Here is a 243,793-nt window from a genome sequence, read left to right as displayed (position 1 = left end):
CAACATATATTTCTTTAACTGACACTTAAGAATACATGAATATGACTAATAAACACTAACCAAACATGCAACGTTAACGCAAGACAAAACACTGAGGAGAACTAAGGGCTTAAATACACAAGCTGAGGTAAATGAGGTAACTAAATAGAAAAGGTGAACGTAACTAAAGGGAAACAAACTGGCACAAACTAGGGCTGAAACTAGACCTTTTGTCATGCCCAATATTCCAACCTGCAGATACCCACTTGGGAAACTAGATCAACTTACAATGATAGGGAACACAGGAAAATAGGAAAAACAGAACCAAAACACAATGAAACTAACAGATAAACACACGTTACATTATACTCCCCCGGGGCTTGTGGGAGCTCTGGAGGAGGATACAGAGCAAGCGAAGTGCAGGAAACCGAGGGAGATGACAGAGAGGGTGTGACCAGGGTGGATGACGGTGGGAGACATAGCGACGTCTGATCAAGGCGGAGCCGGAGGGACGAGGGGAACTCGGTGGAGCCGACAGGTCAGAAAATGAGTGCAGAGCTGAAGTGCAGAGTGATGTCATCAAAATCATTGATCCATATTGACGGAAGTGAGAGACTGTAAGATTTGAATGCTTATATCCCCTAAATGTGAATTTTATTATTGTTTTGGAGCAAACTACCTTATAGGTAACTGTAAGGCTAACATTTTCATACTAAAAGCCAAAAAACTTAAATTTTGATTTCATGGGGACTTTAATGGCCAATTAATAGCAGAAATAGTAAATTATTTTTTAAGTAGGCCTATATAATACACATCATTTTGATTCTTTATTATGTAGCCTACATAATGTGTATTTTTGTATTATTTTAAATTTGAAAGTAAAGTAAAATATGTTATATTATAATCTGCGCGAACCCGCCGTTGCCTTTCTTTGATGACGTTGCAGGGCATTTCAAATAAATGATTATTGTTAGCAAAGTCCACTTCAATGATATCCAATGCTCAGGGACCAGGGAGCAGTGAACACTGCATAGGGACCCCGTCAATCGGAACGCACCTTAGGTCATCTTACAATGACACGAAACACAGGCAAACAGGAACAGGAAAAACAGAACCAAGACACAATGAAACTAAACAGACATTGAAATACATGTTACATTGTCAGGGTAGCACTATGTTTCATTTTTGACCAGAATGAAAACAAGGCTGTGAGGGATATAAGTACAATCAATGGATTTTATGTTGTTTAAAAACATCCCAAAATGTCAAATGACAAAACATCTTCCCAAAACACTATCAACAGACAAACAATTATTTTGAGTTGTGAGTTACAGTTTAAGTTAGTAAAATTATTACGTTATTCATATACAATGCATGCCATTGTAGCCTAAAGACTGTAAGTCTATACCTCACAGCCTTATTTTCATCCGAGTAAAATTCAATATGGCATCCTGACTAATGTCTTTTTTTTATTAAGAAAACTGGTAGGCTAAGAGTTAAAAGGGACAGTCTGTGTAAAAACTCAACTCGCCCACTTGGATATGACCGTTTTTAGTCAAACCTAATTGAAATGAACTTGATACTTCCTTGTTTTAGTGATCCTATATTACCTGCGACATGTAGGCCTAAACCTTCACGCGCGCACGAAATTGTTACCAGTTGCTGCATTGGAGGTTTCACATGAATGATCTGTCAAATCGGTAATATACATAAAATATATAGGAAGGCTATTATTATTATTATTTTATTTTTTTTTATGCATTGAGGACAGTGAATAAATTTGGGCGGGAGGAGACTCCGTCGCTAAACAATCCCCGTCCCCGACCACATAACGTCAAGCGAGGAAAGGCAGCATTATTGATCCAAAAGAGTAGGTCAGGTGATTAATAATAAAAGTCGAACACTTGTTTAAAACGTGAGATTTCGGTATAACCAGGTTTTATATTATAGTACCTTAATCAAATTTTAGCTTGTTGTATAATTATAAAAGTCTTCAATCCAGAAACATCAAGCGGGTCTGGCTGGAAAAATTAAACTGGACAAAAACAGGGAAAGGGGAGTTCTGCCTCATTTCAAAAGACCACCACCACCACAGACCACTACTCTGTAGCTACAATATTGTGTGATAGTTTTTAAGAAAGAAGAGAAGTCTGGAAAGTTCCCCTGAAGAAGAGAGCTTTCACGCGCGCCGCCGTTAGTGTGAATGACACGCGCTTTCCTGGAGAGCCGTTGGTTTGTGACGCACGGGTGAGACGGTTGAGCTGCGCGAGCCGCGAGGTGCTCACTGTTCAGTGTCGGTTCTGCTCAGCTCGGGAACACCGGAGAGCGAGAAGTACGGTAGTAATGTTGGGCTTAGAGGACCACGGAGAGACTCGCAAACGCAACGGTACGGGTAAGCACCCCTTTCATTCATTCGCTATACTTTCATTATGCCTCTCAGTTTAGATTGAAACGGCAGGTGTGGGACCAAACCGAAAGGAGGATAAGTTTGGATGCGCAAGTGACATGCTGTCTGACGAACTCATCAATCTTATTTGTGTTATCAAATACAGACTGTGATGAACTTGTATCGCAAGAATGTAGAAACAATGTATAAAAAGTATAACTGCAGAGGGAATTATTTTGGGAATAAATCGATTTTTTTGTCGTTCCTTCGCCGAGCTTGTGATAAAGAATTGCCATGTTTACTCTGTCAGAACAGGCAATATTCCTCTGGCATCCTGCAAATGGATGAAACTTCGTGTGAATGCTCACACAATCTCATTGCTTCAGACAAGCAGTATTGCCCCTTCATGATGAATGTGCCTTGACATTTATCACATTTTTCAGTTCGTTGATTTTAGTAGCACATTAAGCCTTAAGGGGAAATAAGAGAAGGGGCTTGCTTTCTCCATGACAACTTATAATTTTAGAAAAATAAAACCTGTATTTTAATATATTTTTTCATACTGTAGTTTATCAAATTTGAACTCAATGAGTTGACTTTTGGCTTTTGTGTTTCTTATCTTAAAAATTACATCATATCGCATCTCATCAGGCAGAAAGCAAAGCTGGGCACTTCCAGTAAATGTGTTGAAAATAGGTGTTGCACAACTTGTCCTGGATGTGCTACGACCATAGTTGAGAGACGGGACTAACCCACAAGGCACAACCCAACCTCAAACCAGAACATGACAAGGATATGTATAGTGCGGGTTGGTCATTCAGCTGATGGAGTCTGACTCTCATTGCTTGCATGTTTTCTTTCTTTACTTGGGATGAATCGTCTAGGAGCAAAAACATTCAGTCGGAAGGATTTAAATGCGATCACCTTTTTCTTATTTGCTTATGTCCACTTTGGAATGTGTATTTTGGTGCGTGTGCTCTCTCTGTCTTCGCTTTTGATTGTATTTTGGTGAATTAGTTTGGATTAGAAATGTTAATTTCTATGGAGATGCCGATGTCTTCATGCATCCCCTTTCAAATCATTCATTCACTTATTATCTTTAATCATAATTTGAAATTGCTGAACATTTCACAGTGGGAGAGTGAAAGCATCGCATAGCATGTGTGCGGATCAGAGATGCTCATCTGTCTCTTGAGGCAACAAGAGAGATCATGATGCATAGAATCAGCCAGTTGAGTTTATTTGTCCACTCTGAAGGGTTAGACCATTTTAAAAGGTTTTCAATACCTTACTTATTTAACATTGCTATTTCACTCTTTAAGCATGAAACATGCGAAGGAGGATGCAGTGTCTGTCACGGACATATTGAACATAAAAAACTGTGTTACTTATCAGGAAGTAAAATGCTCACAATTTAAAGCAGTGCTTGGGCTTTTTCAAGCACAGACATTTTGAGGAACACAATAACTCTAAATAACATAATACACCTCTTCTCCTCGAGCTGCCTGACTCCAAGTGAATGCCACATTTTGATCTAAGAGAGAAAGTGCTTCATTCTGTAGGCTCAAGGCCTTTGCTTTAGGGTGAACACAAAGAAGATGATTTAAGGTTCTTTGCTCAGCATTAAAGGGGTCATGAACTGCATTGTTTTATAATGTTTCCTGTGGTGCATTTATAATGTTAGTATGATTTTTACATCAAAAATTGTCATGAACTAAAAATAAATTGCATTTTTATAGCCTGATTTTATCCTCTGATTTGAATGCTCTGTGAGACTTCAGTGTAAACGCCCACTGCTGTGATTGGCTGATAGCTTTGCATATGAAATAAGTATTACACGTGGAACCCTCTCGAAAACTTTAAGCACGCTTTTACTATTACAGCTCTCAAGGTTTACTAATTGAGTAGTGTTGATTTTATGTGATTTAAGTGTTGAAAGTGTTGAAGTGTTGATCTATGACATTAAATATCGTGGCATGAAAGGTTGCAGTGATGAGCATTGTAGCCGATCACAGACATGTCAACATGAATGCGATCTCGTCATTGCAACTCGATTTCTGCAGGCTAACGAATGCTTTCATCATTCAAAACTAAGAGTGCAAACACAATGTAAATAAGAGGTTTGTTGATTATTACGGGAGTTTTGACGCGAGTCCAGAACTCAGTCACTGATAAACACGCACTGTTTGATTGACAGCTCCAGCGATTGCAGAGGGAGTGTGCTTTGATCGCTTTCTATATTTCACGAGGGCTCGGAGTTCGGCCCGGACCCAGAGTACTCCCCCCGCATGTAAGTGTTTAGGGCTTGAAGCGTGGAGAAGGGGTGGTGGGGGGATGCTGCAAAACTGTCAATGGATTGAGGTGAGACTGCTGAATATATATATACCTCTTATCGTTGACTGCTGAGTGCTCTCCACTCGTGTTAATTATCTGAACGTGCTCCTCCCGAACTTTGTTAATAAAACATCATATAATTTAATCGCAGTTTAAATAACAGATTATTTTCATCTTACTAAGAGAAACAATATGAAGACCGTTCACATTAGACCATAAGTCACTCACTGGTTTGATTTACTGGCACATAGACAAAGATCATCTGACTGTACATGAATCATTACATATCAGAAATCACTGGTCACAGATCAGGCATTTGAATTAACAGTTGCTTATGGCATTACTGTCGATTCTATATCGTAAAAGTCTGTTTGCAAAGCCTGTGCCGAAATTGCGACTGTTTTACTAAAGAATCCACAGTTAAATGTACCGCATACAAATAAATAATGCTCAACTGAGACATTCACATTGTTGAAAATAAATAAAATAACCACATTCCTAGTATTCGGATCTTTTGGAAGTTAGTGTTATTTGTGGTCCATCCTGTATAGCTCTGTATATCATCTCAACACGCCAGTGGGCGGGGCCAAAGTTGCGATGATGAAGGCGTTGATTTTCTTCTGCAAAGGCGGTCTTTCACTACCTTATTACATCATAAAGAGGCACATTCCAGGACGGGGCAATCGCTGGGCTTGGTAACAATAAAAGTTGTTTTTGGACCAACAAGGAAGTTTTCAGTTCTGAAACTTAGCCTACAGGATATTCTTATAGTACAATTACCCCTTATATGTAAAAAAGCTTAAGGAAAATTAGATTTCTCAGTTCATGACCCCTTTAAATTGGAGCATATAAACTCAAATAATCTTTGTGCAGTTTACTCTTGAGGTTTCATTATATCGATTCTTTAAGTTTTATTTAACAAACCACTTTCCTACTCCAAGGCGAGCTATGTTTGTCTTGACGTTTACTGGATGTTGATAAACTTCTTGTTATCTGAACAGCCGCTGCGGCCGGCGGCGCAAACAAATAAATCACACCGGGAAGAAATGCGCTCAGCTGGGGCTAGATGATGTTTTTGCACTGCCCTTTCTGCAGCGATTGTGACTATGCACCTTGCTTTCTCCTTTTCTGTAGATTCAGTCCTGCAACTGGTCTCAGTTATAAAATTAGAACAGAACTGATTTATGAATACAAATATGATTTTTAATTTGTTGGCAAGGGGTTGTAAAAGTCCAGTTTCAAATAAGTATACAGACCACACAAGTGAGTATGCCAGCTATCAAGATATAGCGTGAAGAGGCAGCAGTTGATTCTGTTGGCAGGACAGGCTTGTGGAAAGGCTGGATTTTCTCACATTCTCCTCCAATCAGTGTATAACATTGGAGATCTGATAACAGTCTCCTATATTTTGGCAGTATATCAGTGATATGCTTAGTTATGTTTTGACATTCTGCCTGGGTCTCTTTTTAAAGGATTTAGATGCGGTAGATCGGTCTCATCTTTTTTCAAGTAAAACTGAAAGGTGCTGTGTATCGAGAAATATTACAGTCTGAACTGATCGTTCTCTTACTTGCCGGGACAGTAATTCACCACACATTTTCGTGGCTTCCACATCTACAACAGCTGTTTGGTTGATTGTTTAGAGAAAACATAAAACTTCTGCACATTTAATAGAAAAATGGAACCAGTGCAGGGTTTTTCCTGTCTGAAAATGAGGCGGAGGTGGTAAAATCGTAACACTAGAGGGGTTCGGGGGCATGCCCCCCCGGGAGAAAATTTTGTACATTTTAAAGATAAATTCCTTAATCTGGTGCACTTTGAGTCACTCGAATCTGTTGTTAAAAATAAATAATAATCCACCCGCCAACCACCCATATTCTTTGATTTAGATATCTGCATCTGATCATCACATTACAATTATTCAATTAAGCATGATAATATGGTAACATATCACACTGAAGTAGGCTGATTTAAAATTAACATTTATTTAAATTAAAAGTTCTTCTTTTGGCAAAATTACATTTCCTTTATAGCCTAAGCAGAGGCTTTACTCCCTTTAAACTTAAATTGTCAATGTTTCGTTTTTGAAAACACTCTTATCGGAATAATTTTTGTACCTTTATAAAGAGCATTTTCCCCTAATTTTATTTAATGTATGCTAAATTTCATTTCAAATTCTTACATTTTATCAATACATTCAATTAAAATAATAAGACACTAGGCTGTTACCAATCAAATTAAATAATTTACATTGAAAAATTATAACTGTATTAAATGATATTATGAGATTGTTTTAAATATTTTAAGGAATGTTGAAAAGAATGCTACTTTATTAAACTAAACAGCCAGTAGGAGGCGGCAGGCGGCCGTCTTAATGAGCGAGTCATTGAGTCATTCATTTAAACGATTCGTTCAAACGGCTGATTCATTCAGAATGAGGCGGTTTAATAATGGGTAATTGAATCTTTGACTCGAGTGATTAGTTCAAAACGCTGAATCATTCAGTAATGAATCATAGATGCGTGTTGCTGTGAGATGCGCGGTGGTTCTATTGTTTGGAACTATTTTCGCTGCTGAAACAGAACAAAAACAGTCAATGCGTCTAAAAATGTAAGTAACTTAATTTTAACTATTTGTTTATTGAACTGTTATGAAATCAATATCTCGGTTTCAATCGTGAATGATGGCATTCAGGAAAACAGCACTCTGGTCGTGTGTAGCCTATATAACGTTATTGTTTCTTATCTATAATTAATATGTTATAAATAACGGCGCGAACCTCAACAGCGCTGTTACCGTCCGTACATTAGGTAAGTTACCATAATGGGAGTTCCGTGTCTTTATTACACTCAACACATTATAATGATTTATCTGTCTTCCACCCTTGATTGAATGGAATGTTGTTATTACTTGGCCCGCTCGACCCGCGGATTATGATCCGTGCAGCACTATGGACACAAGCGGGAACGCAACAGAACCGTCACGGTGGGAAAAGTGTATATGAGCACGTGACTGTCTGTCCGAGTTTTGTCGAGAGGCGGAGGCGGCACGAAATTTGACGGAGGCGGCCTCCTCATAATTGTCTATGCAGGAAAAACCCTGCAGTGCCGTACAGTATAATGCTTTCCATTGTTTTATTTTAGGTATAATACAGAGAATTGCTTTAATGGTGCAGTAAGTGATTTCTGAGAAACACTGTTGATATTTGAAATCAACCCAAACAAACACACCTCTCCTTCATTTCTCCACCCCCCAAATGAACAGACATACGCAAGTGCGTGTCTTTTTATCGTAGCTGAAATGAAGCAAAATAATGCTGTCGAAAAATGTAATAACGAACAACAAAGAAGAGCAAGAAATGAACATACAGTACACAAGAGTAGCCTATATTCAAGCAAGAGTTCATTGTTAGTCACCAGCAGCACAGCAACTCCAGACAAACACTGAGTACGTTTACATGCACTTTCTTAACCCGATTATGCTTAATAAGCCAACAAAGCATGCACATGGTAAACGCATTAACCTTTTTTTACTTTATCGGAGTAAGGTCATTAGCGGCTTTATGCGTAAACCGATCGCCCCTTATGCCGATTTCACCTAGCATATAAATGCATCAACCTGCTTTCTCTTGGCTTATTAAAGTGCGCATGTGTGATATGTGTGACAGGAAAGCGTCCTTACTGTAAATTTAAGGGCATCCAGACAGAGCGAGTGTTTTGCAGTAAGGGTGGAGGAAATGTATTGCAAACTCACTTTTTCTTGACCCAAAAAATTATGAGTGCTCATCACGTGCAGCAGAAGAAGTGGTACAATCACAATGCTGCATCTGTAACTGCATGAGAGGATAATATATGAACCTTAAGTTTCCCGCTGACATGTTGCAATAGTCTTCTTCGGTTTTTAATGCTTTATTTAACATCACAATTGACATTACATAACTGATAATTTCAAAATACTGAGTCAGAGGCGCAGATTATTAAGCTTTGAAGTCACTACCGGGAAATAACCTGATTTATTAGTAGAGTCTTGTAAACGCATTTTACTTGCCTTGTTGGGTTATTGGTTTGGATGTAAACCCAAACAACAGGTTATTTCAATAAGCTGATTTTTGTGAGTTATCAGTGTACTGGTATGTATGGAAACATGCTCAATGACTTCCATACGGTCCTGGTACTATACAACAACAGCATATCGTGGTTCTGTGAAACAGCAAAATCTGTGTTTCTCACGTATGAAGCAGAAACAATGCAACCGTACGTATAACGTACAAGTACTATTTTTTTTACTATTTTTATTAGCCTTTTCTGATTGAGCGAAGACTAATAAACCGGTTTATTTGAGTCCAACATCTACTCTGGGAAAGTTGCCAGTATAACTGAATGCAGTATTTACCTTCTCAGTAGGTACAAAAATGGTGTGTTGAATGTGATTTCTATCAATGAACTGCTCTTTCTGAACCCATTCAACTTCTGATTACAGTGCAGTTCCTTTGTCAGGTGTTGTTTTCGGCAAATGTGGGAAAAACAGTGAGACCGAGTTTTGACGTGTAGCCTAAACAAACAAAAGGAGGGCTGTTTGTGTTTACATTTATCTTTCTATTTTTCCATATGTTAATAAGATAAATTAATAAACCGTCCAAAAGGCAAAAAAGCTTCAAGAGCTTAGTGTAATGATGTGGTTTGTTATAATATTTCACATTAAATTTATTTTTCATTAATCCAATAACATTCATGATTCTTCTGAAAAGGTAAATTTACAAACAGGACTCGTGTTGATCGAGAGTGAATGCAAATTTGCCAAGCTACATTATGATTGATCAATGAGTGAATAGTAAAATTTCCGGTATAGCATTAATTTCTGGTTGAATTAACATGCAAGCTTCCATTTCTACTTGCACGCATGAGAGACTGATAAGAACTTTAATTATAGACAGAAAGTAGTATGTGTATGTGTGTTTAGTTGTGTGGATCTGTTTCTAAGCTTTGAAGGGCATGAGGGTGATGACACCTGTCGGGTAATAGCTGCACTGGAATGTAAACTGTTGGGCTGAATGCTTTGCTCTCAAATATAGGATTTTCTCTCAGTGTCATTTCACTCTTCTCAGCTCATCACTCTCTCTTAATCATTCATGACCTCTTCAATCATTCTATTTTCATGGCAGTGAGGGCACTGGTGATGGAGAGAGATGAAAGGTGAGAAACAAAGAGAGAAAATTCATTATTTGCAATACAAATGTAGATTTAGAGTACACAGTAGCAACACATATATTACAGTTGTACATTTACTTGTATGTCTAGTCATTTAGCAGATGCAACCAACAAATTAAGAATAACACAACGATATTTGTAGTACACAATGCCAAGTTCTAAGTATGAGAGTAGTAGACAAGCTTGAGCAGAAGGGAAATGCAGAAAATAGAGAAAGGAGTTGTTTTTTTTTTGTTTTTTTTTTTTAAATGACTATGAGACTATGACTCTTTCAATATTGTTCTGTTGGTTTAACCATCGATCCACCTTGTGAAATATGGAAAACAAAATACTTTTGAACTTTTAGAGTTAGAGTTTCAGTGCACTATGCAGACATACTTTAACATATTAAACAATTGTATGTTCAATAGCCAGAATAGGCTATTTACAGTCATTCTAAAGGCCAGAAAGAGGGTTTAAAATGGTCTGGACAGTTTTTGGTGTTAGATGGATTTCTAGGAGGAAAGAATCGAACACTCCAGAAGTATAAAACATGGACCTTTTAAAAGGGTCAAACTTAGCGTATTTTTTTACTATCTCTGCTTTCCTACAACATTTCAAATAGCATCAATAAATCAACTCAGCTGTTACTCAGCTAAACTGAGAAATTTAAGGGGGAAGTTTATTGGACATTCCTTTTTTAAATGAGCTGACAGACATGCGACAATCAGACATGACATGATAAAACAAAAGCGTTGAAAGTTAACCCTCTTCCATGTACTTTGTTTTGTCCTAACCAGCCGCGACAAGCTGTTTTTTTTTTTTTTCTGTAGCTCTACCTACATGCTTTCACATCTCATTAAAAATCCCACTCCAGATAACTGAATATTAAATAGGTACTTGTGCCACGTCATACAGCATATTCTCTTTCAGTGCAGACAGTCAAATTGCTTGTCACTGGAACGTAGTTGTGTAGTATGTGCACACATGTTATATCTACACCCTACACAGTCCTGGTGGCTTTCATCACTTCAGCAGACAGAGCGGTCAAGTGGGACAACCCCTGTCAGCTCTCTTTCCCCTTTCCCTGTTGCCCCAGCTCTGTTCTTCTCACCCTCTGCTGCACTTTCCCCCTGTGTATAAGTGTGTGTCCTTGTACATGTGCTTCTGTACCGTGTATACTATGGTGTATGACAGCTGTCTGGGCCCCAAGGGCATACAACCTGCCCTTTTCTAAAGCGAGCCTCCAGCACCCCCTCATCATGCTGTCTGTGCTCCCCGCCGGTGAGTGTTCGACTCTAGGCTGCGGTCAGCGGGAACTGGCCTCTTCGCAGCAGGGGCGAGAGGTCTGGTGGGTTAATGTTACAGCACTGTGACCTCTCTCATTTCTCATCACCTGACAGCCGGTGGATACCGCTGCCTTTCTCTTTTCACTACTGTACAGGACATGCATACATATGGAGACACAAATCAAACAGCCTGTATATATTTAAGTGTTCGACGTCTGCACATACAGATTATAGATGAGTTTCAGGCACTGTTGGGATCCTACAAGGGGTCAAACAACTACACACACTCACAAATATACTGTGTGATTCTAGTTACTGCTCTTGTTTTTAGTGTTCTACTGGTTTAGGACAGTGATTCTGATTCTCAGTGGTTGGTTGTGACCCAAGAATGGGTTTGTTCTGGTAGGGAACTGGTGTCTGGGTACCAGGTGCTTAATTCCATGTGATTAAAAATTCTTTATTATTTCTTATTGTCCTGGTGTAAACATTAAACATCATTACTATAGTGTAGAAAAATGATCTGCTACTTGAGCTGCTGAAATGATTTGGATGGGTATATATATATATATATTTATTTATTTATTTATTTTTATTTTATTTTATTATTTTATATGTATTAAATATTCAATAAAATATTGAATATATATATATATATAATGTATAAATGTATAGAAATATATTATAAAATAAATGGTAACATTTTTGGAAGTGGGTGCCTCACAAGGGTTTCATGAAAAAGTTTGGGAAAGGATGCTTGGCATGAAAAAGTTTGAAAACCCCTAATATATACTGTATCATTGTATATAAGGCATAGTTATGATTTACACATGTAAATTACATTTCTACTGTTGTTTTTCATTTACAGAACTGTTAGTTTTCGTGTGTTGTGAATATGTTTTGTGAATTGTTGGGTCTTTGCTGATTATAGTAATTCTAATGTTCAATTTAGCTTTTTATTTATTTTACTTTACTGTGATAAACAGTTTTGGTACTATGCTATGTCACTACGGATGTTTAATGTCAAATCCAGGTCCTGCAATAAAACCATTTGAGAATCACTGGCCTGCTTTTTGCACTGGCTGACAGGGAGCCAACAAACAGAGATGGAGTGTGTATAGGAACAGGTTGGCATTTTTCTTCCCAGGCACCTTCAACCCTGTCTTAATGTAAATGAGGCCACTGTTTGCCTTTTAGCAAGCAGAGTGTTTTTATGAGTGTGTGTGTGTGTGTGTGTGTGTGTGTGTGTGTGTGTGTGTGTGTGTGTGTGTGTGTGTGTGTGTGTGTGTGTGTGTGTGTGTGTGTGTGTGTGTGTGTGAGTGAGAGTACCAGAAGCTTTTTTTTCCCCTCTCAGAATGAGTGGAGTGTTAAGTAGCCACTCCTTCTCATTAAAGTATTTCAAGGTGAGCTATGTGTGTGTGGGTCTGTAAATGCCAAGCAGCGTGGCGCAAGTAGATATCTGGAGAAAAGGGGTTCACCCTTGAAAGATTTCACATCTGAAGCTGAGTTAAATTTCAGAATGGAAAAAGACTCTTTTAACGATTCTCAAGCTGTAGACACTTCCCATTTACCCAAATTTTGTAGTTGACATATATTTAGTCGGAAATATTTCTTATTCTTTCTCACAATTTTTTTCTATTTAGAAAAAATTCTATTTGAACAGCTTAACATTAAACTTTGTTTTGAAGGTTTTTGCACGTCTGCTTTCTAATTTGGTCTTTGTAAACTTAATAGTTTACAGTTTTAATAGTTTTAAAGTCTCCTATTGACTTCCATTGTTAGTCTATTCACCTTCAGAAATGACATAATTGTAATATTTGCATACTGAGTTGCAATTGGTTTTCTTTCTTGAATTTACTTGTCTATTGAATTGGTATTGGTGTTTTATTCGTTTCATCTATTTTATCACCATAGTAGTGTTTAAGTGGTAGAGAAGCTGCGTTATGAATTGTTTTTCATGTGCCTCTGAAGTGGCATGACACATTTATTCGTCAGTTTAAATCAGTTTCAAAATCTCAAATGTGTTTGTGAATGCTTTTGATTTGGTATAACTTTATCCCAACTGCTGTGCAGAAGTAAGTGTAATCATTAGATGTTTAATGAGCTATATTGTTGTGTTGAAAAAGAAAGTGGAGCTGAAAGGCAAGCCTTCATTTGAACTGTATCAGTCTCTTAGTAGAATGAGGCTTAGAACAACAGCGAAAATGCTTGTGTGTGTGTGTGTGTGTGTGTGTGTGTGTGTGTGTGTGTGTGTGTGTGTGTGTGTGTGTGTGTGTGTGTGTGTGTGTGTGTGTGTGTGTGTGTGTGTGTGTGTGTGAAAGAGAGAGAGAGAGAGAGAGAGAGAGAGAGAGAGAGAGAGAGAGAGAGAGAGAGAGAGAGAGAGAGAGAAATAGACAAAGAGACTGCATCATGGTAAATGAAACTGGCATGAATACCCAGCATCCCTGTGTATTGAGAGAAATGATAGGTGTTAGTTAAGTGCATCAAGCTATAGGATCCAATAGGCTTCTGCAGTGGTAAAGAGGCTGTCAAATAAACTTCAGAATCAGCTGTATTAGCATGTTATAGCACTCTCTGATGGCATCAATACTCTTCTGATGTTTTGATGTGTGTGTGTGTGTGTGTGTGTGTGTGTGTGTGTGTGTGTGTGTGTGTGTGTGTGTGTGTGTGTGTGTGTGTGTGTGTGTGTGTGTGTGTGTGTGTGTGTGTGTTAGAGGGGGAGAGACAGACAGAAACTAGAGACTGATTGTAGTAGAGGGAGTTTAGCTGTGTCATGATCAAAGAGCTTCTTGAACCTTCCAATTTGCTGTAGTTTTGTTGCTTCCTTCCATCTTCAGGTCTTCCTGAACCTCCAGACTAACCTCTCTGCCTCTGTAATGGCTTATAGCGAGCGCTGCTCTGATTAAAGCTGAGATTATGGGAGTGATTGTTCTGCACTCACACTAATCCCTTCCCATGCTTTCTCTGAGTGTCACTCACGCATGTGTATTCACTCTTCACACATGCACTGTTTTCACCGTTTTGCAAATGGATTTTGTATGCATTTTTAGATATGTGACTAAAACATATCACCAAGGCTGCATTTATTTGATCAAAAATACAGTAAAAAGAATAATATTGTGAAATACTATTACAATTTAAAATATTTGTTTCTATTTGAATATATTTTAATATGTAATTTATTATTCCTGTGATGGCAAAGCTGAATTTTCAGCATCATTACTCCAGGCCTGTTACTTACTCCAGGTGATCCTTCAGAAATCATTCTATCTGATTTGATGCTCAAGAAACAATTCTGATCAATTTTGAAAACAGCTGTGCTGCTTAATATTTTTTGTATCATTATAAATGTCTGAACTGTAACTTTTGATCAGTGTAATGCATCTTTTAAAATAATTATTTGTTTAATTTCGTAAAAAATAATAATCTTACTGAAGACCCAATATATATATCCCAAGATATGCTTGGATTATTTGAATAAATTCTTTATATCTTTTTTTCCCTTCTTCTAAATACATTGGTGGTGCATCTTGATGTGATTTTTTTTGGTAACTGCTATTTAGCTTACTCTGTGTAAAGAAGGTAGCTGCTATTTAGCCTAAGAGTAAATAGCAGTAGATAGGCCTACTGTTTGCACCAAGAACTGCATTAATGCCAAGAAACAGCTTGTTGTTTAATAGTGTCAATGAGAATAGATACTATTCACACAGATAGTGTAAATAGAAGTGATATGCTATTTTTACTAAGGGCAAATTGTCTGAACAGTAGTGGGCGGAGTTATTAGTGAAAATAGCCTCTGCCAGCATGCTTGACTATGTGCCCTAGTGTCAATGGACACTGCCTATCTTTTTCTCATCATAAACAAACACGTATTATTATTTTAATTATTGGAATCTTGAAATGGATCTTGAAATAACTTTATTTCATCATGCCTTGTCTTTGTTATTGCTGACAAAATCAAAAGTCCTGCATCATTGGAAACAACAAAGAGGCAAAGATCACCTCAAGACCTTGATGTGTTTGCTGTTTATTTGTGGAGGTGCTGCAGTGGGGAACATTAATGAGGCTCTCAAGGACAAAACACACCCCTGCTCCTCCAGGTCTCCCCGTGTGACTCCCGGCCCACTCCCATCTCCACCTCAGGCGGCATGCTTGTGAAGCGGGCTCTGGAGGAGATGGTGACGTCTGGACCGGCTGACTCACACTGAGGAGGCAGACTCTTGACTTTATATCCCCTTATCTCTTATTTTCTCTTCCTCTATCCATCTATTTTTACTTTCCTCTGTGTCTCCATATCTCCTGATCTTTTTTCCTGATGACTTCCTAGCAGGAGAGCACGCAGAGCCGCGTATTTGGGTTTCATGAGAAGGTTTCTATCATTTTTGTATTTCTATTTTTTGCAGGGGTTTAGTGATGTTGGTACATAGCCATGAAGAATCCACAGTGGGTGATTAAAGATTGAGCTGCAACACTGAGTGATTCATACTCTGAGCAGGAGAGCCGCTTTGAATGTTCATATCAGCTCATGAGAGGAGTGGATGAATAGGTACTTGTGTGTGTGTATATGTTTCTGCTTTTGTGGGATGTTACTGGTGCTCTGTGTGTGTGTTTGGTCAGTGAGTGAACTTTCCTTTTACCTGATGATTAAATATTCCCTTTGCCATGTAGCACACACATAGAGCCAACACTTAGAACAAGACCACTCTGTGTGTGTGCTCCTGTATGTGTGTGTTTGTGTTTTAGATGGCGATCTGGGTTTGGTGCGGAGGAGGTATGGGTGCAGGGGATGAGAGGGTGGAATACAGTGGAGCTCTGTACCTACCCAAACACGCATGCAGTACACACACACACATACACACACACACACACACACACACACACACACACACACACACACACACACACACACACACACACACACACACACACACACACACAGTGCATATGCTAAATGAGGACTTACCATATAGATTTTTGTTGGTTTTGTAAAAAGCAAATTATAATAAATAGGGACAAAGTCAAAAACTTTGAGTTTAAAAGTAAAAAAAATAATTCATTAATAATAATACAAATATTTGTTTTTATTCTAAAATTATAAAACTTTTGTAATATTTTAATAAAAAAATATTATTAATGAATTATTTGTTTTACTTTTAAACTCAAAGTTTTTGACTTTGTCCCTATTTATTATAATTTGCTTATTACAAAACCAACAAAAATCTATATGGTAAGTCCTCACCATTCTCTCTGGATCATTGGATATTGTTGCGCCCATTAGATTAAAAAAGGTCAGAGAGAAAAGTAAAGCACCATGGTACAACAATACTACGCGTGTTCTAAAGAGAGAAACCCGTAATTTAGAGCGTAAATGGAAACAAACTAACTTAGAGGTCTTTAGAATCGCATGGAAAGACAGTATGTCACGTTATAAAAAGGCCCTAAAAGCGGCCAGGGCTGAGCATCTCCGCAAACTAATAGAAAACAACCATAACAATCCTAAGTTCTTATTTAACACCGTGGCGAGACTAACAAATAAACAGATGACTCCTGAACAAAATATTCCATTACAGTTTAGTAGTAATGATTTCATGAAGTTCTTCACTGAGAAAATAGAAAACATCAGAACCACAATTGTAAACGTTCAATCCTCAATCGCGCCTTATAATTCAGCCTGAATTATCACCCCGCAAGAACAATTACAGTGCTTTACAACTATAGAACAAAAAGAGTTAAATACTTCATCTAAAACAACAACATGTTTACTAGATCCTATACCAACTAAACTATTGAAAGAAGTGTTGCCTGTAGTGGAAGAGCCTCTCCTCAATATTATTAACTCGTCTTTATCTTTAGGTTATGTTCCAAAAACATTTAAACTGGCAGTTATAAAACCTCTCATTAAGAAACCACAATTAGATCCGAATAATCTAGTAAATTATAGACCCATTTCAAATCTACCTTTTATGTCTAAAATACTAGAAAAAGTTGTGTCCGCTCAACTGGGCTCTTTCTTACAAGAAAATGACGTCTATGAAAAGTTTCAGTCTGGGTTCAGGCCGCATCATAGCACTGAAACTGCGCTCGTTAAAATCACAAATGATTTACTTTTAGCTTCTGACCAAGGCTGTATCTCAATATTAGTTTTACTTGATCTTAGTGCTGCGTTCGATACTATAGATCATACAATACTCTTAGATCGATTACAAAATTATACTGGTGTTCAAGGACAAGCATTAAGCTGGTTTAGATCGTATTTATCTGACCGCTACCATTTTGTTTATTTAAATGGAGAAAAATCTATCATAACTCCAGTAAACTATGGAGTGTCGCAGGGATCTGTGTTAGGCCCTCTATTATTCTCAATATATATGCTGCCACTTGGAAATATTATAAGGAAACATGGAATTAGTTTCCATTGTTATGCTGATGACACTCAAATCTATATTTCATCACGGCCGGATGAAAACGCTAAATTATCCAAATTGACAGAGTGTGTTAAAGATATAAAAGATTGGATGACGCGTAATTTTCTTTTATTAAATCCAGACAAGACAGAGGTACTACTTATCGGTTCAAAAAAACACCCACAAAACCTCTCACAATACAACTTTAACATAGTAGGATGTCCTGTTACTTCATCCTCTACAGTAAAAGACCTGGGTGTTATATTAGACTGCAATCTGTCTTTTGAAAATCATATTTCATATGTAACAAGAACAGCCTTTTTCCACCTTAGAAACATTGCTAAGCTACGTAACATGCTATCAGTTTCTGATGCAGAAAAGTTAGTTCATGCATTCATGACTTCGAGACTAGATTACTGTAATGCTTTATTAGCTGGTTGTCCTGCATCCTCAATAAACAAGCTACAGTTAGTCCAAAATGCCGCCGCTAGAGTTCTAACTAGATCAAGAAAATATGATCATATAACACCGATTTTATCATCACTACATTGGTTACCTATAAAGTCCCGTATTAATTACAAGGTATTGCTACTGACTTATAAAGCCCTAAACGGCTTAGCTCCAGTCTATTTAACGGATCTTCTATCGCCCTATAATCCATCGCGCTCTTTAAGGTCACTAAATTCGAGGCTTTTGGTCATACCTAGGATATCCAGATCCACCAAAGGAGGGAGAGCATTTTCACATTTAGCACCAAAACTCTGGAATAGTCTTCCGGATACTGTTCGTTGCTCAGACTCGCTCTCCCAGTTTAAAACTAGATTAAAGACGCATCTCTTCAGCCAGGCATTCATATAATACTTTTAATCTTACAGTTAAATCCGACCTCTAGCATATAAACGCCTGAGGAGAACTGGCCCCCGACTGAGCCCGGGTTCTCCCAAGGTTTTTTTTTTTCTCCATTAGGTCACCTGATGGAGTTTTTCGGTTCCTTGCCACTGTTGCCTTTGGCTTGCTCAGTTGGGGATATTTAATTTAATTAATCAATCAACGATACTATTGATCAGCATTACCAAACGTAGACGTTCCACTAGAAACAAACATTGATGTATTGTTCTAATTTATTGCTGTGAAGCTGCTTTGATACAGCCTGTGTTGTGAAAAGCGCTATATAAATAAACTTGACTTGACTTGACTTGACTTTTTTCATGCTACATCAGTGGCAGTTGAATAGTATATAAAATAGTTTAAATAAACTAATAATACAATTTTAATTTATTTTCTGTGGGGATGTACGATGTTTTGATTATCTGCTGATTCTTTAAAAAAATATTTTTATTAGTATTTTGTGGATGTACATTGACCAATTTGGGATTTATTTTGTTCATGCTCTTTCTCTTTATTTTTGCATTTAGATTACTTTGCCATCATCAATATTTGTGCTCAGTTAGTTAAACACAATAATAATTGAATAACACTTGTAAATGTATTCTTTTATAAATCTCAAAATGAATAGGCCTATATATTTCTCCTACTGTACTTTATAATGTTGTGATGTGTATGTGATTGATTTAATTTGTGCACGTCACTTACATCATCATGGGCATCATTTGGCGAATGCTTTATTTTTTTTAAACCCTGGGATGTTTTATCAGATTTAGCTTACTTCGAGGAACAGCTCTTTCCTTAAAGATCTACGAAAACACACACATCTTATGTTTGTTAGTCTTTCTTAGTTGTATTCCTCTAGTGTTCCGGTGTCATACAAAATACACTGCTCGTGACACATTTTTATCTTTTCTACTTTCTCTCGCCATCCTTTTCTTTCTCACTCATTCTTTCCATCAGTGTATAAATAGCATCAGAATGGCCTATTAAATGCTCTTTTAATTATTCTTTCTGCCTGTCTTTGACCTTGGCACACATTATCTCCTTCAGTTAATTGTGACGTGTGATTCGCTCCAAACACAGCTGATGGAAAGATGGCACAAAGTCTCAGCTCTGGCCTCCATTATGTTGTAAACTGCGGATGACACAGCACACTACGGTGTTATAATCTGCACAAAGTGAAACAGCTATTGCCAGATTGCTACTTTTGTCAGTTTGACAGCGAGGATGGTGTAGAATAGCTGTAACCTCCAGAGACTCCTCCAGCCCTCCATCCTATGCTTTGACTGTCTTCCTGTGTGCTTGTCTCATTTGTCCTCTCTCTCTCTTTTTAAATGTTCTCTTTAACCTGGCCAAGTGAGACACTTTCGCTTTTTACCCCCCACCGATTTCCCTGAAGGGGAATATCTCACAGATGTGTGCATACACACACACACACACACACACACACACACACACACACACACACACACACACACACACACACACACACACACACACACACACACACACACACACACACACACACACACACACAGAGCTCCTGTACCATTTCTCATTACTGACATTGTTGCTGCAGGTTTAAAACCATGCCAGGCATAGCTGTGACCTGTACACACATACAAAGTGAAAGTACCTGCAAAGTGTCCTCTTGGGCAGGAGGAAGTGTGTGTGATTATAAGTGTTCATCGTGTTTGTATGGGTTTGCTTTCAACCATCACACATGCAGTCTGTCTATCTGTCTGACTGTCTGTCTGTCAGCCTGTCTGAAAATTTCAATCGGATGGCCTGTCTGAAAATCTGTCTATCCATCTGAGTGTCTGAAAATCTGTCTGTCTGTCTCTCCTAAAATCTATCTATCCCATCTGTTTTAAAATCTGTCTATCCATCCACCTGTCTGAAAATCTATCTATCTATCTATCTATCTATCTATCTATCTATCTATCTATCTATCTATCTATCTATCTATCTATCTATCTATCTATCTATCTATCTATCTATCTATCTATCTATCTATCTATCTATCTTGTCTGTCTGTCTGTCTGTCTGTCACAGTTTTTTTTTTATAAATCTGCATAATATACATGTCTCTCCTCACAGTTTTATCTGTAGTGCAATTTTGTTTCCTCTGCAGTACCACATTGCCAGCATCACCTCTCTCTGTGTAATGTATTTGTGTGTGTTTTGTGTCTGTGTAAATGGCACTGATGAATATCTAATGTGTGAAAGAGCATGTAAACACATGCTGAGAGGATGCCAGCATGTGAAACGGACAAACATTATTCAGGGTTATAAGGATTCACCCTCAGTGTGTGTGTGTGTGTGTGTGTGTGTGTGTGTGTGTGTGTGTGTGTGTGTGTGTGTGTGTGTGTGTGTGTGTGTGTGTTTTCAAGTGTGTCACAAATATAGGTTCATTAAAATATTTTGAGGTGCTCAGTGTTGCGGAAAATGCAAGCAGGTGGGCAGACGTGACAAGTATGTGTTGTTTTGTATGTGTGTCAGGGTGACTTGTGTCTCCTCATCGAGCACATGTCTCATCCTGACACCTGTTTGCTCCTAAACTGTTTTGGGTTGCCACGGCTCCTCTGGGGAGTCTGCTCGCTACCAAAGCGGTTAACCGCCACAGGAATGTGGAGAACCCTGTCCCTCTGCTCTCAGCAGACAATTATTTACCCCTTTTTTCCTCCTGTTTCCTCTAATTGATTTCGTTCACTTTTACCCTTTCTTGTAATGTGGAACGTGTACAACATAATGTGTGTGTGTGTGTATATTGGATGGTTAGAGAGTGTAATGGCAATTACTTTTGCCCTCTGTGTCCAATTAACACCCCATAGTTAGATAGATTGATAGATAGACGGATGGACTGATAGTTGATAGATACATGACTGGATGTATGTATGTATGTATGGATGGATAGATGGCTTGATGAAGCTGTACTGAAGTAAAGAGAGAGCTCCCCATATTCAGCCTGTCAGCTGGTGAGCTTAACACAGAACAAGCCAGGTTTATACCCTATAACCCCTTCAGAACCTTCTCACGCACACTTCAGTGGGTGTTTTTAGTGATGCATGTTTGCGCAAGTAATTTTTTCAGAATGAACTCCTGGTATACCGCTCACAATCACATATCTGTATTTGAGTGAGTTTTGAGTAAATGTATGCAGACTCACATAAGTGCTTAAATGGGTTTAAATGCATTCAGCTTTGTTTCTTGGTTTTGTTTGGATATTTATTTCTGCATTGTACAGGCTGTGGCTTATGTGACCCAACCCCCCGGAATAACAGTCACGTTCAAATCGACACCTTTAAATGTTTCTAAGCTGACATGAGAATTAATTCTGTGACACCTAATGTCATCTAAAGATCCGTATGTTGGCATGCAGTGTTTGTTTAATAGGTCTTAAATGTACATAAAATAAACAGGCTATTTACGAGATGACAGGGGTTCATGATGGGGTGCGATGATCAAATGGCACTGCGGTTAACCCATGCCTGGAAATGTGGTCGTCATTTCTGGAATGTGTGTTTGGTCACTGAGCTTTAAGCCACGCTGCATCCATAAAGGCTTTAAATAAAGTTTATTCGAAATATGCCATACAGGATTACTGCAAACAGGAAGATCAACAACCATGCCTTTATCGCTTCCTTTTATACATCCCAAGCCTACAGTGTATGTTTGTGTCATTTATGAAATAAAATGATATAGTCCAGCTTGATCTATTAAGTGCATGGCAGTATGCTTCTATCATTTGATCAGTCTGAGTGTGTGTGTCGTAACGTGGCAGGTGTATTTTCGTTGTGACTGACAGGGTAATCAGGATGGATTAGGGCTAAAGTGAGTACAAATGTGATGGAAAACGTTTTTAGTTACACACTAAGCCCTCTGTTGTTTAATCTAGCCCTCCTGCCCTACACGCACACAGATCTACAGATGGAAGGAGTGAGAGGGGTTATTCAAAAGGCCGGTTCAGTTTGCCCTTAGTGTTAGTGACATCGAATCAACTTACTTGTTTGCTTTGGAAGGGCTTTGCTGTGTTTGAATTTGTGTGTGTGTGTGAAGCTGCAAATAGCCCACCTCACTATCCAAGCAAAACACACAGTGCCAACATGTGGAAACCTTTTAAAAAAGCATTGCTTGAGCTCACGGATTCAACTGATGGTAAAAGTTTCAAACCATCTACTGAGAATGGTGCTGCTGAGTAGGTGTAGTACAGTGTTTGATGATTATATTACGAAACTAGTCTGCTTGTGCTGGAATGGAGGTGGCCTGCTACCAAATCCATTCAAATCCCTGCACTTAATGGAGATGGAGCATCATTTTCTCTCCCCCTCCCTCCCTCCCTCCCTCTTCCTCCTCCTCCTCAGTGTTTCTCCTTTTCTCTTTTACACATTCACACACACATTTCATTTTTAGTCATGGTGGGGATTTTCTGTTGTTTTTGTACTAAGCTAATGGTAATTTTATCCACCAACCCAAACCATGACACTTATAAATACTTTTATGCATTTTTACGTTTTCATTTAGACAGTATTTAGTCAGTTTATTAAGCTGTTTTCTGAATGGGTATAATTGAATGAAGTAATAATACTTGTAATAATACTGAATGAAGTAATAATACATATTGTTGACTTTGGTATTTTGACAAATTGGAACCTAAAGTGATACAGTAGTTCACCAAAAATGAAAATTCTGTCATCATTAACTCTGCTTCATGTTGTACCAAACCTGTATGGAACCTTTTTGAGTGAACTATTCCTTTAAGCGATCTTGAATTTGAGATTTTAAGGTCTGAAATCTCGGCAAAGAGATGCATGTGATATTATTGAGATCTTTTTCTGAGTAGAAAATTAAGGCAGGTCATATAGGACCAGATTTACTGAACAGGGCAAATTAGCGTGAGATCACAATTCCAAAAAAGCGCAAAAGGGAGTGGAAAGTGCTGCGCATGATCTACTGAAGACACGCTAATTAAAGAACACAGATGCAGCCAGATCATTTCCATAATGACCAACGCAATCTACCAAGAGTAGCGCAAATTAGCAGCTGTTGTTTGTTTTTTGTTTTTTTTTGGGCGATAAAAATACCAGTAAATTGACTAGCGCAAACCTTAGTAAATCCCTTTACATGATTAATTTAAATACTCTCCTCCAATAAATTTTGCATCTGAAAGTGAATCTCCTACAAATGCATATGAAATAAGATCAGCCGCAAAAATAACCATGCCTTTTCAGCACTAATTTTTCACTGCGTGTCTTTTGTAAATCCTGACAGTAGTTTTTAATGCCAAAAGAGTGCTGTTAGTAAATCTGGCCCTTAATGTCTTAGCTGCCAGAAAAAAAGTTCTGTCTAATCGGGGCCTTAGAGACACATTTGAGATAATGGAGAGATGTCATGTTTTGTTTTTGTTTTTTACCATCAAAATGGGTAATAGAAATAACAGGCCTCATTCATGAAACTTTCGTAAATATATGAGTAAGTTCTGAGTTATTTCCGCTTAAAATGGTCTCTCCTCCGGATTCACAAACACTTCTTAAACATCAGATTTGATAGTTAAATGTGTTTGTTAATGAATTCCAAACATTCGTAAATAGGACGCATGTGCACACTTATTCACAATTGGCATAATCACCGCCTATGAATTACAACTACTCAAATTACGTGTCCAGGAATGCTGTGGAATCTTCCGGACTCCCTTCTCAGGTTTGGCTCCATTATATTGCATAAATGCAAAAGAGACTAATAGGCCATATGCATAACAATAAATATTCGATTAATGTGTGTCCACCAAAGAGTTTTTAGACAGCTGCATGGTGCTTTTCTGAAAACGGCCAGCTGGTGCCGCAGCGTTTTTCCAGCTGAGAAACCAATGTGTTGCGTGTCTTATTTTGAAGAATATTACTGATTAAAAAAATACTGTAACCATATTAACTTTTCCACTGTTGTTCAGTCGTTGTACAAGGAGGATGGTTGGTCAGTGTATTCGTCCCGTAATTTTTTTTTTATTTTTTTTATTTACATCAGAGTGGCTTTGAACTATTTACTTAAAAAATCATTCTGCTCGTGTTTCATGAATGAGGCCCAGTGTCATAAGAGTAATCTCATAACCAGTAAAACTATTGATTTTATAAAACAAACTGTACTTTTGCCATAGTTCTCCAGACCAAAGATAATCCAATAGTCCCTTTTTGATCCTTCTCTAGATTCCTTTTCCTCTAGACTGTAATGCCAACTGGGATTTGAGCACCACCATCTTCGGAGAGGCAATGTTTTTAATGTAAATGTCATGTAATATTGAATGTGCGACTGCATCAGTCTTATTTCTGTGACCTTTGAAGCAACAGATTTTGATGGATTGAGATGCGTTTATCCAAAATGTGGCCACCCGTTACTTGAAGTCCAGCGCTTTTGAAAATACCTTTTCTTTGAAGTATATAGATGGCTTGATTCACTTAAACACTGTCAATAAAGCATGTTCCTGTCACAAGAGTTTATAAGGTTCCTGGCTTCGAGGATGTAGTTATATTCCAGTGTAAAAATGTGAGAATAAACAATAGCTGGGTTTCAGTCTCGTGATTTTGATGATGCGCGAAGGCGGGGCGATTTCAGATGGAGGGCAGGAAGTAAACATGGAGAATACGTCTATGGAGGAAACCGTTGTGGAGTGTCCGTATTGTACCCTTATCCGATTTTTTTGACCGTCCGTTTACACGTTCTTTCATCTCTTTTTTATTTTTTTTACACGTTTTTTTCTCAAACAAGTCGTTTATAAAAATATTGCAAAGAAAAATTTCAAGTCATTATCTTTTCTTGTATTAGGATAACTTGTATAAGTAATTGTGTGTGTGTGTGTGTGTGTACCTATATTTTGGTTACAAATTTGTACCCAGAAGGGACCAAAAAACTCCATTTAGGGATGTCCTCATTTGTAAAACTGGTAATTGTTTTTTTTTTTTTAAATGTAAAAATGCAGAAAGTTTTGTGTGATGGGTAGGTTTAGGAGTAGTGTTAGTGTACGGGGAGAGAATAAACAGTTTGTACACTATAAAAACCATTACGTCTATGGAATGTCGCCATTTAGATAGCTAAGTAAACGTGTGTGTGTGTTTAGCTCTGTATTCAATGTCCATCATGACTGCTGCTTGCTTGATGTTAGTCTTGTCAAAGTACCGGTACTTCGGTATCAAGTCGGTACTGAAAATATGACGATACCAGCATTTCTGTAGTACCGGGTATATTTGGTAGCCACTAATAGGCAGCGCGGGTCTCCAGACTAACTTTTTTACTTGGAGCACTGTCTGTATAGCCGATATATACCACGATATATATAGTGTCTGTGTATATTAAACTTCAAAAAGACTATTTAAATAATAACCCTGCATGTTCTGCTTGTCTCTGTGTGAATGAATGGCGCAGACGCGCGGTTTCATTTACCACACATACACACTGAAGCACGAGTGACTGCGCTGTTTTCAGTCTCTGCTGCCTCACAATATGATGACATGATGAAATTCATCTCCAGAGCCACTCTGAGATAGCCTGGTTAAAACCAGACCATTCTCAGTAGTAACTGAGTTATGGTCTGGCAAAGCTTCATTAATAACTCATTTCCAAAGGGGCGTCACCAACGGACGTCGCTCAAATGCCTCAGACCTAAAACCAATCAGAGCGATTGTCATCGTGTAAAGCCATATGCTGCGTCCCAATTCGCCAAAGTTACACTACGCCATAAAAGTATGTATTCTTTTTGTGAGAAAAAGGTATTTACTTTTGAATGTGTAGCAAAAAAGTAGGCAAGCTTTGGGACATACTACTTCGTCATATTTATCGGACGGATCTGTCGCGTGCATCCTGTCACGTAAACTGCCCTGTCAATCATCTTGTCACAGTTAAAATCCTCTATTAAATCTAATTTAATTTCCTACCGTCTCAGAGAGAAATGTAGTAGCACGTTCATCTGCCAGTGGGTCTTTCATGGAGACTGTCCTCATGTATTTGCAATTTGAATATAATAATGCATTTAAAAGTTGGTGCGCTTCACCAACGGACGTCACTTAAATGCCTCTGGGCGCAATTGGATAGACCTAAAACCAATCAGAGCGATCGTCATCGTGTAAAGCCCGCCTCAACGTTTCTGATTGGTGCCTCGATTTGGACGAATTAGAAATCGACTTGAATGGGCTCTTTGCCAGAATAGAGCATCACAGTCCCGCCCACAGCCCGAGAGAGCTTAGGTGCCGGAAGTAAATTTCCCATTAATTTCTCCCATTGACGTTTTGGAAAAATCCATATCTAAAGAGCTTTAGAGCATGTCTGAGGATAACCAGCTACGGCTGAACTCATAAGCATACAACATATCATTTCGAGTGAAAAAACTAAGAGAAAATCCCAAAAAAGTCAAAGGTACAAGACTGTGTACATATTTTCATTTCCGAGCGAAGGAACTACTCATCCCATAAACCACCGCGCCTCACTGAAGTCGACTGAAGCCACAACCGCGAAAGAGCCTTTTGAGCGACTTCCAAATCTGACGACGGCCACGCAAACTTTTTCCTCCAGTCAATTTTATATAGTGAATGTGCAGTTAATAGCAGTTCTTTCAGTAGTAATCGTGTAAATAATAGTGTTTTATATAGGTATTGTGTATTGAATTTTATATTTATCATTGCTCTTGGACCACAATCATATTCAGTTTATTAACTTGCCATGAATTATTACACAAATGTTCAGTAAATGCATAAAGAGGTATGCCTAGGCTAAATATTGTTTTGACAGTGGCATCATAAAATGCTTGATATGACTCATACCATATGAAGGCTACAGTAGCCTAGCTAAAGTGAACGATAATGCTAACTAACGTTACCAACCTCCCTGCAAAACTCACCACAACTTTGTAGGTCTTGTCCCTCATGCTGGCCCTTACAAAACCCACAAGCTGACCCTCGGACACGCTACACTCAACTACATGACCCGATTTGAAGTGGTTTTCACCCCTTTGAACACTTTTGTTTTCCTCCTTGAAAAAAGCCATCATGGCAGCCAAGGAGATCATGATTGCACTGATAAGTCTACCGTGCAAAAACGCAACACAGGTTTTTTTTTAGTTTTTGTTTTTTTATTAATGATCTTCAGTCTTCACGGACCTTCGCGGGGTTTAACCAGACAGTTCCACGAGTTCCACCAATCAGATGCATCACTGTGGGATTGTGGGATTGTTCAGGATTGTGGGTAATGAAGTACTTATCCAAGACATCGCGAATAAAAGGCATTTATCTCAAAACAAGGTTAGTGCCCCATGAACCTTTGCCGTTTATATGAGCATATACAATCGCTTAGTACAGCCGTAGCTGGTTCTAAGTCTACCATGTATGGTTACGTTTTTATGGCTTATACCCCAACTGTCAATGGAGAAATTGTATTGAATTCTTACTTCCGGCACCGGCTGTGGGCGGGACTGTGATGCTCTATACTTGCAGAGCAAATCTAAATTTGCCAGAAATTTGTCTGGGTTTTCCCAGGCTAACTCTGAGAGTCACTTCATGAGCATTTTACCGTTTAATTTTAGAAAAAAACTATTGTCATATCACACACACACAGAAACTCAAAGGTCTTCACGGCAACCCGTCAAAATAAAAGTTCGGTTTAACTTGAAGAAATTGACAGAAATAATTAGGCTACTGTACAGTAGATTTAGCTATGTCTCCATGGGATTTTATATACGTTTAAACATCATGTAGCCTTTAATGCTTATATGTATTATTTACTCATAATTACCATCATAAATAAAGTCATTGAATTGAATTTAATATTTTTTTCAAATAGTTAAATAAAATAGAAAAATTGTTCCAACAGATTTTGCTGTGCTACCGAAATTGGTACCGAGAACCATAAAATTTCAATGGTATCGGTACCGTCTACTGGAATTTTGGTATCGTGACATGACATCCCTACCTGACGTCATGCATCAGTTTCAAAACAACGCTGTTCTTTTTGCTCCTCACAGCTCAGAAAGCTAGAATAATTTGTTAATGGCTGTGTAATGATGGTTTTTATGTTTTTTTCTGTTAAAGGGGTCATATAATGGTACATGCACTTTTACAAGTTGATTGCACTGAAATGTCTGTTGGCAGTGCCTGTACACAACCATCCTATCATGATAAAAATCCATCCAGTGGTTTTGTTTTAATCTCCTTATATGTTTGACCATCTCTGAAATCAAGCCGTTCGATATTGTGACGTCATAAGATCGTACGCCCCTCCCGCTATTGTGATTGACAGCCGTGTTTCAACACAAGACCCGCCCTGAGCAAGCTGTGACAGCCGTCGTCATAGCAGTCCGCCATTGTTGATATGCTGGAGTAGAATGGCGTCTAAGCGATTGTGGTGTTCTGTTCTTAGATGTAATAAGGAACACAGCAGTCATTTGGATGTTCCTAAATCCGAGCCGTTGAAGAAGCAGTGGCTGAGTTTTGTTTTTGAAGCGATATGCCCAAAGGATTGACGCGGGGATTCCCTCACAGGGATTCCCCACGATCATCTGTGCTTTCATGTTTGCGCGAATCATTTCACACCAGACAGCTTCACAAACGAGAAAAAACGGATCGGTACCAACGTGTTCCTGCTGAACCTCCAGAAGATGTGAGTGTAATGTTTTATTAACCTTTATATTAGTATTTATATTAATCTTTGCGAAATTTGCAAACCTTGCTGCAGGCTTCACGATGAATGCGTCTAAGGTTTACACTCAGGGTACATTATGGCATGTTTTCTATGTACGACGTTCTCAATATAATTCATAATCCCACGTTTATAACGAATAACACGTGGTTATTGTGTTAGATACGGTCAGAGAATGTCTAATACGGTGTACCCACAGAACAGAGGGGCGGGGTGAGCAAAGCTCATTATCATTTAAAGACACATGCACTGAAACGGCGTGCTGAAAACAGAGCTGTTTTTGACCAGGTAAAATTAGTGTTTTCTTACAATACTAATGAGAATTTTTAATTAAAGTATATTACAAACTTTTAATTTAGACCCTAAAGAATCATATTAGCTTGTACAAAAATGGCATTATATGACCCCTTTAATGACCTGCTTTCAAAATGTCTGCAATGTACATGGTTGTGGGTGGGTGCACTGCATGAATAAGAGAATATTGTCATATCTCATTCTCCTCCTCCATCTGAATTTTCTTCATGCATTTGGTAAAACAGCCTGCTGAATGTGTGAGTGTTTGTTCCTCATATATTTTGACTGGAGCTAGTTTACACACATGCTCACACATTTATTTGATGATGCAGTACATCAACCTCAGGTGTCAGGGGGCTGATTGACCTGCTAAGTGTGTGTGTGTGTGTGTGTGTGTGTGTGTGTGTGTGTGTGTGTGTGTGTGTGTGTGTGTGTGTGTAGCATTAGGTGATTGTGTGTGGGTGTTTGAAAGAGTGCCAGAATCGCATAAAGCATTGTGCCTTTTAGCAACCTTTGTAACGAAAGAAACGTGCACTCGACTTGGTGACAGAAAATTCATTATAGCATAAAATATATCATAAAAACCAGTGAATATTGATGGTTTTACACTTAGTTAACGGAGCAAAGCAACTTAAGTGGTTATTCAAGAGAATCGATTCATGCCTGTCGTTTTTCTATTGTTATGGTTGAGTACGATAGACGATACCTAAAGACACCGTAACAGATTTCCACAGATACTCATATTCCTGCTTTGTAGGTTTTAAGATTACTTCAGAGTCATTATCAGTAAAAAGAGGCCTCATTGATACCAGTTCACTAGCATCGTGCCTTCCGCCGCATTCTCTTGAGATGAATAACCGTTTTTCTATCCTAGTTTATTTCTTGCAGGTTAATTGACCTCTCTACTGAGTTTTCTGCATCATTTTCCCCAGTGATCTGTTGTTCATAATGCTCAGCAGTCCCCAGACGTCCTCTCCCTGATCTCACGGACACTCACTTATCACCGAGACACATAAAGCACAGCCCAATCTCTTCCCCCACTGGAAAATATGGCACTGTCAGCGAGCAAAAGAGAGAGAGATAAGAGGCTGTGCAGGTTGATGTTGAGTTATGCTAATGCATACCATCAGCCGGCCGCCTCTTTCACTGTGAGTTTGCTATCCGCTATTATTTGACTTCACTTGCATAATTCTGAATTTATAATTATGTTCTGTAGTGTTGTACAGCTCAAAGACAGGAGACCTGGACAGATCGTGCTCTTCACGAACCTCCATAGTCTATACAGCATCTGTTAGCATAATCAGAACTGGCAGTGTCACTGGATCATGCCTGCTCTTTAAAATGTAATAACTGTTTATCAATACAAATTCAAATTGAATTAGTTACATTATCTGCTTACTAATGAAATACATTTTTAATAATTGCATATGTGCCAATTACAAGACACCAGTTTTGTATTCATGTAAAATATATCCAATACATGCGTACAGTGATGTACAGATCGTGATTATGTTTTTTCACTTTTTCAGTAGATTTTATGTTTTTGAAAGTTAAAAAGAACAGCATTTATTTGAAATCGAAATCTTTTGTAACATTATAAATGTCTTTAGTGTCCCTTTTGATCAATTTAATGCATCCTTGATAAAAAAAGAACTAAAAAGTTCTAAGAAAAATTAAACCTCTCTTGAAAATAGTTTTTTAAAGACTTTTCCTTTTCTTAAGCGTGGCCACTCTTATGTATTTGACCCTTATTTCAGTATGAGATGGGAAAAGCCCCCCTAATAAGGATAATTCAGAGGCTGTATACACAGCAATACACACACACCTCATATGATACAGAAAGTCATTTAACATGGATTAAATTGACGTTATGAAACAGACAGCAGATGTTACAAAGCTATGAAATTTCTTCTTGTCCCAACTGAGTTGAACACACACACATTACACGCGCACACATAGCATGGCCTGAACAAACACACCCAGCTCCACTGGTAATGCCAGCGGCCCTCAGCAAACTTATTAGGGAGAGAGCATGCAGTCAGCCGTTCACACAACTCATCGTGTTCCACAGGGCTGTGTCTCCAAACCAGACAGCATCACTTTAGAGGAAAAACAACAGAAGACTCATCACTCCAGCTCAGCCAGCCTATTACAGATTCATCTGAACATACAACGCCAGTGGCTAATAATGTTACGCACACAACTACCGTAGCTTCCATTTGCTAGATTGAGTTTAAAACTGTTGGCAGACGTTGTATTTTTACTGGCACATTTTTATTGTGTCTGATAGTAAATATTACTGTGGCATTCCAGAGCTGATTTTATCTTCACTTTCACCACTTATGACCACTTACCTTTGATTTGGCTGGAATGAAAGTGGTGTTTACTGCTGAAATCAGACAAACCTTTCAGAGTTTGGAGTGACAAGTGGAATCAGAATAGCAAATTCAAATTTGTGCACCCACATGTGGTGTGTGTATGTGTGTGTGTGTGTGTGTGTGTGTGTGTGTGTGTGTGTGTGTGTGTGTGTGTGTGTGTGTGTGTGTGTGTGTGTGTGTGTGTGTGTGTATGTATGTATGTATGTATGTATATATATGTATATGTGTGTATATATATATGTATATATATATATATATATACATTTAAACATTTTTGTCATATTTCTGGTCTATTATTTTCCATTTTTACTTTTATTTACTCACATATTACACAATTTACACACATTACACAATTTACACACATTAAAATAATATTTTTGTGGTGGTGCCTGTACAAATGAAATGTATTAATTGTATATTTAATCAAATCTATGTGATAATAATAATATATTATAATTATTTTAAAAAAATATTTAGTTTTACTCTGCCTATTTTTTTTACTCCATTTACTCTGATTGATCCGATCAGTAACTGAAGGACTGCTATATTTACTTGACCTGTGGAGGGCGCTCTATTCAGAAGTTGAGCATGTCATGTTGCAGTTGAGTATTTTTGGAGCTCTGAACAATCTGCCCTGCTCTTTGTGTATTTGTTTGTTTGCGTGTGTGAGCAAGAGTGACAGAAATACACATATGTCCCTATACGAGTGACTTTCAGCAGGATATCTGCGCACTGATTGATGTTGTCTCATGGGGAGACGTGGATAGAAGACATGAAACAAGACACCCGCAGGACAGCACAGAAGGTCGCTAACATCGCTAACAGCCCTGTCCTTGATCCACTGCCACTCCTTCAGCTGTGTGTCGAGACGACAGGGTGACCTCAGGGCTCTTTTCAGATGTTTAACTAAGACAAATAGGAGCTCAATGAATCTCAAATGTTCCATGATGTCAGCATGACCAACAGTGACAGGGCTCAACAATAATGATTTTGTCCTGTTGGTTTGGACGGGCCTGTATTTATTTATTTATTTTTACTATCCCTGCCAACATTTTAACTAAACCCCCACAAAAATTATACATTTGATTTTTAACCCTAAAAATAAACTCTCTCACACTGACCCCTGCCATCATTATTGTGGAGCTCTGGAGTAAAGAGATTAAAGGTACAATATGTAAGAATTTTGTATCAAAATATCCAAAAACCACTTGCACAGTGTTATATTTCTTTCAATTATGTACTTAAATTATCCTAAATGTTTCCAGGAATTTTGTGAATTCAGTCCCTTGTAATTTGTCGCCTGTCAATGACGTACAGTAATATCCGCATTATACCTTGTTTCCGCTGTTGTTGTTTGGTTCCAACATTATGGATCATGGCAAGCAGATTTTGGGACAAAAGACAAACGAGGATCAATATCGGCGTGCCGTTTTCGAGATGCTGAGAGCTTCGCGGCAAACTTCGTCTTGTCAGAGACGCCGCTCTTGCATGTACTTTATTAGACAGGTGAGCAAACGTACATGTTATATAGCTCAACATGATGAAATGTTAGAATATGATCAGTATGTTACTCTAATGTTGATCTAGCTTACTGCTAGTCTCATACAGCCAACAAACTAACACATAGAATAACATTATAACTTTTTATAATAACACACTCAAATGCAGTGTGATAGTGTAGACCAAGTGAAACACAAGCTCACAAGTTTAATTCGTCTAATAAACTGACCTGTGTGAGTAGTAATTCAGCACTTGCGGCTAGTTCGGTAGAATGAAATGTCCTCATTGCTTTATATCCGCGGGACTCGGATTAGCAATCGCACCCTGCTTCATACCACAGTCATTTAAAAAAACATGAATGTATTCACTCATCCATAAACATTATTAGATCCATCAGCATGACGGCAAGTTCCATGTATCTGCTTATCACTGCGTCATCAATCTACGCCTTTGTTATTGTAAAAGATTAGCGACCCCTGGCGGCGAAAAAAATTACATATTGTAGCTTTAAATGGCTGACAGTATCAATGGTACCGTCATTAATGGGACAGCAGTTTCTGAGGAATATCGTCATGAAACTGCCTGGTTACAGTTTATCACCCTGTTCTAAAAACAAAATCCTTGTAGAATCAATCTGAACCAGTATGTTGATTAAATAGTGTTTTGTTTGACTATTTAACTTATTTTTGCATTCTGTTTTGCTTGCCATGTTTGACCATTCATAGTTGGAGTGTTGTGAGTTGGGAGGGGTGGGTTTACAGTGTGTTTGGGCAGCAAAGACAGATGTGTGTTTGTGCTCTGTGGGCAGGGAGTGGTGTTTGGAGAAGGAGGCGCAGGATCAATGGGGCCTGTGTGTGTACGGTTCAGGTATACCCTACGTCATGGGAACAAAATGTCCCCACAAAGATGGCAATATCCGAAATCCTTGTCCTTGTTGGGACATTTTTGGTCCCCATCATGAGAAAAAAAGGTTATAAATCATACTAAGTGAAAATAGTGTCAAAAAGTGTGTTTGATAGACAAGTCCAGAGATGGAGTTTGCTATAGTAGGCTAGTAGTGCACTAAATGATATGCTCCATGTAAAGAAATGTTCTTTAATGAAGAAGCAAATAAAAATTGAGCATTGATGAAAGTTTCATATAAAATGTATGACTGTAACAAACATGCAGGATTCCCAAACTTTCTGAACATTGTTGATGAACATCTCCCCCTAGTGGAGGTCAGAAACACTGCTTTAATCCCCAGAGGTTGTCAATAATGTGAAAAGAATAGGTTGTAAATAATATGCATTATCATTCAAGAGTTTGGGGTCAATGGGTTTTTTTTGTTTTCTTGAGAGAAATGAATACTTTAATTCAGCAAGGAAGCATAAAACTGATCAAAATGGACAGTTAAGACATGTATAATGCTACAATAAATAAATAAATGCTGTTTTTTTACTTTCTATTCATCAAAGAATCCTGAAAAAATGTGCCATGGTTTACAAAAAAAATATTAAGCAGCACAAATTCTTTCACTATTTGTAATGTTTCATCACATCAGTTTATAATACTCCTTCGATGTAACAAAAAATTTGTTCAAAGTGCAAATTTTTCATGTTTTAATATTAATACACAATAGGAAAACTGTGATTTAAAATAGTTTCAGATGGAGCATTGCATGTCACACTGCAGAACACTCCTGCCACTGCTTGACTTGGCCATTCAGATGCCTAAAATATTTCAGATGAAAGAACTTTAAACTTTTATTCTCTCTTTAGGAATGAAGCGTCCATTTAGTCCTGTTGAAGACGGATCGAATAGACTGACTGAACAGACTGGGCATGAGGGTGTATCCTCTGACGGGGTGGAGTTTACCAGACAGGACTCCCCACCTATAAACCCTCGTCCGAAGCGGGAGCGCAAACACAGGTCGTACACGCTCTGTGAAGTGTGCAACATTCAGCTGAACTCCGCAGCACAAGCACAGATACACTACAATGGCAAAACACACCAGAAAAGACTCAAACACATAAACAACAGCAACACAGGTATGATATGTGTGTCTTTCTCTGGTGTTCCTGTCATAATCGGAGCTCAAAGACTGGAGCTTCTAACTTAACATTATCCTCCCAAATAGGGTATGTTCTTGGATCAACATCCTTTTATTAGTCCTTGAAATGCTTACTTTCAAACCAATCAGTGCCCTCTGATTTTGAGGATAGTACTGATTGGTTTTTCCGGAGCCAGCAGATGATGTTTATCTGGGAACATATCCTGCTGGGGTGAATCACGTTGTGTATGTTCTTGTGTATGATTTATTCAAGTAGGACAACATTGCTATCAACAATCAGATTTTAATGTGTTCATACTTGGCACTTTTGGTCCGATTAAAACTATCTCTGGGGTGATTGCACTGTTAGTGAGGTTCATTTGAATAAGTGTTAACGCTGCCATCCGAACCTTTTTCAGAGGGTCTTGGTCTGCTTTCAAATAAACTGTGGTGAGGTTTGACTGAAATATGAACGGAGATATTCCTGGTGCTGTTTTTAACTCTTTTCTCTTCATGAGTTCATGAGCTGGTAAAAATACCATCATATGTATTAGAGCTGCACGATCCTGGATAACCTGAGAATCACAATTGTGTTGTTTAGAATAGAGGACTCGCTCACGATTCTGTAGAGACAACTAAACAAAATAACATGTAAATGACTAAAGATTCTGACAAAATGTTAATTGCTGCAAATTAATATTTAATTAATTTGAATTATAAAAAAAAAAAATCTGACTCACTTATGAAGACTTCACTTTTTTATTAAGGGGAGACACCCCAGGTGAATAGGAAAAAATTTAACTAATAGATATCAGCATGAAACTTCCCCAGTTGATTACTGACATTAAGATAAATATCTTTTGTATTACAAGTTTTTAGAACATTTATGTTTAAATATGCAAATAAGGTATTATCTCATTAAATATGCACTAATTTGCATATATGAGACCCTGGTCAGATTCAAAATTCTTGTTTCATTTTGTTGACATATTAGAGTCTTTTACAAAAGGTTTTTACAGAGGGGATTTTGGATATCTCTTTTTATCACTCCCATTAATCAGTAAAAACTGTCAACAGCCATAAAAAATCCATTTTCGCCCTGTTTTTAGGTATAAAATGTTGCATAAATCAGAATCTGAATGATATATGAACAAACCCCTCTGTAAAAACCTTAAGAATATAAATAGGAATACAACTGGAAAGTTTGGTGTATGTAAGTGCTGCTGAAGTGGAGATTTCTGGCTCAGAGTATGAGAAAAAAAACATTTTGAGAAAACGGCCTTTAAAGATTTGTATTGTAAAAATTCATACTTTTTTAGTGGAAACAACTATTTACAGACACAATATCTTATCAAATCATTAGCAACAACAATACAAACCACCTAAAACACATCAAAACTTATAAAACACAGCATTTATGGCCTTCAACTGAACAGAACCCTAGTAAAAAACAGTAAAAACACACACACAAACGGTCCCATGTAATTGGAAATTGACATCAGCCAATGAGATTTCACTTTTAGAGTTAAATGCCCCATTGTACTTTCACCATTGGTTTCTGATAAAAAAAGAAATGTCCATATTTGGAGCCGACAACATTGTACAGGAGAGAGAGAGCTTTCCAACGGTTTATGTGATGACAGGGTGCAGACAGACAACTTTTGTTGAATTTAGGAGAAATCTACAGACGCAAATAGACAAAGTGTAGTAAAACAAAGACCTAAATGTGTATTTTGGACTTTTTTTTCACCACAAGTCTGAAAGAAGACATGTTATTGAATGTTATTTATCACAAAATTGACCAGTTAAAAACCCCCCGATGTTTTTGCCTGCCATGTCTCACCTTAATGGATGAATCAGCATTTTTGAACAAAACAAATGAATGATTTAATGACATACATTTTTTAACAGTCACTTGTTGCCACCTACTGGTGTAACGATGTAATTGATACAATCTTTATTTGAAGCGTCAAGTTACTTTCAAAAGCTGATTTGTTCTTTGTTGGTCGCTACCGTAGACATCAGTGTTTTTATTCGAACTATAAACTTTTATCCCAGTACTTTTTTGAATTACTGTTACAGAAATAATGATACTGTGGGGTTAAAACGACTGTGAAGCTGTTTCATACCCCTATATATGACAACTGCTCTCAACCAACCCAGATTTGAATGGTGAAGGTTTAATAGACTTAGCCGAATCGCTGTCTTATAGGGATAGGATTGTGTGGGTGGTTGAATCGAGATCGCGATCTTTTAACGATTAATCATGCAGCTCTAATATGTATGCACATACTGTTCAATGAGCTTGTTTAGACCAACACACAGCATTGTTTTGTATGTTTGCAAAATATACCATCATTTTTATTTTATTTTTAGGTTCAGTTTTAAAAATGACAGTGTAAATGCTAAGCAAACCAGTACTGAGTGTATCATTGTCTTTTTTGGTCTGGACCGAAATAACCAAGAGAACTAAACTATCAGCCAATCATTTCCCTCTGGAATTTCAAGGGTTGGTTTGAGCTGGGGATTCCAAACTTTTTGACTCCACAGTCTCCAAATGTGATAATGAACTAAAATATAAAAGGGATATGGGATATGATTAGGATAGCAATGTTGCTTCAGGTCAGGACCAACAAAATATGTTGATCCAGGAACATGTCCAACTTGGCTCAATCATGTAATGCTATTCATGTTTAAAAATTAACACACAATATTATATAAATGCTGTGTGTTGATTTTTTTTGGTAACCTAACATTTTTTCCTAATATTAGTAATACATGTGTAGAAATTCTTTGCCAGTGCTAAAAGACGCATCAAATTGGTGTCATTGACAAATTCATATATACATGACATGCAAATGGCTTTTAAAACATAATCAACAATCATCATGTTGTCAGCTGAGGTCTGACAGGCATCTCCATGTAATTCATATCCTTAGACCTCATTGTGTCCATCTGCAGTTAATATGTGATTTTGACTCTACTGGCTTTTATGTTTCCATGGTGATGCAGCTTTAAAGCCCAGCTGATAGGTCAGGAAGGAGCATTTCAAAGGTCCGTGAGATGCTGATTGTTGTAGTTACGGTGGTAAAGACGGGGCTGTACGTCTACATGTCGGCCTAGAGATAATTGCAGGAGAGAAAGCGAGGCAGCTGGTGGCAGCTTTGTGTCGTTCAGCCTTATTTCCACAGAAATGGGCGGAGTCGGACAGAATCTTATGATTAGAGGTGGAATTCGTCGATTTATTTGAACAACAGTGAAATAATCCACTAGCACAATTCGTTCGTCCTGGCACACAAAAACAGAGCTATGCACAATCGTGCGCAGATAGCAAGCACATGCAAATGCCACACTCCAAATCCAGGCCTACAAACACAATTTTCCTTCTCTTGTAATGCAAATGTGAAATTAAAGCTAACTTCCATGCTGTTGATTCTTACACATAAAAAGACACGTATGCATGGCCAATCATATGAGCAGCAGTCAGACCCACTTCAGGTGCAGGCTCTCATACAAATAGATCATAATTACATAGCAACCAAACATGTTCACCATGGAAATGCTCGACGTGGCGACGCCCCCTTCAGCAACGGGGTACAGGCACTTACAGTCTCGGAGCCAGCTAGATTTTATGCAGTGTGTGTGTGTGTCAGGGTTTTAGCATGATTCTAAATGGCATAGCTCTATGCCGATCCCATTTGTGCAAGGCGTTTATGGAGAACCTTTGAGATGCATGCATGCACACTGTGTGAGTGTGCGTGTTTGCATTCAAGCACAAAGATATAAAGGCTCATTGATTAGCCATTCTGCTAGTGTCCGACAGCATAATAGAAGTCAAATTAAACTGGACAACCTTTCCCATGAGCATACAACAATGCCTGAAGCCTAACCACACACACATACTGTATCACACATCTGCTTGCATACACATCCCCACATGCACAAAACAGTGACTGACTGATTCAGTACTGTATGTTTTTCATTTTAAGTGGAGAACACTGTACAGCGGGGTTCAGTAGCCAGTCACACAATATAGCAAGTTCAGCATTTAATTAAGCATTAGCTTACATTTTAGGCACAATATCGGCAATTACTTTGTCTATTTTTGTTCCGCCGATAAATAAATTTCCAAACGAAGGCAAAGCATCATAAGACGCTGCATGTCTCGGAGCAACACATAGTAGTAGTGTTTCATTCCTGAAAAAAATCTGTTTAAACTAATTATTTGATTGAATGATTGAATGATTAATTCATAAAGACAATCAATTGGGCTGCGGCCGAATATGCTTACTTCCCTACTATATAGTAGTCGAAAAACAGTACGTGAAAGTGCTGTATGTACGAATTCACAGTATTCATAAAACAGTAGGCTGACCTTCTACTTCCAAAGAGATTCTGAATTGTGCAATGGATGTGGGCATGGGAGAGTAGTTGTGAATTGCCGTGAAGCGACGCAGCTGACACTTGTAGTTCAAATGACAAAGCCAACATGGCGGATTAGGTATATCTGGGGTGCTTCTCAATTCTTATTTGGCATCTTCATTTCCTTTCCTCGCTTTCTCTCCTCGCGTCTCAGCTCCACCCCCTGTAGGATGAGAGGGAAGGCTGCAAGGAAAGAAAATGAGGACGGAGGAATCAAAGGAAAGCTTATTTATACATTGGAATACTTCACAATATTTAACAAAGTGTCACTTCACAGCGTTATCAGCAGCACTCAAAGGATCTGCCCTTATGTTGTATTAGTTTGGTTATTTAAGAAATTCATAATAAATAATAATAAGCAAGATACCCTGTTGAAATATGTGAGATGTGTGGTTTATAAAAACTGCAAAGGTAAAGTATAAATTAATATGATTGTGCCCGATGTGAAGGGGGAGGTGCGTCACATTTTATTCGATAAAGCTCTTCCGCAAAGGATACACCTGTTTATCCTCACTCATGACTCTTCATGAAGCCTCCTTACTCCTCGATCGTCACCTCCTCGCGGTGCAATTAGAGAATTGAGATGTCCTTCAAGATGGCTGAGCTCGATCGGTTTCCGGGTCATAGGAAGGGGGACGGAGGAGCGAGTAGACGAGGAGACGAGGAGGGTTCTTGAGAAGCACCCCTGGATTTTATTGGTCCTACACTCATGCATACTATATAGAATATACTTTTTTATCAGTCACAAAGTGCTTATTCAACAAGAAAAAAAATGTCTACCCAGTTTGCTCTTTTAGACACAGCCTTGTTTCGTTCCTGAATGAAACGGTGTGCTTGAATGAATCGTTTGAGTGAATTATTCAATGGTTCACTCAGAAAGACCTGCAGAAAGAGTCCGACTCAGAAGCTTGTCTGGGATGCCGCATGAGAACTGTTGTATAATATCAAAGACTATAGATATAGAAAGACGGTTTACTCCTATTATTTATAAATGGGAAAAACTGCAATGCGCAATATGGCAGGATACGTCCCTCCTAGGGGTGTAACAATATATCGTGTCACAATATATCGCAATACAAAAATGCAACAATATGTATTAAAATTAAAATTAAAATTACTGTACTACATTAAACTACTATAATGTTCAATATAATGTATACAAATGCAATGGGGGAATATTTGGGGGTCCAGAAAATGTTGATTATTATATAATGTTTTACTCATGAATAGGGCTGCTCGATTATGGAAAAAATCACAATTATTTTGGTCAGTATTGAAATCACGATTACGTAACACGATTATTTCACATGACTTTTGGAACGTGTTGCATTTAAGACACCTTTCAACAATTCTTAAAAAAATCGAAATTTAAACAATTGTGTTGTACTTTTGAACTATTAAAATAAATAATATAACAGATAAGTGAGTATTTTAATAATTCCCGCGGGTCTACCACTTATAATGCGGAAAATTCCCCCGCAAACATTGATTCACTTTAGCATGTAGATTGTCTGAGTAGCCTAAATTAATCCACACAGATTATAAAATCAAATCAATCATTTTAAAGGTCCCGTTCTTCGTGATCCCATGTTTCAAACTTTAGTTAGTGTGTAATGTTGTTGTTAGAGTATAAATAATATCTGTAAAATTATAAAGCTCAAAGTTCAATGCCAAGCGAAATATTTTATTTAACAGAAGTTGACTACATCGAACGGCCCGTTTGGACTACATCCCTCTACTTCCTTCTTTAATGACGTCACTAGAACAGTTTTTTGACTATCCTCTGCCCACAGGAATGCTCCCTCAACTCTACCGAAATTCGTTTATGTACTTGAGCACTTCTAATAACTTACTGTGTTTACTCAGCTCTTACGGTGATTTTCTGAAGTAAAACTGACGCTTCATCTTTTGTGTGATGTACAATAAACTTTATTAAACTCATCAGTATATGTTTGATCATCATTCAGACAGCAGACTTGTAGGCTATTAATAAATAATGGATACATACAAGCAGATGACAAATACGTTATAATAACCGTAATTAAACTACTAAACTATACCTGTTTCATCTCTATACAGCACTCTGACTCTGTAGGCATTATTGTCCGACTCGAAATGAACACCGTTACTGAGAGTTTCTGATATTATCATCATTCCGTGAGATGAGTCCTGAGAGACTGAGCGCGAGCTCATGAAGCTCCGCCCCCTGGGTCGCCCAGCAGCAGCTTATTTGCATTTAAAGGGCACACACTAAAACAGCGCGTTTTTCTGAGCCCCAAAAAATGACAATTTAAACATGCTGTAAAAAATGATCTGTTGGGTATTTTGAGCTGAAACTTCACATACACACTCTGGGGACATCAGAGACTTATTTTACATCTTGTGAAAAGGGGCATAATACGGGACCTTTAAAACTTTCTCCAAGACGCAATTTCACAAACTGCGTGAGTGTTCAGCGGCGCTGCGTCTTCTCTCTCTCTGTCTCTCAAAATGGGTTGGACAAGGCAAATGTCGAAACTACACTTTCGCGTTTAGGAATCGGGACATGACGGAATTGTCACTTGCACAATCTGGCCAGCATTGCATCGTAACTAAAGTTTATCATTTTCACTTCTTTTTAAGTCTTATCAGTTTAAACATTCAAGCTGAGAGAGTTTATGGCTTGGCTTAATCTAAACCATGTCTGTGAAACCGGGCCTATAACTGGTATGCGTTCTAGGATTGTAGCATTATAGAGTTCACTGTAGTGTACTTAAAACATTTTAGAAATCATTCCACTTGTCAGCGATTAAAACTGAATTCTAGATTGCCTATGGTAAGACTGGAAATCAATTTTAGAAGAATTAAAGGCATTTGTGTTGGTACATGTTTGTGTGTGTGTGTTTATTTCACTTTCATGTCAGTAGGGAAAGGCAAAAGCCTGGAAACTTGATTTACGGAGACACTCACACCCACACACACACACACACACACACACACACACACACACACACACACACACACACACACACACACACACACACAAACACACACACACACACACACACACAGTTACAGTCTTATCACTGCTCACCTTCTGTTGATTCCTCCAGGCCCCTGTACCGAAACCCACATAATCAGCATGACTGCACACACACACACACACACGCGCGCGATATGTGCATGCAGAGGGCATCATGTCTATTTTTTATTTTGTGCCAAAATTAGCTTAGCTTTTAATTTTTCATTTTTTTTTATGTTTGGATTGTATGCATATATAAACATTTGGTAATAAGACTGTACTGTTTAAATCCCTCAGAGCATCTGCTTTTGTCCACACTGTTAACGGTCCACTCTAGCTGACAGACCATTTTACCTCACCCCATCTATTTTAAAACATATTTCCCCTTCTACCCTTTTCTCTTTATTTTCCAACTCTTCTCTCTCATTCTTCATTTCACCTCATTCTTATCTGTCCTTCCCCTTATCTCAATACCCTCACCATCCTAATCCCCAGAAAGGTGCATCATGGGTATGTTAGGTAATATGACTGCTGAGATTAGCAGTCGTCTCTCAGGCTGCCCCTGGACACATGCACTATATAGTGGTACATAGTAGTTCTGCTGTGCATGTGTGAGTAAAGATCAGTCTGCAAACACGGCAATTTTAGCTTCGATCCCAACTAAGAGAAGCCTGGTTAAAACCAGACCATTCTCAGTAGTAACTGAGTTATGGTCTGGCAAAGCTTCTTTAATAACTCATTTCCAAAGGGGCGTCACCAACGGACGTCGCTCAAATGCCTCTGGGCGCAATTGGATAGACCTAAAACTCCTAAAACCAATCAGAGCGATCGTCATCGTGTAAAGCCATATGCTGCGTCCCAATTCGCCTAAGTTACACTACGCCATAAAAGTATGTATTCTTTTTGTGAAGAAAATGTATTTACTTTTGAATGTGTAGCAAAAAAGTAGGCAAGCTTTGGGACATACTACTTCGTCATCTTTATCGGACGGATCTGTCGCGTACATCCTGTCACGTAAACTGCCCTGTCAATCATCTTGTCACAGTTAAAATCCTCTATTAAATCTAATTTAATTTCGGAGAGAAATGTACCACGTTCATCTGCCAGTGGGTCTTTCATGGAGACTGTCCTCATGTGTTTGCAATTTGAATATAATAATGCATTTAAAAGTTGGTGCGCTTCACCAATGGAGTGGACGTCGCTCAAATGCCTCTGGGCGCAATTGGATAGGCTAGACCTAAAACCAATCAGAGCGATCATCATCGTGTAAAGCCCGCCTCAACGTTTCTGATTGGTGCCGCGATTTCGACGGCATGGAAATGGGCTTGAATGAGCTCTTTGCCAGACTACTTGCAGAGCAAATCTAAATAAGTTGTCTGGGTTTTCCCAGGCTAAACTAAGAGCTGAACATTTTTGAAATAAATGCTTTTCTCTAAAACACATTGACCACAATAATTTACACCCTTTTATTTAATACTTTCTGCAACCTCCTTTTGTCAAGATAACAGCTTTGAGTCTTCTCCTATAATGCCTGATGAGTTTGGAGAATAACTGACAAGAGATCAGAGACCATTCCTCTATACAGAATCTCTCCAGAACCTTCAGATTCCCAGCTCCATGTTGGTGCTTCTTCTCTTCAGTTGAGCCCACTCATTTATTATAGGTTCAGTTCAGGGGACTGGGATGGTCATGGCAAAAGCTTAATTTTGTACTCAGTGACACATTTTTTTTTGTTGATTTTGATGTTTGTTTTGGATTGTTGTCCTGATGGATGATCCAACCATGGCCCATTATAAGATTTCTAGCAGAGGCCGTCAGGTTTTGATTTTTTATCTGTTGGTATTTGATAGAATCCATGATACCATGTATCTGAATAAGATGTCCAGGACCTCCAGCAAAAAAAAAATAGGCCCACAACATTAAAAATCCAGCAGTGTATTTAAATGTGGGCATGGGGTACTTTTTTTTATCCCTGTTTGCACCAAACCCATCTGGTGGGTTTTCTGCCAAAAAACTATTTTTAAGTTTCATCTGACCATAAAATCCGGTCCCTTTTGAAGTTCCAGTCGTATCTGAGAACTGAATATGCTGGAGTTTATTTTTGGATGAGCGAGGAGGATTTTTCCACATGTTGTTTGGGAACCCTCCCAAACAACGTGTGGCGATGTAGGGGTTGTTTTAATTATTATTATTATTATTGACCCCAAGACTCAGCTAATCTCTGCAATTCGCCATCTGTGATCCTTTGAGAGTCTTTGGCCACTCAAACATTCTTCTTCGCTGTGCATTAAGACAATATAGACACACGTCCTCTTCCAGGCAGATTCGTAACATCTTTAGTTGATTTGAACTTTTTAATTATGACCGCCGCTAGCGTAGCTAGCGAAAGCGGTCATATAGGGATTGTCAAAGTTTTTTTTTTTTTTTTTTCGTCACCTACTGAATTTTTCGTCAACGATACCAGGGACACCGAAACACCGGGGAACATGAAATTTTGTGGGCATGTAGCCCCACTAGACTTTTACGGAAAAATTTTGTTTGGTCCCCGGGGGCCACTCCCCCCCCCCGAGCTGGGGCCCCCCAAACCCCAAAAATGCAGTTTTTCCTACATAACTACCTGAACCGTGGCACCGAGGATGACGAATTTTTTATGGTATGTTGGTCTTAAGGGTCCACATCAATCTAGCCCATAATCGATTGTCAAAGTTTTTTTTTTTTTTTTTTTTCGTCATCTACTGAATTTTCCGTCAACGATACCAGGGACACCGAAACACCGGGGAACATGAAATTTTGTGGGCATGTAGCCCCACTAGACTTTTACGGAAAAATTTCGTTTGGTCCCCGGGGGCCACTCCCCCCCCGAGCTGGGCCCCCCCCAAACCCCAAAAATGCAGTTTTTCCTACATAACTACCTGAACCGTGGCACCGAGGATGAAGAATTTTTTATGGTATGTTGGTCTTAAGGGCCCACATCAATCTAGCCCATAATCACTCATTTGTGATTTACGCCCCTCCCATAAAAAATGAAAATGCAATATTATTCTACTTTAATCGCCCCTATCTTCAGTGGAGATGTTCAGAACTGCACCATATTTCATGTGTATGATTAACTTGACATCCTCTGGGGGTATCCTCTGCTAAGTTTGGTAGAATTTCATCCATGGGGGGGTATAAAATAAATTCATTTATGTGCACATTTAGTGACTGTACACTCATCGGCCTGTAGATGGTGCTGTTGAGCGAAGGGTTGCTGGTTTAGGATGATACTGTCACACACACTGACATCCACACGCACAGACACACACCCATACACACACATACAAATCCACATGCACAGACACACACACACAAACACACACGCGCACACACATGTACGCACGCACACATACACGCACAGACACACACACAGACACACACATACACAAACACACACACAGACATGCACATACTACTACTTTTTTTAGGTATATACATAAACACGCAATACAGCCAAATTGCTCCACGTCATTTATTTTTGTGGAAAGCCAGTGCAGGCCTGAGCGGCGGTCATATTTTGTACCGCCCTGCGGTACATCTAGTTATTGCCCTGATTGTGGAAATGGGAATGTTCAATGCTTTAGCTATTTTCTAACAGCCACTTTCTATTTTGTGAAGCTCAACAACTGTATTCTGTTTTGCTCATTGTGATGAATGATTAAGGGAATTTGGCCTTTGTGTTTCCTCATATTTTTACTCCTGTGAAACAAGAAGTCATAGCCAGACAATTTCATGTTTCTAGTCACGCTGGTGTGCTAATAAATGTAAATATTAATGGAAATATACTTCAGAGATATTTTACTCAGAAGAAATTCTAGGTGTGCTAATAATTGTGGCCAACATGTTTTGAAGAAAAACATTTATTTCATAATGTGATTTTTTTCCCCACTTTCAATTATTTTACTTCAATGAAAGGTTAGATTTTTGCTAAAAACAATGCAGATTTATTTTTACAGCCATCTTTGATCATATTTACCAGGGGTGCCAATAATTCTGACCACAACTGTATGTATTGTAATATTAACTATATACAGTTTTATTAAATTACTACATTTGATCATTGAAAAATATTAAGCAATTTATTAATTGTTTATAAAATATTTACTTTAAATGTCATGGCCATATTGTCATCAGCCACCATGCTCTCTTGATATTGGTATTTGCATTGGTTGAAAAACTAAATTACTAATGGTGACCTTTAACAAGTACCCTTAACCTGAAGAATCTTCAAGGGTATAGAATTGTGTTGTATTGTGAAGATCTTTGAATGAAAGACGTCTGCTAAATAGCATATATACGCATGTGTGTGTGTGTGTGTGTGTGTGTGTGTGTGTGTGTGTGTGTGTGTGTGTGTGTGTGTGTGTGTGTGTATGTGTAATTTATACCAATGCTTTAGTGAACACTTGCTGGTATTTTTTGGTACAGTGCTTCATCTGTGTGTGTTGTTGATTTGTGTTTTGCATGTTTATGCTGGTCCTGCGTTTGTCTTTCTCTGTCTTTCATGATGTCCGTCTCTGGTCTCCTCTAATGCAGCATGAGGTATTGGATTATAGTGACTGTGTGTGTGTGATTTATTAAAGTCTGGAATTTTCTGCATGAGTGTGTCTGCACAGCTGCGTTTTTTTCTACCATTCCAAAGTACCTCTCTCTCTCTCTCTCTCTCTCTCTCTCTCTCTCTCTCTCTCTCTCTCTCTCTCTCTCTCTCTCTGTCTCTCTTTGTCTCTCTTTCTCCCTCTCTTCTTTTTCCGACTTTCCTCTTTTATCACCATTTTTTCGTTCGATTATTCACAGCTTCTCTCTTTCATCATTTCACCCTATTACTCTTCAATTAGTCTCTTGTCAGTTCTCTGAGAGCAAGATGGAAGAGTTTACTAGTCTGTTTTTCTCTGTCCAACAATTTTTTTCTTTAAAGATGATGTAATTTTTGTGCCACTATAATAATGCAACAAAAAATAATTATTTAATTTTGATGAAATGAGATAATAACAACTTATACTTTTTCTTATTCTAGAACGTTTGAATTGTTGGTAAAACTGCTGTGTGTGATTTCATTTTATTTATTTATTTACACCATCAAACAGAATTTCTACATTTATGACATTGTCAAGCATTCCTACTGCCCCCTATCTGCGATTGGTCTGTCAAACAGGTAGCTCCGCCCCAAACTCACACCATTGGTTGATCCAGTGCTGCTGGGTTGGGCCACTGCCAACAAACAGCAAAGCTTTTTACAGTCTTCAGGAATTCAACAATAGCTTACTGTGCACAAAAAGTACAGTATTTTAATGGCACAAAAATATCACACGTCTGCTTTAATGTAGTGTCCTGTACAATTGCGGATTATTAAGATGTAAAACTAGAGGTCGGACAAATGAAGCACAACGCACACACACAAAGTATATGGATTCAACCTTGGAGCACATTCAAGCATGAGGAGATTTTACAGCGTAACATTTTACCAAAGGAACGTCACATTCGGTTCAGAGAGAGGCACTGGGTCTTTCATTGTTATTCATGTATTAATTTATGCACCGGTAGTGAGCGAATAGGGCTGTAATATGCAGATGAGTTAGTGTTTCATGATGGAAATTTTCCGGTTGGCTGCTCCGGGTGGCTGCAGTTAATGATAAAGTATGGCAGAACGACAGGAACAGAGGGTGAAAGAGACAGAGAGAGGGGGAAGTAGTATTTATTACTAAAAAAATCACAGTGGCATTAACATCATCAACATCAACATCATGGCTGTTGTCCTCAGTCTCCTCATCACCGTCATCATCGTCATCTGTGTTTTAAATCACAAGGGCATAATGTGTCCTGTCAGCAACTCTGCCAATGATTCCCTAAACCGACAGTGAACAAATCACAAACACCTTTCTCACTCCACTCTATTACACGTTACCATTCATCAGTGTGTGTGTGCAGTGGAGTTTGTGTGCGAGTGTCTTTCTTGACATCGAATTATTTTCCCAATTATACATGGCTGTTCTCATGTTTTAGCTGCGCAACAACTCTTTTCATGCAGATGAAGAGGAAGGACAGAGAGCGGAATGTCGAGAAGCCTAAAGGTTCTGAGCGTGTGTTTTATTGGGCAGCGCTTGACTGAGCGAGACTTTGCTTGGGGTGATGTCTGTAGCGTGTAATTAGGATTTCATCATTTCTCTCATTCAGGCGAAAAATGGCACAATCTGAATTTACACTCACACACTATGAGAATAAACATTACAGTCTTGTGTACAGCACGGTTCTAGTCTTCCTTTCTGTTTCTGATGCCGTCTATCACGCACACTCAACTCACACTGTTATTCTCAGTGTGGTTAAACCCCATTGGCTGGTCAGGGGAATGGATGTCCTAATCCCTTTATCAGACCAAACAGATGCTGCCCCAGAACAAAGAGGGGTCCAGTGCGAGTGTGTGTGCTTGTGTGTGACATTGAGCGCAGGTCACTGGAGTGTATGTGTTTGACACAGGCTAATATGCTGCTGTGAAATATTCAGCTTTTACATTCTCAGCAAATCACTTCAGATTCATTGTGACACTCATATTATGGGGAGTTCATTTGAATGTTGGAGAAAGGATTTGAATTCCCATAGACACACAGTTCATCATGTTTTATTGTGTAACGTTATTTAAATAATTTTGTATCATTATAATTATTTTTATGTCTATTTAATTTGTTATATTATTTTTTATAATATTGTGTACATATTTTTACTGCATCATAAAAAATATGTATATTACAAAAATACTTTATATTTGATATATTTATTAAACATTTATTTTTTAATGTTTTTGAAAGACGTGTCAAGACATTTAGTTTTTAATGTTTGTGCTCACCAAGGCTACATTTATTCGGTCAAAAATACAGTAGTGTGAAATATTATATAATGTATAATTTTTATATATATATATATATATATATATATATATATATATATATATATATATATATATATTAATATATTTTAAAATGTAATTTTATTCCTATGATGTCAAAGCTGAATTTACAGCTTAATTACTCGTCTTCAGTGTCACATGATCCTTCAGAAATCATTATAATATGCTGATTTGCTGCTAAAAAAAACACATTTCTTATTATTTAAAAACATTTAAAAAAAAAATGTTTTAACAAGTTTTTTACATTTAAAAAATTGTTGTGCTACTTAATATTTTTGTGAAATACAGACATACATTATCTTCAGGACTCTGTGATGAATAGAAAGTTGAAAAGAACAGCATTAATTTGAAATAGAAATCTTCACATCTTTAAATTTCTAATATATATGTTTTATATTTATGTCATATATATGTAATGTTATTTCATTTTTTGAATATTTTTATTGACATCTCTACTCTAATCAAATTATTACCTTCTAGATGTTGTCATAATATCGTCATTTTGATTTTTCTCGACATGTTTGTGTATGCTGTTTGTGTTGGGTTTTGAATTTGTTGTTGTAGTGTGAGTTAGGGTCTGTGCTGTGTGTATGTGTGTGTTCAGTGTGTTGTTGTTTATGCGTGTGTTGGTGTCAGGGAGTGTTTGTGTTGTGTGTGTTTTTCCTCTGTCAGCTCTTGTCAGTGTAAGATCTCTTCAGTGCTCTGATGGGCAATGACAGGCCAGCACAGGAAATGATGTGCAGGAAGCAACCTCAAGCTCCATATGACACTATGTTGGCAGACAGCCTATCTGTGTGTGTGTGTGCTTCTGCGTGTTGGATATATCTCAGCATCTAATCAAAGTAGGGTAATGTTGCGCATGACTGTGATAAATCTCTCTCACTCACTCACACACACACACACACACACACACACACACACACACACACACACAAATAGTCTTTTTCAGAAGTTAAAGGAATAGTTCACTGAAAAATGAAAACGCCGTCATCATTTACTCACCTTCATGCCGTGCCAAACCTGTATGACCTTCTCTTTCTTTCTTAAACACAAGAGAAATTCTCAAAAACAAATGGCCTATAGCACGATTGCAAGAGTCATTCCTTTGCTCGACCTTTACTCTCATATTTTCCTCTGCTTTATGGACTTCTTTTTACTGGTTTTCCAGTCTCTCTTTCTCTCTCTCCTTCTCTTTCCCAGGTGCTTAAGACTCAAACTCCATTCTTTCCATTCTCTTTTCCATTCTCTCCTTAAATACACATATGTATTCGCTCTCTTTGTCCTCCCCCCAGCCCCTGTCATTATTCCATAGTGTCATGCAGCGGGAGCGCCAACAGTTGTGGGATGTTGTTTGCTTTAGGTTGTAAGGCTTTTTGTACTTCGATTTTCCAGGTTAAGTGTGTGAAAACTCTTTCTCTCACGGATATTCATGTTGCTAGTGGCATTAAATCTCTTAGTTTGTTTTGTTCAAAATGTACATTCACTTAATTACAGCAAATGTTTTGCATTCATTGGCAGCTAATTCAAATCCACACAAATCTCTTCATGTATGTTTCTTATAATAATAATAATAATAAAATCATGCAAATAATCTGCATAGAACTCTTTATATATTAAAGTCCCTCTGTGGTGAAAATCATATGTCTATGTGGTGTTTTTAATTTGCTAAAGGAAAACCATGTACAAATTCTTAAGTCAACACCATTACTGAGGATTTTCTCCTTAAAACTGCAGTGAACCAAATACTGTCTCAAAAACGCGGTTTGAAATCGCTGGTGTTTCTGACGTCACAAATTACCTTGTAACCAATCAGGTCAACGTGTGATCGTCAGCGAGTGGATCTCTGAGCTGGTGCGAGTGACTGGAGGCGGGGCTAATTTGCATATTCGTAAAACGGCGCATACTAAATGAGGCAAGGGTGTAGAGTTACATTCAAGCTATTTCAAGGCAAGAATGTTTTTTGAAGGAAATTTTTTTTAAATGTGTCATTTTGGTGATGAGTTTTTAGGGATAAAATTATTGACTACAGGGTAACTTTAAGATTTTTTATGTACTGCTCTAAATAGGCACTTGTTATAATGATAGTAAATTTGTCTCGTAATATAATTTATATAAAAAACAAAAATAGATCGATTCAACAAAAAAATCCATGCAAACAGATGCATTCATTTTCAGACTCTTCAATTTGAACTGGTGAACGGCAGTAAAAAAAAAAAACAGCGAGTCCGGCTTTATCATTCCCTAAGCAAAATGGGATCTTATCAACCTCGAAAATCTCAAGCTGCCAGTTTCTCTCTCTTGACTTAATCAGCAGTTTTTCTGTTTGACAGTCCGTGTTATCAGTCAGATTCGCTTGGACCTGTGCAAGTGTTGAGGAGGCAGATGGAGGAGGCTAGCATTACCAGGCAGTGAGACGCTACCATGTGCTCGTAGCAGCCATTTGGAATAAAGGTGCAAGAGGAAACAAGAAAACAAAGACTAGCTCACATCAGTAGGACCCTTTGAAAATAAATTCTCACAGTATTTTAGGTATTGGCAAAAGCGCATGTGTGGCATTTGTATGTTTTCCAATGGTTCTGAATGATGGGATTGATTGGCAGGCTGCTTCAGTTACATCAGCTATGTTTTCAGCTGAAAGGATTTTCACTGAGCGCTACGCTAAGGTCATGATACTGCTCTGAATGTCTGTCTGCAGCTGTAATAGACTCTTAACGCTACTGGAGGAGTAAATCACTTCCTCCTCCACCTGCCCATCACCTCTTGTAATACGCCCTACTGCACTCTGTAAAACTGAAGGCTTGAAGACTAATTGCTGAATTATTCAAATTATTCAGGAAGAGTTTTGACTTTTGAGAACTTTTGACAAGTACTCAATGTTCTCTACAATTTGCTCATGCAATTGTGTGGCTACAGGTCTTGAGACATGTTTTTTTAATGTGGTTTTAGTTTAAAGCCATAGTTTGGAATTATTTTCATTACCCTCATGTCGTTCCAAATCTGAATGCTTTCTTTTTTTTTTTCTGTGAAACACACAAAAAATATTTTTGTAGAATATTTCCATATTTCCAATGGAACTAAAAGAACACTATTAGAACACGATAAAAACCAGAGATTCTATATTCTGATTCTTCCGCTACAGCTCACAAATTATTTGTGTATATTCCATGGAAAAAAATAACTGTGCCTTTTTTAAACAACTCAAGGTTGAGTAAATAATGGCGAACTGTTATTTTATCTAAAATGAGAGATGAAAATGCTAATTTGATGCTCTTGATGCTCCAAATCATTTATTTGATTGTATTAAATTGTTCTCTTACTTGAGCACAACACACAGAACAACACTAATCTATGTGTGTGTGTGTGTGTGTGTGTGTGTGGATGGATGGATGGATGGATGGCGGAAGTATTTTGGCAGGAAGAGGGCACAGCTGTCTCTGCTGTCACCGCTAATGTCTCAGAGCTTCAGAGCTTCAGGCTGAGCAAAATGAAACACATACACATATGCACACAGAACCGACATACATCGGATCACTGTTTGTGCTATATCTACAATATTACGTAATATGTTGAGTCATGGTCACAGTACATACCTGGAAGCAAAGATGATGCAGGAACTTGGTCATTTCAGGGATTTAACTGTATGCTAAAGAAAAAGAAAGAATTGAATAAGCTGTACAGAGATGAAGAGCACCTCTTTTCTTTCTAGTCATTTGTCAAATACAGCCCAGTCCACTCTCCAGTACAGACACAAAGACCTCCAGGGGAAACTCTGGGAGAGGTGTTTATGGCACCAGTAGGGGGTCCAAAATGCCCCAGAGGACTGATGGAGATACCATGCTGTGATTCCATCAGATTTATTGAAAAAATGAAGCCATATTTTGTAATGTGAATATGGTCTAAAATATTTCCAGAAACATTTCCTGTTCGGTTTCTGTTCTCTCTCAATCATTCACAGACTACACTGGTTAATTTTTTTCTGATCAGGCAGGTGGTTGACGGTTCACGGTTTGTCTCAGTTCACTTGTTTGTCCTCACAACGTTCTATATCAAAGTATGTCGGTTGTGCAGAACAAGGAGTGAAATGTTCCTGAAAGATGAAGTATGTGTTTCAGGTTGTTCTGTGGAGAGTGGTTGATTTGAGATGGGAGAATGTCTAAATATGCTTATTTCCCTACTGTATAGTAGGTGAAAAGATGTGACATGAGTTGTATGTCCGAATTTGCAGTATTTATGAAACACAGGCGAAGGGTTTCTGTACAGTGCATTTTCAACGGAGCATCCCATGATCAGGGAGAGTTTTAAATGCTGGTGAAGCAATCTGACTGTCATTGTAGGTCACATGATAGCAGCAACATGTTGAATGTACTTTCTCCTGATTGTATTCATACTACACACATGCGTACTTAACCTATTTCTTAATGAGTGCAAAGTTATTAAATGTAGCCTATACCTGTACCTGTTTATTTATGACGTGATTGTGAATCTCTGCCGCTCCACTCACATATGCTATGCTGTTCCAGACTGGCTTGATCAGCTTGATACTTTGACTTCTTTTGGAACATTCTTTTCAGAGCGATTTTTTGAACATAGAAACATTGACAGCCAATCAGAATCCACCCAACTTTAAAGAGATGGTTAATTTAAAGGGTAACACTTTACAATAAGATTCTTTAGTTAACTACATTAGTTAACATGAACTTAGAATGTATACATCAACAGCATTTATTAGATAATATTAATTTCAACATGTACTAATACATTATTAAAATCAAAGTTTGTATTTGTTCAAATTAGTTAATGCATGGTGAACAAACAATGAACAGCTGGATTTTTATTAACTAACATTAACAAAGATTAATAAATACTGTAACAAATGTATTGCTCACTGTTAGTTCATGTTAGTTAAGACAAACTAATGTTAACTAATGAACCTTATTGGAAAGTGTTACCATTTAAAGCTATAGTGATCTTTACAGTTACCGTTCTTGGTGTGAACAGGCCTTAACCGTCCGGTTTTTGTCTGAAACAATTACATGATTGTTGTATAAATGCAGTATCCCACTTGATATGTAATACAAAACATACTTTTTTCTTCATAATTGGCTATGGTTTAGTTTTAATCCATGTAAATGTATCATTGAGACTGAGAGTAGGCTATCCTATGTCTGCTAAATTATCTAGAATCATTGTAGGTAGAAAAATACCACCCCCCTTCACAGACGCACACAGAATTATTTAGCCGAAATCAAGGACCATGAAAGGAGAAAATAGCACCAGCTAATTTTCCCATCTGTGCCGTTCGTTCAGGTTAAGCGGCAGGCAGCAAAAAGAGCGAGAGAGAGAAGGTGGTGGGGGTGTAGATGGGGGTAAAAGACTGTCGATCATACTCTCCCTCCTCCTCCTCCTCCTCCCCGTCGAGGGCGCGCAGATCAGCGGAGCACTGCGCGCGTGTGTAACGTTCCTTCTGACACATCAACTCTAGGACCAGAAACAAGAGTGAGACTCATCGAAGAGTGAGAAATCTGAGGGGAAAAGTCACATATCGAACTGTCGGAGAATATTTATTAACCCTTCTGATTTTCCTGCGCTGATTTTTTTGTCTTTTGGTTGGTTTCTTTTTGGAAACCAGGATATTTTTTTCCACAACATGCTTATCGGTAAGTCAGTTCCAATAGAGATATTATTGTATTTGTGTTCGTGGCATATTATGTATAATAAGTCTTTAAATGTGGTAATAGTGTCACGCTTGTTCTGCGTTGAAGATGCCTCTCGTGCCCAAAGTCCTTGCTTTAGTATGCGCACTGACCACCGGCACGCGCAACGCTTTTCAGTCGAGGTGTTGCTTAATCGATACGAAATTAGGCTGAAAACGAAAACTTCACAAGAAATATAAGGCAGACGATGTAGAATTTTCTAGAAGCCGAGAAGCTCCAGAAGTGAGTGTGTGAGATCTGTGATTGTGTGTGTGGCATATTTGGTTGCACGAGACGCTGGCAGATGCGCGTGCCACTGTCATACGCATGCCATCAAACGGCCTTCAGTGTGTCTGTTAGCCGCTTAACTAGAGTGACGTTTGGTCCAGTCAACACCTGTAAAAGCCTGGGATTTTAACAACTCACATATTTTTGGACCCGCAATCCCGGTTTAATTAGTAGCAGGTGCCATGGTCCTCAAAACACACGTTTCCCTTCACAGTTGACCTCTGTAGTGCGAGAGACCGATGCACTGAGACAAAAAATATATATGAGCGAACAAGGGATGATAAAGAGAATGCTGTGTAAGTTTTGTTCATCTCTCGTGACACGGCCGAGCGCATTGGAATGACATTAAAAAAAACTTTCGTGCTCTCTCTCTCTCTCTCACACACTCTCTCTCTCTCTCACTCACTGGTCCTGCAGCGAGGTAGCTACTACAGCAATGCAGAAATCATCTATTTTTTCTTCATTTATGCATCGTGAAAATATTTTATGAACAAACATGCGTTTAAAAAAAAACAACGACCTGATAAGATGTCATTTATTCGCCGCCACTGTTAAATTCTGTAGGCTACAATTCACAACTTATCTTATTTTAAGAAGGTTTTCTTTTGAATTCAAGCAACAACAAAAAATAGTTTTCTGCTAAAATAATTTATTCTTTAAAGTCCTCCTTTAAAGGGCATTTTGAATCTCAAAGCACCTGGTCTTCCTCACAAGAGCTCAAAGCAGCGGAGCGGAAAATTAAAAATGATAAAGGATTGATCCTGCACGAGCTGGAAATGCTTTATCAATAACGCAGCTCATTTAAGGAAATCGTTTGAGTTTTTTTTATTTTTCTTAGCTCATGAATTTCGTTGGGATCGAAGCCATTTGTTTATGCATTTCAACACGGTGCTTTTTCATTTCGGGGTTTTCCATTTCGTTGTTGTGATTTAATTGTTTTTAATAAACTGTGCTTTAGATGTATTTGTAATATAGATCGTTTATTTTTTATTGTCTTTTGTATATGTTTTTTTTTATTTGTGAAAAAAAACTGTTTTAATTCTATTGTATTTTTTTCCTACATTGAATGTCACTTACACAGAATTGCTGTGTCTTGACATTTTTGTTGTAATTGTAATTTTTAATTCTAGAATCCATCATTTAGATTTTTGTGAGCGAGGCTTTTGTAAATATAAATGAAAGGAAGCAGGAAAGATTTAAATGTCCTAGTTCTCACCTCCTTCCTCTCAATTGCTCTCATTATTAACTAGATACCACTGCCCTGTCCGCTTAGCAACACGGACAAAAAGACACACAGATGTTACACAGCTACACAAAGTTACACCGAAAACACAAAGCTGTTTAAATAAAGACGCTCAGATTAAATCCAAGGAAAATGGAGACAAAGAGAGGAGGGAAAAAGGAGAGAAAGCTGCAGCATGAAATGGCACCAGCTTTGACTCACAGTTAGTCTGAAATCAGCACTTATAGACGATCAGCATCAAGCGGATGTGTCTGTATGTAAATAACCCATCACCTACTCTCAGGCGTGAATTATCTGTGAATGTAGCTCAGGTTATGGGGACAAAGGTCATGCCCTTGACATTCTTTAACAGTCTGGAGCAACATTTTATTTAAATTACATGCTTTGTCTATACCTTGACCATCACTACTTAGTGTTAGCTAGGTCAGTATTTTATGTGCTTTTGGCATACGATTGTAAAAAAAAAAAAAAAAATGTACACGTCAGAATGCTTGGCATAAATCAGCTGCTAATTAAAATCTTATCTGTCTGTCTCTGTCTCGAACATTCTCCGCTGTAATTATGGAGGTGTACGAATGCAAGTGTGTGCTTCTCTCCGGGCCGAAGTCACACCGTGATCATTGGATTTTTTGGCTGTTTTCTCAACCCCCTCTCACTGTCATGGTTTCAGTTGTCGTGGCAGCGCCCCAGCCCGTGTGTTTGTAAGTGTGGGGAATGCGGTAATACCACCCTTTAAGCGAATGCTCTTTGCCAGCCGCATATTACTACACAGCACTCTATAGGAAGGCCCTACTGAAACACTGCAAACTCAATGTAAGATATTTTATTTACAAATATTGTTTTTATTTGAAAAATGTTTGCAGTGTGAAAATATAAAAAGAGTAATTTAATGTTCCTAAAGGTCTGGTTATGAGGAAAAATATGTTAAATAAACTGTCAAAATAATTTTTTAATAATTGCTGTGAAATTTTTCTGCCACAGTTTTTGATGGTAAGGTTGTTTACAGGGAAAATCTAACATCGAATGTGACGTCATGTCTTTATATAGTAATTTTTAGTGACTTTGAACGTGGCTCATAGAGTTTGAGTTCTGCAGTTTTTTGATAGAGATTTGATCCAGATTCTTGCACCATTCTTCAAAGACTTACTGCGTTTCTATAAATTTGCTGTTGCTTCCCTCATCAAAATCAGCACCTTGGAAATTCCGACAATGTCACCTTTTCGTTTTCTAGTCTTTTTACATTTTGGCTTTCAGCGTGGCCTCCAAATATTTACCACCCCGCAATTTATCAGTCGATGAACACACAATGTAGAGCTCTGATGCGTCATGTTAAACTGACATCCGGAGCAAACAGTCTAAAAGCCGCGTTCCTTTCTTGGGTTTTGTTTTTCGGCTCGCCTCTCCTTCGGTAATGGAGGTTATCTTCAACTCATCTATTTAGTGACGCAGTGACTGTGAGTGTGCGTCTGCTCCCTAGAACAGCGCATGAGTGACAGGGCAAGTCATTAAAATGAAATGACAGCATGGGCTTGATTGGCCTGTCAGTTCGTCTGAAGTGCTTGTGTGGAAGTGTGTGTGCGTGTCACAATGACAAGAGGGTATGGCATATGCTCTCAGCAGGGGTTACGAGACCAAAAATGACCGTCTATCAATGTATGTATGTGAATGTTTATCAAAACAGGCTGTGAGTGTGTATGTACAAACGATGCGCTGAATACGGACTCATATGGCACTTGACTTCGTGACCCGGAGAGAGAGACAGAGAGATGCAGGATGAAACAGGGATTTAACCCGAAATGGTAGAACTTACTCTCTCTCTCTCTCTCTCTCTGATTAGAGTGTGACAATCTTTGAAGCAGCTCAGTGCTGCGTCTCTCTCTCTCTCTCTCTCTCTCTCTCTCTCTCTCTCTCTCTCTCTCTCTCTCTCTGTCTGTCTCGCTGAGTAAATACCTTCTATTCCAGTTCCTTTATGAGGAAGCTGATGATAAGGAATGTCTTTCATCCACAGTAGATCGGCTTCTTCCATCCCAGCTTAAGAGAATGTGTGTGTGTGTGTGTGTGTGTGTGTGTGTGTGTGTGTACGCCCATGTGCGCACAGTGATTTTAGGATTAACTTTTTCCTAGCCCAACCACAACAATAGTGTCTGTTTGTGTAAGTTTGTGTGTGTTGTCTAGACTCTAGAGCTGCAGTAATGGGGTGGTTAGAGATTCAGCTTTTACTTGCTAGAATGACCATCACGTTTTAAGATGAAGTGGCTGAATTAAGTTAAACGTTGAATTAACCGTTTAAAACGGCATAAAATAGCATCTGCAATGCATTTTACTTCTGTAATGTGACGCATTTCCTAGTCCAACAAAATATATGGCGCAAAATAATGAAGGGAGGAACTAGTTTGTTTTTACGGATTGAATTTAATTGGATTGCTGTTGTATGGTAATGATGTTATTGGTTTATTGTTCCTGTGGTCTTGGCTAAATCAGCAGAAAGGAATAGCAGTTTTATAGCTCTTTTAGAATAATGTGATGAATCATGACATTTATTTATTTTTTACACTATTGTTGAAAAGTTTGGGGTTGATAATGTTTTTAAAAGAAGTCTCTTATGCTCAGCAAGGCTGCATTTATTTGATCAAAAATACAGTAATATTGTGAAATATTATAGCAATTTCAAATAGCTGCTTTTTTATTTTAATCTATTTTAAAATGAGATTATTTCTGTGATATCAAAGCTGAATTTTCAGCATCATTACGCCAGTCTTCAGTGTCACATGATCCTTTAGAAATCATGCTGCTTCAAGAAATATTTCTGATAATTATCAATGTTGATTGTGCTGCTTAAAATTTCTGTGTAAACTGTGATACATTTTTTTCAGGATTCTTTGATTAATAGAAAGTTAATAGAACAGCAAATATTTTAAAGATAATTTTTTGTAATATTATAAATGTCTTTACTGTCTCTTTTGATCAGTGTAATGCATAAACTGCATAGTTAATCTCTGACCACAAACTTTTGCAAATAATATTTTTTTTTAAATATTTAAATCAAATTGAATGTTGTTGTAAGATCTAAATTTAAAGTCAGCACGAAAGAGCATTTGCAATCTATTTTACTTCCAGAGTGCAATGTATTGAATTTACGCATGATACTGAATATTCAGTTTTTAAAAAATTTAGGATGAGATTGGAAGTTGGATCCGTCAGGAATTGATTGCACCCTGTAAAGTTGATGTTGCCCACCAGAATAAAAAAGACCTGAAACCTGAAAGCAAGTTTGCAGTCAATTGTGAAGAGGAAGAAATGTCCCTGGAATCATATTTATTTGAGCCTCGAGCTGCTGGGGCTCGAGATGGTGGATGGGACATGAAGGCCTAAGGTCAAGTTCTGCCTCGAGAGCATCTATAATTTGCTATTATTGCCGTAGCCTTTATTGCATTAATGTTAATCTAATAACCATTAAATTACTGTGTTAACTATTGGCAATATTTTATAAAGGCTGCATTTCCCATTACAGCAGCCTAAAAGAATGCTTATAGCTATTTTGCTATATTCGTTAACATTATTATCTTGATAATGTTTTCAGAAGTGAAAAAAATTTTGTCTTAACTTTATATATTTTGATGAAATGTAATGAAGAACATTTTGTCCCTTAAAAAAACAACAACAACAAAAACAACAAAAAAACATAAACTGTTAAATTAGGCCAAAAAAGGCTATTATAAAAATAAATAGGGCAATTGTATTTCACGCTGACTCTAAATGATATCAGCTGTTTCTTTAATAAAAGCAATCATATTATTTGTTGTAATGTCAGATTGTCAACACCGAGCTGTTTACATTGATATTGACAAATTAAAAGACGTTGCTGCCAGTAGTTCTTTGTCACCTTGTCAGTTCTTTCTCCCTCACACATGCACAAACACAAGTGAGCAAGTCCTCACCACAGCGCCAAATCATTTATCCTCTCGCATCGTCTCTGCAGTGGGAGCCATTTTGGTGCCACAGTTTCGTTGTAGTAACTGAGCCCAGAGGGGGCAACAGAGTTGCCGCAGGACCAATTCGAGCCAGCATAGCGAAAATAGTACCCTCCGTCCCCATCGTCTAGGCCAACTAGCCTTTTTGGTTCCTCCCATCGCTTGCGGGAAGGTGACTTTGACATCCGGCCACTGTTATCTATGCTTTGCCTTGACTCATAGTGATCATGGAGGTCATTAAGGGCAGCAAGAGGTCTAACTGCTCCCCTGCTGGAGAAGACAGTGGTGGCAGTGTTCTCTAAAGGCCCTTTACAGGGGTGTTGGGTCTGACGAGTTCTTCTTGAGTGCTAATAGCCCACGTATGCTCATTGCGCGCACACACATATGCGCACACAGAAGGATCAGAAAGTGGAAGGGCTGGGTTGATTGGGGGTAATTTGGGGATTTTGGAAGGGCAGCTATTTCGTCTACAAATGTCCCTGGAGAGAGAACGAGTGGAGGAGGGGGAGGGAACAACAGCGATAACATTCACACTCTGTCATGTGCACGCACACACACAGCATTGTTTTGTTGTGTTGGCCACATTGATACATTGGTGCACTGTGGGATGCTGGAGGTGTGTGCGGTGGCCTAGAAAAAGCATCACACCCGTGGCTCCGGACAGGAGGGAGAGGGGGGTCTGGAGAGGTAATTCTGTCTTTAGGCTCCTACAAAGAAGGTCAGTACTGCCCATGGGCCTCTCCTCTCCTCTCCTCTCCTCTCCTCTCCTCTCCTCTCCTCTCCTCTCCTCTCCTCTCCTCTCCTCTCCTCTCCTCTCCTCTCCTCTCCATCATTAGCTCAGCCTCATGTCGTTCTAAACCCATTTGGGTTTCTTTCTTCTGTGGAAAACAAAATGAGATGTTTTGAAGAATGTTCACGCTGCTCTTTTACCATATAATTCTATCACAACTGGGAAAAAATGAAATGAAACTTGAATACATTTTCATGATTCTAAAACTAAATTCAAATAAAATGGTTGACAATTTAATATTAGTTTTTGATACATTGTATATTATAAAACTTAAAATATGAAAATGCCACTAGATGGCAATTACACTAGATAGTGTAATTAAAATGAAATGGAAATGTGATTTCTGGTTGAACTAACCCTTAAAGGGTTAATTGGTTAGCCTTTCTTTACAAAGTCTGTGCTCTTTAGAAGCATGACTAAAGCTTTAAGACAGAAAAGTAATTAGCCAGCTAGTCACTTAGGATGTAGTCTAGTTTAATGTCTGGTTTAAGTCAGCTAAGCCCATAAGCCTCTTAGTCTGGAGATGGCTTGATTGGCTTAGTTCTGGATCTGATACAACTGCTAAAGATTGCCCGGTACTAGTTATGCAACCAAATATGATATTATCAGTGTTTGATGTGTTTAAATGCGTTTATATGAGAGAGAGAAAAAAGAATATGACCGCTTAGATCTGTCCGAGTCTCTGTTACAAGGAAGGTCATTTCACTTAACGTGGTGGGGAATATATTCCCTCTGAGATACAGCAAGGCTACAGAAGAATAGAGTGGGTGAAAAGGAAACTCTGATGTTGAGTGTGTGTGAGAAAGAGAGAGACAACATCTTCTATCACTAGTGAGCATTGTATTGGCTCTGATGCGCTCTGTCTGCCCAAATCTACTGCCTGAAGGTGAAGTCAATGCATCACCTTGACAGCGTGTGTGTGTGTGTGTGTGTGAATGTGCACACTTATGCATGTGTGTTTCTGTACATCTATGTACATGTTTAACCTTCATGTTCATGAGATTGACATTTGCTGATTTGATGTTCAAGGTCCCAGAGGTGATGTAGCCTACATACAAAAATGAAAACATTTCGAAATTGCCTTATTTTCAGATCTTCATATTCTTGTGCTGTATGTTCCTCTGACCTAATCAAAACTTATTAGGCATATTATTAACTCTTTCCCCGTCATTGACAAAATTTTCACTGTTATACTGTAGGGGGGCACTATTACACTTCTTCTGAAAGAGTACAGAAGCTCCAGATCAAAACACAGGCGGAGAAGAAGCAGAAACAAGCGATAAAAGCATTGCTTACGCACATGAAAGCTAACGCAATCGTCAAACATTAAACATCATATAAATCAAAACTGCCTAATGTTACTGAATGAAATGTCGAACCCATGAAGGGGTATAGGACGGTGCAAGCTTTAGGGGTGTTGATGGACGTGATCTACTCCATTTATGTTTTGATCATCGTTCTGAATTCGATCCCGACATAGTCTTTGACAAAAACTAGATTTTCTCAGCTTTTTGTTCAAAATATTTTGGTTTTTTTAATGAAACATCCACATTCAAGTGTTGATAAAAAAAGAATGCATGAAGCTAGAATGATTGTTTTTTTAAAGCTCTGTCGATTCTTTTTTATAAATTGTATGTTCAGATATTCATACAACAAAATGTTCAGGGGGCCACAACATTTTAGTGAAAATTATCAAAAATGGCTGGCAACCTTTTTTTTTTTTATGCTGGCGGGGAAAGAGTTAATTTCTAGACAGAGTTGACTAACTTTTTGTGTCTGATTAATTTGACCCCAAAATGTAGGTTAAACTCGAGTAACTGATGATCAGTCAGCACTATGATTAGCAAATTACCCAATTACAAATACAATAGATAGTGGCAGCTGTGTACGTGAGTGTGTAAGTGCGCATTTGCCTCTCTCTGTATTCCTTGTGTTGTCTAACACCACAGCACTGATAGGCCAGTCAGTGGATACATAAAGTGTGTGTGTGTATCATCATCTCTAGGCCCGGGTGATTAAGCAGATATTCACATTGATTTTGATGTTTGTGTGTATATAAGCATAATTTTAATGCACTTTAATGATTTTAAACAGGGAATTTGTTTTTAAACATTTCAGTGAATTTGTTCAAGTCGATCATCTGAGTAATTTGATTCATTTTGTTATCCCTCAAAAATTGCCTAAAAATCAAGTAAATGTTTTTTTTTGTAATAATGTAATGGAGTCCAAAGGTTCTGAGATCACATTGGAAATCTTAAAATTAAAAACATGTTTTATACTCTGATCATGCAAACTCCTTTGTACAAGAGGTTGGGTACTTGCTTCTGTTGAAGCACGGCCGTTTACTTAAATTGTTATGCAGATAAAATAATTTACAATGAATTGAATTGTATCAAAATGCTAAATAGATGCTTTTCCTCTATTGGTCTCGGCTTGCAAAAAAAAGTGGGGGAAAATGACCCTTTATGCCATTTTAGATGAAATGCGCATTGAGATATTTATTAAATGTCATCTAAAGACTGAAAAATATTGAAAAGCAATTTTTTATTATATCACCCAGCCCTAATCATACCACTGTAATTTTACTCATTTATGCTAAAAAGGCAATGGCTTTTTTAGCATTCAGTACGTTCCCCGTTTCAAAAGAGAGAGAGAGAGATCGGGACAGAGTAGAGAACAGAGGAGAAAGAACAGAGAGATGGACAGATTAGAGTGAAATGAATGTCAGAAGTGTTACGCTTTGTGCGGTTCTTCAGTTAAATCACCAAAAGGATGTTTAATAAGTCGACATGTCTTCAGTTAGCAGAGGGACCGCGGGGACCGTTTATAGCGGCGCGCGGTTGATGTCACGAGGGGGAGGACGGTAAATGAAGTCTCACAGATGTGCTTGTGTAGATTAATGTCTTCATTGAACTGCCATTATTTGGCATGACGCATGAGGCTTATTTAAAACAATTACAGACCACTGCTGCCAAATTCAGCTCCCAACTCATTAGCCAGGATCTCTGATAAAATGCGAAAGCAGACTAAAAAAAACACATTCACACGCCGGAAATAGGGCGAGTGGGAAGGGACATTTCAATGACATTACGTCCTTCAAGAGGTGCTGCATCTATTCAACCCATAAATAGATATGCAAAAAGATAAAAACTGAACACCTGCTTACTAAACCACAATGCTGTTCGAGAGATAGATGGTGAGCGCCAAAAAAGCGACGGGTACAGATACATAGTAATAACTATATGTTTAGCCCTCTGTCTCTGTGACGCATTTTCCACCATAATTGCCATACATTTGCATTTATGTTCACGCTCTTAGCAGGCACATCCTTAGCGAAGCGCTGAACAGGTTGAATAATAAGATTTTAAAAGCACTTTTCCTTATCACGCTGCTGCAGTCTCCCTCTGCATTAACATCAAGCACGTCTAATCTCTCTCGCTAAGTCTGGGGGTGGGTGTATACGTTGTGTTTTTCTTCAGTAAGGTATTTAATCATGTTATAAGTGATGTTTATTTTGAGGTCACAGCCCTTAAGTGGCTTCTGATACAGGAAATGACTTCATTTAAACAGGAAATGAACTCCACTAAGCTTCTGTCACTCCACATCACTATATAAGTGGCTCTGATTCAACACTCATTTTCTGTGTTGAGGTATCTGTGTGTTAAAAGAGAGAGACAGACAGAAAGAGAGAATGAAGGGGTGGAGGGAGTTTTTTTCCATGTAGCCTACAGTATGTATATGGAATTTTAAAATGGCACTTGGTTTGCTATTTTTTATTTAATGCAAGGAAGTTCATTTATTTTTATGTGTGTCTAAAGTGTCCAAGTGTGTCCAGATATATTGGGTTTCCTGGGTATAGTATATAATCTGTATATTTAAAGAAAAAAGAAGAAAAGAAAAGAATTCTGAAATGTACATTGAAATGTTACGAATATTATTTATGTATTCAAATCATAATTTAATTGTAAAATTGATAATAAAATTAATAATAAGACTAGGAATGCTTAATTTACAATTATATTATATTATTATCAAAACTATTTAAATTTGTGTATGTGTGTATATATACATACATAGAAACATATCTATGTGTGTGTGTGTGTATGTATGTATGTGTATATACATACATACATATATATATATATATATGCATACATACACAGTATTTGGACACTTTAGTCACACTTAATGTATGAAATTAAATAAAAAAATTAAAATAATAAGCTATTAATTTGAATGTAATTATTACATAATTAAAATTGTGAATTGAATTGTAATTAATAATAAAAAAAATAAGTAGAAAGAAGATTATTTTCCATAATCATTAGTGCTTATTGATAATAATTGTATATTTGCTGTAATAAATTACATGCCTGTTCTAATTTGATTCAGTTTTTATATATATTATTTTAATTTATTTAATAACTTTATTGTACAAAAAAAGAGCAAAAATCTTTTTAAAGAACTTTGTCTTATCAGTGTAACAACTGCACAGCCTTTGGCAAGATTTTGCTCTCGCAATCAGCCCCGCTCTCTCCCAGCACACACACACACACACACACACGGTGTGATTGAGATAAGAAAACAGCATGCGCTCTCCCTCTGCATATATTCACCCTGCAGTCATGACGCTCACAAATAAGAACACACTTCCTCGCTATTTCCCATCCATTTCCTTGTTTTTTTTTTGTCCTCATCTGCATGGCATTTTCCATTGTGCCGCTGTGGTTTACAGAAGTGTGACAGATACTTTAATTTTATATTTATGTCCTGCAATTCCTGCTCTTTATCAATTTGAAATTTGCAATCGTGTACCAAACCTCTCACCCTCCCTTCCTTCAGCCTGACTCTCTGGGGGAAAAAGAAAAAAGGAGTAATTTATCACTGTGCAGCCTCAGGGTGTTTAACACACACACACACACACACTAGTGCGCGTGCACACACACACACACACACACACACACACACACACACACACACACACAGAAGCCTTAGGCTTTATTGTTCCTTTGTGGCAGATGGGTTGCCCGCTTTGCACCATTGGTTTTGATGATGTTCTCCCTCTCAGTCACTCTCTCTGGAATGCACACGCTTACACACCTACTGAAGAGCCTTTATTTGACAGTATGGCACATACAATTTGTTTTTTGGGGCCATATGGTCTGCAGTTATTGAATGGACAATAAGTTAGGAAACTCCATATAAAGAGTTATTTCCTCTGACATAATGCTTTTTTTATGGGTTTTTTTTTTGTGAGTTATGGGTGTTTCAGGATGATTTTTATTTTAATGACAGTGCTAATCTTGTGTTGATTTTATTTTCAATTATAAATAGAATTTATGATGTTAATAATGATTCAAAGACATTGAATGTTATTTTGACACGCAGCGCTCCGCACTTGGGGCTCCTAGTCACGCTCAAGAGCTTTGGCTTCTGATCTTATCATTTAATCACGTCGTTTATTGTCTCCTTCGAGCTCGCTAACACTTTTTTTCTATTCTGATTCAGTAGCAGCCTGTATGGTTACATTAGCAGTACCTTCACACCGCAAGCAACACAAACAAATAATATCCACCTGCCTTGTTTAAATCACAAACAAACTCTCTCTGCAGAATTTTGACTGAACACAGCTGAAGAGAAAGCATAACATTATGCTATCCAACTCTGTATTAAAGTTTAAGTTTCAGTGGTGACAAAGCATTTTGACACTATATATATATATATATATATATATATATATATATATATATATATATATATATTTAAACCATGGTCTGGGTCAATACTCGATTCTGATTGGCTGCAGGGTGTCCGACAGTTCTAAATGATTGCGCTGGCTCAAACTCACTGATCAACTGCTGCGGTCGGGTCGCTGTGGCCACGTTGCTTGGCAACGCCTGTATACGGGAGATATTAAATAGTGCGCTCGACTTAATAAGTAAAAACCCTCACGATTTTTACTCTAAAACACATTAAAGTATTATTAATTGATTAAATATTTCTTTCTTTCGTAAGTAACCATGGTATAAGCGGGTTAATGCCCTTCGAGGTGTCCATTATCAGGTTTTAATGGACTTCGGCGGAGGCAACCGCCGTCGTCCATTAAAACCTGATAATGGACACCTCGTCGGGCATTAACCCTTACATATGTATATATATACAGGTCTTGACATTAACACCTGCCAACCCTCCAAATGCGGGTGTATTTCAGCAGTGGCGTGTAACACAGTAAGTCCTACTAGCCACTGTGGCGGGTTCAATTTTATATATAATATACATTTTTCAATTATAGTCTTTTAAAACTGCATCTGAAATAATAAACTAAGTGCAATGTAGTACTGTCAAAAACAGATTTTTTTATACATATTGAAATACATATATACATATTTTCTATACATATACTGAAACTGATATCTGAAACGCTTCCAATACAAATTTTTACTCTACCAATACTCTCTCATCTCTCTGACAGCGAGTTGACACACAAACTTGCCTCCCCTCACTCACTTGTTTAATTTGCTCCGGATGAATATTGTTGGTGTAACAGGGCTTGAATTTTGCCATGTGATTGCGCATAGTGCGCATAATTTTACAAAAAATGATGTCAAAATGCCTGTCTTGGCGAGTATTCACATAAATGCAGTCAGTTATGTTGAGAAAGTAAAATATCTAAATGCTGACTGGCTATAACTTTGGAAAACCACTTGCCACAGTGGCTGGTGGGCAGAAAAAGTTAATCTCAAGCCCTGTATGTATATATATATATATATATATATATATATATATATATATATATAAGAACTAAATATTACAGAACATGTGTTTGCTAAATGTACCTATAGGCACATCAGTTAATTCCAAGTATATCCAGTAAACTGTTTTTAATGTGGCTGAGGCTGAACGAACTCTGTGTCGGCCCCTTCTGGATCCAAGCAGAGAAGATAAGATTTTATTAAAAGAGGCTCTTATTTTGAATAGCATATAGTCCATCTTAATGAACAGGAAAGACGCTCATTCAACATTTTTTTTGTCATGCTTTGCACCTCTCTCTCCATTCATTTGGTAATTTATCAGCTAGATAGATAATATGGAACTGAAAGAATCTCGTGTGAATGTATTACATATGTAAATTTTCCAGAGAATACATTACAGATATTCTATTTTGATTTGAACATAAATGTAGATCAGTCAAGGTCAGGTCCAAAAGACCCTAAAGGGGGCTCATTTATAATGTTACAAAAGATTTCTTTTTCAAATAAATGCTGCTCTTCAAACGTTCATCAAAAAACCTGAAAAAAATAACGCCTCCATTTCCAACTAGTAATAATAAGAAAAAATGTTTCTTTAGCAACAAATCATCATATTAGAATGATTTTTAAAGGATCATGTGACACTGAAGACTGGAGTAATGATGCGGAAAATTCAGCTTTGACATCATAGCAACAGTTATTAACAGTTATTATTAATAAACAGTTATTATCAATTACAATGCTATTTCACAATATTACTGTTTTTATTGTATTTCTGATCAAATAAATTCAGCCTTGCTGAGCATACGAGATTTCTTTAAAAAATATAAAATGGTTGTGTACATGACCTGGCACAACACAAATGATTTGTAAGTGGCTATTTGGGGTGCACACATATTCAAACTATTATTTGGAGACTGGCACATTTGTTCGTTCACATACGCTCATAAACGCACTTCATTAAATTGAGATTTCTGGGTAGATTCAATTCCGCATGAGTAAACACATCATGATGTTTCATTATCCATTATTATTCACTCCCATGTGAATTTGGACACACACACACACACACACACACACACACACACACACACACACACACCAACACACGCACACTGCCAGAGACCCCTAATTACGCAAGTTGATTTCATGTAAGTTGGCTGGTGAACTGCAAAATGAACACACACACACACACACACACACACACACACACACACAAAAAACAACAAAGGAGGAGAAAGATGGGGACAGAATAGCAGTCTTTTCACTCTCTGATCCTTAATTGATAAAATCTTTTCAATTATTATGCTCATTATGCTCATCATGTTACGTTTGCATCATCAGCCAATCAGATCTCCTGGTTTTAAAGGTCTGTGTTGTGTGACCTCAGTGTTCTGGAAGGGTCTTTCTGCTGCAGCTATTTAATTTTGCTTGTTTCTGTCCGTCTGACACGTGGCTTCAGTGGAGCTTACAATCATTCCATCATTTCCTGTCTCATTATGTTCTTCATGCGCTGTTACATCTAATCAGAACTAGCATAGTCGTCCTTTACCATTGTTCTCTTGAAGGGAACAGAGAGAAGAAATGTTGTAGGGAAGGACAGAAAGAGAGACATGCAGGTCAGAGAGGGATGGAGAGAGAGAGAGAGAGGGAGAGTGAATTGAAGACATTTGGGAGTGAGTCCTGATTACTGTTTGTGAAGGGTTTTGACAGTCTGGTGCAGAGTGAGGATTTGATTGAAATGTGTTTTTTGTGCTGCCTTACAGAACGAGAGAGAGCACCTGACTGCAGATCATTTATTTATTTATTTATTTTGATTTCTTTCAAAGAAGGATACATTGGACAGGCCTGAAAAACGGAAAGGCGCAGACCGAGATGCTTTCTGTCTTGTAGCGTTAGGACTCTTGTTCTCTCACTGTATCTGAATGCAGCCAATAGTCAATCCCCTGATACCAGCAAATGAGATTTAGAACCGCTTACACATAATTAACAATTAAGCCCACTTTGTTTCTCTATTTGCATTTCCACAGCACAGTATAATCAACATCCATCCCTCTTTTATTCTATCTTACAGGTATATGCTTTAGTGGTCGACCAATATAGGTGTTTTAGGATGATGAATGGCTGATGTAATGCCGAAATATACAGTATATTAAGTTAACATTTATATTGCATATTTAGAAACAACAGAAGGGGACCTGAAGTACTGTTCAATATAAAAAGCCAGCAAAATATTAAGATGAAGAAATTAATATTAAATCCTATATAGCTGCTTGATGTTTTTGTGGAAACCATGATACTTTTTTTTCAGGATTTGTTGATGAATAGAAAGTTTAAAAGAACAGCATCTATTTAAAATAGAAATCTTTTGTGACATTATATACGTTTTTACTGTCACTTTTGATCAATTAAATTAATCCTTGCTTTATAAAAATATCAATTCCCACATTTTGAAATAAAACTATATTTATATGTCTAAATTAATAATAAGTCATATTATGCTTTTTTGATATGAGAATATGATATTTACTCAAAATGAATTCACAAAAAAAATCACAGAAAGATTATCACAGAAAGTCACAGAAAATCACAGAAAGATTTAGTATTTATCAGCAAATGCTGATAATCACTAAATGTTAATTTATTTGTTGGCTCATAATTATTTTAGCTGATATACATTGGTCTCCCTCTAATAAACTTTGTCATCATCAATTTATATATCCACCTAGTTGTTCTCCAAATGTGTGTGTGTGTGTGTGTTTTTAAACTGTCCTGTATCCATCTGATCAGTTCAAGCCAAACATCAGAAGATCTCTGGTCTGACCCCACACCGTCTGAGCTGGTTCTAGTGGACAGATCAGGCCTAAAATGAATTTATGTTTGCTTTTAAAAAGGGCTCCAGTGAGGTACGATGCGGACATTACAGCTAAACATTATGTACTCGTCCCAAGCAACACAGAATTTAGCTCTCTCTTTTTGTCACATTCTCTCGCATCACACACACATACAAATAGGCAAGCACAAATAAAACAAGATATACATGTGCATACACACAAACACACACGCACATGCCTGTCACCCTCCGTTTCGTCTCAAGATGGACTCAGGCAGGGTTTGCTGCTACAGGGTTTGTTTGTGAGTGTGTGTGTGTGTGTGTGACACTGAGCTTAGGTTGTGTGTGTGGTAGATGCTGTAGGCTTGTGCGTTATGTAAATGGGAAGTGGGATGTCGGCAATGCCTTTATCCAAACTCCGAGAACACGCACACTCATACACATTCACATGCAAATATAGTGAAAAACATGTTGCAGTGGGGTCAATTTTTTTTTAGGATTTTTCTATTTCTAATAAATGCTGTTCTTTTAAGCTGTCTATTCATCAAAGAATTCTGTCAAAAATGTATCATGGTTTCCACAAAAATATTAAGCAGCACAACTGTTTTCCAACATTGATAAATGATAACAATAAGAAATGTTTCTTGAGCAGAAAATCATCATATGTGACCCTGGACCACAAAACCAGTCACATGGGTCAATTTTTTGGAACTTGAGATTCATACATCATCTGAAAGCTGAATAAATACGCTTTACATTGATGTATGGTTTGTTATGATAGGGCAATATTTAGCTAATATACAACTATTTGAAAATCTTGAATCTGAGGGTGCAAAAAAATCGAAACATTGAGAAAATCGCCTTTGAAGTTTTCCATTTATGTTTGCAATTGTGCTGCATTCACTCACAAAATAACTGTTTTATTTACAGTAGTATATGTTTATGTTTACAAATATCTTCATGGAACATGATCTTTACTTAATATCCTAATGATTTTTGAAATAAAAGAAAAATCGATAATTTTGACCCATAAAATGTATTGTTGGCTATTGCCACAAATATACCCGTGCGACTTTTGACTGGTTTTGTGATCCAGGGACACATATTAGAATGATTTCTGAAGGATCACGTGACACTGAAGACCGGAGTAATGATGCTGAAAATTCAGCTTTGCCATACATTTTAAAATACATTACAAATTGAAAACAGTCAAATCAGTTCAGTCTTGGTGAGCAGGAGAGACAAAAACATTCAAAAACCTTACCGACCCCAAACCTTTGAACAGTACAAGCATAAGCCTTGCTCATATAGCTCTTTTAAAACATTTGGTTACACTCTATGTCAGATAATTATTTAATTGTTTATCAAATTATCAAAATTGCATGCATTTGATTTGCTTAAAGCAATTAAAAATACCCTGCTATTTGGCCAGTGGAAAAGATTGAGAATAACTATTCTCTGAAAACATTCCCTGAAATGTATTTTATACAATATTGATTTAAGTATTCTAAAACAAGGCAAAAATAGTGAATGATTTTTAGTGATGTAATGTGTCGGCACATAGTCTTTATCTCATATTTTCCTAATGTCTTGTGTTAAACATGGTAGCATGTGGATGGGAATTTGATATGCAGATGACGTTATGCATAGTAAAACGAGGTATTGTAAGCTCCATATATGGTTATATCGAGGAGGAGGCAGGGTGGAGATGCATGTACGCACAATCTTCGGCTGACTGGGTTTTATAAAGGGAATTCTGTGCAGGTTCTGGCAGAATCTAGCTTTTGTGCGTACGCACACTTTTAGGATGAAACCTACAAAAGGTTTTATACATGAGGTTCCAGGAACATAACGTTTTCAGCAGAGCGTCTATCGTTTTTTCTCTTCTGGCCCAGTCGGGCCGGTTCAGATTTTTACCTGCCCTGCTAAAATGCGCAAAAAAAAACTATTGTTTTCATTGTTTTTGACCCATGTAATATTGTAAACAGTGCATTAAGATTTTCAAGTTGGTCTAACAGGTAAATATACAGAACTTGAATAATCAAACACTGCACAGTCTTCACTGCATAAATTATAAATTGAATGTTGATTATTCCTTATTAAAGCTACAAAAGTTATTCAGTCAAGAGCAGTGAGTGATTTTCTCTGTCTTTTGATTAACATTAATCACAAACAGCAGGTTTATTAGGCTGCTGTCACTTTAAGACCTTTGACAGTTCTGGCACATCCTATTTTCTCACAACTCATCTAAGACTGTGACAAGGATACAAAATGGGAATTTTGCGTGATTTTGTAATTTTGTAAACTTTGAAAAAGAAGTGGCATTCTGTGCACACATTTTAGGGTTTTGTTCACAGAGAGCTCTGTTAATTTTGATATTGATATATATATATATATATATATATATATATATATATATATAGTCAGAGTCAGTTTTTCACGTTTTGTATTGCTTGATTTAGCTTTTCTGTTCTAGTATTTGCTGTTAGTTTGTTAATTGGTTCTGTTCTCCTCCGTTCCCTGCCTGTTTGTTTTCCTGGTTACTTAATGAGTGAGTATTCTTTTCAGGTGTGTCTAGTTAGTTACTGCCTTTGTTTGCTCCGTAAGCCCTCAGTTTCAGTTAGTTCCTTGTTCTGTATTGTTTACAACAAGTGTATGTGGTTGTGATTCCACCTACTTATTCTCCTGGTTATTGTGTTTATTCTTAGATTCAAGATCTGTTTGAGTATTTCCTTCGTTACACTCTCGGATAAAAGGTACAAAAGCTGTCACTGTGGCGGTACCTTTTCAAAAGGCACACTTTTGTACCTAAAGAGTGCATATTAGTCCCTCAAAGGTACATATTGGTACCAAAAGTGTACATATTAGTTGCAAAAGTGTACATATTAGGACCTAAATGGTACATTTTAGAACCTTTTTGAAGGGTACTTGTCCCAGTGACAGCTTTTGTAAAAAAAATTCTGAGAGTGTTGTGCGCTTCATTACCGCCACCAACCCGTGACACGTATATATTATACAGTACCAGTCAAAAGTTTGGAAACATTACTATTTTTAATGTTTATGAAAGAAGCATCTTATGCTCATCAAGCCTGCATTTAATTGATCAAAAATACAGAAAAAAACATTAATATAATGGAATATTACTACAATAAAAATAGAAAACCATTAAACCATACATTTTTATATTTCACAATGATGTTTTTTTGTTCTGTATTTTTGAGACTTCTTTCAAAAACATTAAAACTAGTAATGTGGTACTGTGTGTGTGTGTGTGTGTGTGTGTGTGTGTGTGTGTGTGTGTGTGTGTGTGTATATATATGTATATGTATATATATATATATATATATATATATATATATATATATATATATATATATATATATATATATATATATACACACTCACCTAAAGGATTATTAGGAACACCATAATACTGTGTTTGACCCCCTTTCGCCTTCAGAACTGCCTTAATTCTACGTGGCATTGATTCAACAAGGTGCTGAAAGCATTCTTTAGAAATGTTGGCCCATATTGATAGGATAGCATCTTGCAGTTGATGGAGATTTGTGGGATGCACATCCAGGGCACGAAGCTCGCGTTCCACCACATCCCAAAGATGCTCTATTGGGTTGAGATCTGGTGACTGTGGGGGCCATTTTAGGACAGTGAACTCAGTGTCATGTTCAAGAAACCAATTTGAAATAATTTGAGCTTTGTGACATGGTGCATTATCCTGCTGGAAGTAGCCATCAGAGGATGGGTACATGGTGGTCATAAAGGGATGGACATGGTCAGAAACAATGCTCAGGTAGGCCGTGGCATTTAAACGATGCCCAATTGGCACTAAGGGGCCGAAAGTGTGCCAAGAAAACATCCCCCACACCATTACACCACCACCACCAGCCTGCACAGTGGTAACAAGGCATGATGGATCCATGTTCTCATTCTGTTTACGCCAAATTCTGACTCTACCATCTGAATGTCTCAACAGAAATCGAGACTCATCAGACCAGGCAACATTTTTTTCAGTCTTCAACTGTCCAATTTTGGTGAGCTTGTGCAAATTGTAGCCTCTTTTTCCTATTTGTAGTGGAGATGAGTGGTACCCGGTGGGGTCTTCTGCTGTTGTAGCCCATCCGCCTCAAGGTTGTGCGTGTTGTGGCTTCACAAATGCTTTGCTGCATACCTCGGTTGTAACGAGTGGTTATTTCAGTCAAAGTTGCTCTTCTATCAGCTTGAATCAGTCGGCCCATTCTCCTCTGACCTCTAGCATCAACAAGGCATTTTCGCCCACAGGACTGCCGCATACTGGATGTTTTTCCCTTTTCACACCATTCTTTGTAAATCATAGAAATGGTTGTGTGTGAAAATCCCAGTAACTGAGCAGATTGTGAAATACTCAGACCGGCCCGTCTGGCACCAACAACCATGCTACGCTCCAAATTGCTTAAATCACCTTTCTTTCCCATTCTGACCTTCAGTTTGGAGTTCAGGAGATTGTCTTGACCAGGACCATACCCCTAAATGCATTGAAGCAACTGCCATGTGATTGGTTGATTAGATAATTGCATTAATGAGAAATTGAACAGGTGTTCCTAATAATCCTTTAGGTGAGTGTATATATATATATATATATATATATATATATATATATATATATATATATATATATATATATATATATATATACATACTGATCAGGCATAACGTTATGATAATGTGAGGATTTGAGTCAAGGGCCAAATTGTGATGGCTAGACGACTGGGTCAGAGCATCTCCAAAACTGTGGGGTGTTCCCGGTCTGCAGTGGTCAGTTTCTATCAAAAGTGGTCCAAGGAAGGTACAGTGGTGAACCAGCAACAGGGTCATGGGCGGCCAAGGCTCATTGATGCACGTGGGGAGCGAATGGCCCGTGTGGTCCGATCCAACAGATGAGCTACTGTAGCTCAAACTGCTCAAGAAGTTAATGCTGGTTCTGATAGAAAGGGGGTGCATAGCAAATATATATATATATATATATATATATATATATATATATATATATATATATGTGTGTGTGTGTGTGTGTGTGTGTGTGTGTATATATATGTGTGTAAATATGTGATGTGACAGATACACAGCATGAGATGCCAGCTGGACTCTGCATTGATTTTGTGGCTATGTTTGAGAGGAAGAGAGGGAGGGAGATAGACAGAGAGGCAAGAGAAGCAGATCTGCTAATTACAGCTCTTTGTGAATCATAATTATGCCTTTCAAATGTTGTCAGGAAAGAGAGAGAGGGGAAAAAATCTCGTCTTTCTGTGTGTTTTGTGGTCCACTACATTCATACACCAGCATACACTATGTGGCACCATCTGAATTCAAAGCTTTATCTGTTTGAGGCAAAGAGCATGTGTGTGATGTTCATTGTGTGGATATATGCTTCTAGTTGAATATTGCGTGTGTGGAACCACTTGAAAAATAAGTCTGCCTTTTCAGGGCGTGATGGTCATTTATTTTGAGCTCCATTGAGTTAGACAGATTACACACTCACAGACATTTATTTGGAACATGAAAATGTGATGGAATGGGGTTGTATGAGGCTTTAGGACTGAAGCATCTTCTCTGAAATATCTCTGAAGTCTTTGTGTTTTAAAGAAGTAGAAAATGAAATGGATAATTCACCCAACAATGAACATTCTGTCATCATTTAATCACACTTGTGTTGTTCAAAAACGCCTTGGACATTTTATCTTCTGTGAAATACAAAAGAGGATGTTAGACAGGCTTTTTTTCCATACAATGAAAGTGAATGATGACCGAGGTCTCTCAAGCTCCAAAAATGACTAAAAGCAGTCTGTATAGAACTTGGTATTATCCATATTCAAATAGCTTTTATTTTTTTATAGTTTCAGTTTTAATTTAAAATTTTATTTAACATTTTGTTATGTGCTTTTTTATTTTTTTTATTTCTATTTAGGTTTTGATTTTATTTTTATTTATAAATAATTGTAGCAATTTGAACTTGTCAGTTAGTTCCCAGGGCAACTTTACTCATTTTCATTTAGGGTTTTTAATTAATTTTTTTTTTGCCTGCAGCGCTAACGATAGCATTGTTCATGCTTTCTGGCTCTTTGAAGAAGAAGAAGAAAAGAAAAAAGGAAACGATTTTGACTCTTTTTATCCTACGATGGTGCTATATTTACCCGGTGCAATAATTCATCATTTCTTTGTAGCATTTGTTCCATCTGGATCAATTTTATTAAGAAATAGAAAATAACTATCAGTACCACAGACAAACATCAAAGCGTGAGATATAGCACTCAAATTAAATTTTAATTTAATTAAAAATTCCGTATTTTTAGTTATCGAGTTTTATTTATCTGTTTGCCATTTATTTATTTTTAAATTCATTTTATAACACTTTGTTAAAACTGTAGTTTTAAAATAGTACTGTTCAAACTGTTATTTCCCGCAATTTTAATTCCTGTGTAAATGCACAACTTGTGATTTTATAACGTTTCAGATTTGATTTCTGTGCTGCTTTTTCTGTGTAAAGATGCCTTTGGAATCTTTCAGCTCACAGGGAAGATGGAAAATCATATAGGAGTAGATGATATTTTTGACCAGAGGATTTCTCTTTTTATGACATTTAATGTGTCACCATATGATTTTTGAGAAAGGCCTCTAAGAAAGGCCTAATCCTGACAGTTTGAGCATATCTGTACGTGTGTGTATGGTGAGATTTGTGTGTTCACTTGCTCTTATAAATTGTCAGAGCAATGATTAATGTTGCACTTCTGTGAGTTGAAAGCTTCAGTACTCTCTCTCTCTCTCACTCACTCACACACACACACACACACACACACACACACACACACACACACACACACACACAGAAATGTGACAGTTTGACGTAGAATTAAATGACTGATATCAGGCCTCCGTGATGTGTGTGTGTGTGTGTGTGTGTGTGTGTGTGTGTGTGTGTGTGTGTGTGTGTGTGTGTGTGTGTGTGTGTGTGTGTGTGTGTGTGTGTGTGTGTGTGTGTGTGTGTGTGTGTGTGTGTGTGTGTGTACACTACACTGATTGATCTTTGTGGTAGGGTAAGTATCTATACGCTCCTAGATTTCAGATTCAGCCAACTGGAAAATGAGAAACCTCTACATCCCCGCTCCATTAGAAACATGATATCCCTGTAGACACACACACACACACACACACACACACACACACCATTAAAAATCCCATATCCCATGGTGTCCATTTCTCTGAGCAAGACACAGCCAATGTGGGCCAGTCTACACTGGAGTATGTGTGTGTTTATGTGTATGTATTATTGATCAATACCTTTTTTTCTCAATGTATTTATCAATATTTATCCATATAAACAGTCATGTGATAATCTGGGAGAGCTATAGGTCAAGCAAACCTAATAATAACATTCTTAATGTAGCCTACTAGATTGCTGATGTGTAAAATATACCCAATGACATTTGAAATGTTTTGTTACATATCAATTTATATGGTTTGTGGTTTATACATTTGACAACTTTGAAAGTTTGTGTTGACACTGGGAAGGTGGTCTTGTAGTGTGACGTTATTAGGTACGTCAGGGTAAATTATGACGGGGGTAATGTGGGACACTGAAGCACTGTTGCTAATATGTAAGTGTTTTGTTTTTTTTTCATCTGAAGTGTTGGGATGATATTCAATGTAAAAGTTATAATTATATATAATTATAATACATGAAAAGATATATATAATTATGTAGTTTGTATAACTTCATATTAATAAAGAGATGACAAGGTATATATACAGAGGTGTACAGTCCAGGGGTCAGAAAGTAAAAGTCCTGCCATATGTTTATTCCACCTATGAACTCAGCCAGCTGATTTCACTAATTAGTTCTATCTCCTGGCTAAAAAACTGCTAATTAGCAAATCCAGGTGATTGAACAAAATACTGAGGAGGACTTTTACTTTCTGAACCTGGACTTTACACCTCTCTCTCTCTCTCTCTCTCTCTCTCATATAATGCCATTTTTGTACAAGCTAATATGATTCTTTAGGGTCTAAATTAAAAGTTTGTAATATACTTTAATTAAAAATTCTCATTAGTATTGTAAGAAAACGCTCATTTTACCTGGTCAAAAACAGCTCTGTTTTCAGCACGCCGTTTGAGTGCATGTGTCTTTAAATGATAATGAGCTTTGCTCACCCCGCCCCTCTGTTCTGTGCGTACACCGTTTGTAATAATAACACAATAACCATAACACGTTTATTATAAACGTGGGATTATGAATTATATTGAGAACGTTGTACATAGAAAACATGCCGTAATGTACCATGAGTGTAAACCTTAGCCGCATTCATCGTGAAGCGTGCAGCAAGCGATTTGCAAAGATTAATATAAAGATTAATATAAAGGTTAATAAAGGTTACACTCACTTCAGTTCTTCTGGAGGTGCAGCAGGAACACGAGTAGTTGGTACCGATCCTTTTTTCAGGAGCAGCTTCTTAGCAAAACCAGCTTTATACTGACCCTCCTTTGTAAAGCAGGCTGGTGAGAAATGAGCATTGACGTTGATCGTGGGGAATATTCCCTTCAAAAACAAAACTCAGCCACTGCGTCTTCAGCGGTTCGGATTTAGGAACATCAACATGACTGCTGTGTTCGTATTACACCCAAGAACACCACAATCGCTTAGACGCCATTCTGCTCATAGACAGTGCTCCAGCGTATCATCAACAATGACCGCGCAAAAGTCATGGAAATGTATTGTTCAAAATGACAAAAAAAAGAAGAAGATAAATAACTGTAGTTATTTTTTTTTTCTTTTCTTGCAATGTTAACTTAATACTGAATAGGTCAACCAATAATCCTGATCAGATCAGATCAGTCACTGTGTTTTTGTGTCATTATAATTATAATAAGTTGAAACTCATTTGATTCTGGTTTACTGAACTGTGAGCCTAAGTATCTCCCCTCTCTTCATGGATCATGGTGTTTGTGCACTAATTGCTTGATTTAAATACTGGCCTGAACATTGGTGATTTTCTCTAATATGTGTTAGTTGTTGTCTTTGCTCTTCTCAGGTACAACTGCTCAGGGGAGCCCCCTGCTGGCCTCATTACAGGTGCAGGGTCGCCCGCTGCAGACCCCTCTGGACCTGAAACACTTCCTGCCCTTCCGGCTCAGTGGCTCCTCTCCCCTCAGCCTGTTCCCCAACTTCAACACCGTGAGTTAATCAACACTCTCTGTTTTATTTTCTAAACCTCACCTTCCCAGATGTGTCATCATTTAAAGTTAACTCAGAACATTTTAAAGGCCCAATTGTCAGCTCTAAATGTCAGGAACGATTCAGCAGGCTGCAGGGTATTTTTAAAAGTGCAGAATCTTTGTAAAAAGGCCCGCTAAACAGAGGAGTATTGTATTAGATAGTAATTTTAGATTTAAGACTCGAGCAGCAACTCAGATTAGGATCTAGATTTAGTTTCAGACTCTCTGTGAACAGTTTTGGAGGCAGTGTGTGTGTGTGTAACAGGGTTCTCTTTCTTCTGATATCTACATTCTGGACACACACTCATACATTTACACACTCTCCATGTGTACACTGTAGGTCGACTCAAAATAATATATCTTAGACACCAATGGCACGTCTTTATAAGATATATGCGTTTGTTAATATATAGTCCGGTGCTGGTTCCCACTGGTGTGTGTGTGTGTGTGTGTGTGTGTGTGTGTGTGTGTGTGTACTAGAGTGTTAAATGCACCTGTCTCTACAGCAAAGTAGCTGTCAGTGACCTCTCTCCTCTCTTAAGCTCCACTGCTTTCCTTCCTGCTCCTCTCCTCTTCTCTTTTCTGCTCCTTTAGTATTCTCATCTCTTCTCTGTCTTGATTTTGCTCTTCTGCTCTCCTCTGCTAGGTTTTCTTTTCTTTTCTCTTTTCAGCTGATTTGTTTTCTCATCTCATATTGTCTCCTTATTGTCTCTTTACTTTTCATCTCATGATGTGTTGTGTCTTGTTTCATCTTCTAATTCACTTCTTTTCTCCTCTCTTCTATTCTCTTTTTGCCACTTTGCTTCTCGTCTTATCTCATCTCACCTTCTTCGTCTTTTTTGATATTACTGCTCCACTTCTCGTCTCATCTTGTCTCGTCTTTTTATCTCTTGTCATATCCTCTCTTATCTTCTAGGGTCTTCTTGTCTCTTCTCTTTTTTGTTTCTTCTCATCTCATCTTTGCTCTGCTCTTCTCGTTTTTATCAACTGTTTATTGAGTTTTCTTTTTTATATATAGGCAAAGAAATCCAAAAATACAAAGCAAAAAGCAACTATACAAATCTCCCCCCCCCCCCACGGAAGACTTTGAGAATATAGAAATAAAATAAAAACACAGAATGTAGACATAATTAAAACAAAAAAAAGTTTACAAAGATGTTAAAAAAGTTGACACAATATCGAAAGCAGCATGCCATAAATTCACAGTCTTAACATTGGATCCATGCATACGAGAAGTTGCGAGTTCTATGGATATAATGTCCAACAAAGACACTGTCTATGTTCGTCTGTCCATTGTGTGAGCAGGATTCCAGCGGTTGACTAGCTTTTTTGTTGCCGCTGTGAGAGCGGCTAACAGTAAATATCTTTGTTGAATGGTTAAGGTAAGTTCCCAAAAATCATTAAGAAAAAGTGGCGTGGGGTCAAACGTATACCAACGTCCAACAGATGATAAGTCCTGTGAGAGCTGGGTCCAAAAAGGTGAGAGAGAGGGACAATCCCAAAAGAAGTGCAAGTACGTGCCTAGAGAACCTTGGGAACAAAGATTACACTTAGGAGAGGAGGATAGATTCATAGAGAAACGTTTCATTGGAGTCAAGTAATCCCTATGTAGTAATTTCCAGTGTATCATTTGATGATTGGGGTTCTTTGAAGACAGCTTAAACATCCTCCATACCTGATCTGAAAATAAAACATGCACATCCTCATTAAGGTCCTTGGCCAAAAATGTTAATTTTAATAGATAAGGGTTTGTATTAATGCTCTAGAAGATACAGATAAATAACTGAAACAGAAGAGGGAGGGTTCTCAGAGGGAAGGATTAGTTTGCGCAAAGGGTGAATGGGTAAATGGCAATCCAAAGGCACCACATATGCCCGAAGGGCCAACCTAATACATACATGAAAAAAATATGTAATTATATTGTGCTTTAATGTTCTGAAATGATTTTAGACCCATATCATTTTGTAAAATTGACAAATGTCTATGCCAGATTGTAACTTGTTGTGTTTGCTTTTCGGCTTCCCTCTAAGTGAAGAGGAGATGAGTTACAATAGGACCAAACTGAGATTTACACTGCCTCAATGGAGCCCCCGAAAAAACGATGTTTCAGTTTATAGGGATAAACTGTAGATATACCGATAATCACCGATATGCGTGCATGAAAAGAGGTAGGGAGAAGAGACCAATTTTCCAAGACAACAAATGTCCATCTGAAGTTCACTGGGGGTTAGAGGCTAAATGGAAAATGAGAAAGCGTCTTGCTTCCTCTGGGGAGTACAGCATTTTTGGTTCGCCTTGACTGAGAATAAAATTCAGCATTGCAGGATAAAGAAGGAAATTCTGGATGCCAGCTTCCCTCATTTCCCTCTGAATTGGTGCAAACGCACTTCTCACCTGTAAGAAGATCGAGTTTCGAGCATAGCATCTGGACAGCTGACATGTGAGAGGCAAATTCACTCCGCATCGCTGTCGGCTCAGTTTTAAGAATGTCCTCAAAGGTGCTACAGTGTTAGCCATTCTGTCAACCGTATCACTCGTTGTCGACAAAAAAGGGGCCAAATGTATGGAGCTCATCTCAAGTTTGACTAGCTTCATGAGCACGTCACGTGACTTTGCTCTGCTCTTCTCGTCTTATTTGTCATCTCTTTATTGCATCTTTTGTCTTGATTCATCTGCTCATCTCATGTCATGTATTTTCTTCCTGTTTTGTGTGATCTGTTCTCATCTCATTTTATTTTTTACTGCTGATTTTGTCTTCCGCTCTGCTCATCATCCTCTCTTCCCTCATCTTTCTCATCTCATTCCTGCAGTAGTATCATGCTTATCTTCTGACCCACTCCAGTACTCAGAGTCGACAATAGGCTTCATCAGACACACACACACTCAATGACACACACACACACACACACACACACATTGACCTGGCAGCGTCCCAGCCGGTCAGGGATGACTGCGGATGAACAACGAGAACATTCTCGAGGCTCTAAAACAAATAGACGTGCGACCAGCTGCAGAGTCACTGTGATGTGGTGTATATTCCCAGGGCGAGGACGAGGAGTGTCAGGGGAAAGTCCCTCGGCCCCGGGCGTCAGGTTCAGGGTTGCTCCGAGGGCCGCTGGGATGGAAGGAGTGTGTTTGAATAACCGGAGAGAGAGTCTGTTGATTGGAAATAACTGATTTGTACAAATAATTATTTTTCGCAGTCCATTTTAACATAATTTTCTCACCCTTCCCTCAGATGGACCCCGTGCAGAAGGCCGTGATAAACCATACGTTTGGTGTTCCTCAGTCTCTGAAGAAAAAACAGGTCATCTCATGCAATATCTGCCACCTGCGCTTCAACTCCACGGTTAGTGTGTAGTGTGTGTGTGTTTTAACCTCCGCAGTTGTGATGACAGACAGTGAACATCACGCTGGACGGGTAAAAGCTGTTTCATACCTTACAGCATTTTTCCTTTGTTTTGTTCTTTCTTTCTTTCTTTCTTTCTTTCTTTCTTTCTTTCTTTCTTTCTTTCTGGAATTTTTTTTAATCTCTCTTTGGTCTTCTCATTTTGTCTTCGATAATGTGAAACTATCACAGTCTCTTTAACATCTCTCCTCTCTCTCTCTCTCTTCTCTCTCCTCTCTCTCTTTCTCTTCTCTCTCTCTCTCTCTCTCTCTCTCTCACACACACACACACACACACAGTTAAATGGTACTTCCATTGACTTCTATTGTATTATTTAATTACTGCAGACTAACTGTAACCAAATCCTATTAAGCAATATAAGGTTGTACTGTATATTGAATACAGTATACCACAGCCTTGAGTCTCTTATTGCTTATATAAAATTGGTACTAGATAAAATCAAGGACAGGAATTTTCATTCAAATATTTGATTGAAATCATATCTTCATCAAAAATGAAAATTCTGTCATTATTTTCGGTCATGTTGTTCAAAAGTTGTATGATGTTATTTTTCCAAAATATTTTTTGAAGAATCTCTCTTTTTTCATACAACAAAATTTCATGGTGATCACAGCTGTCAAGCACCAAATAGCCCCATAAAAGTGTCATATGACTCTATATTTGAAATGTCATTTAAAAGCTTTGTGTGAAGAACTGACTAAAATGTAGGTCATTCACTGAAAATCTTCCCCTCTGCCACAGCTCTCAGATCTCATTCACATATGGTTGCAGCACACAAGAATGTGTTTTTAAATTTTTTTAATTTTAAGGCACAATATGTAACTTTTTTGCTTTAAAATTAGCAAAAATCACTATATCTATGTTATATATTTTTTTTTGTTGTGTACTTAAACTATCCCGACTGTTTCCAACAACTTTCAAACCAGGAGAAATTTTAATTTAATTTTTAGACACGGCACGTTTCTTTATTTCCGGTTTGTCGCAGTCAATGGCGTCATATCCGCGTTGTCCCTGGTTTCCGCCTATGGTTTCCGCTCGTACTGCCATGGTAACCAGAGCTATGAGCAGAGCCCTCTGATTAACCAAAGCGACAGAGGCAGACAACTGTGGAGTTCGCAATGTCTATCTGCACACTGTTGTTGTTTCGTTCAAACATTATGGACCATGGCAAGCAGACTTTGGATAAAAAAGGAGAACTAAAACGAGAATCAATATCAGCGCGGTGTTTTCGAGATGCCGAGAGCTCCCATAGACATTATATAAACGAGAGCTCCACGTCCGAGACTTCGACCGCTTCTACATGTACTTTATTAAACAGGTGAGCACATTTACATAAAACTAATCAATGTTATATAGTTCAACAATGATTAAATGTTAGAATATGATCTGTATGTTATTCTAATGTTGATCTAGATTACTTCTAGTCTCAAACAGACAAAATAACACATACATTTCAACACATTCAAATGCAGTTTAGTGTGCTAGTGTAAGCTAATGTTAGACCAAGTGAAACAGTGCTGCGTTACCTCACAAGTTTTAATTTGTCTAATAAACTGACCTGTGAGTTGTAATTCTGCTCTTGCGTGTAGTTCGGTAGAATGAAATGTCCATATTCCTTTTATATACGCGGGACTCGCGTTGTGTGTGGAGCTGATAGCCGTCTCTTAGCAATCCCGACCTGCTTCATATCACAGTCATGATAAAAACATCGATGTATTCAGTCATCCATAAACATTATTAGATCGGTCGGCTTGACGTTGACGACAACATCCATAATTCTTAGCATGTGTTGCATCATCAAACTACGCCTTTGTTATTGTAAAGAGGTTAGCGACCCCTAGCGGAGAAAAATTCCTTACTGTGGCTTTCAGCCTGTTCCTCAAACAAAGCTATTGTTAGGAAAAGTTGACATGTAATGTGTGTCATAAGAACTACTTTCATGGTTATTGTTTATACCTTTTTTTGACTAGAAAACAGCCCCTCATCTTTTCGTGTGTTCCACAGCAAACAAAAAATCATATGGGTTTAGATTATGTCTTTTTGTAAATGACTCAACAGTGTAGTGCAGCTTTAACTGCCTTTTTGTTTCTGGCAAGTCTAGTGCTGCGTTGGACAGCCATGTGTGAGAGGAGAGAAGATCCGTGCAGATGAGATGATGTGCATGAGAAATGAAAGCATTCTTATCTCCATTGCCAGATTCATGCTGCTTGTGTTGTCATAAACAATTATGTCCCACTCACTTATAGTGTCTGTCAGCCTTTGAGCGACACTTGATCGGTTTCAGGCTGGTTTGCAAGAATTGTGATGACCATATTTTCATTTTTGGGGGAACTGTTATGTCAGTGTTGCTCATGCAAGAGTGTCAGTGTTTTATTTATTTATATATGTATATAGCTAATGTGTAAAATTATGCATTCAAAACCTGTGATAAAGCTGAAAGACACTATGTTTTTTCCACAGCAATTTTACAATTGTGTAATGTAGTGTGATTGGAATGTTATATTGACCAAATAGCTTCCAGGACACACACGGTCACATCCGCCAGCTTGAGTGCCCATAATTTCAGAGTAGTTTGTGACACACACACACACACACACACACACACACACACACACACGCACACGTCTGGATCTTTGTGGGGACTCGCCATAGACGTAATGGTTTTTACACTGTACAAACTGCATATTCTCTCCCCTTACACAAACCCTACCCCTAAACCTACCCATCACAAAAAACTTTCTGCATTTTTATATATATATATATATAAAGAAAAACTAATTCTGTATGATTTATAAGCTTGTTTCCTCATGGGGACCTCAATTTAGGTCCCCACGGTGACACAAGTCCCCATGAGTCTGTGTGCATTCAGGTCCCCACTGGGGTCGAAAAACAAGCACACACACACACACACACACACACACACACACACACACACACACACACACACGTTCCTGCTTTGTTGGGGGATTTCTGTGTGTCTATTTATGCAGCAGCAGCAGCATCTCTGTCATGCTCACAGCAGCGTGTCTGTGTATCTATTAGCAGTAGCAAGTTCATACTTTCTCTGCAGCAGCAATAATCAATCAGCAATAATATATATACTGAATAGCAGAAAAAAAGTCCCCGTAAGTTTGCTTAATCTGAAAATAACAGTATTATTATTATATAGAATATTGAATGATATAGAAGAGTATAAAATTATTACTGTTAATGTTCAACATTTGTACCTGGCTAATCATCAGTGTCTCGCATGAGTAAGAATCAAAACACTTTTTTTAATTGTAACATGTGGTTCACATAAGTATTTTAGTCATGAAAACGTGTAAACGTGCCATTTTAGTCCTAAAAATTATGTATTTGTATGTTCCTGATGAGCTGTGGAAAAACTATAGATTAAGGACGTCATTTTTGGTTCTGTTCTGTTGTTCAGTTTTCACTGCTATATGGGACATTTTTAGCCCGATATATTCTGAGAGAGAAACCCAACAGCGTTTGCTCAGTTAGACGTCTGAAACTCTATCAGTTGCTCATTAGATTCCCACTGCTTGTGGTTCACCATACCACACTCCACCTCTCTGTCTTTCTCTGCTTTAGTTTCTCTGTTAGCCTGTCTGTCTGTTTCTTCTTGTCTCCTCTTTCTCTCTCTGTTTTGCCATTCTCTACAGATTTGATTTATTATACCTCACAGATCATTTTAATATGCTGATAAGAAACATTTCTTATAACCAATGCTGAAAACAGTTGTGCGCCTTAATATTTCTGTGGATATCGTGAGACTTTTTTTCTGAAATTTTTGATGAATAAAAAAAAAAAGTGAAAAATAAATCTTTTGTAACGTTCTGGCATGAAACTCTAGATGGTGCAGGCTAATAGGTCCTTTTACTCACTTGTTCATAATCACATTGTTATCTATAGGGCACAGCTGATTGGTTCCTGCTGTATCAGTAGCCAATGAGCTCGCTACTCAACCTTCAAATACTTGGGTAGCATTTGCCTTAGCAGTATCCTTGCTGAATAAATGTATTCGTTTTGAAAAATCTTCCTGGCACCAAACTATATAACTACTGTATAAAGGGGTGTGTATAAACATCCCGCCTCCTCATCTGTTCAAAGACAGTGTTGTAGCCCCCCGTCCCCGGATGAGGGTCATCTGCTGAGTACTTAAGAGGATTTGAGCGGGTTGATTACTCCCTCTGGGCCCACAGACTCATTTCTGCTCTGATATTAGCCCGAGATTTGCTTGATGAACTGGGTGTCAGCTTTGATTTCCAATTTGAAAAACTTTAACCAACTGCCATTCCATTCACAATTTTAAATGTTATTTCTATGCTTTTTAAACAGTATTGGTGTCAAAAATCAAATCGATTTGTAAAATGATTCAGTATGCAATAAGGGAATCACAGCTCAGCATGTCAACTGCTCATGTTCACTTTAATTACATGCGGAATTATTACAGTACATTTCAGCAGGAATCTGGATTACAGCTCTAGATGATTGCTGAAGTCTAGAAACATTCACTCTTTAGCTTGAAGTGGTGTAGTGTTGAAACAGAATACTAGCCAACGTGTGTGTGTGTGTGTGTGTGTGTGTGTGTGTGTGTGTGTGTGTGTGTGTGTGTGTGTGTGTGTGTGTGTGTGTGTGTGTCTTTAAATACATAACAATGCCTCTCACTATCTCTCACACTCATACACTACTTTATCAACAGTGTAATTATAGTGTATTCCATTTGACACCTGCAATTGTAATTCAGGCCTTCTGCTGGGCATTTACTCTTATCACCCTCATGCAGACTGTCTGTTCTCACTGTGTGTGTGTGTGTGTGTGTGTGTGTGTGTGTGTGTGTGTAGACACCCAATTATCTATAAACATGTTTATGTGTTTTTGTGCATATGCACGTGCTGCCATTTGGACCCACCAGCAATTTTTTATTCTTCATTTTACATGTATTAATTTTGCAGACGCTTTTATCCAAAGCGACTTACAAATGAGGAATACAGCAAGTGATTCATCATGAAGAGGCAAACAAACACAAGAAGTGCTCAAAATACAAAGTTTCAGACATTGCTTAGAGTATCATAAGCTAGAATAGGGAGGGATTTAAGAAAAGTGAAAGTACAGAATAATGTTTTAACTCATCAGTGTATATCCGAGTGGATTGGCTTCTTGAACAAGAAAAAATGTGGGGCGGCACTTGATTTTGTCCGTCAGGAATTGATTGGACGGTTGCTATTGCTGTGATCTCATATGAGTGACAGGTTGTCCCGCCTTTTCGCCAGAAGAGATGACTTTGCAAGAGAGAGGGAAGTTATTTTGATTAAACGTTCTGAGAGCACATGAATTTAAAAAAATAATAATGATTCACGGATAAATCATTTATAATAAATACTGCAACATTCCATTAAAACATTCATGGTGACTTTAACAAATCAAAAATGTTTTGCTTTTAGCCATAATATCAGTTCTGCACACTTTGGACTTCTCTCAGCCAACTTTTTGATGTGCATCCTTTGATGTTTTTAAGTTCTCATGTATGCTCAGCTCCAAATTAATCAAATTTTATAATAATTCGTTTCATATCTAATTAAATGTTGGTGTTGTAAGGAAATTCAAATGTAGTGGTAGACTGGCAGTGTGTATGCCTGCATGTTTCTGTGAATGTGAGAGGTTTTGCAGTCCTTTTACTCTATCTCTCTCTCTCTCTATCTGTCTTTCTCTAGAATCAGGCTGAGGCTCATTATAAAGGCCATAAACATGCTCGTAAGCTGAAGGCATTAGAGGCTCAGAAGAACAAACAGCAGAGACGACAACTCGACAACGCGCATCACAACCGAGACAGAGACAGAGAGAAGGAGAGAGAGAGGGACAGGGAGAGAGTAAAAATGAGCGCTCCGGATCCTCTTCCTGTTCTGCTGGATGACACCGCCGTGGAGGGAAGTAAGTGAACTCACTGACAATTAGCTATGCGAGTGGGCATTTTCATTACTGATGCGTTAATAAAATGTGTTACAGAAAGCATTTAACTTCTGTGATTAGATATATTTCAGAGTGTGTCAGAGAATCAGAGTTTAAAATATTGTTGGATGGGACTTGGGGTGATTATTATAGGCTGCGTGTGTCTGCGTATAATCTCTTAAACGCCCATGAGAAAGCACTGCAGGCTTATTTGTAATTTATTGGAAAACATGAGTAAATATATTATATTTATATTACCATTCAAAAGTTTGGGAGCAGTAAGTGTTTTTCTCACACAGTCTGCATTTATTTGATCAAAAATACAGTAAAAACAATAATATTGTGAAATATTACTATTTAAAACAAGTGACAAATGTTTTGTACTTAAATATATTTTAAAGTGTAGTTTATTCCTGTGATGGCAAAGCTGAATTTTCAGCATCATTACTCCAGTCTTCAGTGTCACATGATTCTTCAGAAATCGTTCTATTTCAATGATTTTCTGCTGTTGAAAATTGTTCTTGAATGTTAAATAAAATATATAGATTTTTTTTAAATATAGTATTATATATAAGCTATTGATTAACAGTCGTTAAAATACCTGTTGAAAAGGCCCAAATAAAATGCAGAGAGTGAAAATCTGGGCTAGATTTATAATAAGTGTTATTGTGAGACTAAGTGTCTGGAGAAATTTTGACTTTTGTCATTTTATTTTAATATGCGTTTTAGAAAAAACATGCATTAGCTTGCCTGTATCAAAAAATGCTGGTTGTTTTAACCCAATTTTGGGTCAAATATGGACAAACCCAGCTATTGGGTTAATTTTTTTTTTTATTACATTTTTTAACCCACCGTTTGGGTTTGTCCATATTTGACCCAAAATTAGGTTAAAACAACCCAGCATTTTTTAGAGCATAGTTCCTTCACTGCTGTTAATATCCTCCAGTCCTGCTCTTCATGATCTATCCTGTGGATTGAGGGGATTTCATGTCTTACTGAAGGACTTGCCTCATCTCTTGTCATGAGGAAGTACTGTGACAGAGAGCTGAACAACAAGCCGACAGAGAGCTTTGAGCTATCCCTCTCTAATAATCTCTACCTTTTCATCCCTTTTAAACTTTTTCTCCTTCTCCTCTGCCCAAACTCTATAGAATATGATTTGAAAAGCAAACCGAATATGGGCCCAAGGGATACGATAAAGAAAAAGAGAGAGAGTTTGAAACAAGACCGTGAGTGTGGGAAAATCAAGCGAAAAAGAGAGAGAGAAAGCACATGAAAGTGGAGGGCAAAAAGATAGAGAGCAAGAACACCAAGCTCATGAAATCACATTTTAATATTCGGCCCCATTCATGGCGACAACGGTGAGAGTGCGCGTACAATCAGAGAGGAAGAAAAATGGAGAGTAGATGAGAGAGAACAGAGAGAGCGAGAGAGAGTTTAAAAGAGCTACAGAGATGGAAAATGAGAAGATTAGCCGTTGCATTTTTGTCTCAGAGCCTTTGTGTTTGGATTAGCTCTCATGCACATGCCAACACACTCCTCATACTAGCAATGAGCATGAAATGCATATTTCTAAAATGTATTCGCTGGGCTGGTTTGCCCAAATGTCTAATAAGTTGAGCAACTGTTAACTTGACACCGTGTCTTAAAAATGCATGTGGAGGGACACTGTTAGCATGCTAGTTAACCCTATAATGCCATTGTATTATATTTGTTATGTGGCTTTTTTTTAAGGCTTCTACATCAATACCTCCTTTTGTATGAAATACTACATGTCTTCTGCCCCCTGGTGGATTATCTATGATCTTCAGAAAGTAAAAAACGTGGCCCAAATTTATATGGCCCAAAAAATGATCACGATAACATTTATCATATCGGTTGATATCGATAATTATCACGCTAAATGTCAAATCTTTATTTCTTTCAAGCTTAAAGATATATTTTTGCTCCTAAGTGAAAGTTGTATAGACCAAACCGTTAATTGTGGTTTTAAACTACTCTTTATTGTCAGAACACGACAAACACGTCACGTTTTTTAATTCTTTACACTTTCCTAGTCATTTTTCCATTTCAAAAAGAAATGTCTTAATAGAAAAATGTATTTCTTAGTTTCTGCATGTTCTAATGGGTGATAGTTTGTGTTTCCTGACTTTGATGGCACGTATCTTCAGCACAGTTTGCAGTGCAGGCTGCAATATTAATAATATTACATGTTTTGTCTCTTAGAAATGTACATTTGACAGTAGCTTGAGTTCACAGAAGCAGTGGCTTGAGTTAGGATGCAGATGTCAATTTTATGTTCATTATTAAAAACATTAACATCTGCAGAAAACAAAATTGCAACAACCTTATTTTTATATGGTGAATTTAAATAGTTCCATGTATAATTTTGGGTATTTTTTTATTATGAAAAACATGTAGATAGTTTTGTTTTGTGACCCATCCATCCCTACATCAGCATTATGTGCATCAGTCAGTTGCAATGTTTAATTTTGCTCACTGATGGGTTAACGCTCCCATTTAACAGATAGCACACTCTTAAACCCAGTGTCGTCTCACTCACATTCACATACGAGAGCTAATCATTCAGTGGATTTTGAAATGCTCTTATGCTAACGCGCACACACACACACACACACACACACACACACACAGACACACACAAATTGAGCTGATTGCCTGATGAAATTAGCAGTGTTCCATCATTAAGCTCGCAGCTGCAGGGGCCAATCACAACTCTACAAGCATGTCAGCTGTTATTAACAGCCATGAGATGCTGGAAATGGAAAGGGAGGATGGGAGGGGGGTTCTGGAAATTTCTAGAAGAAGGGGTCCATTTTATAGCCGCCGTTGAAACTCTTTGAATGCTCTCTCTGTCAGATTTCACAGATCGTTTTCATCATTAGCTTCCTGATGGAGAATGAACAAGCGCAGTATTTTACATTTTCTGAATTTGTTGTTTTGTTTTTTACAAAGAGAGAGTTAAATATAGTCATCATGCTCTATCCTGTTCTCTTCGCTATCCATCACTCCATTCTTCCACATCTGTCCCCGTCTGTTTCATGTTGCACATCTCTTTGCGAAGATGGAGATGTCCAAAACGGAAAAGATTTAAAAAGAGTGACTCAGATCACATTAGTCTTTGAAGATCATTTGTACAAGCCCCACTGCAAGACACACACACGCTCCAAAGAGAGATGGGCACAGAGTGTTACCCAAGGCAATTCTCTCCATTTCATTAACTTTCGCACATTTTTCAGGTGTAAAGGCAAAACTCCCACACACACGTGCTCACACACAACCTTCCATTCCCTGCTCTGTTTTCCTCTCATTCTTCCTCTGCACCCCCTCAGGAACCTCCTTTTAGGGGAATTGGTATAATCTAAATCTCAATGAGACACAGAAGGATCAGTCTATCTGATTCCCCAGATGGGAGAATTCAACAGATCTGTGCACATATCAAAAATGCAACAGAGTGTGATAAAAAAAGGCCTTATGGGCCACTTCTCACACATACCTGTTTTCACGTGTTTAAATCCTGTGTTAAATTACTCAGCAAAACTATGGCATTAGGACTCCTACAGTGATTGTAAAGGTCAGTGCTGCACTCTCTGATGGATCATAAATTCACAAACACCTATTACTGTACATGTCATGTCATGTAGGAGGCAGTCCTGCTAGGGGAGGTGTTGGTTTTATGACAAGGCTGTCACACAGACGTTACTGGCATCTGGAATGGCTATAGTGCATATGCTAAAGACATTGCTAATGTGTTATTTATCATCATTTTGTTCTGTGGTTTTGCTTCAGGACCCAGATTTTAAGGTTTCCATATAAAAAATTTGTTTGTTGAATGAAACCTAAATAAAAACTCAACAGGCTTGTTTTTTTTTTTTTTGTTTTTTTAGTGTTTGGTTTTTAAATGTCTAAATGGTATGTATCATGCCAACAATAGCCAATAATTCACTTCAGAAAACACATTGTGATCAGCACAAACCATGTTGTTCCTCCCTTCAGCCTGTTTAATGTAGTCTTGGTCATATTTTCTTTTACCTTTTTCTTTGAGGATGAAAGCGTGTCATATCCTGGCCATGCAGGCCTCTGCCTAATTGGCAATTTACATTTCTGCATTCAACAGAAGCTTTTATCCAAAGCAACAATTTTTTTTTAATTGAATATTTGTAGAGTACGATAATTTGTAAAGAGGACAGTTGTCACAGGCAACATTTTTGCAAATGTGAATTTACAAAAACAATAATGGTAACACTTTACAATAAGGTCTCATTCATTAACATTAGTAAATGTATTAATTAACATGAAATAACAATGAGCAATACATTTGTTACTGTATTTATTCAATTTTTTTATTAATGTTAGTTTATAAAAATAGAGTTGTTCATTATTTGTTCATGTTAGTTCACAGTGCATTATTTAATGTTAACTAAAGATTAATAAATGCTGTAGAGGTATTGTTAGTTAAACTAATGAAACCTTATTGTAAAGTGTTACCACAATATTTAAAGCTGCATAACATTCTGGAAGTTAAATGGCAATCAATGGTTCTTCAAATATGGGTCAAATTTGAGCCATAATTCCTTCTTTAAGTTTTTTTAAAAAGTTATTTCTAGTAAAAATGTATTATGTTTGTCAAGATGGTCACAAAATCTGGTTCCAGTTCCAAAACTGAGGTATTATTATTGTATATTATTGTAGGACTGCCCCCTAATAGTCAACCAAACATTAGTCATTGAGAAGATTTTAGTCGACCAATTTTTAATTAGTCAGTTAGTCACAGAAAAAAGTCCTGCAGTCCATGATGGGCAGATCGTAACAAGGCTGGTCCATGTGGTAATTACATTCTGTCGGGCAGGAAATCCAAACGTTCACCTCTCATAAGTAGTAGCCTAACGTTTGCCACTTTACACGGCCGCTCGCTCTAACGTCAACCTGGAATAATGTGTGCTATTATTGGCGCACATCCAAGTGTTCGTGTGGACTAACCCGGATTGCATTTTTTTCTTGTAACAGCGGAAAGAACTTAAAATATCAATTTTGGTCATACAGATAAGAGTAAGAAATCATTAGAAAGGGTTTACTTTTATTGTGTACACTCACAATAACAAAACTCTGTTCTGTAAAGTAAAGAAAACAAATAGGGTGCACTTTCTGCCATCTCTGCCTCCTTGTAGTGTCTTAAGAGTGTCACAAAAGTGAACAGAAACTCAATGTATACTTGCCTCACAGAAATGAGAAATATGTCTATACACATATTGAAATGTCTACTTTTAAATTAACCAATTCAAATCAAAAACAAATATTCACTGTAATATGAATTAAACTTGCATTTCTCTACATAGGCGCATCCACTATATTGCAGAGATGATGAGTCAGCATTGTCAACTACATCCATCAACATCTACAACTACATGCAGCCAACACACGCTTGAGCGCGTAATTTATATTTTAAAGGCTCAATATTATGGTTTGGTATTTCTCTGCACTGTAGAACAATGTTAGCAATTTTACATATACTATTCTTTCTCAACACTAAAACTGATGCCAACCCCAGCTATAGATTTAAGTAATTAAATTATATATCATATCATAAACATGCGATTAGTCGAATAATGGCTTAAATGAATGACTACTAGTTGACTAGAAAAATCTTTAGTCGGGAGTAGCCCTATATTATTGGTTTATATATGTCAATAGAAGGGTTAAAAAACGGTTCTGTGTGCTTAGTGAAACTGTGAGAGCACCTCATTTGATGTCTCACTGCACAGGCTGCTATGGCCCTTATCTTACTTTTCAACAGAACAGATCAAATAGAAGGACATGACTCTGTTCAACACATGAGCACCGGTCTATAAAAGCTCAGCCTCAGTAATGTTGCATGGCCGAAAACAGTCTGTCTGAAAGTGTCTGTATTTATGTTTGTGTTCCTGTGTGCTGCACATTTTTGCCAATTTGGATACTAGCCCACAGCTAAATTACAGCTCGCAGACATTCAGATGTTTGGGCGGAAAGGATATTTTTATGCTGAATAGTGGTGCTCTGCCGCTGGCTTACTGCCTGCACTTACTGATTGTTATATAGATTTTCAGCTAATATGTAAAATAACACACATACACACAACATCTACTCCCAAATGGTCTGTTGTGAATCTTTCTTTATGTCTGCCTGTTTGTTACACATTTCAAATCATGGTGGTCTAAAATACCTGCAGAGAGCTACCGTTTCAGTATTCACATTCATCTCATTATAGAAGGTCATTGGTTGTACAGACTTTTTAAAACTCTTAAAGGGAGAGTTCACCCAAAAAATATGAAGGTGAAATGAAAATGAAAAAAAGTACCACAAAACTGGTCCATATGATGTACACTATTTTCCAAGTCATTAAGTCATAAAAAAAGTATTAATTACCAACTGAAAATAATAGTTCATGTTGATGTATTGATGTAACCATATCCCATTTGTGAAGTTATTTTTTGAGTTCCTCTTTTTAATGAAATGCTTGCTCTCGTTCACAAAATCGGTCTGAAAGATTCATTTTCGAAACAGATTGATTCAACCTTGAGCTGTATGACTAATATAATATAATATAATATAACATAACATAACATAATATGCATGTTTGGACTACTTTTATAAAAAATTCCTGATCATTTTGTGTTTTTTTTGTTATTTTGTAGCTTGACAGCCCCAGTTCTCAGTTACTTTCATTGTATCGAAAAGATGTTTTCTGTTCCACTAATGAAATTAAGTCGTACAGGATTGGAACAACGTGGGTAAAGGATGACATAATTTTTATGCAGTTATGTGGGTCAATTGTCTCTTTAAAACCAAAACCTTAAAAAGAATAAAACTCATTTATCCAGAAACACTCCTACAATTATATGTGAAGGGGAACAGCAGTCTGACGTTCTTTCTCTCTCTCTCTTTAGCCGCGATCTGTGACTCAGACCCTGTTGCCAGGGTGGATGATCCTCAATCTAGTTCAGTGGTCCTGACTCCTATATCAGAGGTGTCGTCTGCGGACCTGTCTGTCTCCTCCCCTCACTCCCAGCACCCAGACGGTCTGCTGGATCCTGCCGGTGCCACCAGTGAGACAGGTGCTCAGCAGGACAGCCCTGCAGGGGACACACCGGCAGAGAAAGACCCCAAAAAAACGGCCAAACAACATCTGCATTGCCCCATCTGCAAAGTCACCGTCAACTCTACCAATCAGATGGAAGCTCACAATAGTGGTGCATACCTTTATTTATTTATTTATTTACACTACTGTTTCCACCACTGGGGTCAGTAAGATTTTCAGCAAGGATGTATTAAATTGTTCAAAAGTGACAGTAAAGACATATAATGTTATGATGTCAAATCAGCATATTAGAATGATTTCTGAAGGATCATGTGACACTGGAGTAATGATGCTGAAAATTCAGCTTTGCATAACAGGAATAAATTACATTTTAAAATGTATTAAAATAAATGCAACCTTTGTGAGCATAAGAGACTTTGAAAAACATTGAAAAGTCTTACTGACCCCAAACTTTTTAATGTTTGTGTATTTACTTTTTTTTTTTTTTGTCTGTAAACCCCTAAATTAACCCCATAAGTGAATTACCAAATATATACAACTATGAATAATTGAACACGCATTTTCATCATACTGCATTATTTTATCACCTCTGTAATAAATAATAATTTCAATATCATCTGAGAAAATCCATTTTCATTAAAAAAGATTGTAATTATTGACATAATTGACGTTTTAATAAATTGAGGAGCTGGCTAAACTCCAACTTTCTCAGTTTGAACTTGAGCAAAACTGAGATCTTAATTACTAAACAAAAATATAACCAATGTTCCTAGCTTTGACCTTGATGCTACATACATTTTTTCCATCTGACACAGTCAGAAACTTGGGTATGACCCTAGATGCCTATATCAGCTAACTCTCCAAAGCAGCTTTCTTCCAACTTCGCCGTATCGCCCAGCTTCATCCCTACATCAGCTCAAAAGATGCTGAATCATTAGAACATGCATTTATTACATCTCACATTGACTACTGTAACACTCTTTTTTTGGACTACCAGCACACTCACCCACTTGCAATATATTTAAAGTTCTGCTGCGAGAATATTAACTTACTCTAAACAATCTGCTCATATTACTTCCATCTTATTTAACCTCCTCTGGCTACCTGTGTCATCCTGTATTATACAAAATTATTCTGCTTACATTTAAGTCACTCAGTGGTCTTGCTCCCTCTTATGTTTCTGACTTACTTTCTCCCTATATTCCCTCTCGATGGGTGTGAACTTCTCTGTGTCCCCAGATTTTGCCTATCATCATCAAAGGGTGGCAGGTCTTTTTCTGTTCTGGCACCTAAGCTATGGAACTCACTCCCTCTGACATTTAGGACAAGTACCTCAATCCATGAATTCAAATCACAACTCAAAACCTATTTGTTCTCTAAATATAATCAGTCATAATGTGTTCTTCCAACATTAGCAGTCATATTGTGTTTTTGCTTCAAGATCGTGTTCGTATGTTGATACTGTCTACCTTCTACATTGTCTACATGATGTTACGGTTCTTTGTCATGGATTTAAATGTTTGCACAATTTGATATTACTGCTATAGGCAACTGCGTTAGCTCTTGTTCTGGACTGGGCAAATGTTATTATTATTGTTCATGTGAAATTACTGATTGTGTTTTTGCTCTTTGTGAAGCGTCCTTGAGCTCCGGAAGGCGATATATAAATTAAACATTATTATTATCATTAATTATAGACCATTATTCCATACTTATTCAACACCTTTGTTGCAAACATTTACCTAAATTGTTTTACACATTTTCATTTTCAATATAATTCCATAAATTCACCCCATAAATTGAGTGTATTTGTGCAGAAATAAGTAACCTTCATCATGTGAATACCTTCACCTTTCTACATGTCACAGGCACCAAGCATAAACTAATGATGGATGGACAGAGTGTGTTGCCCCGAAGACGAGGGAAGGCAATGTCATCCCGCACCTCATGTAAAAGCAAGCGATTGGCCAGCAAGGGAAGTGTGGGCGTGGCCAGCAAGAGCTTCTACTGTGAAGTTTGCGAGATCCATGTTAACTCTGAGACTCAACTCAGCCAGGTAACAAAACAAATGGACACAGATGCATGTTCACATTTTGTGTGTTCTCTGTTATAAGGACAATGTAACTACCCAGCTGTGTTTTGAGTATCAGGTAGCCACATTGCAGGATTGCTATTTGATCCAGTCAGAAATGACTTTCTCCTAGAAGTTGACAGAACAGTTGCTGGCGATCATCTACACCATTAACAGACACATAGTTTATCATGTCGTTATTGGCAGGTTCACTGTTTCTCAGAAGAAACACATCTCTCCTCAGCCAGGTCTGTTACCTGGTATAATTGTGTTGGGGAAAGCATGTACTAGAGTTTCAAACATAAACTAATACATTTAAAGGTGTATCTTGTTCTGCAAGTTACATACACCTCATTGTCTCGTTTGGATTTCTACGTTGAATTTTTAGTATACCAGAAATATGCTAATCAGTCCGAGACCCTCAATATAAAGCCATTGTAACCGATCTAATCTGGGTTTCCAGTGCATTTTGGTTGGGTGTCTGTGTGCTGGTGGAGGTTAAGTTCTTGACACCGTGGGTGGGTTGCACCAAAAAGGATTAAGTTAAGCACAGTTTAAAACTAATCTATGATTTGGTAATCTGGGGTTAATTGTAAAATCGAGTTGTGTTGCTCCACTTAATTTTAAACACAGATTAACAAATCAGGGATTTAGAATTCTAACCTGCGATTAAAACCTCCATTTACGATTAATTTTCTCCACCATGATGGATTCGCCATTGTACCTAATTAAACAGCAGCAATGTTTATATTCCATTTCCTTCTTTATTGACCACCAGAAACTCTTTCTCTGACAATAGCTCTTGCCTATAAAGGAAATAAACTTGTAGAATGTCAGCTGTCTTTATAAACTGCTACGTAGAGAGACTCACGCCAATGGGAATATTGCGGAAGCACATGCGGATTTCATAAGCCTGGAAATATATTTTTGTAGTATCAGTTAATGGAGTAATATGGCAGCATAACGTATGACAAAACAACCTGGCATGATTGGCTGAGTGACTCTCTGCTCTTGACAGCACCGTCCTGTCCGTTTGAGTGGGGCCCAGCAGCCACGCGTGGAGCGGGCCTGAGAAACGAGAGGTGCCGTTAAATGCTAAATATATTCCTCTCTTCTTTTCTTTGTCCGACACCGAGGTGCACCAAGATGAGCGACGGAGTCCATAGCAGGCGTAACGACCCTCACACTCTGCCTACTCAATGCGCTTTATTTTTCATTTTTATTTGTAATAAACACCTCTCTGAGACCCGACGACACACACACTCTTTCTGTCTTTGTTCAATCAACTTTATTTTATTTAAACCTCCTCACCTGTAAATTTATAGTTAATCCCTAATTGAGATTTACATCTGAGCAACAGGATTAAAGTTAATCTATCTTAAATATAAATTAAATCCAGGATCAAAATGATGGTTTAAATTTAAACCTGCTTATTTTTAAACAGGGTTTAAAGTTTGGTGCAACAGAATTACTAGAATTAATCCAGAGGTAAGATTAATCCTCATTGGTGCAACCCACCCCTTGTCTGTGAAGTTTTCCTACTCACCAAATTTGTCATATTGACATTGTGGAGCTAATCAGAAACTACTTCTGCTGTAGTGTTTATACAACCTGCTGAAAAATACAGCATTGCTGGTCACTAACATAATGTTTTGCATCCTGGGTCCCTCATGGGATGCTGGTTGCTGGTTTGCTTGTCCCCAGAATGGGAAGTGGGAGTGCTGGTGGGCAGCTACACCAGCTCCGTTTTGCTTGAGAACAGCATGACTATACCAGCTAGACCAGCACTATACCAGCTCTAGCCAGCATAAATCCGCATGGACCAACATGGAATTCATGCTGGTTTATGCTGGATCTCATAAACCATTCTTACATAAAATGCTTTTACGAAACACTTTACACATTTTCTGCTTGTGTGTCATGAATGAGGTGTGTGTGTGTGTGTGTTGTGACCAAGTGTCCCCACAACGATAGTAATACCAGTAATTTTTTAATGTTGTGGGGACATTTTGTTTTTTGTTTTTTTTGGTCCCCATGAGGAAAAAGGCTTATAAATCATACTAAGTGATGTTTTTTGAAACTGTAAAAAAAACAGTTTCTGTGATGGGTAGGTTTAGGGGTAGGGTTAGTGTAGAGGATAGATTATACAGTTTGTACAGTATAAAAAGCATTACATCTATGGAGAGTCCCCACAAAGATACGAAAACCTAACGTGTAGTGTGTGTGTTGTTGGTGGCCTGTTGTCCTCTCAGGCCTGAGGAACATGACATTTAATGGTATTTCACGCTTGCCTTAAGCCGTCTCTGAAGTGTAAAGTAAACAAAATGAAGCCTGTTGAAAAAGAAAGAGGGAGGGAAAGAGGTGAAAGGTACTAAAAAGTTAAAGATTTTTTTAGGGAAATAGGAAAAGCTGCACTTATTTTGCTTACTGGTAAAAGCACCTTTGACAATCTGTCAGGCTTGAAAATGCACCACTAAAAATACACCTTTATTTCTGTTTTTGTTTAGCACATGAACAGCCGAAGGCACAAGGATAGACTGGCTGGGAAACCTCCGAAGCCCAAGTTCAACCCTCACACCAAGAGCCAGCCTACCTCAGCAGCATCGGTGAGCACACACAAACACACACATAAATACACGGTTACACTCAAGACACTTCTGTGGTTTACATGCTTATACCCAGCAAGCAATTTTGCGTTTAAAAGCCGTCTAATAGCCGTCCAATCACAGCCCTGACGTCTAGGCTAAAACAAAGCAAAATTTGGGCTGTCACTGAAAATTGAATAGACGTCATAGCCCAAGAATAGACTAGTCATCAACGCATAGAACATGTCAAAGAAATGAAACCAAACACCTTGTAATCACTGTTGACTTTGCTTACATGATGAAATATCATACATCTCGCAAGTTATTTTGGCAAAAACGACCAAATTCAAGGTTATTTTGGCTAGAAGTGGGTTACTCAGAGCCGGACTATAGTTAACCAAGATGATGAAATGACGGCTCTTGCTTGCTGGGGTTAAGCGTTCCTGTGGCTCAAACAGTAGAGCATGATGCAAGCTACGTCAAAGTCATGGGTTTGATTCCAAGGGAATGCATGACTTGCTAAAATGTATATCGTGAATATATACATTTATCTATTTAAGTATGTATTTATATGTATATGATACATATACATATATATGTATATTTAAATGTATAAGTATGTATATGTATTTATCTACATAAATGTAAATGTAATAGTCGTATTCAGCTAATCAGCACAGAGCAGTTTTAAAAAAAAAGAAGTCAAATAACATTATGGTCTTATATACTGATGTAGTACAAGTACATATTACATACCAGAGTTAATTTTAAACAACAGAGCTGATGATGATTGACAGGATAAGATAATAAGCATGCATTCTCAGCATGACAGAATGGAAATGGGAAGGGGTGGAAGCCACTGAGGGGAGGATGCCAGTAAACAGGCTCATCCTGATACATTTTGCATAATTAAAATGATTTTTATGTCTTCTATTCACACACACACTTTGTTATAGCAGCTCATCTCTCCTGATCTTTTGCAGCAGGGTGTCAGATGGAACGGTTATGCGAGTGGTGCAATGTCTGCGATGAAGAAAGTTATCAGCCAATGCAATTTTTCCTCTCTATCCTCACAGGTGAGTGACAGAACTTAAAGCCAAGTAGCCAACTAACAGACTCATGGTTAGACTCTCTTAAAAATGTAGTGTATAATTTATGCGCCACTTAACAACATTAGATCAACCAATTGCTTGACTTTTGGTCAGGACTGAATGTTAAAGGGAATTCGAAACTTGTTTGAAAACAGTCATTCTGAATGGTGCAGCTAGTGCAGTGGTTCTCAACTCAGCAAACCTACAAGGGGGTCGCAGGATGACAAAAAATATTCAATTATTTTAATATATTAATTTATTAATCCAAATTAAAATGTCTAAAAACATATAAAATGATTTATATCATGGTCTGTCTGAACTGAATACTTGATCCTGATTGGCTAGAAGTTGTGCATTAAAACTGTTTAATGCACAGGTAGTTTCATTCAGTTTAATTACCGTTCTATATTACCTATATTTACAGTGAAGCACACACACAAACATCACTCGCACACAGAGATCAGAGATCGTGCATCGCATCTGGTGGTTCTTCGCCTCCATGTCGTGCATTAAAATCATTTAGTGCACAGCTAGCCTTGGATTATCTCTTACATTATCTTTTTCTCCCTCAATAATAGAAGAAGAAACCATTTTTAAAACTTCAGGATTCACAAATGAATCATGGTTAATTAGATATGATATAAATACTCCCAGTTTCGGTTAATAACTATAGTTTTGGGAGGGCCTTCGTGTCAAAAAGGTTGAGAATCACTGAGCTAGTGGCACAGATACTATGCACTGCACCTTTGAAAAAAAGCAAAAAAAAGGTATTGCACCTTTGTGATATATTAAATTGTTTGCATTATGATTCATTCCCCCCCCCTCTCTCTCTCTCTCTCTCTCTCTCTCTCTCTTTCTCAGACTAAACTGGTTCTACAGAAGCAATTGGCTAAAAATTTGACCGCCAGCTTCCTGCCCACCCACATGACTCCGCCCACCCTCTGCACAGTCGCAGCCAATCCGCTTGCACTGCGACACCCACCGGGCACTACTTTCATTCAGACGCCGATCCTCGGCCCCGCCCTCTTTAGGCCAGCGCCCGGACCTCTGAGAGCCACTCACACTCCCATCATATTTTCCCCCTATTGATCACCCATAAACGAAATAGACACGCTCTTTCAACAAGGGTGCATATTCACATGATTTAGTCTTACGATCCGATATCAGTATTGACGGTCTCTGTGCAAACTTCGTCCGTGCTCCCGCTCTCTCCACGCTGTATACACAAGTATATAAACACCATAGTGTTCCCAATCCTCCTCAAAGACTGTGACTCTGAAAGTGTCACTCTTGAACTATGCAGCAAAGGGAGAGAGAGTGTGTGAGAGAGATAGAGAGAGAGAGAGCAAGACCATATATGGTATATGGGAGGGGCCTCATTGCTAACACCATGCACTATGCAGATGAACGCTTGATTGACAGGACGTAACTGATAAGGGAGTGAAAGAGCTATAAGAAGGATACTTAGCTTTGCTTTATGAGATATTTATCATTATACAGATATTAATCAGGTTTTTATTCAATAATTTATTAGAGGAAAGCCAATTTTAGAGACCTATAACTGCGCTAGCTGTTTTAGTGAGGAAATGCAAACATCCCTTTACTTGATGCTTTTTTTTTTGTTGGTATTTTCAATTGTCATTAGTCTATTTTCATGTCGTTCCACGTGAATACGTTGCTGTCGGTCTGTGTATTCACATGCATTTCGAGTAACCTCATCTGACCGACTTTTGTTACAAATATAAACCTCATTGGTCTGTCAGTTAACAGATGCTAAGGCTTTCTGTCATGGGTAATCACAGAGTAACACAGAGTGCCAGTCTAATAGACGAAGGTGACAATTTGGTAGCAAGGCAACACACACTCGCTCCCAATCAGTGTCGAAATTTTCTCAGTGTTGATGCATAGATTAGGTGATTTGAGATTGCACATGCACACACACACTCACACTCACGATCTTAGATGAGATGATTACAGTTCTGTCACAGTTTGACGTGGCCTTTTATGTCTGCATATTTTGTTCTCAGTATTTCCTTATTACGGACTTACAAAGGTCAGTACGCCTGTCAAAAATCTGTCCGCGTCCCATCTTGATTAAGATCTAAACCCTCACAATGTGATTTGTGTGTGTGTGTGTGTGTGTGTGTGTGTGTGTGTGTGTGTGTGTGTGTGTGTGTGTGTGTGTCATGAATTCATTACTCCTTTGATTTTATTCAGAACAACATTTTCGATTCTGGAAGCGTCAATGATTTAGTTGTACAGAGGAGCCATTGCCAAAACATAATGACCATAATGGCGGTTAGTGAATACACACTATCAGTACTGTTAAAAGGAGGGTGCAGGAGTATTTTAAGATTACGCTTGCATAGCTACGTATTCAATTTCAAATACATTAAACTTGCTCGCCCACTACAAGTATACAAGTGTTCCTGTCAGAATGCACAGTCACATCGCTTTGTCCCAGATTAGTGTCATCTGATGGTTTTGGATGGATTAAGCTGACTCCAGACCTGTAGAATTAGATGTTGCTGTTAAGTCAATGTTGTTTCATCAGAGCCATTTTTCATCTGTCTAATTTTTTTTTAAACATGCCCTAGCATAAAGAGCTTTTTGTAAATATTTTACGAATACAGCTTTTAAAAGTGAATCATTAACATTTATAATATATACAATTAGAGTAAATATGTAGAATTTTATGAGATGTTTAAAGTAGATTCTTTATCTGGGTATTGTAATTAATGTGATAATAAGAACGATCTTTACTTGATGAAGTTATTACTTTTTGTCGCCATTTCTGCAGAGACATGCATACTGAAATAAGGAGATAATCCTATTGCAAAGTAGATAAGATTAAGTAGTTTTTATGTCAAATTGTAAATCAAAGTGCTTTGAATCACACGCAAGAGAAAGAAGGCGACGGAATATAAGAAATATTGCTTAAAAACGGGCTGAGACTCGAACACCCGGACAAGGCCTCAGAGCCTGGAGTCACGGGTGAGTCTCAAGCCCACTCAGGGCTCTTGCTTTTCAGAGGACGTTTCGCCATTTCGGGAATGAAGCCTGGGGCCTTGAACAGAGCTAACTAACAACAGCCATATTGACACTACAAGAGGCACAACATGGACAAATTCAGATATTTTTCTGAGGACACTTTAGAACAAGGACTTTGCTTGGATCAAATTCTCCTATTTGTGTGTGCGTGTATGTTTTGATAACTCCTGAACGTCAAAATGATCTCCATAAGGTCCATCAGTGGATACCTTCATGCACAAGAAGACGTAACAAACGTAACGGCACCATTCCTAGTTGTGTTGTCCTTATGAGGTCCACACAGCAGATATGGCTGGTTATGATACTTATGACTGTGATGGCCTCTGATAGGTGGATGATTTCATATGTTGTCCAAAAGGAACAGTTCCAAAATATATTTATGGTTGTTTGTTTTTTGTTTTTGTTTTTTTTATCTGTTGCTTTTTCAGTTCAGTGAAATTCAATCTTTAAGCAATAATGACGGAAACTGGAACCTTTTTATGAAAACAGAAGATGATTCCATTTCTTTCTCTCTCTCTATCTTTAGAGTATGTTTCTTCTCTCTGTCTCTTAATGTTGTGAGCGCTCTTAATGATGTAGGGTGGACAGTGTTTCTATTGCCAATCTGAAGGACATTGGAAAGCTTAATTTGACATTTTCCTCTGTTTATTATACACCCGATGGAATCTGTTTGTCACAGGACAGTCATGGAAACATCCGTTGCCAGCAGTGACGAGACAGTGGATGGCATTTTCCATTTCTTCTGTGTTGGTTCAGGGCTAATTTCACTATTCAAATCACACTCCCTTTTACTAGTTCGCCTGCCTTGTGCCAAAATATATATTCTCATTAATGACTAAATGCCAAATTGAAGGTTGTATGTTTTTTTTTTTTTTTTTTTTTTTTTTGATAATCACTGCACACACAAGACAGCAAAACTGTCACATGATCAAAAAGCACACACAAAAACTTTCTCCCATCAATGTGTTTAAAAACCATGGAGCCTCGTGTGAAAATGTGCATGTGTGCGTGTGTGAACTGAAAAACATGTGAATTGTGTCCAATCCAAGTAGATGTTTCTTAGGCATGAACAAAGAAGAGACGATTTCAGTAATACTAAATAGGGACATGGCCAGTATTGCATATTTTAAATATTGAAAGACATTATATATGGTATTTGTTCTTTGTGCTCAATACATTTCTGTCTGTGACTGATCTAACATTGATCTGACCTGTCAGATGACACAAAGGGAAACGTATTTTCATAGGATTTTGCGTCTTGGTTTTCTGACTCGTTTGCTATTTCTCTGTATAGGGTGTGTGTGAATGCGTAAAAAAAAAAAGAAATAAAGCAGAGAATGAGAGAGAGAAATAAATCGATTAGATCTTCCACCCCAGTGCTCTGGCTGTTCTTTTGAGGGCTTATGGGACTCCTGGTTATTGACGAGAGGATGACAGCATGTCATGAAGTCTTGCTTTATAGTGACATTCATGTCGAAACTTCTCCGTTTTGTAAAAACCCAGGCGCAATAGGCAAAAGTCTATCATCTGTTTCCCACTATGAGAAACACTACACAAAAGCACACTTTCTCATTCCAATCGTTCGCCTCAACTTTAACAATCATGCGCCACCTTGTGATTAAGATGAGAACAGCAAGAAGATTGAAGCGGGGACTGACAGGTGCATCCTAATAATTCTATGTATTTTCACAAGTTTTACAAACTATGGTAAGTCATTTAAACCGCTACATTCATAAAACATTAACATTTGCTACTTTGAAGCTACTAATAGTAATTATTTCACTATTCACTTGTATGTTTAGATTGTTACTGGTTACAAATTGGCATGGACTCCGAGATTCAGATAATATACAAATAAAAGTTTCACTTACTATTAAATAGTTATATAAAACGATATAAAAAAGAAATATTTATATATTGTAGCTACTATAGGCTACTGACCCCCCTTCACATCTCACAAGTACTTTTTGCTCGGTTTAAGGGATGTCAGTACATTTATGGAATTAGATTTGCTTTTTGGCACAAATCTAATTCCATAAGGATTCGTGCCAGAAAGGCGAGCGAGAACTCAGGGATCTTAAACGAAAACTCTGACAGCACATTTGTAAGTTCAGATTAGTGAAAGGACGAAAAGAACAGTTAGCAAAAATGCAGTGTATTTAAAAATTAATTTTGCCTGCAATATATTTTGTCCAGTTTCAAATATTTGTATCCATTTTCAATTAATATTTGTATTAGTTTTTTGAAAAGTTACGTTCAAAACATTTGGCACAAAACTTTAATCCACATTCTACAGCTAATTGGTTGAACTTGTAAAGCATGCAATTTTTGAAGTTCCCAGACCTTTTGAGAGAGTGACATTTTTGAAACACTATATGTTGTGTGAAGTTTGAAAATTGTCAATTTGCATAATGCGAAATCTTTGATCTGTGAACTGTAAACGCTATTGATGCACACTGATACACGCCTCATTAACTGAAGGGTAGCTTAAAGCAAGCATTAACTTCAGACATTGTTCATCACACACACACTCTCTCTCTCTCTCTCTCTCTCCCTGGCAGAAGTGGAGAAGAGCCCTCTATTATAAGGTCACTGCAGATCTAGCCATGAACGAAATGAAATATCTACTCCATAAAAAGATAGATAAAGGGCAAATAAAACCAATTCTCCCGTTTACTCCTTCTAAAGATTGAGAAACTGCCGTTATGTCGGGCTTATTCAGTCGTAATGGCTGCTGTGCTGTTAAGAGACAGGCTTTGAACTATGTACAATGCTTTACAGGACTTTATCTACATTTTTGACCATTGTGTACATTGAACTCTAATTTAGGTTAGAAAGGATTAATGCGCAGTAAACAAATCCAGGCAAGCATCTTTATTGAAATGTTTGAAAAGCTGCACATACAGTATTTGTTTTCAGACAAAAATGGTTTATGATGCTTTTAAACAAACATGTCAAAATGTATTTGAAAGCAATCTCAGCTAAGTTTTTTTTTTTCATGTAAAAACACCCAGAATAGTTTCAACGGAAAGCAAACTGTTTTTGTCATTAGGGAAAAAAATAATAGAATGGCACAGTGGTGATACTTTAACTCTCTCACTCATCATACACAATCAAACAAACATATGGATACAATTTCACTAGAGGAGACTTACTTAGAGAGACATTCTTATGGAATAAATCAGTAAAACATTTTAAGAAATAGGAATGTGTTGTCTCACAAAATAAGTCAAATATCCATCCTGTCTGCATTACCTAAATTAAGACATTCTTGTGTCAAGTTGATGTCACAAAAATAGCAGTTATCATAGCTCAAATATCATTAAAATCTTATCGAACTAGACCAATTATCCTAGCTGCTTTCACATAGGATGTAACAACTTTTTGCAATGTAGAGGTATATATTTTTCAGTGTAAAAGTATTTTTTTTTTTTTGTCAGTCAATCGTTTCAAGATAAGCATGACATAAATATCGCACAGCAACATATGAACCATATTTTTTTATCAATATAAAACTTCATTAAAACAGTAACTTCATACAGTGTGCTGAACACATGCAGCTTATAATGGCACTCCCAAGTAAAAATGTTCCAAAGATTTCAAATTGAGTGTCTGTAATGTAGTTCTTCAGAGATTTGCCTCACATCTCCCTTCTAACACATCTTTACGTTATTCTGCCAGCTCTACTGCCATCTTCTTGATCTCTAGCTGTCCAGGGATCCACTGCCCTTGTTCTTGTTGCGGCTGAGTGGGAAGGTGGATTTGCTCTGAGGTTGAGTCATTTTGCTGGCCAGATGGACAAAGGGCTCAATGAGCGTTCGTCTGTCGGTCACAGAGACCTCCCACAGCCTGACCTTCTCCTGCCGTGCCCACTGTTGAGCCGCCTCGCTGTCCACTCTCCTCTGATCCTGCAGGTCCAACTTGTTACCCACAACAACAATAGTCACCTAGGAGACGGAAAGACAACGGCTTTTTTTTCATAATGTTCACTTGTTATGTTAGTAAAAGCTTTTTAGCTTAAATCAAATAATTCTCATTATTTGAGCCCTTTAATTTGGAAGCTTTTTACAGCCATGAAGTACAAATTGAAAGATAACTGCTACATTTATTGATCAAAAAACAGTAAAAACAGTAATATTGTGAAGTTTTATTACACGAAATTTTGGTTATGGATGAAATGGTTTTGAAGGACCAAACAGTGACGTTTAATTAGCGCTTCTCTAATAGCATGTTTTGACTCTGTCAGCATCTATTTCGTGTCATCTAAAAAATAAAAATAAATTCAACTCTAGAGAAGAGAATTTTGCTCAATATACAGTTTGGGGTCGGTAAGAAAGTCTCTTCTGCTCACCAAGGCTGCATTTATTTGATAAAAAAAATACAGTAAAATACAGTTTTCTATTTAAATAAATTGTAAAGCGTAATTCATTCCTGTATTTTCAGCATCATTACTCCAGTCTTCAGTGTCACATGATCCTTCAGACATCAGTCTAATATGATAATTTGATGCTCAAGAAACATTTATTATTATTAATGTTGAAAACAGTTCATATTTTTTTGTGGAAACTGCGGTACATTTTTTCCAGGATTCTTTGACTACAAAATTCAGAAGATCAGCATTTATTTGAAATAAAAATCTTTTGTAACACTATAAATGACCTCGCTGTCATTTTGATCAACTGAATAGAGACAGAGCGCAACGCGTCATAATCTGAAGACCACGCCCACCGAGGGGGAAATCAAAACACAATCCAACGGTCTCCATTGACTTTGCGTTGCGAGAGGCTGCCTCATTGTCATTTCTTGCTTCTAACAAAAGACAGAATAATGCCTAAAAGCTGCTATGTGACAAGGTGTACAGCAAACAAGCTAAGAACCCCAGAAATAAGTTTTCATAAGCTGTCGACCCCAAAAAACGAGCGTTTGAGGACATAAAAGTGGATACAGGCTGGAACGAATGGGTAAATTGTGGGATCCTGACACTCAGTATGCACTAAAAATACAGTACGTGTGCAGTAAGTTAAACATTTGGTCACTGGTGAGTCAAATATCCAAATGTCAGTTTTATATATTATATTTCTGTAAGATAAACTATCCTGTGTTGGCGATTTCTGCCATCTCCTCCAGCGGGCGTACGTTAGTTCTCAGAGTAATGAGACACGTGACGCTCTGTCTCAACAACAAGGCAAGCACACAAACCTCTTTTTTATCACGGCAGCGGTCGATCTCTTTCTTCAGGGCCTCTACGCGCTTGAACGACTCTTTGCTGTCGATGCTGTAGACGAGCACGAATCCATCCGCGAAAGTGAAGTAGTGCCGCGGGAACTCCTGGCCGTCGCGTAGCCCGCGCGTGTCGTAGAAGCGCACCTGCTCTCGGGAGCCGCGGTCCGTTTCCACAGACCCGATGTAGATGTCCTCCAGGGTCTCCATGGTCTCTGAACCTGTCAAGCGGGTACTACTATGTGACTCTGTCATGATTTTGAGAAATTGCAGTCAGGTGGGTAGCTGTCATCATAACACTCACCTGCAACATGGTTGGCGTACAGCAACTGCTCCAGAACTGCAGTTTTCCCCACTGATCCCTGGCCACACACCACCACCTTGCAGCTCTTGCCCATGATCACTTACAACTGCTCTGTCTTCATTCAACTATAGAAATAAAGTAGAGTCAACGGTAGAAGAACCCTGTTAAAACAAGATAATGCTACCGTGGTTTGCATGGTGAAGGTGAATGTGCTTTTACCAAGTACAACACGTTCCTGGATCGACATCTTTGTTGATCCTGGATCCATTCCAAACAACCAATCAGATTTGAGGGACATGTTTACAGTCTATATCAAGTTTAGGCTTACAAGGCCAGGGTTATGTGCTTTTACAATTTACATCTGTGTTATTCAGCTATCATTTTCCTCTGATTTTAGATATAACTTATGGGTTGGGTTAGGTTAGGGAAAAAAAATTCAGACAGGCCTGTTGCTCAACAAAATATGTTTATCCAGGAACACGTCTTTTACTCTTGGCAAAATCCCGGGGACCTGCATATACAGGCTACACACTGCTGCGCCTTTACATCGTCAGAGTGCATCAGATTAGCGTACATTCAATACTAAATTATATCTTCTATAGATAATCAAATGCATCAATGAAAATAACCAAGGTAAACGTTTAAAGAAAGGCTGAACTCACCGTACTCTCTTCCTGTTTATGTGCAGTCTTCGGCGAGATTTGACAGCAGTTCCGTTGAGCTGCAGCGCGCCCTCTTCTGTCGGGAGGACAGCGATGCATGGCCACACATTTCATATTTTCAATAACCGATAATAAATTATCTAATAACTAAAAAGGAAATAAGGTGAACAAAATAAGGTTAAAATTATGCCCTGCTACATCACATTTCTTCCTCTGTGTCAAGCTTGGTCATGCATTAAGCAAAATACATGTAACACTTTACATGTTTATGGTTTCAACAATATAGAATAAAAAAATTGGTTTCAACAGAACAAAAGTAATACTTGAGACATGAATCTCACAGGTATATTGCTGCATATGCAAAATTCAATAGGTATAGGTCAAAAACAAAGAAATTAAAAAACACTTTCAGGAGAATATTAAAGAGCATCGATACAAAACAAACAAGGGAAAACACAGACAAGGCACACATAAACACATAAGCAAAATAAACAAATGGATAGGCCTATAGTAAAATTAAATAAATAATTATAAATTACATGAGTTAAAATATATATATATATATTAAAACACTATAAATAGATTAATCAAAATCTTAAATAAATGAATAATATGGAAACCATGGAATATAGGCTAGATTGAATCAATATCATAAAAACATTCCTTTTATTGTTTTCAGCAACCTGTCACATTTTTCTTAGTTAACAATAGATCAAATTCAATATCTAGCCTATATAATAAATTATGACAGCTTACAAAGTCATAGCCAATATGTCGAGTGCAGGATGTGAAGAAGCATTGATTGGATCTACACAACGAATACGCTCTCTGATTTAATGACATTTTTATAAAGGATATCAGTGTGGCTTGTTTCTGTCGCGAATGAGCCTGTATTTGTTTTTTTTTAGTGAATTGATTGAATGAATAATTCAATGATTTGGCTGACCACTAAGTAAATTTAGTGTAAGCCAATACATAAATGTAAATCTGCCACAGGAGCTGCTTACCCATTTATATTCAGCTGTCCTTGTCTGTGCACTTCCATAAAGGTTCAGCTACCAAATAAGACATCAGGAGACTAACTGCTCCCCTGCCCACCCTCCAGAATTTTTTTTATTTAACCTTTCTTGTGTTTATTTCTATCTTTTGAGTTTATTTATTTATTATTTCTGTTTATCCTGATGTACCTCCTGCTGGCTGAACTTGTAAATCGAAAATGCGGTAATTTGTCGCCATCTACTGGTGTAATAACGCACTGTCACCTCCGACCACTGAGCGAACAGTACAGTGCCAGTGGAGGATTTAATCCTCTATAACACTCCCCAGTAGCCTAGGTATGTTTAAAAAAATACATCAAGTTTTAGTTATTACACATTTCGAGAGAGAGATATGTATGCAGCCTCTATAGTTTGTACGAGTACCCGTTTTTGAAATAAATACTAAGTGGCGCCGTTTACCTAACTAGACAAGATGCTTCGAGTTAAACCGTAGTGCACTTTTATGTTGATGTTTGAAAGATGTTTCTCCACTCTATCTTTTGGCAGGATCTCGTATCCGTTGACCTACTATGGGCATATTGCGCACGGCTGCGGAAGGCGGAGCTGAAGGCAGTATGAAATGCACACATGCCTCATCTCATTCTCCGCCTCTCTACAGCAAAATGGCGACTGTTGACTTCGACTCGTCCGCGGATCCAGAGATGGACTTGACCAGCGACGAGGAGTTAGAGAGGTACCCGACAAGATCGAGCACTTTAATAAGAGTCCGGCCGATCCGTCCGTGCGGCAGCTGGATTTTAGGGAAGCTCCGATCGGGAATACAGATGTATAAGGACCCTGAGATCGTGATTGCCGCATAACTTGAAAATCAAGGGGTGTCCATGGCCTAGTGTGCCAGGCAGCTGCTTTTAGTGTTGGGGTGCCTTGCGATTAACCTGCTGTTATTCTTATACGTCTTGCATGAGCTTTGACCTTTTAAAGCGACGATCAAGGGTGCCATGCATCGTGTTATTACGACAGCTGTGCTGTTCGCCGTGACACAGTTTTAGGGTTAGAATTAGGTTGAAGGCAACGTGACATCATCATGCTCTTAAGAACACAATGCGGACGCTATTAAACCCGCACGCATGACAGCCGAGTCATACTATTGTTCACCGATCTTATATTAGAAACATTTATAGTTGTTGAATGATATCCCGAGTAAGTTAGGTGACTACAATACAAAAAATGCACATGCATATAGAGGAAATGACGTTCTGTAGGCTACCTCATATCGTAACTTTGGGGGCCACTAAGTTACTGCTGACGCTTTTGTGAACATTTTGTCCAAGTTAGAAACTAGCAGATCTTTAAAATGTATCTCTTAAAGGTACAGTTCATCCTTAAATGTAAGCATTCTGACTTAACGCACTCGGAGTACTGATTTAGGACACGTTCTGGAGAATGACATCCTCAGTCATCGGTTCTGTTTTCTTTAAAAAAATGAAAGACACTCCTTAACATTCTGCCTGACGTCTGATTTTTTTGTTAATTTGGGGTGTACTGTCCCTTTAAATATATTTGGCGTTTAGATTATATTAATCATTCCCAATTTAGGTGACATTCTAGTCTAGTCACAGTCCTTGAGTCTAGACACTAATTTGAACACCGAATCATTGTGTATGAGCACTCGTTTATTGAACGAGTCGTTCACTTCTAGAACTTTCGGTGTGTCTGAAGTGTGTATGGACGGACGCACGCATGACGTGAACGTGCAAGTTACGTTGACTGTCAGCGATCGGTTTACCCAGAGCTGTACGCGCGCCAGAAAGTCAACCTCGTGTTTGGTCATAACTTTCCTCATGCGAACAGTAGTTGGATTATTACCGAGTCACACACAACTGTAATGTTTTAGTACAAACCTGTTGATGTTCTTGATGAACTTTATATACTTGACATGAAAATTGATATAATTTATTATGCTATTTTATGTAGAATTATTTACAGTTACCAATACTCTAAATATTTGCCATTTGGGCTTCATGAATGTAAAAACTGTATCAGTTGGGTTCTGGAAGTAAAAATCCTATTCACTTTATCCATAGATGAACTGTTTTTTAAGCATTTATATGCCTATTTTGTATCCTTCATCGTGTTTAATTGGAGTATATGGGATTGCAGCTCTTTCCCTCAAAGTTTGTAATGCGATTCACCTGGTGGTTTGGTTCATGGCTTAACTCTTTAACAAATACCTTTTTAAAATCCCTGTGGAAAAAAAATACTTCCGGAACCAAGGCCACTGAAAAGGTGAACAGGCATGTATAGGAAACGCCTACTACTACGTTTCAAGACTTATTAATTGTGCAATGATCTAAATTGTTGTCCGCTCACGTACCTGCTCTACAAATGATTCACATCTTTACACCATTCTCTCAGAAAGCACCAGCCTGGTTTTGGCTTACAGATTAACTGGAGGGTGTGTGAACGTGACGTCATCATGCTGTAGGTCTGAATAAAACACTATATTTGCATGACCGCACACATCTCTACAGCTGCTGTCTGTCAGAGAAGAGTGTGAGGTTGAACATTGGTGTGCAATTAAAGGGATAGTTCACACAAAAATGAAAATAAACATCATGTACTCGCCCTCAAGTTGTACCAAACCTGTATGAGTTTCTTTCTTCTGTTGAACACAAAAGAAGATATTTTGAAGAATGTTGGTGATCAAACATTTGACAGTAGCCATTGACTTCCATTGTAGGAAAAAAATACCATGGAAGTCAAAGGCCATCAACTCTCTGGTTACCAACCTTCTTCAAAATGTCTTCCTTTGTGTTCAACAGAAGAAATAAACTCATACAGGTTTGGAACAACATGAGGGAGAGTAAATGACAATTTAAGTTTCCATTTTAAGTAGACTTGACTGTTGACCTCCCTTGAGGAATATTCCAGAATATTGTTATAAACCTCACTGTTTGTCTAGGGGAAGGAGAGGATGTAACAATTATTGTAAATTGAAAGAAATAATGATAAATATAATGAAAAAGACTGACAGCCACTTAATTTCCCTGATCCAGAAAAGCAACAAAACACTAGATTAAGCAAATAATTCTATTTCAAATAATTTATTTGATAATTCAAAGATAACGGCAACAAAAAGAAACAAAAGAAAGGAAGCAAATCTTCAGGAGAGAGTCAGGTCAACCTAAGCAAAACATTCTAACTGACAAGGGTAGCATTAAATGACCTATACAAAAGAAAACAAATAAAGTCTTACCTCGCTCCCTGTCTAACATAATTATAAGCAAAGTTCAAAGAAAATGGCACACTCTCCCTATGGCTTCAAAATTCAAAAAGTGTTTCTAGAAACATAAGGCTACGTTTACACGTGGATGGCTATTTTCTTAAACGGACATTTCACCCTCTTCGTTTTCAAAAATGACACCGTGCACACGGACCCGTGTATATGCTGTCAAGAGCATGCCAAACTTGTAGGTGGCAGTGTAACGAGAAGCTCAAGCTCACATTAGCCAATCAGAATCCCGAAAATAGTCACATTCTGTGACGTCGCTGCCTAAAACTCTGTTTTTCTCAGTTTACGTGCAAACAAAGTTTTCCAAAATCTCCACTCTGGCCGGAGTTTTTAGAAAGAATCGATTTCAGAGGCGAATTCTCCGTTTGCGTGGGCACAAACGAAGGGAAATGTCTCCGTTTTTCAAAATAGCCATGTACGTGTAAACGGGGCCTAAGAAATTAACACAGTCAGCGTTTGCAAGCTCTCTCACAGCTAGCGGTTACGCAACTCATTCACGTAATTGTGAGACAAAGACCGCCTTCAGTTGTACACATTTACACCAAAGACAATTCACTAAGGTCACAATTCTGGTTCAAGGGAAAAGAGTGAAGCCGTCAGCACTCTAGCATTGTTTCTCCATTAGGCTGCGTTTACACTTGCCATTAACATGCGATCACCGTGATCCAATCAAGCAGATCGGATCATAAGCCAATCAGGACACTGTGCGTTTACACCTGTCCACATCAAGTGGCTTCTGTATCTGGATAACAGATCAGATCTCACATTCCCACGAAAAAAGAAGGATGGCTCCGGTGCAAAGTCGACCTGAAGTGGTGGGTTTTCTTTTAAAAACAGTTTTCAGTCGGGGGACATTTTACAAATCTCACAAAATGAGGATGTAGAGGCTGCAAGGGCTAATAATGTGGATAGATGCCGTAATGGAAACGGTACAAAGAAACGTATGGGTCAGAGAACGTACTTTACAGAAAATAAATGATTCTGCAACTTTCGGGTGTGAACTGCGAAGGCAAACATCAAACGTTGTGTGACGTCCACCTGTGAATGCAGACACGATAGCTGGACTGTGTTTACATTACACTGAGATCCGATCACAATGCGTCCTCGACTACCTCCGAACCTGGACACGCTGATCGGATAACATTCTGATCAGAAGCGCGTTTACACTTGTCTTTTCAATGTGTATGTGGACAACATCCGGATACAGGACGCATGTTAATGCCATAAGTAGTGGTGGAAATTTTGATTCTTTCCAGAGACTCGTTCATTTTCAGTTCGTTCACCAAAATGATTCGTTCAGACTCGTTCACTGATTCGTTCAGTGACAATTTCTTCATAAATACTGCAGCAGGTGGCAAAAAAGAGTGTATTTTATGATATGTTTTTACGAACGTATTTACTTGTTAAAAAAAACTGATTTGGCTTTGTTAAAATTTGTGCCTTATTTACTAAATTAATAAAATAAGTCTAAATAAGAGGTTCAGATGACCAAACCAAGGTTTTCTTGCATAATTAACATTTTAATTGTTTGGTCAGACATACACATTCATAAATCTGGGATTATATTAAACGTTGAGTTATGTTATGTATGTTAAATATGATAAACAATTATACGCACTCCTATAACTGCGCTTTGAATGAGATTGAATCACATGCTAAATGACCGATCTACCCAGTACTCTCATTCACGAACGAAAGTACCAGTTTGATCAATTCGTTCACGAACGAGATCTCTCTCTCGTTCAGACTTGAAACAGAGCGATCTCGGTCAGTGACGGGCGTATTCGTTCATTAGATCCAACCAATTACATGCCCCTTCACAGCCCTAACTGAAATGTTATTTGCTGACGTTACGCAAATGAGACCTAACCAATACTGTCATTTTTTTTGGTTTGTTTTAGTTTTTAGAGAAGTGCATATGACATGAATAAAACGTAATTAATTCATTTTTGATCATACAAAATGAACACAAGGAGTAAAGTAAATTTTTCCAAGTGCAAAATACCACAAAACTAAGTCTAAAACACACAAACAAAAGAAAAGAAAAGCAGGTAAAGAGAAGTGTAAATTTAAATCAAGTGAACCGTCAAGTACAAAATAACAATGTTAATTTGTCTTTGTTATATTTAACCATGCTTGCGTTATTAAACTGTTTTCATGATTGGTAAAGTGTTAATTTCCTTCTTTGATGCAAATATGCTGACTACACAAACCCAGCTCTATCGGTTCGCCACCATTATCGTTCAAACAACTGGTTCTTTTCGTTCACGAACGACATGTAGCCTACCAGTTCGTTCACGAGAAGATCTCTCTCTCGTTCAGACTCAAAACAAAAGCAACTCGGTCACAGTCAGTGAAGGGCGTATTCGTTCACTACATCCAACAAATTACATGCTCCGCCCCATCTCATACTCGAACGCTATTGGCTTGAGGTTTAGTCATTCTTGACAGGTTGAAAACACAGAGCTATCCGCTTCACTGAGCTGCGCATGCGCTGCAATAGCGCCGCGCGGCGGTGGAGGGAGGAATTTCAGTGAACGAGAAATATGAGTCAATGGATTACGTGAACGAGAACGATTCGTTCACCTAAAAGATTCGTTCAAAAAGAACGATTCGTTCACGAACGTAACATCACTAGCCATAAGTGTAAACGCAGCCTTATAGGGCTTGAGATCTCTGCAACATTCACTCAGCTCATGAACATCAGCTGGAACCCGATTAGCAGAAGGGAGCGAGAAGAGAGCAAGTACACGACACATTGCACTCTCAATAAGTAGCATAGCTCTCCCCAAATCACCCATGTTTTACAAATATGTCCACAGGACGGAATGATATTCAGCCGTCATATGTAAACCAGTTTTGAGGAAGATGGCATGTTGACTTCCTTAGCCATTGTGACAACGGGTCCTAGTCAGTGGTTTGTAAATAAGTCAAACATGATGCCATTGGGGTTAAGATAATCTAGAGAAATCACTCCAGATTGACACGAAAGCTCTTGATTTGAATGGCTTCATTGTCCATGTATACTTGTATACAACTAAATGAATAATGCTAGCATTCAAGAAAGGCTCCGAAAGTCTCAAAAACCAAATGAAAATTCACCCAATCAATTTTCAGCATGGATGTTATAGATCTTATTGTGAATGATCCATCCATGCTTGTTTCATTTGAATAATTTGTTATACATTACCTTGTAATGTTTAATTACTCGATCCTTCTGTGAAACGGATCAGCTGGATCAACCAGGTCATTGAAAAGAACTGATTCAGATTCATGAGTGTTGTTTTAGTTTGTTTTTAACTTACTAACATGGTCATTGTTGTATAGCCAAAAAACACAAAGATTCTTCAATAGATTTAAGTTTCATTGTGAAAATAACAGTAACTTTTCCTTTAAGAAATGTGTCCTTGTGCCCCACTCATGTTATACTTTAGTATAGGTAGTAAAAGCTGGTAATGTGACACTTGTTCTCCAGTTTTCTTTTTTAACGTATTCTGCTGCCCTGCATTGTTTCCCAGAAACCACTCTGTCCCTCCTGACTATACATCTGTGTGGTGTCTTTTTGATTGATTTAAAACAGACACCATTGGTTGGTAGTGAAGGATCTGTTTAGCAGGCTAATCTGACTTTGTACGCTTCTACCAGACAGCTTTAGTTCAGAACGTAATGTATTCACTAAATGGACACAGTGACTGACACACACCCTGTTAATGTTATAGTATTTGTTACTCCTGTGTAGACAGGTATTCTCATGCTTGCGTCCTGACAGTGCTGCCCATTCTTCCGAGGTCTTAGATTTGTGACGTGATGTGCATGTGCCAGCAGTGTTTTCTGATCTATATCCTCTGTTTTTTTTGTGAGGACCTGTCATATGCATGTCCTGCAGCACAAAGAGGTTTACTCTTTTACCATTTTTCTATTTTCTAACGGCTTCTAGAGCTGCAAGATTCTGGATAAATTGAGAATCACAATTATTATTATTTTTTTTTTCAAACAGATTCTGAAGAGACAACTAAACAAAATAACGTAATTTACTTTACTAGAGGTTCTGGCAAATTGTTAATTTCTGCAGTCTATTTAAAGTGTCTAGGCCTAAATAATCTGAATTAGCCTATTATTTTTTTTTAAACCTGGTTTGAATTAATGATTCAGTGACTCATAAAACCTTGACTTGTTTCATTATTGGATAAATAAGTCTTTTTGAATGAATTTCTTGTATGAATGATTCACTGACATGTACATTAAATCATTTGTCGCCACCTACTGGTGTAACGATATATTTGATATAATCGTTTGAAGCGCCAAGTTACTTTCAAACGGTGATTTGCTCTTTTTTGATATCTACCAATAGACATCAGTGTTTATATTTGAATTATAATTATCACAGTACCTCTGTTATAATATGAGTATTTGTAACAGAAATAAAGATACTGTGTTTGAAATGACTACTGGTGAAGCTGTTTAACACCTATACATGATAACTGCGTTTATATTTGTGTTTGTGTTGAATCTGTAGGGAAGCTGAAGGCTTCAAAGAGCAGGGAAATGCTTACTATGTCAAGAAGGACTACCCTGAAGCGTTCAACTTCTACACCAAGGCCATCGGTAAGAACCCTTAAAAGTGTGCTAGGCTGTCTATCTAGTTTATGCTGTTCTCATCCTGCCCTCGCTATCTGTCTTCCTAGCTTTCTGTAGGCATTTTGTGCATTGCCTTTATGGTGCTGGTTTGTTCCTACACACTTCTGATTCATATGCTGCCCTCAGATTAGACTCAATGTTCACTCATAGGCACATGATTTACCACACGTTCTCCTTGAAGGCTATAACTTAATTACCAGGAAGGATTTTGTCATGCAACTTCTGGTTTTAGAAAGAAAAAGATTACCAAAACCTATACCACTACTTTTTCTTACTGAAGTGTCTGTCAACATCTTCGGTTTGTGTCCTTTTAACAGACCTGTGCCCGAAAAATGCCAGTTACTACGGCAACCGTGCAGCCACGTTGATGATGCTGAGTCGCTACAGAGAGGCACTGGAGGACTCCCAGCAGGCCGTGCGACTAGATGACTCCTTCATGAAGGTGAGACGTCAAGGGTTGGAGCCCCTTTGACGTTCTGAGCATTTACGATCTCAAAAAGTTCCAGTTGGAGCCATGGTCTAGCTCAGGGTTTCCCTAAACTGGGGTTTGTGAGGGAACTGCAGTGGGTACGTGACGCTAATAATTAATGAAATCATAAAAATGTAAAACATTAAAATAAATTCAAGCAAAAATAAAACGCTTTCCAAAATATTTGTTTAGCTGCATGTCATGTGACGTTAACTGACATCAGAGAGCTGTAAATGTGTTGTTAAATTGTTTAAATGTTATTTTAAAATCTGATCAGCAATCAAAATATTAGGCAAGTAAATATTAGTCGTGCACTTAAACAGCAATTTTTCAGTATTGTCTGAAATGGTTTTGGAAGGCGGAAATCATTCACTGAAACAGTGACATTTAATTAATTTAATTTAAATAAACACTACAGTTCAAATGTTTGGGGTCCGTAATATTTTTGAAAAGTGTCATATTTTCACCAAGGCGTAATTTATTTGATCAAAAATATAAAAAAAAATACAGTGAAATAATGGCAGTTGAAAATTTAAATTGCAATAATATTTCAGTTTTCAGAGTCACATGATCCTTCAGAAGTCATTCAAATAAATTCAGCCTTGGTGAGCAGAAGAGACTTTTTTTTTTTTTCAACAGTTTTTATTACAGCCAATTTTATTACAGCTTTTAAATGATTATATTTCAACAACAGATTGTAGTATTAAAAGTAAGTAAATAAATATAAAATCTGCTTTATGTGCATTGTTTGTACAACTTAGGTGTTGGCTGAATAAAATTGATTCATTAAACAAATTTGATTAATTTATTAAACTTTTAGTTTTTTTTTTTTTAAGTTTAATTTTGGTTCAGTAAAAATTGAAATCGGTGCATCGCTAGTTAATATTATTGGTCAAAGGGGTTTGTCTGACAAAAAAAAAGTTTGGAATGCATGAACTGATAAAATGGCAAATGCATAAATGCACAATTAAAAGCACTCAAAAGCATGCTGACTACTTTTATGTTTTATATCACTCATCATTATGGTTCTGTTCCACAGGGCCACATGCGTGAGGGCAAGTGCCACCTGCTTCTTGGCAATGCTATGGCCGCCAGCCGCTGCTTACAGAGGGTTCTAGAGCTGGAACTAGACAACAGCCAGGCCCAGCAGGAGGTAGAGTGACCATAAATACCACTCGCAGACATCCATGATTTGGCAAGTATCACTCAAAAGGCCTCTGACCTCCTGTTTCTCTTGCAGCTGAAGAACGCAGAGTCCATCCTGGAGTATGAGCGCATGGCGGAGATCAGCTTTGAAAAACGAGACTTCAGGATGGTGAGATTGCTCTTCTAGCTGCTGACGGTCTGATCTACAGATAAATACATTAGGGATGCACGATATATCGGCCACCATAATTGTATTGGGATATATATATATTTTTTTTTTATTGACCCAATAAGAACATTTGCCCGATGAATTATGGATTATTTCCTTCAGCTGAGACCGAGAACAGATGCATCATGAAGGTTTTGAATTGCTTGAAATTAGGGCTGGGCGATATGGTCAAAAAATCATATGTCGGTATTTTTGGGTTAAATGGCGATATACGATATATATCTCGGTACTTTCTATATTTTTCCATTTGGATAAAGAAAATCTGTATTTATTTAAAAAACATGCCATTTTCATCCTGCCCAATGATATCCTACAAACAATGTTGATATTGGAGGATATGGAAACAAAAATAGTGAATGTAATGTAGGCTATGCAATATATTATGTGCAAAAAGGTGGTTAAAATCACATTACATTCTAACAAAAATAATGCTTTTGTTTTTAAATTGACTAAAGGCTAAACTAAAAATGAAAATAAAAACAAAAGAACTTAACTATTAGCCTGCGTTTGATTACCCCATTATAATGGTCACTTTCATAAAAATATACTTGTAGGTTTAAAATTCCCCATATGGCATATTTATTGTTTCCAACAACAAATATTTTAGCAATATGTATATTTTAGTCAGAATTATTGCGCTACTATTCTATTGTGCTCCGTCTGTTTGGCGCGCATGCGCGCGGCGTCGCTCATTCACGGAAGCTTGAATATTATTAGCGGAGATTCAGTTGCAGAAGCTCGTCCTCTCCTGACAGTGAAATGGACATATTTGTTTGACTTTCTAACATTTACAGATGGAGAATATACCTGTGAAATGTAAGTTAAGCACTGAGGAAAGCAACACATCTCAAACGCATTAAACAGCGCAAGTATTTATCTGTCAGTCAGCAACAGTATCTGTCAGTAAGCATCTGACAGGGCAAGCTGCTTTAAACTTGTTAACTATATCACCAGTTATTTTGAAGCCCTTAATATAAGCTTGTGTCATGTTTAGGACAAATTGTACTATGTAGGCTACTTTCACTGCGGCAGCGCACACTGCGTCTTCCGCTGTTTTTCAGATGTGCTCGTATCAAACTACTGTATCGATATAAACGGTATTGCCTCATTCCATATCGTTTCAAAAAAATATATCGTACAAACTCGATATACCGCCCAGCCCTACTTGAAATATGATTGAAATCATTTCGAAAAGGAAAATGCAGTTAAGTGCAACGTCAGTCTGTCATATAGGCTACATGCAATTATGATGACAACACTACTGTAAAAGAATGTTGTGAATAGGGCTGCAACAACTATTTGATTAATAACACGCTGTGCTCAGGAACCATCAGCCAGTGACGTCGCTTTACAGTAGCGAATAACCCATTTCTAAGGACAAAACATGGAAAATAGCTGAGAAAATGTTTCATGGTCCTTATCTGTAAATGTTAGAAAGTCCCGTCAAACAGATGGAACTCAGTAGAATAGGAGTGCAGTAATTCTGACTAAAGTACACCTTTTGCTAAAATATCTTTTCGTTAGAAATTAAGTGTAGGTTTAAAATTCTACAAGTAATCGTGTTTATGAGAGCACTAATAGTAGTCACTATTGTTGGAATAGCCCATTAATGTAATATAATTACTAAGTTCAGACGAGTGAATGCGTGTTCTTCATATACCATACAGATAAAAAAAAATATATAATTTTTAATTTAGTCGCTTTAATTTCTGCTTTAAAATAGTAAGCAATCAGTTGTTTTCATGTTTAGAATGCAATTTTTGTATTTTAACCCTTTTTTGCTTATAATGTACGCTGTCGCGATAGCCGCAATATTGTAGTACCGTGCTACTGACAGGCCAATGCAAGCAACCGCGATATTCGCGTTTTCTTTTTTCATAAGGCTATAGCCTTCTTGTTTTGAACTTTGTGCATGTGTATTGAATGTTAAATAAGTTAATAATGATAACAAGGCTGTTTATCATGGTGATTTGTACAGAGGGATTTGAGTCGTGGATTTGCACTTAAGCCTAAACAGACAGTGAATGAGAGAGATCGACTGAGCGTGTGCGATTACCTGCGTCTGTTTTTGAGGTCAAGTCATATATATTCGTGAAAAGGTTGCCGTGTCCAAGGAAAGGAAATATTTGTTGTATCATCCTTTTAACGTTTAAGGGGTATCTTTACCATGAATGGCGTCACACCCTAATATCGGCATTGGCCCCCAAAAGTCCATATCGGTCGGGCTCTAATGCTGACCACATCGTAACACTTATTTATATAGCAACAAATAAATATAAATTAATGACGATAATACAGCATATCGCACTATTGATTCACTCAAAATTACTGCAAGGGAAATTCCTACACCGCAACAGGCCTAAATGTACAGCATGGCTTGCATAGCCATAGATATTCACTATATTTGTTTTCATTGGATTTACTTACATTTTTCTTGTATCATTTTCTTTAACAATATGGTTTAATTAAAATAATTTAATTATTGTCCGTGCGGAGGCTAATCCATTTGATTTATCTATATATATATGAAAGAGGGTTTCAGATATAAAGAATTATTGGTATCGGCCAAAAGTTTCATATCGGTGCATCCCTAAAATACGTGACTGTCTGTCTCTCTGTAGGTGGTGTTCTGTATGGATCGGGCGTTAGAGTCTGCATCTGCATGTCATCGGTTCAAGGTGCTGAAAGCAGAGTGTCTGGCTCTCCTGGGCCGCTACCCAGAGGCACAATCTGTTGCCAGGTAATAGCACTGCAGTATTATGGAATTTGTTTAGTAGTGGACAACAGATATAGGGTTGTTCAAATGCCAATACTGATATCTAAAGAACATTAGCTTTAATGTTTACATAAACATTGTTCAATGATAGCAAATTACATGCATAAAATTTCTCTTAAAAGCCCATTAAAAGAGAAAGGATGATTTATTTTATTTTTTATGTTTTTAAAAGAGCTCACAAGTAAAGTTCTTTTCTGAAATATTTATTAGTTTTTCTAACAGTGCTGTGAGAGATTTTGTCACTGTTTAAAACATTTAGTTATTTCTGTAAAACAGCCTTTGGTTCTGACATGGCATTAAAAAGAAAAATCTGTCTGTAAATTCTAGAGCAGGTATACGAAGCAAAATGTCCATGTATGAGAGATAAATTGTATGAATGAGAAATGAGTATTAAATTGATAAACTGACAGTGAAGACATTATTAAAGGGTTAGTTCACCTAAAAACTCAACCTCAAGCCATCCTAGGTGTATATGACTTTCTTCTTTCAGCCAAACACAGAGTTGTATTAAAAAATATCCTGGCTCTTCCAAGCTTTATAATGTGAATGGTATCTTGGGTTTTGAAGCACAAAAAAGCCCATACATCCATCATAAATGTAATCCATGGGGTTAATAAAGGCCTTCTGAAGCGAAGCGATGCATTTTTGTAAGAAAAATCCATATTTATGACTTTATAAACTAATCACTAGCTTCCGGTAACGACCGTCTAGGAGTCGAGTTCCGACGGAAAAGTGACCTTTGACCCGACTCGTGATGTAGGATGAAGGAGTAGCATAATCTTTAGGTGAAAATTGACACCTCTCTCGGTTCAAACAAATGGGGCTGGGCAACAAACTCAAGCTCCTCCTCTTATACTGAAATCCTCCGACATTTCTCTTTAAAAAGTCTCGTTTTAGACTTCTAATTTGTGACCAATGTTTTGTTTAGCTCTTTACTCTGTGCTTCCTCATTCATCAATACGTTATGTTTCGGATGAGAGTTCACTCCTCCGCCGGAACTTGCCGTACGGAAGCTAGTGATTTTATATTTTTTAATATAGCTCCAATTGTGTTTGGCTGAAAGAAAAGTCACATGCCTAGGATGGCTTAAGAGTGAGTAAATTATGGGTTCATTTTTGGGTGAACTTATTCTTTAATGTTACAAGATTTCAATTTTAAGTGCTTTTCTTTTGAACTCTTTCAGAATTGAGTTTCTTGAGCAGTAAATTAGCAGTGTACGTGAGGAAAATGTTGGTCTATAATGTTTTATTACTTTGCTAAAACGCTGGTCAAACTGCTTGATCAGCTAAGCTGAAGTCTGGATCTTCAGACTGCACAGTTTTTATATATTATAGCTATTTTTAGCAGCTGTTGCCCCCCACATTGTTTTCACCGTCCATTGAAAAATACATATCAGTTAGTAACTTTATATATATATATAAATATAAAACTTGCTGTTTTGTACCTTCAGTGACATATTGCGGATGGATTCCACGAACGGTGACGCCCTCTACGTGCGAGGATTATGTCTGTACTATGAAGACTGCATTGATAAAGCTGTGCAGTTTTTCGTTCAAGCGCTGCGCATGGCACCAGACCACGAGAAGGCCCGTCTGGCCTGCAGAGTAAGTGCAGCATTACTTAAGAGTATGAAACTGATTGCATCCAAGTATTTAAGTTAAATGTGCCGTGTCTGTGTTTCTTTGATCTAGAATGCTAAAGCCCTAAAGGCAAAGAAAGAGGAAGGCAACAAAGCGTTTAAAGATGGCAGCTATGAGGAAGCATATGACCTATACTCTGAGGCCCTGACCATCGACCCGAACAACATCAAAACCAACGCCAAGCTATACTGCAACCGAGCCACTGTTGGATCCAAGGTCAGCATTTGATTTACTCCTCCTTGTTTTGGAGTTGTACTTCTTTACATTTTGTTTGCATGTATTATCAGTGTTGGAGTGCGCCACAAGGCCAAACACAACCTTTTTCCTGTTCTGAAACTGGGTCAAGTGTGTCAGTCTCATTTTTGTCATTGTTTGGTGCTACCGCATGTTTCTCTCTCTTCTCGGTGTCTTCAGTTAAACAAACTGGAGCAGGCCATTGAGGACTGCACAAAGGCTATTAAGCTGGATGAGACCTATATTAAGGCTTATTTGAGAAGAGCCCAGTGGTACGTTTGTAGTTCTTTCTATGCACTTTAAACGGTTATTTATCGGTTATGTTAATCTGCATTTTGTATTATAGTTACATGGACACAGAGCAGTATGAAGAGGCTGTCAGAGATTATGAGAAGGTTTATCAAACAGAGAAGACTAAAGGTGTGTGTCCATCTTGATTGGACATGTTTTTCATGTCCCTTAATGTCAAATCTCATTTCATCTGTGGTGTGTTTCAGAACACAAGAACTTGTTGAAGAACGCTCAATTAGAGCTGAAGAAAAGCAAAAGAAAAGATTATTACAAGGTTCTGGGGGTGGATAAAAACGCCACTGAAGATGAAATCAAGAAGGCCTACCGCAAACGAGCGCTGATGCACCACCCGGGTACATATTTCATTCAAAGAATCAAAGCGTTTTCTCCATATACATTCTCTATCTGCAAATTCCCTTGACATTACCCATAAATCTGTTCTATAGGCAGCATGTAAAAGTTGTTTGCTTTTCTGTCTGATTCTCTGACGCGGTCTCTGTTGTATTTTTCAAAGATCGACACAGTGGAGCGAGTGCTGAGGTGCAGAAAGAGGAAGAGAAAAAGTTTAAGGAGGTGGGCGAGGCCTTCACTGTGCTCTCTGACCCCAAGAAGAAGTCCCGCTATGACAGCGGCCACGACCTGGAGGATGATGACATGAACATGGGTCTGTCTACAGCACACATTCTAGCTCGTTTTTTTCCCTTTTAATCAAAAATTTTTTTCACTAATTGTTTCACTAATTGCATCTATGTTGGCATGTGATGACTAATGATTTTACGTGTCGTCTTTTTTTTTTTTTCTCTCTCTTTCAGACTTTGATGCCAACAACATCTTCAAAGCGTTCTTTGGCGGCCCTGGGGGGTTTAGTTTCGAAGGTAATTCATGTAAGGCGGTGCTTTTTTTTACTTCTTCATAATCATCCATTCAGATGCTCAGACTGAACAATAAACCATTGAAATACAAAAGTTTGGGGTCAGTACGATTTTAAAATGTGTTTGAAAGACATCTCTTATGCTCACCAAGAAAGCATTTATTTATTCAAAAATACAACAAAAAATGTTTTTTACACTGTAAAAATATTTCCTGATATTATTGTTTTCTATTTTAATATATTTTAAAGTGTAACTTATCCCTGTGATGGAAAAGCTAGCATCACTCCAGCATCATTACTCCAGTTGTCAGTGTTACATGATCCTTTAGAAATCATGTTGATTTGGTGCTCAAGAAACATTTCTTATTATCGTCCATATTTTCAAGCCCTGTCCAGTGTGGGGGTTGCACAGACTAGTCGACTTTAATGCTCTGCCATGACACTTTAAGCTTGATGTCGACTAGTCGCTGACTATGGCCTATAGAGGGCGCAATAGGACAAGAAATATATGAAGTCCACTTATGCTCCGTTTCCAACAGTTAAAATGACAAATAAATGCTCTGAGAGCGCTCCACAAGATATGTTTGATATAACATCTGTATGCTCAAAACTGATCAGGTGAATGCAACGTTTTAAACAGCTTTTTGTACGCGTAAGTTAATCTCATTCTAAACTAATGCGCTGCTGCATTGTAACGCGCACACACATACAGACAGTAGCTCGCACATTAGGTGCATATTGTGCACACACAAACATTCATAAATGTATTTAACACTGTTCTGTGATTTGTCAATAAAATATCTTGGAAACTGAAGAGTTCTAGCATATATTTCTTAGTAACTTAAACCCCCAGCTTCACTAATTGTAGAGAGACACTGCCAGGTGCAATTCACACGCAATCGCTCTCTCTCTCTAATGCAAAATCATATTTAGATTACGAGTAGAAATCTGTGAGGAAATATAACGACAAAAGAACTGAACTGAGTGCTGTGTCATATGCCATTGTTGTGCACAAGGAAACCTGCGTTCGAGTTCAGGCTTATTTGTTCATTAAAGTTGTCGACTAATCCCTGAGGACGTCAAAAATCTGAAGTTGTTAACCCCTAGTCCAGTGCAGTGGCACAGTTTCCTGTGAAAAGGGATGCTGCGCTCTCAATCCACTCCACGTTGGACTTATGAGCTCGTTCACAGCAGCTGTATAGACGTGAATATTTAATTAGTTTTATTCTATTAAATGCATTTATTCATAAATATCCTTCTCTGATAACTACAAATATGCTGTCCGTTTTCCCAGTTGTCAGTTTTTCTTTGTCTGGACGTAAACATGCTGCGTGGATTACGAGTACACCAGCGCAGTATCGGCCAGATACAAATGTGCGTCCCTATTATAAATGTTGCTGTCACTTGATTAATTTAATGCATCATTTCAAAATAAAAGTAATAATTTTTAAATCCTACTGACCCTGAATTTTTATTTGTACATGTCTTCAATTAAGACAACAGTAAAAAATACTCTCAGCATCTGAATTCATAATGTTTACTTCACTTATGATTCTTTTCTTTTTATTCACTTAATTCTTTTTTTTTTTTTTTTTTGTCTTTCAGCATCTGGACCAGGAAATTTCTTCTTCCAGTTTGGTTAACTTGGCAGAAACCAGCATGTATGCAGTAGTTCCACAACCCCTGAATTCCCCTGAACCGGACTGCTCCCCTCCATCCCTGCCTTCTGGTGTAACGGGCCTTCAGGCCCCACAGTTGGACCTGCGTCTGTGCCATTGACTTGTTTTGCTGCTTACGCACAAAGACAACAACGGCTGGGGCGTGCCCATTCTGTCCCAGGAAAAACATTGCATTGCACACTTCTCTTTCTGATCAGTGCCCTTTTTGGCCCTTGTAATACAGCTCTAGTTTTGTAGTTTCTTTTTTTTTTTTTATCCACTGTATTGAATGTACCAGGCTGCATTGTCATATTCACATTTATTATTTTGAAAATCAGTTTTGAATTTTTTTTTTTTTTAGTTCTCAAAAGCTGAAACTACAAATTGATGCAAATCAATGAAATGCAAATCTGCTGTTTCTCCCTGACACTGCATAGGAGTAGGCAATGCTCTAATCTCATTTCCCATCAGCCCCTTAGACAGCCCCTCTCCCAAGCATTTTACTGATTCCCATCGTCCAAATCCAAAGCATGTCAGAAAAAAAACACGGGTTAGCACAGGAATTTCATTACTGCTAGTGACGTATAGATTGTTTAAATGTGTACAAAGCCAGAATTCACACAGATTATATTTATGCACCATTGCAAACCATTTTAAAGACCTCAGCAAATTTATGTGAATGCAGTGCCTCATGCCAAATCTCATCGTAAGAATAACGCTAGTTCTCGTCCGACGATTCCGGCACGCATTTGGATTGTTGGACTACTGCATACAGAGGTTCAGGGAGAGTGAGTTCATTGGAGCACCTGTTGGCCATGCCGCTCTCTGTAAGGTTCATCTGTCAATGTTGCCATTCAACCCCTTGCTGCATTGTACATTTTACTGGAATGTAAAGTGTTTCTTTGTGTTGATAGTTTATGACTGTTTAATTTTTTTTAACTGAAATACACACTTTTTTGATATGTATATTTATTGTAAATTTGCTGGATGTGAGCTTCGGACGGCTGGATGATCTTGAAATACACTAGGATCTGCACTCTTATAGGTTAAACCCAGGGAGAGACTATGCTTGGCTACTTCTGAATTAAAGAGCCTCCGGAGGGAGTGATGTCAGAAGTGAATTGATCTGGTTATTTGTGGACTTGATACTATTGACTCCACAGTGTATGTAATATTGATCCATGTAAACTGCAGGCATGATCAGTGAGCCATGTTTTGGGGATCTCTCCCATTTGAACTAAATGTTCCTTGAAATTGGATTGCTGAAGATTTGTTGTGTTCCAGCATTCTCGTTTGTTTGACCTGACCGTGTACTAAAATGTAAGATTTAAGCATTTGTCTGGATACTTTCATATCGTTTCTTGCAAGATCTTCAGTGTATTCAAAGTCAACCTCCACACTGACTGCTCACTCCGCTGGAACAGTCTTGACTATGGACCGTTTTTAAAAAAAGCAATGTAAATAAAGTAAGCCTCTTTCTGTTTTCCCCTTCACCAAATACTTAACTTCTCTGTCTCTATTAATACATTGTGAACATGCCTGGTAAAAAAAAAACAATCTCGTTTATATATATATATATATATATATATATATATATATATATATATATATATATATATATAACGAGATTGTGAAACATATATATATATATATATATATATAATTTTTTTTTAAACGTTTGTTGGATGAGATATTATTTTAGATAATATTTTACGTTTTATAAACGATATTTATTTTATTTACATTATACCTAAACATTTCGGATTGAATAACATAGTATGTGTTGGCATGTCAAAGTTCCTAACGCAGTTCATTGGCCCCACTGGGTTTTGTTAGGAGAGTTGCTAGGATACAAGCGGACGTTGCTAGGATGGCGTTACTTGCAATCGACACCTGCTCTCCGCTGCCTGTGACGTCACTTGCAATCGACGCATAGTGTGGGAACAGCTCCCAATGTTGTTCAAAAATCATTTCTGTAAGTATATACACATATGATTATATACTCAATGTATAAGTATATAAGTACTGTGTATGAAGGAACAAGATGTTGCGGGAGCCATGGACAGATTAGAGAAGGTTGAGTTTCCAGAGGACCGAATCGATGCTCTGGAACCCTTCAAACTATCGATAATGGTATTATCTGAACTACGGCTCACTGGATCTGGAACGATGACTGTTCAACTGCCAGGCATCGATTGAAGGATGACGCTGTATTATTCCGGCAGTGACAAACGGGAAGCAGGCGTCGGGTTTATGGTTGACACGCGAGCTGCCGGCAGTATCGCCACATTCCAGCCTATATCGGACCATCTTGCAGTCCTCATGGTGCAAGGTACCATCAAGACTCATATTGTTGCTGTCTATGCGTCAACCGAAACCAATCCTGATCCAGCAAACGACTTCTATAACGCACTCCAACACACCTTGGATTTCATACCACAGACAAACTTGATTATCCTGGCAGGCGACTTCAACGCTCATATCGGCACGGACAGAACTGGTTGGGAAACAACGATGGGAAAATTTGGCTATGGAGAGATCAGTGACAACAGATTGCTGCTTTTGTCCTTTGCCGCCACCAACAACTTGCTCGTTGGTAATAGCTGCTTCCAGCATCCGCGCAAGCATCAACTTACCTGGCGAAATCCATCTGGCAAAGACTGCCATATTGGACTACATTCTGATCATCAATAGGTTCTGCTTAATGCTGAGGGATGTGGTTCTGACCACCACCTGATCCAAGCCAAGATCCAACTCAAACTCCAGTGTGCCAAGCGGACCTCGACCCAACAAGCCAAGCTGGATTGGAGACAACTGGCTGACCCTCCGCACAGACAGGAATTCCAAATCGCCTTATCCAACTGGTTTGCAACACTGGGCACATCAGAAAAGGTGGACGAAGACAAAAAAAGGATCTCAAGTACGATCATGGAATGTGCCAAACCCCTGTGCTCACCCATCCGCCGCCGAACACAGCCATGGATATCTGACGAATGCCTTGATCTTGTAGCCAGACGAAAACAGACAAAGCTGATCAACTACGAACGATACCGCCAGCTCAACTGGGAAGTCCGCTTGAAAATAAAGGCCGAGCGAGAGGAGCATTGGAACAAAGTGGCAGCAGATCTCGAAAAAGCAGCATCCAAGCACTAATATCACGTCCTCTCTATCGCACTCTAAGACGGCCCCCAAAGGGCACCAGCGGAGCCGCCACTCATCGATCATCCTGAAACTCCTATGACCAACACTGTGCCCACAACTCAAGAACTAAATGCAGTCATCCGGTCACTCAAAAATGGCAAGTCAGCAGGAGTGGATCAGGTCACAGCCGAAGAGATCAAAGCCGGTGGCGATATCCTACTCAATCGCCTGCATCTCCTCAATATGGCACACGGTACAAATACCACATTCCTGGAGGAAAGCTGCCATCATACCCATCCATTAGAAAGGCGACAACCAGGAATTCAAAAACTACCGTGGTATAAGCCTCCTATCCATTATCGGGAAGGTTTTCATGAAGATCATCCGATCGAGGCTACAAAAGCACAGTGAAAAGACCAGCCGAAAAGAACAGGCGGGTTTTCGCCCTGGACGTGGATGCTGCGACCAAATTTTTGCCCTCCGTCAGCTTATGGAAGAACGGACCAGATGTGGGCAACGCACTGTCATCATATTCATCGACTTCAAATCCGCATTTGATTGTGTGCACTGGCCCGTCCTATGAAAAGCATTGGAGACCGAACACGTCCCACAAAAAGTCATCGCACTCTAAAAGAGGCCTACAAAGATTCCAACAGCCAGGTGCGAATCCGAAACGAGCTCTCAGATGAGTTTTCCATCCAAACAGGAGTCCGCCAGGGAGATGTGGCCTCTCCACTACTTTTCAACATTGTGGTGGATTGCATGAGGAAAGTCTTTGAGGGCAAAGGGGCATTCAATTTGATGAAGATCACTTCTTAACAAACCTCGTGTTTGCTGATGATAGCTCAGTCCTCGCGAACAATGATGCTGAGGCCATGGATATCCTCTACGACATCGCCCACATCGCTCAGTTGTATGGCCTTTAGATCAACGCCGAAAAGACCAAAGTACTCACAACGGATGGTTCCCAAGCAATCGTCCAGATTGAACAAGTGCAACAATTCAAATACCTTGGTTCGCTGGTTCAGGAGAAGAAAGTGGCATCTTCTATGGAGACCTACGCTAGACTTAGGCAGGCAGCGGCTGCGTTCACTTCCCTCAAATGGTGTCTGTGGAAGAGAAACAACATCTCCTCAAAGATCAAGATCCGCCTCTTTCGAATGCTGATCCTACCAATTCTTCTCTATGGATCTGAAACATGGACCTTGCTCAAGATGGATTTGACCAAACTTAGTTTTCCAAATCCAATGCCTACGCCAGATCCTGGGAATTTCGATTCGCGACTGCATCACTAGCGACGCAATCCGAGCCAGATGCCAACAACAACCAGCCATCGAAGAGCAGATACAACAACAACGGCTGAGATGGTTTGGACACGTGTGCAGAATGGATGCAAATCAAATACCAGACCAACTCCTTTGGAGGAAACGACCAACCCAGTGGAGAATCCAGCGCACTGCACCCAAGAAAACATGGATCAAGCAAATCAAAGAAGATCTGAAGAACCAGCGGCTTGACCCACAGCAGGCAAGAGTAGTCGCCACATGAAAAGCATGGAGAAAGTGATCGAACGAGTTCGAAATCCTGCGGCACCCACAGCAGCATACTGGTTGTGAGGTCGTTCTCCCCCAGATGACAGCTAAGGATCAAAGAAGAATGCAATACCCTCTGGTATAAAAGTGTTAAGGGTTCCTTATCATACTCAAATTACGACAGTCCTTCCGTTGCTATATGTTTGTGATATTGAATTGTTAGTGCAAACTAGTTTATTTTCAAATTTTGATTGACAAAAAAAAAAAAAAAAATTCATCCAATCTTGCCCATGTCAAATTTTAAGAAATAAATTAGACCATACATTTTATAAAGATACTGTAAAATAATTTAGAACAGCTTATTTAAGATTTCATCTTCCCCCCCAAAGCAAAAGACACACTTTAAATTCTAAATGCCATATATCCTTCCAATAAATTTCTGAAAATCAAAATTTAATTTTGAAAATGTGCATTGTCATCTATGTAAATGTCTCTCTGAAGATACACAACTTTTTTTTTTTTTTTTTTTTTTCATGTAACTGGCTGATAGAAAAAGATGTGGTGGATGACGGTTTCACCTTCACCTCACAAAATATAATGTATGGGATAAGCAATGATTGTTGTAGGTTATTTGATTTGATTAATAACATTATATTATTGGCAAAATACTTTATACATAAATGTAGATTTCTTAAATCCCCTCCTTTGTTTATTATATTCAGAAACAAACTAAAATACTTCTCAGATGCCCTCTCTAAAATGAAAAATCAAAGTGCAATAAAATTTTATAATCTGTTTTACGTTTTTTTTCTTTACTTGTGTTGAGCCTTCCACGCCTGTATTTTCTTTGTATTATAACTGTTTTGTGCCATTTTGTTGTATTCCGATTTTGTATTCAATAAAAATGAAATAAAAAAAACTGCAGCAAAGGAAAGTGCATAATGTGCCTATGTGTATTTTATTTTTTGTTTTATTTTTAAATATGGAAGGGGTATAAAGGGTTTTCTTTATATTGTACTATTTGTATATTGTCTATTTGTACACGTTTGTTAAATGTTGTTGACATTTACAATGACAAAAAAAATTGCATAATCTTAATGTTTTTTGTTTGTTTGTTTGTTTTTAAATTGTATAGACCTAGTTCCTTTGTATCCTTGATGGTCATTAGCTTTGCTGTTATATTAATACAGTCTTTGCCTACTTGAATGCCAAATAAATAATATTTAGATGAAGGCAAGCTGCAAAATATAGCTTTTGGGGGGAAATTTCGGTTATAGCACGCAAGTACTTTAACAGCGTCAATAAAATGCGAATGAACTGCTGGAACCATATTTCCAGTTAATTTATGTTGATTGCAAGTGAAGTCTGCAGCCAGACGCTATTGGTCGCTCTTATTGATTGTGTACTGAAAGGTTTTGATATAATTCTGCTTAGAATACGCGATTAAAATGTCTGATAACAAGTAAAAACAAGGGCTAAAGAGAACTAACGCTACCTTTACCAACAATATGGCTGAAGGTCAACAGCTGTTTCAGAAGGGCGAGTATGTCAAAGCTAGTGGTGTGCAGATTGAGGCTTCGTGAAACAATGAAACAGTTGAAGCAAGTGTGCCATATTCGAAACAATCCGACACCCGTCTCAACGGTGACACCTAGTGGTCACTTGCAGGTGTTGATCTGAAACAACCTTGACAACGAGCCATTAATTTTTTTTATTATTATTATTATTATTTTTTCTAATATGTGAAGCATGTAACCTGTAGGCTCCTCACTGTGCATAATGTTATTTTGGTGATGAAAAATCAATATTAATAAAATAAATTAAGCCACAATGTCTCACTTTTTTATAGATTTTTATTCAAAAATATGAATTCCTCTGCTGTGGAAGGACTTAGCCTACTTCTTTTTTCACAGATAATTTATCTAGCCTTTGAAAAAAATCCTCTCACAAGGGACACTTGTTGCTGGCATGCAAAGATATTTTTTAGCAAGGACATCCAAATAATTATATTTCAAACAATGCATGCCTTGCTTATAAAACTCCTCTCACAAAACCCCCCCAGGTCAAGATGCGTTAACTTCACTTTTATACAGATGTGCGATTGTGTGGTCTGTTCCCGACCCTGTCAATCAAACGCTGATTCGGCGGATCATGCCACCTGTCGAAACCATAGACTGTAAAAAATAACACTTGTGAAACACTGCTTAGCTTCATTTAGCCGTAGTCACGTGACATGGGTGTTTTGAATCACGCTTCGGATCAGTGTTTCGAAACATCTGCGCTTCGGGATCTCGAAAAGCTTCGGAACGTCAGCCATCCCTAGTCAAAGCTATCGAGTGCTTTTCCATGGTGAGCTAATAACTATGCTAAACACATATTGCATTGCTTACGTTCAGACGAAATAAAATCGATTGCTTTATTTATTTTACATTTTATAAGCGTCTTCTCTGCTAGCCTATATCCAACAGGCTTTAAGTTTACAGCCGGATGATAAGAACTGTCTGGTCGCCAGATCCAGGTGTTATGTGAAATTAGGTGATGCAGAGACCTCCCTCAAAGACAACAAAAACTACTCCAAGGTGTGCTCATCCGTCCTAGCTTCCTTTTTTCTTTTGTCTCATCGTTTGTTCCAAAAGTTCCCAGCAGCAGCCACAGCTTTGAGTTACTGTATGTGTACCTGTAGTAAGACACTTGTCCTGAAGGGGGCGGATTTACTGATACTTTATCAGATGACGATTCGGTCTCAGAAAAAGTGACCTTTATATCACAAGCACGTTTTTCGAACACAAAATGTTACAAATATAACTTTGTGAATGAATACACTGTTTAAGATTAACAATAAAAATGTCAAGGCAAAAATGACACTTGGTGAAACATGACTCTACCTGTGAGGGGAAAATTCACTAAAAAGCCAAGAAAAGAGAGGTTCGTTCTGTGGAAAGTGTAGGCTACCATTAGCTTTTCACATGACACTTAGATTGGTATTTTGTATGTAATCCAATGAAATTCATGAATTTTTAGCTGTGGCTTTTTTGGAGCCACTATATGAGCTCTCTAAAAAGCACAGTAAAAGCACATCTGAATTGTCTGATGTTTAGCAAAGGTTTGGGGTCACTATTCATTCACAAAGGATGCATTAAATTGATCAAAAGTTATAGTAAATACTTCCTTTTTACATAATAAAATAAAAAATGTCTGACGTTGTAAAGTCAAGAGCGATATCATTGTGCAGCGTTTACCTCAGTAAGTTGACTGAGTGGGTCTCTGAGCTGGTGTGAGTGACTGGAGGCGGGGCTAATTTGAAATATTCATGAATCCGCGTATACTAAATGAAGCAAGGATGTAGAGTTAAAAAAAAATGTCATTTTGGCGATCAGAGGTTATTAGCTAACTGATGAGTGACTACGACAACTTAGAGATAATGTTGGAATTATGATCCTAATTTTTCTCTAGGTCACTCCACAATGTTTGTGTTAGCAGACCAGATACATAACACACCCAGCTGATTATTTAAATGTTATTAACATAAGTTAATAGTGCTTGCTAAGGACATTTGAACAAACCCCTAAATATAACTATGAAACAAATTCATCTACTTGTTGAGAAGTGTTATTACTTTTATAAAGCTGCTGCCGATTTACTGTTGTTCAGTGGATTTTTGTGGGTGAAATCCAGTCTTTTCAATGGGAATCCACTCCACACATTCTGGAATTTCCCATCATTTCCCATCAAATTTCACAAGAGATTCACATTTGTCATGTTCACCACATTGGCCAACAGAAAACTGCTTGATTTGAAAATGACTAATGTGAAATTTTACTAAAATTACCTAACCTTAAAGGGATACTTCAGGATTTAGCATTAAGCTTTGTATCAGTAGAAAACCCGTAGTGTTTTCGAATTACCGTGCTTTCCACCCTCAAATCCCCCCTGAGACGAGAGATTTATGTATTTTTTGTCTGGAAAAAATCCTCCGATGACGCAAAAATCGTCATTTTGCTAGATTAGGTCAGCCGGAACCTTGTTACATCATTAGAAGAATGGCGTCTACGCTAATATTAGTCTCTCTGTTTATCCGAGGTTTGTCCGCCGGATCCAGGCCGTATCCAGATCTGATGAAGGACCTGGGCCTGGACACGATGACAACACAGTCCTGAAGTGTCAACCAGTCCCTCCCCTGTGAAGGCCTCCTTCCCTTCTCTTTACCTCAGTACAGATAAAATGTTGTCGGGATAATTCCGGTTTGCGTGGCTACGTTGACGCGACAAAAAAATTCTGTATTATTATAATTTTTTAAGGCAAGACAAGTAGTTTAGGGTTGATTTGTAAAGAAGCCTACACACACATATATTCAAACCGCATACCTTTGGACTGAACACGTAATGCGCATGTTTTCGCGGGTTTGCGTTTTTGAGGTTTGTGCAGAGATAACGGATAATCGTTTGCACCTTTGAACCTATTTCAGGGAGTGCGTTCTCGAGACACCAGGCGCTGTTTTGTGCGGGTGGGCGGCCGGAGCGCGTTAAGGGTTTTCCTGTTAGAACGGTGTCGTGTAAGCGGCCCCTAAGTTAATAACTAATGATCATCGTAACGGAAGTGAATCAATCAATCAAAACTAACTTTAGCTGGACAATAACTTTATCCTAGAGCAGTTGTAAAGGCTAAACAATCTGTTACGCTAATTTCATATTATCACTGTAAAGCTGCTTTGAAACAATCCATATTGTTAAAAGCGCTATATAAATGAAGGTGACTTGACTTAATAAACTACTATTCATCAGGTGTGTTTGGTTTGTGCTTCGTGTCATAGCGACCTGACGGACTGTAAATCCAGGGCTCTGGACAACATTGGCCGTGTGTGCGCACGGATTGGCAAGTTCCAACAAGCTATAGAAGTCTAAGTGCATTTGCCTTTAATTAATGTTTACTTTGGTGTTGATGTACACAGACAAGTCTATTGCAATAGTCATTTCATTTTGTTTTGTGTGTGTTTTTGTATGTGTTTGCATAGCTGGGAGGAGGAGGTGCCTCTAGCATGTGGCGGGTTAGAGAAAGCCTGGTTGTTCCATGAGATCGGCCGCTGTTACCTTGAGCTTAAGCGCTATGGCGAAGCTCGAGACTATGGCTCCCGCTCGCTCACGGCAGCGGATGACATCACTGATGAGAAATGGCAGCTCAGTGCCAGTGTGCTCATGGCGCAGGCCGAATGTGAGTCCAAACTACATCGCCCAGAATCCCAGGAAGTCAGCAGTTTAATGCACTCTGTGACCATGAATAATCTGATTTCCCTCAATGCTCAGAATCAATAGGACGTTAATGTGGTCGTTATGTATATTTGATCTACGCCATGCTGTGTGATTAGATCACTTTACATCCTCTTTCTCTCTTACATAGTGAAGCTGGGTAACTACAAGGCCAGTGTGTTACACTCTGAGAGAGCACTGGACCGGGCAAAACTGCTGCAGGACGACTCTGCCAGCGAAGCCATCCAGAAGGTCAACACAGACATTCCTATCCTGCTCTCTCACTCTCTCCCTCATCCCTCTCACCATCCATCTCATGCGCGGCCTTTTCTATAGTCCCCTTCAAACTACATTAAAATGACTGAGATTCTAAATCACACAGGATGCACGCTATTGTTTCTGTGTATGTCACAGAGGACCAATATGGAAGTTATTGTCAGTTTGACTAAAGGTGCGGTCACATTTATCATTTTTCGGCAAATGTTTGCAGGCAAATTCCTGTCATTTCAATTAGAATCCATGCGATCAGAAAATTTGCATCCGAGATTTCCACTATGCAGATTTTGCATTGGGTTTATATTGTTCACGCTTGGTTTGTAAAGCTGCTTGGTTTGATAGTGTGAGCCTATGCTTCATACATTGCTACTGACAACGGACAACTGACCTTTTTTACCAGAAAAATTTTGCCGAAATTTCACTAATGTGACCACACCTAAAGTCTGGTTAGTAATATTCTGCAATGTCTATCCTGTAGCATTCCCTTAAAACACTCACTGTCACTCATTTAAATGGCCAGGCAACTCCGTGAAGCCACACTACATTTTGTCTTTCGCTTAGTTTCTACTTGTATGGCATCACCTCGTGGGGCTTGTGCATATTAAACATTAAAAGTGGATAAAAGGAGATTGATTATGGAAGCTAAGAAATATTAGCTTATATTAAATGACAAAACCACCTTGACTTCCGTAAGGAAAGCAATGACAAAGATTATGCTTGGAGAAGCATTTTAGAAGTCATGAAAATAAAAAGTTATGAAAGCTTTATCTTAATTTGATGCCAGGAAAACAGACTGGAGTCTTGTTGTGTTGTGCGTAGTTAGTACACGGTGACAGAATTCTTATCAATACTAGTTGTTTTGTCATAATATGAACTGATAATTGTAATATTTACATGCATTCATTGATCAGTTGTCATTTTTTGCATGTTACCTGATTCTTGACTATCCCGTTGCTCTAATATCATATTTCTTCATGTTTCTCTGCTATTATTTGACTCACTTTAATCAACTCCTCAATTTCTCGCCCTGCAGGCTCTTCGTGATGCAAGACACAGAGTGACCCAGTAAGAAGAGAAACCCATGTGAATAAAATGTCTGCAATCCACCTCCAAGACAAGTCAGAACTAATGCATCCTTACTAGTGGAATAAAATCTGCCTGAGGAACATTGTGTTGGATTGCATTCGGGTGTCATTGGTTAAGGATTACTTTATGACTGCCTTCTCTGTGCTTGTTTGCATATGGTAAAAATATGTTTTGCATAGTTTTACATAAACAGACTGTCACAGTTTCAGAGTTATAACAAATCATGTTTGATATTTGTGATGCAGTGTCCAAGCGATGTTGCCCAGATACTGTTAATGTTTTGCTATAGACACACACTTGTGCTGTTACCCTCTGTTGATAAAGAGAAATACTCATAATCCAAACATGTCTGAACGAAAATCATTCAAATGAGTTTAGGTTTGACCTCTAATTAAGTTTACACTCCATCTATTGAGTCAATATTGACTTTGCATATGTGCTCAACAAAAATGAACACAAGTATATGCCCTGACAGATTGCATATACGAATTGCTGCCAATTTGTTTGTGTGAGAGAGTACATTTGTGTGGGTTACATCTGCTAGTTACGTAAACACACCACAAACACTTGTGAGAAAGTGGTCACAGCCAATCTGCATTCATGCTGAACTCTATGATGATAAGCTGAAGCAGCGATTGTTAACTGCAAAAACCTGTCAGTGCAATGTCAAAGCGCATAACCACTCAGCTGCCCTTCATACATTTCACACGTCCCTCACAGACATCAGCAAGACATAACATGCACTCAGTTTTGCTAGGTATGCTCTTGTACAACAGGCTTGTAAGCATACATTCAAAGAAAAATAGGTGCCTATGGATGCTTTTTTTAATCTTTCCAAAACCTCAAAAATGTTCAAATGCATTATTGGAATGTATTCATTATAATATAATCTGACAATCTTCATATTTCTTTTGAGTCTGCCAGAAGTCAAGTTCATACATGTGTGTGTGTGCGTGTGTGTGTGTGGAGCAAGTGGTGGTTTGTTGTTGTCTCACTAATTGCCTCATCAGGTTCATTTTACTGTTGTAGGTTTATTCTGATTGAGTTTATTGATTCAGTTTAAGAATCTGACATAAGAGGACACAGATATCACAGAGCATTAAAAAATACTCTTCTTCTTTGGCTTTATTGCTCAGTGTTAGGCTATTTCAGGGTTTCGATCTTTCAACAGAGAGAGAATCTCATGTATTTTATTGTATTTAATGAATGTTTAATATTACCTCTAAACTTTGACTAGGCCAGGCATGTTGCATATTAATTGTTCTAGGAACCTCAAAGCATATTTTAATTTTTGTGTATGTTGTTGTGCTACTCCTTAACGATGTTCTAGTTGCAACAGGTAGTGTCGGTAAGGCCCAAACATAAACTTGAGCCCTCAGTCCTGCCCTGTATGTGACCCTCCCAACACATAATTGATTCGCACCCTCTACTAACAGTGTTAGACAGCTTAGATTAAGTCAGGATTAGGCCTTAGTTCAATTAGGACATTTAAGTACCTTTTATAAACATGCCTTAGAAAAAAAAAAAACATTACTGGTGTGTATCTTGAGACAAAACAATGGCACTGACATATTTTAAGATACGCCAGTGTAAGTCGCTTTCAGTTAAGACAGCTCAAACATGCATTTTAGTCTGGGACTAAGTTTAAACCTTGTCTGTGAAACCAGGGGTTAAGAGATTTACAGTAGCCTATTTAGAGTTAAGATTTGTCATTGTTATAAATTAAAGTTATGATGGAACTGTAATAATGTAGGAATTAAACCATATTATAATTTGAGACATAAAAACGAACAGTAAGATGTCAAAAAGAGTACAAATTCCGGCTGGTGACGTGCACAGCAGTAGCGGGAGCGCGCTGAAAATTTGCCTCTGTTCTGTATTATCTGCCTCTCCCTTCCGTGTACGCGCTCTCGTGCACGCAGGGAGCGTGCTCAAGTGCCAGTGGTTTCCGTTTTGTTTCCTGATTATTGCTAGTGCTCGGCCAGGCGGGGGTTTTCAGCGCAGCGCTCTGGAGAAACGTGGAATTTGGCTGTACGGTGCTTTGAACCTTTAGCCTCGGGAAACGGTGACAGCTTTCCATACATCTGCCAACGTTGTAATCAAGTGAGTTGCATTTACGCTGTGCACTGACTATTACATTTTTAATCTTGTTTATCATATTTGCAACCAATAAGTTTGAATATATGCAAATCTAAGTTTATACAAAACGACAAAAACAGGTTTTAGATGTAACAAAATAGATATTGTTTATGGTGTGCTTTATTTTCCAGCTGCGCGAGGCATTGCCACGCTGATTTGTTTTGTCTGCATGCAGCGTGGCGGGCACTGCCACTCCCCGAATCCCTGGCTTTACATTGTTACCGTTAATTAACGGAGTTCGCTTATTTCATCATATTCATTTACAAGCTTCTGTAGATTTAGACATTCGTTGAATGAAGTGCAGTTTGCGTTTCTTTTGAATCGGCGCACAAATTGGCCACCAAGTTATCTAAAATGTGTGTGCTCAATGTCGTTAAATCAAGTACAGTTATATGCGTGTGTCGCGTGACCAATGCTTGATTCGTCGCTACTGTCTAAGTGAATCTAGGGCGTTTTGGGTTTTCTTTGTCTTCCATGGATTAGGTGGCGTGCCCGAATCTAATTTGATCACACAAAGGCTGCGTATCAAAATCCAGTGAGCTGCCTACCTAGACAGCATTTTGGGAATGAGACACATTGAAATGAGTCAGAATGTGTTTGCGTCCTAGAAATACTGTCTAAGTAGGCAGCACAGTTGATATTTAGGCACAGCCACAAAGAAGTGGCCCAAATTATGTGCAGGTGTTCGTGTCTCATGGCTCACTGCTGGGCTCTTGTAAAACAGGCCCCTGCTTCTGCTTTTCACACACTTTCATCAGAATCTAGACCGTGGCCAAGGTTAAATTAAAGCCTTGCTTTTTAAAATCCAGCCTCTGCATTGAAGAGTTTGTGTTATTTGGTGTAAGTAATGGGTGCCTTTTGAACCCATGAGATGTGAATGGTCTTGCCTGGCTGATAGGTTTGTCATTTGATTAAGCTCTAAAGATTTGCATAGTTCCATTTAAAATGGGGAACGGAACGGATGTATTTTCTCCAGAAGATGATGACAACTGGTTTCACAATAAAAGCATGTCATTTGACATCGGGTGACTCTGTTTCGTGTATCTGGATTACAGCTGTACTTCTGCTTATTACTCTGAAATATAGCAGCTACTAATTTAGATGACAGCTATATGACGGTGCAAACTAAGTATCATTGAAACGGAAGCCTTCCAGCATACAGTTTCAGTGGGTTTCTTTAGGCCTCTTTAAAAGAGTTAAAGATGCGAGACGAAGAGAAATACGGATAAAAAGCAGAGTAATGTGTAAGCCAGAGAAAAAGCAGCTTTTGCATTGGCAGTCTGATGGCTGCTCAAATTTCACAAGATATGCACTCTGGTGTTTTATTTCATATGAATTCGAATGTGCACTGGTCTAAACTGAGCAGTGGTTTTCAGATTTGCTTGGAAGGACAAGAGCTGGACTCCATACAGAGGTTGCAGAACTGAAATATGCAGTTGTGGGTAGTAAAATTGAAATTTCCAAGAGCCTACGTGCTGTGAAGAGTCTAAAGAAGTTGTCGTTTCAACTACCATGTTCAGGTGTATATTGCTTTGCGTTTTTGGGCAATTGGAAGACAGGCTTGCAGTGAGTTTCTGTTAATCTTTACCAAGCGTTCCTGGAGCTGCCTGTCATTTTAACCCTTTGTTGACATTTGCATGGAGTTCTGATCATGTAATTCATCTTGTTTGTGGTCTCCCTTAAAAATGCATTCACACTCACTATTGCAAACTTGTCTTGTTTTTTTAGAAGCGGCCTGCTGTGAAGCAATGGAAGCTGAACAGAATCAGGAAGTTCCAGAGGCTGTTGCTGAGACACAGGAAGGGGCAGTGCAGCAAGAGGAGAAACCGGAGCCCAAGTCTGGAGAGGTGGCTCAGGCACCTTCAGAAGCGGCAGGTCCTCCAGAAGCGGCCTCTGAGATGGAGCATTCTGCTGGGGAATTGCCAGAAAAGGAGAAAGCGACAGAATCTGAAGCACCTCCTGCCAAACTATCTGAACCCGAGCTGGCTCCAGCGAAATCTCCCGAGGAAACCCCAGCTGCCGAGTCATCGGAGAAACTCCCTCAGCCAGAACAGCAGAAGAAATCTGAGGAGCCGCAGGTTCAAGTGAATTCTGAACCCGAGAAGCAGGAGGAAGAAGCTGTGAAAGAGGTGGAGCCTAAGAAAGAGGAGGAGCCTGCCAAAGAGGCGGATTCCAAACCCACTGCTGTGAATGAAGCCAAGCCAGAAGAATCCGAGAAAGGTGAGGAGACTAAGACAGAAGGAGGAGAGGATAAGGTACCAGAACCAGAGGCTGATGGGGTTCAAGCCGAGCTTCCAAAAGAGGCCGAGACCCAGCAGAAAGAGCCGGAGCTGCCTTTCTTCTTTGGCTGGTTCCTGCTTCCAGAGGAAGAGGAGCGAATTAAGTGTGCAACCATGGACTTTCTCAAGACTCTGGACACATTGGCCGCCTTCAAAGAACACATCAGTGAATGTGAGTTGCCTGTGTAAACGCATACACATGATTCTTCTCAGAGTTTGTGTGCTTGTGGATATGTTGCTGATTTTGTTTTTGGTTTCCCAGTTACTGGTGAGGCAGAGAAAGAGGTGGATCTTGAGCAGTACTTCCAGAATGCACTGCCCCTCCACTGCACTACAAAGTTCTGTGACTATGGCAAAGCAGAGGGGGCAAAAGAGTATGCAGAGCTACAGGTCAGTTTTTCACATAAGCCTTCTTCCTCCATGTTTCATATGTAGTGCAAATGTAAGTGCACAGGTGTGGAAGCTTTTGGAAGATCTCTACTTAATTATAATATTTTCATTATAGCCATTAACTAATACTCTGGATGAATATTTTAAGTCTATACTTACAATAAAATATTAGTGTTATTATATTGCAGTTGGAATCAATCATTAAAAGATTTTGATGTACAGTAGAAAAGAATGGTAGCTAATAATTGAATACCTTTGTAATTTCATTAATTTATAAATCTCAAATAAACAGAACAATATTTTACCACAGTGCTGTACAGAAAATAAGTGTATATATAACGCATAAGTAAAATAAACTGTTTAAGATGAGTTAGTAAGTAATACAAATGCTAGTATGGGGAAACGAATGCAAACACCATTGGTGGGGAAAAAAAAAGTGTCAGTGTATGAATACATTTGTGAATGACTAGATTAATAAAAGCTGTCAAATTGTTATTCATTGTTAGTTCATGAAACCAACTGCATTAATGTTAACAATTTGAACTGTTGTAAAGTCCTACCAAAATATACAGTACTTATTTGACCATTTTTCTTGCAGGCGGTCAAAGAATCGTTTGGCAAGTCTGATGAGCTCTCAGTCACTGCCCTCATAGTGACCCCTCGTACATTTGGGGCCCGTGTGGCTTTGACAGAAACCCAGATGAAGCTGTGGCCCGAGGGAGCGGACAAGGAAGGCGTTCCTCCGACCCTCCTGCCCAGCGCCGAGTCTCTCCCAGGGGGTAGCCGTGCCCACGTCACATTAGGCTGCTCTGCTGGCGTGGAGGCGGTTCAGACCGGTTTGGATCTGCTGGATATCCTGGCTCTGCAGAAAGAGGGCAAGGAGGGCACCCAGGTCGAGATGGAGTTGGGTACTTTGTCCTACCTGAGCGAGGGCCGTTGGTTCCTTGCCCTGAGGGAACCGATTACCGCAGACACCACCTTCTCTAGCTTCTCTGAGGACAAGCCTACCAGTGACCAGGGCAAAAAGGATGGAGAGAAGAAAAAGAAAAAGTGTACCATCCTGTGAGTGGAAAGCGAGGGGGAGAAGAGAGGGGGAAAAAGACGTTTTTCCTAAGGGCTCTGGCCCTCGGTTGGCTGAGGATGATGTTGTGTTTTTGCATGTGTGTAGGTGGATTGCGTGTATGTTTCGCAGCTTTAGTGTGTGCACAGGGATGGCTTGGGATGATTTGGCAGGCAGTGTTAGACCAGACGTTCCAAAGCGGCCTGCTGGCTCCCGGGTGTCTCTTAGCTGGTGCCTTTTTTGCTTTTTCCTGGCAACACAAGCTCAGAGGCTTTAGTATCTGCCTTAAGGTCATGGTTCACTCTGCTGGAAAGTTCACTTTGCGTTAGGAGCTAGTTTGCGTTCACACGGCTGTTTGGCCGCCACACCATCCCTGTTCCCTTTACACAGGTACATTCACGATTGGTCTTCCTTACACGTGACTCATGTAGAACACTTAGATTTAGCACAACTTTACTGGTTTGATTAACTGATTTGTACTCTGTCCGAGCTCCGTTCTTGTTGATTAGTCCAGAAACATGGTTCGAACTGCCTTCAAATTCAGTTTGAGGCTGGTTTTGCTGTATTTTAGAAGATTTTCACTCTAAATTTACATTTAGATCTTCTATTTCAGGAAATAGAGCTTTTTGATCTTTCAACACAGGATGGCTTGGTATCGAGTATAAATCTGTTAGTTTAGTATGTGATTCTTTGGTGTCCCTCTCTTCTGCCTTTGTGGAGCTGATAATTTCCAAGAATTCGTTCTGCACCGTTGTTATATTCTCACTCCTCTGATAGTGATCAGGTGTGTGTGTTTGTGCATGCCTTTTGCAAAAAAAAAAAACCAACCCACATTATTCCTTTCGATCGTAATATTTACCAAGGGTTTTCTTTTGATCCAATAAGACTACATACTCTCTGTGACGTTTTTATGCTAAAGTGTGTGTGTGTGTGTCTGTCTGTCTCCGTGAACATTCTCCTAAACTGTCTTACCGTTTACACAGTGTTGGTCAAACCATCGGAGACCTCTTGAATTTACAGCCCATGATGTCGGATAAGACATGCCTGTACTTCTCTTCATTATATCTGTATGATCAGCTCTTTCATAAACCCAGTATATTCACATGTGATAGTAAATTTGCTCGCGCTCTCTCTCTCTCATTCATATCAGTTTTGAAAAAATGTGCACTCTAAATACTGTGACAAGCATCTGTCTGGTGCCTTCCTCTTCTGTAGGTTTATAGATGGCCGAAGCCATGCTTCTCGTAGGTCTGATATCAAGGCACTAAATTTTTGCACTTACCTTGTTTTTCATTTGTTTTTGTACACTTAATAAAGAATGTGCTTGGCTCTGACAACCCTGGCTTTCTGTTCTTGCTTTAAGTGAATTATGTTCTTCATGTTTCTGGGAACATTCATTTATTCTTTAGCTTGTTCTAATTAAGGGCGTGTGTGTAATAATTTTAACAAATGGGTGCATTCCATCTCAAATAGTTTCCACCTTTGCCCAAAATTAGTTTGTGTAACCGCAGCTGACATCTGGTTCCTAATCAGCACTGGTTTCTGCATTCATAGGAAATGTAACGATCTTAAAAATGCAGGGGAAATAACTACAGTAGTCAACATTTGAAGTGGATCAAAACCTTTCATCAAAGTTATACATGAATTTTGAACAATACCTGTTCTTGTCTTAGGACAACTTTGATGAACTCTTTTTGGTCCACTTCAAATGTTGACTACTGTGGTTTGAGATGCTTGTGAATATACAAGTTTTAGTTATTGACAGTCATCAGAAGTGCATCCTCCCATTCTTATTTCACTCACGGATGTGTCAGTGTTCTGCTTTCGCCAGTAGGTGGTGATTGTCACCACTGAAAGCTTCTAGAATCTAGATGGAAGCCCATGTAATCATGCCAGAGAAGCAAGCAGTTTAGTCTTGGTATAAATATATTTATCTCTCTCTGACATGCAAGTCTTGCCTTGACAGTATGTTTGTATCAGCATGCTCAATACCTCCCAGGTGATAATCCCATACAGGCTTTCAAATGTATTAATTTTCTAACATTTTATTATCTTGCTGCCTTATGTTAAACTACTTTAATTGTCTAACATCAATCTACACTCCATAATGTCAAAGCAAAAACAGATAATAACTTTGCAGATAATTGTGATAACTTTGCAAATTTATTAAAAATAAAAAAAAAACTGAATTACAATTTCGCTTCTAGATGTTACTACACTTTAAGTGAAGTTTATGGCAAATAGTATACAATTGAATGGGTATGATTTGGAAAGGCACACACCTCTCAATAAAAGGTCTAACAGCTGAAATTGCATATCAGAGCAAAACCAAACCAAAGAAACTGTCTGAGCTTAGAGACAGGATTCTATTAAGACACAGATCTGACGAAGACAAAAAAAAAAGTTCTTCTGCTGCATTGAAGGTTGACAGAAGCATGTAATCCTTAATGGAAGAAGTTTGGAACAACCTCATCCAACCTGACAAAGCTTGAGAGGATCTGAAGAAAAGAATGGCGGAAAATCGCCAAATGCTGATGTGCAAAGCTTGTCACATCATACCCAAAAAGACTTGAGGCTGTAGAGGTGCTTTAACTAAGTAGTGAGTTAAACTTATGCAATGTACTTATTTCAGTTTTTCCTTTTTAATACATTTACAAAGTTATCACAGATCTTTTTTTGTTTTGTTTTGTCATTATGGTGTATGGAGTGTAGATTTAACATAAGGCAGCATAACAAAGTGTGAAAACAATGTAGGGGTATGAATATTTTCGCAAGCCACTGTGTGTGTGTGTATAATATATATATATATATACACACTACCGTTCAAACTTGGGGTCAGTAAGATTTTTTAATGTTTTTAAAATAAGTATCTTCTCCTCACCAAGGCTGCATTTATTTGATAAAAAAACAATAAAAAATAAAACAGTAATATTGTGAAATATTATGACATTTAAAATGACTGTTTTCTGTTTTAATATATTTTAAACTGTAATTTATTCCTGTGAATATTATTCACTGTAAATTATTCCTGTAATTTATTCCAAAGCTGAATTGTCAGCATCATTACTCTAGTCTTCTGTCTCACATGATCCTTCAGAAATCATTATAATATGATGATTTGATGCTCAAGAAACATTCATTATTATTATCAATGTTGAAAACAGTTGTGTACAAAATGTTTTCAAAATTCTTTGATGAATAGAAAGTTCAAAAGAACAGCATTTATTTAAAATAGAATATTTTCTAACATGATAAATGTCTTTACTGTAACTTTTGATCAGTTTAACTCATCCTTGATGAATAAAAGTATTGATTTATTTAATTTCTTTCCCCCAAAAATAAAATTTAAATTCTTACTGACCCCAAACTTTTGAACGGTAGTGTTTAATGTTACAAAAGCTTTAGATTTCAGACAAATGCTGTTCTTTTGAACTTTCTATTCATCACAGCATCATGAAATAAAAATGTAAATAACTGTTTTCAACATTGATAATAATCATAAATGTTTCTTGAGCATCAATTTAAAACAAAAATCCTAGGATTTTAATCCATGACGGCGTAGTGTATTATTAATGGTTTTCTTTGAGACTGTGGTCCCAGCTCTCTTCAGGTCATTGACCAGGTCCTGCTGTGTAGTTCTGGGCTGATCCCTCACCTTCCTCATGATCATTGATGCCCCACGAGGTGAGATCTTGCATGGTGCCCCAGACCGAGGGAGATTGACCGTCATCTTGAACTTCTTCCATTTTCTAATAATTGTGCCAACAGTTGTTGCCTTCTCACCAAGCTGCTTGCCTATTGTCCTGGAGCCCATCCCAGCCTTGTGCAGGTCTACAATTTTATCCCTGATGTCCTTACACAGCTCTCTGGTCTTGGCCATTGTGGAGAGGTTGGAGTCTGTTTGATTGAGTGTGTGGACGGGTGTCTTTTATACAGGTAACAAGTTCAAACAGGTGCAGTTAATACAGGTAATGAGTGGAGAACAGGAGGGCTTCTTAAAGAAAAACTAACAGGTCTATGAGAGCTGGAATTCTTACTGGTTGGTAGGTGATCAAATACTTATGTCATGCAATAAAATGCAAATTAATTATTTAAAAATCATACAATGTGATTTTCTGGATTTTTGTTTTAGATTCCGTCTCTCACACTTCAACTAGTGTACCTACGATAAAAATTACAGACCTCTAAATGCTTTGTAAGTAGGAAAACCTGCAAAATCGGCAGTGTATCAAATACTTGTTTTCCCCACTGTATGTATATATATATATATATATATATATATATATATATATATATATATATATATATATATATATATATATATATATATATATATATATATATATATATATATATATACATACACACTTTATGGATGGATGGATTTAGCATTAAAATTCACTGCATTACAAATATGAAGCTATCTTTTCACATAGTTCTAATGCTTTTCTTGCAACTTGGCACTGACCTCATATGCCACGCTGTTAAACTTGTGGTCTCCACACTGACTTACCAAAGTCTTGCTTCTGCAAACACTGGTGACATCCAGTGATCAATGGCAATGTTTCTATTTAAAGCCTGTTCTGTCTGTTTTGTAAATTCATCTTGAGTCATATCTCTTGGCTGGAGCCCTTCAAACCCATTAACTAATGCTGCCGTGGACAAAGGAGCCAAACAGTGCATTAGCAACAGCCAGTGCTGCAATGCCCTTTGTAAAGGCCAATTCATTCACCTGAGAAGCTGCACCACTTTGATTTTATCTGAGATTGAGCATTAGATTTGGAGCTGAATTTAATTTTAAAAGAAAGATTGCGCTGCCTGGGGAGCCTGCCTTTAAAAGCCTCTGAATTTGTGTAGGCTATAATGATTAATGAGTCGATCTTTGGTTGGCAAATGTGATGAATATCATTTCATGACAATAATGGTTGTTATACTTTTCATTACTTTGGTTTGCTTTATCTGCTGTAATATTTTAAGTGTAATTCTTCTTGCTAATCCATAGTTAGGCTAAGTAATTATAAATTAAATAATATAATTAATATAATATGACCTGAATATGTGGCCAGACTCTGCGTGGACTATGACGCAATTAGCTATGCTTGTTTAGTTGTCTGGCAAAATAGAAATGATTGTGACAACTAATTTTAGAAATCCTCACTTTCAAAACTCAAGTCCACATTGCACATTCGGGTCATTTTCTCCCCTTACTGGGGTTCATTGAGCCGCGTTGCTAAACGCCTGATGGTGCAGTCTGATTGGCCGAGCGGCTCAGATTTTGCCAATCAAACCCTGGTCCGATGAATAGTTCACTGTTCAAGTGGGCGCGGCCTCGAATCACGGCGGATGGTGAGAGCCAATCAGAGACAGGAGAAATCAGACAAGGACATCGTCAGATGTCGGCGTAGAGAAAACAGGAACGGCTGAAAGGATAGAGAAGGGAGGGAGCGAGCAGCCACGCTGTCTGGAGGATAAGTGTCTCCTCCTGCAACCATATCTCGACTGTCAACACACTCAGAGAGACTTCGTACAGTAGGAAATCCCTGAAAGGAGACAACTTGCCATCCTTAATCTTACATAGACCGGTAAGTAGCTTAAAACATCAAGGTAACATTAACTAGTAATATAAACACTGACTACTGAAAGCAGTCTTTCATTTGGGAGTAAATGTAACGTTAGCGAAATATCTGAAACAGAATATAAAACCAACAGTGACACAGCTCTTTTTGCTCAAAACGCTGTAGAGATCAGTGTTGACGAACCTTAGCGTAGCTTATCTACATTAATTGTTATTTTCATCATGAATATCATTCAGAGCCGCATGGAGACAGGTTCTACTGGTCTCTACCTGTCATTTAAATGAACGAATGAAGGGCTGTGTTAACACCTTTCACGAATACGGAAGTGTAAGGTGCATGTTATATTCTTGAAAAACCAAATAAACAAATGCAGCACACAAGAAGAATTAAAACAAATGTTCATTTCCTTTAGTTAATTGTAGTCTAGAGATGTTTATCAGGTTATGGCAAGCCGTTTAAACATATATTCCTTAAAAGTACTAGCCTAGTATCTATTGTACTAGTATCATATGTTACTATGTAAGTTACTATTATATTTTAGTACATGCACACTGTTACTAATTCTGTTCGTAAATGGTATCTATTCAATTAGTCACTAGTGTATACTGCAGTTGTGACTAATCAATTAGTCACTAGTACTTATGCATTAAATCCTAGTACTTATTCTCTTGCTGCTAGTCACTATCCCTGTAGCACTAAATAACTATTCTATTAGTATAGTGACTAGTACCAAAGGAATAAGTCATTTCATTAATGAATTGTTACTAGTGAAATTGAGTCTCAAATGGATTACTCGCTAGCAATTAAAAAAATACTAGTAACAACTAACATACTGATTAGTTTTATAAGAATAAATGTAGTGTGGCATTTAATAAAAGTAAATTAAAGTGAATCTGAATTTGAATAAAGCATTATATAAGCTTGAGCTTAAGTAAGGAGGATCCATTACGCTTTAGATGAGTAGTAGATCAATCAGGATAGAAATAACGCCAGTCATAAACTTTAGATTTGGTATTGCAATTTCTTTAGTGTTATTCAAATTTAACTGTCTAATACAAATATTTGGATCAGACTTGTGTTGGATTTGTGTGGACGGTAGTAAGATCAATATCTTTAGTGTGACTCCCCCTTCTCCCCACATCCTTCCTATGTGATGAATGATACTTCTGCTGTTTTGTGAGTGAGGGAAACGCAGTTATAAATCAGCTGCATCACTACTAGTGTGATGCGCGACCCCTTAACCAGCTGTGCATTGCAGTATGAGCTGGTGTGCATGATGGACCTGGCCTGCACTTACAGAAAGGTATTACCATCTGACCCCGCCATTGTAAACGGGATCAGATCAGGGCACTGGTGATGTGATTCTGCGTGCAGTAAAATCAATCCTCCGCAGCGCTCTCAGTAATATAGGAAAGTACATGACCCATCAGTCGTTGTAGTGGAGACTATCTACTGAATCTAGAGATACACTGCCAGTTTTTCTCTTGCTCATCCATCTTACAAAAATGTACTACAGAAACCATCACTGTTACTGCACTTATTGTCCTAAAACTGTAATTAATAAATATGGGATCTTTGTCAGTGACTGTAAGCTGTCAGAATCACACAGTACTTTCTTGTTTTGATGAAATTGGCTAATAGGAAGTTACTGTGTTTATTTTTTCAGTATATTTTTTAGGAGATGTGACTGTAGACCTCAGATTACAGCAACAATCATAAAAATGTAATTACATAGAACTCTATATAATATAACTTTGCTCCATAATACACCGGCTTTGTCTCTATTTGGCTATTTCATTTTAAAAGCTGCACATTAAATATTTTTTATGTGTGTGAGTAAGAAGTTGGGTGTTGTAAGATGTTGTGGTTTAGTTTTAGTTGGGTGTTGTAAGATGTTGTGGCTTTAAATGCGTTGCTTTCTTCTCAGTCTGTACGTTCATTTACAGCACTCCAGTGAGCTGGATGGGAGATGTGCAGGGAGGATGTTGGGGGTGGAGTGGTCCTCTCTCTTCATTAGTAGATTTGTTTGGGTCAAGGACCTGACTGTCTACTAACTGAACGCTCTGTTCTCCTCGCCACATGCATCCACATTAATTCTCATTACAGAAGGGGAGCTTTAGAAACAGTTAGACTTTTATCAAGGTGCATAAAGAAGAAAAAATGTCATTCTTATTTAGAGCATTCCTTATAAACAAGTTTTTTTGTAATGTTGTGAGAAGCCTATTTGTTTATTGTTTGTATTTTTTGTTTAAAGACCCTCTGATCTTGCAATGAACATATAGCTGCTGATGCTGATATGGAAAAATATGTTATTATCTGTTAAAAAATAAATTCAGAATATCAGATACACTACCATACAAGTTTGGAGTCTGTAAGATTTATTAAATCGTTTTAAAAGAAGTCGTTTATACTCACCAAGGCTTATTTGATAAAAATAAACATTTTGTGAAATATTACAATTTTCAAAGAACTATGTTTTACTTTTAACATATTTTCTAATGTAATTTATTCCTGTGATATCAAAGCTGAATTTTCAGCATCATCAGTGTCACATGATCCTTCAGAATTGATGATTTGATGTTCAAGAAACATTTATCACTATTAACAATGTTGAAAACAGCTGTGATGCTTCATATTTTTGTTGAAACAATGTTACATTCTTTGAATATAATGTTCAAAAGAACATAATTTATTTGAAACAGAAATCTTGTCTAATGTTGTAAATGTCAAGTCAAATCATCTTCATTTATATAGCGCTTTTAACAATGTAGATTGTTTCAAAGCAGCTTTACAGAGATAAGCGTATAATTTAAGGTAACAGAGATTGTTTTGGCTTTATAGCAGAGTTAAGTTATTTTCCATCTAAAGTTAGTTTTGATTGATTTGCTTCCGTCGCAACGTTCATTTGTTATTAAATTAGGGGCCGCTAAGACGACACCATTCTCTCTACACAGACTTTAAACGCGAACCTGTGAGAAACGCTGATGGCGTTCACATGCGCATTTAGAATGGGTTCTATAGTTATGTGCGTTTGAATATACGCAGGTTTGGAATTCCCTACAAGCCAAGCCTAAACAAAATACTTGTCTTTCCTTATAAATTTTGATAAAGAATTTTATTGTCAAAATGTCAATTTAATACATTGCTAAATTTAAAGTTGTATTAATTACTTATGACGCACATGGCCAAACATCTTTTGAATGGTTGTGTAGTAATTTTTGCAGCATTAGTTTATGTTGTCTGTGTTGTTTTAGCCAGTATAGTGCTAAGTATAGATTGAGATAGTTGGCCCCACTTGTCATTCTCTGTCAACTGGTTTATCTTGTCTTTTTTCAACAAAAACGGGTTGTGTTGACCCCGCTGACAGCTTGGCACTTTCGTTCTACTGCACGTCCTGACAGGGTTCAGACAGGCGGCTGTGATGTCATTGAAAGGGACTTTAGCCTGCCAATCACAAATGCACTCATGTATGAGTGTTTTCACTGCTTGGCACTGTTGACTAAGAGAATGGGAATAATAACTTCTTGCTCATAAAGGTGTTGTGTGCCATAAGATTTGGTGAAATTGGTTATAAGGACAGTGTGTCATACAATATTGTCTACCTCATACTATACTGTATGCCTGTCTGGATGTTTTTTCTTTTCTTTTGGTTTAAGAAAGCTTAGTTGATTAGTGCAGTTGTACCTGATTGTGCTTCTGTTGTGTGTCAGTCAGACTGCGATGGTTGCTCTTGTCTTATGGCACAGCACGAAGTCCATGTCTAATCAAATCAGGGTGAGCATCGAGCCTATTTTTAGCTGCCTTCCCTAATTCAGGAAAAGGTAAAAAGAGAGAGACCAGCAGATGAACTGTGTGACAAAGTCAAATGTAATCCAGCATAAGAGAAAATGCCAGCAAAAACAACAAATTCTACAGAATATTTGTAAATGTTACGTTTGTTTCAGCAGGATGCTATGTAGATGTGCTATCTAAATGTGTTAGTTAGGGTGTTAGTTTTACTTAGCCACTCAAGTTCCTGGTCAGTTTCCTGGAAAAAGTGAAACGGACAAAGCAATTATTGTAAAGCCATGTATTTAATTTGTATATTGCATTTTAAAGACATACCAACCTAACATAAGCAAATCTAGCAGAAACTATGTAAATATGTGTGTGTGTGTGTGTGTTTTAGTAGTTTATTTAGTCTTATTTATTTTAATTACTTTTTGTTGATTTATTTATTTAGCCTTATTAGTCTTTCTATTGATTTATTCATTGCACTGATCAGACATGCATACCCGCTGCTGGTTCGTAAAGCATTTTGAAAGGTTGCTGCTCATTTATTGGTCTCAAGTGGCTGATGGTTAATGAGTTGCTGTGTGTCTTTCTCTGCAGAGCTTTTTTAGTCGTCTAGCACCATGTCAGCCAAAGCCATCTCCGAGCAGACAGGGAAGGAATTCCTTTACAAACACATTTGCACTACAGCCGCCGTACAGAACCGCTTCCGCTATGCTAATGTGACGGCAGAAACTGACTGGGAGCGACTGGCTCAGGATCACCCCTGGCTTCTGACGGAGGTAAGACAGAGCTTTTGGAATTAACTGACCTGGGAATGGGATCACATTTGGGCTTGAGATGAAACTGATACGGTCATGTGGTGCAACTCAATGATCAGAGACCTCATGATTAATGAACATGAGGCACTTGTACAAAGGCCAAAAATTATAAAATAGTGCAGGTAGAATTAGAGGACTCGTTCTGTGTGTCTGTCTCAGACAGATTTACAAACGCTGTGTGCTCTTGGACCATAATTAGTCACTTGGTTTTAATCTCTATTCAATGGTTTACTTGTTTGCCACAATAATGCAATGTATTTGAATCTTCATTTGGGAGGGTGTTGGGGGGAGGGTTCTCAGCAAATAATAATATGTATTTTTTTTTTTTTTATCATCATATCATGCAATTAATTTGAGTGAGTTTTTCTAAAATTAGATCATATCCTAAATATTGTTATATTATAATTATTATATTATGAATTCAGTTAAATCTTAATTCAATTGTATTATAAATGTTTATATTATAATTATAAATTTAAAAATATTAACATGCATTAGGAAATATACATAGTATTTTATTGCAAAAGAAATATAATGCAACTGTTACAATGATTGTTCTTGTCGTAGAATAGTCTTGAGTAGTTTCTCCAAATGATTCAAGAATCATGTGAAGTCTTACTATTGCCAACACTTCTAATTAGACTTCTGAGACCTTTATGCAGGGCAGTTCTGTTGAGGGCTCAGCATGAGGGGTACAAGAAATCATATAGAGAGACATTGAGGATGTTGGACGGAGAGGATGGCAGTCATTAGTATGCTACTTCACTAGCAGGTCAATTAAAGCAGCTAAAGTGTGCATAGCAGAATTTCTCAAATGACAGTACTGGGACAGTTTCTGCTGAAAAAGCACTCTAATCACCTTTATGGAGGAGCCCAGAGGGTAAAATCATATTAGATATGACTCATGTCTCTCCGTCTCCCGGACCGAGACCGCTATAGAAAACGGTTTAATTAGGAAGTCACATATAGATCTCAAATTTCATTTATCTTCCTCCTGCCTTCTGTTTGCGACCACATTGAAAATTAGAGGGGTTTTTTGTCCGTTTACACTGAGTTTTTAGGATTTTTTTAACTTTATTTTAAAACAAACTGTTTTGATATAGTCCATTTCACTTCAGCCTTGGATTTTGTCACAGATTGTAACATTTGTGTATTTTCCATTCAATGTTGTTTTGCAATAATATTGGCAGCATGACTTTGTAAGTTATAATCAGTATTTGATGTTTCTGTCCAGCGGTTAGTCGTTAAGCCAGATCAGCTGATCAAGCGCAGAGGGAAATTGGGACTGGTGGGTGTGAACCTGGATCTGAAGGGTGTGAAGGAATGGATCAAACCCCGTCTTATGAAGGAGACAGCGGTAAGGACAAATACCAACACTGCCTCATGCAGTTTTTGCATCCCAATATATTATATATCATGCCCCTGCATGCATTGTTGCCTGAGGGCCAAAAACGTTTTTGCTGAGAGAAAGACATACATTTGCGTTATATTTTTCTTTTATATGATAATTTTAATATTGTAATATTTTTCTGTCTTTCATATGCTAGACAAGTCATAGCCCCTGTTGACTCTTCCACTTTCAAGGGAGCGTTTCATTGTTTGCCCCACCTTGTCATCCCTTTATTTTTCTCTCCCTCTCTTTGAAATGTCACCTCGCCTTCCTCTTTCTCTCTAGCTGATTTATATCAACTGGCCTTTTGGCCCACTGTTGTGACTGCAGGACAAATGAGATTGGTGTGTGTGTGTGTGTGTGTGTGTGTGTGTGTGTGTGTGTGTGTGTGTGTGTGTGTGTGTGTGTGTGTGTGTGTGTGTGTGTGTGTGTGTGTGTGTGTGTGTGTGTGTGTGTGTGTGTGTGTGTGTGTGTGTGTGTGTGTGTGTGTGTGTGTGTGTGTGTGTGTGTGTGTGTGTGTGTGTGTGTGTGTGTGTGTGTGTGTTTGGCTTGCAGCTCTGCTTGTCAAATCTTTCACTTTTCTCAGGGAGTCTCTAAACACTGAAGGACAATCACTGGTGCACAGCACAAGCCTTTATACTGTCTGAACACTCGCTCTCCTCTTCTCTACCTCCTCCTCCCCATCCCTGGCCTCCTTTTCTTCTGCCTCTTACATAATTCTCTTTTCATTGTTTGTTTTTCTTCAGGGGAAGCTTTTAGATTCAGACCGAAAGCAGTTTCTGATGTTTAATCCCTTAAGGAAAAGCCTGATATACAAGCATAAGCTTTTAAAATCTCTCTGTCTCTCAGGTGGGGAAGGCGAAAGGCATTCTCAAGAACTTCCTGATTGAGCCCTTTGTAGCCCACAAGCAGGTGAGCCTGTCCAGTAAATGCTATGTACTATGTCCATGAATAAATTGGCTTATTTAATTATAACAATCATTTTAAATGGTAATATTTATTACTACTACTACTACTGATGATAATAATAATAATAATAATAATTAATTTTAGAAGCAGAATGATTATATTATTATTATTATTATTATATGTGTATTATACTTAGTTTATGAATGCGTTTATTAATAATAATAATAATGTATTGTATCAAAATTATATTATTTTATTATATGTATTATATTATTATTTTTTTATAGTAGGGGTTATATTATTTACATGGTTTTAATATCTATTATTATGTATGTTAATGGGTTAAAATTTCAAAAGAGAGAGGTAACATTGTTCAATTGTGACTTTCCCTCAGGAGGAGGAGTTTTATGTGTGCATCTATGCCACACGTGAAGGCGATTACGTGCTCTTCCATCATGAGGGCGGTGTGGACGTGGGTGACGTGGACTCTAAAGCCATGAAGCTCCTGGTGGGAGTGGATGAGAAGATCAGCGCGGACGCAGTCAAGAGTCAGCTCCTCACACACGCCGCTGCAGATAAGAAAGAGTGAGTCAGACTGTCAGATCAAATACATAAATAGAACATATCGAATGAATATGAATACATTTTACCATGTTTAATTCCATTCAGCAGGACTGCACTGATTTTCTCCCAAAATTGTAGTGGGGGTGAAATGTATAGTTTATTTAGCCTTTTTTTTTGTTGTGCTGAGGTGTTTACTCTACATTTTCTATGTTTTTGTCATTAAATAAGTTTGAATATGGTGGTCTACTTTATTTTATTTGATCAGACAATCAACAAAGTCTGTAAACACTCCTCTTTATTTTTTTTGTTGATTTAGCTTCCTTGTAAAGACCACTCTTGGGGAAATAAAAGCATCATTTAATTACTTTAAAAACCCTCTTAAAGGTCCCCTCTGTATCGCTGAACACAAGAGGCTGCAGGCAATTCTTGGTCCTCCTGGTACATGCGTATCAGGAGAACGGTGAACAAAAATGAGAGAGTGGAAGAGGAAGGGGAAGGGAGGAAAAACAATCAAATGAGGTGCTCTCAGCTGTGCTGGCAGGAGCTGAGGGCACTTTGATCCATTACACAAATGAGATCTTTCCTCTTTCCTCTTTCCCCGTGTCCACCCACCCTCCAGTATTATTCAGTTCACGTCTATAAACCCTGTCTGTCTTTTTGAGGGCACACGCGCACACATGCTTTGACATCTCGTTCTGGCTGGCCTCACCGTCTTGGCTGACATTGAGATTGACGGGGAGATCGTTTGGCAGCATTGGCTGATATCCACACCTCACTTTCAATTCATCCATCTGTTTTTACTCATCCTCTTCTCAGTCAGACATGCATACAACACTCTTAGAAAAAAAATTACAGCTTGAAAAATAGCACACAACTCCCTTTCTCAAATATTGTGGCATGAAGGATAATGTTTTCCTCCTAAATCTCTCTTTTGTCATCTTCACCAAGTACATTTACTGATTTACTGGCAGCCCGCGAGGCCCTCCCTCTTCCTCCAGCTATTCTGTCTCCTCGTCGTTTCTCGTGTATAATTTGTGTTCTCTGGACTATGGGCCGTCACAGTTGTTTGTTTGTTTTTTTTATGAGGTGGATGACTGATGATTCTCTCTTTCTCTCTCCTCCCTCATGTCTCCCTTTATTTTCCCTCGTTACTCCAAACACCAGCTGTTTTGGTTACAGATTCTGTCATTATATTGAGTGTTGTTACTGTTTCCAGTCAATTTCTGTTTTCAATTTGTTTTGCTTTCAATATCACATCAATTCAGTCTGCATTACAAAAAAAAAAGTTATTAATCTGTCAAGGTTTAGGGTCATTTATTCAGCAAGGAAGCATTAAATTGATCAGTAGTGACAATAAAGAATTTATTTGAAACAGAAATCATTATAAATGTATGTTCTTTTGAACTTTTTTTTTTTTATCAAAGAATCCTGATATAAACGTATCAACAGTTTCCACAAAAAAATTAAGCAGCACAGTTGTTTTTAACATTGATAATAATAAGAAAGTTTAGCTTTGCCACCACAGGAATAAATGCAACTTTAAATATATTAAAATTAAAAACGATTATTTTAAATTGTAGTCACAGTATTGCACGTTTTAATGAATCTGATCAAATGAATGCAGCCTTGGTAAGCATAAGAGATTTCTTTCTAAAACTTTTTAGAAATTCTTACTGACCCCAAACCTTTGAACAGTAGTGCATCTAAAATCATTTAAACAAGTGCCAATGGAGTAAAAAAAAAAAAAGCTTAATTTCAGACTCTCTGTACTTCCATTTGTTTGTTCATTTATTTGAGTTTTAAAGGTCCCGTTGCATGCGATTCCATGTTTCAAACTTTAGTTAGTGTGTAATGTTGCTGTTAGAGCATAAATAATATCTGTAAAATTATAAAGCTCAAAGTTCAATGCCAAGCGAGATATTTTATTTAACAGAAGTTGACTACAAAAAACGGCTCGATTGGACTACACCCCTCTACATCCTGCATTAGTGACATCACCAGAACCGTTTCTTGACTAACCTCCGCCCACAGGAATGCTCCCTCAACTCTACTGGCTACTTGCGCACTTCTTATAACTTAGCCTACTGTGTTTACTCAGCTCTTACGGTGATTTTCTGAAGTAAAACTGACGCTTCATCTTTTGTGTGATGTACAATAAACTTTATTAAACTCATCAGTACATGTTTGATCATCATTCAGACAGCAGACTTGTAGGTTATTAATAAATAATGGATACATAGCCTACAAGCAGATGACAAATACGTTATAATAACCGTAATTAAACTACTAAACCATACCTGTTTCATCTCTATACAGCAATCTGACTCTGTAGGCATTATTGTCCGACTCGAAATGAACGCCGTTACTGAGAGTTTCTGATATTATCATCATTCCGTGAGATGAATTTGTCCTGACAGACTGAGCACGAGCTCATGAAGCTCCGCCCCCTGTGCCGTCCAGCAGCAGCTCATTTGCATTTAAAGGGGACACACTGAAACAGGTCGTTTTTCTGAGCCCCAAAAAATGTCAATTTAAACATGCTGTAAAAAATGATCTGTTGGGTATTTTGAGCTCAAACTTCACATACACACTCTGGGGACATCAGAGACTTATTTTACATCTTGTGAAAAGGGGCATAGAACGGGACCTTTAAATGACAGTCATTAAACCACAAATCCATACTTATTTTGGGTGTGTTAAGTCAGTGGTGAGATTTTGTGGTGTTGAACTAAACTAAACTACTTTGTGTCAGTTTAACATGTTCACAGTATTTAATGTAACGATAATATTCTAATAATTGAATATTACATGGAGGTATTTTTTTTTTTTTTTTTTTTTTTGTCTCTGCAGGATGTTGACTAGTTTCCTGGTGGGATTGTTTAACCTGTATGAAGACTTATACTTTACATACTTGGAGATCAACCCTCTTGGTAAGTCACAAAAGCAGCCCACCCCACCTCAGCTGTCAGCCAGACTGATTCAGTTCTTCCCAATGTCTTGGCACAGTGTTTGTGTTTATGTCTATGGAGACCAAAGACAAACCACTTCCAGTTCTTTTTCGAGGCAGTAAAAGTTCTACTTGCTCATTATGTTTGAATGACTAAGAACAAGTCTTGTGTTAAAAATATTTTACGCTTATTTTCTTTCATTACTAAAGGCCGAACTCTGATCCAACTTAGTGTCAAAAAAAAAAAAAATCTGAATATTTTGAGAAAATTAAGGCGATAGATTGCTAGTTAATTAACATGGATGCTGTTTGATGGTGACTAGAGATGTTTCATAGTGCGCTAATTAATAATCCCTTGTGCCCTATGGCATCTGTTTCTGTGTTATGAACTGAGTTTCTAACTTCCTTTGATGTTCCTGTTTGTGATTTTTCTATATAAAGCACATTTTTATCATTGCACATGTGAAAAGTCTACTTCTCAGCCTGTTAGAAAATATGCACAAGTTTCACATTTTCTTTAAACCATAAAAGTGCTTTGTCATGCAGTGGAATGCATGACTCAAGAATTATATATACCGATAAATATGAAAATATTGCCACACTGAAAACGCATGCCATCACCTCAACATCACATATCTACAACACAGCCCAAAGCATTCAGTAACTGTGAGATTTAAATTCATTCAAATTCTTTATTGCCTAAGGCAGGCAAGAAACGCAAAGTGCAATCAGTTTATGAAGTTCAAGCTAGTAAGAACAAATGCTCTCTTTTTCACTGTCAGTGGTCACTAGGGATGGAGTGTATGTGCTGGACATGGCTGCTAAAATCGATGCCACAGCCGATTACTTGTGTAAGGCCAAGTGGGGTGATGTGGAGTTTCCCCCTCCCTTCGGCAGAGAGGCCTATCCTGAGGTAACAATACTTGTCACATGTATTTTGCTGCATAGAATTGTAGATTTTCAGTGATTCAGTTGCCATCTAAACATTAAATTTTATGAGTTAATCTATAAGCCAAACAGGGAACAGGAAGGAATCGCTTGCCTTTATAACTTTGTTTTTGTCGATTCATCAATCGGAAGCTTGTACTTCTCGTATTCTGCTGCGTTTGCTTACTTTCACTTCTTCTAAAGAATATGATTTAATAATTAATTGGTAGCAGTCTTTCATAAATCATTAATGGCGTTCAAACTCCCCACACACAGACAGTGACGAGTCGTTGCAGGGAGATAGTGGTGTGTCTCCGGCTCTTCGTCACTGTTGGCAGGATGTATTGACACTGTTTATCTGACAGAAGGCTGCTTTAATTGGTCTCTCACACACAGAGAGACAATAGCTGTTATAACAGACTGGTTTAGCTGTAAAAAAAACAAAAACAAAAAAAAAAACGAGTTGGCTGATTAATAAATAACTTTAGGTACAATGTGTTACCTTTCTGTTTGATGTGCTGCTATAATTGGTCCATATGGGTTGAACAGAGAAGAGTCTTTGCTTCATTAAATATTTTGCCAACACTGTCCACAAGCCATTTTATGAAGTTTCTGCTTTTTTGTCATTTATTATTTGCTTCATTATGGCATTTGCTTAGTATATCCACTTATGCTGAACTGACATGTTCATGTTACATGTTGATTTTTTTTTTCTTAACCAAATGATGTAACCAAACCCAGCTATATGGGAATTAACAAAAAAGTACTGGATAAAAGCCTTTTTATAACCTTCCTGTAGGAGGCATACATAGCTGATCGAGATGCTAAGAGTGGCGCCAGCCTCAAACTCACTCTCCTGAACCCTCGTGGACGGATCTGGACCATGGTGGCAGGGGGCGGAGCTTCTGTTGTGTACAGGTACCTGTCACTCAAGAGTTAAGTCCAGTTTGCATATAGATGCAAATGGATCACGTATGGATGAATCTCAGTGTTAATTGCTTAAATTGAAAGTGATATTTCATCCAAAAATGGCATTCTCAATCTGTGTAACTTTCTTCTTCAGAACACAAAAGATATTTTGAAAACACATTTGCCCACACAAAGTCAATGGGGTCCAAAACAACATTGGACACCATTGACTTTTTTTTATTTTATTGTTTGGACAAAAAAACAAACAAACACCAAGACATTGTTCAAAATATAATCTTTTGTGTTCCACAGAAGATTAAAAAGTCATGCAGACAAAATATTCATCCTAAATCTTAATAGAGTAGCTTGGAATAGCAAAATTATAGTTTGAGACAGTTAGAAGGGAAATGCTGGTATAATGAGCAGAACTCTTGTGCTTCATGGTCTGAGAGATGAAGCAGATACCTGTCTGAGCCAGATGCTGAGAGCTAAATGACATTACCCATCCATGCTTGATAACTATTATCTGGAGGTTTATGTTTCACTACTGCATCTGTCCTTCTCTCTGGATGGAGGGAGCAGATAGAGCGAGAAAGACTAATTAGGATGCGTATGTGCTGTCCTCTGAGAGTGGAGGATCAAGAAACCAAATGTTTTCTTATTTATGCTCACAAAAAAACTAATAAAACCCATGCTAGATTTACTGGATAATTTGACTTGCTCTATTTGCTCTGCAATTTTGGGATTTAATTGGGATCTCCCTGATAAATATTTTTGACATTACATTTAACTTCACATGTTTGATGTTATGCGTTTTTGTGTCTGTCTGTGTCTATTAGCCAACAGGTTAACCTTTTATAATTTTCCTCACTCATAGTGATACAATTTGTGACCTGGGTGGTGTCAATGAACTGGCCAATTACGGCGAGTATTCAGGAGCTCCTAGTGAGCAACAAACATATGATTATGCTAAGACCATCCTCTCCCTCATGACCCGTGAGAAACACCCTGATGGTACGTTCATTATAATCTTGTTGTCCAAGTGCTTCTTTATTAGTCTTTCACTGATTAGAATGATTTTTAAAGTGTTTTTTAACATCAATTCTTGTTTAAAGGTTGTGTTTAATCATTTACAATTTTATCAATATTTAGTGTTGACATGTTAAAGTTGTTCACTTGAAAGAATTACATTTTTGGGGGGGTTGTCCCACACTCAGACTTCAACTCTCCCTCTATAAGAAAACAAAAAGTATAAAAAGTATTTTTAGTGATAGACTAACTTGTGTTAGCAATCTTAAATGGATAGTTCACCCAAAAATTGTCAATCATTTTCTCACCCTAATGTTTCTCCAAACCTGTATGAGTTTCTGTCTTCTGCTGAATACAAAAGAAGATATTTTTGTTGAAGGATATTGGTAACCAAACAGTTGATGGTAGCCATTGACTTCCATAATGATGTCAGAATTAAAAATTTTGGGTGAACTATCCCTTTAAGTCTTAAAAAATCTCTTTTTTTTCAACCAGAACAAAAAAAGGTAATTACTATATATTATATACTGTGTTTGATTAAAATTAAGACCATGATTGTATTCCAGGGCATGTGATAAATGTTACCTGAAACATTCTGTAACCTGTATGTTAAAGAAGTTTCATGTATTTTGTGGTATCCCATGTGTCACCATTAGTTTCTCTTGTGTAGGTAAAGTCCTGATCATTGGAGGCAGCATTGCCAACTTCACCAACGTAGCAGCAACATTCAAGGTTAGATCAGAGAGTCCCTCACGCTGTCCATGTGCATTTTTGCTATCTGTCTGCATTAGCAGAATATGAATATTATTGCATTAGCATTAGCAGTGCATTAGCAGTGCATTAGCAGAATATGAATATATATGATATGCAAGCAGCCATGTCACCCTGTAGCCCAAGACTGGTTGCCCACTGAAGCAAAGCAGGGTTGAGGCTGGTTAGTACCTGGATGGGAGACATCATTGGAAAACCAGGTTGCTGCTGGAAGAGGTGTTAGGTGCCAGCCGGGGGTGCTCCCCCTGTGGTCTGTGTGGGTCCTAACGCCCCAGTAAAGTGATGGGGACACTATACTGTCAAAGAGTACCGTCCTTCAGATGAGATGTTAAACGTCCCACAGACTCTCTGTGGTCATTAAAAATCCCATGGCACTTCTTGGCCATATTCCACCCATTGGTCCTTGCCAGTCATGGCCTCCTAATAATCCCCATCCACTGAATTGGCTCTATCACTCTCTCTCCTCTCCACCTATAGCTGGTGTGTGTTGAGCGCACTGGCGCCGTTGTACCGTGGCTTTCCATCGCATCATCCAAGTGGATGCTGCACACTGGTGGTGGTTGAGGAGAGATCCCCTGACTGGATTGTAAAGCGCTTTGGGTGTACAGTAGTACAAGTGCCTCATTCATTCATTCATTCAATATTGTAACTCACACCCATAATGTGTTTGTTTGTCTGTTTTATATGTACCAGGGTATCGTCAGGGCTATCAAAGATTACCAGGACCCTCTGAAAGAGCATGAGGTCACTGTATTTGTCCGTCGTGGTGGCCCAAACTACCAGGAAGGTTTAAGAGTGATGGGCGAAGTTGGTGAGTTTGTTCATGTGCGCGTTGTGTACAAAAAAATCAACAGTTCTGTTCTTGATCTCATGTTAATGTCTTTTGTGTGTGTGTCTGTCTATGTGTGTGTGTGCGCAGGAAAGACCACCGGTATCCCCATTCATGTTTTTGGCACTGAGACCCACATGACCGCTATTGTTGGGATGGCACTAGGTCACAGGCCAATCGCCACACAGCCTCGTGGTGCCGCCCACACCGCTAACTTTCTTCTCAACGCTAGCGGTGGAACCACGGTGAGTGATTATGTGTCTTACTTTCAGTGTGCTTGCATTAAAAACCTCTCATAGCCTCAAGGATGTCATTCGATGATTCAGGGCTTTCAGTAAAGTTTTCTGTTGAGTCTTTCTTCTCTGGTTTTAGAGATCACATCTTAATATGCTGTTTGTGCCCCTAAGTGTCACCGTAAAATCACATTATGACCAATAAATAATTCTCTCTTACTACTATCCTCTTTCTCCCGCTCCCAGACTCCCGCGTCCTCCAGATCAGCCTCTTTTTCTGAGGTCAAAACTGGAGCAGAAAACTCATCAGCTCAAAAGACTCGTGCTGGACTTCCTGCAGGTTAGTGCCAATTTGACCACACTCTCACAAGCAGGCAATCACAGTAACTGAATAGATTTATGGTAGGCTGTTGCCCCCACTACAGACCCATGTTAGAAGGATTTTAAACCGTCATGGACAAAAAAGGTGTGTTCGACCTGAAGTGGCGCTGCCCAGACCGATCGGTATATGACATCAAAGTACTGTGAGAGTGATTAGAGAGCAGACAGTTCTGTATGCTTTTGAATCTCTCTCGCAGTACTTTGATGTCATACACTGATCGGTCTGGGCAGCGCCACTTCAGGTTGAAGTGACCTGTGTTTCATGTCAAACACACCTTTCGATAATAAAATGATTGCTTTAATCACGGCCAGAAGAGTTCCCGAGCAGTTCTCAGAGAATCTCCCCCAAGAAGAAGCACGGCCGGAGGATCTCAGATAAATTTAAAAAAGAATCCCACCAGTAAACAGGAATACATCAGGTTTTATAGGATAAAGACAGACACAACAAATAAGATCATTGTGACTAACTCATGACTTAACTCACGTCACCTTCTAACAATATGAATGGTTCAATTGGTAAAGCAAGCCCCCACCTTTTTACCTTCTGTTACTGGCATAAGCAAAAATATCTCGAATCATCAAAAAACATTGTAAAGGGTGGTTGAGAGTTCAGTTGATTACTCAGTATATCATGACATAATACAGACAGTATATTTTTGATTTTGTCATGGTCAGCACTTGAGAATTGTCCATAACACAAATATGCAAAGAACAGAACTTTTTGGTACATTCTGTCCAAAGTGTTAGAATGTTAGACCTAAAAGGGGAAGTAAGGTTTAGATGTTAGAATTGTTAGAATCGTGGTTAGTTTAAAAGAGAGTTTACTATTTTATCTATTAAAAATCCATCACATTGGCCTTTGTTTTCTTGGGTCACAGTGTGTTCTGTTAATTTCTACTACGATTTTCTAGATTTTATTTAAAGGGATAGTTCACCCAAAAATGAAAATTAGCCCATGATTTACTCACCCTGAAGCCATCCTAGGTGTATATGACATTCTCCTTTCAGACGAATACAATCGGAGTTGTATTAAAAAATGTCCTGGCTCTTCCAAGCTTTATAATGGGAGTCAGTGGGTATATTTTTCCATCAAAGTGCATCCATCCATGATAAAAGTGCTCCACATGGCGCTGAGGGGTTAATAAAGGCCTTCTGAAGCGAAGTGATGTGTTTGTGTAAGAAAAATATCCATATTTAAAACTTTATCGACTAAAATAACTAGCTTCAGGCAGACGGCCATACGCAAGTCAACTTACGCCAAAAGAGTAACACTTGAACTTGACGCACAACGTAATGACGAACGTGGTTGCCCAGCCCTGTTTGTTTGAATCGCGAGAGGCGTCAAAGCTTACGCTACTCCTTCATCTACGTCATACATCAAGTGTTACTCTTTTGGCGTAAGTTGACTTGCGTACGATCATCTACCGGAAGCTAGTTATTTTAGTCGATAAAGTTTTAAATATGGAAATTTTTCTTACACGAACGCATCACTTCTCTTCATAAGGCTTTTATTAACCCCCAGAAGGATAGATGCACTTTGATGGACTTCAAAAAAAATATAACCACTGACTCCCATTATAAAGCTTGGAAGAGCCAGGACATTTTTTAATATAACTCCGATTGTGTTCATCTGAAAGAAGAATGTCATATACACCTAGGATGACTTCAGGGTAAGTAAATCATGGGCTAATTTTTTGGGGTGAACTATCCCTTTAAATAAGTTCAGTGGCTTCTGCCATGCAAAATCTGGATGGCACAGTCTCAGGTCTTCAAATGGCCCTAAAATGTCTTATTTAAAATGTTAACGCATTCTGCCATGTTCAGATTAATTTTGTATTAAAAGCCCACATTATTCTTATATTCTGTACATTCATGATGTTTTCTCAGAACATTTAGTTGATAAGAAATGACACTGTATTGAAAGCATTCCCTTCTGTTATACTCTCAGATGCACTGTAATGTTTTTTTTTTCTCTCTTCTCTTTGTCCTCCTGTCTTTATCTCTATAGCCAAAAGCACCACTCTGTTCAGTAACCACACCAAGTCCATAGTGTGGGGGATGCAGACACGTGCAGTGCAGGGCATGCTGGACTTCGATTATGTGTGCTCACGTCAGGAGCCGTCAGTAGCAGCCATGGTTTACCCCTTCACGTGAGTCTTATGAATGCATTAAAAACCCTAGTTTGAAACGGCTGTCATTATAGAGTGATATCTAGTGGTGGAAACCTTGTATTTGAGTGAATTTCTATTCAACAATGTCACTTAACCCCATATCTATATCTAATGTTAATACACATTATTTCTGTTTTAATCAGTGGAGACCATAAGCAGAAGTTTTACTGGGGCCATAAGGAGATCCTGCTGCCGGTCTATAAGAACATGGCTGATGCAATGAAGAAACATCCAGAAGTGGATGTGCTCATCAGTTTTGCCTCCCTCCGCTCTGCCTATGACAGCACTATAGAGACCATGCAGTACCCACAGGTCTGAGATCAGCATCAGCTGACTGTATATATTCATCTGGCTGTGCTGAGCAGTGGACTAATCCTTACATGTTCACAAACCAATGTGGTCTGATTGTTTGTTTTTTATATGCAGATTCGCACAATAGCGATCATAGCTGAAGGTATCCCGGAGGCTTTGACTCGAAAGATCATCAAAATGGCAGATGAAAAGGGAGTCACTATCATTGGACCTGCAACGGTATGACTCTAAAGTGTGTGCGTGTGTGCGTGTGTGCGTGTGTGCGTGTGTGCGTGTGTGTGTGTGTGTGTGTGTGTGTGTGTGTGTGTGTGTGTGTGTGTTTTGGGGACAAAAAAACAACAACTTTGGGTACAAATTGGTTGAATTAATGGTAGGTTTGTGTGCCATCAACAGGCCAATTAAAGGAGACCAGAAATTCCTCAATTGGAAAAATGATTTATACATTTGTGTTGTTATTATTATATAATAATAGAAAAATATATTTTTTGTATTAATTCTACAATGCATATAAAATTAGATTTGTTTATTATTATTATTAGTAGTAGTAGTAGTAGTCATTATAAATATTAGATTTTATATATAATTATATAATTTATTACTTGATTGGTCATTAAATGACTAATAATGGTAATTCATAATGTAAAATATATATTTATTTTACACATTTTTTTATAAAAATATAAAAAAAATTTTTTACAGAAACTTTTTTTATACTACAATGAATATAAAATGATTATTATTAATAGTAGTATTATCATTAGTAGTAGTGGTAGTAATAATACTACTTTATAAGATAAAACAAAAAATAGATTTTTTTGTATAACTTATGGTATTAGTAGTAGTAATAGTAATAGTAATAATAATAATTTGTGTATGCTGTAGGTCGGCGGTATTAAACCAGGCTGTTTTAAGATTGGTAACACGGGTGGGATGCTGGATAACATCCTGGCGTCTAAGCTGTACAGGCCGGGCAGCGTGGCCTACGTCTCCCGCTCTGGTGGAATGTCCAATGAGCTCAACAACATCATCTCGCGCACTACAGATGGAGTTTATGAAGGAGTTGCCATCGGAGGAGACAGGTGTGTGTTCAAGTCAACATCTCTTTGATACTAAATATAGTTTGATGCATTGCATCAGTTTAACAATTTGCGTGAGAGTTTAAACCTGCGGCTTATGTCTCTCCTGCAGGTATCCAGGCTCTGTGTTTATGGATCACGTGTTGAGGTATCAAGACACACCAGGAGTCAAGATGATCGTTGTGCTTGGAGAGGTGAGTGTGCCATTTATTCAGCCACTTACTTCCTCCCTTGTAAACATAATAAGAGTTTACTGTCACTATAAAACTCAGAGCCTGGCTGCTATATGACACTCATCTCTTCACTTACAGATTGGAGGAAATGAAGAGTACAAGATTTGCAACGGCATTAAAGAAGGCAGGATCACCAAACCTGTGGTCTCTTGGTGCATCGGAACCTGTGCCACCCTGTTCTCCTCTGAGGTGTTAATGACCCAGTGATATTAGACATACTGTATTGAGCTTTTGCATTGAGTATAATGTGTTCAAATGACTTATTTAGGACTCCAATATGATTTTAACCTCTTTCAATTGTTAATGGCTGAATTAACTGACTCTAACCTGACTTTGTAGGTCCAGTTTGGCCACGCTGGAGCTTGTGCTAACCAGGCGTCTGAGACTGCAGTGGCTAAAAACCAATCTCTGGAAGAGGCAGGAGCATTTGTGCCCAAGAGCTTTGATGAGCTAGGAGAACTCATCAAGTATGTCCTGTGTCTACTTATGAATTTAACAACTTAAACTGGCCTTCTGTAACCACATATTTGTGTATCCTGTAGATCTGTGTATGATAATCTAGTAGCCAAGGGTGTGATCGTGCCCGCTAAAGAGGTTCCTCCGCCCACAGTGCCGATGGATTATTCCTGGGCACGTGTGAGTATGAAGATTATACGTTTGGATGACAAATACTCACTTACTTAGAGTCTCGCCTGGTGGTTTATAGTCTTTTGTATGTCCTTCTCTCTGTAGGAGCTGGGTCTGATCCGCAAGCCTGCGTCCTTCATGACGAGTATCTGTGATGAGAGAGGGCAAGAGCTCATTTACGCCGGCATGCCTATTACTGAGGTCTTTAAGTCTGAGATCGGGCTGGGCGGCACCCTCGGCCTGCTCTGGTTTCAGAGGAGGTGTGTTTCACTCTTTGTTTTGAAAACTGCCAGATTTCTTTCACTCTTTACCACCAGTACCTCACATAATTACTCGGTCCTAAATGATTTCCATGTGCATATGCAGGCTGCCGCGCTATGCATGCCAGTTCATCGAAATGTGTCTGATGGTGACGGCGGATCACGGCCCTGCTGTGTCTGGAGCTCATAACACCATCGTGTGTGCACGTGCTGGCAAAGACCTGATCTCCAGCCTCACCTCGGGACTCCTGACCATTGTACGGAAACGAAAGACTTTTCCACATACAGTCTGTTTAGCATCAGAAGAGCATCTGTTTCATCACTGGTTCTGTTTGTGTTCAGGGGGACCGTTTTGGAGGTGCCCTGGACGCAGCTGCTAAGCAGTTCAGTAAGGCGTTCGACAGTGGCATGCTGCCTATGGAGTTTGTCAACAAAATGAAGAAAGACGGCAAACTAATTATGGGCATCGGACACAGGGTAAAATCGGTAAGTACACCAACACACACACACACAAATCTACAATGTTCACAAACGTGTTATATTGCAAATATAACCAATTTCACACTGCTTTTCATGCTTGATTGATTCATTTTCAGATCAATAATCCTGACATGCGGGTGCAGATCCTCAAAGACTTTGTGAAACAGCATTTTCCTGCCACTCAGCTGCTGGACTATGCTCTGGAGGTGGAGAAGATCACCACCTCAAAGGTACAAATGTGTTTTGGATCTCGTTTACACCTGGTATTAACAGTCAATCGCAACATCGTGTTAACATGAACACTAAAAGCCATCGGGTGGATGTGCGCAGTTATATGTCACAAGCTTCAAATCAAATCAAATCGTGCTGCTTTTATTTATTAATCTGTAAAATGCCCCTCCCCTTGTCTAAAATAAGTCGTCTGTGGACAAGAGTCCGAAGCAAGGACTGATGGGACAACATTGTCCTGCGCCACTTCACAGACGATGAGTGGAAGGAGAATTTAAGAATGACACGACAGTCATTTATGACACTATATCCAACTACAACAGCTCGTTCTGTGCACCGTGCGCCATTTTGTCATTTCTGTGTTTTTTCACACGCACAGAACTTTCCAGTTTAAATTTTCAATCCGATCGATCAAGTGTTTACTAGGGCTGCACGTTTTCAAGTTTTTCATTAACCGTTAACCGAGGCCCTTAGCGGTTAATACTCGGTTAACCACAGTGTGCGCGCCGCAACCCCGAGATAGGCGTAATTTGCGGGTGGGAATGTCCCCAGCACCACTATTTTCTAAGGTCGATATTGTCCCCACCACTTTTGAAACATCTCGCGGGATGAATAACGTTACCAATACAAATAAAAAAACACATCTCCAGTTAACTAGCAGAGCATTCATTTCGTTCGTTTTTTTTTAGGCGATCTAGCGCTGAAATATTTTGTTTTTTAAGTGATCAAAGTGCTCGTTGCCGCTGCGATCGAGAAGGGTCTTGTAAAACGTGCTGAGGTAATATTAATTCGTGGCCACGAAACAATTCACCTGAATATTCACCAATTCACACACACACGAAAAAAAAAAGTAATAAAAAGATGTACGAGAATAGTCGGCCTTCACTGAAGAGCTATTTTCACTAGTGAGAAAAACAGTTTAATAATTATTAATTCGTGGCCACGAAATAATTCACCTGAATATTCACCAATTCCCAAAAAATAGGTCTTTAGCATTCACTAATTAATAATATCAAAGTCTGTTTTTTGGCCACGTTGTAATTCGTTTAATCAAAATGAGGGAGGGAATTAGTTCAACGTGTCCACGATTTATTAAAACGAGGGAACAAATAAGTCGTCGTAACAACTAATTATTAAGATCAGCGGACAGGGCTCATAAGAACAAGCAGTGAGAGAGCCCAGGCCGCGCGCGCGCGCACTCTCACCGCCCTCAAACAACACGAGCGCTGTATTGCTCTCTCTCCCTCGCGCATATCAACACAATAGTAAAAGGTCGGAAGACCGATTGTGTTTTATTGATTAGTAGTTTGTTCATATAAAGTGTTTGATTAGCAAGTACATGTTTAGGAAATGCATAATACAAAATGTATGGGTTAATGTAACGGTAAACGCATGCGCGGGTAACTGCTGGGGTAAAGCTGTGGCTCTGCAGACAGATATTATTGTGCTGCGATCAGTAGCGCGGATACTATGTTTGTTTCTGGCTCGCGCACAGCCTTCACTCTCGGACGCGCGCTTTCTTTCTTTCTTTTGCTTCATATTAGAAAACTGGTCTAGCAGTCTCTGGTGGTGCAAAAATGTATTACAACTAAATTAACCGAGCAAAATGTTTCACTCGGTTACGCAATTTTTAACGGTTAATCGGTTAACCGGTTAACCATGGACACCCCTAGTGTTTACATGTCCTATCGAACGGATTAGAAAAGGTTTAAACCACCATTTATTATCCGACGGAAATTTAAATCGGATTTGGCCTGTTCAACCCTGATCGAATTGTGACTCTTTTTTTTTTCTTATCCGATTACAAACAGATTATTAGGGTCCATGTAAACGCAGTTAGTGACTCGAGTCGAGCCCTCACAAAATTGCATGGATTCCTATTGAAATGGCTAGATTTTGACGGTGAAAATTCACAGAACAACTGCAAATGTGAACCGCAGCTGTACAAGGAAAGCAAGGAAAAACAGAACAACATGAGATGATAATCTGCTTTTGCTAAAAAGATATGAATAAATGTAGTAATTGAATGTTGTTTGTGACGTGATGAAAATTCAAGTATAGCGTTTTGTGTTATTGTTTTTTTAATCTCATAAAATCTCTCTTTCTATCAGAAACCAAACCTTATCCTGAATGTTGATGGTTTCATTGGAGTGGCATTTGTGGATCTGCTGAGGAACTGTGGCGGCTTCACTCGGTCAGTAAAACAGGAGTAAAACGTCTTGTGTAAAAGAACAGGGTTGTTTTTGTATTATTTATATACTATTATAGTATAAAAAAAAATTCAATTCGGTTTTTATTTTATTTTTTTACTTTCATTTAAGGGTGGTTCAGACCTGTATATTGTTTGCTTTGTTCGAAAAAGGGATGTAATTTGTTACAATGTTGCATTTTTTTTTTTCTTGGTTCGGTTATATTTCACAAGGCAACAGTTCAAAGCCTACCAAAATGTGTTTATTGAAAGTCACATGTGAGTAATAATTGGTCAAAGTTCACCTGTTTACGTTCCTCTGCGTCCATCATGATGGATTGACAAGTTCACTCTGAGGGCTTATTGTGGCTTTATCTGTAGCTGTCGTGACATACGCGATACGAATGTAGCCGTCATTCCTGCTCTAACTGATAAATTATATATATTTAATTAGATTTAAAATTATTAACGTGTATAAATATAACAATATTATGCAGTTATATAATTTATAATGCAGTTAGAGCTGGATTGGAGGCTTCTTCTGAATAAAATAGCAATTAAACAACATTATAAGATGAAGAGGTTTTCATTTTATGAGATGAAGTTTGGTTTTCAACTGTGTACATAATGTGCTCACTTACAGAATCAGACACTGCTGCTTTTTATATGACATTTCCCAGTATGAATTGAAACTGCTTGGTTTGTTGAGTTTGTTTTCAATTGGGACGAGACCACCTCGTTCAGGCGATCTCAGAACGATTGTTTTGGTGCGTAAACACTCAAAACAAGCCAGGTGTTGAAAATGCCCTAAGTCTCAGTAATTGTATGTGCTTTTGTCTTTTTTTTCTATTTAAATATTTTTAGTTAATTTTAGAAAATAAACTTCATTTTATTTCATTAAATGAAAATGATTTTCAATAGTTTTAGATAACAATAATAATACTAGTGAAGAAAAGTGTTCATGTAAATAGTCGTGAGGATAAGACTGATCTTTCATGCACTTTCTTTCTCTTGCACAGCGATGAGGCAGATGAGTTTGTGGAAATCGGAGCACTGAATGGAATCTTTGTGTTGGGACGCAGCATGGGATTCATAGGTTTGTGTGTGTGTGTGTGTGTGTGTGTGTGTGTGTGTGTGTGTGTGTGTGAGATCTCTCTCTCTCTCTCTCTCTCTCTCTCTCTCTCTCTATATATATATTTATCTCTCTCTCTCTATCTATCTATCTATCTATCTATCTATCTCTCTCTATCTCTCTATCTATCTATCTATCTCTCTCTCTCTCTATCTATCTATCTATCTATCTATCTATCTATCTATCTCTATCTCTCTATCTATCTATCTATCTATCTATCTATCTCTATCTCTATCTCTATCTCTCTATCTCTCTATCTCTCTATCTCTCTATCTCTCTATCTCTCTATCTCTCTATCTCTCTATCTCTCTATCTCTCTCTCTCTCTCTCTCTCTCTCTCTCTCTCTGTCTCTGTCTCTCTGTCTGTCTCTCTCTCTGTCTCTCTCTCTCTGTCTCTCTCTCTCTGTCTCTCTCTCTGTCTCTCTCTCTGTCTCTGTCTCTCTCTATCTCTGATGTGTAATTTAAACAACCTTATCTCTTTTTATGCAGGTCATTATCTGGACCAGAAGCGGTTGAAGCAGGGTTTGTACCGCCATCCTTGGGATGATATTTCTTATGTACTTCCGGAACACATGACCATGTAATTACAGAATCCAGATCTCGCTGAACCTGTATGCTATGAAGTCAAAAGAAGTTTGTGTGTCTGTGTAAATGTGTATATACACTCCTCCAGCTGTTTGTGTGTTACATTTTTTTTTTTTTTTTTCTCTCTGTTTTGATGTTTTGTGATCTTGTTAAAATGTGAGGGTGTAAAACTGAGTTACTGTCCTGCTATAAACTGTAGTTGTAACCTGTCATTGGCCTTATTGCCCAGTATTGATTGCAAAGCCATTTTAAAACTGTGAAAAACACCCTAACACATTCCATATCTCTGTAGTAAACATCTCATGTATATCTGCAACACGTAAATCTGCTTGTCACGTCAGTGTGCCTACAAAAGGGAACTAAAATGCCTGGTTGCTGGAATCTTCCCAGCGTAATTTGTTTTCCAAGCAGCCATGACCTTAAACTGAACTTTTGAAGAAGCATTTAAAGAATGACACTGGCAGACTCAAGTGTCCCAATAGTTAGATTGTGATTTAAAAAAAAAAAATGTATTTCGATTAGTATGCTGTCTTTAGTGACGTCTATAATTAACACAGTGCAATAATCCACTGCGCATAACAGCAGCAATAGCTTCATGTGTGTTTATAAGGCTTAATTGTCTTAAATGTCAGATCAACTAATTTGCAGGAACAAAAGTAAGTTGTTATTTTTTAAAACTAATATATTTAAACTGGTATTTTGGCCATCAATGTTATTTGTAAACGTACAGCGTGCCATAAAGTTCACAATGTTTACAGTCCATCTGCCAATGCAGCAGTATGAAGATCAGATGAAGCAGTTCAGCGTTTGATATTTGCTTAAATTAGCTGGTTAAAAATAAAATTAATTACAGATATTCAATATACTTTTTTTCACTACATCCAATCTAATCTGTGATGACCATTAACCTTAATTTGTTTTAAAGCAGATGCATTTCTTATGTATTCTTTTTTTCTTGTAGTAATTATAAAAATGAATAAAGATATCAAAGACCATTTACTTTATGAACTTTGGTGGTGATGACTTGTTGTTGAAAAGCAATGCTCACTAGATGGCAGTGTGCTAATGCACAAATGCTGGTGCTCTGGCCTCGCAGAAAAACAAAATGGTCCACTTATTCCAGACCTCCATCGATGCTGTTTGAAATACGGATTTTCCAGAAAAGAAACATTGAAATGAAAATAGTATACAAGTAAACTGTACAAGTAAATGCTATTTTGAGTTCTATTTATTTTTTATTAAGTTTTACCTATATCTCGTTTAAATGTAACCAAATGTAACCTTTCATTCTAAAACTTTGATTTAGAAAGGGAGGGAGGGAGGGGACTGATTTTCAAAGTGCTCTGATACTTTTAACCCCGCTGTAATTCTTAGTAAAACATTGGTTTTCGTATGTCTGATTTCCTCCAAAGCACAAAGCGTTTTAACTTCTGATTCTGTCAGAATATTCAAGATAAGTTATGTGCCTTAAATTAACACTGCCATAATTGTGTGGTCTTAAGTCCTGTTAAACTCAATTAGGGGGTTGTAAACTGGCTCCTGTAGGTTGTAAAACTGTGAGGTGAGTTGAGTTGAGATGACCGCCGCTGAGTCAGAGGAACCAAGGATTGCACCAGTCACCATGCCAGCATGAGTTTACTAGGATTTCATTATCTGATACTACGGTCTGTGCAGCAACATGATCAGATATTACAGTCATGGCTGCAACATGATGCATTGTGAAGACCTGTCTTCTTCTAGTTAACTTAGTTGATTAGATATGGAACAGCATAAGTAGACCAATCCTTGCAAGTTAGCAATATTATATTGTGACTAGTCGCCTACTGGTCTGCCTGCAAGCAAAACGCTGTTTTAAAATGCATTATTTAATAATAATAATCAAACATAGATTAGCATAAATCTGCATTGTTATCCTATACCACTATAAAAAGTCAATGCCAGTAAAGGTTTGAGTGCTGTATCATGCTAGATCAGGAGGGTGAATGTGGTCAAAGCAGTGCGAGACATGCAAACAGTGCATCTGTCCTTACATGTCACAGTATCAGGGTACACTGTCAACCTGCAACTCTTAGGCTGCTAACGTGATGAGCACCCTGAATCTAGCCCAGAACAATCCCAAAATAAGTTCAGAGACTGGCCAAGGATAGATACTATGAGGATTTGTATAGACACCTAGCATGCTAACTGAGCTGTGAGGGAGTGGATGCTGAAGTGCTGTGCCTGCAAACTTAATACTTCATTATGCGCACGCAATGTAGGAGAATTACAATGAAGAGCAGGAGTCAAAGTTGAAGTTCAATCAGTTGACAGAGAGTTTACTGAAGACAAATTTCTCCACACTTCCAAAGGCTGTAGAGGATCCAGCCTCAAACTAAGAAACACTGGAGCTTATAGTATAGTGGATAATCAGTTGACGTTATAACTACAAGTTCTTATAAGTTAACAGAACAGATAATTCTAGCAGTATCCGAAAATGGTATTCTGTTCTTTACGCAAATGAGACAATATCTTTGACATTCTTTGTTCTAAGGATCACAGTTAAATCATAAATTCAGGAAGGACTCTTCTCATCTGGGACTTTTCCTGGAGACTGTTCCTTTAGCATGGTCACATGCATCTCATAAGAATAATAAACAACCCCTGCAAGCATATTTCGATAAAACATAGACGATATAATTTCCCTTCTAGGCTGAGTTTTTGTCAGGACTTCAATGGAACAGAACATGAAAACTATATCCACATAGAGCACTGGTAGAAACTACTACACGATTCACTGTCATAGTTTAGCATATAGTGACCAATGGTGCTATATAAAGAATTACACATGCTAAGTATCCATGTGTGCCAGTGGAAACATTTTTGACCTTCATGATCTTAGACATAGTTGTCTGTACATGTCTTATACTGCTATCATAAGAATAAAGTTCAAACCGACAATTCTCTTTTTACAAAATTTTACTCTTGGTTAATTTTGGTTGTATGAGTTAAGTACAAAACAAGTACATATTTATTCTCTGACTGGAAGCCAGCGGCTAAATGAGTAAAAGCTACTGCATTCCTGACATGGGGTCAGACCCTCAGTCACCTCTCAGATACCAAATACAGACATTACCTGTAACAGAAATACTACAATAGATACACTGGTTTTAAGAAAACTATGATTTCCCAATTAATAAAACAATACAAGAAGAGGGATTGTAAATCCCTTTCCAATTGTCCAATTGTATTTTTCTTAGGCCACCTTTTAGCCATTAGAATGTCAGATTCATAGGCTTCAAAAATCTGTTTTTCAAACTTGTACACAAGCTCTGATTAAGATTTCTTGAAATAAATGAAAAGCATCCACTATAAATATATTTAATTGCACATTTTGGCTGTGGACATGAATGATACCTCAAATCATGAGGCATATTGAGGACAGGTGTGCTTTTACTTTTCTAACAGATTGAGAGTGAAAGAGGGTCCTGGAGTGACATTGGACATTTTTAACACAACTTAACTTGGCATCATGATTATGACAAGAACCTTACATTTTCTTCAGAAAGTGTAAAAATCTAGTTTTAAGTAACTGATATGAAATATTTACATGGGCGAAATGGCTACTTTAACCACACAGAACTGGCAGCAAATCCAGAGATACCAGCCCTGAACGAGTCATGATCTACAAGCTCGGCTATCATATGACTTAATTACTCTGCAGTTTGTTCCAGGCAGCCTCTGTATCAAATAGCAAAATAATACACACATTTGGGTTACTTGTTTTGCATTCTGCGTGCATTATAATGCATTGTTTGAGTAGAATTTCTTCCATAACTTGAATACAATTCAGGTCAAATTAAAGATATAGACTGCTTTATCTTCTAACTTGGGCATTGCAGGGAACAACAAAAGCTATAGCTGACTAGCAATGTGACATTTGACAGATATATAGACAGAACAAAAAACTGTCAGTCTCTTGTTGGAAACATTTTCAGTAAGGGTGTGTGTAAGAACCTCTTTAAAGGGTAACTAAACCCCTGGTCAGAGCCTGACTCCACCCACTGGCAATATTTGAAAACTGCTGTAAATATTTTCACTCTAAAGGCGGTGCTATCAGCTCATCTGTGATTGGTCAACACACTGAAGACACCAGAGGAAACTGGCTGGTTAGAAAGAATGGGATGTGGTCTCTGCTTGGTTTATGTAAGTGATCCTGAAATCATGTGAGTTTCTTGGAACATCTTCAAGACTTCACACTGAAAGAGCATTTTGAACATGATACTATGAGGCACATAATGCTGAGATGTAAAATAGTTGCACCCATCAGGCACATAAAGTAAAAATGTTGTTTCAGCTTAAGTGATTTGATGATTTGATCTCATATCGTGATTTGATGTTGACGAAATATGACAAGTTGACGTCACCTAAAGGAGAGAAGGTACACACCTTACACATGAACAGGAAGTGATGCATACCTATTATGTCATGTCTTGTATCTTTCGTATATGTACAAAAACATTGTGTCCTCCTGTGTTACTTACAACATTTTGTAAAGCAAACTGGATATTGTTGAGTTAGAGTAAGAAAATTAGCTTTAAAACGAACCTACTAAAAAATATCGACTGTGCTGGAAAAATGAAAACTGTCATCATTGACTCACCCTCAAATTGTTCCAAACCTGTATGAGTTTTTTTCTGCTGAACACAAAAGAAGATATTTTAAAGAATGTTGGTGATCAAACAGTTCACGGTAACCATTCACTTCCAAAGTATTTTTTCCTACTATGGAAGTCGATGGCTTCCGTCAACTGTTTGATTACAACATTCATCAAAAATTCTTCCTTTATGTTCAGCAGAAGACATAAGCTCATACAGGTCTGGAACAACATGAGGTTGAGTAAATGATGACAGAATTTTTATTTTTGGGTAAACTATCCCTTTTTGAAACTCTTTTGGTATTTTTTAAAGGATTGAACTTTGGATGACTGTAGTGTTGTGTATTTCTGATGGCATATAAATACATGAAAAAACAGGATTAAGAAAATATTTAGCTTTATTACAAGTCTGGAAAAAGTGCACTGAATAATAATTTAGAGCTGATTTTTTGGTCCCTTTGGTCAACCATATGAACATAATGATCATAAATATGAAAAAGCATCCTTCCTCAACACTTTTTACTGCAATCATCCTCCTCTTTCATTCCACTGATATAAATTATACACACACGCACATCTCAATAAATTATAACTCTTACGGTTTAAATAAATAGGCTTTTCAAACACAAGACAAAAATCTGTGTGGGCATTAACTGTCCAAAATCCAACAAACTGGATTAAAAAGAGGAGCAGTTCTTCTCCAGAACTGATACATTGTAACAGTGTATGTGGTTGTAATGTAACTCCTTGTGTCTATTGTGTTCTCAGGTTGCTCTTTTGAGTGAAGTCTGCTGTCGATGGACGCCGGTGCTGTAAAGTTTGTTTGCTCGTTTCTCAAAAGCGTTGACCATCTGTTTGACCACCTCGTCGAAAAATACTGTCGCTAATTGTGAGTGGAGCAGAGATTTGAACTCGAATGACACCTAGAGAGGGGAACAAAGGTTTTTGGGTAAAATTAGCACAATCTGCAAAAATGAATTCATGTAATTGTATGATTTGAAATAGCATGCTTTTTTATTTACTTTATTCAACATGGGCTTTGTACCAGTGCCATTGAGATATTTTGAATTGGTTATGATCTTTATGTAACTGTCATACTAAGCTGTGCGTGTAAATCTTACTCCCCTGGCCTCAAGATTAAGGTTAAGTTTTAGTATTTTGTTTTCTTTGTTTTGTTTATTTTTTGTCTATATAGTTTTTTTACATTTTTATTTCAGTTTTAGTAACAAAAATGTTTTTTTATGGTTTTAGTTTTATATAATAAGTTTTAGTTTGTATATAACATAATAATCCTGCTTTGTACTGATGCTAACATTCATTCAGTTTTGATTCTTCTTAAATGGGTCCTCCTGTAATCTCCCAAATCCCTGTCGCTTTCCTGTGATGTCCATCGCACCATGTCTAATCCGGTGACATTTAGGTCATATAATTCCCTCCAGCACTTGAATGGTTATCATGCCTGTCTTCATTACTGGCTATTTAAGGAGAACCGGAAAGGCAACCCACATGTGGTAAAAATAGCCACCAATCTGGTCTAATACTTCTGCTCACTTTCTGTTCACAACAGGAATTATTGGATTAAACCACTAAAGAGGAGGAACAGGAGTAAAGGAAGTGTCAAACTGATGAATGTAGATTGTTAAAGTGTCTGTTTTTGCCGGTTGCACTACTTACAAAGAACTCCACATTGCATGATCCTGCAGCTCCAGGAGTGAATCGCCACAATGTCTCAAGGTGATTGAAGAGAGTCCCGTCTGTACACAGCGCCTGAAACACATGCACACACTTCAGACAGACAGCCACAGACAGCTTACTTGGCCAATATGTAAGCTGATCCTATGATGCATGGACATGTTGAAGGCTTAAGTCAGATTTACCCTTGTTAAATGAGTATCACTTAATCTAAAGAAATCTCGTTCCAAATCACTACCTCTTTTTGTTAAAACAAGAATAATGTCTTCCATTCGCAATTGAAACAGCTTTCTATTTTTTAAATAGACTCACTCGGACTTGGTGGTTCGGGATGACTGTGACCTCAGAGGTGTAGCGTTCTACGATCGGAGGGAACCCGATTTCAAGTTGAGCTTGCATGTCCCCGTTCCGCCCTCTCGTGACCTTTGACTTCTTGCACCAAGGCACAAACTGCTGGTACTGGTCCACACTGGAAACAATGTTGTACATCTGTTCGGGTGAGTAACTGGAGGGAAAATGAACTTGCGTTACCAAAGATACTGTTAAATGAAAATGAATTTGGATTAAAAGTGAAGATTTTATGGTTTTATGGTGTACGTACCCAACACTTCTGCTCTCTAAGTACTCCATTCTCCGTGTTATGAGGTGGGCTGATAAGTTAATGAAGCTCCGGGTGGGCACCACCACTTGAGAAGAAGCTGAAGGAGGAGGTAAACTCACCCGTCGCGCTGCTAAGATGCCACATGAGCTCAAATGTCTACAGAAAAAACATAAACAGTTATTCACTTAACAAAATTAGAATACATTGTCATATGTGCCTAAAGGGTTGCACTATGACACTTGCATGTTGACTGGTTTGTTCTCTACAAATACGTTGTGACGCAGTGTTTTAAGAAATTTCTGTGTTGATCCGGTAAAATGACGTACATTCTAGTAAATAGTAAAGAGTAGACGATCAATACAGGTAACCCTAGGCTGTTTGTCATTTGCATTGCATGGCACGCGGCCAGCAGCGCGCGCACTGGCACTGCATTATTCAAAAGATGAACGCGCTTCGCTTTCAGGAAATAAAAAAAAAAATTAACAAAAATCTTCAAATCTTTCAAAAGCAAAATTTATATACTGGATGAAAGCTTTATGATATATTTACGATACAGCACCAGGAATATTTGACACAAATACTAGCTATCGTTTTTTGTTCTGGTACTCTAGGTACTTTTCCCTCACAGCACTTTCAGTTTCACCGTCTCGTGACTTCTCACTCCCCTGTGAGTTATTTTACACTAACAGTAGGCCTACTAGCTGCTCTTCTGCTTTGTTCAACATTCCCACGCAATTGACAACATTTACAACATAGTCGCCCATTTCAACAGGTTTTCACCACGGCAACCATTTTAATAAACACAAGATTATTTATTTTAAAATATGTTGTAGGCTAACAAACCAAAATGAGTTTGGGCTATTTTCTGTTATATTACGCGTTCTTCAGATAGCTTCTTTTGTGTGATATGTTTAGGTGTAATAAATAAAAAAATTATAAATAGTTTTTACATTGCAGTTAGTATAGTAGCCTACATGTTGAGTGATGCGCTTTTACCTGAGGGAGCAGCTGGAGTTTCTCCTCATGACATCGCACGACTGTCTTTCCGACATCTCCAGAGCCCGGAGTAGAAGCGAAGTGGACTTTTTTGCCATTTGTGCTATTCGAAGCTTGTGAAATCACTGAAACTATTCAAAAAGTGCTCTGCGCAATGCTAACAGTGTCGATGGTCGTAATAACCGGCGGCTCCGCTGTAACTGAGCGAAAGTGGAGAGGTTTACTATAAAGGGCAGAGCTGTCGAGTGACGCACCACTGAGAGGGGAGGAGTGGAGACTCCCGCAGGTGCTTAGTCGATTCTGTGAAGTCATTCACCTTCAGGGGTTTCACTCTGGCGAGACGACTGTCTGGAACAAGCTTTAGGACAGTGGTTTTCAACCTTTTTGACTCCAAAGCCCTCAATTGTTCACAACAACATTTGCCCTCGTGGCATTTCAGTTGTTTGTGATTTACTAGATAAAAAGATGAAAGATAAAGATGTTTAAACATTTTGGTTCACATTTTCTACACTTAGCATGAGAGCTTAGCATATTTTAGAGCTTAGCATAACTAGAAAAATGTATAGGCCTATGAATAAAATGTATAAAAATGCCCATGGAGATCTTGAAATTACATTATTAAAATCAAACTCAAATATTAGCAGGCTAGTAGTTGCAGGTTTTCCAAGACTATGTTGGAAACCAGATGTTGAGAGAGTGAACGAATTACATTTTTCGATATAGCCTACACCAATATATTAAAATGAAAGGCAATTATAGTTTCCACTTCTTGCTGACTTTAAATAATTTAAAGTTGTCTTGAGGCCCCCTTGGAAGTTTGCTGAGGCCCCCTGTTTGAGAATCACTGGTTTATGGTGAGCAGAGAACCAATGGCATCCTACAACAACAGTCTCCCTTCTAATTGTTTTTGTTGTGTTCTATAACTAAATACCTAAACATTAAATTCAATCATTATCTTTTTTTGTATATGATATTTGCCATCAAATATGTTTTACCGAGAATATGGGCCATAACCTGTCTTGAACAGAGGCAACAGGATCTAAACAACTGGAGGGGAGGAATCACGCGCTTCAGCCTCAGCCTGACCCAACATGTCATTAACCCATGAAGAGGAACAGAAATAATCCTGATAAGGCAGATTCCGTAAGTCACCGCCTTTGGAATTAAGGTAACGTCACAGAAAGGCTTAAATGTTAACTTTTCAGTCAGTACAGGATTGCAAAGTGCAACTTATTCGTGTTGTGTAATAACTAGAACGTCAAACTAGACTAGAACTAGAATTTGGTCTCTCAGAGTCAGATCAGAGTCCACAACTTCAGGTGAGTTGGCGCTGTGGTACACATGGCAAAGACAGTCAATGATATTTGTACTTTATCAGCCTAGTGCCGAGAGGAGCAGTGTGTGTGTGAATGTGATATAAAGAGTTATGTTATAGCACTGAATGCTCTAAACACTTGGTCACTATAACTATTTGGCTTTTATCGGACAGGAACACATTGTATACTGCAAGAAATGCTCAAGATTAAACACAGTTGCTAAAATGGCCCGGCTGCTAAAATTGTATATCTATATTTATTTCACAGGGTCAGAAATCAGTCTTATTTTCTTACAAGGCCAAGAAAGTTCAACATATTCTGTTGGTATTATTCCACTTATTGAAACTGAAATATATTATGACCTTAAACAAAAGGGTCGCCCCTTCTTATTTCAAACCCATGAACTATTCCCACATGCACCGCAATGGCTTATCCTTGCATTAAGTGGCTTAAGTTGGTTATGTGACTGTCCCACCAAAACCGTTCTCTCGTGTTAGATCTAATCCCATTCAGAGTCCCTGATCAGAGTCCCTAAGGAAGATCGGATATAGTTAGGATACTGTGGCATGCAAATTTGTACATCAGTGTGTGCATGTTACTGCACCGTATCAATGAACACACATATATATATATATATATATATATATATATATATATATATATACAGTGCTATGCATAAGTTTAGACACCCATGCTAAAGTTGACTAAAAAGAGGAATAAAAAATCATCTTTTGGAAATTTAACTTAATGCCTTAATTAAAAAAATTAGGAAAAATCCAACCTTTAAGGACACCAATTTTCTTTGTGAATGAATAATGCATCATAAATAAATAAATGTTCTTCCTTAAAATACAGGGTGCATAAGTTTGGACACCCCTATGTTAAATTCCCATAGAGGCAGGCAGATTTTTATTTTTAAAGGCCAGTTACTTCATGGATCCAGGATACTATGCATCCTGATAAAGTTCCCTTGGCCTTTGGAATTAAAATAGCCCCACATCATCACATAGCCTTCACCATACCTAGAGATTGGCATGGTTTTATTTCAGTTAGCCTAATAGCTGGTTTGATTTGCATTGAGAGATGATCTTATGGAAAGTACTCCATGCCAATCTCTAGGTATGGTGAAGGCTATGTGATGATGTGGGGCTATTTTAATTCCAACTTTATCAGGATGCATAATATCCTGGATCCATGAAGTAACTGGCCTTTAAAAATAAAAATCTGCCTGCCTCTATGGGAATTTAACATGGGGTGTCCAAACTTACGCACCCTGTATTTTAAGGAAGAACATTTATTTATTTACGATACATTATTCATTCACAAAGAAAATTGGTGTCCTTAAAGGTTGGATTTTTCCTAATTTTTTTAATTAAGGCATTAAGTTCAATTTCCAAAAGATGATTTTTTTATTCCTCTTTTTAGTCAACTTTAGCATGGGTGTCTAAACTTATGCATAGCACTGTGTATATATATATATATATATATATATATATATATATATATATATATATATATATATATATATATATATATATATATACATCTAATATATATATATATATATATATATATATATATATATATATATATATATATATTCTACAGATTAAAAAATGAGAATAGGTGTAAGGCTTCTGTGAGCCTGTGATATGTTGGGCATCAGTGACGTCCAGGGCTGGACTGGTAATCTGGCATACCGGGCAAATGCCCGGTGGGCCGACGTGCTTTTGGGCCGATACATCTCATACTTTTTTTTTTTTTTTTTTTTTTGGACGGCCCATAAAACTCGTACATCGGCGGCCCATTCGTTTTGTTTTGTTAAATTGACAGCGCTGGGTTAGTGCCGGTGTAATGCATTGGTCAAAAAAAAGGTAAGCGTTAGTTTTTTTTTTCCACTGACAGACCGGCCCATGAAACGCGTAGATCAGCGGCCCATTGGTTGTTATCTTGATTGACACTGGGCTGGCCCAATCACATCATTAAACACCTCCCCCTCTGGGCTCTGAGCGAGCGTGCAGTGTCAAGTGTGTATCTGTCAAAATAGTCTGAGAGATGGAGAGGAAACGCAAGGAATGTGCAGAGAAATAGCGTGAAAAATAGATACAGGCCCTTCAAGCAGACGCTGTAAAATGTGTCAAGATATATATGTTTTCTGCAGCAGCAGGACCTTCATCAGCTCCAGTGGCTGATGATGAGGATAGTGAGGAGGATCAGGAGAGAGAGATGAGAAAGTGTAACGTAGAGTCCGCGGTAAGCAGAACTACTTTCAAAACACTTTGGCTATGAGTGTAGGAACCCATAACCCAGTTACAGATTATTTCCACATCTGCATAGTTGACAATTACAGCAATTTACTAGAAGTTTAATGAGACACGTTTGTATCCATGTTTTCCGCCAAAATAAAAGCTCGATGCAGTTTCCGTCAAAATAAAAGATCATGTGCTTATCTCTTTCAAGTTTAGAAATTAGTACAAAACTAATTATGAAAGTTTTCTTTATTTTTCGGTGCATTATTTTTTACAATATATAGGCTACTATCATGAGATTAATATTATAACTATTATTATGTAGTAGTGTAATATAGACAGACACTGTTATTAAAAGAGGTTTGATTTGTTTTCTTTGTTATACTTGCACACTGAATATGGGTTGGAGCTTTTAATTTTGAACCCTCAAACTGCACCAGATTGATGAATTTAACATTAAAATGCAAAAAAAATTCTTAGGGGGACCATGCCCCCAAACCCCCCTAGAGGTCCACCCACCACAGTTTTACCAAAATTCCTTTGAGAAACACTGTCAATGCAGCTTATAGCTTGTTTTTTGGATTCATCACTGTGGAGTATAGTTCGACTGTATTAATAAATTACAATTTTGTACTTATTTCATCTGTTAACTCTCACTGGTTTATACTCACTCATTACATGGCATTAGCGGTTTTAATGAACAGGAGTTAAACAAAAACATATTCAAAGGCGTGCAAAGATGGGTGGTGTTTATGATCATATGTAGTGGGCCAGTCTGGGCCAAAATGCCAGGGCCGATTTTCTGTCCCAGTCCAGCCCTGGTGACGTCTGAATGTGACGATCAAGATAAGAGTCCTTGAATGATACGCTCACATTATAGAGAAAAATATTGACCTTGCACAGACTCGCTGTTCTCTGATTCTAGTAAACAAAAAATGTGAAACACTCACAGATTTAGGTGAGAGGAACAGACAGCGCTGAACTCTGTACAGAATTTCAACTCAAGGGCTGGGGCACAGAGAAGAACACAGACTAGTAGACAAAATACCCAAAGCTTTTATTTTCACTGGCTCTGTTGTACAAATCAGTTATTCAGAGTATGTTAGTGATTCGAGCATAAAGTGCCAGCAGAAACACTTCAGTTTCAGTTGAATGCTTAATATATCAAAACTTTTACATTGTAAATGTACTGTTTTTCATAGTTGAGGGCTTTATAAAAAGAATCGTACAGGACGTATTAGCATCATATCTTTGGATCTGTATCGGGTGCAGAGAAGATGAGTTTGCTCATCGCCCGGATGTACTGAGAGCCATCCATGGAGGTGAGTTTCAGGCTGCTCATGGGGAGTAGGGCTCTGTTAGTGTAATATCTGAGGAATGGAGTCGGTGCTTCAATTGCCTCCAGATATACCTAAATGTAGAATTAAGAGCAGGATGGAATATGTTAAAATGGTCACGACAATATATTTGGTATATAGAATATCTTATAAAACAATGGGTAAATAGCTAATATATAGGAAAAAATGGGGGAAGATGCTCCCCAATTCGCATTTACTTTTAAATTGTAACATATAGCCTGTACAGATTGATGATGCATCAGCCAGTGTATATATATATATATATATATATATACACACACACACACAAATGTTGATATTCAGATTTATACATTTCATTAGCAAAAAAATATGATATTCAACATAATACATTGTCACAGATCACTATTTTCCAGACACAATATTAGATCAATTAACCTCAAAACAGACTAAATCTGTTATGTTGATAAGATAAAATAATAATTACATGTGCAATTGTTAAATGCACTAAGCGCTATATAAATGTAACAAATTATTATTATTATTATTGTAAAAAGGGCCTCATAGGATTTCAGTATATTTACTTTACTATAATACTTTAAGATTAATATTATTATTGAATTTTTCTTCGTATTGCTAGGCCAACTGCTTGTACATTACTTATAGACCCTTTTTTTTTTCTAAGTTAAAGCTTTAAAATAATATTCAGGTAAGATTATAAAATAATTTAAACTCAAATCTATATTTATTTTAGCTCTGTCGGGTTTTGACTGTCTAAATCAGACACAGTCCTTCACTCAGAGGTTGACGGCTTGCTGCCAGTGCTGAATGTAGCACCTGTATGATGTCATCAGTATCCTGAGCCTCATTCTGGAACACAGACTGGCAGTGCTGCAGGTACTGATCGTACAGGCTGCGTGTGTGTGCGTCAACCTCCAGCGCCTCATCGCTGGCCTCAGTCCTCTTCAGGTTCATCAGGAAGTCTGTGTTGACTGGTCCACATTCAATCAGGCTCACACTGCAGCATGGGAGATGGACTTAGCAAATTGTATGGGTGCCTAAGCTAATTTATCTGAAGAACATTTAATAGGCAAAAAGGTTCTGTTTGGTTATAGAAGCACATTGTATAGTTATGCACTCACTGAATATTGAAGTGCTGGAGTAGAATAGCCAGGCTCTCACAAGCGCCCTCTACTGCAAATTTGCTAGCACAGTAGACCTCATTGAATGGTAAACCTGAGTTTCAGACAGAGAACATAAACGGTTATGTAAGGGTTAATGCCCGACGAGATGTCCATTATCAGGTATTAATGGACGACGGTTGCCTCCGCCGAAGTCCATTAATACCTGACAATGGACACCTCGAAGGGCATTAACCCGCTTATACCATGGTCACTTGCCAAATAACACATTTTTAAAACATTAGTTTATATTTTAATTAGTTTTACAATCGAAATCTAAAGTTACAAACAATAACTTGGTTTCCTTGGTTACGCCTGACGGTTTATTTAGGTGTAGCCTACATTATCACTTTTTAACGGACATCCTGCAGCCAATCAGAATCGAGTATTCACCCAGACCATGGTATAATTATTTATTTAACCCCATTGGCAAATTCTAGGGTTTTAATTCTTGTTGCAAGCAAAACAAATCTTGCGGGATTCAAGCTTAAAACAAGAAAAAAGCATTTTGCCGATGATGTAAGAAAAATAAACACTCCCAAGAGAGATTCTCTGAAAATGATTTTACACAGTTTCGCTTCTTAGGAGGACGTTGCCTCCTTTGGCATGCTCAGTTGGGGTTTAAAATACAAATTTTCAGTTATATTATCAACTGCACTGACACTGTCAGATGTGAACAAAATCTGAACTGAATTGAGCTGATAATGACTCGTCTCCTGTAGAGCTGCTTTATATCTGAACTTGTTTCATAATTTATGAAGTCTCCAACATTATCAACACTGTGTCAAAGCAGCTTCACAGTAATACACTGGAAAATAACAATCTGTATTATACAAAGTGCTGTATAAATGAACATGACAACTTGTCATTTTTCAGAAATGGAAAAACAAGAGAAATTCTGGTTAAGAAAATCAGTTTTGCAATGAATCGCTTTGCTTCGCTGCATGTTTTTGAAAAATCTCACTTTCTCTATCTCCATCCCCACTCACCCTGTAGTCCTCCCATGCTGCCTGTCACAAGGATTCGTCCATGTCTCTTTCTCTTCATGTCCGGTAGGAAGGTCTGTATGGTGCGAAGCGTGCCCAGCAGATTGACGTCCAGGATTCCACGTATAGTGTCCAGCGAGTGAGCTTCCAGAGGGCCCATCAGACCCACACCTGCATTACAAACTAACACAAAGATATTAGGAGGGAATCAATGAAATCATTTATCCCAACGCCATTTGGTTAAAACATGGGGTTTATATAATATAAACCATGTAAGCACAGTGAAGTTCATGTGGACTTTTAACCTTAATCTTTATACACACCTTTTCCCTTTGAAAGGGCATAATGTCTTACGTTCTCTTACCCAGTATGTCAATTCTACCCTCTGCAACATTTCTTTTGGCATCAAGTATAGACTGCTGATCTGTCACATCCATCTGTAGTATGGCCATAGTGTCTTTATGCAGTCCTCTCACACTCTCCAACAGCCGTTGCTTCTTGTCCAGGTTCCGCATGGTAGCATAAACTAAACAACATCAATAATCACTCGTACTTGTTTTAAACAATGATTGTAACTATAAAGCTCTCTTTCCACTAACGCTAGTAATTTTAGACATACATGTCAGTATAAACTAATGCACCACAGAAATGCATTGGTTTATGTTACATGATCAGTTACCTTTGTAGACTTTTGACGGATTTGATGCGAGATGCACAGCAAGGCTGAGCCCGATCCCTGAAGAGCATCCAGTAATGAGAACAACTTTCTGCTCCATTTGTGCAATAGAACATCAGTCCGCAACACCAGAGACGAGCGCTGCATTTGAAGTGGTCTGTCTAACTGCTTTGTCTCTGATTTAAATGTTTTAGCTTTCTCCGCTATCACAAGGCCAGCTTGGTGTAAACATTCTGGTTTCACACTCTTTTTTTATTTTTTTTGCTCAGCAGGTGCAACTTCGAATTGACACATACCGTACATGTCACCAGCTGTGGTAAATATTAAATAACATGAAGAAAAGAAATATTCAGTAAATAACTTTTTTTTTTGAGAATGTTACATTTATTATGGGGGATGGGGTGGGATCAATCATTTATAGATCTTATATATTTTCAATCATACGTTCGATGTTTTATCCCTTTTATGTAAGAATTATGATAACCTCAGTCAGGATTTTTTTTGCATGAAAAACTAGATTTCAGAGATCTCTACAGCCTGTCCAAGTACAACTGTGGAAACCCAACTCAGATGCTCCCTCCAGTGTATCAGAGTATGTCAATTTACCCTTATTAGCTGATCATTCTGATTATGTGAAGATTATGTATCAAGATGACACATTCACTCTGAGAAAACCGCGATCAGGTGTTTTCAATCGCATTACGGGTAACGCATTACAAGTAACATGCACAACGCTATCAGATTTTTGAAATGATCTGATTTTTAATAGATTTGTAATGGTAGCTAAATCAATATTTGTATTTATTCAAATACATTTTTCATAAAGGAACATTTTCTTGGTGATTTTGACTGCTGGTAATTTCTCTTTTATCTGTCTTCAGCTATGTAAAAAGGATTTTTCGAAGTTGTAAATAAAATGATTATTGGAGTACGTTTTGCAAGAAAAAAATATTTTCAGATTTTCACAATTCATTTATTGTGTTACTTGCTGTTTCTCTAATACATTTTCAAATTTGCTAGCAATCTCTGAGTGAAAATTGTTTTACACTTTTTTTAAACTGTGTTGATCATCTGTGTGTGTCTGGCTGTTGCATGATGTCATACTTGTCTGTGAAAATACTCACTAGTCCCTCTTAAGATAGGAACATTTCATAAAGTTTATTTTTCTACTCTGACTTTAGAGTAACATTTCATTAACATGGTTTGTCTTGCAGTCTGTAGTTTATGGTGAGATTGATACATTTTTTACCTTCATCTAACACCTCAAAAAGACCCGATTTTTTTTAAACATAATATATCATTTCTTTTTTCACTTATTCATTATATCTTTACAATACATTACAACTCTAACCAGGAACACAAAACACCATGTTCAGTAAACTTGTTTGAAATCTGTTTAGGAACAGCGGCACCTTAAAAAGAATGAACAGTCAAACTGAGTAAAGGCAACAGAACAAAATAACGCAGCTGAACTTGTATTAACAAATTAAAAAAGTGCATCATGTTTTATATTATCATTTCATATGGTTGCAAGTGTGTTTGCGAAAAAGAGAGCACTTTACACATTTTAACTACTATAACTGAAAAAAGAAACCACATGACTAGACCTTCTGAATGAGAAAACATTTCATATTTAATTAAAAAAAACTTGAACAATGTTCATTGTCCATAAAAGATAATCATGCCTGTATTATTTACATCGTAACAGTATATACAAATTGAGTACATAAAATACAGTGGTTTATGGTTAATAAATAACAAAACAGGACTATTAGAGCAGCAATGTAATTTAAAAAATCCTTGCTCAAAGTTTAAGTGAGTTCTAACTGACACATGACATATTAGTCCATAACTTTAATCCACCTCTTCAATAGTTGGTCCCTGGGAAGCGGCCCCTGATCCGCCACGTGCCTGAGCCCCACAGCCTCCAGCTGGCATCCCTCCCTGATAAAGCTTAGTGATGATTGGGTTGCAGACTTTCTCCAGCTCCTTCAGCTGATGTTCATACTCCTCCTTATCGGCCAGCTGGTTGTTCTCTAGCCAGCTGATGGTGGCGTTGCATTTCTCAATAACTTTCTTCTTGTCATCCTCGCTGATCTTGCCTTTCAGGTTCTCATCTTCCACACTGCTCTTCATGTTGAAGGCGTAAGACTCCAGGGAGTTTTTGGCAGCAATCTTCTCTCTTTGCTGATCATCTTCAGCTTTGTACTTGTCTGCGTCCTGCACCATTCTCTCAATCTCCTCTTTGCTCAGTCTGCCCTTGTCATTGGTGATGGTGATCTTGTTCTCTTTTCCACTGCTTTTGTCCACCGCTGACACATTTAGGATTCCGTTGGCGTCAATGTCAAAGGTCACTTCAATCTGCGGGACTCCACGTGGTGCAGGTGGAATTCCTGCGAGCTCAAATTTACCCAGCAGGTTGTTGTCTTTTGTCATGGCCCTCTCTCCCTCATACACCTGGATCAGGACACCGGGCTGGTTGTCTGAGTAGGTGGTGAAGGTCTGGGTCTGTTTGGTGGGGATGGTGGTGTTGCGTTTGATGAGGGCCGTCATGACTCCACCCGCAGTCTCGATGCCCAAAGATAGTGGCGCAACATCCAGCAGAAGCAGGTCCTGGACATTTCCAGATGTGTCACCCATGAGGATGGCGGCTTGCACCGCTGCACCATAAGCCACTGCCTCATCTGGGTTGATGCTCTTGTTCAAGTCCCTGCCGTTGAAGAAATCCTGCAGAAGCTTCTGGATCTTTGGGATTCTAGTCGATCCACCAACCAGAACGACATCATGGATCTGAGACTTGTCCATCTTGGCGTCTCTCAGGGCTTTCTCCACAGGCTCAAGTGTTCCCCTGAAGAGGTCTGAGCACATCTCTTCAAAGCGTGCTCTGGTGATGGACGTGTAGAAGTCGATGCCCTCGTACAGGGAGTCGATCTCAATGCTGGCCTGAGAGCTGGAGGAGAGGGTTCTCTTGGCTCGCTCGCACGCTGTTCGCAGCCTCCTCAGTGCCCTCTTGTTCTGACTGATGTCCTTCTTGTGCTTCCTCTTGAATTCTTCTACAAAGTGATTCACCATGCGGTTGTCAAAGTCCTCGCCACCCAGATGAGTGTCTCCGGCTGTGGCCTTCACCTCAAAGATGCCATCTTCAATGGTCAGGATGGACACGTCAAAGGTGCCTCCACCCAGGTCAAAGATCAGGACGTTGCGTTCTGCTCCTTTGCCTTTGTCAAGGCCGTAGGCGATGGCTGCAGCCGTGGGCTCGTTGATGATTCTGAGGACATTGAGCCCAGCGATCACTCCAGCGTCTTTAGTGGCTTGCCTCTGCGAGTCATTGAAATAGGCAGGAACTGTGATAACTGCATTTGTCACCCTCTGCCCCAGATAAGCTTCAGCAATCTCCTTCATCTTCACCAGGACCATAGAGGAAATTTCTTCAGGATTGAATGTCTTGTTTTCTCCTTTGTATTCGACTTGAACCTTTGGCTTTCCGCTATCACTGACGACTTGGAAGGACCAGTGCTTCATGTCAGACTGCACTACTGGGTCATCAAACTTCCTGCCAATCAGCCTCTTGGCATCAAACACGGTGTTGTTGGGGTTCATGGCCACCTGGTTTTTAGCTGCATCTCCAATGAGCCTCTCTGTGTCAGTGAAGGCAACATAGCTGGGTGTTGTTCTGTTCCCCTGGTCGTTGGCAATGATCTCCACTTTTCCATGCTGAAACACCCCCACACAGGAGTAGGTGGTGCCCAGGTCAATTCCAATGGCTACTCCTTTTGCTGATGACATGTTTGGTTTCTTTTAATGTCTACCTGTCTTCAACAAGCAAAAGAAATGGGAAAATTACCATGTAAAACTGCTCAATTTTAACCATGAAATGAATTTTATGCAGTTAATATATTATTGCAGTTAAACAATAATTGTCTCTTTATCATTTTTATTTTTGTGTTCTTTGTTCACTCTAATGATTTGAAAAATGAGAGGACCATATTATTATTATTATTATCATTATTAATGTATAATATGACTAAATATAATACATAATATAATAATATAATATAATACATAGTCAAATATAATTATTTGTTAAAAACGTAAATAAATTCTTAAGTAGGCTATTAAATCATTAGGTGGCTCTTCATCACATATTTTGTTGACATTAATCATGAAACAGATGAGTATAGAATAAAACATTATTCACTGCAAGCATTTCATGTCTGATATAAAGCTAGTTGTAAATGTACAAGTTCATGTCGTAAGTATATAAACTCAATAGAAAAAGAACAGTGGAAGTTTAAATTAATGTTACCTTTTATGATTTAGATATTTTGTGGCAGGCGTATTGTGGCTCGTTGTCTAGAAGATGGCACACTTCGCTGTCTCGCTCTTTCCAATGTATTCCGAACTATCCCGAAGTTTATAACGACGCACTGCCACAGTCCTATTTTATATTCTCTTACATAGCCCTGTTGAAGTTTCTCGAAAGCACCAGCGAGTTCGACCAATCAAAAACCAGCACAGGCGGAATGGCTCCACCCACTACGCTGCGTCATCGTATAGTCCTGCTCTAGCTATTTCTGGAGATTTCTGTGATATTGTTGGGACCATATATGAAAAGTCATAACATTGTATTGATTTCGTAAACGCTAAACAGCTTACTGGCTGCAGTCACAGCAGAAACACACATGCCTGATGCTTACATAATTACCCTAATCAGTGCTCATGATAATTCATCAGCAGTTGTTACAATGACGGTCGAACTTGTTACTTATGACTAAAACTAATAGCTTCAGTAGCATTATTGAAGGAATATTTTGGATTCAATACAAGTTAAGTTCAATTGAAAGCATTTGTGGCATAATGTTGATTGCCACAAAAATCTCCACTTTCCCCTCCTTTTCTTAAAACAACAACAACTCTGGGTTACAGTGAGTCACAAAGAAAGTGAATGAGGCCTATCCATGTTCAAATATTTTCCAATAGTATCACCACAAGACATTATAGTATGATTTTAGTGTGAAAAATTGCTTGCTAACCTTTTCTGTGTAAAGTTATAATTAATTTTACAACAAAGTTGTAAACAAAAAGCCTGAAACCCTAAAAACTGTATAAATTATTATTTTAAACATTTTACAGCTCAATTAATACACAAGTGTTAACAGATGAACTAATGTAAGTTATTTTCTAAAATTATAAGCTTCACATTTCTGCTTTTAAATCCTTCACAAATTCCTATATTAAAATCCTTAATTTGCTTCCATTGTAAGTGCAGTGGAGTTTAAATAATTGAAACATTTGATTGTAATAATCAACATTATGCCACAAATGTTGTAAACTGAACTTAACTTGTTTTAAATATTTCTTTAACTGCTACACTTTTAAAAATAAAAGTTCTTTATTGGAATCTGTGGTTCCATGAAGACCCTTTAAAATCACTAAAAACTTTCCATTACCCAAAAGGTTCTTTATAGTGGAAAAGTCTTTTAAGATTATTAAAAATCATCATCACACTAAAAAAAAACAAATGGTTCTCTCAAGAACTGTTCACTGGAAGGTTCTTTGAATCCTAAATGGTTCTTTGGGATCACTTTTTTTTTAAAGAGTGTATTTATGCATCATGAAACATTTTTTCTTTAAAAAAGAGAAACAACTTCACACATTAGTGTTTTCTCAGAATATGTGTCAATTAATAAGTCATAGGTAAAAACGCTCATATACATGTTTGCAGTCACGTGGCCATGGTGAACAGTGGCACCTGTGGTGCTTGTCTTGTTTTAATGTTGAGGATGTATTGACCGTCAAAATAACTTCACACATCTGACACTGAATCACTGAAATAGGATATGAGCAGTAAAGTAAGGGTCACCTCATGTACTTTTGTGCATCTTTGCAATGTGTGCTACAATTTGACATTCAATATCATTTTAGTAACTCCAGATGGTGTTACACTCTTGATGAAATGCATAATTCCATTAAACATCTTAAGTATGTGTCTGTGTGAGGGATTGTTCCATGAAGAAGTCAGTTAATTTGTATTGGAAGGGTGTTTGGATGAGGCAGGGATCAGTCTCTAAAGTCGAGGAAGATAATGTCATAGTCTCTTTTTGACTGTGCTCATGCCTGGGTTCAAAGCCTTCCAGGAAATACGGCAGAGGGATTTGTGTTTGTGTTTTACAGTCAGGACATACTGACCCCTGCTGCTTATGTCAGTAACTACAGCATTAATGTGTAGAAAGATTTTAGCCCAAAGTCATTAGTGAATCTGCACCTTCAACTCTGGTTATAATCTCAGTGCCTTTTGTGTTATTATGTCAGTGTTTATGGCCTGTAGTCATTTTTGATAGATATTTATTTGATATATGCAATGTGACAAGTCCATAATACATGGATACTGCCTGACTCTTGTCTGAGAATGCCATCTACTGGTTTATTAATTTCAAGAAATATAAGGTCACTGTTTAGATTTAAAGTACTTAAAAAACAACTACAACACTTTTTGAAATAAATATCAAACATTTTATTTACATAGTTTTACCACAACATTTATCAACAAGTAACTGTAAGAAAACACGAATGAAAAATAATGTAAAAACATCTCTTAGAAATTTCAAGCTTATTTTTTAAGTCAAAACATATTGACTAAATGTCAAGTTGCAGATCACTTTTTTTTTTGGTAGCAAAATGTTTTCAAGGGCAGATGGAGTGAAGTAATACTGTACAGTGATATGATGGTTTACAAATAATTTTTGGACTGAAGAAAGGTGTGAGCATTAGGGGGGTAAAAAAGGAATTATAAAGTAATAAGACCTGAAAACAAAATGGAAGAACCAAAGAGAAAAGATTTATATCAGTCCCTGCAGCATTCAGTTCATGAGGTGTTTTAATCCACCTCTTCAATAGTTGGTCCCTGGGAAGCGGCCCCTGATCCGCCACGTGCCTGAGCCCCACAGCCTCCAGCTGGCATCCCTCCCTGATAAAGCTTAGTGATGATTGGGTTGCAGACTTTCTCCAGCTCCTTCAGCTGATGTTCATACTCCTCCTTATCGGCCAGCTGGTTGTTCTCTAGCCAGCTGATGGTGGCGTTGCATTTCTCAATAACTTTCTTCTTGTCATCCTCGCTGATCTTGCCTTTCAGGTTCTCATCTTCCACACTGCTCTTCATGTTGAAGGCGTAAGACTCCAGGGAGTTTTTGGCAGCAATCTTCTCTCTTTGCTGATCATCTTCAGCTTTGTACTTGTCTGCGTCCTGCACCATTCTCTCAATCTCCTCTTTGCTCAGTCTGCCCTTGTCATTGGTGATGGTGATCTTGTTCTCTTTTCCACTGCTTTTGTCCACCGCTGACACATTTAGGATTCCGTTGGCGTCAATGTCAAAGGTCACTTCAATCTGCGGGACTCCACGTGGTGCAGGTGGAATTCCTGCGAGCTCAAATTTACCCAGCAGGTTGTTGTCTTTTGTCATGGCCCTCTCTCCCTCATACACCTGGATCAGGACACCGGGCTGGTTGTCTGAGTAGGTGGTGAAGGTCTGGGTCTGTTTGGTGGGGATGGTGGTGTTGCGTTTGATGAGGGCCGTCATGACTCCACCCGCAGTCTCGATGCCCAAAGATAGTGGCGCAACATCCAGCAGAAGCAGGTCCTGGACATTTCCAGATGTGTCACCCATGAGGATGGCGGCTTGCACCGCTGCACCATAAGCCACTGCCTCATCTGGGTTGATGCTCTTGTTCAAGTCCCTGCCGTTGAAGAAATCCTGCAGAAGCTTCTGGATCTTTGGGATTCTAGTCGACCCACCAACCAGAACGACATCATGGATCTGAGACTTGTCCATCTTGGCGTCTCTCAGGGCTTTCTCCACAGGCTCAAGTGTTCCCCTGAAGAGGTCTGAGCACATCTCTTCAAAGCGTGCTCTGGTGATGGACGTGTAGAAGTCGATGCCCTCGTAGAGGGAGTCGATCTCAATGCTGGCCTGAGAGCTGGAGGAGAGGGTTCTCTTGGCTCGCTCGCACGCTGTTCGCAGCCTCCTCAGTGCCCTCTTGTTCTGACTGATGTCCTTCTTGTGCTTCCTCTTGAATTCTTCTACAAAGTGATTCACCATGCGGTTGTCAAAGTCCTCGCCACCCAGATGAGTGTCTCCGGCTGTGGCCTTCACCTCAAAGATGCCATCTTCAATGGTCAGGATGGACACGTCAAAGGTGCCTCCACCCAGGTCAAAGATCAGGACGTTGCGTTCTGCTCCTTTGCCTTTGTCAAGGCCGTAGGCGATGGCTGCAGCCGTGGGCTCGTTGATGATTCTGAGGACATTGAGCCCAGCGATCACTCCAGCGTCTTTAGTGGCTTGCCTCTGCGAGTCATTGAAATAGGCAGGAACTGTGATAACTGCATTTGTCACCCTCTGCCCCAGATAAGCTTCAGCAATCTCCTTCATCTTCACCAGGACCATAGAGGAAATTTCTTCAGGATTGAATGTCTTGTTTTCTCCTTTGTATTCGACTTGAACCTTTGGCTTTCCGCTATCACTGACGACTTGGAAGGACCAGTGCTTCATGTCAGACTGCACTACTGGGTCATCAAACTTCCTGCCAATCAGCCTCTTGGCATCAAACACGGTGTTGTTGGGGTTCATGGCCACCTGGTTTTTAGCTGCATCTCCAATGAGCCTCTCTGTGTCAGTGAAGGCAACATAGCTGGGTGTTGTTCTGTTCCCCTGGTCGTTGGCGATGATCTCCACTTTTCCATGCTGAAACACCCCCACACAGGAGTAGGTGGTGCCCAGGTCAATTCCAATGGCTACTCCTTTTGCTGATGACATGTTTGGTTTCTTTTAATGTCTACCTGTCTTCAACAAGCAAAAGAAATGGGAAAATTACCATGTAAAACTGCTCAATTTTAACCATGAAATTAATTTTATGCAGTTAATATATTATTGCAGTTAAACAATAATTGTCTCTTTATAATTTTTATTTTTGTGTTCATTGTTCACTCTAATGATTTGAAAAATGAGAGGACCATATTATTATTATTATCATTATTAATGTATAATAGGACTAAATATAATACATAATATAATAATATAATATAATACATAGTCAAATATAATTATTTGTTAAAAACGTAAATAAATTCTTAAGTAGGCTATTAAATCATTAGGTGGCTCTTCATCACATATTTTGTTGACATTAATCATGAAACAGATGAGTATAGAATAAAACATTATTCACTGCAAGCATTTCATGTCTGATATAAAGCTAGTTGTAAATGTACAAGTTCATGTCGTAAGTATATAAACTCAATAGAAAAAGAACAGTGGAAGTTTAAATTAATGTTCCACTTACCTTTTATGATTTAGATATTTTGTGGCAGGCGTATTGTGGCTCGTTGTCTAGAAGATGGCACACTTCGCTGTCTCGCTCTTTCCAATGTATTCCGAACTATCCCGAAGTTTATAACGACGCACTGCCACAGTCCTATTTTATATTCTCTTACATAGCCCTGTTGAAGTTTCTCGAAAGCACCAGCGAGTTCGACCAATCAAAAACCAGCACAGGCGGAATGGCTCCACCCACTACGCTGCGTCATCGTATAGTCCTGCTCTAGCTATTTCTGGAGATTTCTGTGATATTGTTGGGACCATATATGAAAAGTCATAACATTGTATTGATCTCGTAAACGCTAAACAGTTTTAACTGTTTATACTTAAATCCTTACGGAAATGCAGTAATGTACAAATAACATGCTTTGATAATAGGCTATTTTGAAGCTTATTTTGTTTCAATTATGTTCGAATGCCATTTAATTTTTTTACGTTTTGTAATATAAAGATTGTAATTAGAAATAACCAATAATGTTATCTGTGTGAATTAAAATCGATGTTTAATTAAACTGTCCGAATAATCAAATAACTTACAATGAAACAAAAAGTCTCACAGGAGATACTTCTGGAATGTAATAAATAGTTTGCCAAGACATGTGTCTGTTGGCAAACTATTTATTATATTCCAGAAGTATTTTTGTGGGAAATGTTCCTTTTTTTCTTCTTTTTTTTACCGTAGGTTTTACATTTCTGTATGACTGCGGGGATGATTCTGGAACATTGGTGACTTTGTGGCACGTTTAGTCATTCTGCTCTATTGTCAACAGAGGTCACTGTTTAAGTGCATTCAGGGCGTTATTTGTTTTTCTCCCATTTCACCCATTATTCTTTCTCAGATGTTGAGCAATTGTGGCACACAAGTGGCTTAGCTAGCTGTGAATTTATTGAAAACGCATAGTTCATCTAAAGCTACTAAATTAACTTATGTAGGCTATGGACTGTGAAATGCATCGGTGGCCAAAATAAAACCTAGCTGGGTGGATGTTACTGTTAATGACAATTTAATTAATCAGCAAACTAAAGCTGCTCATGTTCAAATGGTCTATTAAACAGAGGTAGCTGTATTTGGAATTTCAGACTAGGCTACACAGTAATTCAATTAGCCTTTTCAGTGCGTAAATCTTAGAAAATAGGCTATGTCAAGATCTTTATACAAATTTTAGTTTATTCCATCATTAACATTGCCTATAACGGTCTGATATTGTATTATAACAATCGTGTTGCCCTGGGGGGAATTAAGCAAGCTAGCCAAACTGGAATAAATAGTGAACTCAAAATTTTATTTTAAGTTTAATTCAAATAACTTGACATTAAGTCTGTGAAACTGATGTAGCCTACATAAAACCCACAAAAAGTTCATTTTGGAGTGAATATATTGTTTATTCGATGTTTTTCATGATCATGACTCATCAGGCGCCGCAATCATTACGGGATCTACAAACTTAAACCATATAACAGTTAGTTAAAATCACTAAGCTCTTATTTAAAATACTTGTTTTAGCATAACTGCAGGGAGGCCTAATGCCATTTTATTTTTTAGTCTATAATAGCCAGTCTAGAAAACCAGACTAGAAACCCCACTTTTTTCATATTTCACGTAATTATCAAGTACTCAACTATGATAGCTAAAAACATATTTTTATAGTTCATTGCAATTCATTTGACTTTTCTTCTCTGTGTGGCGTAATTTCACAGTACAATTCTGGAAGCGTCCAGAAACTTCCTCTCAGTGACAGCTGACGTGACGCTGCCGCTTTCTGTGTTTTGATTGGTCTGATTCACTGGACTTTTCCAGAAATGTATAGCGCTTGAACGGGTGCGCGCTCTTGTGTATTTAAAGAGCGGATGGATCATGGCAGATAACGAAACTCATCAGAAGAAGAGCGATCTGTGAAGCAAGCGATAAAAAGCCCAGTCTGTATTGACTTTTTCCGCGACGAGGTGTAAATTAATTTGATTGAAGAATCACTCTACGGTAAGTCAACATTTATTTTATAGGTTAGGTTAAATACAATGTGCAGTACTACTACTCATGCATCTATTCATGCATCTACTTAATATGTTTCAATATTAGCTTTGTATATTACTATTTTATTATATGCACAATAAAAATGCATTTTTCAAGAACGCTAACTAACTTTTACTTGGTAGACTACTAGTCTATATTCTACTGAATAAACATGCAGGGGGCCAGTTGCATTTAAGACTGACTGTGTAGCAACTGACCAACTAGCAATTTACCAAGATTTAAGTGAATTTAAGTTAATTTTGAATTCAAATTCTATCATTCTATCATTTTATGTAACTTTAAAAAAATTTAGGCTTAGTCTTAAAAAATAAATTTAGATGACTAGTTTGTAAGACTAGTCTAAGCAGTTTATGCAACTGGCCACTGTATTCACTGTTACACTTTTTTTGCATTAAGAAAAACTTTTTGTTACTAATATACTGTATGAGCACAATACATATTTTCTTTGCACAACAATTTATATACATTTAGAAAAATTCTTATTGTTCTTTTTTGTGTTTTACTAGTAACCAAACATGTCGTCAGCAAAAGGAGTAGCCATTGGAATTGACCTGGGCACCACCTACTCCTGTGTGGGGGTGTTTCAGCATGGAAAAGTGGAGATCATCGCCAACGACCAGGGGAACAGAACAACACCCAGCTATGTTGCCTTCACTGACACAGAGAGGCTCATTGGAGATGCAGCTAAAAACCAGGTGGCCATGAACCCCAACAACACCGTGTTTGATGCCAAGAGGCTGATTGGCAGGAAGTTTGATGACCCAGTAGTGCAGTCTGACATGAAGCACTGGTCCTTCCAAGTCGTCAGTGATAGCGGAAAGCCAAAGGTTCAAGTCGAATACAAAGGAGAAAACAAGACATTCAATCCTGAAGAAATTTCCTCTATGGTCCTGGTGAAGATGAAGGAGATTGCTGAAGCTTATCTGGGGCAGAGGGTGACAAATGCAGTTATCACAGTTCCTGCCTATTTCAATGACTCGCAGAGGCAAGCCACTAAAGACGCTGGAGTGATCGCTGGGCTCAATGTCCTCAGAATCATCAACGAGCCCACGGCTGCAGCCATCGCCTACGGCCTTGACAAAGGCAAAGGAGCAGAACGCAACGTCCTGATCTTTGACCTGGGTGGAGGCACCTTTGACGTGTCCATCCTGACCATTGAAGATGGCATCTTTGAGGTGAAGGCCACAGCCGGAGACACTCATCTGGGTGGCGAGGACTTTGACAACCGCATGGTGAATCACTTTGTAGAAGAATTCAAGAGGAAGCACAAGAAGGACATCAGTCAGAACAAGAGGGCACTGAGGAGGCTGCGAACAGCGTGCGAGCGAGCCAAGAGAACCCTCTCCTCAAGCTCTCAGGCCAGCATTGAGATCGACTCCCTCTACGAGGGCATCGACTTCTACACGTCCATCACCAGAGCACGCTTTGAAGAGATGTGCTCAGACCTCTTCAGGGGAACACTTGAGCCTGTGGAGAAAGCCCTGAGAGACGCCAAGATGGACAAGTCTCAGATCCATGATGTCGTTCTGGTTGGTGGATCGACTAGAATCCCAAAGATCCAGAAGCTTCTGCAGGATTTCTTCAACGGCAGGGACTTGAACAAGAGCATCAACCCAGATGAGGCAGTGGCTTATGGTGCAGCGGTGCAAGCCGCCATCCTCATGGGTGACACATCTGGAAATGTCCAGGACCTGCTTCTGCTGGATGTTGCGCCACTATCTTTGGGCATCGAGACTGCGGGTGGAGTCATGACGGCCCTCATCAAACGCAACACCACCATCCCCACCAAACAGACCCAGACCTTCACCACCTACTCAGACAACCAGCCCGGTGTCCTGATCCAGGTGTATGAGGGAGAGAGGGCCATGACAAAAGACAACAACCTGCTGGGGAAATTTGAGCTCGCAGGAATTCCACCTGCACCACGTGGAGTCCCGCAGATTGAAGTGACCTTTGACATTGACGCCAATGGAATCCTAAATGTGTCAGCGGTGGACAAAAGCAGTGGAAAAGAGAACAAGATCACCATCACCAATGACAAGGGCAGACTGAGCAAAGAGGAGATTGAGAGAATGGTGCAGGACGCAGACAAGTACAAAGCTGAAGATGATCAGCAAAGAGAGAAGATTGCTGCCAAAAACTCCCTGGAGTCTTACGCCTTCAACATGAAGAGCAGTGTGGAAGATGAGAACCTGAAAGGCAAGATCAGCGAGGATGACAAGAAGAAAGTTATTGAGAAATGCAACGCCACCATCAGCTGGCTAGAGAACAACCAGCTGGCCGATAAGGAGGAGTATGAACATCAGCTGAAGGAGCTGGAGAAAGTCTGCAACCCAATCATCACTAAGCTTTATCAGGGAGGGATGCCAGCTGGAGGCTGTGGGGCTCAGGCACGTGGCGGATCAGGGGCCGCTTCCCAGGGACCAACTATTGAAGAGGTGGATTAAAACACCTCATGAACTGAATGCTGCAGGGACTGATATAAATCTTTTCTCTTTGGTTCTTCCATTTTGTTTTCAGGTCTTATTACTTTATAATTCCTTTTTTACCCCCCTAATGCTCACACCTTTCTTCAGTCCAAAAATTATTTGTAAACCATCATATCACTGTACAGTATTACTTCACTCCATCTGCCCTTGAAAACATTTTGCTACCAAAAAAAAAGTGATCTGCAACTTGACATTTAGTCAATATGTTTTGACTTAAAAAATAAGCTTGAAATTTCTAAGAGATGTTTTTACATTATTTTTCATTCGTGTTTTCTTACAGTTACTTGTTGATAAATGTTGTGGTAAAACTATGTAAATAAAATGTTTGATATTTATTTCAAAAAGTGTTGTAGTTGTTTTTTAAGTACTTTAAATCTAAACAGTGACCTTATATTTCTTGAAATTAATAAACCAGTAGATGGCATTCTCAGACAAGAGTCAGGCAGTATCCATGTATTATGGACTTGTCACATTGCATATATCAAATAAATATCTATCAAAAATGACTACAGGCCATAAACACTGACATAATAACACAAAAGGCACTGAGATTATAACCAGAGTTGAAGGTGCAGATTCACTAATGACTTTGGGCTAAAATCTTTCTACACATTAATGCTGTAGTTACTGACATAAGCAGCAGGGGTCAGTATGTCCTGACTGTAAAACACAAACACAAATCCCTCTGCCGTATTTCCTGGAAGGCTTTGAACCCAGGCATGAGCACAGTCAAAAAGAGACTATGACATTATCTTCCTCGACTTTAGAGACTGATCCCTGCCTCATCCAAACACCCTTCCAATACAAATTAACTGACTTCTTCATGGAACAATCCCTCACACAGACACATACTTAAGATGTTTAATGGAATTATGCATTTCATCAAGAGTGTAACACCATCTGGAGTTACTAAAATGATATTGAATGTCAAATTGTAGCACACATTGCAAAGATGCACAAAAGTACATGAGGTGACCCTTACTTTACTGCTCATATCCTATTTCAGTGATTCAGTGTCAGATGTGTGAAGTTATTTTGACGGTCAATACATCCTCAACATTAAAACAAGACAAGCACCACAGGTGCCACTGTTCACCATGGCCACGTGACTGCAAACATGTATATGAGCGTTTTTACCTATGACTTATAAATGGACACATATTCTGAGAAAACACTTATGTGTGAAGTTGTTTCTCTTTTTTAAAGAAAAAATGCTTCATGATGCATGAATACACTCTTTAAAAAAAAGTGATCCCAAAGAACCATTTAGGATTCAAAGAACCTTCCAGTGAACAGTTCTTGAGAGAACCATTTGTTTTTTAGTTTTTTAGTGTGATGATGATTTTTAATAATCTTAAGAGACTTTTCCACTATAAAGAACCTTTTGGGTAATGGAAAGTTTTTAGTGATTTTAAAGGGTCTTCATGGAACCACAGATTCCAATAAAGAACTTTTATTTTTAAAAGTGTAGCAGTTAAAGAAATATTTAAAACAAGTTAAGTTCAGATTTTAATATAGGAATTTGTGAAGGAGTTAAAAGCAGAAATGTGAAGCTTATAATTTTAGAAAATAACTTACATTAGTTCATCTGTTAACACTTGTGTATTAATTGAGCTGTAAAATGTTTAAAATAATAATTTATACAGTTTTTAGGGTTTCAGGCTTTTTGTTTACAACTTTGTTGTAAAATTAATTATAACTTTACACAGAAAAGGTTAGCAAGCAATTTTTCACACTAAAATCATACTATAATGTCTTGTGGTGATACTATTGGAAAATATTTGAACATTTATGGATAGGCCTCATTCACTTTCTTTGTGACTCACTGTAACCCAGAGTTGTTGTTGTTTTAAGAAAAGGAGGGGAAAGTGGACATTTTTGTGGCAATTAACATTATGCCACAAATGCTTTCAATTGAAAATTACTTGTATTGAACCCAAAATATTCCTTCAATAATGCTACTGAAGCTATTAGTTTTAGTCATAAGTAACAAGTTCGACCGTCATTGTAACAGCTGCTGATGAATTATCATGAGCACTGATTAGGGTAATTATGTAAGCATCAGGCATGTGTGTTTCTGCTGTGACTGCAGCCAGTAAGCCATGAATGTGAGTGTCAGGCCACTACGTGTGAAATGCAGCATTTCAACCCCTCTCCCTAGTTTAAATCAGTGTCCATGGCATGACAAGGACGGCCCTTTTGGGAGCAGAGCATTCCAATCAAAACATGACCCACCAAAGAAAGTACAACCTCAAGAATGGAGGAACAATAAAACAAAAAAATACCTCATCAAAAACAGAGCAGGACAGTAAAGAGGATCCATGTACACATATAGCATGGACACATGACATGCTCTTAAAAAACATCCTGGTAGAGCTCCTTGATCCCCACACAAATACAGTACATTTAGCTGTTTGTTTGTTTGTTCCATAGTAACCCTAAATCTCATCCTAATTGTATGGGAACAAATATCGTAACTCTATAGTGGACAGGACAACTGCACCCTTTTAATTTATTATCAGACAAACAGATACCCATACTCACACCCAAACACATGCAGAATGCTTATAGTTCACCTCTAAGTTGATCCCATCCAGTGTTTACACATACTACAACCACATTTAAGTGCTTAGAGCCCGGTTCTGTCAACACCGCATTGGCTCCCTATTAAACATCTTATACATTTTAAAATATTGCTGATTACTTACAAAGCACTAAATGGTTTAGCTCCCCAGTACCTGAGCGAGCTCTTAACCCATTATAGTCCTGCGATCTCAAAACTCTGGCCAGTTGATAATACCTAAAACATCAAAATCGACTGCTGTCGGTAAATCCTTTTCCTATTCAGCACCCAAACTCTTCCTAACATTGTCTGGGAAGCAAACATACTCTGACAGTTTAAATCTAGACTAAAAACACATCTCTTTAACCTGGCATACACAGCTAAAATTATACATTCCTATTATTTAAATCAGTTAAATTATTATTAGGCTGCATAAATTAGGTCAGCTGGAACCGGGAACACTTCCTATAACACCCGATGTACCCGTTACATCATAAGAAGAATGGCATCTACGTTAATGTTAGTCCTTCTGTCTTTCAAAGCTGCTTTGAAACAATCTGTATTGTAAAAAGCGCTATAAATAAATGTGAATTGACTTGACGCTCATAAACCAAACTAAGAGTTTAAAAACTAAGTAGATTTTTTTTTTTTTTTATAAATGGTATTAAATAGCATTAAATGCTAGTAATCGGCTGCCAGGTTTAAGTGTTTCCTTCTAGCAGTAACAAATGGTAACTGATAAAAAGAATGAGGTTACAATTTATTTTAAGGTGTCATTGTTACAGTGTAATTATATATTTAAGTACTGAGTAATTATAATTAACTACATGTACTTACTATAGGGTTAGGGTTTGGTTGAGGGTTAGTTGCATGTAATTATGCATAATTTACTGTTATTACTATGGTAAGTACATGTAACATATGTAACAAAGACACTGTAAAATAAAGTGTTCCCAAATAAAGTATAATTACCTTATTCGTTAATCAGCATTTTAAATCATTATTAATCTGTCAGTCTTTGTCCACTTTAGTTTTATTCTTTGTTTGTGTAAAAACAGCTACATTGTTGACTGGCCAGGCTGCAGAAATTCACAAAACAATATATATAATAGATGTTATCATTATCATTAGCTGACGTGAAAAAAAGATATCTGGAAACAACTAACGCTTCCTTACAATGCATTTTCATGATTACAAAACCAGCTAAAAAAATAAAAATGAACCACAAAATAATTGTCATTTTAGAACATTGTTTACATTACCTGGCAATAAAACTAGACTATTCTAATAAATTTAGCAGTTTTTTTTTATATTTTGCAGTAACATTTTTAAATGACATCACTTAATGCATTACCTTTGCCATTCCTAAAACACCACAACTAAAACAAACTGAAACTAGAAAACTAGAAAAACTCTAATTAACTGTGAGAAAACTAACACTAAACTAAACTTAATTGAAAATGTCTATATAATAAATGAATATATAATAGCACATCTACCAACAGGAGCATCAGCAGACACGAGGTGCACATGCTCATTCTGCTGCTGATGGTGATGGTGATGCTTATAGGATGATTATAATGATTAGCTGCTACAACAGCACATTGGTGGACCCGTCCACTTAGGTGAAAACATCAAGGGTTGCTAAGAAACAATACTTGTGGTTGGGCCATGTAAGGCTACAGCCTGCAGCAGAGCAAGAGGTCAACACCCCTAAAGCCGAGCTAAATATAACCTGGAGGAGGGAGGGAGGGAGGGAGGGAGGGAGGGAGGGAGGGAGGGAGGGAGGGAGGGAGGGAGGAGAGAGAGAGAGAGAGAGAGAGAGAGAGAGAGAGAGAGAGAGAGGTTTTTGAGTTAGAGTGTTGGGCTTTCTTTGGGATATCCTCTGCCCTCTCCTCTTTCAAGAATACCCAAGGACAACCCTCGCTATTATTAATAGCGGTAAGAAGCTGTTCCCACAGAAATGTTCCTTCACTGTAAAAGCTGATAACTGTTTTTTCACAGCTGTGACATCTGATGTACCCAGCCACCTATATAGATAATGTTAGTCCCTGCCTTTATGATGGTCGGTGCATCTTTTATTTCATAGAGTGAGATGTGTCAAAACACATTAAATCATAAATGGTTTCAAAGGTGCTACTATTCATTTTACCCAACTTAAATAACAAAGGAACAAGTTTTATTGCATTAACTGCTAAGCCACATTGGGAATAAAATGTACAGTATAACACTTGTGTAACCTGATGTAGATATTAAATCATATTTTTCATTTAAAAAAAAAATAATTTAGAAGTTGCCACATGAGCACTGACAAAACATTTTTAGGGGCAGAACATTTTTCAAAGCAAGCAATACATCCCTTCCTTACGTAAATGTAAAACATAATTGTTTAATAACAAATAATTGTAAAAAGTGCTTTTCCGGGTCCATCCAGATGATCTTATGAATGTATTCACGTGCCTTCTTGCGTGTGTAGCCTATATAGAGGTGTTAGTCATTAAAGACCGGATTACGGCACCATACTTTGGAGCCAGAGATTCAAATAACCAAGAATAGGGACAGTGCTGAGAATTTAACACCATTCCTGTCCAACACCTGTCACACACTTGTTTGGCACACACACATGTACACAACATACTGTACACGTGTGTAAAATGACATTGGCCTCTGCATATGGTACACTCTTAAAAATAAAAGTTCCAAAAGGGGGTTTACGCAGCAATGCCATAAAAGAACTGTGTTTGGTTTCCAAAAGAACCATTCAGCGAACAGTTTTCTTAGTGTAAAGAATATTTTAATAATCTAAAGAAAGAACATTTTGTGGAATGGAAAGGTTCCATGCATGTTAAAGGTTCTTTATAGAACCAATGATGCCAATAAATAACCTTTATTGTTTTACAATATGCATGTTCATTTATGATTTAAAAAAGTGAATGAGAAAGAAAGGCCACATTAATCACTTAAGGAATTTGTCAGCGTCAGTTAACTAATAACAGCTGAAACGACTGTCAGATCTTCCCAAGCTGTTGTTCCCCATCATTTTTTCCCCATTATTACTTTCTCTGATTCCTCAAGTGCACATTTTTTACTCTTTCACTCCTGACCTTTTTTCTTCATATTGGTTTCGCTATCTCCATTATACACTCCTCTCACTCGCCACTGTATATATTTAACCTTCAATTCATCCCTGCATCTTGGCTTTCCTGAGTCCCTCTTCTCTTTCCCTTGATCCGTCTTCCTGTCATCAGCAGCGTCACTGTATGTTCCGCAGGGCAAGTGTAGACCTAAAAAGGAAGACACATACACAATGACAGTGTTACAGAAGGATAAATATACCCATAAAACCAGGGAACTTATTTCTTAAATCTTTCGAACTGAACTCTCTTGAAAGTGAACTGACTCTTTCCAGTTAAACATGTCCTGCTATCACCACTGAATGAAAACTTCCTGTTCTTAAAGTCCAAGTGCTTTGCCATTTTGTGCAATGCTATCTTTCACACCTAGCAGCTGGTTTACTGATAATGTGTAATGATATTTCATAAATATTTTCTACACACACACACACACACACACACACACACACACACACATACAGTATATATATATATAGGCCTATATATATATATATATATATATATATATATATATATATATATATATATATATAGGCCTATATATATATATATACTGTATATATATATATATATATAATGGCACTGTTTTATCTCCCAAAATATTTGATTTAGTTGTCAGAAATTACTTATATCCTTCATAAATCAGGGTCAGGGTATATTATAAATGTTCATATACAAATTATTTTGTAATTTTGAATATAAGAAAGTCCAATGACTCTGAATGATAATTTTTTTTTTTTTTCAGCTATGTGAAACATGCTGCAACATGAGCACAGACACGCCAGCAGCATCGGGACACATTCTGTGGGAGACAGGGAGGCACGTCAGAATCATGACACACAAGCACACCTGATGGGGCCAGGGTCAGAAAGGGAGCAAGGGGTCAGAGTTGAAAAGTCACAGAGAGTCAGTGAAAAATATTTAAAGTACTTTCAAGAAAGTGAAATAACAGGAGAAAGACAAATGAAACAAAACAGGATGCATGAGACCTGTGTGTAAACTTCAACATTAACACTGGTTAAGAATGGCTAAATTATGCTCTCCGTTTCTTCAGCAGCACTGGAGCTGTGGCTGGAGCAAAAATCCAACAATTGGGTTGAGCTGCTGATGGTCCACATCACTCAGATCTATTTATACAGGACACACACAACTGCAACTCAATCTACAGTTACACAAGTACCAAAAGAACCATCAGCCCCCACCGACACAGACAAGAGTGTCTAGTTCCACTGTAACACCTATTTAACAATAGCTGAAGTAGGAGAACAAGTCTTCACGCAAACATTTCAGTGGGGAGAGGCAATGAATGGTTTTCAGAGACTATACTGAGCATTGTAGACCAGCATGAACATACTATGTTAAATAAAACATTTTATTGTGGACAGTATTATTTTCGTATTATTTATATACTATTTTATGTATATTTTGAATTAGCGTTTATTTTTGTATTTTCATTTTAGTTTAAGGTTTAGTATTTTTTGTGATATTTTGTCATATTATTCTTTTTTTTCTATTTAGCTATAATTCATATTTATTTCAGTATATTTAGTTTTATTAATTTTAGTACTTAAACTAAAAAAAAAATTACTATTTTACTATCTACTATTTTTTTTTTTGTTTAGTTGACGAAGACTTTAACTGTTATAGTCTTAATTAAAAACAACAACACAGATAGTGGTGTGTTCTATAAAGTGTGATGTCTTGAAAATAAGGGAATGAGTGATAGAGACTGTTTGCCAAATAGCATATAAAGTGTGAAAAAAGTAAATAGATGACGAATGAAAACATTATCATAAATGATCATCCATTGTATTGTTTATAATAAAACATACATAAGACATTTATACCCATCTGACAGTCTTATAATGCTCTGGTGTGCTTGTATGTGTAATTTACATTGGACTGCATGACCAAGTGCCAAAACATATGATAAGACTTATATTCTAAATATTCTAAACGTTCCGATCCAATAATCCGACTTCTGACCTGTAATGCCGCCTGAATCATAATCATACTGTACACTGTTGGTTCATTGGCCAGAGGAGAACTGGCCCCTCGACTGAGCCGGCTTTTTTCTGCATTCTGTCACCTGATGGAGTTTTGGTTCCTTGCCACTGTCACCTTTGCCTGGTGGCTTGCTTAGTTGGAGACACTTAATATTCAACAATATTATTGATCTGCCTGTATTGACACCATTGTATGAGAACTGAACTGAGCTGGACGATGACATCACTGTTTTCTCCAGAGTGACTGCATAGATATATGAACTAAACTAATAACTTTTTTACAATAGAAATTAACCATCAGTGAACTTACTTAAGCTGGACTATGACCGAATTTTCTTCTAGATCTGCTGTACAGACAAAACAAACTTTTTTGCATTATTTTCCTGTTATCACTGTGAAGCTGCTTTGAAACAATCTGCATTGTGAAAAGTGCTATATAAATTAAGGAGACTTGAATTGACTTGACTGTGCATTACTAGACCTTTGCAAATAATGTAGCCAATAAAAGTGAATATACTAAACACTGAGAATTTTTTAAATGGATCATTTCATGTTGTCCATGTAATGGATTTAGTTTCAGCTGACATTAGAATGACACAGTGAACCCATTCAAATGATCTGCAAGCCTGTGACTTGACTGAAATGACCATCATTTGTCATTTTATGTTGTTAAAAATTATGATGCCAAATGTCTTAACCCACTCACACAATATCATTTTAAAACAACTAAAGATCTCCATTACACAATACAGTGGAAAAAGAAGAAATATTAAAACCAAAAACTTGTTTGTCCTACTTTATCCATTGCTTTCCTTCATTTACCTCAATTATCAGCTTTTAATTGAATGCATTGCATTTTAAAAAATAAAATAAAGTAAGAAGAATGGGCATTAAATGGGCTAAAATCACATGGTGGTTTCTTCCTGTTGCCGCTTTGGTTTGACAAAAACTATTTAACCAGTGATCCATCTCTGTCTATTCATCCAAACTATCTGTCAACAAGATAAAAGATTATAAACATAGAGTCCTCATTTGTACCTTAACGTCCCTTCTTCCTACTTTTTTCCCCTCTTTCTTTCCCTCTTTATGCACTCTTGCTAATTAATCCCTCCTCAGACTGTTTTACAGCACACTTGCCATGTCTGAAGTGCTGCTTTACCCTCACTCACTTTTTCCATCCCAGGTGCTAATCCTCTCTGAGGATGGAGACCTGACAGTCTTCATACATTTTCAAACGTACCCTCACATTGTAGTTCTTATAGAATGGATAGATATTTGAATCCCGTACCGCGTAATTGTACCACATAATTATAGCAAAGCCCTGCAAGTTTTTAATCCCCACAAAAATCCAAGTCCTTGGTCATGCATATCAACATCCCAAAATCATTTGAGCTATCATTCATCTGACCCTCCCCACCAAAGTCCCAACACCACAATTCCCCATTCACCGTCTCCATTCCCCTGTTGGTGCATGTTCCAAAAACAGACCCCAATTTTAACCCCGCTTTCAAGGCTGCTCACACCCGCTGCAGTTGTCACCCAATTGCTCCAATCACATCTCTTCATCTCTTTTCCCAAGGCCTTGCCCCTTCCCCACCATATTTGTATTGTCTCAGCCAATAGGGGGCCTCCTCTGGGTGTGACCTGGGCGATGGTTTGCCTGGTGTCTTTATAAAACTCTACGGAGATGAGTGGGAGTTTGCACTTTCTGTCAGCCCTGCGCTCCAGAGGAAGGAGAGCAGAGAGAGAAAGAGAGAGGGGAGAGAGAAATCAAGGGGCCATCTGTTTTGTCCCTATCCTACACTTTAAAAAGTGTTGGTGCGTACTCTCTCAATCTTTTTTCTTTTCTTTTTTATAATTAAGGGATTTATTAGTTTCTCAATGACCTGTAAAAAGTGTTAAAACCGGACATTTCTAAATTTTTCTGAGTGGAAATCCAACTTACCTACATCTTGTATTGTTTTTGTGAAGTCTCCCCTTTGAGCAGACAGGATGGAGAACGCACACACCAAGGAAACAGCAGAATGCCTGGCCTACTTCGGCGTGAGCGAGAGCACAGGCCTCTCTCTAGATCAGGTCAAGAAAAACCAAGAAAAGTTTGGATTCAACGGTGAGGAAAGCATGGACAAGTGGATGGAGGCTTCTTAAAATATGAATGGATGTTTGATTACAATGAAACAAAGTTGGAGTGAATTGACAGAACAAGCAATTTTGAAGCAATAATTCCCAACTTAGTATTAAATTATTGTGTAGAATGATTAGTTGTGATTAGTTAGTTGAGAACAGGCATCAGACAAGATGAATGAGTTACACTGTATCTTAAGACTTATTCAAATGCACTCAAAACTGACAGAACACATACATCTCCAGAAGTGTTTTCTTACCAGAACATGCTGCATTTAGAAGAAATTAGAGCTCTCAGCCAAAGGCGAAATAACCCTGAACAGATGCACTGATCCATGCTGCACAATAACATTAAGTTGCAAAAGCAAGATTAGAAAGACAAAGAAAGAAAAAAGTGACAGCTGAAACACAGGAACCATTTTAAGCCTACAGGGACTTCAGTAGAAGGTCAAACAGAAGGACAAATTGCTAGACTACTAATTGAATAGTTTTATTTGTGCGATCTAATTTCAGAATGAACCATATTATACAATAATTTAATATGCTATGTTGTGGTGATTGTTGATGGGAAATATATTAATGTCTAATTCTAATGGCTCTGTTTTGACCACCTCTTCCATTCATCTTGTCGACTGGACTAAATCAACCAATCACAGAGCTGCCCGCTGAAGAAGGTAAGTTTTCCGTTTACTGTTTTTATAGATTTAGACCTAGACCTAGAATTGACGGCATGTCTGTATTTTACGCATACTGTCTGTCTATCATATGCATCTATCTACCTACCTTCTCTCTCAGGCAAGACCATCTGGGAGCTGGTGGTTGAGCAGTTTGAAGATCTCTTGGTCAGGATCTTGCTGTTGGCTGCCTGCATCTCTTTTGTAAGTTAATAGAAACCCCATGGCATCATAATGTAGTCTAAATCTTCAGAAACCTCACTTTCCACAGGTAGTGATTCAGTAATTCAGTAATTTCATAGCTTGGGTTATGCTGACCTGGGTTAAGTCTAAAGTCACAGAGCTGTAACATTTTAATGACTTCACAGGCTTTCATTTATGGGTGCAGACAGTGATTAATAATGTACATGAGAAGGACAGGGACACATTTCCCACATTCCCATCCGTTCCTGTCAATCAAGTTAAATGGTAACCCTTCAGCCCTGTGTCTTATATATGTGTGTATATAATGGGTAGACCATAAACCAGCTGTTTATCTGTGCCGGGTAGTATGGAACCCTTATGGTTGCATAAAACAACACCGCTAGCATGAGGCATCTTTTTTTTTAGTCCCAGATGCGCATATGCCCTTGCTGTTGAAATTTGAGTACATTCCATACTGATAATGAAACAGTGTCGGCACATAAAACTGCATTTCTTTCTTTCTTCCAAATCTGTTTTGGAAAAAAATGAAGCAGGCAGCATTAGTTCTGCTGTTTTGTTCAGGCCCATGACATCACAGCTGTCATTATGGCCTTAGAAGGCCAGGAAAGAAGCTTTGAAGTGAAGCAAGGACAGAGAAATAAAGGAGAGAAAAAGAGAAAAGAGTGAGCGATTAAGACAGAGAGAGGAAGAGAGTGTTATTTTAAGGTGGTCTTAAGCCAGTCCAAGAAACTGTATCCACCCACAAGGGTCAAAGATGGAAGGAATGAAAGACAGTTCAGTAGAAAGACTGTAAAGGTGAAGAAGAGAAAGACAGACAGCAGGTGCTACCGTGCCGTAAATCGAGTAAAGCATGCACACATGTGAGAATTACTGGAGGAGGATCAGCTGTACACTTCAACCATAACTCAATGTTCAGATGAAGTGTAAGTGAAATGTAAGTGTAAGTGTGTGTGTGTATGTGTGGGGAGGGGACCCACTGGTTCTTTAATTAAGACTCTAATGAGGTGCACAAATATTAGATCTTTAATCTATTTCTTTTCTACCTCTCGAATGGATCTTAGATGTCTCTCTCACACTCCAGCTCTCTCTCTCTGTTCATCAGGTACTGGCCTTGTTTGAGGAAGGTGAGGAAACCGTCACTGCCTTTGTCGAGCCTTTGGTCATCCTCCTCATCCTTATCGCCAATGCTGTGGTTGGAGTTTGGCAGGTGAATATGCACATCAATTCTACATTCCCAATACAGTGGCCCCAAAAAGTATTTGGACACTGAAGGCAGCCTCAAAACAAAACAAACACACAAACAAATAAATCAATAATAAATATAAATAAATTCTATAAAATGTCAAAACAAGATGCACTTATTTTTAAAGAAATATAAGTGCATCTTGTTTTGACATTTTATAGAATTTATTTATTTTTATTATTGATTTGTTTGTTTGTGTGTTTGTAGAGAAAAATAATCAACTTTACAAATAATCTTTACTTTTAGACTAAAGTAAATCTTGCCATTTGGTTTGATATTTTGTGATCTAATACAATAAAATTCATACATTTCAAGAGAAACTTAAGAGCCCAAAACTGAAGAACTCAATGTGGTGTAAATTACATCACAGGTTAATGGCATAGCCGTATTTACCCTAGTGGCCTCAGGAACATAAATGACGACAATGGTAAAAATACTAGAGGCTGGTCAGATTTCATCAAGGGTCCATGGGGCTGGCACAATAGTAATTTAGAAAGTATAGTATGCACACCCCTGGAAGGAGAGGGCTGTCAAGGTGTAAAATCCTAAGGGGAGCAGGAGCTGATCTAGATGTTTGTTTTTACAGGAGCGCAATGCAGAGAGTGCAATTGAGGCTCTAAAGGAGTATGAGCCAGAAATGGGCAAAGTCTACCGCGCTGACAGAAAGAGCGTACAGATGATCAAAGCCAGAGAGATCGTTCCTGGAGACATTGTGGAAGTGTCAGGTATACCAATGGATCTGAGCATCTGACAGCAGAGCATCGGTAGAACAGAACGATACCATAAACCTCACACACATCAGAATAGCACAAGCGTCTGAAAATGGAAATGCAGAGTAAGCAACACCTTCAAGCCAACTGTTACACTGTCAAGTAATGAGACATGAGACATGTGTAGAGGGGACAGGACTATATGGGATTCATGCCCTTGAGAAAGTGTGAGCATCCTTTTAAGGCAATTAAGGGGTGTGTGTGACAGCGGGAGGAAGCATATAGAGTAATGGGATCAGAAAAGGCTGAAAGAACCCACGAGAGCACGAGCAAAGAAAAGGCCTGTATATAAATACATCCCAGCACCTGTTCCTCTACTTGCCCTCTCTCGATCCCTAGCCCCTTCTCTTTCCCTCTTCCACCTGTTCCTTCCTCATCACTCATTTTTCTCTCCGGGCCTCTTGTTTACACCACTATGAAGGTCATCTTGTCCTTGCTTTTCTTTTTCATTCAATTGTCCCTTGATCAGATCCTCCTTTTTGATCTCTAATCTTTCACCAAAAGATCTGCAAACATTATTGACAGTGACATCTTTAGACTAGATTAGGAGCTTCTGGTGGGTCATTTTCCTGCAAAATGTAGCTCCAACGTGTGGAGGTACTTGGATATTTCATTAATCCTACTAACCTTGGTCAGCTGGTTCATGTGTGTTTTAGTAGGGTTGGAGCTAAACTCTATAAGAAGGTGGACCTCCACATTAACAGGATTGGACAACCTAGATTGGACTAGAAAAATATATATAAATCATTGCCAAACCATTAATCAGATTGATATTCTAGAGAAGCTTTGAATATACGTAATTCTAGAAACTTTTATAATAAATTAATTGGAAATATTGAAAGATAACATATCAAATCAAGAATAGGACTGATGAGACACCTTAACCCCTAACACTAAGTGTCACTCTAGAGCCTTTCTATACTTTGTTAGTATTAGTTTTGAGCATGTATTGTTCATATATGCGTGCTCTCAATTCTTAACTTTTTCCTGTGTAGTTGGTGACAAAGTCCCTGCTGATATCAGAATCACCGCCATCCGCTCCACAACTCTGCGTGTGGACCAGTCTATCCTCACTGGTTAGTCTCTGATTTACAATATCTGGCCTCCCAATACACACAAAAATACACATACTTCTTTGGCCTTCTCTGACCTCCTTTATCACTTTATTCTCAGGTGAGTCTGTAAGTGTGATTAAACACACAGAGTCTGTTCCTGACCCCAGGGCTGTCAACCAGGACAAGAAGAACATGCTTTTCTCTGTGAGTTTCCCTTCCTTCAGCCTTTTGTTACTGTTCTCTTCTTTCTCCAGCACTAGCCCTGAACCATCTTCTCCCTCTCATTGTCCCAGGGCACTAACATCGCTGCTGGCAAGGCTGTCGGAGTTGTGGTTGCCACCGGTGTCTCAACTGAGATCGGTAAGATCCGTGATCAGATGGCTGCCACTGAGCAGGAGAAGACCCCCTTGCAGCAGAAGCTGGATGAGTTCGGTGAGCAGCTCTCCAAAGTCATCTCCCTCATCTGTGTGGCTGTCTGGCTCATCAACATTGGCCACTTCAACGACCCAGTCCACGGCGGCTCCTGGATCCGTGGTGCTGTCTACTACTTCAAGATCGCTGTGGCTCTTGCCGTAGCCGCCATCCCCGAAGGTGAGAATACAGGAGTCATGAAACAAATCAGTGTGAAATCAAGAGTAAAATGCAGACAAGATTCACGGCGACTCTTCTCAATGCAGACTTTTTAAGTTGAGCAAATCCAACAGAAAGTATTTAACTCTTTTCTTTTCCGAGCAGGTCTGCCTGCTGTCATCACTACCTGCTTGGCTCTGGGAACCCGACGCATGGCTAAGAAGAATGCCATCGTCCGCTCTCTTCCCTCTGTAGAGACTCTGGGCTGCACATCTGTCATTTGCTCAGACAAGACTGGCACACTCACCACCAACCAGATGTGTGTTACAAAGGTTTGCAAGAATCTGACTCCAAAAGCAATCACTAATATACCAGTCATCTCGATACAACCAGAAAATCCTTCTCCTTTACACAACGTTTTAAGCTTCGTTCTCTTTGTATTTAGATGTTCGTCATTGATAAGGTGGAAGGTGAATCTGTGGCTCTTGACCAGTATGACATTTCTGGATCCAAGTACACACCAGAGGGAGAAGTGTGAGTGATTTTATATTTATTAAGTGACACTCACGCACAAGCACACACAGACTCAACATTCTTCTTTCTTCACCTTGCAGTACTAGGGGTGGACTTCCTGTCAAGTGTGGCCAGTACGATGGCCTTGTTGAGCTGGCAACCATCTGCGCCTTGTGCAATGACTCTTCTCTGGACTACAATGAGGTAAACAAACCTTTATTCTGTCTCAGTCTCATCTCTGTTATTCCAGTTGTGGAGCAATAACAGAGCTTTACTCTCACTCTCTTTGTTTTACAGTCTAAAGGAATCTATGAGAAAGTGGGTGAGGCTACAGAGACTGCCCTGTGCTGCCTGGTTGAAAAGATGAACGTGTTCAACACTGACGTCCGTGGTCTGTCCAAGGTTGAGAGAGCCAATACATGCTGCACTGTAAGTATCTCAGTCTCTTCTGAGCCCATTAAGTTCATTTTGGACAGCTGTATTGTGTCATGACTGAAATATCTCAAGGATAGTTATGATAGTAGTATTTTTTTCTACACACTTGAGTTTATGGCTGGATTTTTGTAATGGATTGAGATGTGCAACTGTTAAATGCCATGTAGCAAGACTGAATTTTCAGTAAATTCCATATCGGTCATTATATCTATGTAGTTTGCTGCTCTTGGTTTCCTAGGTGATCAAACAGCTTATGAAGAAGGACTTTACTCTTGAGTTCTCCCGTGACAGAAAGTCCATGTCTGCCTATTGCTCCCCTGCAAAGGCCTCCAAGGCCCCTGTTGGAAACAAGATGTTTGTCAAGGTAAGACCGATCCTTAAAATGAACTAGTAAAAATTAATACCTTAAAAGGAATCTAAAACACAAAACCGTTATTGTTGTAGGGTGCTCCTGAGGGTGTGATTGAGAGATGTGCCTATGTGCGTGTTGGCACCACCCGTGTGCCCCTGACTGGGCCTGTTAAGGATAAGATCATGGCTGTGATCAAGGAATGGGGTACTGGCCGTGATACCCTGCGCTGCCTGGCTCTGGCAACCCGTGACAACCCTCTGAAACGGGAGGAAATGAACCTGGAGGACTCTACCAAGTTTGCTGAATATGAGGTATTTTTGTTAAAGAGAGCTAAACATGGCCAAATAATCCATCTAACATGATTTAACCCTGCCTTTTTCTTGCTTTCCTCACAGACTGATCTCACCTTTGTGGGTTGTGTTGGTATGTTGGATCCTCCTCGTAAAGAGGTTGTTGGATCCATTGAGCTGTGCAGGGCTGCTGGCATCCGTGTGATCATGATCACAGGTAAACCATGTTAAATTTTCAAAACAGCACAGGAACATGTCATTCTATGCAGATTGTCAGTCTGTCTGTTGCTCTGTGACAACGATTAATCCTGCTTTGCCTCTTTTTTTAAAAAACTATTCCTGAAAAAAATAAATAAAACAGGTGGTCATATTGTGCACAACAGTAAACTTGCTTGTGATGTTAACTTCACATGATCATTTAATCTCCCACAATGATACTTCACTGGCACAGAACATTTGAAAAAAGAAAAGGTTAATATTAATGCAGTAATCCTGATAATATCATAATACTTCTCAACTTTTCTCGTTTCCAGGAGATAACAAGGGTACCGCTGTGGCTATCTGCCGCCGTATTGGCATCTTCACTGATGATGAGGATGTGACAGGCCGTGCTTTCACTGGCCGTGAGTTTGATGACCTGCCACTGGCCCAGCAGAGAGAGGCTGTGCGTAAGGCTTGCTGTTATGCCCGTGTCGAGCCCTCTCACAAGAGCAAGATCGTTGAGTTCCTTCAAGGCTTTGATGAGATCACTGCCATGGTAAGTGAACTGAATGGAGCAAATTAAATGGGACAAAAGACCATCTTTGACCAGACAGGATCTTGGTCACTTGGTCAGAAAATGTCGCTCCTTTAAGTTGAAGTGGACTGCATAGTAGTTTAGAATCCACTAAACTTAACATGCTTGTGTTTTTTACTATAAAATGAAGTCTTACCTTTTTAATATTCCATTACCCCCATTATACATACTCTAGACTGGTGATGGTGTGAACGATGCTCCTGCCCTAAAGAAGGCAGAGATTGGCATTGCCATGGGCTCTGGCACCGCTGTTGCCAAGTCAGCCTCTGAGATGGTCCTGGCCGACGACAACTTCTCCAGCATTGTGGCTGCTGTTGAGGAGGGCAGAGCCATTTACAACAACATGAAGCAGTTTATCCGCTACCTCATCTCCTCTAACGTCGGTGAGGTCGTCTGGTGGGTGACAGCCTCTCTCTCACACACACATATGTCTATTTACCTTCTGAAATCAGGCATAGGTTGATTCTAAACCTTATTTATTTTCTCCATCTTCTTCAGTATCTTCCTGACAGCTGCTCTTGGTCTTCCTGAGGCTCTGATCCCCGTTCAGCTTCTGTGGGTGAACCTGGTGACTGACGGTCTTCCTGCCACCGCTCTGGGCTTCAACCCACCTGATTTGGACATCATGGGCAAGGCTCCCCGCTCCCCCAAAGAGCCCCTCATCTCTGGCTGGCTGTTCTTCAGGTACCTGGCCATTGGAGGTATGCTACTTTCCATTCTTCTGATTTATTCATGATCCATTATAGGTTCACCATGCATTCATACCATTGTACCTTCCCTGATTACCTCAGATTGCATTACATATTCTGTTCAATCCCTTTTTCTCTCAGGTTATGTTGGTGCTGCAACTGTTGCTGCTGCTGGGTGGTGGTTCATCTACTGCGACGAGGGCCCCATGGTCTCCTTCTACCAGCTGGTGAGTCTAGCATCATCTTAAAGGGATAGTTCACTTTGAAATTAAATTTTGGTATGTTTTAGCTTACCTCAAGGGCATCCAAGATGTAGGTGTCTTTTTTTCCGCAGTAGTTTCAATTTTCATATTTTTAGGTCAAACCGTTCTTGTCTGTCAGTCATATCATGCAGGTCTATGGTCACCCCCTCAAAGAGCATGCACAGAGTCCAAATTAAAACAATTCCCCGTCGTCCAAATTAAACAATTCCCCATCGTAAGTACACATTGATGGCCTAAGACACGAAACGAGCGGTTTGTGTGAGAAAACGAACAGTATTTATATCGTTGTTACCTTTTGAACACAGCCGCGTCCAGATGATCTGAGGGCGCGGGCGGGTATAGATATATACACTAGATGTCGCTTGGCTACGGTTTCGTTCCAATAAACTGCAGTAGCCAAGGCGACATCTTGGCTTGTGTTCAAGAGGTTACAACGACATAAATACTGTTCGTTTTCTCACACAAACCGCTCGTTTCGTGTCTTAGGCCATCAATGTGTACTTACGATGGGGAATTGTTTAATTTGGACGACGGGGAATTGTTTTAATTTAGACTCTGTGCATGCTCTTTGAGGGGGTGACCATAGACCTGTATTATACGACTGACAGACAAGAACGATTTGACCTAAAAATATCAAAATTGAAACTACTGCGGAAAAAAAGACACCTACATCTTGGATGCCCTTGAGGTAAGCTAAAACATACCAAAATTTAATTTCAAAGTGAACTATCCCTTTAACTATAATGCTACAGGCAGTATCGCAGTACTCAAGACAGAGTCCAAGACCGTATTTTCTAGTAAGACTAGTTGAGATCAGCTCTTTCAAGTCAGAGTGTATTCCAAATGCTCCTAAAAATATGGTCTTGGACTTGAGTACTGCGGCACTGGCTACAGGGATACAATAGTTGCTGCCTGACGTCTCTGAATGTTGAGAATGAAGCAATTGCTAACTATAAAATACAGTAACAACATGATACATTTCACAATAAAATAATAATGCTGTACCTATTCTCTGTCCCCAGTCCCACTTCATGCAGTGCACTGCTGAGAACGAGGATTTTGCCGGCATTGACTGCGAGGTGTTTGAGGCCGCTCCACCCATGACAATGGCTCTGTCTGTGCTGGTCACCATTGAGATGTGCAACGCTCTTAACAGGTCAGAACTGACCTACTCCAAATCCAAACATCACAAAGTAGCTCAATGTACTTTTTTTTTTTTTTGCTGATTGTAACATACATTGGTGCATGTTTTTGCAGCTTGTCCGAGAATCAGTCTCTGCTGCGTATGCCTCCATGGAGCAATTTGTGGTTGGTTGGAGCCATGTCTCTCTCCATGTCTCTGCACTTCATGATCATCTATGTGGACCCTCTGCCTGTAAGTACTGCACCCATCCAGCATGCTAAATTTGCTTCAGTTTGTGTGTTTATCAATATAACAGGCTAAAGGGTCTGCCATTAGGGGGCGACCAAAGACGTGTGTGCCCAGGAGACCATGATTAGGCCCAGCCCATAGACAGTTGCATTTCCCAAACACTGCTGGATTTAATGGCAAATGCATAAAAGTGCCAATATTTTTCTTTCTTTAATTAATTTGAAGTTTATTGCATCGTTCTGTTTAAATCCAATTGCTTTTTATCCTCTGTCATTTCTCATTTGCTAATCCCTGCCTTTTTTCTAACAGATGATCTTCAAGCTAACCCATCTCAATTTAGACCAGTGGATCGTTGTACTGAAGCTTTCTTTCCCCGTCATCCTCATTGACGAGGTGCTCAAGTTCGTTGCTCGCAACTACCTGGAGGGTGAGTAACAATTTAACACACACACAAAAACATACTGACTAATTTAGATTTACAAAATATTAAATTAATGATAAATACATTTTCATGTAAATATATAAGTTCCTAAATACTGATATTTAAACTAAACTAAACACTCTAAGCACATTTAAAATGTAACATACAAACACAAAACTAAATGTTAGTTAAAACAACTTACTGTATGTAATGAAGACTTGACTAACTAATTGAATATTAATAAGCAAATAAATTCCCATGATGATTTATTAATTTCCCTTTTAAAATTGTATTCTCCTATATTTATCACTTTTAAACCCTCCTCTCTGCACCCCATTTTTTCCAGTGGTGTAAATATTCCTCCTCTTTACCCTTCTCCTTCTTACTCTTTACTCAATCCCCTATTTAACCCCTCTTTATCTCATTCCAGCCTAATCCTGTTCCCCTCCATATTCCTGTAACAAAGCAAGGTATCCCACAATCCTCTCTGTCTCTGCCTGCCTGCAGCCCTGTGTCTGTTTGTGTTTAGACAAATTGTGCTATGTTCTTTGGCTTGTTGATTGACATGTAAATATTATACTGTCATTCATGGAGCTCCTCAGATCTGAATCAGTTAATGACTGTACAACAATGCTCCATATAGTAATACATGCCAAGACGGTGACATGGTTAAAACAGTACAGATTCTGCTCAATTAAAGCAATTAGTTTAAAGAATATTTACATACTTAATTATGACTTTAAAGACATTTAGGATTATGTGCTGCAAATCAATGTATGCCTATATTATTCAAACTTTACAATAGTGTTGTGGACTAATCTTTATGGCATCCTGTCTCACATAACTGCTTTTCTTTAACAGAGAAAGATGAGAATCTAGTGTCAAAAAAGTGGGACTGAAAAAGAGAAAAAGAAGAACTGAGAAAAACACAGAAAATTCACGAGGAGTGAATAAGTGAACACTGTGAACCAGTGAAAATCACCCATAAAATGTTAAACCTTATTGAACAAAGGAAAAAAAAAGTTATTTAAATAAAAAGTGTTATGTATATGTATTAAGACTTAATATATATATTGTTATGAACAGTATATTCCACTGAAAATGCTATTCTTAAAATAAAGATGTGTATAAAAAAACAAGCGTGGTCCGATACCGTCTTTTAGTTTATTCTTAATTTTTCATATTTAATGCATTCAGATGTGTTACTAACATTGCGCTACATTTACATGAACATTTATTAGCCCCATTCAAACAGATTTAGTGTTTTATCACATATCATTAACATATCATTGATCTTCCACTTCTCATTGGCTCAGGCACCAGATACTTCATAATGAAATGATGGCTCTTTCCAGTAAAATGACTTTGGCCATTAACTGAATGCACAACTCATTATTGTAGGGTAGATAATAGTATAGTGAGGGGTAACTGTAACACACAAAATATATGCAGATTTAAGTGATGACACCTTTTCAGCACATACTGAGTTTTCGCTCTGCCGGAGAACAATAAGTTGAGAGAACGTTTCCACATAAAAAATCATTTGAGGTATAAAAATATTACATGTTACATTTTCTTATGCTGTTTTAATGTATTTATTGTAAAGTAAGATAAGTTTTATCTTTTGGTTTTAAGTTAACTGAAGGAATATGCTAACACTGTTGCTGGTGGTACTCAAAAGATTTCATCATGGCCGGGGACAATTGTAACACTAGTTATGAATAAAAATTTTATGAACTAAAAGATTTAAAAATCACACAAATAAGCATGATTTCACTAGTAATTTCACAAAACATTAGATTCATATCTAGTCAAAAACTAGTTACACTTAAAATATATATTAAATAGTAAAATATTTTAGTAAAAATGATGCATCTCATTTCTAACATTACCCACTTTTACTTTAAACAATTTTTTACACAGCTAATAAAATAGATTAGCACCAAAGATATTCAGCAATTAAAGCCACATGTAATAATATTTGATATTATGAGTCTCTCTCAATATATGTTTATTAATGGTGCTGTTACTTTGGTACATATATTTTATTTTATTATAGCAAAATATGGCAGGTTGATCTATAGTAGTTTATTATAATGGGGGGAAAAAATAATGATGTACAATTGACCCCAGTCTCCATCCCCAGTATGTTTTTGGTTTTGATTTTTGCTGGTGACAGGTGCTGATAATGAATTATATATTTATGTCTGTCAGTATCTATTAGGAAAGAAGGATTAGGCCAGCAAGATACAACTACACTGCAGTAGCATTAAGTCTAGTACAGACAGTAGTTAGAATTTCACAAAATTCAAGTATTAGCAATTCCATTTTGTTCAGATTGATAAGGAATCATGTTTAGCCGGTATGTTTTGAGATCATTAGAAGCACTGTGAATCCATGTGTGCAGGAATGGTCTTCGATCAATGTCAATGCATTTCTTTTAATGTAGGCAGCCCACCTCAACTTGTCCCTTTCTGAGGACCACCTCTTTGCCCACAGAGTCTCTTCCTTTTGGTCTTCCGAATGTCACCTGTTCTTATATTTATTGTTTTATGTGGCATCTGCAGGTAAATCGGTGACTTCTTCAATCTCCTCCCCTAGGATCTGCTTGACTTGGTTCAATGATTCTGCTTGGCGAATCTGCTCCAATTTCACCTGAGAATGCAGAGAGAGGAAATTAAAAACTATTTAAAAACATTGCAAACTTTAATACAAAATCAACAAGATAAAAAAAAAAAATCAAACTGTCAACTGTTCAAAAGTATATAACTGGATATATACAAGACTCGTGTGCTCACTACACGACTGTCAGAATACAAAAATTTCAGCAGGACATTCAAGTCATGTCAAAAATTAATTAACTACAAAAGGTCATTATTGTTTAAAATAATTTTTACTTGTTTGAGGGCAATTTTTTTCTAATCGTAAAAATATTACACAATGTGTAATTTAATATGAATGTTGGGTTATCTTTTTCTTTCTTTTTTTACATTTAGTTTTAATCAAAGATTTTTTAAAAACAGACATACACAGAACACAATAATAAAATATATATAAATAATATTTTTGTTTAAAGTTGTTTTTTGTTCAGGCTCCCTCCTGCCTTATGCTCTCTCACTGAATGAGATACATTACTGTTGCATGGCTCAAACTACAAGAATGTAGCAATAAATTCAAACAAAATATCATGTGACACGTCCAAAATTGCATCGATGAACTGCTCATGCCTAAAGTTTTAGTTGCAGACCTCAAAGTTTTGTCTGCAATAGCAAAATCAGAGTAGAAATCATGTAGTGAGAGCACGTCCTTATGTATACATCAAAAATTGATTGTCAACAGAGACTGCATTGTTAGAAGAGTAAGAACTTCATGCTGATCCAGTACCTGCAGTGACTGTGAAAGATGCACAAAATCCTTCTGCACAGTCTGACTAGTGTCTAGTTGAGTGCGCAGACTGATCACCTGACTGCGATACTCTAAACCCTGCTGCTGTAACACCGCCTGAAAGATACAGAGAGATGTAAACTACTATGTAATAAAACTCGATCATATTTTACACACTTTACACACCAAGATGCAGGCCTACCTTCTCCTGGATGTGAGATTTGTTCTCTTTCTGAAGGTGAGCAAGCGCCACCCGCAGACCCTGCACCTCCACGCGACACTCCTGCAGCTCAGCCTTCAGCTGCACACACAGATGGAATAATGGCTACGTTCTCACAGGAATACTGGCATAACGCATCGTATATACACTGATAGTCTTTGAAACTGTTATGCAATATACAACAAACATTTTTAACAGCACTATTCTACATGGTTGTCACATGGCCGTATTATGTACATGTTTAACTTTGTGAGTGCATACAATTATAAGGGATGAATGGGATTATTTTTCCATTTCATAATCCAATTTTGTGTAAAAATATCCAAACCAATGTGATTAAATAATGAGACGATCATGTTATAAAAAAAAGTATATTTAGAATTAGAATATATATATATATATATATATATATATATATATGTTTTATATACAACAACAACAATAATAATACACCGATGATATCACTGGAAATGGTAGGCCAAGTTGGACTAAAAGCAAAGGACCTAAACTTATGGAGAAATCCTACACAGGTTACAATGGCACTGAAGTACAAACAAATGGGATTTGACGTTCAAAAGATATCTTGAAGGAATTATTTAATTACCTTTTCCCTTTGGATCTGTATGCGGTCCGTCTCTACTGTTAGGCTGGCAAGCTTGACTGAGGGAGAGAGATTTAATCACAAACTGACACAGGGCACACTAAAATATTAACACCTTCTCAAATAACAACTAGGATCTACACTAGAACTGAATAAAAGTCAAAGTATACATGACTTGCCTTCTAAAATCTCTGGAGGAGCAGATGTGACAAGAAAGATGAGGAGAGGAGGAGGGAGGAGAACACATGCGTCAATGCAGAGAAAACATTCAAAGCTTCAACAAACAGAACAAATTGGCAGACATGAATCAAATGTTTTATTGTGCAAAACTATACAGATTGAATGCAATGTAAATCACTTTGGATCAAAGCATCTGCCAAATGCATAAATGTGAATGTAATGTAATATATTATAGACTGACCGCTCTCTTCTGTGCGTGTCTCCAGCTGTTCCTGTAGGTTGACGATTTCAATACGAAGCCTCTCCTCACAGTGAGCTGCCTATGCATAGAGATATACACTGACTTAAAGTCTCATAAGCACAAATACACACACACAACATTCAATTCTTCCAGACCTCTGTCTTCCTTTCGTAAAATCTGCTTGTAAACATACTGTATACACTCGCTTACCTCTAGAGTTGGACTGTGGGGCGGAAGGCTATTTTCATCCACATCAGTGTCTTCACCTTTCAACTTGGAGAGCTCATTACAGACTCTCTTCTGAGAGTAAGAAAGCTCTGCCTAGGTAAAAAAAAATACATGTAGACTCTTAAAGAGTTTGTGATCTCATCAGGATTTTGGCTCATGGAGTCAACCTACTACTTACCAATCTGCTCTGAACAGCATTTTGTGACTGGCTAAAAGATTTCTGTAGGTCTTGAAGGAGGGCCTCAGAAGTCTGCACCTGAGACTGAAGTAATGACAACTGCAATAAACAAAAACACAAAGATATCAATATATGTGAATTTGTTTTGCAAGTAATCATCTGCAGACATGCTATATCAGGGTGTATGCTCAGAGAAATTAAACCACATTAGAAAAATATATCACATTATATACATCCATTCAAAAGTTTGGTGTCAGTAAGACTAATACTTTAAGTAAAATTAATACCTTACATTAAATTGATCAAAAGTGACAGTAAATACTTTTATAACGTTACAAACCATTTCTATTTCAATTAAATGCTGTTCTTTGGAACTTTATATGCATCAAAAATATTTTATTTCCACAAAAATATTAAGCAGCACAACTGTTTTTATCATGAAATAAGAAATTGAGCAAAAAATCATCATGATTTATAAAGGATTGTGTGACACTGAAGACTGGAGTAATGATGCTGAAAATTCAACTTTGCATCACAGGAATAAATTACACTTTAAAATAGACTAAAGTTAAATCCTACCGACCCTAAAGTTTTGAACAATAGTAGATTGTATAAAGCTGTATCTCAGATCATTTCTTTATCTTACAAAGGGGAGAATTTAAGACAGTTACAGTCCATAAGTGCAATGTAATCCAGACATAAGAGATGGTAAAATATTTTTTTTGCATATCTGTGCTTTTTAATTTGTCCATGCCAAAAGATCTGTGGCGAAAGACAGGAACTGAGAGTTTCTGTACCTGTTTTTGTGTCTCTGTGCTTTGCACATCCAGTTCTCTCTCCAGATCAGCTTTCTGCTTTCGAAGCTCCGTCACCTCCTCTTGAAGCTCTACAAGCTATAATGGCATGGCAAAATATTCAACAAATAAGTTGAGAGATGGTGGCATCGTACATTGACATCAGTGATCTCTAACGCACAAACAACAGGCTAGAAATGTCCCACACTTTTTAAATGGTATGATGTCTTCAACTGTTTGCAACTGTTAAGGGCTGCACTCATGAAGAGCAATTTCTAATTAATAAGATATTTTAGAGCCAAGTGTAACTAGGAAAACGTTCCATTACTTTTTAGTATTGTGTAAATTTCCAGGCCTGGTAACAGCAGTTTTAAAATTTCCTGATCCAGTTGTCCATGGCAATAAAAAACCTGCTTGAAAGACTAGAATAATACTGACATGTGCTTGCAATTTGTCCCAGTCAGCATGCGAGACCAGCCTGTGTCCTGGTGGTGGCAGGTAGATTGCTTCAGGCACCAGCGTTCCTGTGGACACCAGTGAGGCGGTGTCTTCTTGAGGAGGCGGATGTCGGGGCATGGAGGGAGTGTCCATAGAGAAAGAAGACATAGAGGCAGAGTCACAGTGCTGGGGGAAGTAGTCCATCATAAGGCCTGTTGTCTCTGTATCTGACGTCTCTCCCAACAGCTCCAGTGGATCAGAGTCAGACCCTGAGCCCTCATGGTCAGAACCTCGCGGCGGAGAGGAGTCACCCTGTGTTCCCTCACTGTTGGGAGAGGTACCCTCCAGCTTGCCCTTTTTTAAGGTGCCCTTATTGCCCTACATGCACAACGAGAAGTGAGAAATGATTTAGAAAAAGACTAAAAGTGAAAGAGGGACACTGTAATACAGAAAGTGAAAGATGTTTGCAATAATATGACTAGGGGAAAAATACTTGTTTCCTTTTTGAGACATAATATGTCAAAAAAAAACCCACCAGTGCTTGTGTCTCGGCCTGAGTCCTTGGATAAGAGAGAGAAAAAAAGAAAAAGAGGAGGGACACAGAAACACACTAACCTTAGTGTCATGGGGCAGAACGGCTCTCCTCCACTGTGCTCGCTCTGACTGCAAAGCAGATAATCTGGCCTCATACTGAGCAGCTGTTTCTAAGCCGGGGGGAATAACAGAAGAACTGGATGTCATGGAATTGGAATCAGTCATTGAGTAATTATGAATTATAATTATAATTATGTATAATTACATTAAATAATTATAATTATGTATTACGCTTCCAGTTCTTTGGGTAAAATTGTACTTCGAGACATTCAAGTTAGCAAATGGAATGGAAAATGCATCCGACTTCTGAATTGTGCGATGGCTTATTGAACAAAAAAAAAATTAAGGTTAGTTCTCTTACGAGAGGTTCTCTCGTATTGCGTAAGCTTGCTTACGCTGCGGGAAAGTCTTCTTTTCTCGAGATACTGAAGCCAAAAATTATCCTTAATTTCATTTTTTGTCAACGCAGTGCAGCTGCGGGCAGCTGAGCTAGAGCGGCATACTGCGCGCTCATTGGCTGCCGCGCGGCAACTGCTTAAGCCTACCAGTGAGCCTGGTGTGACGTCACGCCCAATGAGGGCGCGCGCGCCCTAGCGCGTCACAGCCCGCCAGAATGGGCGGCGTCAGAGCATATATAAGGAAGGCTCGTAGGCTATATTCTCTGATTTCTGTCTTTTCAGCGAAGCACTCGCATCGCTGATCTCGGAGAGGAAGCCGTCGCCGTTGTCCTTCAAGGCCCAGCTAACGAGCCAGCTTAGGTCAGCCTGAGGAAGCCGGACGATCTTCGCCGCCTTCAGCCTGCCGTGCCAGCTCAGCTATCCGGCGAATATCCTTTGCAAGCTCTTTTGTGTGTGTTCTTGCTTCCGCAGCACTTTCTAAAAGAGCAGAGGCGTTGTTTCAAATGCCTCGCACCACGTGCGGCTCATGCCGCTCCGCGCTCAGCGACGGAGACCGCCATCTTCTCTGCGCTCTCTGCCTGGGCCAGGACCACGCAGCCGTCGCGCTTTCCACGGGCGGCTGCGCTTTCTGTGAAGAGCTGCCGATGTCGACCCTGCGGGCTCGACTCGCCCTCTTCGCGGAATCTGCTCCAACTGTCCTCGGGCCGCGTAAGAAGAAACGCCGCTCGCAGCGACCACCGGAGCCCGAGACTCGAGCCAAGGCCTCGCCGGAGCCTCTCCCGCGAGCCTCGCTCTCTCCTTCTCCGCCCCCGCTTCCCGACGCGCAGCCGACGGCTCACGCCCTCGATGCCGTCGCCTCAGGGGATGAAGCGGATGATGACGCGCTACTGGACACGTGCTCACTAATGGCGTCGGACAGCGAGGAATGGTCCGGTTCTGTCCGCTCCGCCTCCTCCACCAGAGCGTCCAGCAGGACTCACGCCAGTGTGGACGCCGAGCTTCTCCGCCTCCTCACGGCAGCAGTCGAACACCTGGGCCTCGAGTGGTCCCCGCCAGCGGTGACTCCGCCCAACAGACTCGACGGGTGCTTTCTGCCCGCCAGTCGACGAGCTCCAGTGTCCAGGCCAGCGCCTTTTCTGCCGGAGCTTCACGAGGAGCTTACCAAATCCTGGGACGCTCCAGTTTCGGCCAGACTCCGTTCTCCGGCCTCATCTACTCTCTCTCGCGTAGACGGAGCCAAGGAGAAAGGGTATGACCGGATCCCACCGGTCGAACCAGCGGTTGCAGCGCATCTTTGCCCCCCATCCGCGAGATGGCGCTCAAAGACTGCCCTCCCGTCCAAGGCCTGCAGGACTACTTCGGCGTTTGCCAGCCGCGCTTTCTCCGCTGCTGGGCAAGCCGCCTCAGCCCTGCACACAATGGCGGTTTTACAAGTTTTTCAAGCCGACCTCCTCAGCCAGCTCGACGAGGGAAAACTTGATAAATCTGCTTTGACCGACCTGCGCAGTGCGACGGATCTCTCTCTTCGCACGACGAAAACAGCAGCCCAAGCGATCGGACGATCTATGGCTGCGCTGACTGTCATTGAGCGCCACCTCTGGCTAACGCTAGCCGACATGGGAGAGCAAGAGCGGTCCGTTTTTCTCAACGCCCCGCTCTCACCCGCCGGCCTCTTCGGCCCCGCGGTAAGTGGCCTCGTAGACAGCTTCTCGGAAGTTCAGAAGGCGTCACAGGCCATGAACCTCTTCCTGCCCCGCCGCTCGAGCTCCGCTGCAGGCCGCTCTAAAACTCAGCCTCCTGCACGCAGTCCCACGCGGCGCCCCTCCCGACCTCCAGCATCGCAGCAGCGTCAGCGCGGCCGACCCAGGTCCCGCTCCACCAGCCAACACAGGCCGCCACCCCCGCGGGGTCCCCGGCCTAGAGTTTCGCTGAAAACCGAGCCTGCGAAATCCTCCTAGCACTCGCAAGGAGGAAAAGACGGTTGAGTCCCGCCGCGGCCGGACCGCCGTCGAAGCTAACCTGTATCCCTCTGCCAGTCCCCTTGATAAAGGCTACTGCAGTAGTGTCCACCGCAGCCAACGAGCCAGTTTCTCAACTCTCTCGCCTGCACACAAACGCCGTTTTTACGGCGACCCAGATAAATCGAATAAAGAGTGTAAAATCTGGTCATCCGGCTCACGCCGTCAGTGCTATGAGTGTAGAAAACATGCCCACACCCCAGTGCTCATCACTACACACAAGCACAATCCCCCCTGTGTACCCCACAGAGTGCACTCACATAAAGCGCGCTACGGCCGCTCGAGTGTTAGCTGTAGGTCACGTGCCCACAACCCAGTGCTCACACCTACACAGTGCCCGCTCTGCCTCACACATTCGGGGACGAAAGCACTCCACCGCCGGCTGTGCGTTAATAAAGAGTCCTGTGCCCGCTATACAGCACGCACGCTCTCATGTACACACTCACGAGCCCGCCCCGCTTCCGCGCCGCGAGCCGTTGCTCAAAACGCTCTCTCACAGCGTCATTCAGCCGGCTGCCGCTATCAGCGAGCCCCCGTCTCCCCTCACTGTCACTGCGCGACTCGCGCACATACCGCCACAGGCTCCCCGTCCCGCGCTGTGCGGCGGGCGGGACCCGGAGGCTATCCGACCCCTAGCTATGAGTGCGAATGCATGGAAAGCTATTCCGGGAATGTCGGAATGGGTATTAAACACAGTGATAAAGGGCTATTCGCTTCAATTCGCTCGCCGCCCCCCGCGTTTTCGCGCCCGGGTCGAGACACAAGTGAAAGCAGATGCAGCCCATCTGCTTCACACAGAGATAGCGAATTTACTGCACAAAGGTGCCATAGAACGGGTTCACCCTCTGGCTGCCGAGGCAGGCTTATACAGCCGCTATTTCCTCGTACCCAAGAAGGGCGGAGCGCTCAGACCTATACTAGATCTGAGATATTTGAACAAAGCGCTCGTGAAACGACCGTTCAAAATGCTCACGACCGGTCAAATCCTCGCGCAGATTCGCCCGGGGGACTGGTTCATCTCTCTCGATCTGAAAGACGCGTACTTTCAGATTCAGATTATTCCCCGTCACAGGCCATTCTTGAGATTCGCCTTCGACGGTCAGGCATATCAGTACACCGTCCTGCCGTTCGGCTTGTCCCTGGCACCCCGTACTTTTACGAAGTGCATGGACGCGGCCCTCGCACCCCTGAGATCGAAAGGGATGCGAATTCTGAACTATCTGGACGATTGGCTCATTATAGCGCAGTCAACAGAGGAACTAGTTTCTCACAAGAAAGCGCTTCTCGGTCATTTGGAAAGCCTGGGTCTTTCCGTGAACTGGGACAAGAGCTCTCTAACCCCCAGCCAGTCTATCACTTTCCTGGGTATAGATCTGGATTCGGCGGCGATGACGGCCAGACTGTCAACACAGCGCGCGCGCCGTGTTCGACACCTCGCCGCTTCCGTTCAGGTGGGAAAAGTTTTTCCCCTAAAAACCTTTCAGAGGCTTTTGGGCCATATGGCGTCAGCCGCAGCGGTCCTGCAGCTGGGTTTACTTCGAATGCGCCCGCTTCAGTGCTGGCTAAAGTCGGAAGTGTCCCGCAAAGCATGGATTTCGGGCCGTGCACCAGTCAGAGTGACTCAGCGCTGCGTCTCAGCCCTGCAGCCCTGGCTGGCGGCCGAATGGTTTCAGCGGGGAGTGTCGATGGGGGTCATCGCACACCGCAAAGTGGTCTCGACAGATGCGTCCAACATGGGTTGGGGAGCGACTCACGAGGGCAGTCCGATTTGCGGCCGGTGGTCGAATACGGAGAAAAGCCTTCACATAAACTGTCTAGAGATGCTGGCGGTCGAGAAAGCGCTGAAGCACTTTCTACCACTCCTACGGGGACACCATGTGCTAGTCCGCTCGGACAACATGTCAGTAGTGTCTTACGTGAACCGCCAGGGCGGAATCAGATCCAGAGCCCTGCGCGCTCTCACAGAGCGCCTCCTATCCTGGGCTCAGGGCCCGCTGCGCTCCCTAAGGGCAGCTCATGTACCCGGTCGCTTCAACGACGGCCCGGACAGACTGTCCAGGGACAACGTTCCCCCAGGGGAATGGTCTCTACACCGCCAGACGGTCCAAGCGCTTTGGCATCGCTTTGGCAAAGCGGAGATCGACCTCTTCGCCGCGAGCGAGAACGCTCAGTGCCAGAGGTTTTTCTCGAAACACGAGGACGCGCTGGCCCAGACATGGCCCAGCGTTCCGCTGTATGCGTTCCCCCCGATCTCGATGCTGCCTCAAGTGCTAGCGAGGATCAGGGAGACGAACTGCGCAGCGCTCCTCATAGCCCCGCGCTGGGAAAACCAACCATGGTTTTCCGAGCTGATGAGGCTGACAGACACAGCCCCATGGCCGATCCCGGTGAGGAGAGATCTTCTCTCTCAAGCTCGAGGATCGATTCTGCATCCCCATCCAGAGCACTGGTCTCTGCATGCGTGGGAAATCAACGGATATTCGTTGATCTGCCAGAAGGGGTAATTAACACGATCACGCAGTCCAGAGCCCCCTCGACGAGGCGGCTCTATGCGTCTAAATGGTCAGTGTTTAACAAATGGTGTGTGGAAATGGGTTCTAATGCTCAGTCCTGTGGAGTCCCACAGGTATTGAACTTTCTCCAAGAGATGTTGGACGCGGGCAGGTCCCCCTCCACGCTCAAGGTTTACGTCGCGGCCATAGCAGCGTTCGCCGATTCGGCGCGCGGCCGCTCACTGGGCAGGGATGAACTCATCACCCGTTTCCTGCGAGGGGCCAGGAGGATGAACCCTCCCCGGCCCCCGTCAGTCCCTATTTGGGACCTGTCCCTGGTCCTAGAGTCCCTGAAAGTGCATCCGTTCGAGCCTTTGGACTCTGTGGAGTTGAAATACTTGACGCTTAAAACCGTTTTTCTGCTAGCTCTAGCTTCAGTCAAACGAGTGGGCGATTTGCATGCGCTGTCTGTCAGCGCGTCGTGCCTCGAGTTTGGACCTAACGACTCGTTAGCCATTCTCAAACCGAAGCACGGCTATGTCCCCAAAGTGTTAGGTACTCCCTTTAGGGCTCAAGTCATTACCCTATCGGCCCTGCCGTCATCCGGCAGTGAGGAGGGTGTCAACCGCCTTTGCCCGGTCAGGGCGTTAAGGTGTTATGTCACGCGCTCTGCAGCCTTCAGGCTCTCAGAGCAGCTTTTCGTTTCGTTTGGAGGGCGCGCTAAGGGTCGCGCCGCCTCGAAACAGACGCTATCCAGATGGATAGTGGACGCTATTGCGGCAGCATATGCGTCAAAAGACCTGCAATGTCCGTTGGGCATACGGGCTCATTCCACCAGAGGCATGGCCTCATCGTGGGCATGGTCCAGCGGGATTTCCATTCATGACATTTGTATGGCGGCGGGCTGGGCGTCCCCCTCCACTTTTGTTAGGTTTTATAACCTGGAAGTTCCCGCTCTGCAGGCGAAACTTCTGTCAGTCTAGTCGTGTTCATGTCCTGCCCATATGCGCAGGTTGTACTATTGACTAGCTTGTCTGTTGAGCTGCACGCTCAGGGTCAGTATACATAGACCGGCCTTGCCGTTCTTGCGTTCCCTAGATGTGCTTATGAACATGTGTTGGCCCGCACCGCTGGCCACCTGTTTTTCACCTCTATGCTCTTCATAGAGTCATATGTGATTGTTAGGCTCGCACGGCGTGGACAAGGGGTTCCCGCAGCGTAAGCAAGCTTACGCAATACGAGAGAACCTCTCGTAAGAGAACGATACTCGGTTACTCACGTAACCTCGGTTCTCTCTAGAGAGGGAACGAGTATTGCGTTCCCTGCCGTGCTTGAAGCCTGTAGCTCGTGTCGCTTCATTCGACAGAAAACAGAGAATATAGCCTACGAGCCTTCCTTATATATGCTCTGACGCCGCCCATTCTGGCGGGCTGTGACGCGCTAGGGCGCGCGCGCCCTCATTGGGCGTGACGTCACACCAGGCTCACTGGTAGGCTTAAGCAGTTGCCGCGCGGCAGCCAATGAGCGCGCAGTATGCCGCTCTAGCTCAGCTGCCCGCAGCTGCACTGCGTTGACAAAAAATGAAATTAAGGATAATTTTTGGCTTCAGTATCTCGAGAAAAGAAGACTTTCCCGCAGCGTAAGCAAGCTTACGCAATACTCGTTCCCTCTCTAGAGAGAACCGAGGTTACGTGAGTAACCGAGTATCGATTTTATTGTATCGATTGCATTTACATTTTGGCAGATGCTTTTATCCAAAGTGACTTACAATACATTCAAAGTATACTATACATTTTAAATCAGTTCAGTTCTATACTCCACTGTTTGAGCAACAGGAATGCAGTTGTTAACTGCATTGTGAAAAGCAAGTGTTGCATACAGGAATGGAGACCGATTTAGAGCGACCGGGTTTAAATACGTCAGCAGAGTAAAGTGATTCATATCACATTTTGATTAAAGATAAGGTAATTCTGAAGCTGCTGCAAAAGACTCTACCCTTTACAATTTCATTAGTAAGATATCTATTATTTTAAAGAGGAAACACCCCCTACTCTTGATATGTGGATTTAAGAGGTGCTCAAGAAAACCAGATTCTCACTCACAGGCTCCTTAAAGACCTTTGACAAGGTATAGTGTTCCTTTTTGGACACTGTACTGGCAGACTCCATAGACAGTTAAGCTAAGAACGCTCTTTTATTTACATATTTTGGTAGGTGTATATATGTGTATATATATATATATATATATATATATATATACAGTGAGGAAAATAAGTATTTGAACACCCTGCCATTTTGCAAGTTCTCCCACTTAGAAATCATGGAGGGGTCTGAAATTGCATCGTAGGTGCATGTCCACTGTGAAAGACATAATCTAAAAAAAAAAAATCCAGAAATCACAATGTATGATTTTTTAACTATTTATTTGTATGATACAGCTGCAAATAAGTATTTGAACACCTGAGAAAATCAATGTTAATATTTGGTACAGTAGCCTTTGTTTGCAATTACAGAGGTCAAACGTTTCCTGTAGTTTTTCACCAGGTTTGCACACACTGCAGGAGGGATTTTGGCCAACTCCTCCACACAGATCAGTCAGGTTTCTGGGCTGTCGCTGAGAAACACGGAGTTTGAGCTCCCTCCAAAGATTCTCTATTGGGTTTAGGTCTGGAGACTGGCTAGGCCATGCCAGAACCTTGATATGCTTCTTACAGAGCCACTCCTTGGTTATCCTGGCTGTGTGCTTCGGGTCATTGTCATGTTGGAAGACCCAGCCTCGACCCATCTTCAATGCTCTAACTGAGGGAAGGAAGGTTGTTCCCCAAAATCTCGCAATACATGGCCCCGGTCATCCTCTCCTTAATACAGTGCAGTCGCCCTGTCCCATGTGCAGAAAAACACCCCCAAAGCATGATGCTACCACCCCCATGCTTCACAGTAGGGATGGTGTTCTTGGGATGGTACTCATCATTCTTCTTCCTCCAAACATGTTTAGTGGAATTATGACCAAAAAGTTCTATTTTGGTCTCATCTGACCACATGACTTTCTCCCATGACTCCTCTGGATCATCCAAATGGTCATTGGCAAACTTAAGACGGGCCTTGACATGTGCTGGTTTAAGCAGGGGAACCTTCCGTGCCATGCATGATTTCAAACCATGACGTCTTAGTGTATTACCAACAGTAACCTTGGAAACGGTGGTCCCAGCTCTTTTCAGGTCATTGACCAGCTCCTCCCGTGTAGTTCTGGGCTGATTTCTCACCTTTCTTAGGATCATTGAGACCCCACGAGGTGAGATCTTGCATGGAGCCCCAGTCCGAGGGAGATCGACAGTCATGTTTAGCTTCTTCCATTTTCTAATGATTGCTCCAACAGTGGACCTTTTTTCACCAAGCTGCTTGGCAATTTCCCCGTAGCCCTTTCCAGCCTTGTGGAGGTGTACAATTTTGTCTCTAGTGTCTTTGGACAGCTCTTTGGTCTTGGCCATGTTAGTAGTTGGATTCTTACTGATTGTATGGGGTGGACAGGTGTTTTTACGCAGCTAACGACCTCAAACAGGTGCATCTAATTTAGGATAATAAATGGAGTGGAGGCAGACATTTTAAAGGCAGACTAACAGGTCTTTGAGGGTCAGAATTCTAGCTGATAGACAGGTGTTCAAATACTTATTTGCAGCTGTATCATACAAATAAATAGTTAAAAAATCATATATTGTGATATCTGGATTTTTTTTTTTTGATTATGTCTCTCACAGTGGACATGCACCTACGATGACAATTTCAGACCCCTCCATGATTTCCAAGTGGGAGAACTTGCAAAATAGCATGGTGTTCAAATACTTATTTTCCTCACAGTATATATATATATATATATATATATATTTATTTATATACATTTTTGGTAGCACTTTAGTTTAGGGTCCAATTATCACTATTAACTAGTTGTTCATTAGTATACATTTTACTTGGATATTGGCTGTTTATTAGTACTTATAAAGCACATATTAATTTCATATTCTGCATAAAAACATTCTACATCCCTTAATCCTACCCAATACCTAAACTTAACAACTACCTTATGAACTATTAATAAGCAGTAATTAGGAGTTTGAGGCAAAATCATAGTTAATAGTTAGTTAATAGTGAGAATTGTACCCTAATCTAAAGTGTGACCCAATTTTTATTTTATAATTTATTTGTTTGCCAGGTATTTTATTTTACTACTTTTGTGTACGTAATTGTTTCTTTGTTTTTTTTTAATTAATTACAGCAATAATATTGCAGAGTCTCAACTAGTGGTGAATGGGCTTGTTATCTATGCACTTGATATTCAGCGTAAAAACAAAAATGCATCAATAAAAAAAAGGCCAAAAAATTAAGTACAGTAATATACTTAAGTATAGTAAATTAAGTAAAGTAATAGTTCACTCAAAAAAAAAAAAAAACTCTCTCATAATTTTGTCTCCCTGTTATTTCAAACCTGTATGCAGTTACTTATCAGTGAAACACTAAAGTAACTTCATAAAAATATCATAAAAGTAGTCCAAATGACTTGTGTCAGAAGTCTTCTGATGTATTGTATCAGCTCTGTGATTTAAGTCATTTTTCAAAAACTTTTTTTCTTTCAAATTCACGTGCCTTCTTAATCTTTGATCAAAAACATCAACTCCCCGTCGCAACAACATTTCTTCTTTGATGGCGTGTGTACCAACGCGAGTGCACAACAATAACCCCTGTCTTCCAGTCTCTTGTCACTCACATGAGATTGCAGCAACTAACAAATGACAAAAACAATACAATCAATTCCCAATGGACAAACCCTAAATTTTTTCTCCTCAGAGAAGCCATTTTCTTCCCTACTATGACGTAAATCCGAGTAAAAAAAAGCCATCTCGGACAAGAAAAAAAAAAATGTTGGCCAGGACTTGATTTTGTCCATGGCGAATTGATTGGATGATTGTGGTTTGCTATTGCTGTGATGTCACGTGAGTGACAGGTTGTCCCGCCCTCACGTCAGTAAACATCATCAGAGAAGAGCAGTTGCTGCAAGAGTTACTTTGATTAAAGATTTTACGGTCACTTTACGGTACAACGATAAATCATTTATAATAAATACTATATTGTTCAATAAAAAATAAGAACTGTTCATTTTGATTTGCAAGTCATTCGACAATGTTTGCTAGCGTGAGGGCGGCAACAACAAGTCAAGGAGTGGAGTGACAAGGAGTGACAACCTGTTACTCACATGAGATTGCAGTGTAGGGCTGAGCAAATATGGGCAGAACTCTTTACTGCCCTAGTACTTCAGAAATCCCTTTA

At 38.7% G+C, this 243,793-nt stretch overlaps 13 protein-coding genes across 20 annotated transcripts in view; 7 read left to right on the top strand and 6 right to left on the bottom strand.

Moving 5' to 3' along the window:
• Positions 1-2,322: 2,322 nt before the first annotated feature.
• znf385c (zinc finger protein 385C) lies at positions 2,323-103,816 on the top strand (the record flags this gene model as incomplete). The annotated part of the gene is made up of 10 exons (XM_081384555.1): positions 2,323-2,371; positions 35,070-35,339; positions 80,340-80,482; positions 83,762-83,872; positions 89,650-89,866; positions 96,829-97,131; positions 98,849-99,036; positions 101,559-101,657; positions 102,620-102,712; positions 103,589-103,816. 10 exons carry the CDS (start codon positions 2,323-2,325, stop codon positions 103,814-103,816), a joined length of 1,701 nt encoding a protein of 566 aa, XP_081240681.1.
• A 5,333-nt stretch (positions 103,817-109,149) lies between these two features.
• Positions 109,150-115,044, bottom strand: nkiras2 (NFKB inhibitor interacting Ras-like 2). Of its 3 annotated transcripts, none has more exons than XM_081364849.1 (5): positions 114,864-115,044; positions 111,965-112,111; positions 111,303-111,427; positions 110,978-111,219; positions 109,150-109,725 (listed from the first exon to the last, which is right to left on the bottom strand). In XM_081364849.1, the coding sequence occupies exons 3-5, from the start codon at positions 111,394-111,396 to the stop codon at positions 109,483-109,485; spliced, it is 579 nt and encodes a 192-aa protein (XP_081220975.1). In that variant the 5' UTR covers positions 111,397-111,427; positions 111,965-112,111; positions 114,864-115,044; the 3' UTR covers positions 109,150-109,482. The 3 variants fall into 3 exon arrangements, with proteins under 3 accessions (XP_081220975.1, XP_081220976.1, XP_081220977.1); XM_081364850.1 differs by having other exon boundaries at positions 111,965-112,040; positions 114,864-115,042; XM_081364851.1 differs by lacking the exon at positions 114,864-115,044 and adding an exon at positions 111,522-111,560 and having other exon boundaries at positions 111,965-111,988.
• dnajc7 (DnaJ (Hsp40) homolog, subfamily C, member 7) lies at positions 113,205-131,750 on the top strand (the record flags this gene model as incomplete). 3 transcript variants are annotated; one of them, XM_081364592.1, is made up of 15 exons in its annotated part: positions 113,205-113,298; positions 113,509-113,695; positions 120,771-120,859; positions 121,210-121,334; positions 122,401-122,514; positions 122,602-122,676; positions 125,358-125,476; positions 126,963-127,116; positions 127,204-127,368; positions 127,567-127,658; positions 127,733-127,806; positions 127,884-128,030; positions 128,192-128,341; positions 128,490-128,561; positions 130,154-131,750. In XM_081364592.1, the coding sequence occupies 14 exons, from the start codon at positions 113,532-113,534 to the stop codon at positions 130,189-130,191; spliced, it is 1,578 nt and encodes a 525-aa protein (XP_081220718.1). In that variant the 3' UTR covers positions 130,192-131,750. The 3 variants fall into 3 exon arrangements, with proteins under 3 accessions (XP_081220718.1, XP_081220717.1, XP_081220719.1); XM_081364591.1 differs by lacking the exon at positions 113,205-113,298 and having other exon boundaries at positions 113,532-113,695; positions 128,490-128,552; positions 130,154-131,702; XM_081364593.1 differs by lacking the exon at positions 113,205-113,298 and having other exon boundaries at positions 113,571-113,695.
• A 5,380-nt stretch (positions 131,751-137,130) lies between these two features.
• On the top strand, positions 137,131-141,825 carry odad4 (outer dynein arm docking complex subunit 4). Of its 2 annotated transcripts, XR_014030171.1 has the most exons (6): positions 137,131-137,228; positions 137,334-139,089; positions 139,690-139,751; positions 139,891-140,087; positions 140,274-140,374; positions 141,432-141,825. XR_014030171.1 is itself a non-coding variant. In XM_081365224.1 (3 exons), the coding sequence occupies exons 1-3, from the start codon at positions 139,877-139,879 to the stop codon at positions 141,465-141,467; spliced, it is 348 nt and encodes a 115-aa protein (XP_081221350.1). In that variant the 5' UTR covers positions 139,795-139,876; the 3' UTR covers positions 141,468-141,825. The 2 variants fall into 2 exon arrangements, 1 of the variants encoding a protein (XP_081221350.1); XM_081365224.1 differs by lacking the exons at positions 137,131-137,228; positions 137,334-139,089; positions 139,690-139,751 and having other exon boundaries at positions 139,795-140,087.
• Positions 141,826-143,325: 1,500 nt separating this feature from the next.
• cnp (2'',3''-cyclic nucleotide 3'' phosphodiesterase) lies at positions 143,326-148,689 on the top strand. The gene is made up of 4 exons (XM_081381505.1): positions 143,326-143,587; positions 145,352-146,074; positions 146,165-146,292; positions 146,891-148,689. The coding sequence occupies exons 2-4, from the start codon at positions 145,372-145,374 to the stop codon at positions 147,356-147,358; spliced, it is 1,299 nt and encodes a 432-aa protein (XP_081237631.1). The 5' UTR covers positions 143,326-143,587; positions 145,352-145,371; the 3' UTR covers positions 147,359-148,689.
• Positions 148,690-152,727: 4,038 nt separating this feature from the next.
• aclya (ATP citrate lyase a) lies at positions 152,728-177,911 on the top strand. The gene is made up of 28 exons (XM_081383428.1): positions 152,728-152,934; positions 157,300-157,481; positions 158,755-158,877; positions 159,760-159,822; positions 160,214-160,404; positions 163,234-163,313; positions 164,113-164,243; positions 165,057-165,175; positions 166,044-166,180; positions 166,866-166,927; positions 167,660-167,777; positions 167,886-168,040; positions 168,275-168,368; positions 170,418-170,559; positions 170,724-170,892; positions 171,007-171,111; positions 171,775-171,971; positions 172,081-172,162; positions 172,280-172,390; positions 172,541-172,668; positions 172,744-172,837; positions 172,934-173,088; positions 173,195-173,345; positions 173,431-173,574; positions 173,685-173,798; positions 175,908-175,990; positions 177,004-177,080; positions 177,606-177,911. Exons 2-28 carry the CDS (start codon positions 157,323-157,325, stop codon positions 177,698-177,700), a joined length of 3,279 nt encoding a protein of 1,092 aa, XP_081239554.1. The 5' UTR covers positions 152,728-152,934; positions 157,300-157,322; the 3' UTR covers positions 177,701-177,911.
• Positions 177,912-182,714: 4,803 nt separating this feature from the next.
• Positions 182,715-185,888, bottom strand: LOC308694593 (coenzyme Q-binding protein COQ10 homolog, mitochondrial). Its single transcript, XM_081372194.1, has 5 exons — positions 185,624-185,888; positions 184,628-184,783; positions 184,339-184,531; positions 184,009-184,101; positions 182,715-183,257 (listed from the first exon to the last, which is right to left on the bottom strand). The coding sequence occupies exons 1-5, from the start codon at positions 185,719-185,721 to the stop codon at positions 183,099-183,101; spliced, it is 699 nt and encodes a 232-aa protein (XP_081228320.1). The 5' UTR covers positions 185,722-185,888; the 3' UTR covers positions 182,715-183,098.
• Positions 185,889-190,223: 4,335 nt separating this feature from the next.
• hsd17b1 (hydroxysteroid (17-beta) dehydrogenase 1) lies at positions 190,224-193,447 on the bottom strand (the record flags this gene model as incomplete). Its single annotated transcript, XM_081361723.1, has 6 exons — positions 190,224-190,599; positions 191,342-191,522; positions 191,647-191,740; positions 192,675-192,854; positions 193,036-193,197; positions 193,351-193,447. 6 exons carry the CDS (start codon positions 193,445-193,447, stop codon positions 190,432-190,434), a joined length of 882 nt encoding a protein of 293 aa, XP_081217849.1. The 3' UTR covers positions 190,224-190,431.
• An 860-nt stretch (positions 193,448-194,307) lies between these two features.
• On the bottom strand, positions 194,308-197,831 carry LOC308701240 (heat shock 70 kDa protein). Of its 2 annotated transcripts, none has more exons than XM_081383437.1 (2): positions 197,654-197,831; positions 194,308-197,160 (listed from the first exon to the last, which is right to left on the bottom strand). In XM_081383437.1, the coding sequence occupies exon 2, from the start codon at positions 197,131-197,133 to the stop codon at positions 195,202-195,204; it is 1,932 nt and encodes a 643-aa protein (XP_081239563.1). In that variant the 5' UTR covers positions 197,134-197,160; positions 197,654-197,831; the 3' UTR covers positions 194,308-195,201. The 2 variants fall into 2 exon arrangements, with proteins under 2 accessions (XP_081239563.1, XP_081239564.1); XM_081383438.1 differs by having other exon boundaries at positions 194,308-197,156; positions 197,654-197,775.
• A 2,011-nt stretch (positions 197,832-199,842) lies between these two features.
• On the bottom strand, positions 199,843-202,832 carry LOC308703617 (heat shock 70 kDa protein). 2 transcript variants are annotated; one of them, XM_081387278.1, is made up of 2 exons: positions 202,680-202,832; positions 199,843-202,183 (listed from the first exon to the last, which is right to left on the bottom strand). In XM_081387278.1, exon 2 carries the CDS (start codon positions 202,154-202,156, stop codon positions 200,225-200,227), a length of 1,932 nt encoding a protein of 643 aa, XP_081243404.1. In that variant the 5' UTR covers positions 202,157-202,183; positions 202,680-202,832; the 3' UTR covers positions 199,843-200,224. The 2 variants fall into 2 exon arrangements, with proteins under 2 accessions (XP_081243404.1, XP_081243405.1); XM_081387279.1 differs by having other exon boundaries at positions 199,843-202,179.
• Positions 202,833-204,539: 1,707 nt separating this feature from the next.
• On the top strand, positions 204,540-207,664 carry hsp70.3 (heat shock cognate 70-kd protein, tandem duplicate 3). Its single transcript, XM_081381441.1, has 2 exons — positions 204,540-204,692; positions 205,253-207,664. The coding sequence occupies exon 2, from the start codon at positions 205,262-205,264 to the stop codon at positions 207,191-207,193; it is 1,932 nt and encodes a 643-aa protein (XP_081237567.1). The 5' UTR covers positions 204,540-204,692; positions 205,253-205,261; the 3' UTR covers positions 207,194-207,664.
• Positions 207,665-216,632: 8,968 nt separating this feature from the next.
• On the top strand, positions 216,633-227,792 carry atp2a1 (ATPase sarcoplasmic/endoplasmic reticulum Ca2+ transporting 1). The gene is made up of 24 exons (XM_081378462.1): positions 216,633-216,756; positions 216,910-217,048; positions 217,719-217,736; positions 217,858-217,940; positions 219,043-219,147; positions 219,770-219,908; positions 220,949-221,029; positions 221,127-221,212; positions 221,302-221,599; positions 221,744-221,910; positions 222,024-222,112; positions 222,193-222,295; positions 222,389-222,520; positions 222,765-222,890; positions 222,971-223,189; positions 223,274-223,385; positions 223,702-223,925; positions 224,140-224,360; positions 224,463-224,665; positions 224,795-224,880; positions 225,939-226,072; positions 226,174-226,291; positions 226,598-226,715; positions 227,571-227,792. The coding sequence occupies exons 2-24, from the start codon at positions 216,931-216,933 to the stop codon at positions 227,606-227,608; spliced, it is 3,018 nt and encodes a 1,005-aa protein (XP_081234588.1). The 5' UTR covers positions 216,633-216,756; positions 216,910-216,930; the 3' UTR covers positions 227,609-227,792.
• Positions 227,793-227,855: 63 nt separating this feature from the next.
• rabep2 (rabaptin, RAB GTPase binding effector protein 2) overlaps positions 227,856-243,793 on the bottom strand; it is an 18,305-nt gene continuing 2,367 nt past the window's right edge. Inside the window, exons 3-12 of the mRNA XM_081374519.1 lie at positions 233,589-233,677; positions 232,974-233,351; positions 232,539-232,634; positions 231,742-231,840; positions 231,546-231,656; positions 231,273-231,414; positions 230,918-230,973; positions 230,296-230,394; positions 230,094-230,210; positions 227,856-229,364 (exon numbers count right to left, since the gene is read on the bottom strand). Coding sequence (XP_081230645.1) covers positions 229,260-229,364; positions 230,094-230,210; positions 230,296-230,394; positions 230,918-230,973; positions 231,273-231,414; positions 231,546-231,656; positions 231,742-231,840; positions 232,539-232,634; positions 232,974-233,351; positions 233,589-233,677 — 1,292 coding nt within the window. The 3' untranslated portion in view covers positions 227,856-229,259. The remainder of the gene's footprint in view (positions 229,365-230,093; positions 230,211-230,295; positions 230,395-230,917; positions 230,974-231,272; positions 231,415-231,545; positions 231,657-231,741; positions 231,841-232,538; positions 232,635-232,973; positions 233,352-233,588; positions 233,678-243,793) is intronic.

Source organism: Scardinius erythrophthalmus (assembly GCF_964197995.2).
Source record: "Scardinius erythrophthalmus genome assembly, chromosome: 1".
NCBI lineage: Eukaryota > Metazoa > Chordata > Actinopteri > Cypriniformes > Leuciscidae > Scardinius > Scardinius erythrophthalmus.
This window is presented reverse-complemented; position numbering and strand designations above follow the sequence as displayed.

Coding starts and splice junctions, on each gene's coding strand:
- nkiras2 (XM_081364849.1), bottom strand. CDS start 111,396: ATGGGCAAGAGCTGCAAGGTGGTGGTGTGTGGCCAGGGATCAGTGGGG. Junction 111,220..111,302: donor GTACGCCAACCATGTTGCAG/GTGAGTGTTATG, acceptor CCCGCTTGACAG/GTTCAGAGACCATGGAGACC. Junction 109,726..110,977: donor GCTGCCGTGATAAAAAAGAG/GTTTGTGTGCTT, acceptor TCCGTCTCCTAG/GTGACTATTGTTGTTGTGGG.
- odad4 (XM_081365224.1), top strand. CDS start 139,877: ATGTGTTTGCATAGCTGGGAGGAGGAGGTGCCTCTAGCATGTGGCGGG. Junction 140,088..140,273: donor GCTCATGGCGCAGGCCGAAT/GTGAGTCCAAAC, acceptor TCTCTTACATAG/TGAAGCTGGGTAACTACAAG. Junction 140,375..141,431: donor CCAGCGAAGCCATCCAGAAG/GTCAACACAGAC, acceptor CTCGCCCTGCAG/GCTCTTCGTGATGCAAGACA.
- cnp (XM_081381505.1), top strand. CDS start 145,372: ATGGAAGCTGAACAGAATCAGGAAGTTCCAGAGGCTGTTGCTGAGACA. Junction 146,075..146,164: donor CAAAGAACACATCAGTGAAT/GTGAGTTGCCTG, acceptor TTGGTTTCCCAG/TTACTGGTGAGGCAGAGAAA. Junction 146,293..146,890: donor AAGAGTATGCAGAGCTACAG/GTCAGTTTTTCA, acceptor TTTTTCTTGCAG/GCGGTCAAAGAATCGTTTGG.
- aclya (XM_081383428.1), top strand. CDS start 157,323: ATGTCAGCCAAAGCCATCTCCGAGCAGACAGGGAAGGAATTCCTTTAC. Junction 173,575..173,684: donor TCGGACACAGGGTAAAATCG/GTAAGTACACCA, acceptor ATTCATTTTCAG/ATCAATAATCCTGACATGCG. Junction 177,081..177,605: donor ACGCAGCATGGGATTCATAG/GTTTGTGTGTGT, acceptor CTTTTTATGCAG/GTCATTATCTGGACCAGAAG.
- LOC308694593 (XM_081372194.1), bottom strand. CDS start 185,721: ATGGCAAAAAAGTCCACTTCGCTTCTACTCCGGGCTCTGGAGATGTCG. Junction 184,532..184,627: donor TTAGAGAGCAGAAGTGTTGG/GTACGTACACCA, acceptor TTTTCCCTCCAG/TTACTCACCCGAACAGATGT. Junction 183,258..184,008: donor CATGCAATGTGGAGTTCTTT/GTAAGTAGTGCA, acceptor TCCCCTCTCTAG/GTGTCATTCGAGTTCAAATC.
- LOC308701240 (XM_081383437.1), bottom strand. CDS start 197,133: ATGTCATCAGCAAAAGGAGTAGCCATTGGAATTGACCTGGGCACCACC.
- LOC308703617 (XM_081387278.1), bottom strand. CDS start 202,156: ATGTCATCAGCAAAAGGAGTAGCCATTGGAATTGACCTGGGCACCACC.
- hsp70.3 (XM_081381441.1), top strand. CDS start 205,262: ATGTCGTCAGCAAAAGGAGTAGCCATTGGAATTGACCTGGGCACCACC.
- atp2a1 (XM_081378462.1), top strand. CDS start 216,931: ATGGAGAACGCACACACCAAGGAAACAGCAGAATGCCTGGCCTACTTC. Junction 224,361..224,462: donor AACGTCGGTGAGGTCGTCTG/GTGGGTGACAGC, acceptor CATCTTCTTCAG/TATCTTCCTGACAGCTGCTC. Junction 224,881..225,938: donor TGGTCTCCTTCTACCAGCTG/GTGAGTCTAGCA, acceptor CTCTGTCCCCAG/TCCCACTTCATGCAGTGCAC.